This window comes from Mugil cephalus, chromosome 15 (genome assembly GCF_022458985.1).
Source record: "Mugil cephalus isolate CIBA_MC_2020 chromosome 15, CIBA_Mcephalus_1.1, whole genome shotgun sequence".
In the NCBI taxonomy this organism is placed as follows: domain Eukaryota; kingdom Metazoa; phylum Chordata; class Actinopteri; order Mugiliformes; family Mugilidae; genus Mugil; species Mugil cephalus.
The window spans coordinates 8898315-9131635 of NC_061784.1; the positions used below are offsets into that span (position 1 = coordinate 8898315).

The 233321-nt window shown below is 42.6% G+C and overlaps 7 protein-coding genes and 1 non-coding gene across 13 annotated transcripts; 1 reads left to right on the forward strand and 7 right to left on the reverse strand.

Annotated features, from left to right (window-relative positions):
* Positions 1-8621: 8621 nt before the first annotated feature.
* nova1 (NOVA alternative splicing regulator 1) lies at positions 8622-33733 on the reverse strand. 2 transcript variants are annotated; one of them, XM_047606609.1, is made up of 4 exons: positions 33073-33733; positions 25696-25839; positions 17038-17204; positions 8622-16701 (listed from the first exon to the last, which is right to left on the reverse strand). In XM_047606609.1, the coding sequence occupies exons 1-4, from the start codon at positions 33248-33250 to the stop codon at positions 15682-15684; spliced, it is 1509 nt and encodes a 502-aa protein (XP_047462565.1). In that variant the 5' UTR covers positions 33251-33733; the 3' UTR covers positions 8622-15681. The 2 variants fall into 2 exon arrangements, with proteins under 2 accessions (XP_047462565.1, XP_047462566.1); XM_047606610.1 differs by lacking the exon at positions 33073-33733 and adding an exon at positions 28473-29799.
* A 919-nt stretch (positions 33734-34652) lies between these two features.
* kptn (kaptin (actin binding protein)) lies at positions 34653-44757 on the reverse strand. The gene is made up of 12 exons (XM_047606175.1): positions 44086-44757; positions 42380-42462; positions 42194-42278; positions 42055-42109; positions 40278-40356; positions 38999-39072; positions 38653-38759; positions 37308-37412; positions 37156-37219; positions 36888-37023; positions 35619-35792; positions 34653-35186 (listed from the first exon to the last, which is right to left on the reverse strand). Exons 1-12 carry the CDS (start codon positions 44285-44287, stop codon positions 35037-35039), a joined length of 1314 nt encoding a protein of 437 aa, XP_047462131.1. The 5' UTR covers positions 44288-44757; the 3' UTR covers positions 34653-35036.
* Positions 44758-51983: 7226 nt separating this feature from the next.
* On the forward strand, positions 51984-55043 carry crx (cone-rod homeobox). The gene is made up of 3 exons (XM_047608015.1): positions 51984-52471; positions 53389-53540; positions 53753-55043. Exons 1-3 carry the CDS (start codon positions 52372-52374, stop codon positions 54389-54391), a joined length of 891 nt encoding a protein of 296 aa, XP_047463971.1. The 5' UTR covers positions 51984-52371; the 3' UTR covers positions 54392-55043.
* Positions 55044-58975: 3932 nt separating this feature from the next.
* Positions 58976-62642, reverse strand: h3f3c (H3 histone, family 3C). The gene is made up of 4 exons (XM_047606799.1): positions 62487-62642; positions 61432-61575; positions 60708-60861; positions 58976-60457 (listed from the first exon to the last, which is right to left on the reverse strand). The coding sequence occupies exons 2-4, from the start codon at positions 61557-61559 to the stop codon at positions 60329-60331; spliced, it is 411 nt and encodes a 136-aa protein (XP_047462755.1). The 5' UTR covers positions 61560-61575; positions 62487-62642; the 3' UTR covers positions 58976-60328.
* Positions 62643-64915: 2273 nt separating this feature from the next.
* On the reverse strand, positions 64916-156583 carry arhgap32b (Rho GTPase activating protein 32b). 5 transcript variants are annotated; one of them, XM_047606637.1, is made up of 25 exons: positions 156098-156583; positions 132171-132519; positions 119892-119997; positions 115487-115581; positions 115136-115220; positions 95481-95567; positions 92840-92977; positions 91969-92061; positions 91147-91269; positions 90407-90484; positions 87947-88028; positions 86353-86403; positions 85554-85628; positions 76344-76493; positions 73652-73754; positions 73012-73156; positions 72338-72420; positions 71916-72023; positions 71646-71791; positions 71351-71552; positions 70847-70992; positions 70653-70727; positions 69690-70517; positions 68745-69406; positions 64916-68614 (listed from the first exon to the last, which is right to left on the reverse strand). In XM_047606637.1, the coding sequence occupies exons 2-25, from the start codon at positions 132263-132265 to the stop codon at positions 66371-66373; spliced, it is 6000 nt and encodes a 1999-aa protein (XP_047462593.1). In that variant the 5' UTR covers positions 132266-132519; positions 156098-156583; the 3' UTR covers positions 64916-66370. The 5 variants fall into 5 exon arrangements, with proteins under 5 accessions (XP_047462593.1, XP_047462594.1, XP_047462595.1 ...); XM_047606638.1 differs by lacking the exon at positions 86353-86403; XM_047606639.1 differs by lacking the exons at positions 85554-85628; positions 86353-86403.
* A 5164-nt stretch (positions 156584-161747) lies between these two features.
* On the reverse strand, positions 161748-170736 carry vps26bl (vacuolar protein sorting 26 homolog B, like). Its single transcript, XM_047606982.1, has 6 exons — positions 170278-170736; positions 168460-168616; positions 166758-166922; positions 166446-166621; positions 166209-166351; positions 161748-165396 (listed from the first exon to the last, which is right to left on the reverse strand). The coding sequence occupies exons 1-6, from the start codon at positions 170498-170500 to the stop codon at positions 165265-165267; spliced, it is 996 nt and encodes a 331-aa protein (XP_047462938.1). The 5' UTR covers positions 170501-170736; the 3' UTR covers positions 161748-165264.
* Positions 170737-176109: 5373 nt separating this feature from the next.
* Positions 176110-205020, reverse strand: jam3b (junctional adhesion molecule 3b). The gene is made up of 9 exons (XM_047607496.1): positions 204904-205020; positions 182099-182167; positions 181898-182011; positions 181659-181811; positions 180928-181130; positions 179581-179680; positions 179313-179442; positions 179164-179218; positions 176110-179005 (listed from the first exon to the last, which is right to left on the reverse strand). Exons 1-9 carry the CDS (start codon positions 204950-204952, stop codon positions 178970-178972), a joined length of 909 nt encoding a protein of 302 aa, XP_047463452.1. The 5' UTR covers positions 204953-205020; the 3' UTR covers positions 176110-178969.
* A 9492-nt stretch (positions 205021-214512) lies between these two features.
* Positions 214513-214584, reverse strand: trnad-guc. The gene has a single exon. It is a non-coding gene; the product is annotated as a tRNA-Asp (tRNA).
* Between the last annotated feature and the right edge of the window lie 18737 nt (positions 214585-233321).

The window sequence follows — 233321 nt, forward strand, 5'->3', positions numbered from 1 at the left end:
AGGCATATAGTGAAAATACATCACAGTGCCCATCACATACATATACACGTAGATCATGTCAACACGCTGTTGGTTCTCAACAAAAACATTAAAACATTAAATGGCAAATGACATGGGTGTAGAATGAGACCTTTGTTGTCAAAGTTCAAGTTCTGTCAAGTTCTGACCTGAAGACCAATCTGTCCCGAAAGAATTATATTGAATATATATTGAAATGACTGTCCTTATTTTCATTTTTGTTTGAGAGAGATTTAAATGTGATTCGCTCACATTTTCTGTCATTTTGTTTATATGAGCAGAATGTCTTCAATTACTCTGATTAAAGTGAAGTCTGATATTCGGCAGCTTGTTTAATCCTTATACACAGGCAGCCTATAAAATACATTTTCATAATTACATTCACAAACGTCCATTGTAAAAGTCATAATTTTCATATAGTTTACACAAGTTGACGTCTAAAAGTATCGACAACGGTATCGCTCTCGGGATATTAGACTTGGTATTATTTGGTATCGATTCGAAAGTAAAAATAGAGGTATCGGTCATCCCCAGCGATATGATGGATGGTTCCGTCTTTGTTTCAGGTTACAGGAAAGAAAAAGGAAGATTCAGTATGAAGCAAATTATTGTCACTTTCACAACTTTTCAGTTTGTTTGTTTTGCACGTGGCGATGACCTTAATGAACTATTACCCATTTACGGACTGTTTATACGTGACCTGTGCTTATATTGTGTTACGTATAGATTCAGTCATGCTTGTATCAATATATGAGTTTGTCATTGTGTCCACTCAAATAAAATCAAATAAAGCAGCAGTTTTGCATCAGGATGTTTTAAAGTGCGTCCACTCGCAAAGTCCATCCACAAGTCTAGATGATAACGATTTACTTTATTTTATGAACTAGTATGATCTAATATTATATTATATTATATTTCTTCCATACTCCGAAATATAAAAGTGATTTACACAAATTCTATTGCAGTCTAAATGTTGCAGAAAATGGGATTACCAATAATAATGTGAGAATGATATTGAATTTCTTAGATTATAAAGATTATAGGCACCGTGTGTTTTTGGAGTAGTCGTGCTTTCCATTTGTCTAAATGATCTTTTTATCCCCAGCCTTCGATGCTTGACATTTTGAATATAATTTTAACACAGCTGTCGTAGGCGAACTGTTTGCTGATGAGTATAAACTATATAATTTCTGGTCTATTCGGTACTTGATGAATGGTGTTGATTAAACACTTTCATTCAGTAGTCTATAATATGAACTGTTCAGTTTGACATTTCACATCTGTCTGTCTCTCATAATTGATATTGTGAAATCCAGGTAGCAATTATTACCATCCTCCTCCCTTAACAATAGCTACCTTCAAACTTATAGTGGGCAGGAAAAGTTATGACCAAACAGACAAAATTATAGTTACCAAAAAAGTCCTTAACAGCCAAAACCAAAGATGATTTGAGACTAGATCAAAATAAGTTTAAATATGTACAAATGTGTGACCTCGGTTTGCACAGAATTATCCCACTGACTTTCAAAAACCCTCCTGAATTTCTGGGAGAAGATAAATTTAAGTCTTTCTGGTTTTGCTCTGTCTTTTATAACTGGGTGAACACTATATGAATGAGTGAAGTCTCCAAGTCATAACCTGTTTGATGTGATGAAACAAATGACCAGAATAAGTCTGACAAATCTGCGAACCTTCTTGACTGTTTGACGCAAATGAAGCGCCACCTGACACTCAACTCAAACGGTCACAGAGCGGTCATGTGGAAAAATGGGCGGAGACCCTTTGAAAAGATTTATTCATTCATTTATTGTCATTTAGAAAACGCCGTGGCCTTTTTTTCTCAACAAAGTAGAGTAAATAAACCGTAATTCCTGCAAAGAAACCATTAGATATTCAGTAGGTTCCCGTTTTGACTCCTGAACATTAACAGGCGGACAACAGAGCCCACTTGTGGCCAAATCATAGAAAAGCAATACTATTCCATGAAACGTAATCAGCTCTTGGGATCCGATTTACAACCAATTTAAAGCTACTTAAGAAAATAAGCTACTACACATTTCACCTATGAAACAGTACAGCAGGAGTGGTCAAATGTTGTAGTGTTTTAGCTTTTTAATTTCAAAACATTTCATTTACTGTTCATATAACACATATATGAATACAACACGTGATCACGTCAGTTAAATCGTAATAAATGATCACGTTATGACGTGAATTAACAACATAGCATATGATCACATAACGTGAAACATGTCACGTTATAACGTTTGTTGATGTTTTTTTTTATTATTTATTTATTTTCCTGATGTGGCAGCAATGAACATCCTTATTTCCATGTAGAGAGCATGATTTTTTTATATATATATATATTAATTCATTTATTTCATAAAAGAATATAACGAACTGCAAATATGTTTAGGGGTTAGAGTTCACACAAAGGGACGTCTTTATTTGACATAGAATGAGTCAATCTGTGAGTGTACCATCAGTAAATATGTCACTTCCCAGTAACCAGTCCACTTTACTGGCTTCTAGACTAGCCTGGGCTCTGTAATTAACTGTGTCATTATGGCATTAGCATCAGATTCAATATTTGTACAATTTACATTGTAGTGTTGTGATTTGGTCTCATTTGTTTCAATAAAATACACACATGCGGTGCAGTGATAAGGGATTATAAGAATATAGATAGATCTATAGGTAGATAGCAATTTAGGCAATATATTTTATTCTGCTCCACTAGGAATTACTGAAAGGCTACAACTGGACAATAGGCTGATCTTCAATTAACTTGAGGCCCCGTGGAGTTCTTTCCTTCGTCCAGGTTCTTACCTGGAGCTTAGCTTGAGAAATGTTGCATTTGACAGCTGGAGTTTCAGCGGGGTACAATATTGTGATTTTCTTGCCCTGAATCATTCCATTTTACTTTGATATATCTATGAATAAAAGATTCGTCGGAGAAGAACATTTTTTGGCACATTCACAGAGGTACTTGAGCGTTGTTTAAAAGCTCCAACAAATCCTCCGACTTCGAGCAAGTTTAAAAATGATAGCGCACCCCATTTAATAATTAAACACAGCTTAATGAGAAGAGAAAGAAAATTATGTTTTCATTTATTTTGACAAAATCCCATTCTCTGATAATTGGATCATATAAGCAGTGATTAGGCCTTACTTGTGATGTATTGAACCAGATCCTTTTGTTCTGTGATCAGAATAATATCAAGGAAAACTGCTCTTGTTTTTGTCCACAGCTACAACTCCTCCATTGCCGCAGACGTGCTGACCACAAATCACAGGCACAGGTTCAGACCTCCGTTGCACCTTTTTGTGTGTTGTTCCTCATCACTCCACCATTTAGCATCGTCTTTAATGTTTACTGACAAATAACAGCGTAAAGATTCTCCTGGGAGATAAATCAGTGAACGATGCATCAGAAATCAAACCTAACAAGCTGCATTCTTTATTATAGCTTTATTGAACATATGAGCGAGATCCGCAATCTGTCATGAACAGCATAAATAGGAAATATTGTAATAATATCAGAAAGACCAAGTTATTTGCTTTCATCATTGACTGCTGACTAAAACCAGTAAGTGGAGTCAGAGAGCATTCGGCTGAGCTGAATTACAACAAACACACGAGTGACTCTCCTGCATTTACCACACAAATATTCAGTGTGAAAATATATTTAAATACAGTCAGATCAGTTTTATTTTATTATCCAGGTATAATTTATTTTTTATTAGCACATTTCAACATGTCTTTCTGCACTTCTATATCTGAGCCCTGCTTGTAAAACTCTGTATGTTCCTTTGACATATAGAGGTTCAGGTGTAAAATCGACATTTTAAAGATGATGTAATTCATGATGGATTCCTCTTTAAAATTAATTAGCATTTGCACACACCCAGGTCATCAACCAACTAACCCAGACTAATGATTTTATTTAAATGTACACCAATCAGGCATAACATTATGACAACCTTCATAATATTGTGTAGGTCTCCCTTGTGCCTCCAAAACAGTTGTGACTCATCAGAGAATGGACATGGACCTTCTGAGGGTGTCCTGTGGTGTCCAATATTGTTAGTGGGATGGGTTTGGGTCCTGTGGGTTGAGGGCAGGGACCTCTGTGGATCATACCCACAGATACTTGATCAGTTTGGGATCTAATGAATTTGGAGGCCAGGTCAACACTTTGATGCTGTATTTGATGTCTTTTGAGTCGTTCATTAAACTGTTTGTGTGTGCCTCTGTGTCAGGCTGCATCCTGCTGTCATCAAGGAATGTCATTGCTGTGGGGTGGAGGTGTCTGGTCTGGTTTAGGTGGGTGATTGTCAGGTCCAAAAGTTTCCCAGGAGAACACTGACAAGATAGTCAATGTTATTTACTTCTCCTGTTGGTGGTCATAATGTTGTGGATGGATCAGTGTACGTTTAACTATTTAAAATTGGATCACATTCCCCACTAAAACCAACAAATGTGTCGTTATGGAAACACTTATCAGTATCTAGTTTCAGAGACGTTCCATGCATTTATGAAATGTGCTCTTTATGTTTTATTGAGATAACTGTTCTGACGCTCTGGCATGTTGACGGGTCTCTTGTGTCTCGACTTAAAGAGACTGACTGAGTTCATCTCAGAGCTGCTCTGTTTTTATCGTAGCTATATCTCGTCTTGATCCCTCATGGCCAGCTCTATGGTTGCCTTGACAGTGCCAACACTTTGCCTGCTCTCTCTGCGGCCGACGAGGCTCAGCACTGCTGTCTATTCTCTCAGCACTCAGAAACAAGACTCACGAACGCAAAGGCAACATGTCTATGAATAACGTTTCCATTCATGGCTGCTGCTACTCGCAGCAATGGGCGATTTCAAAACATCTCTCTGGTACGTATCGCAAAGAATTGGAAAGTATCCATAATGGCCATGATATTGGTCACCCGGTTCCACTCAAAATAAACATTATTCACTCGCTGGTATGTGATCTATAAAGCTATAGGCTTGATTGCCACACCTGCCATTCGTTGGGTTAAAGTATACACAATGGAAATATATGTTACATGTGTTAGTAGTTCATTGTGCAGTGCATTGCACTGTAATATCTCACCATGACACACTAAAGGCATAGTGCATGTGAAAAATACAGAGACTTTTTGAATGAATATTGTTCAGTATGTACAGAATATAACTTAAAATTGAATATGATAGCATATGATGTTGTGCACAAGAAGTGATATGTATCCTTCAGATCTCACTCCAGCTAAAATTACTCGATCCATGAAATAGAGGTATCCATGGTTACTTCAGGAGCCATGTTAAAGGGTGCCTCGGTGTATCTCTATTCTCTAGCAGCTTCCACCTTTTTCTTCATTCATCATTTCAAAAGGATCACCATGCCACCTCAAGGTTTCCGACAGCTATGATTTGGTTTTGCAAATGAGATTTGCAGTGCACAATCTCAATAACATTGATGAAGACGGACTGGCTATTAAATACCTATAAATTATGAATGCAAAGCATATTACATCTGCAGTTACCTGCTTCACTCTAAGGGAATGAAATGCAGAGCTTATGTAGTGCAGTGATACAGAGGGTGAAATATTTTATAGGAGCATCCCCAATACGACATATTTGCAGTCTTCAGAACAACCTGTTACCTTGACAACGCAATTTTATCATTCAAGCCCATTGCTACCTTCTCTCACAGCAGGAATCAAATGTGCCTTAAATGTATACTGCTGCGGGGTTTTACACCTCAATTCAACGTAGAAATGAGACACCGGATAGGTTGAGATGTGCAGAAAATTTTGAATTATGAGTTCACTCCACTGCTGCACAGTGGACAAAGCAAGGTTATTTTCTTTTTGCCTTTACAATGTTAAGAAGGCATCTAGATAGATAGTTGATACTTTTATTCAGAGGGATGGATAGTAGACTTTATAAAATATGATTATTGCATCCAAAATTCTGTTTTTGTTTTACAGACACACTAAATCACTGCACAGGACAGACATTTGTGGCATTTAATATGTTTTTGTTGTGTCATCCTATACTGTGTGGCATTATGACGATAAATCCCGAGGGATCAGATCAGTTTAAAACGTGGCAACATGTAATTCTCCAGACGTGACCCAAGGATGATTACTATGCTCAGTAAGTAAGTGATGCTGTGATATGCCTGATCGTCAAACCACGTTTGCAAGTTAGGTAGTCGTCTGATCACCGTTATGCAAGATACATGCAGGGCACATGCAAGAATTCCACAAGGTAAGCCCATCTGCTGCTGCTGGGTGCTTTGCACTGAATTCCACAAGCATCCAGGAAGGAATTCAAAGATTTTCCAAAAGGCATCTAAAAACTGCTTAAAACATTTGTCTCACTGGTAACACAGATCATTTGCAGAAAAGAGAGGAAAGACTGTAACTGTGTTCTTATCAGAAGTGGATACTTAGAGCATTTGTATAATACAACAAACAGCACACTATTCTGTTCTATATATATAATTATATTTGAATCACTATTTTTTATTTGGTTTACTATGTTTGATTGATAGCCAGACATCAGTCTCCTAAATGTGGGGTCCAAATCCTCCGTGAGGCTTCCTAACACTGCAGCAGCTCTGCCACATGTAATCACATTCTTTCAGGGGAAAACCGATTCCCTCCACCATCATTCATCTTTCTTCTCTTTTTTCTTCGTCTATTCAAGTAGGTGACATTTGCAACACGTAAACAGTCAATAAGTAGTATAGTTTATCTATATTATATAATTATATATATATATATACAATATACAATGTTAAACCTGACAGTGGACTCAGTAAAGCTACAGTCCCATATAGACTTAGTGTAATGTCACCTTCCTTGCTTGTGGAGCTGAGCTCAGACGGTTAGGCATGTATTTGCAGTATAATGATCAAGGTCAAACAGCGTGGGAGGAATGGTTGCGTGTTGGACGGCACGTAGACGTCATTACATAAAAGTCATGTTGCAGAACTTGAACTGTGCTCATTAAGTGCAATTCTACGAAGACGTGATTGGGACTCAGTCCTCACGCAGAGCGTACACTGAATGGTATGAAATATCATTCACGAGTGCTTTTATATGTGAAGGGGTACACTGACACCAGTAATCATGTGTCAGCATGGTTCAGGTCATAGGTGCACATTTATAGACTCGCAGTGAAAATGAAGGATTTCAGGAGTTGCAGGCCGACACACTAGAGTTTGAACATTTAGTCCAAAAGTTCACTCAGAACAGGTTCCTCCACTGCAGAAGAGGAAATCATTGTTTGCTTTATGGGTGATATGGACATGCTCCTGGTTTACTTTAGATGCCTTGACAATTATTTGGACAGGCATTTGTGATTCGTACTGTCTCGACAACTACTGGATGCATTTAGTACAGATGGTACCTGTAAGGATGAGTTGTAATCACTTCTTTTGCACTGTACTATGACAATATTTATTTGGACTTGGATGATGTATATATATATATATATATATATATATATATAGAAAGCATCATACATATTTGCATTTTGCTGGTACCCACAGTCTATGCATGCACCACCGACTGACAGACGGCTTCTCAAAAGTGAAACCAAAATATTCTCCATCACCCCTTGGTTTTCGCTTGTGTCTATGAACTCTGCAGCCATGTGAGCATACTGCTCAATTCAAAAAACATTTTACTATATACAATTCATGTATAGTGCCTTTTGAAGTGCCTATTTCTTAGTTTCTTCTTCATTAGTTATTTGAGAGAATAAAGAGGTGTGCTGATTACTTTCCGAAGTTGGTTATATTTTGTTTTGTTTTGCAGTAAACTCGGTTATGTTCTGTCTGGCTTACAGTAGGTATATGTTTATTCCTGCTAGCATGCAATGAGCCCAACTGATTTGTGGAAAAAATTATTAATCTAGCTTGCTCGGCAGCTAGTATGTAATTAATTTACCAATGAACTGTGAGTCTGTGAAAATGCAAATTTGGTTCCAAAGTATTTTTCCATCCTCCAGCGGTGGACTGGTTCCTAATGACGCCATCCATGTAAGATGGCAGCACCACTGAGAGGAGGTGGTGATGTGTCAACCATCTTTAATCAGTCTATGGTACAACCACACACACACACACACACACACACACACACACACACACACACAACTGCTCACAGGGTGAGGTGTAAATAAACGTTGTTAACCTGAGAGTCTGTTAGTTTGGCTCTGTTTATTCAGCCAAACAAGTGACAACACCTCTGGGGATGGGGATAGTGTATTGCCCCACCCCTATAAAATCCCATTATCTTTCACTTTGTTTTGCAGCCTGTTGTCAAATTGTGATCCCAGAGAAGGCAAACATTTGATGCTTAGCTAAATAGACAAAATGTCCCCTTTACAGATGGGCTCCGACCAAAGTCGCTCATTATTGCGGGCATTGTGTCCATGTAAACATGCTCGCTGTTCACGTTCAGTGTGTGCTCGGATCGAGCTCTTCAGAAATCGATCTATTCATAGAACGTGTTGGTTGCAATTATGTAAACACTCAACCTTTCACTCAAGTGAGGCGGCGCGGAGGGGCGAGAACAAAAGGAACAGAAGACAAGTGATGTTAAAATGAACATTTATAATGACTCTTTGTTGCCGTCGCAAAAATAATCTTTAAAAAACAATTCAATTATTAACACTGAAATGCTGACTTCACTGGTAGTCCACGAGTCATAAAACACAACTCACTGAATTTCTTTTACAAACACAGTACTACAGTTACATTAAATAGTCATTACCGTTAAATCTATTAATGAATAATGTTCAAATAAACTAATAATAAAAACAATGACACTTTTAAAATCCTCTCATTCCCTCACCATAGTAGCTGTTGTCTTTTATCAACAGTGTATCATTTAGAAAATATACTGCTTCTAAGATGTTTCTCTGACAAAAGCAGAAAACAGACTGGCAGCATAACAATAATGGTACATGAGCTCAAACGTCGTACAATTAGGGTGATGTTTTTCAAGGGGAGTGGAAATGGGACGTAACCATTCCAGTGATCTAACATTTAGTTATGTAGGCTGGCTGCCTTTTGGCTCAGTATGGAATTATTTGGCACTCTTGCTGACAAATACTTGCCATAAAAAGCTTTCACACTTTTTCTAAAATGGCACAAGAAGGCATTTTCCTTTCAGAACATATTCAGAGGACTTTTTTAAAATACACGTAAATGCTGTCCCAGAAAGCCCTTTAGATAGTTAACAACTATACGGACTTTCACAGATTCTCTTTGCTTGGCACAAATGAAAGACGGACCCACGGCCATTAATGTCAAAGAGAACTATACCCAATCAACAAAACATCACTTTGCTTAGGTTGGAACATTTGATCTTATGCTGTCAGTCCATTTCTTTTTCTGAGATGGAAAGAACAGAGGTTAAACAATGAAAAACCGAACCCCGAAAAAGGAAAGTTTACCATGGCGTGAAAACGTCTGCAAGGTGCTGGCATGCTTTCTTCAGTTTACACTTAAGCAAGCGTTTAACCCTGCAGAATAGTCCAGATAACCAGAAAACAACAGAACAGTCTGGCAGAGTTTGACAGTAGAGGTGGTTTAAAATATCCAACACGTGTATGAGTTCTCGGGGATGGTGAAGGTCAACAAAGTTCATGGGAGGTTCAGAGGGTCAACGACAAAAAATGGCCTCATGTCAGGTTGGCAAAGAATCCTGTGTATTCTCAGACGTAAGGGCTCAGAAATACCTTAATCCTTTTAAAGGGTGGACACAGAAGCAGGTGCTCGGTGCAATGAAACACAAATCGTGATACTGTGTAGGCTGAGAGCGTGAGACTCAGGTAGAAGAGGTTTTTAAGAGAGGAGTGAGCAGCCTTGGCCAGTTTGTAGCGTTTAAAACCAGTCCTAGCCTTCTTGTGAAAGGGCTCCGTGGGGGTGGATAAACGTCCAGAATACATTTGGAGTGAAAATCAAAAACAAACATGACAACTTTTGGAATGATTCTGCAATTTGTTTGGCATTCAGATGTGAAGCAGTAAATGCAACGACAGGGGTTTGCAACACAAAATAATGAGACAGAAATATCATTCATGTAACAAGGCCTTAACCGTTCAAAGGTTTCCTCTGTGGTTTTCGTCGTGTTGAGGTGGCAGAGGCAATCTTCATTTTGCTGGTGCCAATAATGTCTCTCAGATCTGACTGACTCATATCGGCCAGACCTTGAGCTTGCATCCCACAGTGCCTTCAGTCCAGTGCTTCGATCCCAATTTGCCGGGAAAATGAAAACCATTCTCCAATTTGGAATTTAAAAGCAAAAGAGGACGCAAAAGGACAAAGGTGTACGGATCCATCCTGGTTAGTTCAAAACAAAGCACACAGTGATCGACGCAGACCTCTGCTGAAGGGAATGTGAAGGAGAAGCCTTCGAGTGAGGAAACAGGTGCTACTTTTCTATTTTGTCTGAGACTCCAGCCCTTTCCATCATTCATGAGACCCAACGGGATCAGGGAGTAAATAAATAAAAGTCACATGACAGCAACAGCAAAGAATGGCAATAAACGAAAACAATTCAAATAAACCGTCAAAAGCCAACGATGGTTTGCTTCCTTTCTCACACAATATGACCCACTGATCAGTAAAGTGCATTTATGCAACACCAAACAAACAAGATAATGTTGACAGCGAATCGGAAGTTGTGTTAAAACATGTCTGGTTCATGACTGTGGCCGTGTGAGGCCTACCTGACTATAGCTGAAATCTGTTATTGACATAGATATTAACTCTACATGTATTTGACATTCCTGCCCTGAATTTACATTAAAGACCCATTAAACATTCGACAGAACTTAAAAAAGAAAAAGAAAAAAAGAGAGAGTGAATGGGTACATTCATAGATTAGATCTGGGCTTTCAAGCTGTGACATAAAAAAAAAAAAAAAGAAAAGATCTGAAAACATAATGGGACAGGTTATATGAGGTTCAACCTGTTTGTAAAAGAAATGCATGTTTGATATCCTAAAAAACACAAGGAGCCAATGCACTGAATAACATTTTCACATTTGCTTGTTTCACATTTTAATACTCCTCACTGCCCCTAAAAATCTAAATATCTTCTCAGATGATGCCTAGAGAGATGAACTTGATTGATGAGAATTTTTATCTCAGATGTATGTTAGTGTGTGTATCTGTGTCTTTTTTTTTTTTTGGGCCAACATGACAATAATGAGCTCCCTCCCAACTCACAACATAATAAAACAACGTTTTTTTTCTTTTTTTTAACATGAGGCGAGTAAACTTAAGTGCTTTACATTGACTGCATGCAGCGTTATGTCTTTGAATGTTGCGAGACACCTCGCAAGTTTTTGTAATTTTTTTTCCTCCATATTTTTACTTTGATACCATGCAATAGAAGACGTGCAAAAAGATAACACCTAACTCCACAAACACATTTTTGATTGTTAATGGTTATGTTATGAATGCTTATAACATGTTATGCTTAGTCCATGCTGGCCTATAGAGACATTTATGAGAAAACAGCAGTACTTAAGCCACAGGTCAAACGAACACACAAGGGATGCATGGAGTGTAAAACAACATGGATCCATAAAAATCACAATCTTTAACTCTTACTCTATGTACCTATGGGATAAAACAATGCACAAAAAGGTCTTTGTCCTTTGTTTTCTTAAGTAATGTATTTGATTATCTTTTCTTAACTTAAAAGACAGTGTTTGATTGGCACTTGATCAGCACTTCTAAACAAGTTATTGATATCTAACATTTGATCGCACATCTACAATTTCAGAAGCTGCGGAGGTCTAGTTTGGCACAGGTTGTACTATGAAGTCTATTATTACTTTTACTATCTTACCAATACTGTATAGTATTCTATACACCTCGTTTTATGCTCCAGGCTTTGAGAGCATGTTTCTAATCAACAGACCAGACATCTTTTCAACTAAAATATTTTGTATAGTTTACTTATCAAATAGCAGCATTTTCATAACTTACAAAAAGTACATGTAAACCTATTCATTCAAAATCTTAGTAATTTCAAAGGTTCATACAACAGACATAAAACACAAAACAGGACAACATGCTACTATATTGCTTCCAATATTCTTTACATTTTCTTACTGTCAAACTAAATCATCAATGACAGAAATATGGACACCACCGGTCGATGATGAGTCATCGTAATGCACAAACAAATCGCGAAGCTAATCTTAATCAGGCTTAGTTGGCACTCTCATCATCCACACAAATATAACATAGTTTCACATTGTATCGACAACGCTGGACTGCATTTGGACTACAAACTAGAATAGCTACAATAAAGTACATATAGATCATATGACATGACATACTGTATTCCACAGAAATGAATTCTAGTCATTTTCAGATAAGAGGATATGCATAAAGGATGTCATTGTTTCGGCTTGAGGTCACAAACAAGTTCCCACCTTACTCTTGCTCTCTTATGCAATCAGTCCTTGCCATGCTTTGTTTAGAGGCCGAAACGTGAGCTCGGCCAACATTTGAATGTTTATTCAACCAAGATTTGCCTTCTTTTGGAAAAAAAAAATCTTTCTCTTCTCTTAAAAAGGCCATGGTTCTCTGTCTAGATCTGTCTAAATCCTACTTGTTCTTCATATAGAGGGAATTTGATACTTTGAGCTAACGTTGCTGGTTGGTCTTGGTGGGTGTCACAGTTTAGGAGGCAGGTGTTTTCTGTGCATTTTAATCTTGTGAACTCTATGGCCTATGAAAATATTTTCATACCCTTATGACCTATAGTGCATAACTCCCGCCAGCAGCACATCCAACACACCGCCCATGAGAAGACAAGACAGGAGGAAGGAGAAAGAGGGGGAGAGCACGGCGCAGGAAGAAGCACGGACAGGGATTGGGACACAGGAGGGAATCTCAGAGAGGTGAGAAATAACAACATACCGGGGAATCAAATGTTGAGAGAAAGAGGAAAGTTAATGAGGGGCAGAGAGAAATAGCATTTGGCACAATGTATTGATCAGAGGGATTTGAAGGAGAGCTGTCTGCAGTCTAGCAGTCCAGTTGCATTGATAAAACATCCTCTTGTTTTGTGCTTGTATCTTATTATATGCTAAAGTCTTGGGCAGTAAAAGGTTATCTATGATTTCACCAGTGGCCAGATTGTAGTTATGGATGACTGTGAAGCCGTCCAGAAACGGAGCGAAAGGAAAAGGTTTTCGGTTAGGAAGAAAGGCTCGCTGTTGCAATCGCCACACGTAATGTTGACACAAAGAGTTGTTTCAAGCAATTTCAAATCCATTTACTTTCAAACATGAACTATGAAAATGAAAAGTCTATTCATTAGGTTTTTTCCAAAAAACGGGAGTGGTTCTGATTTTCTTGGACACTACTCAGCACCAACCCTCACAGCTGTGTATTCAGGAAGCTGATCATAGAGCTTGGGTTGATGGGGACAATTGAAAGATGTCTTTAGAGTGGGGGAATTGGATGTAATAGGACTGGAGCTTACAGTGCAGGAAGAGGTGGTAGGAATAATTTGTAGTTCGCTGATCGGAAAACGCCCGCTAATTTAAGTGCAGTGCATTGGTAAACAGAAACATCACAAGACGCTGGAGTATAAATGCTCTTGTGGGGAAATCCCTTCCGTCTGTATTGGTAGGTCTTGTGTATGTGACATAGATGTGCACATTAAAATATACTCACATCCCAAGCAGGGACAGACACGCTTTACATTGTGTTCTTAATGTCTCACAGTGCAGTCTTCAGAGACCCAGTGTACTCAGGATGAACACTATGGATAGCAGCACAGAAGGAAGCCAAGGTAATCTTCGAGTGCTTGGAAATGCTCTAGACAATTAGTCTGTCTGCAATAGACAAACAATTATCCCGTAAAAGACAAGAATGCCAAAACATTTTATGTTTCATTATGTGCTCCACCCAAGTTTAGTGAGCTTTAACGTGTTTTGGGAACAATAAGAGGCTGCCGAGGTGAACTGCAGAGTCGTCTTTTTTTTTTTTTGCTCTTTTCTCTTTTTTTTTTTTTGTTTTGATGCAAATTGGGAAGGATGGCTCACAGAAAAAGCGAGTCCAAACCTTCTTTTTCAAGTGTCATTCTACTTCCCTTTCATTAGTGTGTGTCTCTTGACTATTTGGTACCCTTAATGTAAAGGCAAAAGCTTCTTTGTTCACAGATATTGGTTCATACAGCTTTTCTTATCAAAATGCTTTTGTAGTGCTTTGTTCACTTTGCGAACTGAACTCGTTAAACACTGCTTCAAGGTAGTCTGAGCTTTAAGTAGATTCTTGGGAGTGACAAATATATATCTAAGGCAAAAAATTATGTCAGGAATTGTCTAATAGAGTATGGCCAATTGTTTAGTCAATAAAAAATAATAAAAGGCCTGCATTGGGAGAGAGAATGGACTTGAAATATTAAGACTGGATTGCTTTTAATCACAAAATGCTGAAATCAATCATTTGTTATTAGGTGAGAGGCAGAGTCAGATCCAATGGGCTACTAATGGCTGGACATCAGCTATTTTAAATCAAGTAACAAGATTAGTCGCCATTCGGATTTCATGGTAAAGGAGATATACACCTAATCCTATAGCACCAAGAAAGGGTTAAACAACAACATATTTCTATGTGTTTGTAGCTGTGACTGAATATGCAAATATGTTTCAGTGTTTGTGCGTTTGTGGGAGCATCATCTATGAGTGTGTATATTTATACATTCCTGTGTGTCTCCTCTGTCCTCTCACATTGATTATTTAAACCCTGAACTATACTTGCAGACAGCAACAGTGAAGTTCAGACTGGGTTTGAGTTATACATTTCTTTCACTGCAACACAATATTTGATCCCTGTAAATAAAAATAGCAATAGGCTAATATTGTTTTTACATTCAGATCAACCTGCATTCACAGGTTTAAATAATCTATTTGTGTTTGAATGAGACCATGTTCATAAATAAAGGATGAAAATATAAAATACCCAAATTTAGAAAATTCAATTATGATATGAGCCAGAATTCAAAATATGTCAACACATATATGATTTTTTTTTTTTGTAATTTTTTTTTTAAAGAACTCATACTCAGATTGCTTCCCCGTATGCTGAGATAACCTCAGGTGCTTGTCATAAAACCTAACCCCTGTTAACAATGTCATCAGCATTGTGTACAAACAGCTAGGTTTGTAAAACAGCTCTGTTAGCTGGCTGGAACTTCATCTGACACGATCAGCTCACCGGGAGCTGAGGTTTGCAACTGAAACTAAAACTATCAAAACCAAACACAAAATAAGGAAAGAAACAGCTATGAGGTTTTGGAGGAGGGTGAAACCCTGCGGCATCACCCTTGAATCTGCAGCTTGGCAGTGGACCAGTTCAGCTTACTCTGATCACCATCGTCAAAAGGACTCGACACAAACTTTTAAAAAACATCAGGACGTCAGTCCTAAAAACACATTCACATATCACACACACTTATCTTGGTTGTCTCCCCCACCTCCTCCTTTGTGATTCTCTCATTTGATACTGAAATATTGAACAGGTATTTGGACGTTTCTTTTTTCTATTCATCCTGCCTTTCCCAATTCCCTTCTATCTCTGTCTTCATCCTTTCCTTCTTTCCTCTTCTTTTTCCTTTTAGCCCACCTTTTGTGGGTTGGTAGCACGCACGCCCTGCTCGTAAGTGATCCGCTGGCTGATCAGATACTGTGCTGCTTGCGTAGCGGCTGGCGACCCTGTTATGGTAACTTTACGGTTCCGAGTCCCAGGAATGAACTCTCCCTTTTTGGAGATCTGGATACGGGCACCTGTTAGCTCCTGGTACTCTACCAGCGTTTTCCCTCCTTTCCCCAAAATGGCACCCACCAGATTCTCGGGCACAGCAATCTCAACCACGTCCTTGGCCCCATCTGCCAGCTTCTCTGTTGCCAACAGGGAGGAGGCCATCAGTGGGGATGAAGCATTTAGGTAACCATTGGAAGCCCCGGTAGCAGCTGCAAGAGACCCCAGGGAGAAACCACCAAGACCTGTAGCAGGGTGGCCAGCACTGCTGGAGGCATCGCTTGCGTAAGAGGCCAGTAGGTTAGCTGCAGCGGCAGCAGCCGGGTTAGCACTAGCTGCTACTGCAGCAAGGACCCCAGAAGCAGCTGCAGGGTTGAGGCCCAGGCCCAGGGTGTTAGTGTTGTAGCCATAGCTGGCTAGCGTGTTGAGGGCTGAGGTGATAGCCAATAGATCATTGCCAGAGAAGCTGGACATGGTGGCAGGAAAAGCGCCCATTCCTGTCAATCCCGCCTGACCCAGAAGGCTGGAAGCAGTGGCAGCTGCTGCTGCTGCATTAGGCAGCACCTCAGCTGTATTAGCGTAGGGGGAGCCGGTGGGGTTGGAGTTAGCCACTGGGCCCGAGACATTGGAATAACTGATGTTGAGGCAGCTGCTGCTCTGAGGGTCCTCCTGTATTTTCTGCACTATGATTTCCACAGCCTTACGGTTCTGTTCGGGTTCTCCACTGATGGTGACCACTCGCTCCTGCAGGTTGATGCCCTCTGGCTTCTGGGAGAGCTGCACCCAAGCCCCTGATTGCTCCATCACGGCCTTTACTGTGGCTCCACCCTTTCCAATGATCAGCCCAGCAGTGCTATTAGGCACGATCAATTTGGCCTATAGAGAAATAAAAAGATTGTGGTAACATGAGACTAAACATCATAAATGGTCAACAGCAAGAGGGATATCTCTCATTGAGAGTCAGAGTATTAGACCAGCCCCCGCTTTACTCAGCGATTTGTTAATCCCAGGGGTTTAGGCTGCAGCTGCCACATGGCTCTGTCTAGCTATGAAAGACTCTAGGTAAAAATAACCCCATACTCACATTTTCCTGACCCTACCAGACTGTCGGTCATGGCCCAGAGAACAAGTAAGACAGGCAACTAATAAACAAGGGTCCTGGAAACGAACTGTTCATACCACAAAGTGACCACACACAGTTTAGAGTCTCACCTGTTTAACGCGGTCGGGGTTGACAGTGGTCTGTGGCTGCAGTATGCTGACTGGTTCTGGTTTCTGGGCGCTCTGGGGCATCTCTCGGACTTTCTCCGCAATGAAGTTGTGGACACCATTGAGAGCCTCGACCGTACCCTGTATCAGACAGACTCGTTCTGTTGTTCCTGTGATGAGAGAAAAAAGAAAGAACAAACACAGGAGATGGGTTAATGTGCTTTGAGTGGGTACTTGGCAAGCAGATTTGGGGGATTTGCTAGGGACTGGACTAAAATCTACATTTATATTAAGAAGTCTTGGCAATGAAGAATGTTCCTTGACATTTCACAAAGAGACCCAATTACTAAGTTATTCCTCGCTTCCTCCATTTACACAATCAACAGAGAAACAGCTGAAAGACTGAACCGTGCTTGGTTAGCAAGCCACAGGGGGGGAGAAGGATTCCTCTTCAATGATGTAACACTTTCATTGCTGTAATACTGAGCCTGTCCTTGCCTTGCAGCTCTAATAGACTAAACACACATTTGTTCTTCCTCTAGGCTTCTTTCTACACCCACATTGACGACCAAACCGCCATTCCGTTGCCATGGTAAAGGGGCCGAGCCGTGGAAACAGGTGATTCAACAGCGACTCTTTTATACTTGCTTGCAAGATTTTAAAAACAGTCTCCCTTTGTATGAATCTTCCTGCCTTTGCTTTCCTGCAACATTTGTCTGTTCTTCCGTCGAATTTCAAACATCTCTTAATTTTCTCTTTTGGCCTGACACACGGCTTAAATCTGAGGATTTGATGAGAGAAAAGTGTCCCTTTTCCCCACACTGACTGAGTATAACAGCAGATAAGGCGGTCCTGTAATGTATGTGAGCAGTCCTGCTCCACTGCATCATGGGGCATTTCCATCCTTTATTCAGTTCTCAAAGCACAAGACTGAGCGAAACATGTCTGCAACTGTCAACCTCTGTTTACACGTACTCAGGAAACGGTAAAATAAATTCAATGAAAAAAAAAAGTCTGATTGGCTTCAGATATGTGGAATAACGGATTCAGATAGTCAGCAGGCCAGTTTACACATATCAGGAAAAGCTATAATAAACTCCAACCGAGCAAAATTATTATTTACTTAAATGACATTAATAAAAACTGGAGATTTACCCTTTTGGCCGTGAAGTGACAAAGTGACACATTGAAGCCAGCACATGCATTCATATGCATACTACTAACATGTCAAAAATGATGACGAATTCATTGCATAAAAAGTATAAAATACCGTACATGCAGGGAGCTTTCTGAGTAATGGCCATCTAAACTCCAGTGTGTAAGTATAAGATAAAAAGTGGGTGTTATTTCCTATCAAGCCTAATCACTTCTACGTCTCATCTTCTTGTGTAACGCTGGAGGAAATGGTCAGGATATGAATTTTTGTGTATCAGGAAAAAATCAACACAGACTAAATATAGAATATGAGGTTGAAGCCAGTATGTGTGCCCAACTTAATTACACTGCAGCATACGTAAAAAAAAAAAATTAATAAATAAATAGAAAAGCACTGAGTTTCAGTAATTTCATTTTCGTCTGACCTATGGTGATTTTCTTGGACTAAGCAACCTCCTTCCTTGCCCTACACAGATGCAAAAAAGAAAGACGGCAAACTAGGCCATCTTGAGTGATGTAACACATCCTTAGAAGACATTTTGCCCTGACTAGTCTTGCTTATTGCCTAATCTTCACTTTTCAAAAATTAAATGCTGAGTAAGAAGGTTCCTCTGCTTTGCTCGGTACAGTTATCCCCATTTAAACATGCCCAAATCTACAAATGTTTTCAGAGACTGCTCCCAGGTCAGTGAGGTATAGTTTATCCGAGAGCAGAGATCGTAACGTGCGGCTGCAACTTCTGTTTTTGATGAGACACCACAAAGAGAACATGAAAATGTCTGAACCTCACATTTTTTTCCCACTCTTTCAGTTCCTCGTAGCTGTTTTAGTTGCTTGCATCACCTCTTGCCTTGAGTCTCTCGTTGAGGGTGACACATTTCTTAATAAAGGAACACTTTGAATCGCAGTCAGAGTTCGCTCAGCCTCTCGTTAGCAGCGGGGGAGAAAATGTGTCAGTGCCCCATAGAGCACATACATCAACCTTCAGCGTTCCCCGCGAGACCGGTGACTCTCAGGTCTCCTATCTCCATCCAGAAGTCAGGATGTTTCGACACATCTCTTTGGCTGATAGAGCTCCTCTGTGATGATAATCTGCATCTGTGTGCACTAGCTTGCCCAAATCTTTTGTCTAATTTCTTCAGACGGTTAGCACGCCACACATAAAGTATCACCCATAATTACTGTCATCACATCAGCAGATTTTCTAAGTAATTATTCACACTACAAATTGAGCGGGAATGTGTTTTTTTTGTTGAAATCTGGTGGAAATATTCATCCTGCCGTGTTGTTGCCATATGGCATACTTCTCTAAAATGTAAACACTGATTTTAAATGTGGGGATCTTTTGTAATGAGACATTTATATTCAGATAATTGGAAACTGTTTCCCGGTAAACGTTTACATCACATCACATCCTGACCACAGGTTCCCACAATCCCTGTTGCCACATAAGTAAAGCGCACAGTACCTACTGCTAAACATATCATAGGCTCTCTCAGGCATTTTCAGAGAGCTAAGCTATTGAAATACTACTAATTTGTTTTATGTGCCTTGTTCTAATAAGTTGTAAGACAATCCGTGCTTCTAACTGATAACTCTCTGGGACCTTTTGGAGTAAAAGATACAATATATTTTAAGATTACAGAAATAAAGGAGCTTAAAGTTAAACATAACCTGATAGCACATCTCCATAATATTACCAGTCAACTGTAATATATAGTTCTATTTTATAAAAATATGTTGAGTTGACTTTTTTTTACATTACTAAAACAAGAGGTAATGGTGCATCCTTTTATCAGTGGATGATTAATACCAATATGAGCCCAAGCAGGATTTACAGCAGTGGTGTATAGCAAATGTATGCACCAGGAGTGGAGCCGAACCTGAATACGGTATTCGTATACTTAGTTTTCAAATAATTTGTATTCGAGAAGGAGAAAAACATCCTATCAAAAAGCTGTCTTTCCTCGCTGAATATCTGTGCTTCTGCCCAGACTGGGTGACAATCAGGAGTCAGGGTGAAAAGTCTCAACTCCGTAACAGAGGAGACTCTGACTGGACGAAACACAACTTTGTCTAATAGATTTTTTTCACCTTGCATATAACTTTTGGGAAGCGGAGTTTGACCGGGAGATTATTCTGTTACGTTACATTAGTATTGAGACGTCTGCAGTCAGGTTCTCCCATGTTAGCATTCGTCTTAGTTAGCAATCGTTAGCTCAGTAATTCAGTCTTGCTTTTATGCATCGCTTTTTAAACCTATTAGTATTCAAAGCGCTTTACAGTCGCACAGGTTCAGTGTCTTGCTCAAGGACACTTCAGCATGTGGTACATTTCAAATCATCACCACAGGCATGTTCTACCCCTTCAAGTCAGCCTAAATCACCAATAATAGCTCAATTTACTGCAAAACATCAACCAGTACTGTATATACATCCATGGTTGTTAAAATGGATAATTAAACAATACTAATTTTAACACTTACACATCCTAAATTAGAAGTGTAAGGATTTTTACATCTATTTTGAATTTTATTCGAATACAAATACTTTTTTCCCCTCAACAAATACAAATACTGCATGCTTTGCACAGCCCTATTGCATATACATCCATAATTATTATAATGACTAATTAATGAATACTTATTTTTACACTTACATATCCTAAATTAGAAGTGTAACTAAAAAAAAAAATGGATTTTTACACCTATTTTGAATTTTATTTGAATACAAATACAATGGAGTGGTAGAGTGGTTATAGAGTTATGAAGGAGAGGCCACACAATAAAAACAAGACGTGATCTGAAAGAAATGCCACATAATAAGGTTGACCAGCAGCATTTGTTGATACCTCGGTGTGCAATGAATGAGGCCTTGCAACGACTTCTGCATCCCAGTAATTCTGTGTCAAGACTTTTGATTGTGGTTTTGTTTTGTTGTCAGATACCACATATCATGAAGATAAATTGAAGACATACACAAAATGAATAGAAATGTACTTATAGCTGCAGGGGCATTTTGTGACACAAGCAACAAAAAAAAGGCTAAAAAAAAAAAAAAAAAAAACAATTTTACCCTGTCTGTGAGGTCACTCAATTCACAATCATTGATTTCCATTAGTGCACGTCTCATGCAATTGTCTGATAGCACACAATGGCAGCACGTAACATTAATTCCTTGTCTATCTAACTAAAAAGTGCGCTGTCATGATTAGAGGCAGTACCTGCTTGGTTGATGTATTATACATCATGTAGTAATTAAAAGTCAGTAAGGCGTTTGGTTTGTTTGCAAAGAATGAGCCACCGTGAACACGCGAAACTGCTTTAAAATGCAACATTGTGCAAAACATGACTCTAGACACCATCTTGCAGTGAGATCAAACACGTTGATGTTCTGACACATGAGTACTCAGTAAGGCCTCAGGCCACATCCATATATGAACTCTGCCTTCATTTTGATCTCAGGTACACACATGTAAAGTTTTATGCCTGCATCTTGCACAGTTTTGTTGATAATACCTGCCCACAGACAGACATATAAACAGCGGCTATCGTGGCTCTTACAAGACAAATTGACACAGAGAAGTGACTCAGTCTACTTAACAGCTAGGGAAAGCGCGTCTTGCTAAATAAAAATTTGAACACAAACAGGTAACAGGCCTTACGTAAGCTGGGCTCAACAAAAAATAGCTCAAGTCTTAAAGTTAAATTAAAAAGTTGGGATACAATGGAATTAAATGACTGTATTATGAATATTTCGGTCTCTGGAGATGTGGCCATTAATGACTGTGCTAACTTGTACGTAACTAGCAGGGGTGTCAAGTGTGCAAGCCTACTCTTGCATTAAGAGACCAATTTTTCAGAACAAAAGCAGAGGCCAAAATGTCAGTAAAGACTGCCAGCCCTAAATAGTTTTTAACACAAACCAGCTCCAAAATATATCCAGTAGGATTCAAAAAAACAAACAAATTAAATCAGATATTGGTTAACCCATATCTAAACCTCCATTTAGCGTTGCATTAAAAAGACATTTAGCTGAGCAGCGCAATTTAAAGTTACACGCAATGCGACACACAGCGGCAACGTCAAATCAACACCAGTGCTGAGTAGAATCAATGCTGCTACTGGCAGAGCACCTTGAGGACACATGGAGAACAACAGACTAAATGAACTGTCACCGGTACTTTGGGGGGGAGGCTTCTGTGCAGAAACTGGAAGAGCTGCATCATCAGTGTAGGCACACAGTGAATGACACCTACATTGTTACCACAGCAACCCATACAGATAGGTTGGGGATATCTGGACACGCAAATGTGATCTGATCACTTGCAAGTAACACTGTGGACGGTCCTTTAATTCCATAAAAAAAATAAAAATAAAAACTATTTGTGTGCAATTTATGAGGCAAGCTCAAACAATACTGCATAACATTACCCATAATGCAGCTTGATGGCCTCATGTATGGTTTGGACTCCCCAACCCCCTGCAATGCAGGTTTTCTGACACAAAATTCTCCCAACCCATTCCAAGACACCCGGCACTATTTTTTTTTTTTTTTTTTTTTACAGGTGGATTGCTCCTCGGGTTGTCACGTCATCTCCATGTGTAAAGCCGGTGGTGTGTCCCTCCCTTTAATCATCCCGTGCATTGCAGTGACACCAATATTGTGCTCGCAGAGGGGTTCAGTCGAGAGTCTTGTTCTCTAACACAAAACGTTAGCATCACAAAGCAGAACAAAAGAGATGGAGCACTATTTTGCAACAACTGCTTCGGATCAAAGTTTGACTATTATTCCTCGCAGGCACAGACATGAATCCGGGGAAGGGGAAGCTCCAGTTTCAGTCAGTTTGAAATCCCCAGCCATGACATCATCCTAGACAGAAGTGATACTGTGCAAAAGGGAGTATCTCAGTTCTGCATATTGTAGAGAAAGTTAGGAAACTACAAAGTTGTCTTTTATGTAATTTCTTTTATGCACCTCACCACATAATCTACATAACAGCCGGTAGATGAGTTGTTGTTTTCCAGTATTAGGTCACTACTGTGATTGATATTTCATGTTCAAATAATGGAAAACATTCACTCCCTGTTTCTATGACATCACGAAGCCTCACATGCTTCTTGCTGCGTGAAGTAACTCAATACATGTACGCAGCAAGAGGCCGCCAGAAGCACAAAGCAAAAAGGGTGCGATGTTTTGTTTCTAAGTTTGTGCTCAAACAGTGAACTACGGCGGCTCTCCTTACTGCTGTTCAAATATGCAGATGTAAGTAGGCGTAAGTCGGCGTGCATACGGGCTGAATGCCTCAGCGCAAGTGGGTGAATGCATAGCATGCTCTTTAGGGGCGCCAGCAGTTTGGCCGCCCAGCAGTTAAGATGGGCTCGAACAAGATAATAAAAAAGTCAAGTCCAAGTGTTAGAGAGCAGGCATGCAAACAACATTTTGGGAGAAGTATGATGTCATGTTATCTGGCCTGGACTCTGTCAACTACCAGGAACCAAATCTGAGGGAAACAGTGTGTGGGGAGGAGGAAAGAGGAAACCTGGCGTGTGTTCGAGCAGTCTGAGTACAGCTGGGAGAGGGGTCACGTCCACAGAGAGAGATTGAAACAGGCTATTTCTAGGCCTGCCCCCACCGTCCCCTCACTCACATACAACCATGCATCATCCGCACCCTTCACTATCATCACTCATCCATCTCAGTCCGCCACAGCAAACCCCCGGTTATATAGTTCCTCATCAGGACCTTTGGATTCATGGTCTCATGCCTTGCACTGACGGATGGGTGATGCGAGGAGGGTGGGAGTCTCAGACTGAGCCATCACTGGGAGGATTGCAGGAGAAAATGGCTGCAATCGGTTGTTATTCCTTGATTTCTCTGGTGTGCGATTGTGCTGTCATGAGCGTGCTCAGTCTGCTTCAGGACAGAGATAAGGACGTGAACTGCGTGTAACGGCGTCAGCGTGATGCATTAGCTCAAATCACAGCTGATTCAACACTAAAGGGAGGTAAAACAGATGCATGCACTGTCTGACATGCCAAGTAGCTTGCTTCTAAATTCGGGCGAGCTTTTGCTAAACTTCGTCAAGTTGCCCATGCTTTAAAGCGGTAAGCTTTAGCTTCCACTGACTTCGCAGAGAGCGGCCCTCTCAGCCATTGTGCAGTGTACATTAGCAGTCGTTTCATTTTACTTGTGTGGGCCAGAACAGCCACCCAATCAAATCTTTGCCAGCACCCTCTCCCTGAACTCCTCTTCTCACTCATCACGATAATGAGAAGGGGGATGGGCAGAGCAGGTGGTGGCCTATGAACACATCCACAGTCCAAAGCGAGAAATAAGGATACATATAACTCCTTTTATCTGTTTCAAAGCCAATGAAGTAGCCATAATTCTTTCCCCTCAAACTGGGCTGGCCTCCTGCGTGGGGAATTAAAAGCCATGCCCTCCCAACACACGTCTCTTTAGCTACACGGTGAAAGAAAATGCACTTGCTTATTTTCCTCTCTTTCCACCAGTCCTCAATAAATCTTATCCACGGTTTGGCCAATCCAACGCAACTCCCGAAAGAACAAACCACGCAGCCACGGACTATTTCTCACGTTCGTACACTGTGCGACACATAACTGCTGCTCATTTCCCATCTAAAGAGCAGATGTACAATATTTATACGTACACCGTAAAAAAAAAAAAAAAAAAAGTAGTACTACTATTCCAGGATTATTTGCTTGAATCAGTTATCACAGAAAACATCTGGACCTAATAAGCAGCGAGACACCCAGCACCTGTTATTTTTCAGCAGGTTGAAGCCTCCTCTGAGGCATGAAGGACAAACAGCGAGGCTCCTCTACGACTCAGCCGTTTTTTTTGCGTTTGGAGGATAATATGGTTCAGCTTTGACCTCTATATGATAAGGGTCGCTGAGCTGCATGAGCATCCATCTCCTGTTGCCACCTCTGAGTGACAGCATGTGCGTCCGCCGCACCGCGTAGTTTGCGCTCGGGTGAAAATAAAGCGCTTTTTTACAATTTGTGATGCAGTTACTGATACAGATATAAGCCCGCAATGATGGACGCAACACGCAGGCCGCCGGCCCACTTCGCTGTAGGTCAAACTGCTCCTAGCAGTGTGCTAGTAAGTGCGTATGTCGAATGGCGTCTACGGTTCAAGTTTTGCAAAGGTGATCACTGTTGCATGCCGTCTCCTTTTGTTCTCTGCACACACTTTCAGCCTCGGCAATCGATATAAAATAACAGCCTGAACATGGCATTTAACAGCTATAATGGCTCCACGCATGTTTTTTTCTTTCTGGGACATAAGGACAATCCTGTTCTAAGTGTTTACGACTGCTCTGTGATTAAAATGGAGATCATTTGTTCCTAGGAGGTCAAATGAAGAGGTAATATGAACTGCTGTCTTCCACCTAAAGAATCAATCCTTCAGCTGGGAGGCGAGTCCGGTTTACAAGACTTTATGCTATATCAGTTTTATTAAAGTGTACAATTCTTACCTGGGTAGAAGTCTTTGGATTTGGACAGCTTAATGGTGGCACCCGTCTCTTTCTGCAGTTGTACGATGGTCTGGCCGCCCTTGCCAATTATAGAGCCGGCTGCATAGCTGGGGATCAGCACCTTCAGGAAGTACTCACCCTCCTCTGGGGGAAAGACACACAAAGTGGGAAAGGGTCACGTCTTGTAAATCAGCGCCACACTTCATCATATACATCCGCACCCAGTCCCTCATATCGTGAACAAGCAAAAAGACACAATGGAAATACATAGCTTTGAGATACAGACAGGCAGTAATATAATGTTGAGCCCATATTTCAAGGTAAATAGAAGATATCTGGAAGGACATTTTGCCTTTTGATTTTGGAGCCTTTGTAGCTTTCAGCGCAGCCACATTTTATCAGAGATTGGTGACATGTTCTGTGTCCTGTCCCAGATTTTTTGTAGAGTAAATGATGACCTCCTTTCCAGTTTGCAGAGGTCTAATTTTAACTGTTTTCAAGGAGTTTTAGCAACCTCTGACTAAATAGAAAGCCAGCCACAGTGTTAACGATCGCTCCGCTTCACATATACATAAAACGAAACAAGAGCTGGCTGTTTAATTTGCAGACGGGCATATGAAAATGTATCCGTGCAACGTTAGACACAAAGGACTAAACGCGAACACATGAAATCCTTATCCCCGCGGTTCATGAATGCCAATACAGAGAGATCCTTTGTAATTAACAGACGTGTGGAGAACATATGGGAACCAATCCCGCAGATTTGTTCAAAGGGTATACTGCCAAGATGGTCTAAATCTCCTCCATTTTAGAAGGGGCTTGTGTGGCTTACAGTGGCTTGCAGCATTCAGTGATTGACAGCAAGTCATCTGTAGAATTTCCAGCCAATTTCCAACATGTTTCTCCTTTTCACTTAGGAAAGTTTCTTTTTCCTACAGTGCCAATTAAGAATTAATCAACACGAAAGTGGGCAAAGTGTCTGTCCAAGAAAACCCTGATGGCATTGAGTGCGCAATCTAGTAAAAAGCAATCAACCACATATTGAGCCTGGACCCAAATATAATTAAAGAACCTGCCAACAACATGTCAAAAATGTATTTATAGATGTGTGGCGGGTGGGATTACCCATTAAATTCCAAATATTGTACTGATGATGTCATGGTAGACGCTCGGTACAGGTGCGTACGTTGTATACCGAAGCACAGATAGAAATGATCTCTTCTGCATGCTGATTTGGATGCAATGACGTCATGTTCGATTCTTTTCAGCTGCCTAAAGGTGACGTCACTGGAGCGGACACAGATGCAAAAAGGCACTGTCCATCTTTTTGGTGACAAGATTTGGGATTCATTTTAAAGTACAGCCTGAGACTGACTCCAGTGTCCGACGGCACAGCCACAGGTTCTGTCACCATGTTACTGTACTGCATACTATGTCTTATGGAGGGTATCGAATGTGGGGGGCTTGAGCGGCATAGTGGCGATGGAGGACGGATAGATGGAGGTGGACCGCCCTGCACTGAGACCAACCTGTTGCCTCAGTAATGCATTCATTAGATTTAGATGTGAATGAATATGGCACTGTGACAATAAGGAATTTCACAGCCTACATGTTATTGCATTAATATGCCCCTCATGTTCCACTCAGACACCGGCTTGTTTCCGTGCACATCACCCACAACCAATGTCTTTGACAAATATACTGACAATGACATGATTGTTAATGTAATTTCACTTCTGGTTTAGATCAATTACCCGTACGCATGGCGAAAATCCAAAAATGCCAGAATGCATTCCTTCCACATCCACATGAAGTCACACACGTAGGCATCATCAAAAGCTAGCAAATATGTCAGGTGCTGGTCAGTATGTCATTTTTTCTTCTGAGAACAAAAGAAAATAGGAGATAAATCTCCACGCAGACATCCCGTAACTGCCTCTAAACACCCAGGGACACTCTCTGATATGTGGATTTTTTCTCTACATTGTAGTCAGCCCTTTGTTATTCCCAAAACGAATACTATAAAATGACCTTGGTGAAAAAATAATGATCATTCACGACAAACAAGGTCGCCATAAAGCTGTGGAGCCCTCACTTCCATCAGAAGATATCTGATACCGTAGCCGCACAAAGAATTTAATTGCAATGGTGCTGATTGCAGGATACAAACATCCAAAGACCTGTTGTTGACAGACAAGCCCGAACCCACTGCGTAACTTTCTGCTCATCTTCAGCCGGAGTAAACCCAGCAGGGGAGGAAGCCACTAAGATTCCCTCCATCGCCCTCACAGCCACGTTTGCTGTCATTAGTCAATAATTAATTCCGTCCTAGTGTCTGAGATCACAGTAACAGGTTTTAATGGCGTCATGTGGTAGAGTAAACATGGCAATCTGTTGCTGCAATCCGCCAGGGAACGAGAGCAGTGGGGCACATTGGGAAGCCGAGCCAGTGGGGTGTTAGTTCAAACCCCTGCTTCCAATACTGGAAGGATGGCTTGGAGGAGAGACACGGACTCCGAGCCAAATTTGTTTAGTTAAGTCACTCGAGGGGGGTGGGTCAGGAGGAAATGCCTTGTGACCATCCTCCCTCCTTCTCACTACCCTTCCAAGTACCCATTCTGCATTTCAATGGACTAACCTGCTCCTGTCAGGCAGCAAGGGCGATGGAACAAAAATGAGCAAATGATGAATAAATGAGCACGGAACGTATGAAATTTCACATAGCATGCTACGACGGATAAATTCAACAAGTCAGACAAAAAGAGTTTACGGCTTACCCATTCTGAGATCTGCTGCTTCTCAAGTCCTCTGTCAGATCGCCATCAAAGCCAGGGCACAATCTCTAAAGGGGATCTTAACATTAGCCTAGGCATAGGTGCAATGGTAGTGTTGAGGAATGCGGCCAGTCGACCTTTTTCACCGAGGTCTAATCATCAGTGGGTGCAGAAAAAGAGATTTCACCGCAGCATCCCGGCCATGCCTGCAGCTGGCCAGAGCCTCAATTGTCTGAGAAAATGCTAATGCAGGCTCTCAGTGTTTTCAGTGAAAGACGGCACGCATTGTTCAAGCCTGCATCGGTTTGAAGGGGGGGGTCTTCCCTGCCGCATCACCCTTTTCACTGCTCTCATCCATATTCATCGAGTGGCCTGTCCGTCTGCAGCAACGCGCAGGACTGACGCCTACCTCATCCAATGGGTAGCCTCCTTCCTCCAGCACGTCATGTCCCCACCCCCTGATGCCGGTCCCCAAAAATTGAATTTTCTCCCGTACTCCGCCTCTTTTGACGCAGCACTATAAAGTAAGCCAGTCCATTCACTCACTTTTTTTAGTGGAAAGTGACAAAGGTGAAGTGGCTGAGCGAGCGGGTTTCAGCGGTGAATGAAGAAGCATGTGGAGTGACCTTCAACAGTGGCTGAAGAGGTGTATGGATAACATAAGCAGATGATGAAGGAGGCGGAGGAGGAGTGATCGGAGACAGCGTGCCTTACGCCACACACCCTCCTTTCCTCCTTTCCCCCACCCCCAATCCCTGAGACGGCCATGTTTGAGAGGGCGGAGGGGCTCATCAACCATTGCAAATGGCAGTGCCGCAGAATGGTGGAGGGGGGTGATGAAGCCAATCACTACGCCTATAAATCTTACACCGAGAGGTATCTTAAGTGACGGAGTGTGTGTAAAAACTGCATTGTGCATGTGCGTCAGTGTCTGCGTGCGGACACGGGGGGTCCGGCTTCATTTGGCAGTGCATTCAAGGGAATCTTTTTTTTTTTTTTTTTTTTTTTGTTAAAGAAAGGAACTAATTTTTTTTTTCTTGGCTGCTGGTTAGTTTCACCCACAAATCAAATGTTTAACATCATGGCCCGTTTGATTTTTGAGTAAATGCCTTCCAGAAAATTCTAGCAGCCTCATTCACTGAGAGATGCTCTAGTGTATGGACACAGCTCCCCTGTAGACTCCTCTCCCTCTCACGGTCTATCTGTCTCTCCTTTTCGCTCCGCTTTGCTCTGTCTTCATTTCTATCGCTCTCTCTCGTTCTCTCTTTCACTGCCACCTGGCAAATTCATAGTCCGCTCACGTCACATCGCTCTGCAAGGGCACCTGTGTCCTTCCCACCAAAAAAAAATAAATAAATAAATAAAAAAATACAGCTTACATTCCTGTGCCAACCTTTCCATTAGCAACATTACGAGATCATACCTAATCCCTCAGCCACACAACCTTTTGGAAGGCGCATGCTTGCCAAAAACACGGGCTCAGAGTATGGGTAATTAGGAAGAGAAATGAATGAAAGATGTTCATTTTGAGGAGAGAAGGGCAATGCTGATAAAAGCGGAGTTATTTCCCTCATTCAGGGTCCACGGCTCTTAACGCACAACGAGGGGCTCAGCTTTGAAAGAGCGCAAGCTTTCTTCCCTTTGTTGTAACTGCCAGTCATGTTAATGATCAGTTCGGTAGGAATAACGTGATCAATATCAGACATAGTCAAGGGGTTGGTGATTATAGGGGTGGATGAGGATTATCAGGCTGTCTACCACTATTGCCAGACAAGCTGCGGGTTTGCATTTTCACATCTAATGGAGGTTAGAAATGTTTATATAAAGGTGACAAGAAAACACACAAAGTACTGTTTCATGTAGGTCATTATAAATGATACAAATATGCTTTTTGCTCAGCCTTTAGGTTTGTGGTGGCGACATGAGCCTCAGAGGTCTGCACTTTTAGCTGTTCAGCAAATTTACAAGGCTGTCATTTTATCTCAATAAATGTCATTTTTAAATAGAGCTACAGCACAGAAATTATTTTTTCTTTTTATATATTGTACAAACCCCTAAGAATTTTGAGAAACGATGCAGGGCCTTTATACAGTCATTATGTGACTTAACTGTGACCACACTGAGGTGCCATTTGGCTCTAAGGTCAAACTATACATTAAATAAATTACTCATGTGATTACTAACTATTATAACCACTGGTTATAAATCATACTAGTCAGCTTACACTTTTTATAATTTGTTGCAAGTCCATCACTGAGAAGTATTATGCATTCACTGAGCCGACAGACCAAATTTAGTAATTATAACAATCCTGGTCACGCCAAGTTTGCACAATTGCACAATTTTAGCAGCAACCCCCAAAACGTACATATACACCATATGTTGCATACCCCACATGCCATTTAAAGTTGCTACGTCTAACTTTTGCTGCACCAGGCAGGGGCAGTTTGAGGACAACAAGACAGCACGATTGCAAAGAGTTTTCCTTGCTTCACTGGTCAGCTGTTCTACACAGATAATTGTCCAGGAAGTCACCTGGAACCTGACAAAACAAGGCCGCCTCTACAGAGTTAGCAGCACGTTAATTAATCAGTGAATTAATTGTACAGCTCCAGATTCTGAAAGTTTGATTCAGATGTGATGCTGCGCTGCTTAAAAGAACATGTGGTCAGGCAGATAAAATGGCGTGTGATGCCGTTATAGAATTATCAACACAAAAAAAGGTGCTCTTTTAGTATTTATTAAGAATTTCCAAATATAATCTCACACCACATAGCCAGCCGCGTCACCTGGATATTGGATGGGAAGATCGTGGCTAAGTCAGTGCTTCAGATGAATGGCGAAAACTCTGCCAGACTTCTCTGTTCTACAGTGGTTTTAGGGGTGCTAATGGAGGACATGTGAGAGATGAATCCGTTCTAAAACACGGTGTGGTGATACAAAGGCCCTTATGTGCCTTGCCGAAATTACATTTCTAAGGTGCAGTGAAGTGCAGCAAAGACACGCTCACGCTGTTAGAAACAGGACATAATGCCGCTGTCACTGAATGGCAGGGAGTCTGGGACACAAAGACAGAGAAATCTCCCTAACATATGGTGAACAAAAATGCTTATTCTCTGCAGACGTCTAATTAACATTAAGTTCTTGAATAAGTGGTCCCTGTGAGCTGCAATCAATCACAAGCTGAAATGAGATGTACAATAGCTGGAATCAGCCATCACACTCGCCACTGCACTCCGGCATCTTACAAACAAAATAATAAAGCAATGTGCACGTCCTCGCCGATTCTTTATTGGTCACCGCGATTTCTCCTCCAGAACAATAAATCAGGGTCAATTTTAGAAAATGGCACTGCAGTGCATTTTCTGCCGTCCTTTCTCCACCTCACCACTATCCTCTGATTTCATCTAAGCTGCTTTCAATTTTCAGTCCGTTTAGGTTTTGATGCAGGAATACCCTCATTTGATTACCACTTGTTTGGCGAGCACTTAGATGTTTAACATGATGAGAGCCCATCTAGCAGTCCTCATGACAAGGTAACAACACATCATGAGGTTCGCGCTTCTATGCAACCCATAAACAACTTGAGTCTGACAACTACAACAACTGACGAGTATTGGCCATACCTGTTGGCTTTCCTGCTTAGCTTATCATTTGGCCTCGCACACGTAAGGCCGAACGTAAACCTGACAACTCCAGATCAACATGATTCAGGAATATGCCAGTTTGACCTCACAGATTACTCACGCTAAGTGAACATGAGAGAGCTGTTGTTTCATGTCCATTTCTGGTCAGTGTTCGGAGCAGGGTCAAGTAGTAACTCCCTTTGAGAAGAAAGAAAAAGCACACATCCAAAGGAATACTGTCTCATCAGAGGCATCCTGTATTTGTCCTGGACCAAAGCTTGTTGTTTGCTAACAATATTGATTGTCAAGGATTTGAGATATTTATGTTGTTGTATGTTCTCTGGTCTGCTTCTGCTGTTTCTACTCCTGTCATCTGTTAACAAAAGCCTACTCACAGAGTGCTGCTCAGGACAAAAATGCAGATCTGTCTTTGGCCTCTGCACACACACACACACACACACACACACACACACACACACACACAAAAGAATTAAGAAATCCCCATCTTAGAATCTCCTAGCAAAGAGCCGTGAACGCTTTATAACATTAAAGCATTTACACAAAAAGCATCACCTTCACACCAAATTAAGGACTTCACAGGATACCTACAGATGTGGAGCAAAGAGGCGCCTGGGTTCAAAATCAAAGCTGACCTGGACCGAGGAGGCCGCTCACTCTGTCAGGCTGCCTGCAATCCCTGCTGGGATATGCAGCGGATGAAGTAACAGCCATAAAAACAGTAAGTGCTTGCAAAGTGCCAAGTGCACAGGTGTTGTAGCTATAGACAACGTGCAGCCCAGATCTGTTCCTAGGCTGAAACGGGGGTTCGGCGCATGCAGTGGGTTCACACTTGACGCTGTGTACATTTTGAGGCTACACTTCTTCCACTGCATGCAAATACTCCCACAACAACCGACCTGACTTCATGTGGAGGAGACACGGTGGATGAGGTGGCTCTCGCTGCGTTTCTCTCTTACCTCCAATGTTGGTGCGTTTGGTACAGCCGGCCTCCTCAGCCGGAGTTTCCAGTGGTCGTTTGCGGGAGTCGGCGTTGTCAGTCTCCATATGGGGCTGCTGCAAGCTGTGGAGGTCAGGATTTGAATATATCCCGTTATGGTCCACGGCTGCTCCGACACCACCACCGGCCATCATCATCTTTTCTTCACCCGGATAAAATTGCGCTATTCCCCCTCTCTCTGTGTGTCTCCGTCTCTCGCTCTCTCTCTCACACACACATACACAGCTCCCTCACCACCACATAGCCTGGTAACGCACAGCGATATGAACGACAAGTTTTGGGGGCTCGATTTCGTCTGAAATGATCAAAATATCAGACGGCACCGGGATCGGGGTCTCCTCTTTGCGCTGCTCTGCTTCTCGTCCGCCGCTTCCCTCACTGGGCTAAATATAAAAATCCCATTGAGTGAAATGCGCTCATTTATCGCGCTCCCCGCCGCTCCAACAGCATGTTCCTTATTGTTGACGCGCTGAAACAACCCCGCGCCTCGAAATAAGGCAGATCTCCCATTTAAACAAGTGCAACTGATTCGCAAGAGCAAGCGCGTTGAAAATGGCTTTTCTTAACTTATCCTCACGCCATATTTCTCTCTTAAGTCCAGTCTGATCAGTGCAGCTGTTGTTATTGTTGCCTTTGTAGTGCAAGAGGGGAGAAACATAGTTTGAGTGCTCCAGAGTGGACTACAGTGCCACTGACCGGCCAAAGGACGGGACCAGCAGCCTGCAGCCCAGTTCTGTCTAATAATCAAGAAAGCATCAGACTGAAATGCTTTTACGCGTTATTTCTATTTTCAGATAGATAGATAGATAGATAGATAGATAGATAGATAGATAGATAGATAGATAGATAGATAGATAGATAGATAGATAAGTCATGTCCCTAACAATATGCCCAAAATTCACAGGGTGTATGTAGATTGTCTAGTTACTTCAAATATTTCGAAATTTTGACCTGTTATATTCAAAGAGAAAAATCAAAACATGGAAAGGAAAAACAAATTAATTAATAAAATGAATTACACCATTATTTAAATCCAGATATTTTATGAGCCAGACCAAATATTCTCAATCAAATACAACTAGAACTAACAACCAAGAAAACACATAAAATTAACAAAGAACTCAAGTGTGTTTAAATTTAAAATCTATTGTACCTAAGGCCACTTTCTTGCGATGTGAATGTTGGTACTATTAAAGCATTAACAGGGCTTGTTAGAGGTGGACAACACCAAGTTCTTGATGTTTTCAGCATTTACATAAAGTCTGTTTAATTTGTAACCTAATCTATGGGAAGTGTAAAAACAAGTGGGTAAAGGTTAGTTCCCTGTGGGATCCCGTTTCTGACCTGGCCTTTCCATGGTCAATGTGTGAGCTCTCTTTGCAAAGTGTTACTATTTTGAGACGCATGACAGAATGAAAGAGTGAAATAATACCACCACACTTGTATCTGTGTTAACTTGTAAAGAATTGTGAACTATTACGATATACATACATAAAACTACTGTATGTGGAGGAAAAAGTACACATGAAACACATGAAATATCAAAAAACAACAAAGGTGAAGGGATTTATTATCTTTCTGTTAATTACTGTACACTATCATCATTTCAGTCTACAACATGGTCTATTACCATCACATAATGCCAGTTTACTTGGGTTATTCAGCCAATTTGCATTTTTTAAAATTCTGAATCACATTCAGCACAACAACACACGAAGATATGACTCTTTTGAACAGCAAATGTAGGCCATGTTTGATTTTCTAACCAGTGTCTGTCATCATCAGCACATTTAACTCATCAAGAATATAATTACCTGAGAAATCCTTCACATTGCACCTTTAATTAAGACAAACACTTAACTCTGAGCCACTGGCACTTACCCAAGTAAATAAAATCTAACAATCTGATTAATTTGATGGTGTCTACGTGGTAGACTCCTGTTCATGAGCAGGAGCACTGTTCTTCTCAGTGTTTTGAGCTTTTGCTGCCTCCAGCTCAGTGTTGGCTGTCAACGCTGACACCCTCTGGGAGAGTCGCTCCAGGACCAACTCCGCAGTGCTGGTGAGGCTATGCTAAAAAAGATAAGAGAGGTATAAAACACCACCACAGCAAATGAGATACACAGCATGTAAGATAGCAGTTGTGTTGTGCTGTGCTGTTCTGGTTCCAGATGTGTGGGGGTAACAAAGCTGACCTAATGCATTAAGTGAGATATTTATTGTTTGAGGGAAGATTGTGATAATTTTTGCATTTCCCAAAAGTGGATAAAGAGCCAATAAAATAAAGCTTTTTGTCTTTTTTCAGCTATAGAAGCATTTACATGTATTTCAGTCCAATTCACTGCTCAAGTTAGAACAATTTAACTTCTCAGATTATAGTGATTTTAGTAGATAAGGTCCTTTACATTTTATCTTAATATGTAGACCAACAGCAATGGGACACCAACCAGAGAGTAAATAACAACGTTTCAAAAACTTCAAGGCTCACTAATGACTGCTACACACCTGTAAGATATGCAGTCCTTTTAGTGTGAGGACGGCTAGATCTCTCAAACCGTCCCCGGTCAAGTCTGAATAGATGACAGACAGCAACGGGCTCTTGAAGCTCCGCCTCCACTGCAGCTGAAACTGTCCATCTCGTCTGCTGCTTTTTGGCTGGAATTTGTAACAAAGAAGTTCCTGAAGGACAAAGTGGCAGACAATATTATTATCCTCAAATCTCATCGCATAGTTCAGACATCCGTATGACAAGAATAAAAGACATATTCTGTCAGTAACTATCATTTTCACTTAATATGTACACACCGGTGATGTCACTTTATTCAGGGACCTGCTGTTGTTCTAGACCAAAAGCTGCATTTAATTTACACCAATCAGACATAGCATTATAATATCCTAATATTGTGTAGGTCTCTCTTGTGCCTCCAAAACAACTGTGACTCATCAGTGAATGGACATGGTCTTCTGAGGGTGTCCTGTGGTGTCTGGTAACAAACTTTGTATCCTATGGGTTGAGGGGAGGGTCCTCTGTGGATCCTCTCACAGATACGTGATCAGTTTGGGATCTAATGAATTTGGAGGCCAGGTCAACACCTCGTGCTGTTTTTCATGTTTTTTTTAGTTGTTCCTAAACTATTCTTGTGTGTGTGTGTGTGTGTGTGTGTGTGTGTGTGTGTGTGTGTGTGTGTGTGTGTGTGTGTGTGTGTGTGTGTGTGTGTGTGTGTGTTTCAGGCTGCATCCTGCTGGGGATGAGTGCTGTCATCAAGGAGTGTCATTGCTGTGGGGTGGGGGTGTCTGGTCTGGTCCAGGTGGGTACTATGTGACTACGTAACATCTACATGAATGCCAGGTCCCAAGGTTTCCCAGCAGAACATTGTATTGTCATAATATGGTCAATGTTTATTTACGTAACCTGTCAGTGGTTATAATATTATGGTTGATCGGTATTCCTCTCTTGTTGTCCAACAACTATTAAAATACACAAATAAACCACACATTTGTACTGACTAACACACACAATGTAGTTTGTTAATTCCATAACCTCTGCTGCTGGACACACTAGAGTAATGAATGGACACATTTATAATGTTTGACACTGTTAAAAACTACAGTTTGCAGCAGTTTCTGGAAACACTAAGCTCATATTTACGGCAGGCTGAGGAGGGTATTGAGAGATGGACTCAACACATTGTTGCTTCAGGCTTCCTTCTGAGTTTTGCTGAGCTTAAAAAACACAGACTTGTCATCCATCCGTCAGTAAAGAGGTGGTCTCACCTGTCCGTACGTTCCCAACAGCACCTCCCTCTGTCCGTCAAAATCCAGGTCAATGACTAGAGCACAAAGAACCGCGTCCCACTGGTCGCTCTCCGTAAGGCACGCGGAGCACGACAACCCACGCTCCTGGACGTCTCTGAGCAAACACACACACACACAAATAAAACACTACACTTGCTTTGCATTAGAAACAACAGTGGGCAAGTCCAAGTGAAACTGCACAGAATTGAAATTGTCTGAAGAGTTTATGAGGCTGTTTTTCTCTGACCTGTAGACGACGGCCATCTCTATGGTGCTGGTTACCAGGAGGTTGTAGCCTTCCATTTCCACATCTGGAACAGAGAAGAGAAGCTGAGGTTCACGCAGGTTCAGTAAAGCCAAAGTGAAAAATAGACAAGCTAGAACAGACTGGTGACATACTCTTCTCTCCGCTTGCCTGGACGGGCTCAGTTTGGCAGCTCAGCGGGAACAACAGCACTGTAGAGATTGGACTGTCGAACTGGACTCGCCAGCTCCGGATGACCTCTGAATATATGAACACACAATATCCTTAAAGCATGCTCATCCACTACACACCTATACATGTGACCTGAATTAATTTGGCTGGTTACACCAAAGCTGAATCTATTTACTACATAGCACACCTTATTTATTTTTTACCATTTTATTTAAAGGATTGAAGGCTGAGTGTGAAGTGCGTGCATCGTATCATGTGTGTATAAAATTCACACGGTAGAACACAACTAAAACTGTCGGTGGCCTTTACGCTACATTATGCTAGTTGATCGCTCCATGTGCAATGTGTCACATTTCATAGACTTATAGTAGCGACACCTCTTAGTATGAATAATTCAGGTGGACATCTGAAAGTGAATGATGACTGGATTTCATGTAGCTGCTTCAGTTTCAAGGTCCTGGTAATGGTCATTCATGCTGCCTCACTGACAAACGTCTGCTATGATACGGGCCCACGGTGAGTGGCTCGACAACTTCAGACACACGTGGCATCCTTGTGGATCATTTGTTTGTATTTCTAAAAGCTCAGTCACAAATAAAACCAGCTACAATGTATCTTTTTAAATTGCTTGAACATATTAAATTGGTGTTCATATTGGTGTCAGTGCAAGTGGAGGATATGGTGTCACTGACAAAATCTAAAACATCCATCTCAAAATTACAAATGCAGTAATTCTGACACGGCTCCATGTAATTATAGTCTAAATCAGAGGTCTTCAATGTGTTTCAGGCCAAGGACCCCAAACTGATGGAGAGATTAAGTAGGGACCCCCTACCTACCTACTAAATGTGTTCTATATTAAACTCGGCCTAGTGCTTTTTATAAATATACAGTATTATTATCATTTTTGCATTAAAATATTAAGCTATCCCTTATCCCTTTACTAAAATATGTTGGATTCATGTTAATGTGCAATTAAAGAAATTTAAATTTGTGGGGGAAAATTAAAAAAACATATATATATATAAAAAATGTTTAATCAACCAAAGATTTTGCGACCCTCCTGCAGTGCCTCAATGGACCCCCTAGGGGTCACGGACCCCCTGTTGAAGAGCTATGGTCTAAATTATTAGTTGTTGAGTGGGCCCTTTCAACGCCTCAAATACATTATTTCAATACAGGAGGCTGGCCAAGGAAGGAAGAGGGACTTCGGCATATCTCGTTCATTTGATCATCAACTAGTCATGTGAAAACGCCGAATCTCTTTTAATCTCAGTGGGACATTATCCCATGTTTGGATTCCTTTACCTGGTCCGGTCTGGTTGACCAGAGATAGACCCACACATCCATTCTGACAGCCAAACGCAGAGAGTCTTTGGCCGCCGGGTATGCTCATCATATCCAACCATAACACACTGCAAGGAGGGAAAGGAAACACAAGCACAGAGGGTCACGATTATCCACACAATGAACTCAGAATGTGTCGACTAAATTTTTACCAAGAACAGTGCTCCGAAAGGTGACAATGAACGACTGGTGCACAGAAATAAAGAGTAACACACAGCTTACTGATCCCTCACCTCGCACAACCAAACCAACAGCCACATACACAGTTACATATCATGCCGAGCTAAAGGGACTCAGAATAGCTCACTTGCTGGGAAGTTGGTGCAATTCAGGGAAGAGTCTCTCCACTGGCTGCTCTTCAAACTGGTGGAGAGAGGCGTTCTGTTGAAGGGACGAGAACCAGGATGAATGACGCTCTGACGTTCGTTAGATGGATAAAAGTAAATTCCTCCTCCTGATATGCCAACCCTATTACATCAGAATGCATCTTGCAATTTTCAAAATGTGTAACAAGTCCTTTGAGGTCCATAAGAGCAGAGTAAACTCCATCTGCTGATGACGCTCATGTGATTCAACAAAAGTTTTTTTGTTTTTTGTGTCTCCATGATGTATCTTCACAGAAGAATGAATTTGGGTTCATTTTACAAAGCAAATCATTTCATAAACACATTGATAAATGTTTTTAAATGCTCACAGATTTCCTAGTCGGCCTTTCCAAGTCTAATCAGGTACCCACAATGCATCAGTATTTGCTTGCTGTGATCATTCCTCCTGTTCATACTGACCATTACAAGATCCCTTTGTCATGTGCTTCCAGCAGGAGTAATGGGAAACAAGCAGCACAGTCCCTGTTAACCGCTAACATGAGGCTTCAGTAGTCTGAGTGAGCATAATCCAAAGTTACAGTCTTTTTACTCCAAAATCCCCTCCGTGTTTCCCTGCTGCGCCCCTAAAGAGGTTCAGAGAGACAAAGAGGGAATTTTATAATAAAAAGCCGTAGCTCTGGAAGATGTCCAGTCGGTTTGGTTCATCTAAAAGACTGAAGCCTTCTGTTATCTTCGGGCACTTATTAATGTATTTTTAAAGAGAGAGAATTGAAGAATTTGTCCTTATCACTTTCATTAAAAGCACATTAAGATTTTATCTGCCCATCCATTCCCTTCTTCATTTCTGGAGTCGTGTCATGGTGGCAGCATGGTACTCACATGTCCTTAAGTGTTCTCAACTTGAAGTTCATAATATCCTTAGTATTGGGGCCTCTTACCGTTTGGACAGACCGAAAAAAAAAAGTAATCTAATAAAACCATTTCAACGGGCTCCATCCAGTGTAGCGGCGGTTGTACTCTGAGCTCCGGCTGGATGAGTGGAGGTCTCTTAAAGGTCAGTATGTTCATATGGGCACTTAATAAGCGTTTTGAGACAGACTAACCCAAGCCATTAAAGTATTTAAAAAAAAAACAAGATAAGGGGCTGAGGGAAGAATGAATAGACCTGAAAAAACAAGTACATTGTGTAGATATCATCACAAACATGCAACGTTAACCAGATAAGGAAAAGGAAACAGTTGATCCATTGTTTGATCTGACCTCCTTGTACAGGTGAATCCTCTGGTCATGACCGCTGAGCAGAAACACCGTCTCGCCGCCTCCGTCGCCGCACTGCACTCTGACAGAGGGAGAAAGCCCGCTGACATTTACCGTCCAGACACAATCACATGTTCAGTCTCACACCATCTGTACTGAAGGTTCTCACAGGCAATGTTCCAGCTTTAAAGACGCTTCAAATCCATTCATGAATCCTGCCACAGAATCGCATCAAAAGTTATTGATCCCTTGGTGGAACACTGAGTCTCTGAAGCAGTAACTCGTAATGACTCGGTGCAGCTACTGAATATAAATATGTCACGGTGACAGTTATTAAATATGGCAGTAGAAGCAGCGTGTCATAGAGGTAATATGTAAAACTATATTAGAATGACTAATCACACAACAATGAACCTTCTATAGACATGCTGCATGAGAGAAGTATCACTAAGTATCTTAGAGAATATACTATACGGAGAATATTTATTTCATATGTATCACTAAGTCTACACACAAACAATCTTCCCTCTGCCAAATTATCTCTAATAATTAGGATGTTATCACTCGTCCAGACTGTTTTTCTTATTTGTATGAAGTGGTGGAAGAATCCCACTGTAAACAGCACCAGGTAACAGCTGGTGTTCATTCTCACTGACACCACATAGTTCAGGTATTTTCTCTTTTCAGAATTGGGAAACTGTTATGCATGCATTACATCTGAGTTAGATCACTGTAACTCTAGTTTCCTTTTAAACAAACCGGTTTCAGCTTCAATTGGTCAGTAATGCTGCAGCAGGACTATTCACTAAACACCACAACTCCCCCTTAAACTCTTTATTTTATATGTTGAACTTAACGCAGTCCTTCCTTGATATTGCCATACGAGAGATCATATCTGGACATCATTCAGACGTCTAAGAACAAGTGTAAAGCTGTCTGTGTAAAGTCTGGATGTAGTTGCAAATTCCCGTTTGGGTCTGGCCAAATCAGGGAAGACAGCTGAAAAGAGCAAAATCACTGTATTTATTCTGGGCCGTGTACTGTTCACCCTTTAAGCCAACGAAACTGTCTCTTCGTTGCATTGTCGGCAATTTTCTCACAGTATAATCTTAACGACGTTTAATGAGAAAATTCTTCCTATGTGCATTTGGACAGAACCTTCCCCGTGCACAGCATTTATCTGGGAAAATGTTGATCTGGAGTCACTCCGTTGGGAACAGATGCTCTGGCAAAGATCTGCTGGGCCAATCAAAAAACAAAACTCTGACTGGACCAGAAATCCCAATGATATGTTACCAGACTCATATTGTGAATACCCCAGATTTAGGCTGCCAGGCTAACACGCAGTGCAGCATTTCAATAGAACATCTATGCGTTTATAATTTACTGACAAGCTGTGGCCCCCAGATTTAAGCTCTTAGGTCATGTTCGCCTGTGGTGCGTTACTGATGACATCTACAGAACTCAGCGTTATGGTACTACTTAATGTCTCGGAAAAGCACTTATTGTTTTTCATATACAAATGTAAGTCTTATTTGTCATTGCTGGGACAATATTATCCTATCCATGGACCACTGAGTGTCTCTAAACACAGTGGGGTGCCGCCTGTAAATGTTCACCTCCAGCAGAACAGACTGCGATGCACGTCTGCTAGTTTGAAATGATGTTACTCCTGACAAACAAAACGCACCCCTGCAATCTGAGCTGCAAGGTCAGTTACCATAGCAACCACAGAGCATGCTCGAACTATCTGTGCAAGGAAGAACAGCAGCAAACTCACTCTGTATGGTAGAGCTGGAATGGCGTAAACTGCAACTCCAGATTCAGGCAGCTCTCTGTTCATAGGAACAAACCGACATCAGCATGTGGACCATCTGTAACAGCAAACACTATACACACATGGACTCTGCTTCACTTACGCGCAATAGACTCCAGGTTAAACTCAGAGCCGGGCTCATAGTCACAGTAGATATTCAGGAATGGAGTGGCTTTGTCACCAGAGTCCTGCATCAACCACAAGTAACAATGAGACAACGAGTCTTTATGTCTTTTGCAGTTTATTATATATATATATATATGAGTTGTGAATTTTAATGTGAAAATACCTTTATGAAGGTGATGCCCACCACCAGGCCTCTTTTGGGTGGGGATTTGGTGAAGGCATCAATTGATACAATCTCTGCATCAACTGGATAGAGAATTCATTCAGGATTAAATCTTGACTAAAAACATATGAACACTTGAAACAGACGACTAAATAACAGATGTTTTACAGTACCAGCTTATAAAACTATTAAGGAATGGTGCTGTTAATGACAGTGAATAAAAGTCAAATAAACCTGGTGTAATACAGCATTACAATCAAAGTCCAAACCAGGAGAGAACCGATGCGTAAGTTTGGTGCCAATAATGATAACAATCAATTGTTGTGACCAGATATGACACCTGATCATACAGGTTTTAGAAATGCATATTGTGAAGAAGAAATTATTTATTTTTTAGACTCATGAATTACTGTTATCAATTATAACCATAACCACAGAATGTTTATATATTTGTACATTTATACACATTATTATTGAAGGGATGGCAAATGCCCCCAGAATAACTCTGCATTTACTTGTCCTTATTGATGGGTATTAAAATGGTAAATGTCTCACTTCACATAATATTTTGTCTTTATATTTTCACTTAAAATGAATATGCATGTGATGTGTGTGTGAATGTGTAGATGATTTACTCAGATCCCTGCAGAAGAAAAAACAAGGCCCTGATATTATGGATAGTACAAGTAAACCTGCTGCTCTGCAATGTTACTGGTGTTACTGGTGTTGCCTGGGTTGCTGGAGTCTGTCTCAGCTGTCAGTGAATTAAAGGTGGCTAATAATTCAAAGTAACAACCAATTGCAACTGTCATAAAGGTTGTGGAATAAAGACACGATATATTTCCCATGGTTTGCACTACAAATTGTCAAGGAAAGACCCAAAACTCTGCACCGAAGTACAAACCTGGAAAAAATAGATTTTTTTCCTTGGTTGTGTTCCATCTAGCACATTGTGCAAATATGCACATGTGTTTGGCACCATGCATTGATTTATGGCCTTTATTAAGTAATTAATATTATTATTTAAAAGGCCTGTATGACTGACGATTTGTTATCACTTGTGATACAATACAATAATAGAATAATAACTATTCAAGGTGTAGTCATTTCCAACTGCAGTACCACAACGATCAGAAATAACATTATCACCACCACCATCCTAATATTGTGTAGGTCTCCCTTGTGCCTCCAAAACAGTTGTGACTCATCAGAGAATGGACATGGACCTTCTGAGAGTGTCCTTTGGTGTTTGGCAACAGGATGTTGTTAGTGGGGGCCTTTGGGTGCTATCGGTTGAGTGGATCGTCCCACAGATACTTGATCAGTTTGGGATCTAGTGAATTTGGAGGCCAGGTCAACACTTTGTACTGTTCTTCGTGTTTTTTGAGTTGTTCCTAAAGCGTTTCGTGTGTGTGTGTTTGTGCCAGGCTGCATCCTGTTGCCATCAAGGAGTGTCATTGCTATGGGGTGGGGGTGCCTGGTCTGGTCTAGGTTGGTGGTACGTGTCTAAGTAACATCCACATGAATACCAGGTCCAACAGTTTCCCAGCAGCAATGTTATTTACTTCTGTCATAATGGTCTTAATGTTGTGGATGATCAGGGTATTCCGATACTATCATTGACATTCACTGCCGACCGCTCTGGGTCCTATAAACCTCTGTGTACTTCAGGCGGATGGTGCTGGGTTGAGGTTTGCTCTGTGTACCTGGTATGTAGGTAAACTGAACCTCCTTGGCCACAGGCCGGACTTTCTGCTGCAGCTCCTGGTATCTGAAACACACCACCTTCCCCTTGAGAGTGGCCGCTAACAGCTCCTGCTCCCCGGCCTGACAGAGGCCGTAGATGTTGCTCTGCGACGGGAAGCGGCTGAAACTGTCCTCCACAAACGGGTAGGACTCTCGGAACATCCTGGAGGATACAACCAAGCTCACGGCTTTTAAAAACAAAACAAAAAATGTCAAGAATTCATGCTTGTTCAGCGGAAACGTAGTTCACCAAATATATTTACGTCGTCGTTAGGTTTAAACGATTAAACGAGAAAATTGTTTCTGTCTGTTACTTTCAAACTCATCTGGGAGGCATTAAATCTCGCCTGTCTCTACAATATCAAAATACCTTGACTACAACTATCTATGAGCATAACATCCGGGTCTGGCTGGTGATGCATTCAAGTTATTGGAAATAAAACTTTTACCGCTTGTTAACGAGTGGAGAGGAGATGGGACACTCAAATAATTAGTTATAAATACAGAGCCACCCAAACTGTTACGGAATCAAGTAAGTAACTTTTCTACTGAATGACTTTGAAATATTAAATGATTCCTGATTTCTAATAATGTGGTTTAATTCACCGCCTTCCCAGATACCATGGAAGGCAGCGTAGACAGCTTTCTCCTTCGTGTTGTGTGTTGGTAACAGACTCGACTTATCACATGTACGGAGCTGCCATCTAGCGGCCGTATCTGTTATAGCCCAAACTAAAACACCACGTTTAACAGGTGTTTAAGATGATTTGCAAAACCCTCCTTCTGATGCTCTCCTCTTATTTCCACGTTGCGTCTGTTTCCACTTAGTTATTTCCATTTATTTTAATTTTTACATGTACTATTACAACATATTTGAGCTCTGTTAACTGTTACTATCCTTGCTGAAAGAGGGGAAAAAAGACAAACAATGGTAGGACAGATGATTCTTGGAAATTCTTGGAAGTGACCGAATTATTGCCCGCATTTAAATACATGTGAATGCAAACATATTACGAGTTGTCTTTGACTTGTTTTTAATTCACCACTGAGATGAGAGGTTGTACCTCAATGAAAAAATGCAAAAAAAGGAAAAAAAAAAATGTATACACACATACAGTCAATAATGTTCATCCACCAGAGGTCAGTGTTAACTTATTCATCAAGATGAAGTGACTCCAGATGGGATGGTGCATGTTACTGGTCCTCACATCTGAGGAGATGCAGGGAAGGCTAAAAAACATCTCATATCGAAGGCTACTGAATTCACACTGATGAGAAACAACAGTCTACAGAATACAATGGTTTTCAAAAAAAATAGGTAATTTCTTCATCAAAAGCAGCGCAGTTATGACAAGAAAAACGGTCGGCCTGTCTTCCCTGAAAGTTAAATCGCTCTCTCAAACTGTCTATTTCCGAGCTTTGCACGAGGATCATCTTGGCTCATGTTGTGTTTCCTCACTGGATTTTCGCGATGTCGTCCTCTCATTCTCACCAGAGTCACTGTAATTCATCAGCAATTCACTGACAAAATATTGGATGGTGTATTTATTGCCACAGCTTGGCTTATACTCAGGAAACATTTAATATCAAACGCTGCTTTATGCCAAATTCATATCATAAGTTCTGGCAACTAAGAAGCTCACAGCTTTTATATTGTGACCAGTGGAATATCTGAGGGCCTTCAACTGTCTCATACACAGATCAAACTGTTTAACATTCATTTGATTATATATATATATATATACACATATATATTAGTTGGTTTTCCTATAAAACACTCACTTCATGTCTGGGATCTTCACATAAAGTTTACTTATTTTATATTTTAAGAATTATATCTTTCTTATATTTTTATATTTTAGATGTTTATTTGGGAGCATAAATGATATTTCTGCCCTCATATAATCATCCAAATGACTATCTTCAGGTCTGACAGTCACAGTAACAAGTTGTCAAAAAGAGAGCGTTATCATCCATGTAAAAGCAGCACCTCACCTGTGGGAATTTTGTCATTACAACAACATGAGCAGCAGCAGCAGTGTTGTCGTAATGATGACCCAATCACCAGGTCAGTGATTGCAGTTTTTGTTTTCGAACCACCTCAGAGTTAGTGTTAAAGTGTCCGGTGTGTGTGTGTTGCCGGGGTGAGGCAGACGGAGGCGAGGCCCCCACGGGCTGCTGCTCCATATTGCGGCGGTTCAGAGGTGGCAGTGTGCTACACCCCCACTTCTCCTAATACCACCTGCTAATCCCTCTGCAGGATTACTGTCCACTGTAATCACTCATCCTCCGCACTGACACACCTCACCTCGCACCGCAACTCCTGAGTCATTACACTCACACACAAGCGCACCTTGTATAAGAAGTTCACTGTGGCTGTCGCTAGTTTAGTCGGTGTGTTGTTTATCAGTTATTGAGACATCACTTGTTCACTGAGGCTCAGATAGATAAAGTGTTAGAGGTTATTAAGGTGCTAGGTTAGAAATGTCAAACATTTAATTATTTAATTATTTTTTGCTTACTTTTGTTGAAAATGTACAAATATCAAGATACACTCACCAGCCACTTTATTAGGTACACCTTGCTAGTAAAAGGTTGGACGCCCTTTTGCCTTCAGAACTGCCTTAATTCCTCGTGGCATATTTTCAACAAGGTGTTGGAAACATTCCTCAGAGGTTTTGGTCCTTATTGACATGATAGCTTCACACAGTTGCTGCAGATTTGTCGGCTGCACACGTATGATGGGAATCTCCCGTTCCACCACATCCCAAAGGTTGAGATCTGGTGACTGTGGAGGCCATTGGAGTACAGTGAACTCATTGTCATGTTCCAGAAACCAGTTTGAGATGATATGAGCTTTGTGACATGGAGCATTATCCTGCTGGAAGTAGCCGTCAGAAGATGGTACACTGTGGTCATAAAGGGATGGACATGGTCAGCAACAATACTCAGGTAGGCTGTGGCATTTAAACCATGCTCAGTTTGTCCTAAAGGGCCAAAGTGTGCCAAAAAAATATCCCCCCACGCCATTACACCGCCACCAGCCTGAATCCAAGCCCGTTGATACAAGGCAGGATGGATCCATGCTTTCATGTTGTTTACACTAAATTCTGTCCCTGCCATCTGAATGTTGCAGCTGAAATTGAGACTCATCAGACCAGGTTTTTCTATCTTTTATTGTCCAATTTTGTTGAGCCTGTGTGAACTGCAGTCTCAGTTTCCTGTTCTTAATTGACAGGAGTGGTACCCGGTGTGGTCTTCTGCTGCTGTAGCCCATCTTCTTCAAGGTTCAACATGTTGTGCGTTCAGAGATGGTGTTCTGCATTCCTTGGTTGTAACCAGTGGTTATTTGAGTTACTGTTGCCTTTCTATCATCTCCAACCAGTCTGCCCATTCTCCTCTGACCTCTAACATCAACAAGACATTTTCGTCCACACAACTGCCGCTCACTGGATATTTTCTCTTCTTCGGACCATTCTCTGTAAACCCTAGAGATGGTTGTGTGAGAAAATCCCAGTAGATACGACCATGCCACGTTCAAAGTCACTTAAATCCCCTTTCTTCCCCATTCTGATGCTCCGTTTTTGAACTTCAGGAAGTTGTCTTGATCACCTCTACACGCCTAAATGCATTGAATTGCAGCCATGTGATTGGTTTATAAGCTATTTGTGTTGGGCATAACGGCGGCTTGGTGGTTAGCACTGATGTCTCCCAGCGAGAAGGTCTGGGGTGGAGTCCAGCCCTTTCTCAATGGAGTTTGCATGTTCTCCCCGTGTCTGCGTGGGTTTTCTCCGGGGTACTCCAGTTTCCTCCCATCTCCCACCAGACATGCTTGTTAGGTTAACTGGTGACCCCAAAATTGACCTTAGGTGTGATTGAGTGCGAATGTTTGTTTGTCTCTGTGTTAGCCCTGCGATAGGCTGGCGACCTGTCCAGGGCGTACCCCACCTCTGGCCCGCTGACGCTCCACCAACCCGTGCGACCCTAGTGAGGATAAACGGTAGTAGAAAATGAGGAAATGAGCTATATCTGTTAACAAGCATTGAACAAGTGTGCCTAATAAAGTGGCAAGTGAGTGTTTATTTCATGTGTCTTTAGAACCATTTGTCAGTTTCACATTGTGCACATTAAAATCACTCAAATGTGAATTATTGAAGTGTCTTAACCAAGGCTTTCCATTACATTTCACATCACTAGACGTTTGCCGGTTAAAGGGAATCATTTTATTGCAGCTCTACTTCCTGACAAATCAAATCTGTAACATTTCAGATGATAAAAAAAAAAAAACAGCATTCCCCACTGCTTACTACAGCATCTCATTTTATGATATCAGAATTTTATGCATCCAACCTGCAATGCAATGGTCCTGAATAGAACATTGATCAAAAATACACTGGATAACCTCACTGCAGACGTATGCTGGATTAATACTTGGCTGAAGCTCCTTTTGATTTCATTACTGGAGTCAGACTATTCAGATACTGAACTGGAGAATATTTCACTCTCGACTCTCCTTAGTCAGGTTGTGGGGTATTTCCTGTGCAGAGCGCAAGTCCTCAACAGAGTTTGTGAAGGATTGAGGTCCGGGCTGTGGTTGTGTCAAAAACATGAAACTTTTGTTGATTTGTGCTGTGTGCCCTTCATCATCACCATGCCGACGGTTCTCTCTGACATCTCGCTTTCAGCTTTCCGGCTGGCTCCAGACATTTGTGTACAAAAAACTGAGCGTGACATGGAGCTACATGCGATTCCCTCTGCCTTCATGAAAGACGCTTCACTGTGGGTGTGATGTTCTGCTGATGTGCTGTGCTGTTTTTGAGCAAAACACACTTTTAGGACACTTGGTTCTCAGAAAGAGTTAAACTCTGCGAATGTTCAAAAAGTGTTCATTGCAATATTTTTCTCCTGAAGCCGTTTCCTCTTTCACTGAATGTGTGTTGGAGGTTGCATGCACACATATTAAACTGAACACATGACATGTCACTTAGGCTTACAGGAGTTGTGCCGTTATCAGAAAGGAAAAGTTTGTGTTTTTAAGGCACGGTTAGGGTTAGAGTTAGGGTTAGGGTTAGGGTGGGATGACTGTTAGGTCAAAAGCACTTTTAGACCAACATGATTGTGGGCAGTGTTCACAAGAAACTGATAGTTTGTCCGACTCACAGACCATCCACGATCCACTTGTAGGGTGCTCTGCTTTCACTCTTCATCACATACCAGCTCCATGGGGTTAAAGTCTACAGACTGGGCCGTCCACTCCATGTTTTCAAGCCTTCCATCTTGTTTTTATCCTGAGGTAGTTCTGGCATAGCTTGGACTAAGGTTCTGGGTCATTATCTTGCTGTAGCATGAATCCCTGACCAACTATATTGGAGGATACCGCGTGCTGCTCTAAAACCTTTGACCGGTAGTATGATTATCAAAGATTTGGCTTTAATTGCTGCTCAACCAGCTGGTCAATAAATATCTGCCGGAAAAACACAGAAACTACACAAAGAACGAAGTGAAGAGTCATGCAGGCCTACTTGTTGGTAACGAACACAGGCCGTCCAGGTGATCAGCTGCACCGTCCTCCTTCAGAGGGCCAGATTCTTTGACGCAGGACATCCGATGTTAAACCTGGAGGTCATATTGGGTTTACTGTGACTCAGCAGACTGAAGGGTCAGAGGTACGTACCACATCACGGGTGTGACACCTTATCAGCTCCCTGTCTGTAGTCAGTCCCATTAAGAATGGAAAGTGATTAGAATGCACAACATAACTGAACTGAATGTGATGCTCGGTTTGGTACACACACACACACACACACACATGTCCAACTGGTCCTAACTGGGATGGGTGGGGGTGGAGGGGGGCTGGTGGTTGGTTAGTTGCGGCCTGTGCTGAGCTGATGGTGGCACCTGGTTTGCACAGAGGAGATTATTACATCCATGCACGTACACATGCAGACAGTGTGCGTGTGTGTGTGTGTGTGTGTGTGTTAGTGCGCGTGTGTGTGCATGGTGAGTGATTGAGGCTGACAGCAGCCTCTGTATTGCTGGCTGGCCTGCAGATTTAGCCGACCTGTTTTAGACACTCTAATCTGGATTAACTGCAGCAGTGTGTCAGTGGGGACGACGAGCACCGGAGCCTCCCCCCACCACCCTCTGCCCCTTCACCTGCTTTTTTCCCCCATCCCTCTCACTCTTCCCATCCCTCCGTCCACCTGCCCTGCTCCTCTCGCCCCTTTCCCCCTACCCGTAACATGTCTTACTTCCCCCTCGTCCGGACTTCTCGTTCCCCTTTCGCACATCTAAAGTGTCCATCTCGGCCTCTAAATAAAAACGCTTGCTTGCAATCATTCTCGCTGCATCTCTGGGAGTCCAGCTTTAAGGGGGAAGGGCAGTCAGGCAGGGATTAAAGCGGCTCAGTCCTCTTCCCTACTTCCCTATTTGCTGTTGCTGCTGCAGGACGAGCTGTTCCACTATTAAGAGCTGAATGCGTCGCCATCATCAAGTGGACGGCGTATGTGTGTGCGTGTGTGCAGCATGTATGATTGTTTTCATCAAAGAAAAATAAGTCACACACAGGAAAAAAAAAAAAAATGCACTTAGGAGAGAACCCACCTCAGTCTGGGCAGCGACTGCGCCCCTTGTTCAAATAACACCGCAATACATTAACTAGTGTCTAAAATGAAAACAATGTGTAATAAAAATCAACAGTACAGGCCTAAAGTAAAGAAATTGCTTATTAATGAGAAGCATTGATGAATTAAATCTCAAATGCAAAAAAATAGTGATCGAAAGTTTGTCAGGAGCTGCCCATGAACACAGAGCTCCCTCTCTCTTTTGTCCTGTGTGTCAGACTCACTCCTGAGCAATATTCAGTCAGCACTGGAAACACTGTGGTCCACAACATTCAGAGATACTGCAGGAGTCTGTTTCTATATATCCAGATGCCCAGTGGGTGCAACACTTGTCTCCTCATTCCGAATCCCACGTCCACATCTTCTTCTTCCTCCCTCCGTCACGATTCGTCCTGCCATCTTCTGCTGTCTTTTTGCCTTTTTTTTGTTTTGTTTGTTCTCTCTGCTCAGGCTACACACCGACCCCTCCGTTCCTTCCCCCCGTACGACTGCTCGTCCCATCCAGCCTCCTTCCCCGCTCCGCCACTGAACGGATTGCTCTGTCTTTCCCCTCTTTATCTGGAGATAAGATACTTACTTTTCAGATAAAGCATATTATGATAAATCAAATGAGCTTTGTCGCTTTTGTGCATCTGGGTGTTTCTGCGCGTGTGCACGTGAATGGAGCGTGTGTGCATGCAGCTGTTTTGGAGATAGGTGCTATTTTATGCGTCAGTGTATGAACCGCGGCGGGTTAATTGATCCCGGGTTGTGCAGGAGGGGAGAGGGAAAGGACAGAGGGCCCTGAGGGAGGGCAAACTGTTATTTTTTATTGAATGCTTACGTCAGAATTTCTGTAATAAAACTATGTTTCCAGTTTAAATTGACTATAAAGGTAAAAAGTGAATATTTCAAGAAACATCTCAACATTTCCTTACAAGATCCGAGAACAGTCAGTTTTTAATTGTTTTACTTGTTGTTGTTTTTATATTTATATTATTTCTGTATGAACCTCTGTCTGTGTTCTCTATGTAACTGAGAAGAGGAAGAGTTATTTATCAGAGGTCACTGTCAGAAAAAAAAGCACAATTACGCCACAATAAACCGTGTAAAGTAACCTACAGTTGGCTGCATTATGCAGCCTGTTGCTGTGATGTACGTTGCCTGCGTGTGCGCGTCAGTGTGTGCTTGCCCGTGTGTGCGGCTATGCGCGTGTGTACGTGTGTCCGTGTGTGTGAGGGAGGGAGGGGTTTGCAGGAGCCACTTGCTCCCTCTAATTAGCAGCGTGTGCCGGTAAAGAAACTCAGTGGAGCAACCTCTACAAGGCACAAAGGCACCCGGGTGTCACTTCACTTGTGTGTGATGTCTTTGACTGTGTGAAATCCGACTTGGAGAGGCAGTCTGGTTATCCGGTGAGCTCCGGCGTGTTCCGCTGCTGACAGACGTCGGCCAAGGCTGAAAGTGTAGGAAAAGAAAAAAAAAGGAAAGAGAAAACACTCTTGTGAACTTCGGCTCGCTCACTTTGATCGCGGGTTGGATCGGACGCACCGACTCGCTGCCCCAGCTGAGAACCGAGGGGCCCCACGGCTGTTGTGTTGCGTGTCCGATCTGCAAGACAGTGACGGGACTTAACAGCCTGCTGTAATGATGATGTCCTACATAAAGCAACCCCATTACACCATGAACGGGTTAAATTTGCCTGGTCCCGGAATGGACGTGCTTCACACAACCGTCGCTTATCCACGTAAGTATAAAGTTTTTTTTTTTCCTCATACATTTTGTGGAACAAACTTTTTTTTATATACATGTTTAGTTTATTATTATTATTACTATTTAATATTTCATTCGTGTTAGATTTATGTTGCACTTATCGCATCAAATCCAAAACTAAATGGTGCGTAAAATCGCGCAGGCTGGTGCGTAAAAGCTGTCACCAAACATGCAAAAACAAAAACACGAATCAAAGAGTAGAAACGTTTTGTTGTACAGCAGTCAGTGCTTTGATACAAAAAAAAAAAAAAAAAAAGTCGGAATATTTGAATATTTCTGGGTAGCTGTCGTGTTTAGGGATGGTTTCATGAGAGGTTCATTGTTTCATATTAATGTCGCATGCTACACTGTATTAGGACCTATACATTTGTGTGCGGAGACGTTTTGTTGACAAAGGTATTAAGTCCCGTTTGAAATTAAATGTGGATAATCTGGACTGTTTTTTTCTTTTTATTTCTTTCATTTTTTTTAAATAAGAGATAATTAGAAAAAGTGATTATTATTTACACTTTTTGATGAATACTACAATCCGTGACTACGTCTAATAATTATTCTCTATTCATTTGAGTGACTGATGTGACTAGAAACTAAAGCTGAATGTAAAATGTAGTTGTGTATTTGTGTCTTACCACTGTTATAAGAGCTGGTGGCTTTGTATAATAAAAAATTATATGCATATAATAAGTCTCCAAACAAGTGGAACAAAGATTTCTATTCATATTTATAGCTGTAAAACACAACTACCCGTGAAGTGATCACTTCATGGCCTCTCTTGTTCGTTTTCTATAAACACGTATATCATTCAGACACGATCAGCTGTGATGGTGATTCATATCGTCTCTCCGTGGCGGCCAGCGTGATAATCCCCCTCTGTGTCCCCTGGGTTTGCAGCCACTCCCCGGAAGCAGCGCAGGGAGCGCACCACCTTCACCAGGACGCAGCTGGACATCCTGGAGGCGCTGTTCTCCAAGACCCGCTACCCAGACATCTTCATGAGGGAGGAGGTGGCCCTCAAGATCAACCTGCCCGAGTCACGTGTCCAGGTACTGCAGAAGTAGGCTACGGATAAGATGGAGGCCGTTCTGTTCGGCCGTTATGGGTCACTCATGCTAAGGCGAGGCATTTTTAGAACTTTGGAGGTAGTAAAGGTCCTCCACTGGAGTAAAACGGCACACTTATACATCACCTTTCCTTTCTCGCACCTCAGTTTATTGACTAGATATTTTGTTTTGTTTTGTTTTGATTGTATCTTCAGGTCTGGTTTAAGAACCGCAGAGCTAAGTGCCGCCAGCAGCAGCAGCAGAGCAGCGGCCAGTCCAAACCCCGCCCTCCCAAGAAGAAAGCCTCACCAGTGCAGGAACCCAGTGCCCCCGACCCCGTTCCTAACCCGTCTGGCTCTTACAGCCCCTCCTCAGCCCAGTCGGGCCCCAGCCTGGCTCCGAGCTCCAGCACTGGAAACACTGCTGTATCCATCTGGAGCCCGGCCATCTCGCCCCTGCCCGACCCCCTGGCCTCCTCCTCAGCCCCCTGCATGCAGCGCCCCTCACCTTACCCCATGAGCTACGGCCAGCCATCAGCCTACACCCAGGGTTACGCCAGCACCACCTCCTACTTCACCGGCCTGGACTGCAGTGCCTACCTGTCTCCCATGCACTCGCAGCTGTCGGGCACCGGGGGCGCCCTCAGCCCCATCACTGTGCCCTCTATGGGGGGCTCGCTGAGCCAGTCCCCAGCATCCCTGTCCTCGCAGGGCTACAGCACTGCCTCCTCCCTGGGCTTCACCTCTGTTGACTGCCTGGACTACAAGGACCAGCAGGCCTGGAAACTGGGCTTCACCACAATGGACTGCCTGGACCACAAGGACCAAAACTCCTGGAAGTTCCAGGTCCTCTAAAGAGCGAGAGGAAGAGTGGCACCGGCGCGCGTCCACATGTCAATGAGTGTCCCTTGTGAGATAGTGTGAAGATATTCTGCCAGATAAACTTGTTATCGGTGATTCTCAGTTTCTTTGTTTCGGAAGATTTTGTTTTTATTTTCTAAGAGCGACCTCTGTAGTAACGCATTTCATTTCAAGTGTTTTGGTGAAGAAGGGACCAGTGACCGTCATCGATGCTGCCTGACTGCAAATCATGTCTGTTGTCTTCATGCTACGTTAAATAAGAGAACAAACGCCTTTAAAGAGTTTGTAGGGAAAGACTGGAGTCCTACCTATGGAAACACACCCACACACACGCACACACAAACACACGCAGACAGACAACACTTGTTTTTTTCTTTCTAAATTGTGATAGAATGAATGGAGAGCTGAGGATCTCTGAAGTCCTCTAGGTCACGTCCTCCTCCAGGGTTACAATGTTTTAGCTATTTATTATTATTTTATGCTACATTTAAATATGTTATTTGATTGCATTTAGATTTTTTTTTTTTGAACATTTGTGTTACAAATTTAAGTGTTAGCCTTTAGTGTTCTCATCCTGCTTTGTTTGGTGGAAACGAAATGATTTTCTGTTTTAGCTGTGTGACATATTAAAGTGATCTATTCTTTACACTCGTTGTGCGCTGGAGATCATTGGGACGAGCCGTAGTTTGAAGCTCTCATAGGGATTTGGCTCCCACAGCGAGGAGTTATGTACATGTGAGTGTATGATTGTGTAATGAGTATATGTAAAGTGGCCCTGCTGCAGTTGGGTCTCGACCCGTCATGTTTGTCCTACGGCCCGCATGCCTCTCACTGCTCCATCTTGGTTATTTTAGCTGATCTGATTCTGGGAGTGTCCCAATCCTCTTAGCCTCCCTTCAGCAATGCCCTAAGTGAATTAGTCAGGATTATTGCCCTATCCCCCTCTGTCTCTCACCCACCTCAGCTTCTTCTTCTTCTTCCATCCCCAGCTCTTTCCTTTCCTCGCTTCCCTTCCATCTTCTCTATTTTCTCCCCCTTCAGCTTGGCAGTATCACTTTTTCTCTACCGGTTGTCTTTCTTCGAGTTGTTTTTTTTTTTTTTGCCTACACTTGAGGTGTGTCGCTCTCGCCCCGCGCACCCTCGGCAAACACCTGAATGACTGACAGGTGCGTCGTTAAATAAATAAAAGCTTTCATCGCTTCTTCCAGCCTCCAAATCTCTATCAGGTCAGTGGTTCCCTTTCACCTCCCACCATCTCCACGAACTCCTCTGACAGCACGGTAATCCTCACATGACCTGATTACTGCCACGAAATTTAGCTGAGGCATCAAACGTGTGAAAATATTTCATAGAACGGTTTGCACTGTTATGGGGGGGGGTTGGCGCTTGTTGATTGGAGAAGCGTCGTCACAGAAGATTGATTCCCTGTTACTCAGCACACGCTGAAGTTCCTCTACACCTATGTGTGTTTTAAATGCAAAATTACTTATCGTTAACATAATCCAGAAACCTCATGTCAACAACTCCTCACTGTTTAAAATGAAGTTAAATTTGCGTTAGAAATGCTTCATAAAATGTAAAAGGCGAGAGGACTTTCTACTGATTTCCCCTCCTCTGATGTAATTCTGACATAAATAATAAAATCTATTTCTTGTTGCTGTGTAAATCCTGATCCTGATCTCTAGTCCCAACCTGCACTGAGAGAAGTAAACGAGCGGCGACAGACATTTCAAAGCGTTTTCCCGCACTCAACGTCGACCTAATCCCACTCTGTTCCCGGCCTAATCCCTCCGCCCTCCCCCTCCGTGGCGCAATTGGTTAATCCCTGCGTCTGCTCGCTCTGATTGGTTAACCTCCCTCAGAGGGTGCAGTGCACTTGTAATCTTCCAGCCTCAGCGCTGAGTGTTTCAGACAGACATTTGCGCCGTAATCCCAGGGAGGAGCAGATGTGATGGGGGATGGAACGGGCGCAGACCTTGAGGAAGGTGAAACGTCCGGGAAACTAAAACGTGGCATGAGTCCGAGAAGGGGGAAAACGAAGATAAGAGATAGGATCCAGAAAGTTTAAACATGACTGAAAATGCTTGATTAAAAAAAAAAAAAAAAAAAATCAAAAAACAAAAAAACATGACAGCAGTTTGAAAGTGAAAGTGATGCAAAGCGGTTGAAATAATGAATAATTCAATAATAATATTCAATTTCTATAGATGGCCTCATTTACTATATAACTGAACTAATACACAATCACACAAAATATGTGGCAAATGCTGTTTCAAATACTAAAAAAAAGGAATAAGTAAAATAATAAGACGATCAAAAAAAAAATTGTGTTGAACTATTAAGAACTACTATAAAATGAAAACTTGCATCTTAATTCTCATCATAAATGCCTCGTATTCTGTGTTGTGGTTTAACCTGAGGTGTTTCACGGGGTTTGTTTTGTTGCCACAACTCAACAGTTTAGTTACCGTTCACTCTGTTGCTACGTTACCTCGAACGACTGAAGTATCGAAAGTATCGTTATTTTGAATTGAGAATCGATTTTACAGCATAAACACCTGGTATCCGCAGTATCGATATTTCAGTATCGACCTGCACGTCACCAGTTAAAAGATTTAGTTTACGTGTTAGCTAAACAGTAAGCTAATGGTGACGGTGAAACAAAAAGTAATAAATCTTCTGCTAAAATTAACTGACGGTTTAATAGTTATTGCACATAAAAATCATTGCAGTGATTGGCTAAACTTAAATAAATGGTCATTATAAACAGATAAAGCATAAATGCAATGGCGGTAGTTAAATGCGTGCATTGTTTGCTACTCCTGATGCATCGCCATTAAAATGTTGCTGAGATTGTCGCCGATACAAACCAAACATGCTGCTTCATGTTGAAAGCCTGTAACTGGCTAAACTACACCCAAACTGGCACTCATTACGAAACAGTCGCAGGAAATGACACATCAGTGAATTTAGCACCTACCTGTTGTGTCTTATCCACGGAGGAGTTTGACGTATTTGAAGCGGTGTAACGGAAGAAGAAGGAGCGGCTACAGTGAGCTGTTACACGAAGAGCTGTAGGCGTTAAGACGCACACTTACGTCTTTGTAAAATAACACACCGTTCACTGTGCCTGGGGCAGAATGTGATTCTGTCACCTCAAAATGATCCTGCATTAAAATCAGTGGTTTATTTTGCTGCACTCACAACTCTGGGATCTGAGTATGTGATGATACCACCAGTAACTACATCAACCAGGACTGAAGATTTGAACACATCATTTTGTGCAATTATTCATTATTATTAGTGATTAATCGTTATTAATCATTAATAATAATTATTTATTCTCTCTGGTAAAATGGGCATTCACTGACACTGAACAGTAAACACAAGTACGAGTGACTTTCAGATGGATGCAACAGCTTGAAATAACTAAACTGTGGAGAAATGACCGTCAGACAGTCAGTTTTATCGTGAACGGTCAGAGCTGTAGTGAGATACCCATTATGTTCAAGTAGCGGGCTTCAAGATGTCAAGTGCTCAGAGATGTAGCCGAGGTAAAGAAGGATAAAACACCACCACCGGTGGTTGAGATTTACAACTACACATTCTTCTGAGCAGACAAAATGAGAGACTATAAGGGACACAGAGAGACCACATCAGGACAGGTACTAGAAAAGAGAGGTTCTGATAATAAGCACTCTATTTTATTATTCTATAATCTATTCAGTTATTTTTTTCATATTTCATAAGCATACATTACATCTATGATTTATTCTGTACACTGCAGGGGTGCATTGTATAAGATCAAAAAATGGTTAGTTAAACGTGATCAAGTGTTGTTTGTACCAATTGTCTGTAATAGCTACGTCTCAGCTAAAGCAATGGACAATTAATATTTGAAATATGTGGCTAAAGGAGATTTCATTTATATACCAATTTCAGTTGTAACTGCCTTAACACGAGCCCCAGATGAAGGAAAAAACCTTGAGAAAAACCCAGCACATATGCGGGCACACATCTGGATGAGGCCAACTGGGCAGGGAGACAGACAGACAGAAGGACAGACAGAAGGGGATGGAGACTATTAGCATACATGAGATCTGTTATCTTTAACAGGGCGTCCTGGAAAACTGTAACTTCTGTTTTCTTTTTCTTGTAATGAACCTCTTTGTTCTGTTTCTTTCATAATTTGCAAAGTAAGTATTGCTGTCAATTAAAAGGAAGCAAGAGAAATATTATATATAGAGAGGCTGTTCATATGTGGCAATTTGAACAATATCATTTTCATTACTTAATGTGAAGCCATGGTGCGGGATACTGCTGCTGCTTTAGGGTCAGGCTTCATTTTTTCACCTAGTTCCAGATCATATTTTTTAGTTGAGTCAGTTACAGTTACGACTGACGGCCCCAGTGGCTGTGATGTGAGGCCTTGGTAAAGGTCTCCCCCGTGTGGCAATAGAATTCCTCTACACTGATAAACGGTGCTCCTTCTCATGTGCAGCCTTTCCTTTGAATAGCACAGCCACATATCAGAACCACAAGCAAATACGACAAACACACACACACACCAGCCCCAGGTTGTTTTAACACCTATTTATTACCACCATAATATGAGAAATTTGGAAAATACAAAGATCAGCATATTTATACGTCTGAAAATCTCAAGGAATAAGAAAAATATAAAAGAAAACAAATATGAGGTTATATTGTGTATTACAAATTTTGAGAAAGGGACAGATTATATGCTCAGGTCTACAGAGATTGCAGGAGACACACAGACCCTAAAAATGCAGAGTGCACTTTAATATGATGGCAATTGTTGTTGTGACGAATCTAATGCCTATCTGTGGTGATAGAGAGAGACGAGCATAATGAAGGACTGGATTGAGAGTGGGGGGACGGTACACCACCGCCCCCATGTGGCTGCCATTAGAATAAAAGTTTCCTTGGAAAACAGAGAAGCCCTTCCTGATTTTCTATAGCAAATCAGATCACTGTAAAAAGAAAAAAAAATATGTTGAGAATATCCATTGTTGTTTATTTTATTTTTTCATCTTATTTTAATAATTTTGTAAGTGGTAAAAGAAGAGATGCTCCTCCATGAATTATGTGTGTAAAAAAAATAGACACCATATCCACAACAATAATCAATATCTTTAAGCAACCAAGAGATTCTTGTTTGTTGAGTACGACTGGTTTGAAAGATCAGAGCTCACGCGTCCACACAAGAAGACCAGCAGTCCACCCCCTCCCAGAGCATAGCAGAGCAGAGCAGAGCAGAACAGAGCAGAGCAGAGCAGAGCAGAGCAGAGCAGAGCAGAACAGAGATGGAGGAGCTGGGCTGAAAAGGTACAGAGCAGCCATCTGGCTGCAGCTGCAGAGCAACAGGGGAGTTGGGATGCAAAGGGACGGACTGGGTGGGAGGGGAGGAGGGTCTTCAGAGGGGCAGTGGCCTCAGGACTAGTTTTAATAGCACCCTGCTGTGGAAGTTGCAGCTCCCCTTAAGCAGACTAGTCCCTTGACCGTGTCCCTCTGCTTCCACTCTGTTTGTCACACAAACTGCATCCACTGACCTCCCACTCTGGATGAATCCAGGTGAGCTCTTCGATGGGCCTCATTTACTGAAGCACCACCGGGACCAGGGATTCGTGTTTGAGTATGTGCACACATGTGCAGCATCTGATCTGTGAAACCTTTTACATGCACGAAAAAGGTACCCTAAAAACATTTGGTGAAGACAAAAAATCTATGAGACCAGACTTCAACATATTTCTATCTCTTCATAATCAGGATTACTCTAAAGTCTACTGAGAAGCTGGGCAAGCTGGGGAGGGTGACAGGGATGGGCAGAGGTGGGTGGGGCGAGACAAGGGAGTGAGGGGAAGGACTGGTAAATATAACGGGACAGAGGAGAAACATCAGGGAGGCCGTCTAGGCGCGCTCTCCACGGATGCGGCGTGCCAGCTGGATGTCTTTGGGCATGATGGTGACACGCTTGGCATGGATCGCACACAGGTTAGTGTCCTCAAACAGACCCACCAGGTACGCCTCACTGGCCTCCTGCAGGGTCAACACACGGCATCGGTCAGACAGAACAATTCATCCGTTTCAAATTGCAAACAGAGAGCAGTTAATGTTTTTATGTTATCTCCAGTAGTAAGGCTCAATCTATTACACAGTGAGTACTGAACTGACGTGACTTTAAAAATGGCATCACAAATCAAACAGAAACTGCAATTAAATATTTTCCCTAAATCGTCTAATTAACAGCACAACTGTTGATTTTAGGTCACACTGAAACTTCTCGAACCTGCAGGGCTCCGATGGCAGCACTCTGGAAGCGCAGGTCGGTCTTGAAGTCCTGAGCGATCTCCCTCACCAGGCGCTGGAAGGGCAGCTTGCGGATCAGCAGCTCAGTGGACTTCTGGTACCGACGAATCTCTCTCAAAGCCACGGTGCCGGGCCTTAAAACACACAACCAGGCTCCAGCTCAATACACTGATTCAGTGTGAATGAGTTTCTATTTGAACGCCTCCAGCTTGTGCTGACTGACTAGAAGAATGACCATTGACAACTGATGTCTAACTTAGGCTCCAGTCAGACTTGCATCGCATTAAATCCATGTCTGCTCTGATTCCAATGAGTAGGATTTAAGTACAGATGAGAAAACACTGAGGACACGTGAAAGATGCATATGAGATCTGATCATTCAGGCCTAATTTGGAGGTGGTCTGGACCACTAATGGCCACATTCTTGAGTGAACTAACAATGCAGCCCAGGTCCTATTAAGGACCTAATCCATTGAAAAAAAAAAAAAAAAAACCCACAGTATTCTGAATAATCTACAGAAAAGAAAGAAAAAGCGAGATTTTGCTGCTTGTTCCAAAATTTTGAATGTTGTGGAGCACACACAACAGAAGTAGTGTAAATTAGTTACGGACAGAAAATGATGTGAGTTTTCATCTGCAAACAGAGCGAGTCGTCCGTACCTGTTGAGGTCACACAGCGACCACGCATCTCAAAAGACTGTTACCTGTAACGATGGGGCTTCTTGACACCACCGGTGGAGGGAGCACTCTTGCGGGCAGCCTTGGTGGCCAGCTGCTTACGAGGAGCCTTTCCTCCAGTGGACTTACGAGCAGTCTGCTTGGTACGAGCCATTACGACAGAGTATCACCTGAAGAAAATACAAATAAAATGTTACATTGTTTATACTATAGTTCAATTATATAACTTTTTTAGCTTTAACATTATGCGTAGTTATGTTTCTATTAGCACAGGTCATGATAGTTACTGCACATAACACCATAAAATATTTACATCAGTGTGAATGTACATATGTTGACACCTGTATGGTTTTAGTAGTTCCTTCATTCCAAATGCAGGGTTTGGATAATTTAGTTTTATTAGAGCAAAAGAACAGCACCATCTTTGTTTTCATTCTTTCACTGGGAGGATATAATAGTATCTGGATCAGTCTTTGACCGCGAGTCATACCAGACCTCATGGGAAAACTTTTTTCCCCGGGTGCACAAACACAACCCGTCGAGCCAATCAGAGCGCTGTGAAGTCTGAAACGGACCAATCAGCGGCGCCGCAGCCGGACTCCTGGACCAATAGCCTTTGAGCCTGGACGGGCTCGGGGCGGGGCTTGCAGCGTTAGCACCGCCCCATACCGCAAGATTATGGCCGCAGACCGAAACGAAGCTACCGACACACAGGGGACGAGGGAGCAGGACGTAAACTTTGCCATTTTCTCACCAAAACACAAAACATGTGAACACAACAATAGCAACAAAACGTAGGGGAGAAGTGTAGCTATCGAAAAGGCGCCACGGGCGAGTGAAGCGGTGGAGTATTAAAGGAGAGAAACGAGGTAGAAATCGCGGCTGAAAGTGGAGCGGATATTTCAGCAGTGGAAGTAGGGAGCCGTTTCTCTGGCAATCGAGGCAGCTGCCTTTTCTTCTCACAACAGCGTCGAAATAACACGTTATTTACGCGCAAAAACAACTTTATTTATCCAGTTTTCCAAACAAAAAGGTGAACGACACCGTATGGTTAAGAAAGAGTGACATAAATTTTACTTACCGAGGGTGAAATGTACGCTTTTTCTCGCAGGGACACAAGTGTGTTGAGGTTGTCTCTGGCAGAGTCAGATATTTACTATCTCTCACACAATGGAAGCAGAGGGAGCGAAAGCAAAATGGCGCCCGTGTCAATCATGCATCTCCCACAATGCAACGCCAATATTTGTAAACATTGTAACTTCATTTCCCAACTTTTTCTTTCCAGCGCCGACTATTTTAAAACCGCGTATAAAAACCGTGAACAATAAATATTCTTTACGTAAAATGTTGTATTTGTTACGTTTCAGTTTTTGTTACGTTTTTGTTTTTACCGTAACGATTTTGCTACTTTTTGTTTTCGCTTTTATTTTTACAAAACAGGAAGACAAATAAATAATTCTTGTAAATGTGGGAGTATGTTCAGCAGAGAAGAAAACCAAAGGAAAACTATTTAAGATATTAAATGCAGATAATAAGTTCAGTTAAATTGTGTGAATATGTTTCAGTTATTATCTCATAAAGTCTCCTGATTAATATGATGTTTCCAACGTTACGCATTTAACTGTTAAGCTTCCTAATTAATTTATAATTTTGTTTATTTTATATGCCAAACATCACAAGAATGGTATTTCTGTGTTCCTTGTACCATATTCTAAAATGTAATTAATGTTGACAGGACATGTCAAAAGATACCATACTTATGACGCAGTATTATAAATCATAATAGTAGATCTCTCATAGCAGAAGCACTTTCATTTCTTTTAAAGACAATCATCACGGTATCTACACAATTTCTGGAATTATATACAATATATATGTCAGTTTCACTGGTCAGTTTTTATATTAAGTGGTCAGAATGCAGTATGAATAGATTCATTGGATAACTTTAAGTTTTAGACCTGGTGACAAAGAAAGGTCATGTGATGGCATAATTTCTACACATTTTCTCCTTCACATGGATGAAATTTAAGTTTACCTCGTGCTATCAGTACAAAGGTTATATACCAAAAACTGCCACCAAAGATAAATGTACTGCTTTGGTTCATTCCAGACGAATTTGCAGTGGCCCCGAATGGTAATTTTAAAAGCCTTGACTTTTATGCGACTTCTCTATCTGAGAATGCATTAGTCTGATTGCTTACTGTCACAGCACAGGACAGCCATTCAGTACTTTGAACAAGGGATTTAGTTATTTGCAGGCCTTTCTCCATATTCAAGGTTTCAAATTTAGAATAATTAATAAAAACAAAAAGTACTTAAGTGAAATGCAGGCAATTAAAATTAACGTCTTCGTTTTCACCAACATGAAACCATTTAGTGCATTTACTCTTGAGCCATATGAAAATATTGACAGACTGATTTTTACAGAGTTCAGATTTATTCATTTTCTTCCTTTAAATTCTGTTGTTTGTGGATCCTGCAAATTGAGTATTAATCATACCTGACTGTTTATCTAAATGCAAGATAGTGAACAATTAATAAGGAGAAGTTTACCTCAATTTATTGATTCAGATCATGTAATAACTAAGTATTGGCACCTAATTTTTTCCTCACTTTTGAAGCAGGTGGCTCAGAGCCAGCATCCTTGGTGAAAGTTGTAATTCAGTCATGTTCAAGGGGTTTAGCAGGGTGGATCCTGGTTGCCATGCAGCAGAAATATGGGAACATGGGAAAGCCAGTCTGAAGGTCTGAGGTGAGTTTTGTATGAGATCAGGAAGGTATGGAGACACGTTTTTAAATACATTGTTGGTAGTCAGGAGGATTTTGCACTTGATTGAGTGGAAGTCACTTAGGTCTGTGGAGACTGTGCAGGCAGCAGAGTTTTGTACATTTTATTCATCCAGTTTTCAATATATTTTAGACGAGTATAAAACATGGCTCAGCTGGTAAAAGAGAGGGTCTTTAAGAAGCGGAGATGTTGTATCATCTGACCAAGAGGTAGTGTATGCTGGAGAAAGAGAAGCAAGCACTGAACCCTGGGGGACACCATGGATGACATTAGCACTTTGCAGGAGCAGTAGTTCATGTTTGGATTCTTTAGACGATGGTACCAATTTTCAGGAAGATTCTAGACGTTTCTGTTATATAAAGGATGTTTTATCCCATAATGTAATTCTAATTGAAATGCAAACATTTTTCAGGTGCATTCCCATGGTTAATAAATCAATCCGAGCAGAGTAAGGCTCTTTAAGTTTAAGCATTTTATTTTCAGCAGCACTTTGGGACCACATCACTCTACTGTGATGTCAGTAATTATTTAGGATAACTTAATGAGCAAATCTTTGATTCAGGACAAAACTTTTAAATCTCCTTTGCCACTGACTAACACCCTTTCAGTAGATTTTGATTTCAATGTTGTTTTTCCCTCCTCTTAGAATAATCAAATAAGAACCAAGCAGAGGTGTATTAAAACATCATGCATAATAATATATTAAAAGCCACAAACCTAGCTATTCCTGAACAGTTTTATTTCATATCCGACTTTAGATACCTCTAGTTTGAGACAAGAGTGTTTTCACATTCAAGTTCACAGTGCCTTACTTCAATGCCCCATCTGAAAGGGAAGAGGCTTTAGATAAGGCAAGAGGAGCAAAACCTGCAAGCGATATAGAATTCAACAGTTACAGAGTACAACCTGGATTTAAACATAGTGTAATCCATTCATTACGACCCAGACAGGGCATGTAGTATAATACCAGATTATTGTACTATGCATTTATTTCCAGCCTGGAAAAAAAAGACCCCAGATATCTTTGACAAAAGATTTTGTCAAAGATTCCCCTCCCTAATTAATTTAAACTCATAAAACCAAAGAGGCCATCCAAAACGGTCATGAATCATCAAAGGTGAAACCTAGACAATGTTTGTGCATGATGACAATGAACAATGACAGTAAACAAAATATGGTCTGCAGGAACAAAATTTAAGGCTTATCACCGAGATGTCTTTTCAACAAAGCAGCGGCAACATGTTCTTCACCACATTTTTTGTAGACCACGTAGTTTTCAGCTTTATTCAGTTAGTCCCGTTTATGAAAATACCATGGATTTGATGTATAAAAAGAAATAAAAATAACCTGTTACACTTCTGACTCTACAACAGGCATTCATCCACCTTTCTATCGTTACTCCGTATGTGCAAGAGCTGTGCCAAGTCATTTGGTCCCTCTTCCAATGAAGATCAGACACGTACCAAAACATTCCATGAGAAGTCACTGCAATCCGTTCATAGCAAAGTTACATAAAAATGGCACGGTCACAGACAAAAGAACATACTGATGACCACTATATTAACTAAAAGTTACCCACTGCAGCTCCTTATCAAACACACTGTACCGCTGCCTTCTCATGTATGCATTAGCAGGAGGAGGGTGTGATGTTCTACATGTGTCCTCCTGTATTCTTGTGCTGTAACATCCAGGAAAAACACAATGGATAGAGATGTACACAGAGCTGTTCTGTTAGATAGAGAGTGCATGCATTTCTAAAATGCAAACCTTAGTCCCAGCTGATGCTCGTACCCAGCGCCCCGCCTAACAAAAACAAATACAACTAAAAATCCCTTTTTCTAGTGATTCTATTTGTATATATATATATATTTTGTATATATATTTTACATTTTGTTGGTTCCTGTTAAAAGTACCTCATGTCTTTCACTTCATTTACATTTATGACTCGGTAATGTCTCAATCAATCACAATAACATGACCTCATGGACAATGACTTCAGGTACATTCAGGACTTTCTGTAAAAAGTCTTACAATATTCTTTACAATTCATTAAAAATACAGAGAAGCAAAAATATTGATGATACAACAGTCCACTGTCCTGCAGAGGCTGCTTAACCAAAGCTCAACAGAGTCTTTCTTCTATACAGCTAAAGATACCCGTCCACCCCCAAAATGCCTCATTCTGTACGTATCTCTGTCTCTGGCCTCTGCATGGCCAGCTCAGTCTGGATGTAGGCTCCCTGGCCCAGTGCTGTGGAGTACGCTCTGTTGTTCACTGTGAATCCTGGGGCTGGGTAGGAGCCGGAGCCTCCACGTTTTTGAACAGGGGCCTGAGGCTGAGGTACTGGGTGGTAATCGTCCAAGTTATCGTAGTGGGACTGTACTGGTTTAGTGCTGTGTTTCTGATGGGTGTAGTCTCTGTCTAGGTCTGGTTTGCTCTGGCTGTAGTGCTGCTGCTCTCGGACGCTGTGTGATCGCTCTGGTTTGGAGCGGGCGATCTGTTCCCTGGGGGCGGGTGGCTGGTCGTCAGCACCGTGGTAGCTGCTTGATGTCTTTACTTTACTCTGGTGGTGGTCAGAATCGGGGCCCTCGTAACGCGGTTGAAAATTCTTCTTGTTGGGATACTCCTGCTGCCAGTGTTTAGACCTGCTGCTGTCTCCACCGAGCTTGTCGTCTCCCGTCTCATACTTGGCCTCATGTCGGCTGCTCTCCTGCTGATGGGAGAGATTGTGGCTCAGAGTAGCAGGAATGGAGTGAGAAGATTGGCATTTCTTGGAACTGCTCTGCTTAGAAAGCCCATCCAATTGGTCGCCCACTGTGCTGCCCTGGACATGCTTGTCAGTTTCCATGTACATGAGAACGTCAGGGTCTGACACCATGTGTCTGGAAAGGTAATGTCCCTCCTTGCCCTCGGCTGCTACCAGCACAGCTTTGCCAGGGTCAGATTTACTACGCAGGTGCAGAGTTTCATAGCCTGACATGTCGGCTGGAGTGAACAAGCCGACGTTGTCATACTGAGAGAGGACGGGGCCTTTAATCTTCAGTCTGGCCCTGCTCTCCCTGCGGATGGAGTGCATGCGGAGCCGTTCTGACTCCTCTGCATCCCAAGCGAGGTAAGCAGCAGCATCCTTGGCCCCGTGACTAGGGGGCATGTCCCTGCTCACAAAGCTGTGCTCCTTCCCAGGTGGGAGAACGTGCCTTGCGAGGTAGTGGTATCCCGCAGCTTTTCCCCCCGGTCGTCCAGCGATGGCTCCGGGATCTCGGCCGGCGTAGGAGTGAATGTGCCGGACTCTGATCGTGCCGTAAGGGTCAATGTCGTAGAACGGTGCCTCCAAAGGGCTTGAACCAGAGTACGGACTGTAGCGATACTGGACACGTCCGTTCTCAAAGTAAGGCTGCAGCTGGGTGACGTGGTAGTCGGCTTGTGAGGACTGCTGCGGAGGCTGCTGGTAGGCTTTGCACTGATACACAGGTCGGTGGTAGAAGAACATGTCGTCGTCTGGAGGTACTTCCGTCCTTTGGATGGGTACAGAGCGAATAGTGGAAGGGACATGGAGGGAATGCACTCTGCGGATGGTGGGATAGCCGTGGGTTCTGTCGTGGCTATACCCCTGATGCCCTGGCCCAGGAGTTACATACACACTGCGGGGGTTTCCTCTAGACTTGATGGAGTGATGGTACGACCTGGGGCCTAAAGTGCTGTACCTGTTGTCGACTCGGGCACTGTAAGGTATCTGTGGCTCAGACTTGGACACGTAGGAGTGTGGGGGGACGCTGTCTGGCCGGTAGTGGTGGGGAATGGACTGTGGGCCCACAAGAACAGGTCTCTGGTGGTAGTATGCAGCTCCCGGAGGTTCAATTAAGACAGGTTCTCCTTTAGCGTGATACAAGTAGGCTGGCTGGTGCATGGAAGATTTCCGAGGAGAAAGAGAATGAGGGAGAGCGTCCTCCAGATGTCCAGGCAGAGGACCTTCACCCAGGATATGGTAGGAGGCTTCACTTTGGCTGAGTGCAGCTGTGGCCAGTTTGCTTTCCATGGTGCGGACAGGAGGGGCTGGAGGTTTGGGCCCATGGGATTCGTGACACTTTGCTGACTCAGTACAAGGTTGTACCGGCTTAATGGCTTCCCAGGGCTTCTCCACCGGCTCAGCAGAGGTGGGGGCCACTCTTGCGCTGGCCTTCGAGTGGTGGGGATGAGGCTGGGACTGCGGCTGGGATTGGACGTGAGGTTGAGTCAGTGGATGAGGCTGTGTCTCCGGTGCAGGCTGTGTCGGAAGATGTATCTGAGCTTGGCTCCGCTGAGTTTGTGTTTGGTGCTGGGGCAATGAAACGGCCTGCCTTTTGGGCTTCTGAACTATGGGAAGCGGCTGCTCCGATGATTTGGGATGGACTGGGGGTGGTGCGGTCTCTTCTGATTTGACCTGGAAAAAACAAAGAAAAGTGTGAGAAAAGCTTCACAGATAATACACAATCACATTAGATTGATCAATGCACAATATCAAATTATGCTGACCTTGCATTTAACAATGTAAAAATAAATCTGATATTTACCTCAAGAACAGGTTGTGGTATGATTCCAGTGCCTTTGCAGCCATCACTTGGGGTGGAGGCTGGAGTGGTACTGGATGAGCTTGTCTGAACGGGAACCTGTCCCGTGACAGGGTGCTGCCTCTCTGGACTTTTCCTGGTTGGAGAAGTCAGTTTGGTTGAACTAGAGAGTGGGGCGCTCTTGTAAAGTGGCGTGTCTGGTGGGGTGGAGCCTTTTTCTGTCTGTATCCCAGATTGAATTGTCGAGGCCTTGGCACCGTCTGATGACTTACAGATCATGCCGGTTAATTCTAGGGGCTGCTGTCTGATCGCAGGACTGGAAGTAGCTTGATAAGAAGAAGCTGTGATGACGGTTGTAGTAGTGGTATTTGGTGGCGGGGGACTTCCTCTCCCTGCTCCGTCCTCAGAGGAACTCTGGAAATGCGGGGTCACAGGATGCGGAAAATCCTGGAAGTGAGAGGCTTCTTGTGCCTGCAGAGGTGTGGGGGGCTCAGAGGACCAGGGCTGGGACTGACTGGAGACCTGCTGGGCAGACTCAGCGAGGGCCAGGGCCAACATGCGGGCAGCATTTTTAGGGGGTGGAGGGGGAGGAAGGGAAGAGGTGGACACTGTGGAGATGAGGGAACGAGGGGTGAGGTCCTTTGAAGAGTCCGAAGCTACGACTCCTAGCGGGAACACAAAAACACAAGGGGTCTATAGTTGAAGAATGAATAAGCAAGTAGGTGATGGTGCCAGCAGGCAGGTAGGTTTTAAGGTACTTTGAGAGTAGGATGGAGGAAAATTTAGCATAGTGCTTAGGTATAATAAGAAAACATTTATTTGTAGATAGAATCCATGCAAACCTAACACACAAAACCAAGAGCAAACACATCTTATCTTTATACTACAACGTAAATAAACAGTGACAAGGTAGAAACATGCCAAAAAACTACATTCTCTTCTCCATACCTTGGTGGTCTTGACTGCTGGCAGATGGTCCCTGCTGCACACTGTCCTCTCTCTTCAGCTCTTGACTGTCCGCACTGTCAAAGGCTGCCAGCTTAGAGTGCAGTTCCATTTGAAAAGCTTCACTAAGAGATGGCTCAGCTGCCCTCAGCAGCACGCTGCCCATCAGGGGAGGAGTGTCCTTGGGTATCGAGGGAGGAGATAATGGCTGCGAGACAGCCTGTCCAGCTGTATTCTTGTCAGGCGTTTCTGCAGAGAAAAGCTCCGAAGTGACAAAAGGTGTCAAACTGGCAGCCTTTCCACATTTAATGGGTGACACAGCCTGTGTGGGCTTATCAGTGTAAGAATAGGAAGTGGTCATTTTCTTGCTTTCCACCTTCTCTCCAGCACGGTTGTAGTCCGCGGACAACAACGGCGAGGTCAGGCTGCCCAAGAAGGAGGCAGAGATGAAGTCAGAGCCGTTGGCCTTGCCGCAGACGCTGCCGGGGCTCCTCTTTAACGTGGGGCCCTCAGCGCCGGCAGGCGAGTCATCCAGGGGGAAGGCATACGAGGTATCAGGGAGACTGCACTGGAAAGACATGGGGTCGAAGTCCAAGGAGGCCATGCCAATGTCTGGAGGGCTGAGGTCCACATCTTCCCCTGCTGAGCGGGGAGGTGAGATGAGGGCAGGAACACAGATGGGCCCGTCGTCTCCGTCGCTGTCCTCTGTGGCGTCGAGGTTATCGTAGGAGTTGCAGTGCTGCCGGCTTTCCAGGAGCTCACCGTTAAAGGAGGCTGACAGAGCATCGCTGCTTGAGCGCGGTCGCCGAGGACGATATACTTTGGACTCCCCTGTTGGAAGAAAAGAACATTTTCAGTAATATTTTATACAACAGCAGGCAACACTATGGAAACATCATTTGTAACACGGTACAAGCTGCATTGACTGATTAAGCACATTATGGCTGCTCACAGCAAAGTATTTACCTTCAACATTGTGCAGGGAACTCAGTGACTCTTCACTTTTGGCTGACCTTAACGTTGCTGTGTCTCCTCTGCCTCCTGATTCAAAGGAAAACATGTATCAGTATCAGCACTGGCTTTTTAATTAAGGCCGCTTTCAGTGGACAAGCCTTAGCCGCTTGAGATTGTTGTAATTTTGCCGTGGAACTAGGACTTACCGGCGAGAGCCATGGCCTTCAGCTCATTGGGCTCGCTGGGGTTGCGGTGCAGTTTTCGCTTGGACATGGAGGAGGACTTCCCCAAGTTGAAGAAAGAACGCCAACTACCCACCGGAGACTTCTTGGATTTAACAGGAGGCCTCTTTCTGTGATTAAAATAGATGGAGGATGAAAAGGCTGTGGGTTACTTTCAGGAACTTGAAATATTAATTACAGATCTATGGAAAAAGGCATAAATAGTTCCACTTATCTGCTTTGAACTCATTATTAAAGTCAGCATCAGATAAGTCTATGATATTTCTAACATGCTCAAGATATTTCTAAATGGCTCCAGCAGAGGGAGACATACTCAAGGATTTTTATTTCATTCCAACTGCCTGTTGCTTTTTTTGCAACAATATCTACAGTATCAGCTCTAAAGTAAAATACATGTATCTATATATATCTATATGCATTTAATATTCAATATTATTATTATTATCTGGTAAGAGATAATCAACAAACCTTTCAGTGGGAAACTCAATGACGGTGTGGAACTTGCCCTGGAGGGCAGCTGGACCCTCTCCCACCTCGATGTATTTGCTGTCTTCGGTGACGGGAGAGTTGATTTGAGCCTGCGTCCTGGCCTGCGCCTCCTCCAGACTCAGAAGTTTTGTGGAGGGTGACGAAACCAGCAGGGACTTGGGCCGCGACAAAGAGTTGTGGCCTAGAGATGTGGAGAATAGGGTGACGAATTACATCCGAGTATAGATTTAGCTGACGGTGCGTTCACAGCAGTCGGCCTGATGACGGCGTATACCTGCTCCTTCTCTTATTAGCGAGCTGAGTTTAGAGCTGAAGAGCACATCGACGTGGTTCAGGATGAACTCCACCACAACCGACTGGATTCGGACTTCCATGAAGGCTGCTGTGCCGCTGAAGCACGCAGATTCAATCTGTTTCGATCTGAGACAAACAACAGTGGAAAAAAGGAAGACTGAGTTGGACTGTGGCAATCAAGAATACAAGGACAACAAGTTACAGGAAACTTGACGAAGATTTCATTGTACAGAGCAGGATCACATCTCACCTGAGCAGGTTGGGCGCCCAGACGATGGCCAGATTCTTGCTGTGCATGTTGGTGATATAGCTGAATGCTGCCAGACGGGAAAGGTGCCTCATGAGGAACTCCAGCGTCCTAGCAATGAAATATTAATATAATGAGATTCAACAGGCTCCCACCAGTGATGCGCTAATGGTCATGACAGAAGTACTGCTGAAATCCATGAAAATCGTTTTTGTAATGCTTTCACAAGGGACGGGAAATTCAATTCATCATTGCCAACGCAAAGGTCAGCTGGGAGATGTTAAATGACTCCATTCAATGCAGCGAAGCATTACATAAAGTCTTGATTCTCACACTAACAGACGCACGCAATCGAACGCATGATGCATCTGGAACGCGGCTGTTCCGCGTCTTGCCAAATGGGGGCAGCGGGCCCCTGCACAGACCTGTAATGCGGCGGAGGAAGCTGCTGGATGACGTCATGGATTTTGATGAGTCGCTCTTCGTCCGTCGCTGCCGATACAGCCTCCTTCAAAATGAACACAAAGCCAAGGATGGGGAGACAAATAGTGAGATGTACCAGTGTATCAACATTAAGCTCATTCTGCTGTCATCCCAAGTTCACGCTGCTACGAGGAGCTCAAAGGGGACATCAGTCTGCAGCCATAAAGCGCCCCCCCCCCCCCCCCCCCCCCCCTCCTTTCCTAAGCTGCCATAACAACCAGCAAACATTTACTTCATCCTCGGGGACGGCTCTGTTGTGCTTGGAGAAGGTTTTTATTCACAGACAGAGTGGTTTGCTGTATTTGTAATGACAGGGCGTGTCAAGTACAATGTTATGGTTTTAGGGGTGTTTGTGGCTTATAACTGTAAGATGAATCTTAAGAATTCGTACAAGACGAATCAGAGGAAGTTGATTTATTTTTCGGCAAAACCAAGCGCAAATTTGAAGTCAGTTCCGTGAGGCACACCCAATCTGTGAACTCTGGGATTAAGAAATCACTTTGGGAAATTCTTAAAACGCAGGAACGTCAACAACCCAAAATTTGCTGCTATCCGCGCAGAAGGGGCAGAAACTGGTGTGTGAAAAGTGTTGTAGTCCCGCCAGAGCTTTGCTTACCGAGAATTTCTCGTACAGCTGGTAGGTGAGGAGGGGGTTGGGCAGCTCTCTGAAGTACAGCTTACACAGGGAGCCAACACAGTGGATGTCCTGGATGTAAACATCTTTGGTCAAGTCGGGTATCTGCTCTGAGTCGAACTCGTGCCTGATGGAAGAGAAAGAAGGCGAAACCAAAGTCAAACGAAGTCTAAAGAAACAATTATTTATAAATGACTGCTGTAGCTGAAAGGAGAAGTTGTTGCTTCCCCAAATTCCAACTTCTGCCTAAAGTTAAAACAAACCAAAGTTGGTAATAATCTAATTTAGAGGCTGGACAATCAGACAGTTTGCAGTTTGGTACAGGGTCATCAAAACTGAAGAATGGAAGAACAAAACCAATGCTTCCCAGTATGTCCACAATACTTTCACGAGCAACACAGTAAAAGTTCTGCTGTTGAGGTACAACTGGCATCTTTCTTTTACAGACGTAGTAATTCATCCCCGACGGAAGTTACATGTTGCCAGCTTTTGGATGAGTGCTGTGGCTGGATGGATTAGCTGCGTGGGCTCCTCATATTACAGGGAACGAAGCATCGTGGAGATCCTAAAGCCCTTGGGCGAAAACTCAGCCCATAGCTGCGTCAGCATTGCGTCTCCTTACCGCAACTTCTGGATGTTTGAGGCGATTCCAGAGAGGCGGTAAATGCCGTCCACCACGCCGTGCTTCTCGATGAACTCGGTGCAACTCTTGAGGACCTGGGGCACTGGCGACAGAAAACAAAGGGGTCATTGGTCTCTCAGTCAATATTTGTCCAGCGTTTGCTGAGCGCTACAGGGTCAAGAGCAACGTGTTTTCTTCGTTTTGAAGTTTGGGTACATATACCTGAAAAGACAAGAGCCTATAGATTCAGGAAGAGCACCGAGTGTGAATATTTGTTGGGATTTCTGACTAAAAACCACTTTCTACATGAACCTTTTAAAGTGAATAGGAATACACTTTATATTTGTTTATTTGGAGCCATTTTCTACCTCGATGAGGCAAATAATGAGATTACATGGTGTTGTCTGCGTATGTGGCAGTCGGTCACATACACTCAACTTCAAAGCACCGAGACGCTTATTGTGCGTTGGAGATGGACGGACAAAAAAAGAAAGACCTCAGAAAAACACGGAGCTTCTTCTTTCTCCTTCGGCAACCATGAATCATAGAGACAATTGTGTGTGTGTTTGTGTGTGTGTGTGTGTGTGTGGGGGAGATGGCGACAGTGTGTATGTGTAAAAGGAGGTTCCCAGGCCTCCCACAGCTCACACATCATTCAGAGGATGACAAAGATTGGGACACTCGCCGGAGCAGCTGTTCAGATAAATTCCACACATAGCCGATGAGAAAACAAGGCCAGATTTGAGGAGACTTGCTGGCATAAGGTAGCAGAGGGTGGATAAATCCTCTCCAAGTTCTTAATGTGAGTAACATACTGAGTCCACAAAGTTTTCAAGCGTCTTTGCTTTTGGATTGAACAATCCACTGTAGGCTTATTAAGGTTTCACTGTTGTTCCCACCGTGTCTTCCCACTTGGCCCATAACTCTTATAACAGGATGAATTTTATTTATTACAATTTATTTAAAAAAGTAATAATTTACCTCGTTTGCAGTTTGAGTTTTTTATTTTATTTTTTTTATTGATGTCTTTTTTATAATGGCTGTTTCTGGGGAAAATTTTGTTTTGGCTGAGGTGAGTTCTTTCATGATACCAAAACAAACCACAGAGATAGGTTATGGTGGCAATTAAATAATGTGGTTTCTTAAGAAGAGTTTTATCTTTTATTTCTAAACCTCCTGGCCGTTTGACCCGGCGCAGTGCGACAGCGTGTCTTATCTTTCCATGTAAAGGTTGAGGCACGGTTTACAGAGCTCAAGGATCGACTGCTCCCTCCCCCATAAAACACCCAACACCAATCCATGAGCACGCCTGTTGACTCACTGTGACCATGTGAGCCAACGGCTGGTAAGACGAGAACACTTCACGTCCACACAGAGAATATGATCCGCTAACATGAACGAACGAGGTTTCGAGCTGGTGTCAACTTGAACTGAAATTAATTTATTGATCACAGCCCAACAGCCGAGTAGCATCGTTAAGCTGAAGTAACAGTGTAGTCAGGACTCCATTAGGACCCCACCCCCCTCACTCCACTCACGTCACCTTCACATGAGCTCACTTGCCAGACACCGGGCTACAGAGTTACTCAGAAAATCAATGTGTCTACAGCGGATAGTGCCAGTATGGACTTTACCCCAGCAAACATCTTAATTACATTTGTAAGGAGCTGGCGTACATGGGTGCAATAAAGTGGGTATTTGCCTTCTACCAACCATTACCTCATGTCACAGGGACAAAGTAAATAAATTTGACTTAATCTGATGAATCAGTGACATTTGTCACTTTATTTATTTAAATGTTGAGAAACATTATTGCGGTTAAACTGAGAAACTCAGTAGAGCAGTTAGAGGTGAATTAAGTAGTTATTAGAATAAATATTTGTAGAATTCGTGTAGACAACAGGTAAATCAAATCACGTTTGTGGCCACTTTTGAGAATTCAAGAAAATCTGATAGACCAGGAAATACAACAGTTAAAGGATCATAGTCGACCCACATGACTCGATACCATCATATAGAAGCCAGCAGACACCAAATACTAGTTGGACAGTCAGTACATTTACATGCACATGAAAAAAGTGAATTACCGCCTTAATCTGACTTTAACAGGACAACTTAAGTGCACGCAAACACGTTACTCTAACTAAAATCTAAACTAAGTTCTCATTAGCTGATTAAGACACCCAGATAATGCGACTGGAAGTTGATTTTCTCCAGCATGTATACACTCAGTCAGATTGGAATGGAAATGGATAATGCATGTAGGCATGTGCCAGAACCAGAAAGCCGGTTGCAGAAGAAGGTAAACAGAGCCGGTAGAAGAACCACCTGAGGGATAGCAGGCATCTTGTCCGCATCAAACGTGGCGAGCACATTACATACAAAATAAAAAGGCTAAACGTTTAACTAGCTAACTGTTGTTAGCCGCATGAACGACTCGTTTATTGTATGACGTAATAGGTCAACCAGAAAGTGGACTGTATTTACATGGTATTAACCCACTGAAAAGACGCATATCGCCACCTAGTGTGGAGGAGGAGGACATGTTCCCGTCAGTTATTCGATTTTCTCTGCTGCATGTAAACTGGGACAAGGACTGTAGTCAGAAAGTCGAATTTCGAGAATAGCTCGATTAAGCTCTGCATGTAAACGCACTGAGTGGCAGGTTTGTCTGCATGTGATTGTCACTCACCATCATGTCCTGAGTTGAGGAGGTGTTCTCCCAGGTCACAGCCGAACACCCTCTCCCGCAGGATGCCTCTCTGCTTCAGCTTCTGCTTGGTCGGCCTGGACTTCATGAAGGTGCGTAAGAAGGTGATCAGCTTCCCGTGCTTCTTAGATACTGAGGAGTGAGGGCAGGAAGGAAGGACACATCTTAAATCTCCGCACGCAACTGTTTACTAAGCTACGGTAAGTAAAGGGTCGACACTGGCTCGGATTTCACACAAGATCTATCCATGCACTAAAGTGAAACCCCAGACAAGCTCCTCGGCGTTATCCCATTGTGCATTTCAGTTTCATTCTAATGCAAACCCGTCTTTTATGCATGCGTAGTTTCCTTGAAGCAAAAGCTTCGTTCTATAATACCACCTCCCAGGCAACTACAAAGGAATCCTCCACATCCAATACCAGTATCCTCTGCTCCCCTTCAAGGCAAGACAAAAAAATGAACAGACCTCAAAAAACCCGGTCGGCGTTAATCAGATACTATGTCTGGGAAAGGACGTAATCCTTAAACTACACACCAGAAGTGTTTTCTCTGCTTTGCAAAAGAAATGTGCAAAAGCTCTTAAGTGAATCAAACAATCTAAATTTTTTGAAGAAGGGAACAATTCAGCGGGGCTCCACTTCAGACATTTATTCAAACAAACAATATCTTCAATCAAAATCACACACAGTCCAATGTAATATGACAGTAGCGGCGTTTTGCAGTGTTTTTGTACTCTAGGGTCAGTTTACTGGAACCAACTGTGCACATGAACTTCATGAAGCATACGGCAGCAGGGGGTTCATTTTCCTCCATATCTGTCACAGTTGGTGAAACACACAGATCATTGGAAACTAACTGCGGTGCACTGGGGCTTTCTGTTAAGTATTCAAATGTCAGGGTAAATATTAAATAAAGATATGGCCTGGTGAAAAAATAACCATCTTAACCCCAATTGAAGCCTTGAGTTGTAATATTTACAAAATACTTTGAGGCTGAATTATATAAAACTCTCAAAGCAGAATCCGTTGCCTTATACTTTTATAAGTACACTGAACCAGACCTGAGCCAGAGAACTAAATGCTATCCTCTCTTCTTTTTTTTTTGTCTCTGTTTTCTTGTTGACGTCAAATGTCGACCCTTTAATCAATCCTCTCAGGCCTCATTCACACTTCAAACTGACTTGACAAACATCTCTTCTTACTATCCTGTCCCTCCTCCTTCCTTCCCTGGTGAAAACCAGAGGGCCACAAGGTGCATGTTGCAGGAATATGACAAGTTTAAACTGACGGCAAACACAGTCTGGCTCAGGAAGGAGCAACACAAACAAGCCAACAAGTCATTTACATTTACTCAAAGTTTACAAGGGAGGAGCAGCAATGAACACATCCATTACCTCTTCCGTCTGCTGATCATCTCCTACTCTCAGCTGCGCAACATCTGGAACTTTACTTAATCTTTCACACCAACGTCTCCTGTGCGGAGTGGAAAAACTGCTGTGTAGCATCAGCTTAGTATTTGTATTCCAGGACACATTCCTTTCATGGGTTCTAAACACATCCACGATCGCAACCCCTCCACTTGCCTCATGTGTTTCGCCGAGTTGACATCCTGTTTATTTTACCTGCTCAAGACCTCGGGAATAAAAGCACACGTTGCAATTTAAAGTGGAAACTCAAACACGTAAATGACTGATCTTCTGAGAGATGCAGCTCATCAGGAGCTCGGCTGAACTCAGTCGGTCGAACTCCGCTTCGACTGACTGAAAGTAGGCCGCTGCTTAGCAAACTAAATCTCCCAAAACAAACCACGCAGAGTTAAAGAACACCAAAGCTGCATCGTGTGTTCGGAAGATAACGCGGACACAATGTGAGCGTCTGGCAGCGCGACTCGCTGCTCGTTTAGCCGTCACCAGGATGACTTTAGAGACACACGGCATAGTGAAGTCAAAATTAATGAGTGGCTGCCTGTTTCGCATGCTAAATATACACCATGCACTATGAAAACTGTATGCGGCAGATTGAACTGACAGACCACTGTGTATATTTAGAACACAAACACCAAGACCACAGTAAAACTTAAGAGCTGATGGGAAGGGAAAGTTTATTTGCTAAGTTAATTGAACAGTGCACACAGGCACAATAGACGGAGAAGCTGTTTCAGATGTACCGAGACAGTTACATTCAACACTATTCGTCTGCTCTTTCAAAGTAAACACCTCATATTGTGCAAATTTCAACTGGAACATGTAAAATCCTTGTTTTGCTATTGGCAATGACTGCGTCACAGTAGATAAATCGTGTCTGAGACAAACATTTGAAACTTAAATATTTATGAGTCACACTAATGAAGCAGCACGATTCGTTTTCAATCAACAGCCGACATGTGCACCGACCGGCATCCACAAACAAGAGCAGTCATTCCAACTCAGGGAACGCAGGAGGCTACGATACACCCCTAAGGGAGAAATTCCTTCTGTGCTGCTGTATCCGTACACAAAACCGCTGAGGCAGCTTTGTTTAGTTACTGTAGAGGCATCACAAAGGGCCCTCGGTATCATGTGGGGGAGGAGGAGGAGGACTGACTGTGCAAATGTGTTGCCTTACACTGACACGTCGCTTTCATTTAGAAACCCAGACCGACTGCAAGACAGGAGGAAGAGGAGTGCCACGGCAAGCATGAGTCTCCAGAGGATGGACAGAGACTCCCATCTGCTTACTGTCAAAGCAGACGACAGCCCGAAGGCCGAGCGTGCTCAGCGCTGACGCTGCCTCTGACACACTCACTCCCGCACTCACTGGCTGGGTGAAAGGTTTTCAGTTTAAGGGTAGTGGGACTGACAGAGGCTTAATAAGTGCCTCAAGTGACACTAATGATGAGGTTTATAATTTGGGGCACTTATCCGGACATTTACGTCGAATTTGATCCATGCTGAAGGTTGGAATTTTCACGACACCAAATGTAAGGTCAACGTAAGAGACACATCTTCTTAAGGCACGCACCACATACATATCTACATATACATACACCAAGCAGGAATATACGAGTTTACATCATTTTTTAGCTAGAATGTTCCACAAAATATGCTGAGGAATTACTAATATTATGGAGTTGCCATTTATTAAAACAGCCCAAGCATGACACTTCTTGCTGCCATGCTCAGTGATGTCACAGCATCTGCTTCTTGTCAAGCTGGCCTGCAGAAAGCTATGTTCCATGCAACTTTTTTTTTTAAAAGCAGGGACCTTATCTAGGGAAATGAGAGTCATTTCTGTTATTTTGCATACAGGATTGATAAAACCCAGGTATGACAACGCTGAACACAGAAGGATGGTGATAATTCCCCTAGGAAACTGTATTTGTAGGGTTTTCTACAAGACATCTCAGTAATAAGTTGGGATACATTGATCAGGAGGAGGCCAGGCATCATCCTCTTCTCTTTCCGTGCTCCGACCTAAAACCGATTTTCTCTTTCCCTTTCAGTTGGCTGGGAGCGCTTTACGGATTAAAGGAAAATTCCACTTTCAGCTGCACAAAACAGCGTCACTCCTTCCTAAAGCAGAGCAGTGACACCGGGAAGCAAATCAGCAGACATTTGATACAACAACTGTGCCTGTCAATGTTCCCTGAACACACAACAAGGGAAGGCGTGGCCGTGTGACTCTTTGGGACTTTACAGCGCTCTCGTCACAGCCTTTTCACTTCAGCCAGCACCCCCCTCGAGACTTATGAGTAACACACACACACACACACACACACATCCATGTAGGCGACGGAGAGGGAAATTCAAACCGCCTCCCACTGTTTCTCCGTTCTTCTTTCCCTACTTCCCTTCAAACTATAATTAGGCCTTTATGAGAAAATCACGCGTTTTGTATGTGGATGTCTGCAGTTTTCCAAGTTAACAGTGCCAGTACAGCTGCATACAGTCTTGAGTAGTTGGTCTTTCAAACGGTCTCTAACATTGAACAGTAAAGCTTTCTGATGCATCTTCCCATTGAGAGGGAACTACCACAGAGATGTTTTCATTACTTATTATACTAACAGAACATAACAGAGGGAGACACTGTGTTTACACCCATTAACCAGAGTCCCGTTGGTGTCTCTGGAAGTCTGCTCAGCGCGTAAACAACGGAGCAGTGTCCGCCTGTTAAATGGCAGTCAACCTGACCGACAGGGACCTCTGTTTTGGCAGAGGCGGCCAAGTGTGGAAAGATAGCAGGAGCAGAAAGCCTTATAGTCCATCTCTCAGTGAATGAAAGGCCTCATTATATGAGATCACCTCATTATATGTTCAACAGGGGGTCCGTGACCCCTGGGGGATCTGAGGAGGGACTGTAAGGGGGTCGCAAGATCTTTGGTTGATTAGACATTTTATATGTGTATATATATATGTGTGTGTGTGTGTGTGTGTGTGTGTGTGTATATATATATATATATATATATATATATATATATACAAATTTCCCCCTACAATTTATTCAAAGTTATTTGATTAGCGTAATATTATATGCTATTAACAATGTACATTTATAAATAGTACTAGTTTAATATAGTGAGTGTGAAATACGTTCAAGACCCCTGATTTAAGATGTATGTAATGCAGTCCAGTCAACCTCAATAATAACCACAAGGTAGTGTCATCTAAAACAATTGTATAAACTTCCGCAAAGAAGGACTTATGCTGCATTAGATTGTGTTTGGTTAAGCTTAATGTAAGCTATTAAATTCCTAAGACTTTCACTGAATGCTGTGTTTGTGATTTGATTAAGTCATCTTCTCTATATTTTGCTAATGTTTTACAAGAGAGAAACCGTACGTTATTTTTTGAATCTTTTATACGTAACACCAGTTAATAATTTATATGTTTTATATGCTAAACAAGCGCGTGAATGAATATCATCGATAAGTTACTGGATACGTGTGTGGGGAGAGAAACAGGATCAACGAGTCATTCTGGGAAAGAGCAGTGCGTTTTCCCTACATCTCTAATCATGTCTAAGAGCCAGGAATCCCCTTCAATCATTCATATCGTTCAGTCGCAGCAAAGATGTCCACTAAAAGAACATCCGTCGACTGCCGCGACAAAATCTTCAAAACTTCAAAAGTATTTCTTACCTCCGCTCCATAACGCTGCCTTGAGGCTTTAAGACGGGATAAATAATAATAAGAATAAAAAAGTTCTCTTTTCCTTTTTCTCCCAAAACGGTATAACTCTTAGAAAAAGCAACGGGCGCTCTCCTAAAAAGCGGCGACGTCTATTTAACTTCGCAGCACAAGTTCAAAATCCAGACAGAGCGAGTGATCCTCATGGAGGTATCCTCCCAGCTCCGCCTCACACCACTGCTTACTACACTGCTGCGTTCAAGCGCTGCCGGAAATACGGCTATCAGCAGCTGTTTCTCCCACTCCAAGTCCTGTTCAAGCAAATTTGTCAAGAGCAAGAGAGACTAATACAACTGTTTTCTGACATATTAAAGCCAACTATTTAACTCAATAACAATATTCAATAATCAGAAACACAATCCCGTTTAGCTTTCCGATTGCTCCCATATTTAAGGTAAATATTAAGTTACTTCAGCTGCACTCCTAAAGCAGACTTTGCGCCTGTCAGTTGTTGATACGGGTTAACTCTTTATGGTGTTAGCACCACATATGGTCACTCTGGCACACATTTTAAACTGCGTCCCTACTCCTCTCAGAGAGATTTAGAAGCATGTGGGTTTCACTCAGTCAGTCATAGAAGATCACGGAAACATTCTCAGGTCTAATCAGGGTCTAATGCAATATGCTAGATTCACCTCTGCATGAACTAAGAGTATAACTGCTTTACCACGAGGAATAGTGAAATAGTCCTAGGATGACACTCTAGGACTGAAATTTGGAACTTCCCCATATTTCAGTAAGCGCCATATAAAGGGTTAAACATAAAATTACAACTCATGAGAATGGATTAGGGGGAGCTTTGAAATTAGGTAGATAAGCAGTTTCAGCATGAGTGAAAGTAATGTCACACTTCCTATTTCCTATTGGTTATGACTTTCTTCCCCCGTGACCTAACCTCCCATTGTCTCCTACCAGGAATCATTTCAACCAGACCTCCCAGACAGAATCTGGCCAACCACCGTCAAACTGGTTTGTCCTGGCTTCAACAATGTGTAGGCAGCCTGCTGTTGACTTTAGGTCAGTCCCCCCCCCCCCTCCTCCCGAAGGACCAATGTTCTTATTAATTCATTAACTAGCCTAGTCCTTAAGCAGATGTGCTGAATCAAAATAAAGTCAGACTAATTAGGTGCTGGGACAGAATAACAAGAGGACAGTCAGACTCTTCAACTGCATGTGATCGTTTCCACTTGACCCGCCGCTGGCTGCAGTGCTTTTATTCCAGTACTTACGAATATTTTAAAGATGTTATGCTACTGTATACTTCTTCTCATCTACAACTTACAGTGAGACATTTGTTTTATTCATGCAACTGGTTTTATACTACTATTATGTTCTGATGTCTGTTTAAAGTCAGACTAAATTAAGGTAAACTATAAATCAATGTGCTGTATATCACATTAATGCACCATGAATGCAGCTCTTCTGTCACTGTCCACCCTCCATTTGTACATAAATATTATAAACAGTTCCTCCCATAGTATCTAACTTCTCACACTGCAGTAAAGTACTGGAAAGTCAAACTAAGTTCAATTGGAACTGGTTTGTTTTGTGCTGCGCAGTCCAAACTGTATCTATGTCCCCATCACCGTCCCCCACAGCAAGCGTGTACAGTAACAAGGTGAAATACTGTCCTGTGAAAGTACCGAGCGAAACCCACACCTACGCCAGTTTCTTCCTCAAGTGATCACGAGGAGCAGCCCTGATAGATACCGTGGGGTTAAAGAAACAAGAGTCACTCAGTTGGAAGTTTTCTCTCCTCTAAATCAGATTGTCCACTATACATACAGAATATTCAAGGCTTTGAACTTCAAAATCAAATCAATGTAATTAAATTGTGCAGTGGGAGGGAGTTCTGCTGTCACAGACGTGGAAGAGACAGTAAAACAGCAAACAGAGTTGACCTTTGGGGCAAGAAACCACTGCAGACAGTAAAACACCGTCCTCTATGCTGTATTACACAGGCAGAAATCAGAAGCTACAGACGCAGCGAAGGTGAAAAAAGCCTTTCAGACGGATAAAGAGGCTGTCCTGCTTTCATTTAATGTCTCAGGGGAATGCGTCCGTCTATCTGAATACGGTTAGTGTTTACACACATATCAAGACTTTAATTTCTGATATTCATTCATTTCACTGTTCAAGTTTTAAAAAAAAAAAAGTTACCGTCTTTCGACTCTGTGAGCAGAAAGTCTCGAGTTCCTGCCCTGGTATCTTAAACGGTTTAACAGGATGAAAGGATGTGGTAAATTAATTATCAAGCAGCTGGTATTTAGCGTGTTCCTGGGGTACGGGAAAGGAGGAGGAAATGTATGTGGCAGCTGAATGCCAAGTTCAATGTACGGGAGCAGCATGGCATTCTGTCTGAAGCACAAACACGGCAGCGAATATGAATTCCCACCTGCTGCTCCAGCGCCTGTATGTTTTGCGACAACACGGCCGATACGAGAGATTTGCTCCTGCAACGAGGTGCCGATGTACCGCAGATATTTCCTGGGTGTAAAAACGCGTCTCAGCTCAACGCAGGTTGAACATTATCTCTCTGCTTTCACACTCGGTTTATAACATGGCCGGAGTTGTTAAGATGTAATCAAAGGCAGCCAGCCGCAACACGAAGGTGCAGTCTCACTGAAGCTCCGGTGCGACGCGTTATTCAGGGGAATCGTGCATAGTTTCACAGTACCAGGAAATGATCTGAGATCCCGGGGAACCGGAGGACAGATCTCGCTCTGTCTCACACATTCTCTCGCCATTTTCCTTCCCATCTGCCTCACATAAACAGCTGTCTTGGCTCACGTGTGCTCACAGCTGCCCAAATCACTGGTCCCCAGACGTGACGAAGACCTGCACTGAAGAGGGGAACAGAGAGGGGGAGGTGGGCGCTACATCTGGGTCAGTAACTGGTAGGTCTTCTGGGCCGTCTGGGGAGGAAAGCGGTCCGACTGTACTTATTTATCAAAAGTTTATTATTCTTTATTTTCAACTGACAGATAAAGTCATCAATAAAAGGGTCCATTTATACTGAAACGGAAGTTCACTCCGACCACAGCAACACAACACAAGCGCAAGGGAGGAAGAGCCAAGAGCTACTAGCTCGTATGGTCTTGATTTTAAGTGCAGCAGCGCAGCATATGAACAGTTTCCATTATTTTACTGGGAAGCAGCAAAGGTTATTGGTGAGCGGAGTGGATCTAAGCGGAGCAGGCATATTTTTCCAGTGCTGTGTGGTTCCCTGCAGGAATGTGCTCTTTCAGTCACCATGGAGAGGGAGACAGAGATTCTTACTGTTGCGGGACAAAGCTTAGAGCTCAATGGATGGGTTTACAGGCCCCCTCATTGTAAAAGGATTAAATAAATCAAGGCCGGTCGAGACCCAGCACCGCAGCACCCCTGCCGCGGCCTTTCAGCCTCGACCAAACAGACACACACAAACACAGCTGGCCCTCATCCAGACACAGGGCACATTCAGGAGCTTTGAGTAATGCTGTAGTAACCTGGCTCACCCCTGAAGTCATTTGCATACACCTTGAGGGACAACAACAGATTAAAGGACGGGGGGTTGGAGGATAAGATTGTTCTCTTTTGAAATGCGTTGAAAAGCGGGGTTACATTGTTCTCAACTACATCTATTCAGATTTATATACAGTAGTTGTTATTGTCTCTTCAGGCTAATGGCATGCACAATGAAAACTGTATAAAAAGAAACAATTCGGGTTTCGACATAAACACTGCGAAAAGACTTATCACCGCAAAGCTGTGTCTTACATGCTTTGGTGCTACCGTCCAACCAGATGTGTTAAAAGTCATAGACAGGACAAAGTGTGAGGTTGTGAAAGGGCACAAGATTATTATTATTTTTTTTTGTCTGGGTGAAGAGTGAAGCTATCCTCCCACATTAGATCTACAGCGACAAGGACGCACACGAGTTATATCAGAGTTACACAGTGCAAACACATCACACAGGAGCGAGGAGTTAGTTTTTTTTTTTTTGGTTAGGGGGTTGGTGGGGCAACACACTGAGGCGTCTGGGTCTACCTGAACTTAGGCTGTAGTGGTTTAGCGGGTCGGCCACCCATGCACTGTCCTGTATTACACTCTCCATCTCCAAGTCTGCATGCATTCCGATGCACAGATGGACCAAGAGACATTTGGATGGATGGATGATGGAGACATGAGAGAATCAGCAGAGGGAGAGAAGCACTTCAAGTTAGAGAACAGAGCAATTGTGTACTCTGGAACAGTGAGGATATGGTGCTTGAACAGTGACACAGTGAAAATGTTTATTTCTAAATTATATCATGAGAAACTTGCATTTGTGGTGGTTCTATGAAAAAAAAATTAAACGTAGAGCTACAATCCTGATCCAAGAAACGTTTTGTAAATGTTCTGACACTCTGGCCAGATTCAAATCTACTACATATGTAACATTGTGTAATTTTATCTTACCTCCCCGTTTACTCCCAACAGTACAATTTTAATTTAGCGATAATGCTAGCAGAAAATCTGCCAACGCTTCATGATAAAGAGTAATGCAATACTAAGATAAATTGCAGTAGTATGCTTTGTTGCACCTGCATTCACCCCTAACAGTGATGTCACAGGCTCCCTCAGTACTGTTTATGCCTACAAGAGGGTGAGGGGTTAAACCAGCACCGACAGCATTTCAAGGAAGCGTTCATTTAAAAAAAAAAACGTCGGTAAAGCACCACTGAAGGAATTAAAGTGTCACAATGCTTGTAAATAAACAAGAGTGGAAATCCTAAGGACTACTTGTGTGTCTGAGTGAGAGTGGGGTGAGCCGGCAGGCAGGTGGAGTGTAAATACCAACACGCACAGGGGGGGAAGAGGCTCCAAGAAGCAGGCTGCAGCCCAGAGCAGGGGGAGGCTAAAGCAGAGGAGTCACAGTCAAATGCAACATATCAAGACACATGCAAACAAAACTGTACATCCCTGTGCAGTGAGACAGCAACGGAGTTAATGGTGCGTCGAGGGAGTGGACAGCAAACAATGCAAGTTTTGACATATACATGAGGCAATTTCAACAGCATTCCCTTTAGTTATTTACTCCGCAGCAGATACAGAACTTGATCCAGCTCATATTACCGACCCAAACCCAAATAACCGAAGGAGCGATCAAAAGAAATGATTAATAAAAATGTTTGAACTCCCTACTGATGTTGGTATTCTGCAAAGAAACACATGCATAACCGACCATGCAAAACACAAACACAAAAAAAAAAAAAAAAAAAAAAAAAACATTCAAGCATTGCTCAGAAGCAGGGGTGTATGCAAGCAGATAAAGTGGAGCCTTGGACTGAGGAGTGTGCTGTGCGTGCACTGCAAACTCAACACTGCGCAATGCATTTTGGACCAGTCACAGTTGGAAAGGCTGGAAAGGCTTTAAATGTTTTTTCTTTTTTTTTCGGCAAATCAGATAACGTCCAACAACACCAGAAACGCTACACCTATAATGACAGCCCCCCTCCCCCTTTAATTGCAGATCCTGTGGGGTTCCCGTTTTTCTGGCTGCGTCATCGCTTAATTCAGACGCCGGAGTCTCTTTGAGGCTCTGCGATGGTCGGGAGGCCTGGCTCCGCTCGTCCACCCCAAAGCCAGCAAGATGGCTGTGACGCTGAGTCATACTGGTTGAATCTGTGTGTGTGTGTGTGTGGATTTGGAAGATGTGACGTGGACTCAAACAAGACATTGGGGTTCGATTATAAAAGGGTTTCGCTCGTAGCGACGTGGTGCGCGCCGCCGCTTTCGCCGGCTGCTGCGGTGGGAAATTTAGAGCGTGAAGAAGTCAGGGTGAAGTTTACATTCGAGTTACCAAAGGCTGTTAAATGTTCTCTTTGATTCTGCCAGGGTTTATGTTGTACGCTTGTCTTCGACAGAGGCAGGAGTGTGCTGAAAGAGCTTATCCGTTTGCTCTGGACAGCGAAAGATTAGCACAGTTATTTGCGGAGGATTTGCATAGCGCTGAGTCAATATGACATGATTAGCAGGCTATTTCGGTTGATAAGGTGTCTTTCCTTTCACAGTAACATGCTCATAAACTGAAGTCATATCTTTATACTGACGGTTATGTATAATTATATAATTATAATTCCGCTCTAAAACAAATGGAGGCCTTTAATCTAGCGAACCAACACATATCTTTATAGTTAAAATGAGCAAATACACGTCTGAGAATATGAACATAGAAATCATCTACAGAGTTATAGGTTTAGATATTAAAGCACCACACTGCAGCCTGTTAATATTAAGTAATATGAACACACATGAAAGCCACACCACCCGTCCACCCTGACGTAAACACTTCCTGAAAACACACGTGTATCAGTGAGGTATTAAGCACCATCAGAGATAAGCTCCTTCTAACACATTTCCTGGGAATGTTTTGAGAGGAAGAGGAGGATGAGCTGTACCTGGCTTTGGCACAGAGTTGGTCATGGACTGCGGCACTTTGTCGTTTATGAGCTCCACACACTCGCTGGGAAAGAAGCCAACCTGGAGAGAGCACAGCAGTGAGAGAAGCAGAAGGACGTTTGATCAAGTTATAGACAATAAAACAAAGACCAAAACATTATCCATGATGAGATGTGGTTATCACATCGGTCAAATCCTTTATTTGAGACACTCCATTATTATTTTTAATGTTTTTGTTTCGTTCCTTACAGTAAAAGTTATGTTAATTCTGAAGTTTAATTTGTAGTCAAGGTTGTATTCAAGTTTTGGTTTTGTAGTAAGACTAGACCAGAAAGTAGAAGGAAGTGATACAAACACACCTCTAACTGTTGAATGACTACCACCATATGGAGAGAGGCAGTACTGTCAGTGTGGAACTCATTCTTTGCCTTCTTTACTGAGGAAGGATGATGGAGCTTAAATTTGAAACATTTTATTTCAATGCTGCTTAAATCCACCGGGCACTCCGACATTAGTCATGATCTACACGCTTAAAATATTTAGGTCTAGTGGTCAGTTTATCAGGCTTAACAAAAAAAACAAAAGGACAAATGTCTGTGTTAGTCAAACTGAGTGATTGTTTTTACAGAATCCACTGTGTGTTTTCATGCTGAGCTGCTACTACTATGGTTACGGAGACAAATAAGGAAGTATACAACAAGATGATAGGTTTGTAGTCACTCAAGTTGCCCCAGAAACATTTTAAATTAACTATAATAGTTCACAGTGTGTCTCCACGCAGTGGGACTGGACTGGACTCCCATCACTAACAGTGCAACCACTTTAGACGGAGACCTCTCTGGTCAGAGTAATTTATAGCACCACAGCATGTTGGCAGTGTAGCCCTGGACTCTGCACGCTGGATCAACTGTGACCGGTCCAAAATGCATTTCCTTGTTTACGTGACTGAGTGGCCAGACAAGCACAGAAAGTCTGTTCAGACTCATGCACACCATCTACTCAGACGTCTACGCTCTGTTGATCCATATTTACTAACTTCCACTCCAGGAACATGAGCCGCTCGGTTCCACTCGCTGATGTGTGAAGTCCAGAGTGCGACTCAACACACCTGGCCAGTTGCTGAATATAAATTATACTATTAAGTCTACATGGGGGCATGATTGTTTTCACGATCCGTCTTAAATGAAAACAAACCATCATAGCCTACCTGCTGTTGGAAAGATGAAATGTGTTAACTGCTAATCATAGCTCCAATTTGAATTAAACATTCATATTTCAATGTATATAAAAGGTACATTAATAAAAAAAAGGACAGGTATTTTAGCCTATATTTAATTCATGTTTCATTTGATTACTAGAATCTTCTGACTTGAGCAAAAGTAAATCTCATCTGTGACCTATTTATACTAACTTCTACCTCTGCTGTTACACAGTATATCCTGCAGTTACTTTCATTCATAAATGTATTTAAATGCCCAGAGAGAAACGCTCTGCAAACACTCACCAGACCCAAGTACTGTGCACGTGTTTGGGGCAGAGCGTCTCAAATCTGTGCCTGAAAAACAGCGAAAGCCTGTGGCTTGACCACAGCTCTACGGTCACGTAGTGCAGCAGGGGCGACAGCGTAGTGGACTCTGGCAGAAAGCGCAAAGCTGTCAGACACTGAAGACGGCACATTCCTCGCTGATCGCTGTAATGTGAACGCTGCGTTTCTATTGTTTACGTTGTGGTCGTAGTAATGGCAGATAAAATAGTTGTGGCTGTAATAAGATCTTGTTTGTGAGTTTTACCAAATGCCGTGCAGCGTTTTGGTGTCTCATAAGCCTTTAAGTGCACTTATCTGATACTCCAAATGGATTTGCTGGATTGTATTTCAGTCTCAGTACATTAAACACCGGCGGCCAAGCCCCCTGTGTTGCTCTAATGCGCTGGTCTGTTTTCTGCCTGAATGCCTACTTAGTAAGTCTGGACTATAGAGCTCTGTTACAACACTGTTCATTCAGAAGTTTATTTTCTAAAGAAAAACCTTAGAGAATCCTACTACTTTGTAATTTATGATTTTTAATTTAATATTATGTCATTTAATAGTAATATTAGAGTATAGTTAAAAAAATGCTTATATTATACATTGAAAGATCAGTGTGTCATAGGATTGTACTTTAGAGTAGACTAGGGCCATGAATCAATTAAGCATCACTGGGGAAGGTAGACATTTCCTATAATCTGCCCAAAACCTTAGAAATAAAGGAGTTTTTAAATGAGGACTTTTATTTTTCCACACATCGAGTATTTGAAAGTTGTTTTACCAAACAGCGGATCGTCCTTGGAAAACACTGAAGCACATCAAGCACTCAAGAAAACCTAATCAAAAGTTCATACCTAGCGGTGAACACTAAACCAAGTGTGTGTGTGTGTTTGTGTTTGTGGGTCCAAGGCTACACAGGTTGTGAGCTGCATACCTGAAAGCCATGCTTGCCCCTCCACCATGTGGTGTCTTCTTTAGGGGGCATGTCAATCACTGACACAATATCGCCAACCTGCAGAGAGCAACAAAGAGCAGAAAGAGAGGAGGTTAAAGCTGTGTCTGAGCGTCCCCTTTCAGTTCTTCTTCTGCCAACAGAAAATATCAGTGATAGCTGAAATTAAAAACATTACACAGCGAGGCTTTAGCCGCCAAATGTGAAGATCGTCCCAAGCAAAGAGCGTTGTCCAGAAAATAAAATAGGATCCGGCTCCAATATTTGTCCTGTAGTGAAGCGTTTATCTTTATTGCCCCTGCAGTGATTATCTCCATCTGTCAGTAAGTATGCTCAGTGTTACATTTATTTAAGCAGCAAGCAAAAACAGATGATGGGGTATAATATGTGAGAAGGATCCTCTCTTTATATTTCGAGACAGACGAAGAAAGAAACAGAGAGCTAATGTTACTGTTAACCATTTACAAAAAAGTGCTTCATGTGCAAGGAGCTCCTCTCACATGACGGGGGTCCACAGGGAAACGTACGGGGACATTGCGACTTTTTCTGTTCAGGAAATTCAACTCTTTCACAGTACATAGTTTTAAACTTTTAAAGTCATGTGCTGCTGCTGTAGTGGAGGGTAATTTGTCTTGGGACGTGTAATGTAAACTTCTGAAAACAGAGCCACTGGTACATGCACCATATTTATTCATTTACAAAAAACAAAAAAAACACATCACCTCAAATGACAGCTCATCTGAGGCCTGGGCTATGTAGCGCTTGATGACATGAGCAGCAGCAATAGCTGGCACGTTGATGGATGACTCTTCATGAACCAGCAGATGATTTCCCTTGTTGTCAACCTGGTGAATACATACGCAGACATGCCTTATTAAGAACAGCAGCCTTCATCCGGCAAATGACTATACGAGGTTAGACACGATACAAAAACATAACAACATAACCATCAATCATAATATCCTGATCTCATTGAGGCACAGATTACATGTGGGCAAATGTGCAAAATAGCCACAGTGGCAATATCTGAGGTGTTTGTGCAGTCGAGAGGGATGAATTATTGGTTGTGGAGAGGCTGAAACTTTCTGACAACATGCATGTATTAGTTGACTTTTCTATTTATTGGTACACAAAGCAATGTTGAGGACCAATAAGTAGAAAATGCCTTATAAAGATTCTAATATACCTACTGTAAAACTATTGTATTGTATATTTAAATCAGTATTTACACTAACAGTGTAAATATCAGTGTACCAGATCCAGGCACTCACAGAAAAAACATCAGCGGTACAGGGACAGGTCAGTAACCTCTGGAAGGTGATTATAATGCGTTGCAATGATGATATACTTTTGTTTTGCTGGAAAAATATAGTGCAATGCTTTTGCTTTATCACAATGTGCTGCAGAATATACAAATTTCCTAAATGATCAACTAACATGATGACAAAATTAGCAAATGTCTATCTTGTGGCAAAATCTCTCAAATCCAGTGAACACATTTTTGCTACTGAAGAGTCAGTGTGCACCCTAAAGTACGGACTCACCTCCATCCATGTGAGGGCAGGCCCACAGTTGATCTTGTTGTCAGCAATAGCTGAGAGCCGAGAGAGGTAAGCCAACAACATCTGGGAAACTGACTAAAATGGAAGAAAAAACACTTCAGTGTCATTGCATTTTCCTTCACATAGTTTGAATAACTGATGCAGTGACTGTTACAAGACATTTCAGTTAAAGATCCTTTCTAATGACCTTTAAAAGTCTGGTTCCTCTTGTGTTTATTTAGACACAATAGCAGCAAATTACAGCGCTGGACGGAGTAAACTGCTAGAAATTACATTTTCAAAAATAGCTCTATCTTACTAGTGAAGTGCCACAAATCTCCACATCAGCTTAAGATGACTGTAAAACTTTGAAGGAAGAGGATGTAAATATTCCTGTTTTCAGTTTTATCACCTGGCGACCAACCGCATGTTCTCCATTTAAATTTGCAGCAAACTGAAAAAAGTGCTATGCAGCAACTGGTGACAGAGTAACAGTGGACCACAGACAGCTTCGTAAGATATTATTCTGAAAGCATGTGTTGATATATAAAATACTCCACACCCCCAGTAATAAACTAGTTTATGAGTTTGGTTTGATAACTCCATTTTCAGAACTTCAAACCAACAATACTGCTTTTGTCTGGCTCAAAATACATTTCACAGGTAGGAGAAATGAACAGTCAATAAAATATCAAGTTGTGCATTCACCAGACAAACATATAAAATATAAATATAATATAAAAAATATATATAAAAAAGAGCAAAGCTTTGTAAGACAAAGTTTGCCAAACCTTCAGCACTCGACTGATTCTCTATATGTATTTTAAAAATATGATAACTGAACAAGCCTTTCAGTTCAGGCTTTGACTCTTACCTCTGACTGATCAGTCAGACTCTCCAACCGAGGCAGCTCAGGCAGTTGTGAGAAGCGTCGGTCATAGATGCAGAGGTGCAGGTGCTTGTCCAGGACACGGAAATCTTCATAGCTGCGCTTCACAATCCAGCTCCGACCCTGGAGAACAACGACAAAGATGCATGAGTGTAACAAGCAAGGAACCTAAGAGACAGAACACATGACTGGCAAAGAGTTACTCATTTTCATTGGACTGAAGATGAAGCTAAAACCACACAGAAGAATATAGAGACTGAATTTAATAGAAATTCTACATTTACATCAGAAGTAAAGAAGTAACAGAACTGAAACGTCCCTTAAATGAATCAAACTATGGAAGTGGAACTGACAGCACATACAGGATTACGAGACGGCCCCAGTGTTAAAAATAGCTTGCAAGCATATTCCAGTTTTGAGAGACAAAGATGAAATTAAGGAGCATCGACACAACAAAACACAATGTTGGGTTTACAAGAAAGAAAACTGTCACTGATCCAACTAGAAACTGGGCTGCTGTGGACAGTGGCAACTGATTTAAATCAGCTTTAATATGGTGTTCCCCAAGTGTCCTATCTTGGTCCACTATTGTTTTCACTCTCGCACTTTACCGTAGTTATGGTGTCTATTGCCAAGCTGATGACACAAAATTATATGTTTCACTACAAGCCAGCAATTCTCACAATCTATTCTTTTTGTGCTTAAAGTGTTATTCATTACTTGCACTGGATCATATTACTACTTCTTTGAAAAAAAGGTGTTACTGGCAACGATGAACCCATGAACCTGCAGAGAAGCGACAAATCTGATTGCATTTCAGGCCTCTCTTGTGTTTGTACAGCTTGCAATTTTCTTAACCTCTATCGTCCTGTTTTCAGCCGTAGCAGGCAGCTGTTTTCAGCATTTAACTGCTTTTGCTATTTTACAGTTCCCTTTGACCGGTTTATGATTTAATTTCAAGCTTTACTTGGAAAACGGGTTGAAACTTAAAAGAAAATTGCTTTGTGACTACCTGCTTTGTTGCTTTGTTATATAATATAATAAGCCCCACAGAAATTTGTTAAGATACTGTGGTAGTTGTCCTTTGTGGATAAAATTATAAGAAGAGCTTCTGTCTCTGCATGAGACCGTCCCACAAAGCATCTATCAACCCACACTGCGAACTCTTCTTCCTTTAATTGGAACAATCTTCTGTTTCTGTCCCCACAAACACTTTTTAGGCCTCTTATACAATGGCACAGTCTCCATGAAAAATAAATGGGACTCAAGTCTCACATGCGCTGGTATACTAAACAAAGAACATCAACAGCTTACTCTGCCCCTCCTAGTAAAATACGAAAAAGCGAATAAATGCCAGCAGTGGAAGTGCAAACCAAGAGAATTTGCCCTCAATCCACCACATTAAATATAACTTTTGTGTTTAAAGAAATCTAAGAGGTATTCCATGGATTTGTTGTTTCTTTTTATCCAATGAGACTGGGCTCCAAACCTCAAAACCTACTGAGAAAAAAGTAGTGGTGGAAAACGTCTTTTGCTTTGATTTGCCCCAGAAATATCCGTCTGTACTGTGGCCAGAGCTTGTGCAACTGGGACTGCAGTGTACCACTCGGCCCACTGATTCTAGTGCTGTTTTAAAAGCGCTGGCTGGGAGACACGCCACTGGGAGGGCTCTGTGGGCTCGGGAAACTCTTTATGCTTTCCTGCCCCACTTTCAGACGGTGCTCCTGGTTACCCCTCCTTTCCTTTCTGGGTCTGTGGAACTGAACCAATCTCACTTTCCTGTGCTACTTTCTGAGTGCAGGACTCAAGGCCATGTCTCTGCCTTTTTTTTTTTTTTTTTTTTTTTTCAGATGAAACCGGTGTAGATATAGGATTTTTCCAATGGCTGTAAGAAGTTGGAATTTCCAAGTCTGAGGCCACATTCCTATGTGACATTGCCAAGGTTGTGTAAATGGAATATGATCCCTGAAGGGAAATGCATGAAACTTAAAAAAAAAAAAAAAAAAAAATGTCATTTGAGGAGACTAGGACAAAGCTTCTGAGCAGCTGGTGTGCATGTGTGTGCTCTACTTTAAGACTCAGATCAATCAGGTTTCTTAAAAAACTTTCTGTGTGATGTAACAATAAATAATAAGGCTGTTTCTCCCCTCTGACATTTCTCCTTAAAAAGCAATTTTGAAACTGAGTATGCCTTTTATAAATCGCAAAAGAGCACTGCAACAAAAGGATACACAACAAGTAGTACCGGCTTGAGAGAAAAGGGGGAAAGTGGTTCTTTATGGATGCCGCCAGCGAAGATTGTCATTTTAAATTTATTGAAATTTTTAGCCCAGGTAATATCCTAAAATATGCAAGATGTGCACACAATCTTGAAAGATTCAAACTGGCTCCACAGCTTTTTTCATTTCCTACATGGAAATGCTGGGAGAGAGGAATGTGCTGGATATCTACAAAGGTTGTACTGAACATCATTTGTGGCAGAAAGGTTAAAGCATGAATACGTTTACACAAATGTCTGTGAGCTTGGTTTCAGATGAAGTGGAGTCTATGTGGGAGTTCTTATACAGTACAATTAAACACAGGTATGTGTGTCTGTGTTCTGCTGCAGCATCGGAAGCGGTCTTACCTGGCAGTAAATGTGAACTAAATACACCAACTCCTTGGACTCGTAGCCGTTCCGCGTCACTTCACACTGTTCATCCCCGAGGGACAACTGAATCACACACACAAAGGAAAGACAAAGGTCGAGGCATTAGACAAGTATTCCTTCATCTAGAAAGAACTGAACCGAGTGTTTTGACAGGTCCATGATTACAGATTTCCAAAACCTGTCTTTAATATTAACAAACATGTCAGAAAGGGACACGAGTATTAAATAAGGAAAGAATAAAAACAAGACTTGTGCTCTTCGTTTGAGGACACAACCGTGACAGTTTCAAGCTAGAAGGGAGTGTCGGCCTAAGAAAACGCTTTCAGAGCGTTTTCAGGTGATCTGTGGGATATTAGGTTTCACTTCCCAGATATTACCTTCGCTTCAGGTGTTCAAAGAGACCCACATTTTTACTTTGAGACCATATACAAACACAAAATAGGACTGGGAGGTAGTTTTTAAATCACAGCGATGGCTATTCTACATGAAAATAGCAAGAAGACTCAAAAACTCAGAGGGAGCTTCTGAATATACATGGATACTAAGCTGATGAGTCCCAAGTGAACGGTGCTGAACGATGAAATATAGATGAGGAAACAAAGCATGAAGCTGGGGGCGCCATGATGGCTAGCATCTGATTAGCGCAGAGCTCTAAATGGACACAAATGGACAGCTGCGCTCAGGAAGAAGACACTCTCCGATGAACCGTGGTCATTTTATATAGATTTTCAACATTAGAGTAATTACATCCAGCAAGCTCTTAAATGATGTCATAATATTTTGTTTGTAATTTGCCTGTATTTCATTGAAGGACAGGCCTTTAGAGAAATGACACAATTATGCGTGGGTCCCACTGGGACTAAAATCCCCTCAAACTCATCCATGTAATTCAGTGTAATTACCACATTGGTCTCTTATCAACACCTGCAGTCACCAGTCAGACCCACTGGTGTATAAGAATGACTTTAGACAACACATTTTTGCTTTCGTTCGTCATGGATGATTGCATCACATTAGTAATTTTGAATCACAGAGCATTTTGTAAGACTTTAAGAGAGTTTGCACTAAGATCAAACGCTCTATGTGATGCAGAGCTTGTGTTAAAACATAAATGGACCTTACTTACTAAAATATTAAAATAAATGCTTCAAGTAAATATTGTTTAGGTATGCTGTCTTGTACATACACTGTGCACTTAGTTCCCGCTTGGAAGGAAGTCCCATTAGCAAACAATGACTATATTGTAGAGGACAAGTTTCGGTGACAGTGAAACTGGAGGATCGCCTTTCTCAGCATCTGAACGTGTCTCACTCACATTCTCTTCTTCTAGGCCTTGTTTATCTCAGCCTCTTCTCTTCGCCAAAAAACATTTTATTCTTATCTTGTTATTTACTACATTTCATTATGTTACACATGATTAAGCACTTTCTGCATTCACTACAACTACTTAAAGTGAAAATATTTATGCGCTAGGAAGGTCCAACAAACGGCTGTTGTCTGAGTCACGCCGCGGTACCGAAGGGGGACAAACACAAGCAAGTGTTTTTGCGACCAACTTGATTTAAAGACACTTCTTAAAGGGGCAGTGGTAAACTGAGCCCTCGCAGAGTTAACGTGCTTTTTGTGGGCTGTATCTCTGGGATATAAACAAGTATGACAGCAAATGACCTAATTACCTTTCTGTTGCACAACTACTGCACTCCATTCACAACTTAAAGCCTTTCTCTTGACACAGCGGCCAGTTAAAGCCATAAAAACAAACTATAGAAAAAGCCCCTTGGAGGCAAACAGAGTGAAACGAGACTCTCTTCGACTACTTTGCAAAGGTCTTTGGGTCTGGATCTAAACTTTCCTCCATGACTCAGATATGTGCTCTAAGGTAAGAGCAGCATTAGAGAACGGTGCCCATGTCTCTACCTGAACTACCTGAAATTGTGACACAATCTTATTATTTTTTTCCTGATAATTAGGGAGAGAACATCAGAGTGATTTGTCTGTCTAGCAGAGATGACAGCTCAGATTATCACAGTGTTCATAAAGAGCCCCCTGTCTGAGCACCAGAGGTGTTCAATGACTTGTGCAGAAGGTCTCATTCTCGTCATTATTACTGTAGCTGGGAAGTTATGACTGCAGCGCAAATACGTGTTAATCATCATGGATCTTGAGCTTAGGTTAAATGCCAACACCGACTCTACAGTATAACAAGAGTCAACAGCCAAGCTAGCAGCTCAGTGAGGCTCTGCATTCTTTAGCTGAATGGCAGCATCACCTTGCCTCCATTTACTCACGCCCCGTCCTCAAGTACAATTTCATAGTAATTATAGTGTACTTTTCTTATACTCCGTCACATTTCCCTGCGAGTCAGGGTAAAATATTGCTCCTTTTCCTTCATGACATTTATTGTGAGTGCTTTTAAAAAACAACATATGTTTCTATCTTTATAAAAGCGGTGGAGACATAGCACACATGTCAGCACACAAACTCCGTTGTACAGCAACTGGTTTGCAATTCACCGCTGACCCTCATAGATTATCTGTGCTGGTATCGAGTACCAGGCCCCCATTACTACTAAACACACTCTGGTTCGGTCACCAAGGCAAAGGCGGCGGCGTCTGCTCCCATGATGCTGTATGTTGTCATCACTTCTGGGGGCCTGGTCCAAATTTCATGGTAATATATCCAACAGCACTTAACCGCTTTTATAAAAAACCTCTAATGTCAATGTCATGGTGCCACTAGGAGAATAGTCACTAAACTAAATAGAGGCCATAAACGTCTGTGCAACATTTCATGGCAATTAATTATGAAGTAGTCAGGACCATAAGGACCAACCAGCTGATTTTACCTTGGAGTTATGCCACCAGCAGGCAAAAATACATTCTTTTCTTCACTTTGCGATGAGGATTTTAAGGACAAACATGTTTAACTGTTGTGTAGCCAGCTCCATTTGCATTCTATGTACAGAACAGAGTAATCAACATAATGATGATGATAGGACCAGTTCTTCCTGCCAGTCAATGCTTTAACGTGATTAGCAGCTCACCTCAGCAGAATGCACCTCACATAATTCAGACAAGAGCAGGAACAGCCATCATGTATGGATCTACCCCTCTGCAGGAGTCTTTCAAGCTTATCTGTGTTTAACCAGATTACACATTCAAATTTCAGATCCCTTGTATTTTTTATGTGCACCCAAACTGAGAAGCACACTACACAGGTTGTCTGCCGTTCTAGGCCTGTTTTCTGCAGTGCATGCAACACTCTACAGTATAATTCTGTTTCAGCCTAACCTGCACTGCACTAACACGCATTGTCCCCGTAGCACCAGAAATGGGAGCAATCTTGCCAGTTCTGGGTGAACTGGATTTTTTTTTTTTCTCTGCAAGTCCCAGAACAATAAAGTAGGAACAAATTGCACAGCCTTGCCCCAAACAAAACACTAAATATTAAAGCACTAACCGTTCTGGATACACTGGTTCAAGTTCAAATGCTTCACTGTGGCAGCAAGAGAAAGACTGACAGGAAGTCACAGCATCAATTTCAAGAAAACTCACTGCGGCAGCTACAAACACAACGGGGTTAGAAAATCAGAACTTCTCCGCTCTATCTATATGTTATGAGTTATTTATGGTCGTATTGGAAATGAAGGCACTGCGGTGTGTGTTTTGTGCATGCCTTTGTTTACACTGTGGTTGAGAATAGGCTCATAAAACATCTAACAAGAATAAATGAGCTGTTTCATGGTGTTTTTCTAAACAAAGCAACTCAGGGAAAGAGCCCAGACGGAGCTACCTTTAATAAAGGTGCAACAAAACCTCCACGAAACACCAATATTTTGAACAGTTTTGATGAGTCCTGCAGGCACTCAAGGACAAGGGGAAGCACTGCTGCCGGTAACTGCAGAGCAGCGAACGTAATAAAGAAAAACCCAAAGGACGCAGTTCAGAAAAGAAAAGAAAAGAAACAAACAAGACTCCACATACTTACAGCAGGTCAACTCTGGTTTACACTCCTCCCGACACTTTCCTCTCCTTGACACTAATGAAGCCTCATGCCCGGGGTTTGCCCCTCCTTAACACCGCAACACCTGCCCCCCCCCCCCGGTATCTGCTCCTCTGCGCAGCTGTGTGTGTTTTTCTCGCGTGTGAAAACGGACGTCCAGCCCCGGACTCACAATTCCCCTCGACAGGACGCAAATGTCAGCTCCCCACGTTTTCTCTGAATCCCACGCTGGGAGAGCTTACACTCTGTGTGAAAGACAGGGAGCGCGAGAGGGAAGGGAGGGAGGCAACAATATCACCAGCAGCTGGTGTTGGTGGATGAGAGGCAGTGGTGGTGGTGGTTTGGAGGATTCCTCAACGGGACCGCTTTCAACTCCTCCATTTTGCCCCCTCTCCAGTCCCACCATTGTGTTGCCCCATCCTGATTGCCTTGCCTCCTTTCTCTTGCGGGCTTTCTGTCCCTGATGGCTGGCACCCAACACAACTTTAACACCCAATCTGATTAGCGGTAGTAAATAAAGGGCGGGGACCAGCTGGTTTAAAAAAAAAAAAAAAAAAGGAGAAAAGAAAGCTGCTTCAATTTAGTCCCGTTCTTCTGACCGACCTCACCGTCTGTTTTCCCGTGTCCCTCCGCCACATGCTACTCTCTCCCTTTTTTCCTCCTCTCCAGTGTCTGACATGCTGGCTCACCCCTCCCCCCTTCTCTCCTCCTCTTGCCCCTCTCCGGTTGGTACATTCCCGGGACAAAGAGCAAGGATGGAGGGAGAGCGAGAGAGCAGAAAGGAGCGGAGAGAAGGGAGAGGGAAAGGGGGGGAGGGGGGTGCACTTGCAGGAGAGCTATTTTTCTTCCTTCCACATGTGCAGTCCTCAGGCAGAGTGGCATTTTACTAAAAAAGTGAGCTTTTTAACCGTACGCTACGAAGCACATTTAATTAAGCATTTCGCAAATGATGCTTTGCGAATGGACGCATGACAGGAAGCGACTCCAGGAGACCGAAAATTCACACCACAATAAATAACCGCGGAGCACGAGAGGCTCGCTGTAAACCACACTTCCAGGAAGAAAATACAGGTGCTGGCCAGTAAATTAGAATATCATCAAAAAGTTGAATTATTTCAGTAATTCCATTCAAAAGGTGAAACTTGTACATTATATTCATGCAATGCACACAGACCGATGTATTTCCAATGTTTATTTCTTTTAATTTTGATATTTATAAGTGACAACTAATGAAAACTCCAAATTTGGCATCTCAAAAAATTAGAATATTGAAAAGGCCAATGAAAAAAATGTTTTTTTTAGAAATGTTGGCCAACTGAAAAGAATGAACATGAAAAGCATGCGCATGTATAGCACTCAATACTTAGTCGGGGCTCCTTTTGCCTCAATCACTGCATTAATGCGGCGTGGCATGGACTCGATCAGTCTGTGGCACTGCTCAGGTGTTATGAGAGCCCAGGTTGCTCTGATAGTCGTCTTCAGCTCCTCTGCATTGTTGGGTCTAGCGCATTGCATCTTCCGCTTCACAATACCCCATAGATTTTCTATGGGTTAAGGTCAGGCAAGTTTGCTGGCCAATCAAGGACAGGGATACCATGGTCCTTGAACCAGGTACTGGTGGTTTTGGCACTGTGTGCAGGTGCCAAGTCCTGTTGAAAAGTGAAATCTGCATCTCCATAAAGTTGGTCAGCAGCAGGAAGCATGAAGTGCTCTAAAACTTCCTGGTAGACAGCTGCATTGACCTTGGACCTCAGGAAACAGAGTGGGCCAACACCGGCAGATGACATGGCACCCCACACCATCACTGACGGTGGAAACTTTACACTGGACCTCATGCAACGTGGATTCTGTGCTTCTCCGCTCTTCCTCCAGACTCTGGGTCCTTGATTTCCAAAGGAAATGCAAAATTTGCTTTCATCAGAAAACATAACTTTGGACCACTCAGCAGCAGTCCAGTCCTTGGCCCAGGCGAGACGCTTCTTACGCTGTTTCTTGTTCAAGAGTGGCTTGACACACGGAATGCGACAGCTGAATCCCATGTCTTTCATGCGTCTCTTCGTGGTGGTTCTTGAAGCGCTGACTCCAGCTGCAGTCCACTCTTTGTGGATCTCCCCCACATTTTTGAATGGGTTTGTCGTCACAATTCTCTGCAGGGTGCGGTTATCCCTAGAGCTTGTACACTTTTTTCTACCACATTTTTTCCGTCCCTTCGCCTGTCTGTTAATGTGCTTGGACACAGAGCTCTGCGAACAGCCAGCTTCTTTAGCAATCAACTTTTGTGTCTTGCCCTCCTTGTACAAGGTGTCAATGGTCGTCTTTTGGACAACTGTTAAGTCAGAAGTCTTCCCCATGATTGTGGAGCCTTCAGAACAAGACTGAGGAACCTTTTAAAGGCCTTTGTAGGTGTTTTGAGTTAATCAGCTGATTAGTGTGGCACCAGGTGTCTTCTATATTGAGCCTTTTCAGAATATTCTAATTTTCTGAGATACTGAATTTGGTGTTTTCATTAGCTGTCAGTTGTAATAATAAAAATGAAAATGAATAAACACTTGAAATATATCACTATGTGTGGAAGGAAAGTATACAGTATACAAGTTTCACCTTTTGAATGGAATTACTGAAATAATTCAACTTTTTGATGATATTCTAATTTACTGGCCAGCACCTGTAGAGTCACCGAAAATATGACCCGAACCTTCCCCTCGGACAAATGCTGCGGCTACCTCGCAAATAAAAGGGGAGGAGGGGTTGCATTAGCAGTGATGACTTCATATGTGCCATGTCCACAAAGGAGATGGATTTAAAAGACCTATTGCTGGAGAGAAGGGCGGACACCGAAGCAAACAGCCCGGATCACAGAGGAGGACGCGCGGGTGCCAAGAGAAGCCACAAGGGTGGTGGTGGAGGAGCTGCATGGGACCTGCCACGGTTCCTCCCAGCGCTGGTGGAAAACACGCAAATCAAACATGACAACAAACGCTACAAGACCCACGCAGTCAATAATCAAAAACACTACTTACTTTTATGGCTTTGGGCTTTATTTCTGAGTCAGCACTGTGACCAAAACTTCTACAGGGTTCCTCTAATTACACCTGCTACCGGACACTAACATTGGAAAAGGGGCAACGTGACAGCAAGTCTGCACTAAGCCACAACAACCCCAGCTTTCCTGAAAACACAACGCACGCCGCGTGCCCTTCTCCTCCGCCGACCGATGTCTGTTCGGACCACCTGCCGGAGCGGGGCTTCAAATTATTCTCCGCAGCAACAAGTCTGCTTATGAATATCAAACGATAATCCAACGGTGACCCAGTTCATGCAGCCCTCTGCACTGCTGTGCCAATGACATGTTGGAGTTGGACAGATTTATCACAAACCACATGCGGGGAGGTTAGATGTTGTCCAGGAAATGTCCCCGCAGCTGGACTTCCAGATGCAAAAAGACAAAAAAAACAAAACGCTATTTTAACAACTACGAGCCAAATTCAGGTGGTGGCTGTGGTGCACAGAGTGACTGTATATTTCTAGGTTTGTTTTCCAAGTTCTTATATGCCGGGGTTTTAATGTCCGGGCTGCCTACAGGGGGTGCCGTCCTGGGGTTTGTCCCGCTCCAGGGCTTTGCGGCCATGGTGTGGGGCTCCTGTTTGTTTGGGTCGCGACCACTGTAGCCATGGGCTGAGACAGCTCTCATGTTGCATGTTTTTTTTTTTTTTATGTATGAAATGTGCTGTATAAATAAAGTTTGATTTGATAATAATAGAGCACATTTTCAACGCACGGCTGATGTGGATCATTCAGGTGTGCTGCTGACCTCAAGTCCTATATTAGACCCTATGAAGAACTCCAAATGACTTCTGATTCACCCAGACATCAACGGCTATAAATGGTCCACCGCAGTCTGGACTAGGTTGTTGGAAACCATTCGATCGACAGTTTACGACAGTTACATGATGCACTAAGAAACAAAAACGCAACTTCAAGTGGCTGAAGGCTCATGTTATCATTACCAATCTCTTACAATTGTCACACAGCACAATAAATAAAGCACATTTCTATTGAGATGTATTTTCTTGCACTGTTTTCTCTTTTTTCTTCCTTAGAATCTTTTTTATAAAATAGCCATTCTGTCAAAGAGGAGCACATGAGGAGAGATAGAAGCAGGGACTCATTTTTTCACTCATGGATCCACTCATAGTCAATGACGTAGAGATGCCTCTAAGTTAATTACAGACATTAAGTGATTCTTTAAATGGAAAACAATCTTTTAAATGGATACGTATGAGGTACAGAGCTTCATTATTTAGGGCTTCAATCAATACCAGGAGAGGAACCTTTAGTGAGGAGCACTTCCACTATTGTTTGCAGGCGTAATGTTTATCACAGTTACTTCAGTGTGTTAACAGAGAAGGATCACAACAGTTATTATCACTGATTCTTTAGTGGGACATAAACCCCACTTCAACCTATATCTGCTGAAGACATTTCACTCAGAACCACAGTGTGATTGTAGAGAAGATGTAAGAGACTGCATATTGCTGCATATTGCTGGAAAGCAAGAATGAATGATGAAAATGAATCCTTAACATGCTAGATACTGAAAGACTATCTTTATTGTTATTATGAGAACACAGAGTGAACGACTCAAATCTCTTTCTAATGCCAGATGATCATTCGTCAGGCGGCCGACTGCTGGGGTGGGGCCACTCGTTGATTTGTTATGTTCAAACAGTGAGGGATGGAAAATCGCAGAAAATAGGAGAACAAGATGGGATGAGAGATTTCGCCTGGTCTCCCCCGTGACACAATTTTCACACTTTAGCGTTTCTGCCAGACTACAGAACTGCACGACCGGAGGGGGTTTTTGGGTTCGGGAGGGCCCGTGGGGCTTTGCTGCAGCGCTCCAGAGCCGAAGGAGGAAGTGTGAAGGGGGCTACATCTAAAATCATTACTGAAGCTATAAAATGGATCTGGTGTGGGACTGAGGAGGGCAATGGGATTTAAAGAGAGAGAGAGAGGGATAAAAACAGCTGTAAGGGGGTGAGATCATGGCTTGGAGCAGGTTCACAAAACAAATCCCATTATGAGAAAGATTTGCTTACTGTACTGCTCACACACACACAAAGAAAAAAAAAAACACACAACCTAATGCAGAAAGGCACCGAGGGGGATAAAAACTGATTCCCACCTCGGTGCAGCGAGTATAACGTCAATATGGACATCCTTCTAATTGAGGCCAGTGCTGTCATTGCACCTCGCCGGCCCTTCACAATCGCACACAAACGCGTCAGATAACGCACAGCACGGGCACAAGCCACACGCTTGACGTGTGAGGCCAAATTGACCGAAATCCACAACAATCCAGTTTCGCAGAGCGAGCGGAATGCAGAAAAGGCCGCAAACATCCCTCATCCGTCAAGAGGACATTGGTTTTGTTTTCTCAATCCCCTCTTCATTTTCATGAGGCCAGGGAGGGGTAATAAGGCGTTCCGAACGTGCTCGCAGCGCTCCTGGAGCGCAGCAGTTTCTCCGGCAGCCAGCTCAGCAGTTAAAGCGTTCCCACATCCCAGGCATTTCCCCCGCCGGAGGCCCCCCCACCCGGGTCAGGTAGGAGACCGGAGCGCGGTTTGTCAAGTGTGAAGGAGGAAGGAGGAATGAATCAGTCTGGCCGAGCCGCAAACGCTAAAACAAGAGACGGCGTCTGAACTGGCAGCGTTTCAGGCCCACTGGCCGGTCGTGTGCTTGGTGGCAGATCGTACAAATGAGAATCAGTCTGGGAACACGCGTTCACATCCGCACACATCCGAGCTGATGCGTCCGCCTTAAGGCAAAAAGCATGTTTTGGTACGTGGATGCTAATTGTTCTCAGATCTACTGACCTGAACAGTTTGTACAAGGCAAAACACGTGGTTGAAATATCCTTGAACAAGAAGTGATGTGTTTAATAGCTCCAGTTGCATCCAACTGAAAATGTGAACAAAGTAGCTGCTGATGAATCTAAGGAGCCCAAAAGGTATATATGGAGTAGCTACACAGTTTAAGCACTTTTAGGAATTTAAATCTTTTAGTTGAATAAAAATATATATATATTATCATTGGCCAACATTGTTTTCATGACGTGTTAAGCTGGCTTTTCAGATGATAAACTCCTTGGTTCTTATTATCTTAACAAACTCTAACCCTAACAGATGAGAGCGGGATTTTCTATGACTGTGCACTGCAGCTTGAAGGAACTTTCAACAATGCTTCAATAATGGCCACAAGAGACAAAGAAAATGAGGGTGTGTGTGTGTGTGTGTGCGTACACTCTGGTCTTTTGTTTTCTCTAACAAGGGCAGAATGAGTCTAAACGTTACATCATCCTCTGCTCACAGGCATCGGAGAGAGGTCCTCTGAATGAGCATGTGACACGGGCTCTGACATCATCTTTTTCACGGAAAGATTTTCACCCACTTTGCTTTGTCCAGACAAATATATGACCCCGGACGAGAACAGATTTAAAACCAATCTAAAAAATGCAAATGATTGCTTTTAAAGGGCAGCCCTGTCTGAGTGCTTGCGCTCCGGCGAGAAGCTGATAGATTGGATCCCACTGCAGGACAGATCTCATCTCTGTGCATCTCTTTGTGAACAAAGGGGGCGAGCGGACAGGAGAAGGATGGTGCGCCTTGATCCTGAGCTGTGAGGACGGATGTAGACAGGCAGCGGATGGAGGAATGAAAAGAAAGGTGAACGTACGCACGGGGAAGAACGCAGACAAAGGTAGAAGCAGATGAGACGCGTGAAGCCGGACTAAAAAGGCCCGAGAGGGCCGTCGGTCTTCATCGTACGCGTGGCCGCACACATACACACAGCCTGCTGCTCTCATTCACCCGCGCACACAATCACACCCTCCATGACTACGCTGTCACAGGAGAGGGGCTTCACAGCTGGTAAACTCAAACCGATTGCTGTGATTGTTGTTTAAAAACTCGACCTACCACATCCTTCTCTCACAGACAGAAAATGTCACAGGGCAGTTACCAAACGCTACACATGAACTACTATTAACTCACAGCAAATATCTGCTAAATCTGAGTAACGCACAATGTATAGAAGCAAAATTCTTGATCTTATTAACATCAGTATACCGTATTTTATTCATATCGATCATGTTCTGCATGTGAACGTTGGGCCTGGACAAGGACACCCCCACCACAGCAGGACCCCACCCGCTTGGTGTCAGGACGCAGCCTGACACAGACACACACATAACTCAAAAAACATGAAGAACAAGGTGTTGACCTGGCCTCTGAAATCGCTAGATAGTGAATGACGGTGATGTCAAAGACACCAGGTAGATGAAACAAAAGCTTAAACAAGGGAAAAAATCTGCAAATACATGTATCAAGACATATTCCTCCACACTACAAACCTACAACAGACTCAAGATGTATAATTTAAATAATTATCAGACTTGGCAAAGTTGGACCGGAGATACTGTCTTTTTTTCTATACTAACTGCAACACTTTGGTCAAACCTTAAGGTGTGTTTTACTAGTAGGAACAAAAGTAGCCACCAGCCTGTGGTTTATTTCTGCTCGCACCAACAGATATTTTTTTTCCTCCTTTCATTTTTAGACTCGTACTCTGCAGATCCAAATGATAGCAGTTGCCATCAACTATATATATCTATATTCCCACTTTGTCCCACCAACCGGTCCAGTCTATGTCTGGCTGGATCATGACCGTCTTGGTGCTTGTGCAGATGACCTCAGTGATTTCTAATCACTTCATGATTGCGTGCAGATGAACGTTTGTGCCAACTCTGAAGAAATTTCATTAATCTTGAGTTAGTGCTGCTGACAAAGAAGAAAAGAAAAAAAACACTAACAAAAATGCCTCATGTGTTTTTCCCACAAAAGATTTCAATTACCTCATTCTCTCTGGTAAAATCAGAATCCAAACGTAAAGAAAATGTCCATTCCAGTGAAATGCACACTCTTCACTTCACACTTGTGTAACCAGCAGAACAACAATTTGGCTTCCAAGTCATTTGGGACGTCTTCTGTTGAGCAAAAGAAGATGTGTTCCCTCTTTAGCAGATGTAAAATCAGCCTCCTATTGTCAAACCCTTTACAGAAAGTATTGTGCAAATGTTTAAGATGTTGAGATTGATGATTGGATCCTTCTGGAATATCTGAGTAACTTAGCTGCCGTTAATCATTGTTTAGCAAACAGAGGTCGACTGACGTGAGCTGCTAGCTTTTGGTCACGACCGACATGTGTGGTTTAGTAATAGTGAAACGTGTAAGAGCTTGAGCCTCAGAGTGGTTCAATGTGCAGCAAGCATAAACCATATGGAGGAGCAGGGTTTGCTATAACACAGTCATAGTTGTGATTGTGTTGTGGCTCCACAAAGTATCAAGAATGGCAGTAGCAGGGATGTGCAACGAGTGAAAACGAAGGCATTCTTACATAAAAATACTGTACTAAAGCATCTGTCTCCATCCAGCCTAGCACACTGATCTAAATGACAAAATAATAGAAACATGTGTCAGTACAACGCAACACTGTGCGTTCAAAAAATGAATATGTGGTTGAATCAATTCTGTCAGTTATTTGAAACAAATGCTTAAACCCTCCATGAATCTAAGATTTAAGCCGGGCTGCGTTACATTAGAGTGCATTTGTTTTCAATAGTGCACCAAATGAACTGGCAAGTGAGTTTGGATTATGTATGAAAAAAAATGAGGTTCTAAAAAAAAAAAATTGGCTCCTTTATTAGCCTCACATGCTTGTTCGGGCAAACAGCCACCTCCTTTCAACAACTAACTGTATGGCCGTTGCTCAACATAAACATTGTTCGGACAGGGTCAACAAGTGCAGTTGCTGCTGAAGTTGACAGTAAACTGCGCAACTAGAGGAGTCTTGAATGTTATATGTTGTTGGTGCCAGACGCAGCGGTTCCACCATATCATAAAAGTCTGCCCTCTAAACCAGAAGACTGAGACACGTCCATAAAACATGTGGTCCACGACGGTTCTTGGAGCCAAACCGTTGCATCAGGGAACCAGGTCAGAGGAGAAAGGTCACAAGTTCTCCGGCTAAAAGGAAACGCTCTCTTCCAGGATTTCCATTTATATGTTGCCAATGGTGTCACAATTATAATGTGGAGGCGAATGTAATCTCTGGCTAGATTATGTTAAAACCGAGGTTTATAGGGTTTTAACCCTGATGCTCCAAATTTATGGACGGCGCTGGAGCTGGAGCTCGTGGCAGGATGTCAGGGCGGATGGCGAGTAGTGGTGTAGAAAGCGTGACTGTCACACCGAGAGCAAAGTTCACATCCAGACTCTGTGGTTCGCCTTGGGCAACAGAAGGGCAAAAGCAAATAAATTCATGAACGTTTTAGGTTTTGAAGCGTACAGTCTCTCAGTAAGCTGCCAGTGTCTACACCCGAAAGACACTATAAAAATGTGAACAATCCTGCACTCACAATAAGGTATTGTACTGGAAGGCCGTTCTCACTTAAGCACAAGTTATAGTACTGCAGCACGTTGACGGCAAAGCTACGTAAGCTTTAATAGCTACGGTGTGTCCACACTGTTCTGTAATTACGTGACTAAAACACTAGGTGGCGACTGGTCGGCTGTGGTAAGTTTCACTCTGTGCTTCACACAATGGGAAGTGGAACTGAGCGGCTCATGTTGGAGCTGAAGTCAACAGATGTAGATCAACACTCAGTGTGACTAAAATCACTGCAGCACATAAAATAGAGAAGATATCTGGGTAGATGGTGTGTATGAGCCTGAACAAAGGACAACTTGCTGTGAATGTCACCATTGACCAAGACACAGTTGCATAGTTACCTTGGAGGTGCACGTCCGGTTACGGGACACTTGCTATGTGCCCTGGTAATATAAGTTATGCTTTAGTCTTAAAAGAAACTACCTGTTTCTCCTAAACACTTGCAAACTTGAAGTTGGAGAATTGTTGATAGATATTTTAGACAATATTCTGTAAAGTTACTGGATATTCTTGCTAAAACCAGCAAATGCTGGCAAAAAAACAAAAAAACAAAACAGTAAAACTAATAAATATTCTAGTTTCATATTTGAACACTGAGCTGGATCTGGCGAGCCACAGTGCTTAACATTTTGGCTGTGCCAGCTGCCTTCTCCAAATGATATGTAAAACACTGCTTATATGATCACTTTATTTTCAAGGCAACAGTTTCCATTTACATGCATATCCAGATCTGGACAAACATCAAATTCCTTACTTATCCATGCCGCATCTGGCTTGTCGAGTCTGACTATAATTATTTGGATGTTGTTAAAAATTCCTCAGGTTTTTTTTCTCTTTTTTTCTACAGCTTCCCACCATCAGAACCCAGACCTGGACACGATTCCCTGTTTTGACATATATATAGTCAACATTATCTGCCTCATATTTTGCACAAAACATTCTTCCTTTCAAGAAAGTTACAAAAACAGAGAGGTGAACTTCTCCAAATTCCAACCTAAAAGACTAACCTCAGGACATGTGGGAGGAGAGTTTGCACAGGAGCATGAATATCAGCAAGGACATCGTCTGTTATCTAAGGCCTGTTTCCAGGTCCAGGCGTTGCACAAAGGAAGTTTAAGTGTCAGACAAGTTTAATCAATACAAATTCATCTACTCTGAAAAAAAAACTGTTTCTGAAGCTTTGGCATTCAATAGATTTGAGTGCTCCAATAATACTTTTCCATAATCAATAAAAACTGCTACAGCTTCATACACAGACGACCCAAACATATAGAGAGGCAGACTGACACTTTATTTACCCCGAGGGAAACTCAGTGTCCAGTAACTTCATCGCGTGGAAACAGAAGTGACAGATGTGGAACGACCACTAGCTTTGTTGTGCAGTGTGTGCATAATCCATAAATCAGAACAGAGCGAGCTCAATAAAAAGCATTTTCTCCTGGTGAGAGCAGCAGGAAACAGAAGCTCGTAGAGAAGCCAACGAGAACCAACGCTCCTCCAAGTCCTCACCCTGGATTCTGTTCCCTCACTCAGCTGTCTGGTCAAAACGAATCAAAACATTTTGAAATCATCAGGATTCCTCGTCCTTAATACTTAGATGGCAAGAAAAACTTCCAATCATGTGTGCGTCAAAGACAAGTGGTGACACACATCAGTAATGAACTGTGACGTTTGGCCAGTAATCTTTAATGATCTTATCCTTATGTTCATCTACAGTAACTATAGAATGGGGACATTGTAGTAGATGAATTAGCTCCATACATACATACATGGCAGATCAATATAGGATAGACAAAATACAGTCAATGCCAGATGTACCTAACTGTTTTTATACTTTGTTGGCAACCTTATTCTGGGATCTTGTCTGGTGTCACAACTTTAGTGTGAAAATCACAGACTCATGAGCTGTTTTCAGGAAGCTATTTTAAAGCAAGTGGCCCCAAATTCTCTTAACTTATTAAGATGTGGTTCAACAATGCACAGTGTTTTAAGAGGATAATGTAATTTTACTTTTTTGTTCTGCTTTAGAGTCGTGCTAGCATCTCTGTGCGTCTTACTTTCGGCTTGTTAACATGATGACATTTAGCTCAAAGGTCACCACAGAAAGTCTTTAGATTCAGTCACGTGGTGGAACATGTGTCAAAATTTAAAAAAAAAAACTGCCCATGGCACTAAATTACAAAAGACAGAAGGCTTTTCTACAAAATGTGCCTTTTGATTTCATTATGCAACACATTTCATCTGATACAGAGGACATATACCTGTGCATGTAACTGGAGTAGCCACACAACTAATGACAGGAACCAGCTGGTGAGTATGAGCATTTCTCTACGACAGTGAACCTCTTGACAAATGTCGGTCCTTTAAAATTACTGATACAATTAAATGTCAACATGTCTGACAGCACTTAGCTCAACAGTGCTCAGGTGATTTCTATGACTACGTCGCACTCTTCTGTCCCAGCCAAACGATTTGATTAGCTTAGCGGAGCTTCGCTGGGAATAATGAATTCTGACTCCAGACCAACTTTCCCCCACAAAAACTTTGTGGGTGGAGGAACTCGGGGCGGGCGTCCAGGCCATGACAGACCATGAATGTCTGTATAAACTGTCAAGGCTATTCATTAAACGGCTGCTGAGATATTTTCAAGAGTTCGACACTTCACTTGACCAGAAGGAGGTCCGTTAGATGACAGTGTTACCTGATTGACGCCACAGCAGAATCGAATCACACGTACCAATCACATGCCATTCTAACGGTCTACACCAACACGCAGGCACAATGCAAAATACACAAGCAACGTGTGTAATTTATGGGCACTTTACCTCAAATCATCATGAAATAACATGTCTGTGTGAGCATTAAAGTGCCCTGAATGGAGGCGGTCGCATGTCAGACTTAACAGCATCACAGTGTGTTATTTACCAGAAGAAGACAGTTATAGGTAAAGATGAAAATGACACTCTTTGGGCTTTTCAGTGACAAGGAAAAGAAAAGGAAAATAAACGCATCCGTGCTATTCAAGTACTTAAAGAGATAGAAATCTATCAGTTACACAATGTCCAGAGGTTTAATGTGTTCACCACTCTGCTTGTTAGATTAGGCTGCCATTCAAATACCCAAACTATCTAAACTTTATAAGAAAATAACTGCCACGTATGTGCTGCTCTGAATGCGGACACATAACTCATTGGCCTTGTGCGCGCGCAATTCTTACATTTCCACAACAAAAGCCTGCCTGACTCACATTCTCCTTCGGTTTCTATTATGGAAATAAAATAATACGTCTTCCAGGAAAAGGCCTGATGCCAAAGCTGAGCCCGAGTCCTAACCCGGCCTCAGTCCAGCACACACTGCACACAGCAGGTACAAAAGTTGAAGGTGCCCGACAGTGTGCGTGTGCATCACAGCAACGCTTTGTGAATCCTTAATCAGGCAGCAATGTTCATCCGAAAGTTAAAATGTTTATGTCAAGTCAATCATTTGGGGACACGTGAATTCATGCATTTGTGACCATTTCATTAAACAAGCAAAAAAAAAAAAAAAAAAAGAAAAAAAAAGAAAGATTATGCAGAAAATATACAGAGTCACACGGGAGACAAATGCATGATAATTAATCCCTGAACAAACAAAGAAGACATAGTTTCCGCTGGGTTTCCAATCACTGAGGGGTAGACACGCTGAATATTAAAATCACACAGCAGCAAACACCCAGCAAAAACAAAGAGCTGGGGTTACTTGAAAGCAATACGAAAACCACAGAATTGGTCCTCCATAGCTCTGTGCCAGTACAATACGAGCAGCCAGCACACACAGCTGGGACAACAAAGGCAGAACCAACCTACGGCCTACAGACGATTCACATTAGCTCAGGGCTTCTTTGTGCGCGCACGCGCTGAGCGGACAGGTGGAGTCAGCGGAGTAACTTGAGGTACTTCAACACGTAACCTGCAGGTGTAACAGGACGGGAGCTTTCTGGAGAACTCTTGCTCTGCCTTCGTTAAGTCAAAATGCAGTAAATTTAGCTGACTGCTGACCCCTGCTGGTTTTTCAATGCAAAAGCGAAGCTGGCCGAGAAGAGTGGAGAGCTGAGTTTTTGTGACGACTAGAAACTCGCATTCATTTTCTGGAACGAAAGTCTTGTTGATAAATCAGAGCAACGTTTCATTTCCTACAATAATAAATATATAAAGTAAACAAACCCCTGTATTTTCTTACTGTGTCTTATTCTATTTCTTCTTTGTCACTTTGACTTTCCGCCTACAGGGGAGGATCAATATTGGTTCTAATCTAATATTGTCTAACTGTATCCCAGCATGCATTAGGTGAAAGCTAAAAAAATAAAAAAATAAAAAACACCCAATTTAAAGTGAGTAAAGTATTCCATCTTTATACCCTGTATGAAAATACAGCGGTGAATCAAAAGTATCAGTTCTGTCCCATTTTAAGTGGCAGTCTGGGGATTCAGCATTGTACCTTCCAGAAAGCTGGCAAACTCACAGGGGATTTCATTAAAAAATAGTCTAAAATGACACAGCAGAGAACAAGGTATCCCGCCTTTTAGCCCAAAGTAGCAGCAAAAACAACAGGAGCTGTTCTATTCCCATCCACCCCAGAAGCATATTTCACCACACCCCAGTAAGAGATTAAGATTTGAATCCTCATGCCGAGCCGACTGTCGTTATTGTTAGGTCTTCCGACTTTTGAGCGCTCCGGTCTTTCATTTGTTGTCTCACCATCCAGACAAACATTCTAGCTTGAAAAATACCACCAGCTTTGGAAGCAATAAAAGATTTAGATACAAGCTGCACTCACTATATGATTAAAAAGGAATAAATCCAGTCGTGTTGAGCATTGTCATTTTCTCTGATCTCTCTTTCTAAAAATAGAGAATCACTTATAAACGAACGGGGTTTCAAAGATCACCGACTGCACAGATCTAATGTCAAGCACAAGATGGATGACAATAGATGAAAGAAACTTAGAAATATCAGATGGAGGTTTCTTTGGTTATTCCAGGATTATAAGGCTGGTTAAAAGAAAACAACTAGGGTGAAAGTGTATCAATTTGATCTATCAGTGCGTTTACATGCACAGCTTAATCGAGCAATGCTCGAAATTCGACTTTCTGAATGCGGTCCTTGTCCCAGTTTACATGCAGCAGAGAAAAACGAATAACTGACGGGAACATGTTCTCCTCCTCCACACTAGGTGGCGATATGTGTCTTTTCAGCAGGTTAATAACCTGTTAATACGGCCCTCTTTCCGGTTGACCTATTATGTCATAATAAACAAGAGTCGTTCATGCAGCAGACCAGAACCACAACCAAACGGATAACAGTTAAGCTTTTTTAATCTCATACGTAATGTGCGCGCTACTTATGGTGCAGGTAGGATGGTGCAACTCTTCAGGTGGTTCTTCTACCGGCTCTGTTTACCTTACCTTCACGTGAGGCATATAAATGCCGAGGAAAAATCGATTTCCAATCGCCTTATCTGGGTGTCTTAATCGGATAAGGAGAACTCTGATTTTAGTCAGAGTAACGTGCACTGAGGTTGTCCAGTTAAAGCCGGATTAAGACAATTTAGTTTTTTTTTCATGTGCATGTAAACGTACTGTCTGATTGGGCTGTGGGAGAGTTAGAGAAACGTTTAGTTCCTAGAAGCCAAGAAAAAGACTGAGATTTAAAATGTGTTTTGTGGGAAAGGAATTAAAAGACTCTATAATAACATAAAATAAACAGTACCTGGGAGAAACCTGCATTAAAAGGACAGCTGAAAGAGTAATGTGTCAGCGAGGGAAAAACTGTGAAAGTTCAGCTAGTGACTGCACAGTCAGTAAAGGGTTGAAACGAATGAGGTCATGCTGTAGCCTACGGGGGCATTCAAAAACAAATGCAAATCATCAACCATCTCCAAAATATCAACAGCAGAGAGAATTCTGCTTGACATCAGTTGGAAAATACGAGTGAGTCATACTTCATACTTCTGCATTTACAAAAACCACATCCACATTGGAAATGAACACGCTTTTGTAAGGACAGCTTCGGTTTTTCATCATTTACTTTGTGTGATAAGACTCGACATTAACGGTTTAAGAAAAGGTTTGACCACATTTTTACCTGAATCGTGCCAAAGTCCACGTTTTCATAGTGGAAGTGAGCGCACTCAGCCAGTTTTGGGAAGTGGCCCTTGGTGAAGGAAAGCCTGCAAATGTAACACACACAGTTTGGTTAACACCTCATTCTCTGCCCATGCTAACACATTGGAGTGTGTATGACTAGTGGAAGAGGCAGAGGGCAACGCGAACGGAGGCAGTTCAAGGAGGAGGAAGGCACAGAAATAGACTCAGGGAATGGAAGGAACTGTAGCAGGAGACGGAGGCGATAAAGAGCCAGTTAAGAGCGAATAAATAGAGACAAACGGAGAGGAGGAGACGTGTCAGGGGTGTGCGTGTGATTTTGCCCACTCACTTCTTGACATTCTTGACCTTCATGCTGGCCGTGCTGCTGCTGCTTGAGCGCATGAGGGGCTCGGCCCTCAGCTCAGGAATCTCAGCACTCCTTGCCTAAAAGACAAAAAACACATAAGCATCAGCGAACAATGTCTGCTAGTAAAATCGTACCACATCATTCAGTCATACTGCAATATTAATAACTGATTGTTCTGTCTCCAGCAGGTAAAGAACAATGTTTATTTAATGTGTTCACATGCAAATAAAATCTTGTCAGAGGAATCTGTTACCACGTTCCGCTTTTCGTGTTTAAGGCCTGACTTGCTGCAACCTGCGAAACAACAGTCACTGAAACCTGCTCCAGATACCATGCATACGTACGTACTAGAGTGCAGGTTCTGATTCACAGGTAACCACTGCAACACCGAAAATTACGACATTACTCACAGGCCTGGCTGGCCAGCCAAGCCACCACACACATGACTGAATCAGATTAACATGCACTGAAGGGCCAATGTTGGTCCTCAAGGAGCTGATACAGTCTAAATTAAGGTCTTCAACGGGGGGTCCGCAGAGGTACTGCAGTGGGAGATGCAAAATCTTCAGTTGATTTTGGTCACTATCTGAGACCTGTCAATCTAAGCCTCCTGTACACAGGAGGCCCCGCCCCTACCGCTGCTGAGCCAATCACGAGGCCACATATTACACGTTGACTCTGTCAGGTTCCCGCTATTGGCCGAGAGCCTATTCAGTGTCCAGGCGAAATCCCAGAGGCACGTTGCAATATTAGCAGAAGAGAAGCTAAGTACAGCTCGCTGCCATCAGCCAACTGAATTAAAAAAATTAGTATTTGAACCGGTGTATTATTTGAATAGCTTAATGTTGAATGTAAAGTGACACTAATAACGTATATTTATAAACAGCACTAGGCCGAGTTTAATATAAAACACATGTAGTAGGTAGGAGGTCTCTACTTAATCTCTCAATCAATTTGGGGATCCATGGCCTATAAAATGATGAAGACCTATGGTCTAAATTAAAGCCAAGTCTGAGCATTAACATGATCACGTCTCTGAAGTCTTTATATTGCTCATGGAAGTAGAACGAGGAAGAGTTCACAAAGTTTCGGAAGAGCTTAACGAAACTTGTGAGCCTCTTTTTTAGCAGAAGTAAAACCAAGTGAAAGTAGTCAGCTTCAAAAATACAAAAAAAACAAACAGAAGTAAATAAAGTAACAGCAGCTTATGCTACAACCAAAACATTAGCAAGCCACTGGCAACCATTGATCTATGTCGTATTAACTAAAAGACCAGACACCATGGAATAACATCAATCTTGTAGGTGTGGGCTAGTTACTTAATATCTGGCCCAAATAAAAACAGCCCAACAGATTACACAGCAGCGTCCCTACTGCATCGTCTTTTCGCACGACCATTTACTTCAACCTTGAGTGTGTTCTGCCCAGATCATTGCATATGACATCTCCTTCAATATGGACTTAGTTTGGAATATTCAAGTATATCAATGCATTCACTACTATTAAGATAATTTTATACTACTGCACACAGATGCTCCGCAGGTGCGAGTCCTTTATGCTGGTACACTAATCAGTCTGGCTCACTCAGTAAAATTTAGATCTGAGTTTTCTGAGTTGAGATTTCTGGGGAGGCACATGTCAGCGACGCAGTGAGGTCTGCACAGGCTCCGCATTAACACAGGAGCCTTAACGTCACTTTAGCACAGAAGCATAAACCGGGTGTTACTTGGTAAATTATTGTTTAGCCGTAGGAGCAAAAATCGTGTACGTTTGAGTCGGGAGTGACCTCAATTATTTCCTATCATTACACTCTGTAAACACGGAGCATTTTGAATTTGGCTTTGAACACTAAACCACATGTGACATGATGAGACAAATATTTCAGTTCATTGCTTGCCAAAACATCCATTCCACTTCAGAACAATCAGCTGCTCTCCTTAGTTGTTATCCTTTTTCATAAAAAAAGAAAAAAAAAAAGCTCCTCGCTTCATTTAGCTTAAATTAGACAGAAAATGAAGCGCAGATGTGGTCAGCAACAACATTAACAGCCATAAGTCTAGGGACTCGATTTTGGTACAAGTAGCTTTTATCAAGGATGCGTTCGCTGTGGAATTATTTCAGTTCTCTAGATGACAAGGAAATCTACAACCATCTATGGGAAGTAACTACAAAAAAGAGCTCCTGGCCAAGGAAGGTTTAAAACAAGATGAAGATAAGGCAGCTAAGAAAGTTCTCTGTATTCTGTTCGACTCCACGGCCACACGGTCAGTGACAGTAGAGGTGCTATGCAGATGAGGTCTTGATGTTTAAGACAGCGCAGAGTTTCTTCACTACCTTTATACAAGGTGTTATCCGGACAAGGATGACAGAGGAGACAACATCTGTTAAAAAAGCAGCGCTCATTTCATTTCAGTGTCTATATATTTAACTGTAAGGATCAGTGGAGCCAACTGACCTCCAACCGACTATTTAGAAAATCAATTCATGGTGGAAAACATTTTTCAGGAAAGACTTTACAAGCTATATTAGGCTGTGACTCGTCAAAGAATGGACATGGGTCTTCTGAGGGGGACCTGTGGTGTCTGCAAACAGGATAGTGGGGGGGTCTTTGGATCTATGAAAGAGGGGAGGGATCATCCCACGGATGCTTGATCAGTTTGGGATCTAGTGAATCTGGAGGCAAAGTCAACACATTGTGCTGTTCTTCATGTTTTTTGGGTTTTTCCTAAGCTGTTTTTCTGTGTGTCATTACTATGGGGGGGGGGGTGGCGGGGCTGGTCTGGTCTAGGTGGGTGGTACATGGTCTAAACAACATCCACATGAATGAACGCCAGGTCCAAAGGTTTCCCAGCAGAACACTAATTGTCACAGCATGATGAATGTTATTTACTTCTCCTGCCAGTGGTTTTAATGTTGTGGCTGACTGGTCTATCTCTGAATGTTAAACCGTCAGATTGACTCCGACAACCAAAAAAGCCACAGACACATTCCAAATGCGAGTTGTGTTTTTTTTCCTGACTATGCGACTATAAGATTACGCCTACAGCGCGAGCCCACATCGCTTCTATGAAAAAAAAAAAAAAAGCAATCATCAAAATTCTGCTGTCATGTAAAATTTATAATTACTGAAACAGACTCCGCTCCTCGTTTTATTTCACGTTGCGGCTCGGGAATCCTGAACGCTTTGTGCCTTTGTGCATCGCTCGGGAAGTTGACACAGAATATGATCTTCGCTACACGGTGCAACAGGGCGTCGGTGTGACAGCTTACACTAAGTTGCTCAGTGCTTCTCATCACCTCCTCGAACCACCGGAGACATGCATAATGCAAGCCACTCCAGCGCACGGTCCCCCTCGTATCAAATATTGAACAAAGAATAGCAGACATGCAGTATTAAAAGCCCCGCCTCCGTGATCAATATTCATCAGCCTGGTGAGATTGTTGTTTCTTTTTTTTCTTTCTTTTTTTTCTTTCCTCTGTTGCCCGATCGAAGTGAGCACTAGCGATAGGGCTCCAACCACGCGCCGACCACGGGTGGCTCAGCAGGTTGCCATGGAGACGGCCTCATTTTTTACCGTGCTGTTGATGCAAGAAGCAAGACCCAAACCAAAAAAAAAAAAAAAAAAAAAAAAGGGAGGAAAGAAAATGAATGAATGATGCCGTGCGGTGAATGGGATCAGAACAGAGAGATGGTCTGAAATAAAAAAGATGACACGGGAAAAACGCGAACGGCAGGTGGACGACGGATCCACGATAAGAGGACGGAGCGGGGCTGCTTTAGGACGCCAACAGTCATCTGCATTAATAATGGATGCGCGATAGTGTTTCTGGAGTGGAGGAGAGAACGATACAACTCATCAACCCGCTGGCTTAAAAAACAGACGCTGATGGGAATGTGGCAGGCGTCAAAGCAGCCGATCAGGGCAGTGTGTTACCAGTGTTACCGCTGGATCTGCAGCGTCGGAAAACACGCTCAGCACCAGCTTTTCCACCGACTGGAAGACGTTAATGAATTCAACGTTTGAACTAAGAACGAGAAGTGGAAATTCACTGAGGAGTGCTGGGAAAAGACGATCATTGTCGGGTTATTTTGACCTCCTCGTGTGCTTGTTATTTAAGTTTTTCTTTACGGACACACCAAGCTGGTTGTAAACATAAATGATACACGTGAAAGGTGCATCTTTGTCTTGCAGATCACAGCCAATTATTTTAGTCCTGCTCACAGATAGAAAGAGCTGTCCGAGTTTGTCCAAAGCTCTTAGTGTTACACTGATATTCCAGTACCCCAGCCTCATTCTTTTTTTTTTTTTTTTTTTTTTTTAAGGGATTTGATATTTTTTCTGCATTGAGAAAAAAATAATGATTCTCATACACCTGTGCGTCTCACCATGGCACTAATGGTCTCCTCCCAGTCGGGTCTCTCTCTGGGGTGGATGTGAGCCAGCTCAGGCACAATATCGTCGTCCTCCAGGTGACGTCCAGGCCTCAGTCCCCTGCAAACAACACACGCACACACAAAAAAAAAACACTTTAACAAAACATGCCTCACGAGCAGAAGAGGCCTCCAGGAATCTGAATATCAGCGCTTTATTATAAGCAGTTAAAAACGGAGGTGTAAGATGTTTTGGTTCTTTCAGACTTGTAGGCCAAGGTCTCATGTAACAAACAAATTTGAGGCATGTACAACTGGAGGGAAAGCCAAAGCGCTAAGTGGGAACATAATTTAGCACAGAGTATTAAATGAAATTATATAACACGAGTCATTTTTTATGCAGCCTGCAGTGCAAAGGGTTACTCTGCAGACTGGAAACGTGAATGGGAAAGCTGTTTAATGTGCTAAAGATCAACTGAAAGCAAGCTCTCTCTCTGTCCATTTATAGATCTTCAAAGTCATATATCAAAGTCACCATCAATGGATTTCTTACTACCCTCCCTTGGGGAAACCTGAAATTATTATCCATCACATCTTTCAAACCGTATAAAAAACATTAAAGATTGTGATGTAAATCATCTTTACTTGCAGATATTTCCAGCACCTGCATCTCATGTTTTTGAATATGTGGGATATAATATAGTCAGGGAATGAAACAGGGTTTGAGCACCGGATAATTTGATGGACGGGAAAATTGATTTTGTGTTTTCTTCATGGAACAACTTCAAGTTATAAAGGTTGTGTCTTTAGAGAGAGATTGCATCAACTTCAAAGACTGTGCTTGTTTCCAGAGAGGAAAAGAATTTGACAACACATACGTTTGTATGGGGATATCTTACCCTAACCATCACTACTTACCCTTAACCAACCCCAGGCCTCGATCTAAAACTAATTTAAACAGCCTTAGTCTATCCTTTTGAAGAGGAACGTGAGAACCAGCCAAATGGAGGCTCAGTCTGAAGATCAAAAACTCAAACTGGCTCTGAGAAAAAAAAAAGTAGCACAAGTATACAAACACACGAAATATCAAGAGAGTTCAACTATTATTCTGATGATGATTCTATGCCACGTCCACATGAATCCAATAAACTAGAGCAGACAACAGAGGCAGCTGAAAGATAAGAGGGGCTCTGTTTTATGGAGGATGGAACCATTCGCAGCGGCTACAATACGACGGCGCACAACACACACTGAAACAATGTCTCTGCGTTGAGATAATCAGGGCCGGGTGGACTTTTGAGTAATCTGTTGTATTCCCCACTCACCCAAACCCTCATACACTACTACTCATTGAATTTACTTCATCGTTCAACCTAACAATGTCTAGCAAGCCCAGAGATGCCCAGGAATGAAAAAGCAGGGCATAAAAATGTGATTTATATGCAAACATTTTCCAGTGAGCATTTATTGTCTCGAGTCTGGATGTATTGTGTATCTTCCAACTGCAGTGAATCCTGAACAAGGTAGAGAACACACACGCGGAGACGCGCAGACACAAACAAAGATGGATTCTGCCTCCCACCGGACCTTGTTAAAGGCAGCGAGTCTAGAGAATAACGCTGAAATGCTTTAGAAACGGTGCGGACGTTTAACAGCTTTGGAGCCAGAGAGGTCATTAAAATAACCTTGATTAAAATTGACAGAGCGCGAGGTCATTGAGAAAATAAGAGCTTCGACAGAAATCTACAGCGATGCATCAAGTTCAGAAAAACTAATCGGCCTTTCTTTTGAAATGTAACCGTGTGAAACCTGACGGGCAGACGCAACAGAGTTCAGCTCAGTGCGCCGCCCATGGATTCATACGGTATATAATAACACCTGCAGTTAGTATTCAAGACTTCCAACTATAAGATTTGAGGCTACATGAGTTTAAGTGTAACTTTGTGTAGCCAGACTGCATTCGTGTCAGAAAATGTGTCCATTTAGATTTTATTATGGGGCGTACAGACATGAATTACCTAAGATATTTTAGAGAATGCCTTAATTACTATTAACTGTTATTTTGCTTTCAATTTCTTTTACAACAAGCGCAAAACTTTGCTGTAAACAAATTAAACTCCACAACGCTCAGATGACATGTACGACTATGTTGTGATTACTCTTCTGTCCATCAACACATATACCTGCACAAGCGATTAGATTGGCCCAGCAGATCTTTGTCAGATCATAATCAATTACCAGACCAAGTTTTCACCAAAAAACTACTGTAGGTGGGTATGTTGGTCTTCCAGATGAGCCCAAGTGATGAAAACTGACTTGACCCAGTGTCGCAAAAGGCATATTTGATTTATTTAAGAAGCGTTTCTCTTTTTCACTCGCGACATAGTAGGTAAATGGTAGATATATGTAGGTGGTTCTTCTGTAGTCAATCAAGTATCATCTGTGAACATCATACATACCAGTTTGCACAAAGAATATTCTGTTCTGTTCACCTGATGAACTGGACAAAATAGTTTCTAGTTATCCACTAAGCTAATGACTATCTAGAAGTCACCTACTGAGATGTTGCAAAAGTCCTGAAAGTAGAAACAGAGAACTCAACCAAACAAAACTACTGTACAGTATTTACTGAGCACTTGTTTGTTCGGGAAAATTAAATTCCCAAAAGGAAGATGCATAATAGTCTGAGAAGTAACAAAGTTTTTTGTTGGGAGCCAACAATGGTTAAAGAACAAGGAAGTGCATGTTTTGGATCGGCCAAGTCAAAGTCCTGACCTTAATCTGAAATGTTGTGGAAGAACCTGAAGCAAAGAGTTGATGTGAGGAAACTGACCAGCATCTAAGACCTGAAGTAGTTCCCTTTGTTTACTTGAAGGACTCGCGTGATAATCCACTGAAGCTTGCAGTAATTTTTATGCTGAAATATAGAAAATTTTCAAGGATTAAATACTTTTACGCTGCCCTGTATCTAGTTTAATAAAGTTCAGGTTCATAAAAAGAGGAATGTTTTCATGGCTTTGCAGATTCATCGCATGAATTCCACCTCCCACCATCTCTTCTCATTAAATCAACCTGCTTCATAGTACATAACAAACTCAACTTGTACTCCTCTCTCACTCATGGGGTTCAAGGGACCGTTTGCAAAGAGTGACTGACACAAATTTATCCCATCACACCAACAGCTGGGATCAACATCATGCTCCGTAATGCAACCTAAAAGTTTATATTTTCTATTCTTATTCATTTTAGGGCTCCTCTCAAACTGCCATGTCTCGGTTTCCAGAGGCTCATAGTGCCTCTGTATTTCCTTAGTGACTGACTTCACCTACTAATTTGACTGGAGACACATTTAAACAATGGATGTATTTACATCCACCTGCGTTTATGGCATAAGAAAGGAAAGAAACAGCAACAAATTGCACCCTGATACTTGCTTCAAAGATGTGGATGGAAACATTGTTTGAAAATTTGAATATTATCTGAATGAGTCATTATTAAGACTTTTGCTGCATTTGAATGCAACAGAAAGATTCCAGATTGACATTATGAAAAGTTAGATTTAGTTGAAAATGGTGCCTGCAAAAATGTATTTCATGCCACAGATGCAAGAGAAAGAAGCATAAATCTATTTCCTAACTTCCAGTATAAAAAAAAAGTCACCCTCTGTGTCATGTGGGAAATGATAAGGACGAAGTTGCAAGAAGGCTTTCAGAACGTCTTGGCCACTAACTGGTGTCCCACAGCCACGCAGACCCTAATGACAAGCTTTAAGCACTACTTACCATGGAAGGCTTGAGAACCACTGACACAGTGTGAAGCACTTTCAGACGCCACAGATAAGGGCCAAAGTTTCCACAGTGCATTTCGCTCACCTAGTGCCATCTTCTCCCAGAACTCCCAGCCCTGCTCGGCGAGGAGGCACGCGAGGAGAAAAGAACCGCTCGTTCTAGCATCTGCTCCAAATAGTCTTATAACGCCACAGCTACCAGAACCTTGCTCAGCCTTCAGCCGCGCTCTCTCCCGCTTTCTGTCTTCCCTCTCGCCTTTATGTGAATCCAAACAATAGAAGAAACTTTCTCCAGCCTTCCTAAGCTCCCAGCCTGCTGAGTCCAAAATTGTTCTCCCTCCAACTGCGTAAGAAACAACAGCAAGAAGCCGGCATTTAAAACAGTTTCAATCTTGACTAGTTTTCAATCATTTCCATCAGCTTGGCAATTTTGGTCCATAAAGGCACCAGCAGCTCAATTTCTGCTCTGGAAATGAAAGCCATGAATCTCTCCCTGCATTTATCCTCAGCCACCACTTTCTCGTGTCTCTGCTATTAGGCCGCTTCGCCGCTGGAGCCACTGAATGTCTGACTCATGTGCTCGGGCCCCAAACAGAAATCATGCGGCTTTTCTGCGGCAATATTTCAACACAGTTGCCGCGGATTACTGTTAAGGGCCGGTCTGCCCCCCTCCGCATGGACACACAGGTTTGAGGACGGAGGAGATGCCCCGCTGTCGCAAAACAAAAAAACGCGCGGGATTCACGCGTCTGCTGGTCAAACTGTTTAATACAAAAAATTACAGTAGCGCTGAACTGAAGATGCTAAATTCGGATTCCTGCTTCCTTCAATACGGTGTGCAGAATATTTAAACAGTGCGAGATACATGTATTTTTAAACAAAGATGCCTGTAAATATTTATTGTTCTACTTTCTTTTGCATCTGTTTATAGTTGCTGTTCTAAAAAGCCTTTCCTCTAATGTGCTGTTGTGACGTTTGGAAGACAATAAATTTGAGTCTAAGAAATCAGCTCAACTCTCGAGTGAAAGCGTAAATCATCCAGAACTATTTCCAGCTACTGACATTGTCACAAGTCATTTCAAATGGTCCCTTTGCATTAACCTTAGCTTAGAGTAACAATTTGTGCAACTATTCATCTAACAGTCAAGTTATTCACACGCAGACCCACAGTTTTAACACATTATGAGGGTCGGCTGATAGTTCAACATTATTATCTTTGTAATTAAGAAGTTATTTTCTCAAAAAAACAGAAACCTCACTTTTTCTTAATTTTTCTTCTCCCAGACTGACTGAGACGTAAAAACCAGGACTCTGTAGGGGACAGTTCTTTACTGGACGTCTCAGCTTGTTGTCCTTGATCAAAATCAATACGGGAAGTCCCCGTGATGAACACAATTAACTCATCTCAAGCATAATTCCATCAGACGCTTTTACACGGTGCGATACAGACAAAGATTCCGTCCAGCTGAAACCAAAAATGAAAACGCTCGCATTTGAAAGGAAGAAATCTCACATTACGAGCTTTAATTCGCGACTGGCGGTCAGTTTTAAACTAATAAACGGCACAAATCCAGTTAGGAGACGAAAGCCGAGCGAACACAGCCAAAGCAAGTCAACAAGTGCTGCCAGTTTGGGTGGCTGTGATCACTGTTTATGCAAGCAGCTCTTAAGAGCATAGCATGTTTTCTGCACTGGACTGAACACACATGGATACACGCCACTTTTAGAAATGCCAATAACGCCCTCCTGAGAATATTATGGTGCTGGTCTGATGAAAGGGATCCAATGAGTGGTGACTGAAGACTGCAGAGAGTGTGGTGCCACGTGCTCGGCTCTACACGAAGTAAAACGTGTTTTTTTTTGGTTTGGTTGAAATAGTTATTTGCCGTTAATAATTTATCTACAAGGAACGCTGAATGAGACAGAATTGGCCGTGTAGCTAAAGAGACTATTCACATTTTCAATGGTGATTCAGCTAAAACAAAGCAGCTCATTACACACAGCCATAATTGTTTGTCTTATGCCCAACAGAGTTCATCCCATTACCGCTTGTTTTGTCGCGGAACGCCACAGTAAAAGAACGAGATCATTTGCATCACTGTTAGCCTGACATGCCAGATGGCTGATTAATCAACGGCATATTTTCTGTCATTTCTATCTTCGACAAAAGACGCTCCGAGGATTACACAGCACCTGTGTGGAGTCTGTACGACTGTCAATAGCTGTGGCCGTGAATCTTCAAATCTCTGACGCACACTGCGTTTTCATTACCCCTAGAAATGTGCAAAGGCCAAAATATCGCAATAAAAAGTGGTCACGGCAACGCGTGCATCACGTTAAAACCCATCAAATTAGGCTAAAATATTTTTACGCTCTCGTGAGGTGGTTTTTCAGATGTATCGATATAAAAGTGACCAGTTTGTTGAAGTCTCACAAGACGAGACTTTACAAGAGTCATTTCATGGAAACGCAGCTACTGACTGTCTTACTGCGTTAGAGCTTTTATCCACAATATAAATATAAATCACTGACTGGCCACTGTGTCAGCTGATCGGACGTGAGTAGGATCAAATTTGACCAAGGTATCCGTTGTCACGATGTCAAGGATGACCAGTAAAAATGTACCTCAGGGAGGATGTTGCTGTGATGCTACCGTGCTCCTACTAGCTGCCTATGGCTGAAGCAAGGACAGGAATATTTCTGACAGTGAAATTCAAGCTTAGTTGGGGCTCGAAAGACATTCCAACAGTGGTAGGGGATGAATGTGCTGCACTGCAGAAAACATCACGAGAGACGTTGAAGTAAATCACACAAGCCAGCTGCAAAGCACTGTAAGTGGCAAAGGGTATATATAATGGAGTATATACAAAGCCTGCAGATGTAAATGAGCCCTGGTTAGCATAAACTGTCTGTAAATAGAATCAGAGGACCTGAGCTGCTTTGACGGAAACACGGCGGAAAAAAAGTAGTGAGATAAAAACAAGACTTCTTGTGGTATTGCAAAATTGGGAGCAGAGTGTAACTCTGTAATCACTATTTAAATATGCATTTCCCCTTCTTTCCTTCGCTGCTCTGACCTTGCTCTAGTCCCCCTCTATGTGTGTGTGTGTGTGTGTGTGTGTGTGTGTGTGTCTCATAAAACAGTGTCAGATTTAACCAGATTCTCCCACGTTTACATTTCAGAAGCAGGTTCCTTCCACTGTGTCCACTCGGCTGTGATACATCCAGTGTAACATCTCTTCAGTTGCTTCCTCCAGTATTTTGCGCCTCTAAACAGGAGCATCTTAAAATACATGTTACATGATGAACCGCTGTGCTCGTAGAATCCGGTTCCCGGTACAGTCCTTTCAAAAATGAGGACGAGCTAAAACTGAACACTGTCTAAGTACCGGTGCGCACTCAGAAATCAGACGATCCAAAGACCAAAGCAAAAAACAAGCTCGTGGTTGCAGCTGCATGAAGAAAGGCATTATCTGGTTGTTTTTGCTGTAATCAAGTGTTCTCAATTAATAAAGTGGCAAAATGTCAAAGATTATTACTGTTGCATGAAGGAGTCAGAGAAGCACTTAAGTCTTAATACTTGAAAAATTCAGGATAATGAGTCGGATAATTGACAACCAGTAGAAAGTGAAAGCTTAAAGCCGGCAAACGTTGATTGTCATTGGCTGTAATGATAATTATTAACCCTAATTTTTTAAAAGTTGAAGAAACAACGTAACAGAAATCTTGGCCGTCGGCTGTTATCTCTGATTGACGCTCACGACTTTTCAGGACGAGACGGCTTTGGGGAAAATAGATTCCACTTTGTATGATTTGAAGAGGCCATGTTCAGACCTGATCGTTTCATCCAGCTGCCAGTGACCAGTTTAAAATACAGGTGTGAACACACCTAGGACGCACTGAGGACACATTCGAGTCATTCAATCTCAGACCACATTTGGAAGTGGTCCAGCACACATTTCATCACATCCTGTTTTCACAGTAAATGCTGACTCAGCAGGGGTGCTCTTGCTTAAATTAGTTATGCCTCATTCATTCAGAAAAAAAAACACTTTTATACATGGTTATAATGAGAGCCTTTTGACATATTTTGTCTATGTAGCTATTAATTGGCTAAACTAATAAATAGGGCTAGATGAAAGTATTTAATCATGATTAATCCCAAAATGTCCATGGTTAACAGACGTTTATGTATTTTTTCTCAATTGTAGCTGCAAGCTTTTTTTTTATGTATTTATTACTCTTAACATCTTAGCTTGATTGGTTCATAACTGAGTTCACATCAACAGTAAATGCAAAATGACTGGAGAGCTGCTTGTTTGCATCTTCTTCTTCTTCTGGGACTTTTAACACAACATGGTGCGTTGTTGCCATCTATACAATACAATTATTCACTACGACCCCACTTCAGATCCTGCTTGCTTTCCACGTCGTTAGTGCTGCTTTCATTTCCTTATTTCCCATATTACTCTTGGACTGAGGTCGGACCAACAGAACATGTGCGGGTTAATTGCACTTAATTATTGATGTTTGAAGGAATTAGCCATAGCGTGACAATACCACATTAACTTCCATATTCATGAATAAATTTGATCAAAAATGAAAGTGCCAGTCACTGTGTATAAATCCATCATTAAAATGATCAGCAAGTGGCAAGTAGCTACAGGAAGTTTCCTTAATCATCACTGGTGTCTTTATTTACCTTTATTGTTTCATGGCTAATGGTGCACCAGTGAAATCACAGTGCATATGAAAGCTTCCTGGGTTCCATTGATAATTTGAGCTTTGTGAGGCTATGCAACAGAAATAAAGTCAGGGCAGAACTCAATAAATAAAAATAACCTCACAAGCGTTCGCACTTTCAGCGAGTGTGAGAGAACTGCTCCAAAATATGTGTAGCTTCTTCCAGTCATGGCACGCACACACACACGCACGCACACACGCACACACACACACACGCACACACACACACACGCACACACACACACACAAGAAGCAGCAGCACTGTTTGTGGTTCTGATACAGCGGTAGGTAGAGATCAACAGGAGTCAGCAGCTGCTCCAATATTCTACTACGAGCCAAAATAATGTCTGCGTTTATTTGCATAGAGAGGTCGAAACTGAGATCAGACCTCAAATATTGTTTGACAACGCATTTAATTCCAAGGTGTCATAATATTCCAGTTAAAAGGTTCATGTTCTTAAGTGTAACGTGTAAGTGCTGTGAAGTTGGCCAGACGAGAGCCACATGGCACCATTGTAGATCTCGTCAATGCATCTGTATATTTTTAAATGATGTCAAGTAAGCCGCCGGTCACACTTATTATTCCCACTGACTGGTTGCACATGTTTAGTTTCCACTGCGAATGGCCAACCAACTGAAAGCAGAAAGCAGCGATAAATGGACACAGAAGAAGAAGCTGAGAGCTATTAGCAGCCGTATGCATGTTTTGGATCCCGTCCACGGCCCTGAAGTCTCTCCAGTCGGCCAGCAGTTTCGATCCAACCCTTGTGAGGCAGTTTATCTGTCCTACATATGGCATCGCAGACAACGCTTCCAACCGCATATTACTACCAGCTACTAATGAAGTGTTATCATCCCACAATGGCAAACCCCGTCCAAGCACTCTGAGCTAATGTACCGCCGCGCCTCAGCTGGACTTCAAGTCTACAGCTCAGGTAGCCTCCTGAAATACAGCTGGATGTCTTCATAAATATTATTCTGCTGTTATTATTCCAGATGTCACAGAAACAACCAAGCCTACTACAGTCATACTGTTTTAACCTTATTCGACGTTTGCCAAGCGGCGACTTGAAACATTTAATTTATCAAGTGTCGGCTAAATCTGGAGTGAACAACAATATCCATGGAGTACCACAAAGAAAGCTTTGTACCTCCAAAGCTAAATCAGGCACAAGATAATGTCATTAGATTTCTCCATCTGTAGATCTTTGTAACAACTTTTATTCTATCAACCAAGAGGTAAGGTAATTTGGTGACTCAGTAAGGCCCACGAAGTTAAGAGTGAAAATCCAAGACACCACCAACAGACATTGCGACAAGTTCAAAACTGCTGCATTTTTATAATACAGCACAACACTGTGTTTTATAGGTACGTCTGTGGCTGCTATCCAACATCTTCAAGACCCTGTGTGTAAAGCAAGTATTGTGTTTCGACACGTCTCCGAGCCCTGGTGATATCATAGTGATATTATCAGTGTTATTTGCACAGACCTGACGCGTTGGAAAGACACAGCTGGTCTATCATGCTGAGAAGGACTAACCATAGCAAGTAAACTCATCTTCATGTCAAGATACTGGCTGTGGATGTGTCCCCTCGGTGCTATGAAATAATCACTCACAGCTAAATGTAAATGAGTCAAATCATCTCGCTGTAAGTAACGAGTAAAACATCAACTTCCTCATAAGCGCTCTATTAAGTTAGAGAATCATGGGAGCTGGGTTGTTGGCATGGGTCCTTCCTGCAGAGCACGCTCCTCTGTTGCCCACTCATCTGTCTGACTGGATTAAGAAATCACAAAACAGCATGAAGCTTTAAAGCACTTTCCCTCTATTTGTCTCTGTCACCTTACGGGGGCCTCGTGTCACCGGCCCGCCCTCCTCAGTGCTGGAATCTGACCTCCCCTCCGTCCGCTAGGATTCACCAAACAATTTCTATAATGCACTCGTCCCAGCCAAACGCCCTCCCCTGTCAACTCCGATGAAAGAAATCTGAGCGCACACATTCTGTATGAATACGATGGACGACATCATCTACAGCGATTTAGCAGAAGAGAAACTTCTTTCCCTCCTCCCATTCTTGATCTCTCTCTCTCTCTGCTCGTCACCCTGTTATTTCCCCCTTTTTTTTTTCTCTATTTTTGCGCACTCACTCACTCACTCACTCTCAGTAGTAATGTTGGACTGCTGTCTAATGTATGCTAAGCTGCTGCTGCCATGGTAACCCCGGCGCAGGATTTAGACCCAGTTCAGGACTGGAGGGGCGATGAGAGAGGGGCAGGTGGAGGGGCATAGCAGAATTAACTGTAATCCCTCCCACAAGCACCACCTTCCACGAGATAACTTACAGCAGCGCGCGTCAACAAAAACACAGACGGACGTACATGACGCTCAATAGAACTGGCAGAGACAATAGGTCCATGTCGTGCCGCCTTAGCGGTAACGCAGAGGGAGGCCACTGGATACCTGGTTGGATGGTGGACGTGCATTTCAGCGCAGAGACGGGAAAGAGGAAAACTTCAGTGTCACTCCAGGCTGGTGAAAACGAATCCACGCCAGTCAGAATGTGAGTGGTGACTAACAGAAATAGTAGCGAAACACCTAAATGAGTCACAGCTCCAATTTCCATCTCTGATTGTACAATGTGTCAAAGGAGATCCCCAGGATGTGTTAGAGATTAGTTATACCTCGTTGGCGGAGAGCTTAATGTAGAGGAGATAAGTCACATCCCCGCAGCACCTGCTGGCTAATGAAAGAGCTCGCAACGCATGAGGAAGCGTGTTGAGATGCAACACACGCTGGATGAGCGTGTGCTGCGTGCGAGTCCATCGCCGGCGATGTTTGTCCCGAAACATTCCTGTGAAGCTCGGCTGTTTACGGGATACGCGTCCACACGCGCTTTTGTGAATGTGGGTGCTCGAGGGCGGGCGTGTGTGTGACGAGAGTGCACGGGCATGTGGGTGTGGGTGCACAGCTGTAGCAATGACGTAACTGGCTGAAAGCGGATACACTCGGCTCCTCGGTGGATGGGGGGGGGGGGCCGTGGTCATTAGAGCCGAGAGTTGACTGGCTGTGCGAGTCGAGGAAATCTGAATGAGGGGTTTCCAGCAGTGACGGTCACCGATGGCTGTCACCCAGGCGCCATGGGGGTTGAATGGAGGGGTGTGTGTGTGTGTGTGTGTGTGTGTGTGTGTGGGGTGGGAGTGGGCGGTTAATAGGGGGTGGGAGGGTGACTATGCAAACTCACCCTATCGGCTCAGCTACAGCACTCGAGCACATCTAGAAATGCCCCCCCCCACCCACCCACCCACCCTTCTCAGCATGCGCATACCCTGGTGTCATTTCTCCTTGAGGCACACACGAACTGTGAGGCACACACACACACACCTTGTATCATCAACAACTCCATCACAAGCACACACACACACACTCACGAGCACAAACCAGACTCTCCACCGGTCAAAACCGAGGCTTTTCCCTCCCTCCCAGGTAAAGATACGGAGGAAGACACATGTACAGAGAGTACAGGAAGGCAAGCTTTCTGCATCTGGGCAAACACACTGTACGTGAATGCACCAAGCTCACACATCCCTCTCAAAGCCCCTTTTCTGACTATAAACAAACTAGCATGCTCACTAAGGCACTGCCTAAGGTGTGGTCCATCTCTCCACAAACACACACACACACACACACACACACACCACTCTGACGAGGATCTCTCAGGCTGTTTGGGAGGCTGCGCCGCAGCCTCGGTGCCGCTCTCTTACCTGTCCAAGATGTCATGGCTGGACGTGGCCGTGGCTCCCAGCAGTCCCAGTGCTGCACTCCCCACCGCTGCGGCAGCCCCGCTGCCTGCCTCCATGATACTGACTCACTGCAATGAGCAGCCTGCCAGAGAAGCGGAGAGGGAGGGGCGGGGGGAGGGAGACGGAAGGGGGGGGAGGGAGGGAGGGATGGGATGGGAGGGAGGGAAGGAAGGGGGTGTGTGCGCGTGAAGAGGTAGATCAGGAAGGAAAGGGACAAATGAGATAAAAGAAATCACATGAATAGGCAAACGGGAGGATGACGAGGGAAAATGAGCGGCGGGAGAGAGGAGCGCGGGGAATAAAGACGAGACTGAGAAAATGATGTGGGGTGAAAAGAAAATAAGTGGGAAAACAGGGGTGGGGGGAGATGGGGGTGGGAGAGTGGAGAGAGAGAAAAAGGGGGTGTTATTATCTGTGTGTATTCTGTCGATCAAATATGCCATGGGCTTTGCAGGGCTGAATTTTACTTTGATGTTAACACACTGAGCTTCTGGCGCACACTTTCTAGTGTGATTCAACAGTCAAAAAGAAACCGAGTGCAGTGTTATACCAGCGGAGGACGTTATCAGGGGGTCTCCATCCAAAAGCCACACATTTAATGGTCAAATCAGTCTTTGTAGAGATTGTGTTCAAGTGCAGACATGTCATCAACAACACAATTTCAAACATATAGAGCCAATAAACAGGACACCACCCTAAACGCAGGCTTGTTATATAGCAGATAACCCACTGCTTTATCATACAGGTGCTTTCCAAATGTTCCAGGAACTCTGACTTTGTTTGAATTGCCACAGCAGAGGTAGTGAACCGGGAAGATTGTGTAAATTATTTTCAAAAGTGCAGCAGTCTCTATGTCACTCTAAGTGACAAGATGGCGACTGATGACTTCAACTGGTGACATCATCATCATCTCTCACAAAATCTCTTGTGCTGCTCCACCCTGATTATTGTCGGCTACGATATTGCAAGCAAAACATTTTGTTTTTTTATGGGTGTGACTGCTGCAGAAAATACTTGCATTATTACCCTATCAACAAAGAGTGGCCAGTGCTGTTAGTCCTACCCTAACAGTTCCCGAACCAGAGAGTAATACCTATGAATGTGACATGAATTTGTCAAGTATATGTGTATTTGATTACACAGCGTTGGGAACGTTGCTCCACAAGACACTGTTTTCAATGTAGCGCTTCTAAACACGTATGGTTCGTCACTATGAGGTGTGGTGAAGATGGAAAGGTCCGCAAAACGGAGTTGCAGAACAAGAAGACTTGTGGCAAAAATAGGTGTCGTGTCGGCTGATGGCTCATGTAAAGCTGTTCAAAAGTGTCCCTAATTTAAGATTTTTATGAATGACAAAAAAAAAAAAAAAAGGCTGTGTGCAGACTACAATTATTACGGTAGTAGCGTGCGCTGCAATTGACATTAAAGACATGGCGGTTTAAATATGTTTAAATATGTCAAAATAAATGAAACCATAATCGTCCCTGTGACTTAATTTCATCTTGATAACATTTCATTTTTTTGAATTTTTTTTTCAAGCTCCAAGCTGTAAATGTCCCCAGATTTCCACAACAGCAGGCAATGCAAATACAGAGCCATACAAACCTGTTTTACTACTAGAGTGAGTTTATACTACAATATTTACTCATCACAGTGAAACCGTCCATCCTTAGTCAATCCAATGCATTCATTTCTCTCTCAGCCAGTAGAAAAGGTTGTGAACACGTGATTATGCATGAAAAATAAAAAAAACGTGATATCCATTTTTGGTCATGCCGCCCAGCCATGACGCAAACACTCCAAACCCAGTCCCCTAAAAGGTGGCTGTACGGGTGCTGCAACAATTGACAACACTAACGCAAAGTTAAGTAAAAACACAGTAAGTAAAATATATCTTTGTTATAGAGGTAAGACTTTACTTAAGAGCACCTAGTTTTTTCACGCCATTTTCCCCAGACAGTAACTTTGACAAAAGATCTAACATCAACAGAGCAAACCACTTAAGAAGCAGGAAACAACTAGTATTGGTGCAACTAATTAATATGCATATGTATTTTTTCTTACTTTGTGCATTTCAATTACGCCTAGAAATGCGCAAAACCTAAATATCCCAATAAAAAAATGGTAATGGAAATGCCTGCATTTTGAAAAAACTCTCAAATATCATTAAAACCTTTTTATGCTCCCATGAGGTGGATTTTCAGACTTATCAATATAAAAGGAATCGCAAAAGTGTAATGGAAAAACTTTTTCACCTTTCCCTGACAACAGAGATGACGCAGGAGGTCACATGACCAGTTCATTTGAAGTCCATTTCCTCAAAGTGAAGCCCGGCGTGATGAGACTTTTAGAAAATTATGGGATATTGCGAGACGAGACTTTATGAGTCACAGCCCATTCGCACAACACCTTTCAATGGAAACACATACAAACATCCAAATTTCAGAAATATCACTTTTATTTTGCGAAGCAAATGCGAAAAATTCCCAACAACATTTGCACCTGACAGTCACAATAACGCAAAATATGAGCGAATCCCTCGAGATGCTGAATGAAGGGACTGTTTTAGTGGTTTTGAGATTACTTCGGCGCTATCAACAATGCCCTGAATCATCACTGTGCCCGTAATCACAGCAGAGAACACCGTGTTATGGGTATTACTGCCTTAATGCCACCCACCACATGACGGCCTCCCAACGTGACGTTGTCCCCGGACAAAAATAGACAACGGCAACACAACAGGAATGACCCAATAAAGATTTCTGTGACCGTCAATGGCTGCGCTCTAATCCCACGAGGACGGCGTGGAGAGCAGAGCGATGGAGGGAAAGTGTGAGGAGAGGCACAGAGGAGGAAGCGTGGGAGGAGGAGAATCCTCACAGGCCAGACTCAAGCAGCTGGTTCTACATCTGAGGCAGCCTTACCGGGCCGACGTAATCCCCTGGGCCCTCTGGGGTGTGTGGTGCACAGTTTAGCCAAAAAAAAAAGGCACCAAACGTATTGTCTATAAAAAACATACAGAGTCAATACAGATGCAGTCTAGTTTATTTGCTATATTACAAATCTCTCCATCTGGAATCACTCTTAAAGGCTCAGGTTGATCTCTATGAAAGTTACTTATTCAAAGAGTTTCAGGGATGTTTGTTCTTAAAATGATTAACCCTCAATCTGGACCTATCAGAAAGTAACGCATCACCTTGTGTTAACCTGGGACCGGCCTTAGAGTAAGTACACCTGCATGGAAAAGTGATCAGCTTCTGTGAATCGATATATACTCGGCGCAGAAGTTCATCTATTTAAATCAAAACGGTATCAACCAGACAACTGCAGCACATGGTATTTACATGACATGAGCTAAGAGAGTTGCGGAGACAGACACGGGCTAAAATTAATCTCATGTCTCGGACTCCTGCAAACTCCCACAGGCTAATAAACACATCTGACGTTAACTGTGTGCGTGTCTGTGTGACAGCGACTGCCTTCCACTGGCGCGTGTGGAAATAGACGTCTCTCTCGTTGCCGTGTGTGCAGTGGGCATGTGCTGCGCGCATAAGGTAAAAGGAGGAAGTGAGTTTGTGTATGCCGAGCATGCAGCCGGGAAGAGCAAACCAGGCTGAGCTTACCACACAAATACCTGATGCAGCAGAAAACCCATAAAATGGCCGACCTTGAAAGAGGACAGAGACTCGGCTCATCTCATAGGAGATTAAAAAAAATCGAGACGGAATAGTCTGGACACAGTGATCACGCTCGCTCTCACTAGAACGGCAGCATAAGTAAGAACAAACTCATGAAACGCCAAATCGCACCGTCAGCTTTGTCTCACTTAACGACTACTTACGTTGTTGTTTGACTTAATTAAAGCTAAAGGGTTGAAAGGCTTCTGCTTAAAATACTGTTAGACTACATTATGACCACCTGGTATTTGTTCCCAGAGATGATCACATTTCAGATCGTAATATTTACTGTCCTCCATGTTTGCACACAGCTGCACACATTTAAGCTTGGAGACCTAGTTTTTAGTAGGATTCTACGTGACTTTTATGCATCAAGTTACTGCTTCATGAATGTGACATAGCAAATGAATTTACTGAAAAGTCAGAGCGTCATGGTGCGTTCTGTTTGTACTCAGAAGTCGGAATTTCCGAGTTGCGGGTTGGAATTTTCAACTGTAACACCCCCAGAAATCGGATTTTCTACTTGGAGTCGAGTTTCCAAGATGGCCGCCGCATGTGTAAACAGTAATTATAAGCTCCTGTAATATACTGTTAATTCGCACTTCTGATTAGTTTTTGTTGCACTAAGTCGGTCGTACGGACAATATTTTTCGACATGCATATGTTGAAATGCTGTTACAGTGTAATTTAAGTTTTATATGTGTTATATGGAACTACAAGCCCGTGTCGTACTAACAATAGCTAAAAACAATAGCCTGGTAAAACCAAAACAGAGCAAAACGCCATGTTGCAAACTGTTGAAATTAAACAATCAAAACGTGAATATTTTTTAAAATTTCTGCCTCATTTGGTCTTGTGGATTTCATCACTGTAAATAATTAAAACTCATCAACTCAGTTCGTTTGAATTATTTGTTCGTTTTACAATTTGTGTAACTTAAAAAGCCAAAATTTAGTTTAACATTATAGCAATAAAATTAGTTAATATCAAGATTTAGAAAAATGGACGCAGTCATCTAGTTTTCCAACTTCCGTAACTGGAACACCGATTACTCAAGTGCGACGTCATTCCCAGTGCTGACTGAACTCCGACGTAAATGGAACGCACCATCGGACTTGACTGAGGTCAGAAAAAGTCAGTAATTTCTTGGAAATTTGCAGGAAACTAGATAAAAGACATTTGTGGAACATCTGCAACGGCACAGAAAAACAGATGCTGCAACAAAACAGCCGTGACAAACCACAGAAACATGCACACAACAAGGCAACACAACAGCAATGTAATGCTGACGTATTTCTATTGTGTGTGTGTGCGAAGCTTTTTCCTTCCTGACTGGATTCACTGCCACGAAGCAGAGCGGTTCAGAAGTGCTGCAGTGAGCCATGTAAACGCACATAGGTCCCCCTACATGAAATCAATACCAGCAGGTCAAGGTTCACATATGCGACCTCTTCCAGTTAAAGACACTGCAGCTACAATTTGAAGAAAAAATGCACACGTTATCTGGCAGATCCGATGCCTGTCTGTGGTTTACTTTGTGCAATTTACTGCAGCTCTTTTGTTCCATTTTCTCTCCAATGTACAATTTCCCTGAGGGAGTCGTCCCAAAGGGATCAATAAAGTTGAATCTAAGTCTCAATTACATTGCTTTTTTTTTTTTTATGAATTTGTGGTATTTGTTCATTTTCATTGGCTCTAGAAGGATGATACATGATACAGTTCTAGAGAATAAGGAGCTTTGAAGTCTCTTTCGCTCATGGAAAACTGCCGTTTGCAGCAATGACAGAAAATGTGGCTACTTGGCAAACATCAACATGAGCTAATTAACCACAAGTCAAAGCCATTTTTTAGGACTGAATTACACATATGGTCCACTCATAATTGTATTTGTTTATTGTTTAGATGCATTTATCATTTAGTTAGTGGAAAGCTACAAGAACAACACACAACTTACACAAGAGGACATCAGTTGAGTAGGTCTGCAGTCAGTGGGGAATGAAACACGTTCATACCGACTCTGAACAGAGCCACTTCACACCAGATGTAAACACAACTTCAAACTATGATAAAGAAGCAGATTTCTGTTAAATTTCTCAGTTATGTGTTTACACGTTTAATCGGTGTCAACAGTGCACGGTCAAAATGTTCACACGCTTTTCCTCTGTGTTGCCTTGTTTAGCGCTTTCCTTCTCCAGTGCTTACTATCCACACGGACTAATTCACTGGTGGTTTTATTTTCTAAAGTAACACACTTTTTTTTCTCCCCATAAAAATAAAAATACTCCCAACGACAGCCCAAAAACTGCGCAGCCAGCAGCGATTTGTACGAGTTGCTTTTGAAATACAAAGTGTCCGGTGCATCCAGTGAGATGCAGCAGCCTGGCAGGCGTGAGTTTAGAGCGGAGCGGCACTAGCCGCTCTGCACTCAGTACAACTTTATCACTACATTCCAGCTGTCATTCAGTTTCATGTAATATCCCAAAGTCAGACTCTTACTACTCAGGTTTATTTATTTATTTATAGGGCCGCAGAAAGCCTCTCTACAGCTACTGGTGATTCTTGTGGAAGTTAAGTCATATAAATATTGGTAGAGGCAGCTTGGTTAAATTGAAGCTAAATAAAAGTCGCTCTAAACAGACTTGGATTTAAAGCACATTTTTTACTTAAACAGGTGTTATTTTAACCCTAAATATAACATAAACCCACATCCTGTGAATAACAAAGAAACTAGAGGTTATTTTATTTATTGTTTTACCTAAATAAACTGAATATTTATTGGAAAGCTGTGGCTAAAGACACTACACAGCAGCTAGAGTGTGTAGTTAAGCAGTTCGGGTTTAAGCTGCTCCACAGTCACTCTCTTCATGTGACACTTCTGACCTCCTTCATCGCGAACGTGCAAAGAATGTCTGATGACCGCAGCCTTTCCAGCGCAGCCGCTCTCACTCATTTAGAAAGAACAGACCATTCAAACATATTGATGTGTAAATTAAGCGGTGACGTCAACGTTGGCGCTCGTTGCGACTAGTTGTCAAAGGATCCGGCAACAAACAGCATTCAACTTTCCACGGAGCTTTCCGCTCTCTTCTCCAGTGTTTCTGACAGCCCGGTGTGTAGCCATTTGTTGGTTTCTGATAAGTAATTTGTAAAGCTTGCTCTGCTGAACTATCAAGAGGGCAAAACATCAACACGGAGCTTCTCTGCAACAAGCTTAATTTACCACCTGAAAGAACAACAACCAGACTGAATCTACACCCCCGTCTCTGACCATGTCAAAATAATACGGGGGCTTTTTCATGCACCCCCCTTTCTCAAAGTTTAAAGTAAGAAAAAAACTCATCTTCACAAACTTAAGTTAAAAAACAACAGATATAATGTATGTCATACAACACAAGCCAAAAACATTCATATTTGTTAGTTACTGAAAAAAATAACTTTCAAATTGGGGATTGAATCTTAAAAAGAACTGTGGAAATGTACACTTCAGGTCAGTTTGTATCTCATCATCTTGTTTGACCATCATCTTGGTCTATTCTCAAGGGGAATAAATCTCATAGATCTCAGGTATGATTCACACACGTCACTAAATTTCCCTCTAGTAATAAAAGAGACATTCCTCCACATATATCTCTCTTCGTCAATTAAGACGTCCCTTCTCATACTCCCAGCTTGGAGTTAGAACTTTCAAACAGCTCTTCTCATGAGCTACATTTAACGAGTCCTGGTTAATTAATTCATCTGAGGAACAGAGTGAATCATTGCGTTTTTAGTTGTGTATTTAAGCAACATGAAATCATCCTCAACCTTGGCATTTTTACAGACACCCAGCGGTTTTTTGTGTAATGAGGCTAGAGCCAATCTTGACATTCCTCCAGTGTTGTCAACACTAGGAGCATCCTTGAACCCTTCGCCTGCTGATAGCAGCAACGGACGCGCAAACAGTGTGCGGAGGACAAACAAACAAACACTTAATGGATGTCCTCACATGCTGCACCTCTTCTCCATTCTCTATTCAAGTAACAGCGCAGCAAGCAGCAGGGCTGCCTTCTGATTAAAGCAAAACTTTTCTAAAAGGTCGCTGAGCACAGCTCAAAGGTTACAGGTTCGATCTCTGAGAGCGACACCTGTCCTTGGGCAAACAACTGCAGCTCCACTCACTCACACGGCGACTTCAACGGCAACATCCCCGTATCCAGCATCAAAGACACGCAAAACATTGTCGTGTTGACAGTGTGCAATAAGCCGACTGCTCTGTCTTCTGTAAAGGGCGTGACTGAGCTGTTCCACTGTTCATGACACATCAGTCACGAGGAAGTCACACAATATGACCTGCTGCAGGAAGCATTTAGGGCCCACATGGAAAGCACTGCAAGACTATAGAGAAGAGTTATGATATTATCGCTCTAAAGAAGATATCAGTTGACCTGATAATAAACCTGGTTAAGTCAGCACATTCTTGGTTATAATGTGATGGTCAAGACTGATCTGCTATAGACTGATCTGATTGAAGGCGGCCCCCAATATTGTTTTCTCCAAAAGAGAAAGCAAGTAAAGCTAAAAGCTTCTGCACTTAATTACTGACTAACAGTGTTATTAGATGTTTCTGTCCTTTTTACTGTCTTTTTTGTGCATTGAAAAAAAATGCTACATAGAGGGTATGCACATGACGTCACAGCAAGCAGACGTCTCCATGGTTACGGCCACTGAGTGGAGACAGTTGAGCATGAATTAGCCACATTAGCTCGAATCATAGGCTTTAATACTGTCTAAATTGTAAAATTAATTTTTTTAAGAAAAAGGTGAAGAGCTGTTTTGCGATTGACTGTACCAACGGATTTGAAAAGCAGTCAGAGATATATTTGTAGAGGCTCCTGAAAAAAAAAGTAGTAAATGGATCGCTGCATTACTAAGAAACAACTGGAATCCAGGCCCCGAAACATGATGTTGTGGTTCACATTTAGTGTCAGCTAATTTATTTATTATTATATATTTTATAGCCAATGTTACCTCTCAGTACAACTCTTAGCGTTAGCATCTTTTATTTAGCTACATTTACCATAATGAAATTACCTAAAACTAACTTAAACTAACTGAAACTGAGGCTAATTCACTTTTCCAAATCCATACTAGTTCCTATGGATCCTTAATCCTTAATTTGATTTGATAATCCACATTTATGATTACTGATACATTTCACTGTGTTTTTTCCACTCAGCGTGGCCCCAGGCGGCAGTGACGTCAATGCATATCTTCCACTGACTTTGAGATGGAGTATTTTGTTAAAAAAACAGAATTGCAATTATATGACAGCATGTGATGTCGAACAGCCTCAAGTTAAAGATATTTCTAAAATGTATTCAAACCATAAGAAATGAGTGCTGCACTCAAAACGCAATTTTCCGAGCTGCATTTGAGTCAGCAGTTTAATCTTAACATTCAACTTTCATGTTTTATCTCTCAAACCAGTTTTATGGCTCTGACTCACATCAACGCGGGTACACTCGTCCATGGCCTGCACCTCCTATCATATGTCACTACACATTGCTGTGATTGGTCCCAAATACATTTCCTAAATCAAAACCTGGGCCGTTACATGATCGTAACCACATCAGTGTGGTTATTTGTGCAGATGATTAGAAAAGCTTAGATATGTTTCCTTTATAACAAAAGCCATCCCCCATGCAACTCCATGCTTGTGTGTTTGGTTAGAAGGTCTTGTTAGTCATAACAGCCTGTTTAATACGCTGGCATGTGGTTGGGTCTCAGGAGATGAAGAGGAGGATTTAACAAAGCAGACTACATTTGGGTTAGCGTCAGGAAAGCCAAACTATCTGGCAGCAAAGCACGCGAGGCTGCCAGCGAAAGATGGACCCAAACCACTCCACCGGAACTATGTCAGCGGCGGTGAATAGGACGGAGTCTGAATTGAAATGGCTCTGACCATTGATGCGTTTTGCACTGACGAAAAGGAAACAGACACAGTTATGCAGGTCAAACGCTTCAAAACTACGCTGCTGAAATCAGCCTGGAATTTGCTCAACGTGTGAACATCCAGCTTAATTATTCATCCCATAAAACATTAGAAAACCATAAAGTAACTATCATTTTTTCAGAGCCCAAGGCAACGCCACAACTGTTCCGTTTGACATGAAGCCCAAAACCTCAAGACTTTCTACTTGACAGCAATAAACAGATTCAAGCGACTTGACTGCAGAACTTCAGTTATGTCAAATTACATCATGAGGTTAAGTTTCGTCTCCAGTGAGGCTGACCTCATCTGACTGATAGTCAAATTTCAAGGAGACACAAACTTACCTAAGTGTGAATCATAGCCTGCGGATGAGATCATTAAAGAAGAATCTTATGTTAAAGTAAAAGTCCCTTGACCCACCAAAAAGACTGTGTGGTCAGACCCTCAAAACAAGCCTTTCCTGAGTTGTAATTAATTAGCGTGGCCTGGCAAGAGAAACAGTCTAAAGGAAATTACAGTGTGAGTCACTTGGCCTTTCAGAAAATGTACCAAAGTGAATTGATTCTGATGCACTTAACAGGCAAAGAGGAGAAGAGACAAGAATGTCCTTGAAGCTGATTTAGAAGCTCTTGGAGAGAGCTGGGCAACAAAACTCGTCGTAATAATTAGCAGGCTAAAATTTGATAAGGTTCCCCCTCACAACAGCACAACACAAGGTGAGCACACTTAGCGAACTACCAGAGAAGGTAATACAATAGAAAGTGAGATGCAGATCTGAATTGCAGAGTTGAGAAATGAGCAGAGAGGAGAAGCAGAGATTTGAGTCTGTGTAGTGATGCAGCTATAACAACAATAAGGACACAGTGTTTTTTTTCAAGTAAATATCTTCATCTAATCAAATTCAATGACCAGATTCAGATTACTTACTCTTACCACGAATGCTCAGTTGTACAGAGGTTTTCACTTGATTTTATCCTGCACACGGCGAAGCAGCACAGGGATGGACGACGTACCACAAGACCAAATTACAGACGTCTGAGTTTCCATCAACGCAACAAATTAGAGCCCGTTTCCTTAAATTCTGACAAACTGCCGACCTCACATTCATCAATACTTTGACTTGGACCATAATTTATCAAAGTATCAACTGTAGTTACTGGAGACTATCCTGGATATTCCCAGGGATTTATGTTGGCATGATGAGTTAACATCACACAACCTATTTCCTGTTGTTTGACTAGATCAAGTGAGACAAAGCAAAGGTCAATGCCCCATGCAAAATGTGTTGACATTCTGCGTTGCATGATGTTGACACATGCATTAACCAGTGGAGGATCTTATTGACAGTAAACTGCTGTAGTGTCTTCTTACAGCAGAGAGCACAACTCTTCTATGCGTGGGAATAGAAATCCAGGACCCGCACAGCGTTCAGCAAAACTTAAATGAAGCATTTCTAACTTCTGAACATTGCATTTACGGTGCAAATGAACACTAATTTAAAAAACAACAACTGCATGCTGCAGACGCCACTGCTGCCACATAAACACCCCGACTGTCCATCAGTTGAGCCGAGAGGATTTTCACTGTTACACTTTGGACCCTCTCTGGTCAATCCTCGAGAGCTTATATTATTTTAATGCACGGCAGACTAAGTCCTTCATGTCCAAATACATACACAGCAAATATATCAAACATTTCATCCCTGGGCATGTGTGGGCCTCAGGGCCCTGCTTGACCCTCAGATAGGTTGAATGAGATTAAATATAAATGCTAGAAGAATGCATTTGTATTGCACACACAAAGCAAAGTACAATTTGCTTCATGTTCATTCACTGACATACATGGACAGTACGAAGCTACCACCAGTGTTAATGTAAGGAATGAATGAATAAATAAATAAAAAAACACTATGACATGAATAGCTAGATAGATGGTATATCAAAACAATATTAATTTCTTTTCCCAATTAATGTATCAAGACAATAATAAATTCATACTAAATTGAATTAACTTCATATTTGCAACATCTGCCTCGAACTAAAACATAAGAAAGACATGCCAGCACACCCACTGTATGTAAATGTAAATATGAAGGGTGCATGGGGCTGTGTTGATCCATCCATTTTTGCGGCGCCGTACCGTGCCTCACCAGGGGCGTCTTCGAGCAGAACGCCTACCGCTGCAGCTGTACCGGTTCACGAGATCACGCCAGGAGTCAAACATCAAAGGATAATCGATGTGGAGTCGCACGTATTTAAAGGGGACAATGGTAAAACAAAACTCTTGTATTTGCCTATCTCACCTGTTGCTGTGTTAACAGCGCGATACCTGACCAATAACAGGGTACATGATCATGACTATAAGACGACCCCTCTGCAGGAGCCTGGGGAAAACAAGACGACAAACTAGAATGGTTTAAGAAATTTAGGTAACCATGCTATGCTTTTCCACCGCAGACCGGATGCTATGGCTAGTGTGAGCGCAAGCGTTCAGTGCCTGGGAACGGCACATTTGGAAGAGCTGGACTCTGGCACGGAACCATTGGTCACGCAGCCACACAACCACTGTTAAGTGCACGACGTGTGAAAGGTAACAACGTAATCGTGACGTATAAAGCAAACAATCATCCCTCCATCACAACAACAATGGCATCGGCAAAGGCTTCACGCTGGTCACATGTAAACATTTTAGTATGACGGCACACCATGTGTATCAACATGATGACATAGGGCTGGGGCGGTGTACCAGTATTTTTTAACATTATAATATACGGGCATATCGGTGTATGTAGACATATAGTATATAATATATTTTTTTTTATTCTGAAAATCATCCAGATCCACTATGTTTTCCAACAATAGACTTTCTGCCTGAGCGATTCAGTCTGCTCGTATTGATGCGTTTTCCACTGCCTATACAGCTGCCTATTTTTAGGGGCGCGCCGCGGCACAGCCCGCTCGGTGGAAACAGTCACATTGACTTGAATTGCCGCGTACGCACCGCAGACGTGTCTGGGGGAAATCAGCCCTCGGTCATTTTGCTGGTTTGATTTTAACGTAGAGTTTCGATGAGCAGAGGTGGCAGCTTTACTAGCTGATGCCCACACACAGTGTCTTGAGCTTAAGTTGTATCTCAAGGTTAAGGCGGCAGATGTGAAGGTAAACAGGAAACAGTAGAGTAAGTGAGAAAGAGTGAGAGTTCGACAACTTTAGCTGCCTATTAAATCCATTAAAAGAGCGTAAGAAAAGCTGAAGGCTGCCAACGTCACATAAAGGAAGAGGGGAAACGGACGGCTTTGCAGAAATCAGCACCCACAGAGCGGTGACTACAAATATATCTAACGGCATGCTAAATCATTCAGTCATTTCGAATGCCATTTTAAGGTCGTAAGCCTCATCAAGCTGAATAGTATACTAAATCGTGATATTTTTGTATCCACACGTTTAATTATTCAGGCAGACCTATCCTTCACTCTACAGCTGTAGAGCACCACGGAGTGAAGGATACGGTTTGCATTATTTCAATTGTCGTCTCACTTGGCAACAGCTGCGCATTCTCTTGACTTGTTAGTTGAGAAACAAAGATAAGACAACAGAAGGGGAGAGCCGCTAACTTAATATTTACTTTGTTTACGGCCTCTGCGCTGCATCTGTGCAACGGCCCACCATGGAACAACTCAGAGGGAAGCGTTTCTTTGTGTCGCCACCGCTGCGCAGAGAAGGGCAAGTGAGGGCAGCACCCTGCAACTAGCACGACATGCTGACTCACTGTGACAAACACCATTAAGTGATTTATCAGGAAACCTTCGACATAAATCTTGTGGAAAGCTGTGCTAAAATTGCTGGTGGGTTCGGCTAAAACTAATCCTCTACCCAAGCGCGGCATCTCTCCTGTCAATTATCCCTGACGGCATTTACAAGGCCGGAAAGGCATGCTAGCGCGAAGCCGTGGCTCTCTGATTGGATGCATCCCTGCATGTCTTGTCTTCATTACCTTCCCTTCTGCTCTGATTAATGGGGCAAGGATGGTATGTCAGCGCTACACTCTGTCAGCACAAAGCCACGACTGACCAGGCTCCCTCTCCAGAAACAATAAAACGCAGTTTTCAAGGTGTGTGGTTCAGCCCATTAGTCGCAGACAGATCATTTATACAGATCTACTAATGGGATAAACAATAATCATCGTACTAAGTTGTTCGATCAATCACCAAGAAACTGCCGTGTAAAGCCAGGAAGTCTGTGCAGCTGTCCACATCCACAATTAAGTGGACGAAGTCTGCTTGATTTGCAGAGGCGTAGGAAACCACTACATAGCCATATGGATCTGACAATAAAAAATAAATTAAATCTGTTACACACTATTTATTTGCATTTAAATTTCAGGAGACAGCAACGAGCAACAGGAGGATGCAGGAAATCATGTGTTCTTTCCTCAATCAATCAAAATCAAACCAGGCTTAATGAGACATTTTCTTTTCTTTTTTTTTCTTCATTCTTGCGTTCTCAGTCCACAGTCAGTTTTTGAAGCCATGCTATCATATTTTTCTGCTATTCCCCAGCCATTCAAAGCTGTCGTGTCATAACTTACCACATGATATCACACTTTCACAATAACTTAAGTGATGCCAGTAAGAAAAGGGAGAGGAAGGTGCAGACTGCATCAGAGAACTCACAATACAGCTGAAAAGTTCTTTTACGCCTGAGAGTAAAAAAAAAAATGAGGAGGCTGCTTGTACTTTAGTAACTGTGAATGTTAGTATGTTTAATCTTGGTATGTATGGTAATACACCCTCAAGCACAACATAAGCAGAGATCAGAGAGAAGAAAACCTGCAGGTCTGTTCTGAAGGTTTCCTACTGTTGTTCTGCTCATATACGAACCACCTCAGTATGATATTGACTGCGCTGACAGGCACTGACCCTAATTCCTTCAGTAGTGCATATTCATGAGGTAATTTGGAGCTTTACAGGAATTAGGCCATGACAAGGCAGGCTGTTCAGCATCCTTGTTGAGTGACACTACCTCCACGCAGGGTTAGGTTTTAAAATGCAGCGCAATAAACTGGAAACATCGGAATGATGGCTTGTAATATCCTGGTCTTCTCTCATAGATCATCTCTCAGCTGCCATCTCATCTCGCAAGTGAATCATTGTCCCAGATGAATTGAAAAGGGCAACTGAAATCTGGCCTTTAGTTTACGGCCCCATATTGATGTCCACATGTCCACCCCTGCCCACAGGAGTCAGCAAGTCTGCACTGTCCCAGGACAAACTTGAGACAAAAATCTATATTTGACGCAGCCTTCACAGTTTTTTTTTTTTTTCGCCTGTGCCTCCTTATGTTTGTCCTCTGACGCCTCCTCTAAAGTCTACCGTCTTGAGCCTTGAGAATAAATGTAAGGGGATGACTTTGCCAATTTCACCTTTGTAAGATGAATGTAAAGTCTGTCTGACAGTGCTGTCTAAAAGCAGGCACTACTCTACATACACGTCCTGCATGAGTGTGTTTTTTTTTTCCTGTATGATCTTCAGTTATTAAAGGCTCCAGACGCATCGTTAAAAAATGAATCACTGATATTAACCTGAAATTACTGGTTGAAATATGAAAGAGTGGATAGGACAGCTTGCACTCCAAGCAGCTTTCAGGCCATTTTGGACAAAGTGTGTCCCTTGCTCACACTGGATACACACTGGTATACAAACTGCATGTTAACTACCTGGCACATGAGGCTAAGGAAAGCAGGGGAAAGCTTAACCTCTGAAAAGGTAAAATGGACACACTTGTTTTCCCTTGGACTTTGTGTTGCTTAATAATGAGAATTGTCACTTCATTCAACTAACCAGACAGAGGAGCAGCCCAGGATGCATCTGTCCTGACAACAGCCTTTCCAGTGGACATCATGTTTGCTAGGAGTGATTCCCATTTTCAATCGACAATCTAATAAATATGTTGACATTTTAGGTGCTTACAACCATATGTATAGCCTCTCTGCAATGTGTGGCCTTAAATGACCGACATTCACTTCAGCTTAATTACACTTCATGTATATAACTAGACAGCATGTTAGCAGAACGGGAACATTCATCAACTCGATCAACAACAGACTTACCTCACCCGCTGAAGAGATGTAGTAAAAACCATAGCAGACTAACCTTGGGCTTAAAAAATGATTTGCTTAGAGCACGTTGGATAATCTGATGGCATATTAATGCTGAGATTGTGGAAAAATCCCCACAATAAAAAAGTATTAAGGTTTGGGCCAATAACGAGGCTGCAAGCAGAGTCCATTTGTATTCCTGTTTGAGTTCGCCGTAAAGGTAACAATCTACAACCTACAATAAACCTTCCGGTATGACTCTCTCTCAATGGAGCTATAACAGCCTCGCTGAAACATTTGTAAGTGAGATGTACATAAATCTTGGACAAACAGGAAAGATAATAGAGAATTACCTTCTGTAAAGTCAGCAACATAAGCAGCAGCGTTTTATTTCTTCCGTTGTTGGATCCCAGTGAAATCAGATACTCTCATTCACAGATGTTGAGTGAACTGTGGCTCAAAATTCAGCTCAAACATGTTTGGAATCCAAAACTCTCTCCCTGCACTGGAATCTGTGCCGGCAGGAAAAACTATGTATATGATCCACTGTATGTTACAGCTTCTATCACCTTTTCTAATCCATCCAACCCCCGTTTGACATGGATTTCTATTGCGGTAGAAGGACATGTTTGATAATTCTAAAGGAATTGTAATAAATTAAAGATATAATCAAAAAAAAAAAAAAAAAACAAGTGAATAGCTTGTGGATACACTACTGCAGTTCAGGTGCTACCTCACAGTCTATAAACAATATATAAAATCACATTTCAGGCAGAATCAATAAGGCCATTCCTGTCCACATTTTGAGCAGCAACAAAGGAAGCAACGCAAAAGAAACGCAAAGAAGCCTCATTCAATGCACTCTGGTTAGCAAGCACATTCACAGCTATAGGAAAACAGTGGTCCGTCTTACATCCTAGCTAAGAGTGTGACAAAAGCCTGAGGGATGAACTGCTTTACCTGAACTTGTTCATGATAACAGACTCACAGCAGACCATGGTGCATCCGTCCAATCGGCAAAACATCTTAATGTAGACACACTTCCTGTTATGTTATTAAAAAAAAAAAAAATGCAGCCACACCAACGATTTCGTCCACATTGTGTCAATTCTTCCCAAGTCATATCGGAGTGAACATTAGGTAAACATTCAGGAGACTACTGCCTTATAAATGTGACAGTGTTCTCGCTGTAGAGCTCATCAGACGTCAACACAAAGAGAGAGCGGATGAAAAAAGTGGATTTTGCTCAACTAGTCTAAAAATACGTGAACACACTCAGCTTTTACAAACAAATTATTGACACGCGTCTCGTTAGAGCGCGATAGGTGACCGTGACCTTAATGCACCCAGACAACATGACACCCATCAACCTAATTAGTGGAAAGGCGAAGGGGATGGGGAGGGCTGGAAAACAGTCATCCAATGAACGGTCTCAGGGAACGCACAACATTGACCCACTATGCGATTCCGCTTTAGGAGTTGGTTTTGCCTCACTGAGCCTTTGGTGTCTGGAGCCCACGGGCTTTTGAGGGTCCTGGAGCACTGAAGGCATGCTAATAACCAGGTTACAGCATGGAGAAAACAAGAAGAGCTACGCAGACTCGTATAGATGTGCACCGATGACACAAAAAGGACATGACAAAATTTCTTTAATGGCCATGGCTTAAAAGCCATTTTAAAAAAAATGCCACAATTGCAAAACCTTGTACGATGAGACATGTTTAAATAAATATCTCTCACTCATAATATGCGACCACACAACCTTGCGAGACCAAATGGGTTTAAAGTTTAACCCAGAAGCTATGTCGCTCAACACAAGACACAAATGTCACAAGCCAATGTAACGCCATGTACCAGCAATGTGGATGAATGCAGTTTAAAGGTCTCGAAACAACATTCAGCCGTCCTCACACCAGCTGGCACAGAAAACGCCCACATTGACCTCTAGGTGTTTGTAGCAGCTGGATCGGTTCATCAGACAGTATTGCTGCTGGTGGCTTGGGTGGGATTTTTGGATTAGACAGCTGTGTCGATGATGGTTTGTTAGCATCTGCGGCGGTGGGTGGCACACAAAAATGGGAAGCACGTCAGAATTTCAATCTTGGCACGAGTGCAAAAATGCATTTACGACACATCTTTGTTGTACTTCTCGCATTTCTGCCTGTTTCGGACGGCTCTGGGTAATGTGACACACTGCAGAGAGAAGGGAGGGGCAATATGTAACAAAGGTCAGTGGTGAGACCTCAACCCAGGGCATCACGTCTGCTCATATAATCACTTTTAACAAGTGGATTGTTAAATCTGTCATGTCCTCACCATGTGAAATTTTTTACTTTTTATTGTTAAATGGTCTAAATCTGCATCAGTGATCGATATAATAAATGGTTACGGTCCTGTGCAAAACAAAATAAGACCGGTAACTGAGACAGAACATAAACTGTCAACAATAATATGCTCCAAAATTGCAGGAAAAAGGTCTCACGACCGCTGACACAAAACATATAAAAACAAAACCAAACTCCAGTACAGACAGCTCCAACCACTTCCACTGCTCACTGGATGTCTTCACTGCGATGTCAAAACAATCTGTTGGATCTGAACGCTTTTGGTAAGAAGCTAAACTTTCTGCGGCACGCCTTGTTTAAAGTCTTCCAAGTAGTTTCACACAACTCGCTGCCAACAAAGTCCTCAATGAGAACTCCGTATTGAAGATCCAGTCTCATTATCCTCTGCCGGGCCATTGTGGAAATACCCTGGCAACTCGCTAATCAGCGCCTGCGTCAATGCCAGGATTGTTTACGGGGGAATGGAATCTCCTTTGGGAATGTCACGGCATCCTCAGAGGTCTGTGACTGTGCACCGAGCTTGGAGCGAGATGCTTTTTCATCCTAAGAATGAGCGAGCTTGCCTCTTCATGTGTGTGTGGGACAAGGCCGGAGGACAGCGGCGTATGCATTATGCATAATTAATGAACGTTTGCAAAGGAATAACAATGGATACTCAACCCCACACAATGCGTCAGTATCTAAGGCTCGGGTTAGAGGTCACGTCTGGCTTTGTGCGTGGCTGTCGAGGACGGAGACAAACAAGGAGACCTTTGAGAGTCCAGGAGGTTTCATGTACATAACAAGGATACAAAAGAAAGCAGGTGGTTGCGTAACAGGAAAACAAGGACAGTCAGTCGGCACGCTGCTTTGAAAAATAAATTATTTATCATTGTTAAAAGGATGTTGCTGAGGTATTCAACATCTGTGAGGCTGATTTTTTGACAGAAACTGTGATTTCTAGACCAGAACTACTGAAATGCTATGACTGATCATTAAAAGATGAGCATGAAGACAGGCTATTTAATAGAAGGACCGTCATCTCATGTCTGATACATGAAAAGATCAGAAAATAGCAGGTCAAGTGGTGTTCAAGAATCACCAACAGTAACTTCATCCGAGACACAGTGAAGTCCGAGAAAAAAGGGCAGAACAAGCACGCTTCCCCATTTGATAACTTGGAATTCCTATTTTCTTCAGACTCTGTTCACACCAGGAACTAAAATGCTCCTCGGGCGATCCAGTCATCTGGCATTACAATGTGTTGAGTGATCACTTGTAACTGAATCTCATCATTTGGGAAAGACCCTTTGACAATAGCCTGCAAATAATCTGCTATAAGCCTGTGAAACATCTCTGAGTTTAAAAATTTGACACGACAGGTTCATATTTTTGACTTTAGTAAACAGATCAGGCCTTTAATATGAGTAGCCAAGAATAAAAGCATCCAGATGGAGTTCAGGAGCAGGAGTTCAGGACTCATCTCCGGTGACAGACGCTGCGTCACGAATGATTTTACGGTAACTGTGTGTGACAGCTCAACTGAGGTAAAATTCACATGTCATCAACTGTCAGATCTGGACCGTTTCCATACTGGGAACCATTTATAATCAAATGTACTTAATGAAGTTACTGCAATGTACCTCGTAAATAAGCGCACCTCCCTCCCTTTGGAGACAGTTGTTTGACGTATAAGGGCTGAAGCCATAAAATAAATACGCCCACAGTCAGGTCCACGTTACAATACATTCCTTATTGTCAAGTCTTGGAACCTGAAATGTTACAGACTCTGTCTTTCTTGCATGGTTATGTCGATCTGCAAAGCTGCAGTCTGCAAGACCGCCTCAGCCATGAGCCGCTCCAACTTCTCTCTGTTAAGATACGACTAATCCTGAAGGCACCACAGCAGCAAATCTGAAATCTATCGGGTCTTATCTGTTGCACCGCGGAGTTTGTTATTTCAGCTGCAGCTGGATGTCCGAACTTGTAACAACAGCATTTGCTCACTTACTACCACCTCACACTTTTCCTCGATAATTTGAACGGCCTTTTCGAGATTTCAGTTCAACATGGCAGCGCTGAAAAGAAGATGAGACAAAACAGTTTGGAATTTTGCCATTTTCCGAAGGACTAATCTTCCCATTCTCACTTTAACAGGCTACACTAAGCTGGAAACAGAGTTTGCAGCAATCAGCGGGAACAATGACCTTGCAGGGCTGGACAAAATGCCTGCTTGAACATGTGTAATTTACAATCTCCATTTCTTTTTACGCAGCTACAATTTCTCCTCGGTTTGGAAGAACAAAACAAAAAAACAGTCACATTTGTTTAAACACTCTGTAATCTAAGGACAGATTACTCGCAGTTACAGCACAATTGTGCAGTTATCCTGGTCTGAATCTACAAATGAAAGACAGTTATTCTAAAACTCATCAAATGAAACAAACGCAAGCCTGCTACCAAAATTACCTCCGCCTTTGCTGTGCAGAGCTGACATGAAAACTGCCAGTTACAAGTAAAGCATTCCTAGCTATGACACAAGGCCTGAACTTTATAAGACCAACTTAGTCTTGTGGAATATTCATGCTGCTGATTGTACCATAATAGAGTGAATGAGATCAGATTTCACTGGAGACACTGGAAAGAATCAAATTTCTACCTGCTGTTCCCAAGGCTAAAGAACAGGTTAGCCAACTCTACACTGCTCCCCCCTCACAACCCATTTTTAAGTTATTTGAGGAAAATACAATGTACCAGACTGTCAAAGCAAATGCGCTGGGGAAAATGGAAAGTAGACATCTCTAAATAGAGTCATTCATCCACAACAATATTGAAGTTGACAAGTGGACGGGATCAGAAACCAAAAAGCACCAGAATATTAGGAATGCTACCACATTTGCACAGATCTAGTGCAGCTGAATACAGGGATGTCCCGAGCAGCGTTGGGAGATCGGTATCAGGGCTGATGGAGTCTGCTATAAACCAAAACCACGTCCCTGTAGCACAAATGCATCTTCTTAAGTCAGTCATATAGAAACTGTAAATTATGGAAGGTGGATGTTCGATGAGGTGGCAGCAGGAGGCTGTTATTCAATGTTATGCACTTGATTTGCCACCAAAAAAATAAAATAAAAACAGAATATGCCTAGTACACTCAGGTAAAGGCTACACCAAAACAACAAAAGACACTAAACGCTACATTTAAAGAAAAGACATTTTCCCTCGAGACAGTGCCAAGGAGACAAATATTCCAGAAAGGGTTACAGACGTTATGGTGTTGGATGACCAGTTCATTTCTCAAGCTGAGAGCACAGGTTGTTACCTCTGTTGGAGCTTCAGGAACACAGGTATGAGCTACCCTACTCTCCTCGCTACATTAGCTTTCACAGACCTGTTTACTGGAATTCATACAGTTGCACGGTTCACACGTAATCTAGGAGAATTCAAGGAAGATAAGAAAGTTCTCCAAGGGAGGATATTTTATTCTTAAGAACAGATTGGCCAATACCGAATATTAAAAGATTGGTACCTTGGTAACCGATTGAGGTAAAGCAAATTTGATCAGGACCTTCCTAGTTGTATGTTAAAGCCCAATACGGATACCAAGAAAATCTCTGACTGAGCTTCTAAAAAGAGCTTACATCACTCACGAAATACTAGGACAGTACATTCTTTCTGGGAGTCATTATGACATCATCAACTACAGTCATTCCGATGAGTGTCTCTCATCAGTTCACTGAGGTCATTTTAACAATAACGCCATATTTGGCATATTTGACATCACATGGAGCAATTGAGAAGCCATATAGAAGAGGCAGGCCCATAGAACCATTCACTGGTCAACTCAAGGCGTTATTTTGACTTTTGATGTAATAGCAGATAGCTTTCAATTTCACTAGCTTGTGTAAATCAGCGTCCAGTTCACCATTGTTACCAAGGTTTGTTTTTTAAATAACTGCACTAAGGGATTCCAGTATCCAGTTTCTGCTACGTAAATATACACTCTCTTCATTAGGTACACCAGAGAAAAAGAACATTCACATTTTCTTTCAGGAAACAGACACAGTCTCTGTTTCTTGAAAGAAAAAAAAAGCTTTGCAGATCGAAATATCCATGCAAGAAAGACAGAGTCTGTAACATTTCAGATTCCAAGACTTGACAATAAGGTATGTAATCTGGGTTTTGACAAAAAATTACGTGGACCTGACTGTGAGCGTATTTACTTTATGGCTTCAGCCCTTATACTTCAAACAACTGTCTCCAAAGGGTACAACCGCAGTAACTTCATTAACTACATATGATTAGAAAAGGTTCCCAGTATGGAAATGGTCTAGATGATGATGACAATACAGATGGCCATTCACTGTAGGAGTTAGCTCTGATCTCCAATCAGGTTAAAAGTGTTACTCCCCTGCTTTGAGGTACTGGATCAAACAGGAAAATATATTACTGACCACAAAGCCATTCTCCAGGCTTCAATAATGAAAACCAACAGGTGGAGTCATTATTTGCCATGAGCATCTTTACATAGAGTCGACGATACACGCGCTCAAGCATCCGACCAGTGCCGCTACGTTTTCTCCCACTGCAGTAAACCGTGACCATGGCGGCAAAATAGGTAACCAACCGTGGCTTGTAAGCTGTTCCACTCCAATCATGGTGGAGGCAGAAATGTTGTGGGTTTCATAAGCGTGTTGCTTCAGCTAATTAGTCACGCTGACCGGGAAATGTTGCACAAGGAAACCGAGGAGAAAACAGTCAGTGCTCCTGAGAATGCTGTTTCCTGAGAGGGCTTCGCCAGGTATTCACTTCCTGAATTGTTTCCCTGATGCTCAATGCTACAGCAGTGATGGACAGTGAAGCCGTGAATCAAATGTATATCCTTCCATGTTTGCAGACAGTTCCAGTCCAACTATGTCTCAATAGATCCAATCAAATACAGGGAACGAAGCATCAAAGGAGCAAACATCATGAGGGAATGGAGAGCTTTCAGACCCTCCCCTGTGGATGGCATCTCATTTAGGATTCAACATTTCAGACTCATAAAAGATAAAGCCAATAGAGGAAACTAGACCAGACCTTCCTGCTTTTACTTATATAAGCATCCCCCGGTTTCTAACCGCAACAAAATGCTCAGCAGATGAATGATCGTTGTGCGCCCAGACTTCACCAGAAACATCGTTTTCTACTCTCGCACATGCAGATCTCGTGGGAAGAGCTCGGTGTCCCAGACTCCATTTGAAAATCGAGCAGTTTAACGCTGTCCCCGTTTGATGACAAACATAAACAGCTTAAAAGATATAAATAATAACCTATCAAGGCTCGCCGTGGTCGCCGGGTGAATGCGGCAGCACCTGGTTCGCGGACCAACACACGGACAGGGGCGTATTTTTTGATTCAACTTTTAATGCTAGAGACAATAGTTCACCGGGCTCGTTATCAGCTTCGATAGTGGTCAATGTTACAGACGAGCAAGAACAGAAAAACTGAGTGATTAGTGAAATGGTTTTCTATTTGTCTTAATTGTTTTGAGAGAGGACTGCAGAAATTTTTAGGTGAAGCAGTGTTCAACTTTTGTGTTTCCCTCACACGACCGGGGTGACTCCGTGTAAACTGGGGAGATGTTACCCTGACTTCGGCCAATAAACCCCCCTCACACACACACACACCAGACATAGACACACACACACACCACACATGCGCAGCGTCCAACATGAGATGATTCAACCACAGCTCAACACAACCCTTATCTAGCACAGAAACGTGAAGGAGAAACAAGCACACACCGCGAGCATGTAGCAGGGCTGTGCTAAAAAGTACCTGGGGGGGGAGGAGGTTTGGTGGTGGGGGCTGCGGTCGATGACCACCGTCCTCGGCTGGTGGTGAGACGAGATTAGCTTTCGCTGTCTCCGCTGTTAAATTCCCTCCTCATCACAGCTTCGCCCGGCACTCTCAAACGCGACACACGCAAAGTATTTGGCGGTGATTTTTCAATTGTTCTCGGGGCTGAAGGAAAGCCCGCCAGTGGTCGCATTCACAAGAGAGGGAGGTTAACCCCAAACAAAAAAAAAAAAAAAAATGCTCCTCCGGGACAACAAGGCGCACGAGCGGCGTTTTCACTCAGAGACCGTTGCTCTGCTCTGGGGGGCGAATACGTACTTTTATCTTCCCCGCAACATCCCTTCACACGCGAAACTATCCCCTGTCTAAACTCGCCTTTATCCCAGAGTCACGGGACGTTATTTCCAGGCTAAAACTTGTCGGGAGGCTGGAGCACACACACACACACACCTCGCGGTGAGTGGAGAGGAGAGACCGACTGACTCTGACTGGAGCAGAGGAGCAGCGCTATCACTGCGCTGCCTTCAGGCGCCGTCGGAAATGTTCTACACGAGCACACACAAACATTACGGGGGAAGAAAAAAAAGCACGAAGCAAATGGAGATTTGCTATCATATTGCCAGTCTAGACCTTGTGGCGTGGGGGCCTTTCGGCCACTGAGCTGAAACAACGGACGTCGTGTAGTCGATGCATCTGAAAAGAAATAAACAGATTTGTTTTCGACAGCTGGAAGATAGGATTCTGAATACTCCCGACGTGCCCGATTGACTTTGGATGCAGCCTCAAGCCCAGTGGCTGGCATAATTTAATGTAAATTAAATGTCAGATAATTTAGCTGTTTTTGTTTGTTTGTTTGTTTTTTGTTTAGCTGACAGCGAGAATGAAGTGTCACATCCTGTAACTTAACCAGGCATAGTCTCGCCATGCAAAGAACATACTGCACATTCGTGAACGCTATTGTTCCCAGTCGTGATGGCCAGGAGCCTCTGGCATTCAGTATGGGTGGCGGAGTGCACATTACATCACCTAAAAGGCTTTAAATGGGGCAAGTGATTTGCATTGATGCTGAAAGTAGAAAAAAAAAAACACGAGATGCACTTGAAAGCGGCACAGAAGTGGCAAACACAAGAGTCCATTTCTGATGCAGGAGGCTGGTTCCTACACTTTATCATGCAATAACCGTCCCCCAGGGATACTACAGTTCAAAATCTAATAAATAGGCTTTGATTTAAGAGTGTTTTTTGTTATTCTTTTTTTTTCTTGACCGATACTATCTTCTTAGAGTCTCAAGGTTAGCCAGTGGAGAGTTGGCATTTAGTTATTTAGAGCAACTATTCACTGGAGCTTATGAAACAGTTACTTAGTACAGGGCGTATAGGATGACCCTGGTTCTTGAAAGCTACACCAGCACATTCACTACTTGCTTCAGCACGGCCACGTTTCCACTGCACATTTAGTTTTTTTTCCCAGGAGCTCGGTGCTTGCACAGTCACGATGTCAAGGCAGCAGGTGCAGGTGGCGAGGGGAAGAATCGAGCCCGGGAAAAAGTGTCGGTTCACCCGGAGACAGCGGAATTGTTCTATTCACAGACTGAAGAAGTGAGATGATTTCGAGCCGTTCCTGGCACCCACGTGTGCAGGCGCCGTGCAAAAGGCAGCGTGGAGTTCTAAGAATGATCTTCATCCTGAATCCAGCTGAGCGGGCTCTGACATGAGAAGCTTTTGGCCTCGGTTTTTCCCTCACCAGACTGCAGCACACACCATAGTTCATATCCTGGCATGTCTAAGTAGGAGAGATTTACATGCATGACATTGCAGTATGTAGTTTAAAGATTAGAGCTTCATTCTGGGACCAGTTACTGTCTGAGCTGTCCTGATTGTAGTTGTCAGGTATTCTGGGTAGAGCCTACAAAAACCAGGGAGCTACTGAAGGGGAATCAAAGGGAGGGAGGAGCAAAGGAGGAGGAAATTTAAACCTGGTCACTCAAGCTGGCTCCTGCCCGATGCTCCTCTCCGACATATGATCCCGGGCCTGTTTTAGTTCGCTTTCCACCTCGCAGGCTTCGATGACAGACTGTCTCAGTCCGAGGATGAAAGTGAAAAAGCGTACTGTCAAGGATTCCTGCATCTGTATGCTCGACCGCAGCCTCCACCTGCACCAGATCCACAAAGGCGCAAATGACTGCTTCATTTTTTTATTTTATTTTTTTTACTGAGAACGGACATATCGCTCCATTACATACCGGCCATCGAGTAAAAGGCTTTCAGCCGCTCTTAACCACACAACCCATCAATTAACAATTTGTACTTTTAAGGCATAGATTCCAGGCCATACAGCCTTACAGCATGAGTCATGGCTTTCATTGCAATAAACTGCGTGATATTCAGACACACAGAGGCTCACATGCCCTATGCCACATAGTCTTTTCTGGTTCTAAACAGTGTCATTAAGTATGAATGAATGTGAAGGTGAAAGTGCATACATAATGTTTTTTTGTTTTTTTTTCCTGAATATAGTAATGCGCTGCTAATGCTGCACACTCATCCACTGAAACTCTGCAACAAGGAGCAAAGTGTAAGGAGTCCCACCTCAATGGACAAAGTACTGAGAGGGTCTTCCTCTGTCTTGTAGGATCTTGTTGGAGAATAAACCTTTCGTCTCACAATGACACATGACAAAAATAAATAAATAAATAAATAAAAATTCGGGTATTTGTATGGAAACGCAGACGGCCTCAATTATCCGCCTCCTACTGTGAACAGAAAAAAACGAGGCCACGTTCTCGCCTGTGTTGGATTATGGTGACATTATTTCTAAACGCACGCCAGCCTCCGCTCTCCATTCGGTTGTTCTGCTCTTCTTCTCATTGCTGCATGTCGCATGGAAAGGTTGGTTACTTCTAAAGTCGCAAGTGGCCATTGTAGTCTCCGCGTCACACTGGTCCCATGATCATTCCCACCCAGCAATGGGTAGTTGAAAAGACATTGAAAAGACGTCACCCATGTGCGTCTAAACGACGTCTAAATTTGGTTGAAAAGCCGTCATTTTCACGTCGTTGAAAAGACGTCTTTAAAAAGACACAACCCAATTTTCGACGACTATTTTTGGACTAAATTTGGACAAAATCGGACAGACCAAACACAACCCAATTTTCGTTGACTATTTCTGGACTAAATCAAGACTGTGATGGACCGGCCCGATTTAGCCCAAAAACCAACGTTGAAATGACGTCTGGCGTTTGGTGGGTTATGACTCGTTAAAGCGATTGGCTGAGTCTAAAGCGTTTGTGAAAACTGCTTTGAGCTGCGCACACACACACAGTACCTGGATACATCCACAACGCACATTAAAATTTAACACTCCTATAGGTCTTTAAGGCCGTGATTACAAACGGCTCTCCCATTGATCGTAGCCTTTCTGTGGCTGTGTTGTGTTGCGCGTTTAATTTCTCACTTGTGAGCGTTTGTTCTGAGGACCTCAGTGGTTCCTCCGGATTTACATAAAGGTTGGACGCATTAATAAAATGTACGCGGCCTTATTAATCAAGTGAATATGTTTCAAAGTCATTTCACAGAATTGGCTCTTGGTGTTCCACTCAACCAACCGCCCACTTGATTTGACTCACTGCAGCTTCATATAATTATACATGGTGAAATATGCACAGATCAGGCATAACATTATGACCACCTTCCTAATATTGTACATGGGCCTTCTCAGGGTGTCCTGTTGTGTCCAGTAACAGGATGGGGGGTGGGGGGGGGGGGGGGGGGGAGCGGCTCTGTGGATCATCCCACAGATACTTGATCAGTTTGGGATCCAGTGAATTTGGAGGCCAGGTGCTGTCATTGATGTGTTTTTGAGTTGTCCCTAAATTATTTTTGTGTTTGTCTTCGGGGTGGGGATGCCCGGTCTAGTCTAGGTGGGTGGTAAACATCTAAGTAACATCCACACGAATTCCAGGTCCAGGAGTTTCTCAGCAGAGCACTGAATTGCCACAAGATGTTATTTACGTCTCCTGTCAGTGGTTTTAATGTTGTGGCTGACCTGTGTACATGAGTGCGCGGTCGCCGCAGACAGGTGGGCAACACCCACAGATGTTCCAAATAAAACCCCCCCACCCCACGTCTTTTAGAACCAAAGAAGCTTCAAGAGAGTCCACATCTTCGTCGCAGCTTGTTGCCGTTGTTGGTTTTTGGATGTGACACGACCTGGACGACGGAGAACCTTCGCAGATAATCGCTCCCCCGAGAACGGAGGGACAAGTTGTCGTTACGTTTGCTCTTCTTTGCAGCAAAGATCCTGGGTCGAGAAACAGACGGAGACGGTGCAGCTGCTTCCCTCGGGCTGTGCGAGATAATCTGGACTGTCATAACAATTTGAGTGTTATATGATTTATGCAAAAAAAAAAAAAAAAAAAAAGAGAGAAGAGAGAGAGAGAGAGAGAAAAGTGTGGGTTCACATCAGGGAAACAGTTTGTTTATATATATGTCTTCCTTCCACGCTGCTAAACCGAATCTGTTCCCTCCCACACCTTAAACTGGCAGTCATTCATCACGACTGAACACGGCTGACAGTTTTGATAACGTTTCATTGCATCACCACGCTGCAACCGCAAACCCGAGGAATTTCAGACGGGGCTCGCAGCGAAATACATGCCTCCAGATAATGGGACGTTCGCTCGGTGTTCACTCGGGAAGATATTTTCTTTTTATCTACGAGGAATGTCTGCTGTGAGGGAAAGAAAAAAGGAAAAGAAAAAAAAGAAGACACATTCATCACATAATACCGTACCATCATTCCTGTGGAAGAGTTTCAGCTGCTAGAATTTCATTTAACGTGATGAATGGGACATTTGAAACTATTCCAGCTGTCTGCTGCACTCTGCGGAACATTTCCACCAAGTTTGGAGCAAAATTGCTTCATGAATCCGTTTTGCACTTCTGTTTTTTTTTTTTTTTTCTTTATTTTTACTCCCCACACCTGAATGTCAGTACAGTGTTAGAGATGTGAAAGTTGCAGGTTAGAACTCGTGCTGTAAGTGCTTAGCATTTAACGCATCTTAACAGACACACATCATTTCACATTACCCAGTAAAGTCTTGTTCCAGATAACTGCAGCGTCTGATGAATTAAATCCCAAGAATTTTTTTGCAACCTTTTTACATCGCATGTAATGAAATGTGTTGATCAAAGAAGGACTAGGCACCAGTACGTTAAAGGAGTTCTACATGCGTTCGTTAGCTGTGTAACTGAATTCAGGTTTACATTTCTCAGCTGTGTATCAACGATTCTGGGATCTACATTTAATCCATTTACATTTCAGAAGTCATTTCCCTCGAGGGAAAGGGACTCAAATCACTGCCTTTTAAGATGTCTCAGATAACTTGAGTTCACAAAGAAACATGATCCAAACCTGCCCTCTAGTGGCAGCATTTGGTCCTAACAGTGACCCTTTTGACGGGCCGTCGACGAGCCTTTAAAACTTTAGATTCCATAAAGAAAAACATGAATGTTAATGGATGTGAAGCACACAGACTTCTATCATTTTTATTGCTTTCTTCATTTTGAGGAAAGCGAGGAAATCCAGGAAGAACACAGTCCAGTTGAGCAATCAAAGGAGGAGACATGCCTTTCAGTTACTCCCTTTTAATTCAAAGACAAACTGGAATATAAAATGATTACAATCTGCATTTACAGACAGGAAGATAAAATATGACATGGATAAAAACAAAAAGGAGGAGGGTTGCATTTACATTGTGCATTTATACTGTACATTTCATTATTCTTTCCTATTATAATCTCTGTTAATGCTCTATTGCAAACTGGGTTAGTTCAGCTATCGTTTGTCGGTACCAGTACTGGCAACAAAAAAGAAAAGGAGAATACTTTAGGGACTGTCTGAAAATGATTGGGGAGGGAGGTGAGGTCAGTGAGGGGCAAGGATTCTGCATTTATTGTTGGAAGTACACGGGCTGGTTTGTGAGCACAGTGTTCAATCATTCAAGAACACATTTCTGTTTCAGTTCACTCTTTTCTAAGAGGGACTCATTTAAAAATTACTGAGCGTTCTCATAAAAAATGCCTTTTGTTGTGCACCGTGACTCATAGCTGCGTGTTCTGCCAAATGCAAAAGACAACAGCGTTCGCTAGAAGCCAATGGAGACTCGCAGGTGGGTTTTTATGCAGATTTTTAAAATCACTTCCGGGGACCGACTGAAAAATATTGATGTAGAGCAAAAGGTGCAGGCTGGAATCGAACCGCCGCAACCGTCTCAGTTTACGGGGCTCTCGTTCAAACAGGCAGAGAAACCACATCTTATTTTCATTTCCCTTCAGCCTGTTTCTTTTCTCTCTCTCTCTCTCTGTTGTTCATGAGACACGTTCATAAAACTTTTATTTTCGTTGCTCACATTTTCCAGCGTGTGTCAGTTTGTGCCTACATGTGCAAATTTATATCATGTTGGTGTTGGGTTCGTGTGCGCTCTCGCTGCCTGTGACATGAACTTTGTGTTCTAAGTGCAGTAAAGAGTGTATCATTTTTTTTTCCATGAGCCAATGGTTGCACAAACTTTTCTCTCCTCTTAGAACAGAACAATAGATACAGCGAAGGTAAAGTTGGTAAACTAAATGCTAAAAAAGTGAGCGACATCTCACTATGGTCGTCCTTATGTATAGTTCACTTACTCATTGAAGGACAACTTCCTGTTCAATAGAAGTTTGGTATGTTTGCCAACTCTTGATGTTGTGTATGGGTATGTGAGTTAACCTTAAGGCTCAGGACCCTCCACTGACTGCATATAATATTTTAATCCCAATCCAATTTAATTTGCATACAGTCCCTTAACGTTTAAAGGGTTTATAACGAGGCAGTGACTTCTACCACCGTCAACAATGCAACAGAGAAAACTCGGTGAAAAAGTAACTCTGTCGCCCGTTCAGTCAAGTCGTCCAAATAAAAACGTCCCGTTGGCTCAGATGAACGCACCTTAGGTCGATGGTTGCAATATTTCAGCAGTTATGTAAACAGCAGTTTATTTATTTTTTTTTTAATCAGATTTGCAAAACAGCAGTCTACTAAAAAAAATGGGGACTTACTGCCGGGGAAATATGAAATATAAACACGTCTCAACTTCAACAAGATACACAGTGATCCATTTTGCAAAGTTGCACAGCGCAAGAGCTGGAGTTAGGTTTCTGTATTATTTTCCACACACCAGAGAGGACTTTTTGTACTCACCTATGTGCTTTAAGTCAAGCATGATTTATTCTACGGTGCCTTCACAGCTGTGTCTTGTTTCGATTCAGGGAGTAACCGATGCAATATAGTCACAATGTTACATTTAACCTGGGCTCGGGGTTCTGCTCCGACTCCCCCTCAACCACAGTTTCGCTGATGTGATTGATCATCATTTTGCAGAGAAAAATTGGATTTCGGGGGAAATAATCAAATCACAAACAGAGCATTAGCAGAGAGCGGTGACACTGGCGTGTAACTGTTGTGGCTGTGGTTTTTTTACGTACCAGTGTTATGTATCAGACGCCTCGGCACGCTCTTCCAAAGATGCATCAGGTAAACTTCATTATTATTATAGTTGTAAGGCAGTTACATGGGTCTGTGGGTAATTTGCGCTTCACGATGCTAACAAAACCGGCCCGGGGAGCGACTGCCATCGGCCTGAGCCCACCCACCCACCCTCTATAACCAGGCTCGGTTCATTTGTTCCACACACGGTGCGATGGCTGCGATCACACCGGCCCAAACGAACTAACCCGAGGGAGAAACGCTCCCTAGGTGTGAAAGCAACCTTAGAAACACATTCAAAAACAAGAAATCGCCTTCATCATCTACTCTGCTTGACTTTAAATGGAAATATCACGCTGCTAAACAGTGTTTCCGGTTAAGTGCCTAATATATCAGAGTCGCCTTCGTGACAGCATCATCTTACGTTCTCTAATATTGCACTGAAATATTTTGGCACTAAACCCTTATAGGCACGAAGCTAACTCGCCAAACAAACATGGCAGTCAGTCCCAGCGGCCTACAGACCATCAATAGACAGGAATCAAGCATCTACGCCACTAAACCAAGGTGTAATACTGTCCTTGTCAGGTTTGAACCTGGGGTTGATGAAGTCTGGCTTTCAGCACTGACAGAAGAAAACTAGCAGGAGGAGGTCATAGTGCAAACGACGACGCAGGGCTTCAAACTACGGGTGGGAGATGGAAGAAAAAGCCCCACAGCTCACAAGTGCCACATTTGTTTTAGCAGCAGCGGCGACACTCGACACAAGCCGCAACCAAGCGACGCAACCGACACGTCAAACGCTCGTTAAAAACATGGATTTCCGTTAAAAAATAAATACTCTATTAATCACGCCAATTTCTGATGACAGCCTTGGAATGTATGAAAATATTTAAGCATTGTCTGATACAAAATGTTTTTTTTGTTTTTTTTCCATTCGTTTGTAGAGTTTTGTTCTTCTTTTTTTCGTCACGCGATTGTTTTCGTAAAACGAAGAGACACGAAGCGGTTTCGGGATCGGGAGAAAAAAAAATAACCCTTAAATTAATTTGTCATGAGGTCCCATTCCTGCGAGGACACACACAGAAATGCGTTGTAAAGTCGACTGTAACCTACAGTTTCCGCACAGCGCGACGTTCCAACCGAGTCATTTTAAAGGAGAGGTCGGTCGTGTTAGAAACCCACCCGAGATGGCTCAACGCGTGCCACGTTATGTACATTCATTCACACACACAGTATTTGCAAATTATATTCAAGTGCATCTAATAAGTGAAGTTTGCCCCACTGAGCTGGTTAATACATGTCAAAAAAAAGTCAAATTTGTGCCTGTTTTAGTATTTTTTTTTCTTCTTTTTTTTCCAGCTGATGCTACTTCATCAGACTTAGTGTGGTAAACTCCACCCAGCTGGTACTTCAAGGTGGTTAAAACAAAAACACTGAGATTTACTTGTCTGAGTCTCGTCTGACCCTTGACACACACGCCGTCACATTTTCAAAGCCTCTCATTCGCTCGCTCACTCAGGCAAACTAATCATTCTCGCATTCAGGTTTCAGACTGACATTTCTGCGTCGTCCTTCCCTCAGACACTCACTACGGGAGGGGGGGGGGAGTTGCACGCTGGGCTCTAGCTGTTTTCTTCTTCAGAGTTCTGCAGCTTCTCCGGATGGGAGGTGCCTTCGAAGCGCTGGGAGGCGATGGCGGCTTGATGAGACATGCTCTTCCTCACGATATCGCCTTTCCTCCACAGAGTGATCTCCTGGAACGGCAAAGCGCAAAACGATAGCAAACGAGACTGTGCGAGGGAATGATATCAAACGGCTGCCCTGCAGGACAACTGAAGCTCAAAATATTTATGGTCAGCTCAGTGCTTGGCATAAATAAATCCTTCATTTAGGTACAAACACATCTCCCACATGTTAAACCAGTGGCTTTATTCTTTCGAGCCACTTTTATTTGTATGTAAGACGAGCTAAGCACCATCGGGTACAGTTTAAGGCACATGTGAGCAGCATGATGTGCAACAACAAGACACCTTGTTAGAAGTCACAGCCTACTATGTAGCCTCGTTCTTAATGCACTTACTTTTGATTACCCAGTAAGTGTGTCAGTGTGTGTTCTGGCTGCGTCTCCAGGACCGTGACTGGAGACGTGCCCAACCTGTGACTGGCTCTAAGCTCCCCAGTTTGTTCATCGCTACTTAGTTTGCAACCTGTTGTATAGACTCAAACAAAAGATAAAAAAGTGACCTTTTGGTAAAATTTGTAACATGTATACTGACAGTGAAGGAACAGCATCAAATACATCGCAAAGTCTTTCTTTAGATCTCCCATAATTTCAAAGCAAACACCTCAATATTGTGATGTGGGTTCTCTCAACAGGTCCTCCACTGACTCGACATCATACGGCCGATTTATTTTTCGCCCACTCATGACGGGTTCACTTGAGTTCACGGGTAAAATTGGTGGAGTGAGCCTTTTAATTGAGGGGCCATTACCCTGGAATTATCAGCAGCTAGGGAAAAAAGTGTTTGTAGTCGCCATGAGAGTACAACAGAACACGTCCAATTACCTGCTGTTTAAAATAGCGCCTTTCCTCCTCATCGATGAGGACCAGGTTGAGGTAGTACCGCACTGAGAACTTCTTGTTTATGTCCCTCATGGTGGGAGTCATCTCATAGCCTGCCAGAAACAGCCTGATGGGGATGGACTCTCCTGCAGCAGACAGACAAAAGCACAATTAGTCGGCAATTCAACTAGAACAGAAACTCTGAAAAGACCCACGGGCTGAAAAAAGCCACATAATCACCTCTGACTGGAGCACCGTCCATGATTTCATACTTTGCTATGGTGTCGTTCTCATGGTAGACGTTGGGTCCAGTACCGGTCGTCTCCCGCTTGATGATGTCAATCTCCATATGTCTGATCTTAATCCTCACCAACAGGAAGTAAATCTTCCCTACAATCACATCTTTTAGGTGATACCTGAAAGATGCAGATGGTATGATCTGTCAACTCCCTTTCCCCTTGTCTTTTGCTTTTATGTTAACATACACAGCTTTTAACTCAAAAGCTCATGAATTCAGTTATTTGAATGGATTGTACAAAAAAGAAATCTTACTTGGACTTGTTGTACTCAAACTCTATGTGTAGACAGTCCTCGATGCCCACTTCCATCTTGATGGAGGAGTTGAGCTCAGGGTAGGTGCTGAGCGTGTGAACCACAATGTCCAGCTCTTTGCTGATGTCGTTCAGTCTTCGGCCCACTGTCGCCCGCAGAAAATAGCTGGAAGAAAAAGCAAAGATTTGGTCACACAATCATATGGCTATAAAACAGCACTATAAATAAGAACTTCTCCTATGCAGCAGAGATAACTCATTTCCTATTCAATATCCAGAATTACTTGTGTTAGGGCTGGGTGGTACCGGTTCATACCGAATACCGGTATTTTCTTTCGTTATGATATGAATTTTTAATATACCATCATACACCGTGACACACTGTTTCAGAATGGACCATTTTCACTGTAGCGCCTCTAAACACGTCTGGTGCGACTGTGTCGCTATGAGGCGTGGTGAAGATGGAAAGGTCCGCAAAATGAAGAACCAGAACACTTGTGCCAAAAAAAGGTGACGTGTCAGTTGTTTGGGTTTTCTTTAGGGTGACCAGACATGTCCCCCGGCTAAAGCTGTCCTCAAAATTCCATTTTTTTATGAATGAGAAATAAATGTTTTGCGCAGACTACAGTCATTACGGTAGTCAGTCATGCTGCAATTGACATTACAGACATTACAGACAGCAGTTTAAATATGTTTTAATATGTCAAAATAAAAGAAATCATAACTGTCTCCGTTTCTTCATTTCATCTTGATAACGTTTGATTTTTTTTTTTGTCTCGGAGCTGTAAATGTCCCCAGATTTCCACATCAGCAGGCAGTGCTAACACGGGCTCATGCAAACCTGTTTTACTACTTGACTACTGTGGGATTACTCTATAATATTTACTCCACACAGTAAAACAGTCCATCATTAGCCAGTCTACTGCATTAATTCCTCCTTCGACCAGTAGAAAATGTTGTGGACACGTGATCATGCATGAAAAAACATGATACTGAATTTTGAAAAATACTGTGATATACAATGTTGAGTCATACTGCCCAGCCTTAACGGGGCAGGTTCTTCTAACTTCTGCTAAAAAATTGGCCATGCTGTGTGTGTGCACTGTGGATATTTTGCAAACTGGAATTGCCTCTAAACACACACCTTTAAAAAATTACAGTGTAACTCATATTTTATCAGTTTGAGGTATATGCTTTGCCAGCATACATTTAGTGTAGTGCACTCACATTACTTACAGTCAGCTGTGTGGTAACAAGTTAAAAATTCTTCTTCTTTACTTTGAAGGCAAAAGTTGGATGAGATAAGAATCACTGACGCCTGTTAAATATGGCAAGGAAAGGAAGAAGCTGCTCATTTGAGCTTGATCAAAGCTCACAAAGCCAACCGACCTGTACTCACTAATTAACTCATGACACCTGGTTTGTTCTATTCATAGAAAACTCAAGTAAGTTTTAGTTTGATGGGTAATAGCTGGGAAAAAGAGCAGCACGTAAAGACAGTGGTGCTGATCTTCTTATCAACACTAAAAGGATGTTAACAGGCGCCTAAAGTCTATCCTGAGTCACTACTATGTGATGCAGTCAGTGTTAGACAGGAGACAATGACCTTGTGCTGGCACACAGGTTGACGCTTCTTCACCGTAGGCATTGTACTGATAATATGGATCACGTCATCGGCGGACAGAGAACACAACAGAGCTTACCGTAATTTGACATTTTGTCCAGTATAAGATTCGTAGGGTTTCTCCACATGCGTGAACTCAAAGTCGAACGTCTGCGACTGCGTGATCTCTCCCGGCCGAGCCAAGTCTTTCACCAGAGACACAAACTCATGGTGGTTTCCTCTGTCGTAATACAGCTCTGGAAAACACATTGAGAAACGTCAATCATAAGGCTGCTGCAGCGGAGGTATTCTTAAACTCTGATAAAGAGTCTGGGCATGTTTGTTTTTCAGTGTTGATAAGTACATAATACAGTAGTAAAAGAGCTGGTGTTTGGCTACCGTTTTGTACGCCATAGTATTAGTTTAGTCTCAGGGTGACACTTTCCAGTCTGCCATTTTGCTCTCCTACTCTCAATCCAAAGTACTTCTTCTTTTTTAGAGACAAACAGCAGTGAGACAGAAAGAGGAAAGGGAGGGGTGCGGCACTGAAGAGAAAGGCCCTGATGCATTCATGCTTTAATTGTCTGGAAAGGACGAAGCCAGAGGAGCTCCTCGCCATTGTAGCAAACTAACATCACAAGGCAGACTGCATTTTCAGAAACTACAAATGAAATTAACATTATCATAGAACAATTTAAACCTTTAAAAGGGGTACACGTGAGCTTCCGCTGGACTGAATGAGTTTATCTTTTTAATAAGTTGTCCCGAAGGCTGGTTTTAGACAGTTCAATCTTTGTGCAATTTAATTCAATATGTGACCATTTATTTCCAGCACATCTAAAAAGCTTGCTACGTAAAACATGTATTGTTATTGTATAAGTCCTGACGCTATAACGATACAAAGGTTGCACTGTTGTATTGAATGTTCTCCACTGTGACTAAAATAATAGCTCACTAACTGTGCATGGTGCAACCTGAATTCCAGCATTGAAAGAAACGACCAAATCTGTGAGGGAGAACAATGTAAATAATCCATTATCAGTAAATCCAACTATCTAATTTAGTAAAAAGTACTTTAAGTAATATACACTGTATAAGGTCTGAGGGGTTTTTATGTGTTATGATATTAAAGCTAAGACATTCATTGAAATACATTTTAGTTTCTAAGAATTATATTTTTGAGAGTACTTTACAGGGCTGTCAGATGAATGTAAATATAAAATGTAGCTCTTGTCCTCAGTCATGTTTCACCACCGCCGGGTTGTAACTTCAGTGTATTCTGAAACGATATCTAATTTAGCAGATATCATTAGTTGCTGCAGCACATTTTAATTAGTACCGGAAACTAATTGCTATGTTTAAGGTCGGGTCTGGATACTTATCTCAGTTAGAACCGGTGTCTTTCTTCCAACATACAGGTAACTTCATGTTTATTACCGAGGAAGCGGCCATCTTTGTTTTGATTCTGAGACCGAGGCGAAAACTGGGAAACGAGCTAAAAAAAATCATGTGCATCATTATTTTTGGCACTTAGCATTACTTTACATATGCCGTGAAACATCATCCTGTATTTATCTTCTCATACAAAAGTTTGTTTTAAAGTCGTAATTTGACAGCGTATTAAAACCAGGGTCAAAGGTCAGAGCTCTCCGGGGGCTGCCGTGTCAGCTGACGTCAGCCTGCACTACGCCTGTCACGAGACCCGCCACTTCAAAGTGACACTTGTTTCGGGCACTTGAACGTCCCGCTGCGTTTCCGCAGGAACTTTTAACTGGTTCCCTCGCTACGTTTCAAAGCCTAACTTCATGAACTACACGGCGCCTGTAGCTAGCTCCCCGACAGCCCCTCCTGTGTCATACTTCAAGCGCCTTCTCTCTGCGGGCTCCGTGTCTGACATGCAGGCCTACCAGCCACTCACCTATCTGCCCGACAAACTCAATCTTGATGCCGTTGTGCTCCAGCCTCTTCCCCGGGTACTTGAGCGTCACATTGACTTTGCCCGACACCGTTTCCCCGTCGTAGAAGAGGAAATATTTGTCCTTCCTGCCGTCTTCGCTTTTATGCTCAGCTTTCTTTCTCGTTTCGGCGTCATTCAGAACTATGTCGATGTCCGCACTTTGACCAAAACCAAAGAAGCTCATTGCTGCTTGTCAGTCGAGTCGAGAACTGTGGCCTCCTGCTGAAATTCGCCTCCTTTCCTGTAAAAACACAGCAGCGCCGTGGTTCGTTCTCGTTTTTGCAGCGAGGTGTCCAGCGACAGCAGCTTCCCAGATTATTGAATATTTCGAGTTACAACCGGGCGACTGCGCATGCGTCGGCAGTCATGTGAAGGAGCGTTGTAAATACATCAAACGATTTTTTTTATTTTCTCGTTAACTTTCGAGCCTCCTCTGCGCCCGTTGAGCTTAATCCCAAACAACAATTCAGAATTGATCCGTCAACTTTCAACAAACTGGTATCCGCGCTTATTAAAATGCGTCTGCACTTTTTTGGCGCAGTATCAACAGGCGGAAGAAGCAACAAACCTTGTGGCGTGGAGAGGTTACTGCCCGGAGTACAGTCTTACAGGCAACTCAGTGTCTGGTCTTCAAAGCATCATTAATCATCATTCACAAAGAATCCAATGATGGGCTATATGTCTTTTTTAGAAAAAACAAAAACAAAAAAAACAAAACAAAACAAAAAAAAAACAGTCAGGTCTCTTGGAGCAGGTGCTCCGTTGTCTGCTTATTATGTGGTGGATTCTTTTATTAGAATAATTATTTTAGGCCAGTAAAAGAACATGAGTATGAATATATCCTGCCCAGTCTGATTTATGAACAGGCAGCTCAGCGTGATGTGATCCCCTTTTTATTCATTATAATAGGTCAAAGCTCTTTCTTTTTGTCATTCCAGCCATATACAGACCATGGTGCTGCTCAAATCAGTGTGAGTAGGTTCATTTGTTATTTGCATGTTATCATGAGTCAGTTATATAGAATTAGTCACACTATTTTAAGTTTTTTGAAGGTCCCAGGAGTGTCTGAATATGTCGAGTCCACATAATCGCAACTTTACACTTAACAAACAGAAAACACCACTGTATCTTGAATTTTGCAGTGTTTAGAAAACTTCTACTTCTCACTGAACTGAAACACGGTTTGCTTTGTTACTTTAAGGGCTGCTGTGCGTTTCAGAAAACATTCCAACATGATTCACATGTTTAATGTTGTTATTCGCTCCCTTCAGATGAAAGCCACATGTGTTGTCCTGTGATGGCCCCACGGCGCCACTAGAGGGCGGAGTTTAACCGCAGCATGAGGCGGATCAGCCTGAGGGCCTCCCTCGGCTCAGCTCCACATAAGACGGTTTTTGCAGTTAAGCTCTTGACGTTTTGCGCTATTATTCAGCATTTAGCAAATTCCCATGCAAAAAAATAAATCCTCGCCCACACCATGTAAGCGCTGCGTGACTTTTATTGTTGCCTGATTTTTTTGATAGGATGCAAAATCCTCCCCAACTTTGAAAAAGGTCTCCACTGACAACCAGTGTAGGGGTGATGTTCATGCAACCTGCACAGTTTTGACAAAAAAGAAAAAAAAAAGACCCCCCAGGAAATCTGAATTTGAAATCTGCATTTTTAATATGACAGTAGTAGAGGGAAACGGTTATTGCAAATGGTGCGTGAGTGTGCCATTCTATCTTATTACAAATTACAAGGCTCCACTGAGAACTGATTCTTTTTACTGTCCAATTAGTTCTGGTGACTTATGAAAAAAAAAAAAAAAGACTATAACGATCATTTTGTGAATAGTTTTATGATCCAACCTGACAACAGTTAAATGGCTTCCCGGGGGCTAAGACGTAACGATGCTCTTTCATAGCACTGACTCACGGTGACCGTGAGATTGTGAGACACCGTAGAACAAAAACAAACAATAACAAAAAAAAAAAAAAAAGAAAGATAAAATGAAATGCCCGCGACAGCATGCTGAGACATCTGAGAGCGTCGCATGAAATCCTGTAAGCCCTTCTCCCGTTTGGACAAATGACTAAAAACTTTTAACAAGTGGGGCCCTCCCGGCTGTCCTGAAACGACTGAAACCAATTATTTCGGCGGAGGTAGGAGCGGTAGGTTCGGCTGAAGTCCCCGCTGTCGGCGCGTCAGTCCGTCACGTCGCTCCGTGATATTTTCCAAATAGGCAGCGTCCTATCTGTCAAGTGTGATTTTCTCCCTTCCATTTCTGTCCTCTCTGTGGCGTCTGCTCGTCCCACACTTCTGCGGGCACTGAAAACCCCACAGTGTGTTTTGCGCGCGTTGGGATTAGAAACAGATAAATCAGCCTTGTGTGGCGGAAGTAGACCTGCTGTAGGCCGACAAAAGTTTGCCTCGGGGCCCCCCGTTGACCTCTCCCCCGCTCGACTCATCACCAACCGAGTTTCAACTCATATTCTAAAGCAAACTTCCTCTGCTGTAATTTATACGACTACGTTTAAGAATATGAACAACAAATCTTCTTATAATGACAATTTCTTTAAAGAACTTCACCGCCATTTTTACTAAACACAACATCAACTGGGATCAGAGTAATAAAGAGAAAGCGCCCCGAACTAGGTTTAGACTCGTTGAGAAGCGGCCTAAGCTACGGATATTTTAAGTTTGGAGCTAATTACGTTACCAACAAAAGGGGACGAATACGCAGGTTTCGGGGCCCCTCGGGGTCTGTGTGGCCTGTGTGCTCGCCCGGTAATCTAGCCTTGGCCCACGTCACAGTGTCGCTGAGTTTCCCCAACACTCTATAAGGTCAGCCTGCTGGTGCTAAGAACAGATCCGCCCGCCGGTCTAAATAAACAGTTTAGTCACATGTGATGTAATCAGGCTGCCCTTGTGCTGGCTATAACATACGTGTATTGGCGAAACTGCTCCTGGACCATGTTTTGAGTGAACAGGTCGAGCGTACGCGGTGATGAGCGTCAAAAACAGGAGAAATCCGCCTCTTCTCCGGAACGCAGTGAAACTCTGTCTGGCGGTAACTGAATATTGAACATTTATTTTAAGGAGATACACGTACACCAAATGTCAATCCACGCGGCTGTCACTGCTAATAGCATAGCTGCCTCAGCTCCGTATTATTAGCTGATTGCCGGTGAAATTATCACGCTGATGATAATTACCTTATTTATCCACAGGACATCTGCTCGTATTCACACCTTAACCCTCCTGTTGCCTTCAGTTTTGATAACGCCTTTTATCCCTGGTGTCAATTCGACTCCAGCAGCTTAAACCTCTAAAAAATGATCACGGATAAATAGCTCTTTGAATAAAAAACCCACATATCCATCCAGAATACAGAATCAGAATCAGAAAAAAACTTAATTTATCCCCGAAGGGTAATTATTGTTATCAGTAGTTACACAACTATGGAGAAATATCCAGATCACTATAAAATCTCACTATAAAATTGGAAAGAGATAAGTTTAAGTGCATATTCTTGTGATCTGTAAGATTAGGTATATCAAGAATAATGTCATATTTGACATCGTCGTCAAAAGTCATTAAATATGAAGCAAAAAAAAAAAAAAAAAAGATGTTTGTGAGAGTATGCTGCATAACCACAACCCAGTTCCCTTAAAAAGTGAAACCACTGAGAGTCAACGCTCAAATAACGCGTACCGGAATCCTCTTCCTCAAAATGTGTTTTCTTTTGGTCGGTTCTTGGCGGCGCTTAAGTTTCAAAGTGCAGACAGGAGCAGGTGGAAGTTTTGTTTTCGCATGTATCTGCTCATCTTGAATCTTGCCTGAACAACGTCGCTTTTGTTCAACCTGCCTACCTACACGGATGTGCCACGTGCACGTGACATCTCCACGTACACTTGGAAGGAGACGCAGTGAGTTTAAACCTTTGACAACATTTGCAGGTTGGTTATGTTCTAGATTATAGGAGGACAGTGGAGTGTAGGTCCTGTCTTCAAATAAGAATAGAGAAGATCTCTTGCATATACAGCATGGAGTGGGTGAGCAGTTTTGCTAAAATAATGTGCTACAAGACTTTACTAGCAAGAAATGCTAGTTGTTCATTAGCAACTGACTAAGCTAATTTAAACAATATAAGCGTAGTCTTCTTTTTTAAATATTCAACACTATTTTTTCTCCTGTTGTGTTCTCATTTCTTAAAAATTAATTCTTACGCATATTTACAAAGAAAGAAGCTCAGCTCCCAGGCTACAACTTCACAGTATTTAAATCTCAATGGTAAAATGCTCACTAGCTGTGATTCCATTACAGTTTTCACAAAATAAACACGATATTTCTAAAATTTCCACAAAGTACAATTGCGCTTTCTATGTGTTTCCGTTGAAAGGTGTTTTACCAAAAAAAAAAAAAAAGATCGTATTTTGAGGAAAACGATCGTACGTAAACGATTTGACGTTGCTTCGGGCCATCTGCTAGTTAAAACATTACCTGTAAATTATAGCTTATAATGCAGTTTTGCTTAAATAAACTAGCAGCACTTGTTTGTGTTTGCTAACAGCCCATATTGAAGGGGTCAAATTATCGTACGTTATGGGATGTTTGGGATTATTAGTCGTACAGAGGGTGATGTCGTCGCACAAATACGAAGAAAATGATCGTACGTCGGGCAACACTGTTTGCAAATGCTGTAACTCTCTTAAAGTCTCGCGGGACTTTGCTTTGAAGAAGACGGACTTCAAATGAACTGGTCACATGACCCCTGCATCATCTCCCGTTTAGTGGAAGTGCGAAAAAAGTGTTTGTGTTGTACTTTCTCGATACACTTACGTCTGAAAAACCAAGTGTTTTGAGAGGTTTTTTGAAATGTGGGTGTTTTCTATTACCAAATCTTTAAAGCGATACTTTGGTTTTGTGCATATTTAGTGGAAAGTGGAGGTAATTTTTCACCTTCAATCAACTGGGAGCTTCTTGCATTACCTAGTTATTTCTATATAATTCATACATACTGGGCCACGTTATTTGGTCTTTAAAATACTTTCATGCTGACTGTAAAGTAATAAATTCCCCATTACACAAACATTTATATCATTCACTGAGCGCTTTCGACTTTCCGATGGACAGAGGGAAGAGCGACACACATCACACAACAACAACGACAACAACCGTTGGCCGGTCGTAGGATCATCTGTTTGCATGCAGAGGTGTTTTATTCCTTTTTACGTGTTGAAATTAAATCCAAACAGAGTGATTCCAGACTCATAATCTGACAAGAATTAAGTCGACTGATCGTAGGGCCCTCTAACCTAGGAATCATATACTCAATAGCTTCCAGAAGACAGATGTGCAGCTCAGTGCTCTTAGTTAGATGTTAGAGAGTGACCTTTAAATAATAATCTCAGATGAAGTCCTCCTGCTTCGTTAAAAGCTAGCTTCTTCATTCCGAGTTAGGATCCCAGAGGAAATAGATTTTAATTAAATGTGTCCACTGGCCCCCGCTTGCAAAACACAATATATTATCCACTCATTGATTGTAAAGCTTTTCAGGAACTTGCTGCCAGTTGGCACAGACACACACAAAGGAGCAAGAAGGCTGTTAGCAGCGTGGAGAGTGGGAAACGGCTTAGCTCCCACTAATAGATTATGGCTTTAGATCAACAAAGATGCTGTCAGTGGGATATATGATGGACCTTCATGCTCAATAGGATTTCTGCAAACAGCTGGAGACTGCGGAGAGCCGCCGAGGCGGAGGGATTGAGACGACAGCAGCAGCAGCACCACACAGACGAGAGCCTCCGGTAATATTAGAAGTGAGTTTTTATTAATCACAAATAGAGTGGTTCTAAAAGGAACAAAAAAAAAAAAAAAACAACCCCAGCAGGCCCCAAATGGACATTCAGATATTCATGATCACCGGACCCTCGGTCAAAAGGTTCAAAGTGGAGCGCTACCGTCGCTGATTGATAGACAGTAGAGAGCGAAGCTTTTCTTAACACACGACACGCACACTGGAAACCATCGTCACTCTCATGTAAATACTTTGCTATTACCCTCTGAAAAAAAAACACACACTGCTCAGGACTGCCTCTGGGGTGAATGTAGGTCCGCATGCAGATTGATCCACGTGGATTTCCTGTCACACGTCTGCGGCCGACACTTCGCATGAACTCTGGTTTATAAAATGCACGGAGACGCCGTGTGACACACGACTTAGCACAGACTCAAGTCTTTGTTTTGGAACTTGTGTTCAGAATATCTGAAAGCATCGGAGCAGTGGTGGATATGAATATAACCTCAACAACAATTAAAAAAACAAAAAAAAAATAACACGTTATAAACCAGAGCTCATAGAAACATCCCTGCTATGGGTCTTTTTTTCTTTTTCTTTTTCTCTTTTTTTTTTTTTTTTTGCCTAATAGTGCTATGTGTCTTTACCAAAAATAAGTCCCACTATATATAGGCACTAATATATTTCTACTTCAACTTTCCTACACCTTCAAATCTATGAAAAAAAAAAGAAAACGCTATTTACAAATTTGCAGATATGTAAAGGAGAGAAGTGGAAATTTGCCGTGACATCATTCCTCTCAAACGCCGTGCTCGTGGGTTAAATGAAAGGAAAATATAAAGCCTCCGGTGGTGTTGTAGAAAGGTACAAGTGGAAGAAACTGGACTACTCTGAAGGCAGAAGGCACTTAAGAGGAATGAAAACTGAACTAACGAGGGAGGTGTATTGATCTGTAAGCTGCGTGACTTCGTCATCGTATTATGCACCTGCAAAAACGGACTCTGCATCTTGAGTCGCTCATACGCGCGTACGCGACGTCTCGTGATTCCTTTTACTCGACGTGTTGACGGCTTCCTATGTGCAAATGTTGGGCAGGTCGTCTCTACCACGACTGACTCGGTTAACATTTACGCATGATTCTAAAACATTCATCACAGCTGAACAAGGGATTTTCCGCGCGTCTGGTGGGAGAAGAAGCCGAGCGCGGCGGCTCCTCGGACCAGAGAGGCTCTTGTTCACGTGTTCTGAATGGTTTGATCAAGTGTTACCTCTTTTTTTTTTCTTTTTTTTTTTTAATCAGTCTAACAAATGGAAAGAGTTTCATATCGCCTCAAATCTTTACATTTTTTTCTCACCACTTTACATAATCTTGAGAGAAAAAAAAAGTAACAAATACCTATTTACAATCAGTACAACTGTTAACCCTCCAGACCCCGGCTGTCCATCACTGCAACACTGATGTAAGGTCAGAATGAGAACAATATGAGCTTCGGTCAAACCTCTTTTTTTTTTTTTCCTGTTCAAATGAAAACATGTAGAAACGGGTAAACGGTAGCTCTATGCAGCAGCCAAAAAAAATTTAACCAGACTGGGCATTAGTAAATATCTACTGGAGTTCATATCTGAGATTGTGTATTGTGATCAGTGTGGTGTGGTGCTGTAGTGTCCGGGCATTTTCACTCCCACCGTTAGTACCTTCTGTAATTAGACGTTAAAAATAGGCAACTCTGTAGCAGAAATGACTCAGTCCTGATTACAGGCTTTAACAGAGAAATCTGCCTTTTTCTTCTCGGGTTATTTAACTTACTTTTACTTCGCTAAACGGAGGTTTGAACTCGGTACCGTATCTAGTTTTCCTCTGGGTCTGGAAGGTTAACTTACAAACCCTGTATTATTATTACTATTATCATTACTATAGCGTAATACTGAACATACGTCTGACAGCAAAACTCTATCCTGAAAGTAACTTCAATATATACAAGATTAACAGCAAGCATGGAAGGACACTTAAAATCAAGAAAACGCAGCACTGATTGTGTACAGTGTTTCACAGCATTTGACTGGCACTCTTCAAAGCCTCTTACTAAGACTATCTACAGACATTAACATGGAAGTCTCTCGCAACAGAAACTGGGCCGTCCCAGCGGAGAAATTCAATATGTAAGACCGCTGATCGAGAAGCACGCGTTGATATGCTACTACAAGCCTTTTTTTTTTTTTCTCGTCCGTCCTCCTTCCGACTGCAAAGGTGTAAATGCTTACAGCTTGATGCAAAGTGGTTAAAGTGTTACATGTTTTCATCCACAACCAAAAAAAAAAAGAAAGAAAGAAAAGAAAAGAAAAACACATGTTAGTATTTTACAAATATTTAAAAAAGTAAACCTTTATCTATAGGCATTTTAAAATATATTCCATCAAAAATAGTTTGACAAATTTCAACAGTAGAAAAGAAATGTTATACAAATGACAACAGGTTTGAAGCGAAATGTTTACAGTAGAAAGGTGTCATGATAGACTGACCGGAGAGGAGACGGACGTCTCCCGTTCTACCTGTCAGGACAGAAATGTTTCCTTTTTTCACCATGATTAGTGAGTAAAACCATGCGATAACTGTAAAGTAAGAACCCCATAATTTAGCAAAACAACTCAGTTGAGGGTGATAATGTTGAATTATTCCTTGTCCTCGTGTGTGTCCCGTTTTTTTGTCTTGTTGTCCTGGGAGATCCTGTCACCTTTGGCAAACTTGAGTAGTTGGGATTTCTGTCGTGCTGAGAGCTCAGAGCGTGAAACTGCAGCAGCTCCGTGTTCAGACAGGGCGGACCCACATGTCTTTCGCTCAGCACGACGCGCCTCATCGTCCTCGTCCACTTTTCAGATCACAAACGACGACTTGTGTCGGAAATCGCCCTGCGGAGAACAGGAGCAAAAACACAAGAAGTTAAACTAAAGACAATAGATTTGTGTTTATGTGTATACCTTGAATTGATTTTTTTTTAATAAAACTGAAAATAAAACAGTTTTTGTGATCACACCAAAGATTGAACTAAAACCATCGCCAGTTATACCTCATCCTCCGTCCTGACGTAGTCCACTCCGTCTCCCTTAGCTGGAACTTTGTAACTGAAACAAAAACCACACCAGAGACGTCTCAGAGATGACAGGTTACGGGAGTGTTTGTTGATCGTGCGAGTAGGAGGCTGTCTCCATTCCTTACTTGTTTCCTGTCTGCTTTTGGCTCGTGAAGTAGCCTTGTTTGTACGCGCAGCAGATCCCCACCGTTATACATAAGAGCACTATGACCACCACCAGCACTCCCAGTATAATCCCCACAATATCAATGTCATCTGTGGAGCACAAGCAAAGTAAGACAGGGGAAATGAAACGCTGACTAATCTCAGTAGACATGTTGTGTGGTATTTAATTATGAGTAATTGTGACACATAGTGTGTGGTATTTCTCCACCCATCCTATCAAACACTTACAGACTTCCATCTCCTGAGGAGCACACTCTGCGTATCCTGCGTCGTTCTTCGCTCGACAAAAGTACTGGCCCGCATCTTCTTTTCTGACCGCGATGAACTTCTGCACGCGGGGAAACGACAAACGTACATCTGGTTAATGCAAACGCCTGATGTGAAAGCGATGCTGTCAAAGTTCGTTCCGTCAGTAGCTCAACAGCTGAATGGAGACGGAGGGAGCCAGTGAGAACGGAGGGAAGTACTGACAGAAAGTGTGAGCGGAGAAGTCGTGACATTCACGCCACATTTAGCGTTCTACGATAACAAACCTAATGTCATTAACACGTCAGTGGATGTTACATGTGCAGATGAGCAGACTGGGATTCAACACTGTTTCTGATAAAGAAGTGAATGACTGGCTCAACTCTGGTCCTTTGCATATTTCAGACTAAACCCTTCGGGATTGACTGAAGGACGGGTTGTACATCCAGTATGTGGTATAATGTTAGTTTAGTTTCATGCCACACGTTTCCTTTTTTCTTCTTCTCTTAATTTTTTTTTATCTAATGGTTTTTAGCTCCGTAAGGGAGGCCTGTGTTGAGTCATGAGAGGGACGGCCACAAGAGGGACAAGGAGCCCTGCAACAGATGGTCCGGCCCCACAGAGCCACGAGCTCAGCATCAGTGTGAGATCTGGGATTACACGCGTACACAGAAGACACTGAGACGTCAGAAATCCACGGAAGAACTGTGACAAGTTCTCAGAGATGCTGGAATCAGCCTCAAGTATCTCCTGTATCTTTCTGTGCATTGAGCTAAATGACAGATTTTACTGTTGTGTCATAATAATGGAATCTAAACGTATCTGTGATTGTGATTTCTAATAAAGTATTTTTTTGATGAAACTTGTCTTGTCCAAATAATGTAATTTAATGCAACACAAAAACCTAAAAAACATCTCAGCGGTTTCCACATGTAACTCAGTTGGCCGGCATAACTTTCCCACGTGGGAATACCAGACAAGAGCGATAAGTGAACGGTCTAAAAATAACGGTCAAAATGAGATGAGCACAAAATATACCGACGTGCAACGCATTCACATCAACGCAGGCGCTGTTTCACCAGAGGAGGTCACGTTTGAGAGAACAGCATCAAGGTTGAGCGTCGGAGCTGTGCTGGAAAGCGAGCGAGAATTGAGGAATGTGCAAACGAGGACAGCAGATTCCCCTCGTGGCTCAAGTCCTCTCGCACCATCAACTGTCTCCCCGAAATATCTGCCCCCACCCCTGGGCGTCGGGCCACCGTCCCCGCTGCCCCGCCCTTGCCCGCCTCATGCGTGTCCTTGTTCAAACACATGCGCTCGCACACTCACCAGGGTCCCCGCTTCTGCGTTGAGCGTGTACGAGGAGTTGAAGAACTTGACGCTGGTCTTCGGGTCGTCGGGGATCTCCTCCCTGTTCTTGAACCACTGGTACTGAGACTTGGGGAAGCCCTCCTCCTCCACGCAGCTCAGCTCAGCCGACTTCCCGAAAGGCACCGATTTCGGGACGCTGCATTTTGGCACCACCGGCTTCACTGCGGCGAAACAAAACACGGGATGATAGTCGCCGCGGAGACTCCAGATGCGTTTTAATATCACGGCGGCAAACGAGCCGACGCGGCCCACGTGATGCTGCCCGGCTTATGATTGACTTTGATGCTTTAAAAAACACTCTGACCCTTTATGGTCGGCTGGACTGACAGCATTGACGGGACCGGACAGGAACGTGATTTTCGGCCCGTGCCAGAATACGCCACCAAAACACGCGGCGCTTGCTTTCTTTAGCACTGCGATTCAGAGCAGATGCAGTTTCAGAGGTTTCCTCTTATAGCCCTGAACACGCCTTTGCAGCTGGGCAGGTCTGGTCACAACGCATCCTCATATGTATGCCAAAGGGCTGGTGCGACCTACAACACGGTCTCATCTTACAGCATCCAGTGTGTGAATCGCTATGTGTCTCTCTTTTAAGGACACAATGATGGCTTGTTGTCAGATTTGTCGAATATTTATGTCTGAAGTGTTCATACAATACGGGCCTCGAACGCACACGCGAGTCAAAGTACCTCTTACGACGAGGTTGATCACAATCTCGTCGAAGGACTTCTGGTCATCGGGAGCGGTGACCTCGCACCGATACTTGGCCGTGTCCGATCTCGTGGCGTTGGTTATCCATAACGTGGCAGGTTCTCTGATCGTCGCTCTGTTCTCCAGGTCGCCTGCCAGGAGGAAAACATGTCGGTGTGAAATATATCAAGTGCGTAAAAAGCAGCGGAGACGAACACATGTGAATTTTACGCGTTACCTGAGATCTTCTTGTCAAAGTACACATAACTCGGTCCGTCGTTTGTTATTTTCTTCCATTCGATTCTGGGGTTGGCTGTGGAGATGGACTCGATCAAACACGATAACTCGATTTCTGTAGGATAGAGACGAAGAGAGCTGTTTTGAGAAATCTCATACGGACTGATTTTTTTTGCTCGTGTGTTTATTCGTAGGCTCTTACTGTCAAACTCATCTGTCCACGGTGACTCATTATCCGTCTTCAGTACCACTGCTAACGCACTGAAGAAGCCTGCAAAACAAAAGGAAAAAAAAACACAACATGAGACCGCATGAATTTACATGATGCGGGGATGATCTCATGCCGCATGAACACCAGCTGACGTCCTCTTGATGCTGGGCTTACTCTGACACTCTCCTTGGGGGTGTCTGTAATGGATTCATCTAGTCTTAAATTTCACAACACAATTAAGGGGGAGAATAAATGTTCGTCAGTGCGATGATCTGTACACGCAGGCGCTGTTACTGTCCGTCTCCCAGCTTTAGTTATGTTGGTTAAACCATTGTGTGTGTGTGTATGTTGAGGGTGGGGGTGCTGTTTCTATGCACAGTGGATAATTGTGCAGGGAGGCATGTGGCCTTTTCAGGGCAAGCTCACCACGCCAGTAGTTCAACCGCCTGCCGAGCCCCCTCCCCTCCCCTCCCACCCCCCCTCCCCTCACTCTAGGCCTGATGCTGCTGCCCATGTGGGACTAATGGTGCAAAACTACCCCAGAAAGAAGATCTATGTTGGTATGTGGTGGAGGGATAGGCCTTGGGAGGGAGGGGGGGAGGCACTGCTGAATCATCCTGACAGCCCACGGTTCACAAACAACTCCACGCAAATTTACTTCCACATGAATGTTAACTAAGGGACGCGCTCGCTCATCAACACTCGCGCAGATCTAAAACGATGGTCTGGCTCTTAGATACAAGGTCACTGCATATCTATTTTTATTAAATCTATTTTTACTGAAAATACACATCATGCTTTCACATCTTTGGCTTGCAGGAGACGGGCCAAATAAAGCCACGGCACATCTCAGAGCTCCATTGTTAATCGGTTTAGCGTGATATCCGAATAATTAATGAATAAAAAATAAATGAAGAAAATGTACAGTTAATCACAATTGACAGGCAGGCCTTCAACTTTAACCTCACTTATGTCTCGTAGACGATTTTATTTATTTAAAACGATGCCTCTGTGTGTCCACAATGTTGCACAGAGGAGATAGAGTGTGTTGTGTGTAGTCTTCCATTAATTAGTCATGTACGGAGCGTTGGGCTTCTCATTCAAAGGAAACCGCTCAAACGGGGATAACCTGACCTCCACCAACTGTCACCAGCGCGCGCAGCAGCGTCTGGGGTCACCTGCTAAAGCAGACGGGGTAAGCTGATTAGCCCACGGTCTTTCTGGAGATCATAACAAGACGACAGCTTGTTTGAAGCTACTGCTGACGACAATAACACCGCGCGGAGGGCGAAGGACGCCACATCCCATCCAACCTTTAATGCTTACAGTCACTTTGAGGACTTGGAAGTAGAGTTCAGCAAACAATGAGCGTTAAATAAATAATACGCGCTTTACTTAACTTTGCATTTTCCGATGTGCAACAGCAGCAAAGGCAACAAAGTTTGTTCCCTGGTGGAATAGAGTTGTCTCAACAGGACTAGATGAAAAAAAAAGTGACTTCGTGAAGAAGTTCTCAGTCGGGAAAAGTTTTCGCCAAGAAAGAATAGTACAAGTGAAAGGATGAGAATTTGCACTTCCTTTCATGATGTGACAACCAAAACCACAGCAATCCAGCGGAAGCCTGTCACCTATTTAGCTTCTTCTCCACAGCGCCGCACGCACAAAAGCACCAAGAATTAAAAGCTGAGTGCAGAGACGAGATGCTTTTCAATTTCCATGGTTACTGAGCGCGCCTCATATTGTAGCTCGTATAAAAGTAGGTTGTCTATTGATGCAGAGTAAAAAAAGTGAGTGCGTGCGAGCTTTTTTTTCCTCACGCAGAAAGGTACGACTATGACCGAATCCATGTATACACAACGGAGAAGGTACCTGCTGTTCAAACACCGGTTATCCTAATTCATGCAAACTATATTTACTGTTTCTGACAAAGCTTGTGCATGTGAGGCATGTCAGTGCTTACTTGTGGGTTTAAGTTTCATATGCACTCCATGTACTGTGTAACTTAAAACCAAATCTAAGTAGGCCAAGCATGCCAACAGTCCAAAATATCAGAATATGCTGCGTTGAAATAGAGCCCAAAGTTGATAGTAAATTATTCCAGGTGATTAATTTAGTACTGTAACTTTCCACTAAACACAGCAGTCAGTTTCATCTTTGGTCTAACAGAGCTAATGGAGTCCCCCCCCCCCTCCCCACCCGCCCCCCTACCCCTAGCACTTGACCCTGCCTCCTGCCCAAATACATTACACCCCACATGACAGACTGCGCCTCTGACGTCACCTGCTTAAACTGATGACAGTCTCGAGAAGAACACACCCCACATGAACAGACTGGCCTCTGACGTTCACCTGCATTATAGCTCTGACTAGTCATCAAGGAGAACACACCAGTAATTACTCCACAACAGTTGTGCAATGCACAGTATGTGTACTCAATATATATTCACAGTGCCTTTAGTTTCGAAGATTCAGTGCAATGATATAAAAGAATATGATTGTTGACAAAACAGTCAATCTAACAATTGTTATAATTGATAAAGGGATATTAGGGACTGTCTTTTTTTTCTCCTCTCAAAACCTGCACACGACCGCAAAACACCATCAGTGAAACAAATAAATAACTAAATAAATAAATCAGTGTCTTGTTGACAAATCAGATTGGCTCCAGAATATTTGAGCGAACCATATAACAACTGCTTCTTCCCGGGGATCTTCTTACCAAACCCGCAACAACGAGGCGCATCTAGACGGGCCGGCGAAGTATCAGGAAGTGCTGACAGCGTGTTATGAGAGCGACGTTTTCCATGTCTCCTCCAGACAGTCTGACACATCCTTCCCTGATCATGTCAAACTCATCCTGCCTGTGTTCTGGCCTCCTTGAATAGCCTGTGAGGACTTCCCCTCCTCTCCCCCCGCACCAGCGATATCTACGTGTGTGGTCATTAAGAAAAAAAAAAAACTTTCTCACATGGAGTCAAGCGACGCATGACTGGGTTTTTGTGTGAGATGGATGTGATTGGATTATTAGCTTTTAATCCGTGCAGGTGCTCAGTGACCTACATGTGCAATTATTTTTATTTATTTATTTATTAATTTATCCTTCCTGTTTGGACACAGCTGTGGGAGATCTGGCAACCTGCAAATCTGCATTAAAGGTTTTTTTTTTCTTCCGTGCTTCCTCTGTGATAGGTGCAGGGTTTTCTCTGTAATCTTAGTGTAATGCCCTCATAAACCTCCCACGTTTTACATCACTGAATAATACAATAGACACAGAGGAGCTGGGTATTTCTTGTAACGAACCCCCCCCTTTCTTCCACAGTCTCCCTTGGGAGGCCACACTCGTTTCCTGTACCGCTGCTCGGTGAATCCAGCGCTATCAGAAATAGAAAAGGTTCAATTAAGCAACCGGTGATATTCCCCGTGGAACGTCTCCACCTTGCGCCTGTGGAAATTATTCCCACGCCCCCTTTGAAAGCTCAGACATCAAAGCGCGCACACACCCAGTTTTACGCACTATCAACAGTTGCTGTTTGGAAACTCCTCATGTGCTTTAGAGCTGCTTGAGTTGCACGGAGCCTCTCGGTGGAATCCGTCTTCCTGCGAGTAAACAGGCCACCCATGCAGCTTTTCTGATTCTCACATTCACACGTTTTAATCTGCTGGATTCGACCGATTCTACCGAGAAACGTGCTGCTATCTGCTCCGCACGCGCCGGCCTCTCAATAAAACCCTCTCCTGCTCTGTGACCAGCCTGTCACATCAACCGCTGACATCTCCAAGGCCGTGTCCTCTACATGATATATTTTTAACAATTCACTAAAATGACAGCTAGAGAGAATATGCCGTGGGTCCCAGCATACTCATCTCTGTGCAACATTTAAGAGCGACAGTGGCTTTGAGGCCGCCCTTTAAGCGAAGAAGATTGAACATTCAAACACACATATAGCCAGGTGCCCGGCTGTGAGAGCATACAGTACATGCTGCATAGCGAGGGATACATAAATAACATGGCCTACATACCCCTGATACGTATTCAGCACCTTGTTTCCAATTTAGACATAGGTAAACAAGCAAACCGAAGCGGAAAACAACAATATGGCGGAGGAGAAATCAAAGCATGATCGACCGCAGCGGTGGACTAATGAAGGATGTAAATTCTGGGGGAGACTCAACCGGCCGCGCAGTTAATCCACAATCACATCACCCGGCGCTGCTTATTCTCTCCACAACAAAAAAATAAGACAAACATATTCCTCATCACTTCAAAAGCTAACCAAGTCAGCACAAAAACAGCATGCAAACAAACAAACAAGCAGGTAATTAGCAATGTAAATGTGTGTTAGAGCAAATGAAGCGCTCATAAGAGTGAACCCGATCCTAAAATACCGCGCGTAGAAGCGTCTTCTCGTTCAACACACTTTCTAAAATATTTAGCTGTCAGTGGGCTGCACGTAACCGAGGAGCCGGTTTTCATTCGGTGGTCGCCCAGCTGCAAAGATACTGTTGCTCTGATGACAGTTAAACTTTAGCTCATATTTTACGGACGTCGTTCTCCAGCATCACTGTGCGCAGTCATTACGGATACGGCCGTAAAACATTTACAGAGCACGGTCTTCAGTACGTTACTGGGCAGTGACAGTCGCTGTCAGCGTTGATTAATCTGCATTGTTTTCGTAATTACGTTTACAATGACAGCAATGATTTCGATGGTCCGCTGTAAAAAATGATTAAATGTTTCAGTTTAAAGATTTAAAAAAAAAAATTAAGAAAATTTAGGAGGAATTAGACACATTATTAGATCTCTCACAATCTACTTAAGTGATTAGATCGCTGTAGTAATTAAAGCCCCTCATAATGACTACATGACTCGGGTCTTTATGACCCCCAGATAGCCGGGTAAAGGCCTGCCCTTCACAGCTCAGCCTGTGCTACGAGGCTGCCAAGTCTCCTGTGGGGTTTCACTTGTGCATCCCTTTAAGGAGTCTCTGTTGGAATTTCTCTACTGAAAGCACACAGCTCCCACACAGAACAGCTTTTAAGGGGTGTAAATGTTTATGCTGTCATACAAACAAGGTTACAGTTTTTGGCAGTGCACACCTGACTGCCAAGCTTCTGGTCACAGTGTACGAAAGTTCAATGTGAGCCTGGAGCTGAGCCAAACCGGGATGGAGGGACATTTACAAAGTGCTTTAGGAGAAATACAATGAATGGAAAAAGAAATATGACTAATGTGCTGTGAGATCTATAGATTTACGTCACACAAAAAATATTTAAAAAAATATTAATTTCTTTGCGGCCTCTGTCTAACATCTTAAAGTCTATCATGAATTAAATATTTCACGTTATACTGATATATAAACACGCACCAGAAAAAGTTCTTTAATAATAGATATTTAAACCATGAAATGACACTGGGGCTCTGACTGAAGACGAGCAAAAAGTTGAACAGAGTACCGCTAAAGCACTCTCATGTCTTGCATGCTTTATCCCAAAGAGAAGCTAATTTCCATTTGATAAAAGTCTATGATGTCAGCCGGGACACAAAGCCTGACAAATTAATTCATAAGAGCATCGAATATTACCATAAGCTGCTTTCTGAGAGACGATTACAGCTAGATCCTAGACAAAGCGTGCTCTGGCGCTCCAGTTCCCATAGCAATATTGGTGATATTTCCATAGTAACTGGATTCTCTTTCTGTCTTACTTTCTGCTCCCCTCCAACCTCCACCCACTGATGACCGGGACCAAAACAGGATCCCACCTGTTTTGGTAGCCGTGGGAGAAAGTGACTAAACAGACAGCTTCTTCCGTGAAAAAAGAAACCTCGTGTCACGACGGCAATGAGGGAAAAGTTTTAAGGCTGAGCTTGCACAGAGAATGACCCCAGGTTGTATTGTCACAGCTGTGGTTATCCAACAGTGCTGGTCTCTTCCCTTCCCTGACTTTCTCAACCCCACTCACACCTATTTTTACCTCCCTGCTCCCTGTGTGTTGTTTATTCGCTTTAAACGCTCATGACCCTTTTAGAGGAATAACTCCTAATATAAATAAAACCATGTTATGTTTCCTGGCTGTGTAATCTGTTTGGATGATCAACTGGGGAAATCACATTCAACAATACAGAAAGCACGTCCCCAGTTTTTTTTTTTTTTTTTTTGTGTGGCGTACGTTACAAAAATGGCCAAGACTGCGCGGAAGGAAAAAGATAAAGATGTGTGAGACGTCCCTTCAGCTGCTTAGCAAATGTCACGTAAGTGGCTGGACCCGGAGAAGCTTGTCACGGTAGGAGCAGCGAGTTTCAAGTGTATGTAAAATATGCAGCTATATTAAACCTACATATAAATGTATTACATGCTGAACACGGGTGGAGTTGTCCTCTGAATTCATGCTTTGCTGTGGTATTTGGGTCATAGTTTGATATGTTTCCTGTGAGCAAGGCAAGAAAGCTAACAGCTTTCCAGACTGCCATATTCGTAGAATTGGTAAACATGATAGCTGTTTAAAAAAAATGAATACCAGAGCACAAGCGGTCTTAAAGAAGACCTTTAAACTTCATCCAGTAAAACCTCACAGTCTTATTGATAGCGCACTCTTACATTATATTCACCTTGCGGGCACGGGGAAGACGCCACCCTAGCATCCAGGAGTTCAGGTGGTTTAACCATGTCAAAGTGGCTTTTACTGTGGAGAGCAGTGCAGAGTCTGCAGAATTACAATGTTTAGGGATGAAAGTGGCATGGCTAAGAGTGTGTCCAGACTGCTGAGCGTTAAGCACAGGAGCAAAGGAAAGAGGTGAAAATAAAGAGCAAAAACAGGAGGTAAAAGAATGTCACGTACAGAGAATACATCCTTATTCCTACATTATTTAATATCAGCATTAAAAGTCAGTAAAGTAATACCTGAACAAAGTTACATCAGATATCTCTATACCGAACCAAAGGTGATGTCCCAGACTAGATTTAAACTAATTCTGTCTGACAAAAAGTTGTATTCTGGTATCAGGATGAATTCAAATGCATCCTATCTTTTCCAGGTGTACTCAGAAACAGTTCAGCTTCCCCTACGAGGCCTGCTTGTGCATGCATTTATTCTGCATTTACATATGAGGCTGCTGCGGGGCCCTAATCTGTGAGCCCCGGTGAGGTTGCAGAAACCCACGTGCCTTATTGCTGGTGAGCCCTCTGATCTAGGAGGGGTCAAAGACTCGGGCTGAGCCAATGAGAGTATGGATGGGGTGGGGGTATGTTGGAGGAGCCGATGGTGTCACTGAATGCCTGGGAACCTGTCACTTTGTGTCAGTGTTAGCGTCTGCATCTGGCCCGCTCTCACTTTAACCTCGAGCTAAGTATGACTAGCTCACAGGACTGGACCAGAGAGGAGGAAAAGCAGCTTTTCCTCTGCCACCTTACACGCAGTGTCTTTCATTCGCCACATCGCCAGTCGCAAGGCCGAGCTATCGCTTCACGTCGTCGCATCGGGGGATGCCACAGTCACTAAACGGGTGTTTAGGAAATACTCACATGCTCACGCCCACCCATCATGAACTTTTATAATAGCCTTAAGAATAGCAAATCAATTTCCTACTCAGCTTTTTTTATTAAACATATATGTATCTTTTTTGTGTTAATACAACAACATCCAACACTTAAAACATCATAAACACACGGCAGTAATGGAAATAATAATGAAAATATTAATTACTCAGCTTCATACACACAAAGATATCATTGTCTTGATATACTTGAACCCAGAAACACACACATACACTCACTGACAGCATTCATGTTCACTTCATACCCTTTTCATGCAGACCCTTCTAGGATGTTAATCAGACACACAACAGATGACTCACAGAAGTCCAGATGTATAAAATGACTTACAGTAATGATAACAGAGCATCTGCCTCACCATGACTCAGAACGCAGCATTATCTCATCCTGTTAACTATAAATGTTTCTTTTGCAGTAACAGTACCGGCCGGGTGAGTCCACCGGCTGCCGATGCTCTTTGCATATCAAGGTATTCTGATAACATCACTCATTCATTAAGTCATGTGAAATATTTTGGCCCTGGAATAATCAGTCGGTTGTTGTATAAACATAGTCCAGTTGTTTGGTGTCACACTGCCTCTACACATGGTCCCAGCAGCCGTGCTGCCAATGGAGACCATTGTTATGTGACACAGTTTCAGGCCGGGGAGTGAATGAATGCTTAATTAAACGGAACAATAGTTGCTGCGAACTGTAACTGAGGACACAGTAGCCATCAAACACTGTGGAAGTAGATCTACTCTAAAAAAAAAAAAACAAAAAACCCAGACATAAGAATCTCACGCAAAACCTAATATAGAGATGTGTTCATTCACACTGCCTGTCACACTGTGCCCCCCTCCTCCTGCTATTTCGACAGAAATAATTAGATACATGACTACATCTGTTTTATGAAACACTGCAAGGCCACTAAACAAAATTCCCTCAGTGACACTTCAAACTTGAACTGGTGTCAGCAACAACGTTAGCAGTCGCAGTTCCAGTCGTATCCCGCAATCATGTTCGAATCTACGGTGGGAACAGGTTAACATTCAAATGCTCAGACACTATTTATGGTGACTGTCAGCACCAGCCAACACCCCCGCCACCTGCTAATTAGGATCACCTCCCAGGTAGGTGGTGCGACCAGTGGTGGTTCTCTCTGCCCTTACGCACCGTAGGTACCAAGAAAAACCTTGACCATTGGTTATGATGAAATAATTGGGTGTTCGTTTTTTCTAACCCAGGTCAGCCTCTTCAGGGAGACAGCGTGAACTGTCAAAACAGATCGAAGCACAAGGCCAAGAGGCTGAGCGGGCCTCCCCTGGCGCAGCATCTCTGCTATGCGAACAATCTGACATGCCACACATGGTGGATGTCCGAATGAATTGGGGAGCTCCATGGCGTCAGCTTAAAGGAGATCTAATAGGAGGCGGTTGGGGCTAATTCGACTCTGAAGCCGTTTTTTTCTGAGCTGCAGTCTGAATCAAATCCTGTGCTTGAATTGGAGTTACTACCGCAAAAATTTGTGTTAAATCGCGCCACACTCGGTGCCAGAATTAGCTCCTCACCACACTCTGCACAGATGGCATCGACGGCGCTCGCTGCAAATGCTTCGCATTCTAGTCCAGGCTGCCTGACCCCTTCCTTAATCCTAATTAGGAATGCAATTTCCACGCAGGCCCTTTTCAACCATGATGAAAATAAACATTTGTGTGGCTAAAGTGAAGTGGCTTATGACCAGCGTTATTTCACGCGTCCTGCGACTGCGATAACATTTTAAACAGATCACTAGAAGGGTTTTATAAATCACTACTGCTACTGTGCACTAAACTATATCCTCCTTGTGAATCAGATAATAACCCCTGATGCTAAATCCATGGTTAACATTCTGCTGTCTATCCCTTCTACCAGACACACCAAAACCTCCCCCACCCGGGATACTTTCACCTCCACGCATACCCATTTGATCCTCAAGAAATATTCACACCACAAAGGATTTACCGATAATTCCTCTACATCATGCAGGTCTGGAAATGCTCATATCTGCAGGTATCAGGCTAATCTGGCAGCTGGATATTACCACAGGTCTTGATGTTTTTTTTTTTTTTTTGACTAGCCAGCACTTGCTTTACCTAATAATGCCCTATTTGGCCAGCGCAGTGACAGAGGGATGGGGGGCAGCTGAGCCGCTCCGCCACAGGCTGCAGAGATAAGCGCTTATTGTTGAGTGCGTGGACGCTGAGCGTAGCTGACCACGATGAGCTAAGGCTCAACTGACAACTGAACAATAACACAACAGCGTACAGCAGAGACGTGTTGACTTAGCAGGTCCGAAAGGTTTAATCTGCCCCGCTTCCTGCGTGCTCCAAGGATGTCCGCTGAGTGCTGAAAAGGGCTCAACTGAATGGGTGCAATGCAGCTTTTAAGGACACATCAACTTTTTTTAATTTTTTTGTTTTTAAAATACAGCAACAACCCTGCTGTATTTTTAATTAGTTTATTTGTGTTTTCATGAGATGTTCGATCATTGTAACTAAATAAAACAACTGAAGGTCCACAGACTAATCTAATGCTGCATTAAACAGATGCACTCGTGTTTTGAGCCACACAGCAGCACATTTGTGACACTGAGGAGACAGCAGTGGGAAGCTTATAACTCGTTCATAATTTGGACCTCGCAGCAGAGTCGAGTTCAGTCAACTCTGGAACAGCAAATCCAGGACAAAATCTCAGAATTTATAAAGTCACTTACAACAATTGCTTCCCACAGCTCAGCCTATTAACTGGCCTTTGTTTTCACTCTTGAACAAAAGCCATGTTGTTTGGGGAGGCCTGAATACAGGAAAAAACTGTTTACTGGGAATATTATATGTTGGGGCTCTGATGCATTTCACAATATTTTGCGGAGTTTTTTTTTTTTTTTTAAAGATCACTCAGTCTCCCACTATCCATCTGCTTCAACAGATTTCCACAAACTCTGAGCTGCACAGAAATCGTTAACAGTCTCTAAAAGTAAAGGACAAAGCAAGCCTTCTGAAACTGTCACATAAATCACAATCAGCAAACTCCAGATGCATTTAAAGGATTTGGGAAGTATACTGAGCATTCGCTTAAATTCAAATGAAAGAACGCCTGCTGACCACGCTGAAGTCAATCAGCACGGTCAAACAAAAATGTTACTGCTACAAAGATTTACTCTTTCGCAAAGATTTGCTTTAGAGCAGACCCTCGCAAACGATGGCAACTGGCCTGCATGTAATGCTGTGGGAAGCAATTCTGACTGTTTCATTGTTCCTTAGTAAGCAGTAATGTGGAGTAAACGAAGAGGAGGGCAGAATGTGAGGTCGCCAAAAGTGAGTGGCTGCGTAGGGGATGACTGGTCACAGGTGAAATGAGCTTTGACAGGCAGGCATGGTGGAGGGGACCGGGGTCACTTGAAGCCCTCGCATTTTTAGACTTTAAACGGAGAAAGTAGTGGCTCAAGTGTGTGATCACACGGAAAAAGAGACAACTCTCTCCTCATTTTTTGGGGTCCGCTTGGAAAGCTCTTCTAGATGATTCGCCAACTTACTAAATTAAATACAACTATTTTGAATTTAATAACCAAAGAATGGAGGAGAACTGCAACTAAACACTGGACTGTTACCGAAACCCCTGGCTTCACATACAACCGAAACCGCATACATATAACAAGTCTGATTTGAATCTGAATTAAGTTTCCAAATGAGTATTTAAAAGGGTGGGGACATCTACTCTCACAAACCACATTCTGAAAACAAATTCCATTCGGCAAGACACAGTGCTGGGAATAAATCATGACTGAGGCATTGCTGGTGAACGTTATGTGCTTACCGTGTTAGAAAGCTAAGCTAAATATTGAGACATCACAAGTGTGCAACCCCAGCAAGAATTTCCCAACAAGCAGTCCACTCAGACAACAAATGCGCATAAAGGCATACTCTGGACTCAAATAGTTTGCACAGGCTGGCTGAGCCGTACGACCGGGAATGTTGCTTAAACAACAGCTGGGGAGGGGAAACCATCTGAGGCTCCTGCTCCTGACCCCCCTCCCTACCCCCCCTCGATGGAGCCGCACTTCCATCACCTGCTCAGGGAGGAATCCTTGATGGGTTTCCATGGGAAATACCAAGACCAAGGCAACAGGCAGCCGAACGACCGGGCCGTTTCGTGCCACCCATTCTGTTTCCGAGCTGTTACGTGAAATATGCCACCGTGACTACAGTCACACCGGAAGTCAAGGTGTGCGGTGCAGAGTTACAGTGAAATCTCCCGGTCCGGGAAAATAATGACTAAGTTCCAAAGTGCTTTCACAGTAAGAACGGAGGGACAGCTGGTGACCTCGGTCACCTGCTTTGACTGTATCAAACGTTTCCATGATGGGCTTTTCCTCCCGTGCCATGGCTCAGTATGGCACACTCGCACTGCTTCGTTCAATTTATATTTTTATATCTTTATTGAACAGAAGATTGTTATTTTTTTAATTATATCTTTTATTATACTGTGTAAAAATCTAATTTTAAAACAAACAATTAACACTAACAATGCAAACAGACATTTCACACAACGTCACGTTCATATGCAATAAAAAATATATATATAAATAGACAAAACTTGGGGCATTTTTTAAAAAATCACTTAAGATTGCACCCTTTTCCTTATAGATGAGGAAAAACATTTCCTAAGAAGATTATAATGCCCTGCCTACTGTTCACATATAAATCCAGAAAGCAGAATTTGCACACACCTGGTGCTTGATCCAATAGTAGAAAATACTATACTAAAAATTTATTTTCTGCCTTACTTCTGATCAACAACATGATACAGATTTACATTAAGTGTAAATGTGGAAAGACTGAGCTGTGTGTAAGAAAAAGTAAACGGTTAACTAAATACAAATGGACATTAGCCACAGTGAGTAGAATATGATCATATATCAATCAGTCTGGTCACTTAGCGCGTGTCCTGAAAGGAATATTCAGGCTGCACTAAAGTGTCCAGCAGGCCCGGCTAAGCCAGGACTATAAGTGATTGGAAAAACGCCAGGCTCAATCTGCTTAAATGCTCTCGACACTGAAATGAAAATAGGATTATAAAGTAGGCATAAGTGGTTAATGGCCATTCATAAGGACTGTTGTACTCAGGTCTGACTGGGACCTTTAGGTTGGATACCAGCCCGCCACAGCAGTCCTTCAGAGCTCATCACTCTCTGCAGAACTGAGTTATTCTCACTGAGCAGCATTACCACGCTAGCAATCGCCCCAAAGGAAGCCGCCCACAGATGTGAACGCTGATGATCTTGAGTGTTGATGATCTGAGATAAAACTGTACAGTCGCTCAGTTCTGCATGAGTGCGTCTGTGCGAGGGTAGGGAAGGACGGAGGGGTGAGCGGCGGTGGTGGTGGGGGTAAGAGGGGGATTCATTACAGACGAGCACTGGCTGGATGGAGGCCGTTTTCATGGGCTCGTCAGCACGGAGATACAGATTCCTTCTGAACGTGCGGTGAAAAGCTCATGAAACCATAAGATCGTTGTTCCAGCTCAAACCGGACCAGGCAGGAAACGACTGCGAGGAAAGCTGCGGCTTCAGCTTTGGGGTTGAGGGCGTGAGTGTGTTGAGGTTTGTGGCCTGTTGTGTGTTCTTCACTTGTTCACCTCCCACTAAAGGCACACTCACACACCGAGGCGCACCGTAAACCTTTCCCCGGTGACTAAATGGCTTTTGTTCTCATGTTTTCTGCTGTTGTTTTTTATTTTCTCAATAAATTATTTGTTGGCTCTTTGCTTTTCTATGTTGAATATTTTAGAAACCACACATCCGTGCTCTTCGTATTGTTGGGTTATAAAGGATAGCTGTGTAGAAGTAGCTTTGTTGTTTTTGGTATGAGAAAGCAAGAGCAGACAGAGTCCGCAACTAATCAAAACCTAGACGATCACTTGAAAGAACAAGGTAAAACGTTGCTTGTTTGTACAGCTAAGATTTAATTCAAAATGATCGGAGCTTCAATTCACAAAATGACAAAAAGCCTTCATAATGTGTTGGTTATTTCTTAAATTATTAGCCTTTGAATGTTTTAGTGTCCTTTTTAAACGTTCTACTTGTTGCTGTATCTTTGAACACCCAGAGGACAGTTTTAAGTCTTGGAAAATCCATTACAGTAATGTGCTGACGTCCTACAATCTACCTTACTAGTGCCAATGATGACCAGTGTATAAATATGTCAATCTGACTTTAAAAGAGGAGCAATCTTGGGAAAAGGAAATGGCAGAGTAGATAACACGCTAATTTTGGGAATGACTGTGCTCCTTTACAGGATATGAGGTTTAATGTAGAGAAACTGGCAATTTACTTTAATTACTATCTCAACTGTAAAACATACGGGAAGTCCCTTAACACAAACGGCCTGCAAAACACCCAACGGCTCATCCTCTGCTCCCGTTTTCTTGCCACGCTCGTGTTTTCCCTCATTCGGCCCAAATAATATGAGTACGGCTTTGAAAGCGCACTGTATTGGAACCTCCTCAAGTGCCGCTCTTTTTGATGTCAAAAGTCTAAAGTTCTAAAGTTACTGAAATGTCTCAACTTAATACTTAAGTCTCTGATCAGCTTTGAGGCTAAAGCTTGGCCATTTTGAGTGACCTGTTACAGTCATGACAAATGCCTGACAAACCACTGAGTCACGGTGAAATCCACTCAAATTACTTCCTCCTCTTTCCCTTCTGTTGCTTTCGATGACACGAAAACTGAGCAGAGCCCCCAAGTAAAGCCCCCTCTATTGGAGCTCAGACAGGGGCCAGCCACCATGTTACAAACTCGTCGTCTATGTCTGGCATCTTGACAAATATCTGAGGCACTCACTTACCCGAAGTATGCCCTCACACACATGTGGCAACAGCGCTGTGTATGCTGAGCTTCAACTCTAGCATGATTCGCAGCGAAGGCCAAAAAGCATGGACGATCTGTTCCTAGTGCTCGTGATTGTATGTGACAGAATCAGGAAACTCCATTAATCTGCCTCGATATCAACCATTTCAAATCTCTTTAAGTATTTATTCCTGTTAAAAAAATTACACTTTAAGAGAGGGTGAATTTTACACAGCTGATGTGGATGTTTTACGACGTACAGAAAAAAAAAGCACCAAGAAGAAGGTCGTCACCGTTTGAATCCAACATTGCATGAGATTGATACCATTCTGATGCCATTTAAACTGCTTTCTATCTACAGATACTGTGGCAAACTCTCAACAGCTTAACAATGCTATCAATTCCAGATCAGTATCAACATATTTACTGCTTAGTAGTCCAGAAGGGACAGTCCTCACTCCATATGGCCAGATAGTCTGGTTACAATCTGCCAGCTCAGTCTGTCCAGTCAACTGAACGTATTTCCGTCAGTGCTGCTAGGTTTTGTACAGGAGCAGAAGTGGTCCAGCTATAACACAGCTTTTAGAATTTGCATGGGAAACAATTACCTATATGTCCGTTTACTCCTGTTTACTAGTTTCAAATAGTAGTTTGATATTGGGAGAAATCTGTTGTTAGCTTTCTAGCAGAGAATTAGACTGGAAATTCTGGAAACCATCATCCAACCAGCATCTTTGAAGCAGAGCTTAGCATGGATGTGCAGTTTGTTTTGGTACCTTTGTTGAGAGAGTAGCAAGCTAGGTCCAGTTTTTATGCTAAGCTAAGCTAAGCTATGCAAGGACAGATAGGATTCTGATCTTCGCATGACTGACTGTCCATCAGAAAGTGAATAAACAAATTAACTTATTTCCCTAAATGCCTGTGCTTGTGCCTGAACTTGTGCTCGTCATCTTAATATCTTGTGACATGTACCAGAAATTGAAGTAACATCTGAATTTCCAGTAGGTTTGAAATACTCCATGACGGCAGATGGCTAGGTACTCAGCTTTTACCTTGCACTTGAAATCTAAACTCCTTATTTAACTGATTTTACTCTTCATACGCATGAACACACACATACACATGCAAATTAATCATTACTAATAAGTTACCTCTGAGTCATCTACTCCAAGCCCTCTAAAATTTACTATCTGCAGAGTGCCCTGCCAAGTATGGAGTAGGCTTGTTTTTATTTGTTTTCATTTTTAACAATGCCAGCGTTACTTACGAGGATGTAATAAATGTTTTTCCTCTCTTTAGGTTGAAAATATCAAGGTCCAGATCTCGCTCACTGACTGAGTCCTAGCTATCATTTCCATGCTGCGTTGTTTGAAACACAGTTCATCCTAGAAGATGCCACCAACTCACATGAAATCCCTTTTCTGACGTTTCTCTAAACTGGCTGTATCACCCTCAAACAATTGCTTTGACCTCCTGCCAAGGAGCGCTGTTCCACGCGTGGATGTGGCAGAATGTGTCTGTTTATTTGCACCCTGTGAACCCTATTAGAGGTAGCACGCTTTTTTTAATTTGATGCCACATATCTGGCAGGTGCAACCAGACTCCTGGGCCGCCTCCACAGTAGAACCAAGCATGTCTGACATGAGCCTTGAGGGTGTGGATGGAGGTGTAGAAACCACCTTGTAATTACAGGCTACCAGATGCAAGAAAAGAAAATGAGCTTCGAGAACAACGCTTCCTGATTAGCAGTGGGTGTTCTTGTGGTAATAATGTCTTATGGCGTACCAGCCTTATTTACAGCACCTCAGAAAAGCGCTCCTACACACTGTAGCCTGCACGAGAAACATGATTAATCTGAAACCACCATATCCTTAAGTTGTGTTCCAAACATTGATACGTACCAAAGAATATAAACAAGCCTGCATTTATTTGTACATTTTCCTCCTTCACTGAGAGGCTCAAGATCAGGTTCAACCTTTCTGGAAGCTTTAGGTGCAGGGTTTGGGTTTTGTGTGCAAGTAACATAAATACACAGTTTATGATGAACAGAGAGCTTCCCCATAATCTTCTTATTATCATGACATGTGTCATCAGATGAGTGGAATATGGTTATACTGGATTAGCTTAATCATATAATATGATTTACAGTAAAAGAGAGAATTAAAGTAAATACGTTTCTGATGAACACAGACTTTATTTCCTCTGCCAAGAAATATATTGAAAGTTTTTTTTTTTTAAATCAGTCACATCCCAAATCCTCTTCTTTATTTCTTTTTAGTACCAGAAATCTTTCAAGTCCAAGCAAGCTTGGCCTGTCTCCTGTTTCCCTCAATTCAAAATATGACAGTGAAGCTTTCAGCCAAGCTCAGGCTGCATTTTGAGATGATTTTAATATTTTAGTTAGATACCACGATTCACCTCCACAAGTTTGGCTCCTATCATTATTAGTCTTTCCCACTGCTGTTATTCTTTAAATAAATACAGTTTCCATGGACTGAAAGAACAATTTGGAAATATTGTCTAGCTTCTGTACAGAAGTTTTGTTGCCAATCATTGAAACAGTACATGGTTTTAATAGTAGGGGCAGTGGCTTGGAATGAACTGTGATCAAACACCTGAGGTTGTCGGATGACTCTTCCTAGTGGCTATTTTTAGACAGTAATTGCCCTTTTGTTACAGCCTGGTAAACAAAGGATGAATCCAGAGCGATTATCTGGTTATGAGTCTCAGCAGGAGCGCAGCCTCGAGCTTTTTCCTGTCGGAGCGGCAGCGGCTCAGCCACATGTAGTGCATTCCCTGCGCCACGTCATTAATGAACTGCCTAATTATTTCACTAAGTTGACAGCATCCCAATGTTTGATCGATGGAGGTCTCTTTTGACCTATTGATGCACTCCATCAGTATCCAGTGAACACACAAGCACGAGAACTGCATGACGCTTCCTCCCTCCGGGGGCCGTGTGACCACAGATAATGATCATTAAACAGGAAGCTGCTCTTGTGCGTCCCTAAGCCCAGACAGTCAGTAAGGAGGCATCTTGGAGATTATCCCATTGATCTAAAGTAGCCTAAACACTGAATAATAGCGCCTTGTCAAAACAAGCAAACAATTTAGCCTGCCATCGAGGAGGAGCCATCATTTCCAAATATAGCTCATTAGGACACAATTGACATTCCTTTCTCATGAATCTCTTGTTTCGTCAAAGTCAAGTATTTGATCAAACTGATTAACAAACCTCACAAGAAACTTTCATTTTCCATACACAGGCCATTAGGAAATGTAATGTTGAGTGCCATGTTTTTCACATACTAGCCTTACTGACATGTAAGAATGCACATGCCATGACCTTTTCTGAAAAGCGAGCATGTTAGTGTTTGCCTCTCAGCGTCAGTATTTAAAAAATACAAATATATTAAAGCAGGACAGTGTGCTAAATATGTTTATACGTCAAGTTAAAAAGAATTTCTGACTGAGGAGATTGAGTACTGAGTACTGACACACCCAGCTTGTTTTCTTAACGCCTCCAGCGAGCAACACCGCTCAACTTTCGTTCTTCACAACTCCCCCTTTCCGCTGTGACCTCAGCCAGCTCGTCAGCAGGGGTTCTTTTTATCTCTTAGGAAAACAGGTGGTTGTGATTGTTAGTCAGTCCTCACATGATGTGAAGGTTTCTGCCTTCCATGTGCTTTCTATTTGGAATGCTGCATTTGCTAACTCGCGCAGTCAGGTTCGGGAGGGATGCAGCAGATATTTCTGGTTACGCCTGCGAAGCTGCTCAAAACACCACCACCCACTCCTGCTCAGCTGTTTTGGGTCATTCCACAGTAAGGGCCATGTGGCGCTTTGACTTATTCCACGGGGGGGGACTGCTGTCACCCAGACATCCACACGCAGCAACAATTTAAAATTAGGTGATTTAGTAAAAGTTATTACACAATCTACGGTTATTGTCAGTCAGCACAAACCGAATGCGTAATTTGCATGATTTTCCTGCTGCTACGATAAAGGTATCATGTGACTGACGTCTCTTACTCTGGGGTATGGAGAGACGAACTCTTGATTCGTAACAAACAAATGCTGAGCGGCAAGGGACTCCTTTCTGTTTTTCTGCCCGTATTATTCTGCCATTTACTGTCTCTGCAGTAAAATGTCAGACTGTATGTGACTTGCCCACAGGGGCCATACGTGCCATTCAAAGAGGGCTCCAAACATTTGCTCACAAGCTTTTGGTGGGCAGGGAAACATTTGGCAATGAGCACCTCCTAGGGGAGTGCCTATCAGGCAGACATAGCAGTTATCTTGGGCTACACCAACTCCTGACATGCCAAACGGCTATGCCACACATGCCAAACCAGGAGAAGAACACTTGGCTCCCATTTACACAAATGTTTGAAGAGCCCACTGGGTAACATCATCTGATGAGTATAAGTTAGCGGATGTTCAAAGCGTTCTCAGTGATGCAATGACTTATCAACGGAGGACGCTCGACAGCAATCTGGCAGACAGGTTTCTCCCTTATCTTATCGATTCTGATAAACAAGGGCTCGCACTGGATCAGGCTGACAGCCATGAGCAAAACCAAAAATAATGTCGAGTCACAAATCACGTCAGTTGCCCAGGAATTAAGGCCGACTTCAATTTATAAAGTGTGAAAGGTGATTAAGACGTTTAAAAACAGCACATAATTTGAGAGCCCTTTCAAAGCAGTAACTGTAAATGAGGTTTCCATAATTAACACGGCCCCAAAACACTAACCTGAAATTCTTCCGTGCTATGGACAATGATAATACACATGAAATCTGTAATTTCCTTTCACCGTGTCTTGCCCTGGAAGATAAAACAGCTAAAACTTCTGCTTTTTTAACTGTTGCCTTGGAATTGTGATGGGAGCTAAACTCAGAATATCAAAGAGACACACACAGCCCCCATCCCACAGCATATTTGTGTTTCATGTGCTACGACACCGTTGTGGTGCTACTACTTATAGTTCTTACATATTTCATACAGCTTGGTGGTGTGTTCCGCATGGAGCCATGTAACACTGAACAATTTGCACATTACTGAAGCAGCATGACTTCCTTTCTATTCTTTGGTCTTCAGTGGCATCAGCTGTCATTAGTGAAGCTGTTGACTGTCAAAGCTCAGACGTGTACGCATCTCCAAGGAAACAGCAACACACCGCTTTATTATTGGCTACAGAGAACGTCTGTTTTATTTTGAGTGACAGCACGGAAAGCACTGATGTCAATTTTGCAGTTTAGGCTTTTGATAATGATGACCAGTTCTCTTGTCCACAACATTTCACTGCACTTTTAACCCTGTGTTAACCTGCGTGTGACAAACGGGCATGAATCGGAATACGAAAACACAAAAACTCCACACATTCTTCTAAAATAGGGTAATACTATCTGATACGTACTGATATCCAGAGGGTATTCTTATGACAGTAAAAGCAGCGATCTCGAAGTTTATATTTGCTCAGTACTAATCCACTTTGAGCATCTTCCAGCTCTTACATATCTTGGCTGTGGTGTTGGCAGCGAGGCACTGGCAGATGTCAGCGTCAAGTCTGTACCACTTTCTGTGGAATATTTTTAAGTGAAATGGCTCAGGTGAAGCCAACAATGGGAAATGTCAATGCATTCCATTAGCTCAGATTGGAAAGTCTGCTGTAAGCATGTGTACTTAAAATAACAATGGCCCTCGTCTTTCGCTCCACTGACAGATGACTGGCCTGATATTTGCAGCATGTTCAGTCGCACCGGGTTTAGCCTTCCCTTGGAATGGCCGTGGCCATTAAGGTGATAGCAACCCAAAGAATGCCATGAATCGAAAATAACAAGCAGGTCTCACAGTTACAAAAACAACACAGAGAAAGAGCTAAAGCAAAGCAAGCAAAGCCAGTGACATGCTCACTGAATCCTCGCTGAGTTTCTTTAGTGAAACATCTAAAACTGAATTAAGAGCAAAGCCTTTTTTAAAATACAAGAAGCCTTCTAATTACAGTCAGCGCCTATTAGGAATCAGTGCCTATCAGCGCCAATTAGTAATTCATAACACGGCTTGTGGCCAGCTTTAGTCCAGCCAGATTTGTCCTGCTTCTAAAGACAGTGGCCGTGCTGGCTGGGAGCCAGTTGACCACATGGCTAAGCCCTGTCCAGGCAAGACAAAAGAAATTCTTAAATTTGTACCCGCTCACTGCCCCCCTTGAAAATGTCAATTGTGGTACTGTCAAGCCCGGTCACAGATTTACTCAGGGGAACATCATTAAGAGTGCTGACTTTGAAATGTAACACTTGAAAAAAAAAATAAAAAAAATCAGCACACAGCCTGGAGCTATGTCGGGAGAGACAGAATTAAAAAGCACAGCAACAGATTTCAAACAGGCTCCGCTGCTATTCCTAATTGAAGCAAAGATAATAAGCCTGTTCACACACGTGAGAGATCACAGGAAAGGTGCTTATGTCCGTACTTCCCTTTGATCCGTCTGTGTGTCTGTCCTTTCACACCTTGCTTAATTTATGTCCATGTAGGGAAAACCAGCAGCGCGTTTCACGTGGACGCAGAAATGATTAGCAAAGCACAACTATTCATGCATGGACATATAAAAGGCTATGTATAAGCTACATGGCCTATAAGACGGATACATTCTACGTACATTTGTTGCAAGGCAAAGCACTTTATAAGTAAGTTTCTTTTTAAGCAAAAAATATATTTATCCTGTAACACAGATGAACAGAGACGAAGCGACGAAAGACAATCTTGGTATACTGGGGAAAAAAATCTCTACATACCACAGCAACAAGTGTTTCATTGCTGTTGTGTAACACGGTAAAAGCAAAGCGTCATTTTTAATTAGGTTATTCCAACCTGTAGAATTGTGGTACGAAGATATATCATAAATCCATGGAAAAATTAATTTCACCTCTGACAGCTAAACGCAGCCTCCTCCTCCAGTGGAAGTCGTCTAACCGCTCCTCTGTGTCACAGTGGCTTTGAGACACCATGTCCGAGTGGTGATCCTTTATTTCTTACTTTAAGGAGCTGGTTCATTAAATGCTGTTAAATACGTTTGTGATCTCTGCCTCAGCCAGAGTGGACCGTGTGAATGAATTGGATGAATTTATTGATTTGATTTTGGGTTGTTGTTGTTGTTATTGTTTCCTTTATCTAGTTGTCTGTCAGTTCTTTCAAAAAGAAAAGTATATTTGGCAAGTCTGTGCTGCCGTATGATTTTAATTACTTGTTTTTTTGCCAAATACTGCGTAAAATACTGCGTAATTAATAATGCAAAGTAAAATATATATAAATAAAATATTTCGCAAAATAGCAGCGAACGCATTAGTCTCGTGAACGGGGTTTTGGGGCTCGCGCTTGCATATCTAAATGAAGTGCCGCTTACAGGTGTGCGTTTATCGAGTCCAGCTTCGGGACACATGAACGGAGGAGGGGGCTGGACGGGCTACTGGAGCGAATTGATTTCCCGACCTCTGTTTCTGTTTACCAGCCCTGGTGCGGTTTGAAAGGGTTCCACAGAAGCGGGTGGAGGTGGAGGAGGAGGAGGAGGAGGAGGAGGAGGATGGTGAGGTGGGGGTAGAGGACGCTCTCTGGCCGGCCGGCCTGCCTGGCTCCTCCTGCGGTCAGCCTGCTTTTATTCCGCCGCAGGAAAATCCGTTATCTCGCATCACTACTTCCGACGCCTCTGCCATCACCGCGGCTCCAAGTCCGCACTGAATAGTTAACAGCGCGACCCACGAAGCCGCAGCAATTCATATTTAATTCCCAAAGTCTTTCTCCAAACTTGAGAGAAACTTTTTTAGACTGACGACTCTCTCTCTCACACGTACACACACGCATTCAACGTGGTGGTGTCTCACCCGGACTCTGAAATGCGCCGCTAAAAGAGCTGTACATAAAGCACTTTTTCCTCGCTACTATGTGGCTACATTCAATTTGTTTTCGCACGTATTGACATTATTCCTATTATAAAACAGTAAAGAGGAGCAGGCTAAGCGATGGATTTGAACAGCGGCTTAAAACGCAACGCTCGAGACGCACAATTTACCGGTGGCGTTTGTTAGTAAATGAAATCAAAAATGGCGACTATATTTTCTCATTTCGTTTTTCTTTCTTTCTTGTTTTTTTTTTTAAATCTCCGGTTTGAGAGTCACGGCTCGCGTGTCAGTCCGGCTCGAGTTTACCGTTAGTTGCGTACAGATAGGGTTACTCCTGAGTCTCAGTCTGCTCCGCACCAAAACGGTGGCGTAAAGAAAAGGAAAAATCGACCAAACTGATGCAAAAGTAGACAGCGTTTGACGGTCACCTTTCTCGAGGAGATAAGAGGGGGAAATAGTTGCCGGGTTGAGGGATTTTAGCACTTACAGTGAGTTGAGAGGAGAGTGAGGAAGCAAGCCAGACGTGTTTTCGCCATCTTGGAGTCGATGCAATGCTCGGTTTGGACTGGCTGTACATGCGCAAAGTAGCCTAAAGAGCTTTGGTGGGGATGGAGAGAGAGAGGGAGAGAGAGAGAGACAGGGAGGGGGAGCTATTATATTGAGTTTCCATAGCTACCGAAAGCATCACTCACACAGACAAGAATTTATAGTTGACACGATGTGGGAGGCTTTTTTTTACTACTGTCGCCTTATATTGTAGGCAAAGCAGCAGCTGGGAAGCTCAGATAGGAAAACACTAGCCTCCAGTTTTTGTAATCCGGGACGGAAGTGAGATTAACTAACAAAAAAAAAAAAAAAGTATATTCAAAACAGCACCTTTATAGTTTAGGGGAATTACAATGAATGGGGAGAAAAATGTCAGAAAGTATAACCCATCGTACACTACCAGTCTAACGTCTGGACACACCTTCTCATTGATTCAGTTCAGGACTCATTATTCACGATCACTTTTATTGATCCTGCACGGAAATCATTTTGTCCAAGAGTCACAAGATTAGAAAGAAGATATATGAACATAAGAATAAAATAATAAAATAAGTATAAGAATGAAGTAGAAGTAAAAAAAAAAAAAAAAAAATGCAAGAAATACAAAAAAAAATTACAGTCCAATTTTTATGAGATATACAGTAAATAAAACATTTTAGCTAAAAGGTCGTGTGTGCAGATGTGCGGCTCTCACAACATTACTCTCTGGACATTACTGGTCTTCGCTCTCTGAACATTACATGATATCACATGCCTTACATTTCATATACCCAGTGTACCATCTTCTGACAGCTACTTCCAGCAGGATAATGCACCATGTCACAAAGCTCAGATGATATCAGGCTGGTTTCTGGAACATGACAATGAGTTCACTGTGCTCCAATGGCCTCCACAGTCACCAGATCTCAGTCCAATAGAGGAACCTTTGGGATGTGGTGCAACAGGAGATTTGCATCATAGATGTGCAGCTGACAACTCTGCAGCAACTACGTGATGCTATCATGTCGATATGGACTAAAACCTCTGAGGAATGATTCCAACACCTTCAATTAAGGTAGTTCTGAAGGTATCCAACCTTTTACTAGCAAGGTGTGCCTGATAAAATGGGCAATGTATATTTTATGTTTACATTTCTTCATATATTTGCTGCACCGTAGACCTTTGAGAAATGTAATTTCGATGCTCTATATGTGTTGCACATCTCAGAATTGACAATAAAGTTGACTTTGACTACTAGGCAATGCCAGCTTCTATCGAACTGAATAGTCTTCTGAAGGCCGGGCTGTGACATATAGCATATGGCAGGCTTTCGATAAAATATTCACTCCCCAATTTCTTGCTGGCTGTAGAATCATAGCCCTGTCAAGGATCGTAGGCCCGCTCACACTGTATGTCTGATGCCAGTGACAGGCACAGCGGCCACGTCAACCCAGAGATCTCCTGCCCTGTTTACATGAGAGAAACCTCAGTCTTGTAAAGTCCCGTTTTTGTCACATCACACTGGATGTGATCTGCCCAGTGACCCTCTGGTCGAGGGGATGTACGCTGCTTGCATCAAGCAGTTTTCTCCCTCTTTGCCCCGTTACAACTCCACGAAATCAGCTGGTGCAGCCTGGAAAAATTTGAACAACAACGTGCTTGTCTGACGACCTCCTCAAACTGTTCCACCAGCGAGCAAAGTAAAGCCTCGTGTGCGTGACTGACATGATCAGCCCCAGTGTGTGTCAGTGCTGGATCAATACTCCTTTCATAAAAGTCAGATCTGACATGATTGCAACGCTCACTGCATGTCTAAATATAGAAGTATGTCAAATTATGCTACGTAGAATGCATATTACGTAACACGTGTAAATGTGTAATTCAGGCAATACTCTAATTTGAATGAAGCGCTGTTATTTTAACCACACTGTTGCCTTCGGGTCCTGCTCTCTAGGTTTGAATAATGAGTCAGAGTGTGCGGTTGTGTTGGTGTTAAAAAAAACTGATGCTCCCTTCGGAAGTATAGGACATTATATAAATGACGAGAAATCATTTTGAAACAGCTCAGTCAAAGCCTTCCTACACCATGGATGCAAATAAATAATTAGAATGTAAATTGGATATGTAATTGCTTCACGCTTGCAAAGAGTGGATGTTTACTAAAAGCTGTATCTTTCATAACAGGGGCAAAATTCAATGTAAGGAACAATGGCAGAGCAGAGAGTTGGCCGGGAAAAAGCAAGTTCAGCTTGAGCTGTTTATGTTTGACTTTATTTATTTATTTGAAAGCTTCATCTCATCATTGTCATCCTACGACATCATTTAAACTCAAGAACAAAAAAAAAAAAGCCCACCAACAATGCATTGACATATATATATTCCTACCACAACATTTTGCTAATTGTGCTGGTTCTAAATAGCATGTACACAGATAAAGAACATCTCACATCTACGACAGAGGCCTTAAAAAACATATTACAATACGCCCTATGCCTTTTTATTCTTTACACAATTCTGTGTTTGTTTTGTATCCTCTTCATTAACAAGGGTTTTCTTCTCGAACTGAAGTTTGATACGCATGCCATTATTCCTCTCAGTGGCTGAACTTCTCGACTGCCACTGTTCCCGGCAAACGTGCAGACTTCAACACTGCACCCTCTAACGCTGGTTCTGCTTTCTGTGCCGTAGTGTTTCTCAAAAACCTGGTGAAAAAACTATCTGTGTATGATCGCGGAAATGTTTTTTTTTTTTTTCCTCTTCATCTCGTTGAGGCAAACAGAATTAGACCGAAGGCCTTTCATGTACTCTGCTCCCTGCTCAAAGAGAAATGTTGCACCACTAAGAGGGCTGGTTTCTCTCTCTCTGAGTTTAAAATGATTATGGAAGATGTCAGGAAGGATTTAATGAAAAACGGATTACTCTTTGTTTGAATCTATTCCACACTTGAGTTGTTGTTGCGCTGCTCTCCCTCAGCCTCTCGCATGTCATGATACTTCTCGGTAAAATCATTTTAAAATAATGCTTTTTTAAACCAATTAGGCCCCCCGAGTTAAATAGAGTAGAAGAGGGCATTTGTATTTCAGTAGGGACAGAAACATCCATTCAGCTGTGAGATGGGGCTTTGTTGTTCAAAACTCCTGGATGGTTTGATCCATGGATCAAACAACCAGATGGTAATATCTAATGGCATCCCTATAGACCTTAAATTCCACCCTCAGTCTTTTTCTGCTGTCATGCCAAGTTAATCCTGCACTACAAATGAGTCATGTCAGTACCTTCACTCTACTACAGTACAATGCTGTGCGCAACAAATGCACACACACACACACACACACACAAAAGAAACACATTTATATTGCATGGTGCAGACAATCAGACATCAGTGTATCTGCATGCATATAAAAAGGATACACTTTCTGACAGCCAAAATCGTAACCTCTAAACAGTCGTTGCAGCGGTCCAGCAGGGCTGCTATCCCCGCTGCCAGATGCAGACATCACTGCCATCATGTCAGCCCTCCAACAGTGTTTTCCTTTCAGAGACTAGAAACTGGTTTTAGGAAGGATTTCTTGTTCCATACATGTATCATGGAGTAGAAAAATAATCAGAGCTTCCCCACAAAAATAAACTTGAATCACTCAATTTCTTATATAGAGATAGAGTATATATATATATATATATATATATATATATATATATATATAATATATATATATATATATACATATATTATATATATATATATAATACATATATATATATATACATATATATATATAGCCCATCGCTGGTGACATTTACCTGAGCTATTTTTGCCCTATGATGATGAACTCCAAATCTTCAAGGAAATTCTAAAAATACACCATTTCTACTCCCTACATGTTGCTCCTACATGACTCCTACATGTAGTCAGTCAGTGGTGTCTTCTTCTCTGGATGTTCCTCCGACGCATGATGAATTAGGGCATGTCTCCATCTGCTCAGCCTGCTTGTCCTGACTGCTGACATGCATTTATTCCGGTTAAATTCCTGCTGCTGTTGAGGATGTGAGTTCGATGCCACCGCTACTTGAAATGACCTTGTCCCCTTTTCACCCTCGGCTCTTGTTTTGCCCTAATTCGGTGTTGGAAGTCCGCCTTTGTATATAGAAATGTGTGTAGAGCAGAAGTTCACCTGTTTGTAAAAGCATGTAAACACTAGGTGAGTTGGACTAATCACACTGCTGAGCCATTCCACAAATATGAATATCACACTGGAGGAAAAGTTATTAAAACATTAATATTTATACATATTATTGTTACTGCCGGTCCATAAAACATTGAGATTATTCCGTGGAATCATCTGATCTATTGCTGGCACCATTACGGAAGTCAAAACGCCCAGACAAACACAGTTATAAAATAAATAACCAACCATTTAACCAGGTGACAGTGCTATGGTAACAGATTAGATTTGGGGCATAAAAATAACTAGTTAGCTTCAGGGAAAAATGATGATTTGTTAGTATGTTCTTATGGTTTGAGAACCTCAGATGACAATTGCAAACAGAAACAGTGTGTTTATGTCCACTAGTACCATGGTTCTGATTGGATGTGGTTGTGTCCTGCACACGTTAAGATTTTACTCTGTTGTTAGAAGTCTGGATATGATATCTGGAATGTTGTTGAGGAAAAGTGAAGCCTTTACTAAGAGTTAAGGAGGTAACTTCAGGTTTGACCAATAGTTCAGTTTCGATAGCCTCATAAATTCACTTTGCTTTTTTACCAGGGTACATTGCCATGGTAACATATGCTGCACATCTAACCTGCTCTGGAGAAGGTTACAAATAAGAGATTGACGTGTATTAAAGCACCACGTACAGATTAGTCAGTCTACAGAGGGTGATGTGGTCTCAGTTGAATTCAGCATGGTAAGTGCAAGTTGATTTCCTATATGACATGTCCTGAAAAAAAAAAAAAAAAAAAAACATTTAGAGTGAAAACTATGTTGGTTACTATATCGTCTAGACATAAAGAGAGAGGGAGGAGGTAGTGGAAGTTGGACTCACAGCCTGGCCGTCTGCACACAGTGTTTTAAGTTATTTATAACTTATTCAGAATACCTCATGCCATGGGGCCCAGTCCGCAAACGCAGGAGTGTTAAGAGACCATCTACACCCTTGGCTTTCCCAGATGAGGAGGATCAGTACAGGAGATAGTCAACAGATCCTTTGCTTTGTCAGGTTCTTGAGTTGTATGTTCCACAGACTCCCCCTAACTTCAAGGAAAGAATCCTATTAATGGAAAGGACCAGCTTCTCAGCAGGAGTGCACTCCTAGGGAGAGGGGAGATCCAGTCTTTTTTTTATTTCATATTGTTATTCCTGTTAGTTGTAAATAATGTCAGTGTCAGCTCGTTCTGTTTGTGTGGGATTGAAGCCCCAAAGCCGAATTCTTGTTGTAGATATGATATGAAAACAAGCCAACTTACTACTGCACTTTGAATCATGATTTGATTTACTTTCAGTTAGTCTGTTTGACAAGGCTGAAGTTGCATCTTAAAATTATGCAATCACACAGTCAGTCAGTCGATTACTTGGTGGAATTCTGAATTTGTCACCAGGAACTGTGTTTCTTTTTGCCTTCACTGTATTTATAAGTTATCTTTCTAATATTATTAGAAAGATAGGCGACCACTGCCTCTTTAACATGCCCGTGCTCATGACTAGAATTGAAAAACATGGGATGACTTACCGAGTTTAACCCCTCTTGTGCGGCACGCTAAGACTTTGTTAGACTTTGTGAAACATCGGCCTAAAACATAGGTCTTATATATATATATATATATGTATATTTTTTTTTTACCCACAAATTTGAATTTCTTTAAATACACAATAGCATGAATCCAACGTATTTTAGTAAAGGCATGAATGGAGGCAGAAGACGTTATGTTTCAGTCACAACTTCACTCATTCAGTGATACAGGAGCTGTAGCAGTAGCCAAGACCTGTCAATCTAAGCCTACGCCTCCTGTACACAGTAGGCCCCGCCCTTATCGCTGATGAGCCAATCACGAGGCCGCATATTACACACTGACTCTGTCAGGTTCTCCGCAATTGGGCAAGAGTCCCCAGGTAAAATCCCAGATGCATGCTACAATATTAGCAGAAGAGAAGCTAACAGTGCATGATATATACAGGTATGTTTATATTTACAACAGTTGCACGGCGACCGCACTGTTGCTCATGTTTGAAATAAAAAATTTGAATATTTGATTAACTTAATTTTCAATGCAAAATTATAATAATAATGTATATTTGTAAAAAGCACTAGGCCAAGTTTAATATATAACACACATAGTAGGTTTCAGTTTGGGGGTCCTTGGCCCATTGAAGACCTCTGGCCTAAAAGATATCTTGGGTCCGTTGACTCTGCTCGTAGCACAGGCCTTCTTTTCTACGATGTTTTTGAGTTTGAGCTAATGTGGATGTAAATTGACACGGAATCAATTGAGAAACATGGTCAGTAGAGACCTTGGTCAACAATTTATCTTGTTTTGGGGCATTTTTATTTATTCTTTTGATGGTCATCCAGTCGTTTGAACAATCTCAGATTAACATTTATCTATTGTCATCGCTGTACCCAGAGAAAACAACACCAAAAGTTAAGGAAAATTACTGTAGCCAGTGTAGTGATGGAGAAAGACACGTTCGTGAGACATCTGCCCAGCGAGTGTACATAACTGCACATGTACTTCTTACAGTTCAGTTATTTTCAAAGAACAATAATGCCGCGTCCCACCGAGTGTAGACAGATACAACACAGCTAAATTATGCACCAAATGCATGAAGCTTTCTAGGGTGACGCGGGAAAAAATAGAACCAAGCCACACACCCCACACGCACGTCCGTACACACAATATTGCCTGTTTTGTTTCCATTGTGTTCCTCGTGTCTCTTGAATAATAGAAGTGGCTGGAGACTTATTGGAGTCTCAGATTTACTTCCAGTACTTAGAACAACACTTTCCCTTTCTCCATTTGCTCAGAACTAAAAACACTGCAGACATGAGGCCTACATTGTTTTCTCAAAGTCATTTTTTCCCTCTTACTCATCCTCGCTCACTCCTTTACCGTTACTGTTACTCACTTACACGGCAAGTGAGTAACAGCAATGTTGGGCAATGTAGTATTGCTCTATAATTCCTTTCTAACAGGTTATGCTTTTTTCCTTTTTTTTAAAAAAAAACTCTTGCTCTCCAAAATCCCATTAGAATATCACATCATTATTTGTTATTGTAGTTACCTTTCAGCTTTGAGAAATCAAAAGGTCACCTTTTCAAAAGTCGCTACTGTAGCTGTTAGAAGTATTGTCAATTCTCTGATGGACATTTGCATTATTTCCGTGATAACATGTGATGATGTGCGACAGCGGAGTTCTCTTTCTTTAGTTAAAAAAAAGAAGAACTGTTTTAAAATGTATCTGCCCCCAGTGAAAGATGCAAGAGTCACACCGAGCTGTTTGCTCCACTCCACTATCACTTCAGTGGCTCCATTGTTTTCCTGCATATCTGAGGAGCAGATTCTGGCAGCGCGAGTCAACTGAAGATGCCAAGTAGAACTCCTTATGTGAGCCCTTCAGCACGAAAACAGCTTCTAACGGCGTTCAGCCCACATCACTGGGTCAACTTTAAAGTCATATTAGTGTTGTCTTTCAAAGGCCAGGGCACGGCCGAGATCATTTTTCTATCTATTTTCATCACTTTTTTGGGAAGCGATTTCATTAGTGACTTCGCTGATTTAAAAAAAAAAAAAGACAAAATGTTTGCCTCTGGAGGAACTTCCAGTTCTCATATTTAGCTCCTGGTGACCTTGCCGTGCCCCAGCCTCTGTAAACACTAAAAAACTGTTACTCTACGGTGTTCTCATTACAGCCAAAGCCAGACACGTGTACCGCCAGGCTGCACACACGCAAAGCCTTCTGCTAGTCTCTCTCACCCCAGGCAAGCCATTTGTTTCTGCTCTCGCACTAGCATGCCTCTTGTGTGTGTCGCCACTTGGAAGTTCTCACCGTGATCAAGCACAATATTGCAATATTGTGACTGGATCCGCAGCTCAGATGCGCAGCTTTGCAAATTCCAGATGGAAGTGTTTTCGGGGAGAACGGGCCAAATCCCATCAGCTTGCTTGGCTGGTGGGAGTGTCAACATTCACCAGAACTGTTAGCCGAGGCAAACATTTATATATCCAAAATAGCAGGTTAGAGTTATTCTCAGTGTCAGCGAAGGGTGTCTGTTTCATTTTCAGAAGTTTACACACACTGAACCTTTATTTAATTCAAAATGTCCAGATGTTTTAATGCAGAAACACAAGTTTACAGACTGATTCTGTTGTAGCCTTTACATTAGTAGCTGCACATGCAATAATAACATGATCTTATTTATTCTAAGTGGACCGTGAATTACTGGGTAAACGTTAGTGCACAGAGAGATATTTCACAGGATAATTGAAAACTAGAGGAAAAGTCAGTAGGCTTCATTTTCTGTGAACCACAGAAGTCTGTCTAAAATTTCACAGTAATCCATCCACTATCCTATTTCAGTCTGGGTAAATGGCCTTGACCTTTCATTTATACGGTGCTTTTGGTACTCAAAGTGTTTTACAGTCACAGTGTCACATCTACCCACTTCAGTGGGCTCAGTGTCTTGCTCAAGGACAGCTCTATCTACTGGGCCACAGCCCCCTCTTGACCCTCTACTTGTGGGGCTGAAAGTCTCATAAATCCAGGGCTCACCAACAATGATTCATCAAAGTGCACAGGGCTCTATTTGGGGAAATGGAGACTTGTGTGGGCAGCACACCGGAGTAGTGGTAAGCACTGATCCCATCCCGTAGCAAGAAAGTTCCAGGCCAACCGGGTCCAAACCTGGGTCGGAGTTTGAATTCTCCACAGTCCAAAGACTGCAATAGACCTGAACAGGTGCCCCGCTTGTACCTGCCCAGTGACGGCTGGGATAGTCTCCAGTCCAGTCCTGCCCCCGACCCTCCAGATGGAAATGTATGATTAGGACCGGAGTGAGTTGGCTGATATTAAATGTGCACTGTTGGTCAGCCACACTTCATAAAGTTCAGACTTTTTGCTTTAGCTACCGACACAGCATACGGAGGCAGGTAAGCTTTTACCTGCCGGATTCTTGTTTTTTCCAGGAGTGTACGTTGGGAGTGAAGCATCTGGTCGAACATGTGGAGAGAAGCTGACTTTCAACTAAAATACATTTGGCGCTGGGAATGCATTTTTGTCTGACATGCTCTATACCCCACGTCCACAACAAAGAAATCGCTGCAGGAGAATGGAAAGAATGGTTAGCAACTGCAGCTGCTGTTTACTGTACGTTGGTATCAGCTTTTGCAAAACTATTATTCCTTTGCATTTGACCCATCCATTCATTCACACAGTAGTATGTACAGACAGAGGAGTGGACCCTGCAGTAGGTTGCGACCAGGGAGCACAGTGGGGGTTATGCTCGGGGCATCTAAGCCATGGATAGGGCAGGAGGTGACCTTTTGGACCTAGCCACTCCCCAAACAAAATCTAACCTCCCCGTCGGGGAATCGAACCCCGGTCTTCCGCGTGACAGGCGGAGATACTGTCCACTATACTAACGAGGAGACATGTCAAAACACAGAACCAGGGTTGTGTGGTGGCAGCATGGACGGCAGCACTGTTAAGCCTTCTTGAGGTGTCGTGGGCCTAACTTAACGAAACATCTGTGAAGGGAGGTGCCCACTTGAAAAAAAAAAACAGTGTTGTGAGGCCTACTGTAGGCCTACTTAGCTAGGCTAGTTAGCAGGTGTCTTCTTGTTGGTTGCTAGCTGTGGCTGACTGCTAGCCTGCTGGTTGTGTTTCAGTTGGACTGTCCGTCTAAATGAGTTTTGCCTGGGATTTTGGCACAAGGGATTGTAACATCTTATACTGCGTAATAATGAATGCACAAGTATCCATCTGTGAGTGTTAGAGGACCATGTGTTAGAAGACCATGTGTCAAGATGCAGAGGGAAAGATGATTGAGAAGTAGCTGTCATCGTAGGCCTTTCCTCACATTTCTACTCGCTCCTCTGGAGAGAGTAATATAAAACTGATATGTGTAAGAAATGTGTTTCTACATATATAAACAACCCTGCAGATTGATAAAGATGAGGAGCTGCCTGAGGCAGTGATACATGCCTCTCAAGTTTAGCTATTATTAACTGGTTCGCATGTGAAGCCACTGCAGGGCTAATAAAGGAGCAGGAAGTAATGCTGGCTCTTAAAGCCCTGGGGACTTTGCTGATCCAGCTCCAGCCCAGTGATTGATAAAGCTTTCGGAGCTGAGTGATTTAGTCATTTGTTAACTCAGAGGGGCATGCTTTTTCACATGACGCTGCCTTGCCCATCTCATCGAACCTCGGAGGTATGATAGCCTGTAGTCCTACGACAAATGTGCCAGTGAATAAGCTTGATAGTCTGGTTCGTTTTCAAAATGTTGTTCTGGCCGCTCTGACTCTGAAAGTATACTGTCATTTTTGCACCGCACATTAATACTTCAGGACTTTTTGCTCTCAGCAAGCATATTTTTCGTGAAAAACCTTGTCTCCAGGTTTATGCCTAAGGGAGCAAAGTTGTCAGTTATCCAGGCGTGAGTCTGCCAGATCTCAATTTCATTTAATTTATTGCTGCTCTTGTGGTTTGTTAGAGATTGTATTGCAAGAGGTACTGAAAAATTGATACGTGTTACAAATTATAATGCCTCTCTTGTTCCTGCTTTTATGGTTCTTTGATGTTTTGAAGTAATTTGACTAAGGACAGTTGCAGACTGGCACATAATGCAACAACAGTAGCAACTTGAGTGGTTTTATTTCACAAGACAGCAGAGGAAGAGCCACAACAAGTGGGAACATTTAGCAGCATGGATAAATAAACGCATCCGTGACCAGGTTTGTTATTCTTATCCTACTCCCTAGACCAGGGTAACATGACAACTGTACAACTTAAGTGTTGTATAAAGGTGTTGAGTCTGTGGGGTGTACTGACATTACTCTTATACCGTTGCCCAAAATGTTGGCTGATACTTGGACTGACACATCTTTGTTTGTAGCTACTGCTTGTTCATTACATTATGTTTTGGAGTTGTGAGGCAGATGACATTAAACACTTTGCAGGCTACAATAATTTACTGAAAGTGACAAGTAAGATTAAAAAACAGAAAGTACAGCGGGTTGAGTTGGTTACATGTTTGAAGTACTGGGGAGAAAACATAATCCAGAAAGTCCAGTTATGACAGATTTTGCCGTTAAATGCCAGCACAATAGATTGTAACAATGTTATGTAACTTTTATGCAACGGTGGTTATTGAGCATGGTTGTGACTTTTAGTGGGACAACCTGTTGATATTTAGCAGATATAAGGCTAAGTCTAGTTTGTAACATTGGAATTTAATTTTCCGGAGAGAAAACTGAGATGTTTGGTCACTTGGTTTGGTCAACCATGGCTCAGATGGTAGAGCCAGTCCCCATGGAGAAGTGTTTGTAGGGCAAGACACTGAACCCCGAATGTAAGCCATGCCTTACATGGCAACTCCATCAAAATTTATAAGTGAATTTACTGAATAATATACACTGGTAAAGTGCTATGTGTCACAGTCTGGTCCAGAAGATGTTATAAAAAGTACATACCATTTGCAATTTTGCATTTACAATTCATCCTAAAGGGAAGATGAATATCTGTACCAATTGTCATGCCAATCCAAAAAATTCTCATGAAGATATATCACTCAAAACAACACATTTTGATCTCAGGGACACATCAGACTTTAGGATTCACCCTCTCGGAACTACAAAAAATGTTGTTCCCTTAAAGCTTGAGAAAGAGTAGATTATTGACCTGAATGAATAAATTACTGGTCTACTGAAGATGGGCAATGGATCAGTAGTCATTAAATTTCATTCTCTGAACACTATGGATATTTATTTAGCAAACGTCAGGCCTGTCCTAATTAACACAAAGATATATTCACTAAAAAACACCATTTAATACGTACCACCAATTCCCCCTATGGGGACAACGAATGCCCATGCAACATTTCGCCAACACTGCACCTAATCAGAAAATATACTGTAATCATTTATTTTGCAGCAAACACAATTAAATCCCCCATGGAAAACCACTAAAATGGCCAATACACAATATATTCCCCTCACTCTTCAGTTAGGTAGTTTTTTTTTTATGTGTGTGTACTCTTTTCCCCTCTGGACCTAGGTGTTAGATCTGGGTCACTGCATCACTGTGTGCAACTCAGTCTACGCTGCCAAGACGTTTGCGTGACCAGCAAACTAGATGTTGGTGCGGGGACTGAACTGTGCTCCAAGGTCACATGTCTCCTAAAAGGTATAATTCCTATAATCAGCCAGACTTCCAGTTCCCCTGCCGCTGTTCGCAAATACCTAATGTTGTCGTGACGTAGGGCTCCTGCCGGATACGAAAGTGGACGAGAAGACCAGGCTAATGCAATAAAAGTGCTGCGTCTGTCCCATCAGTGCTTTTGCTCATTAGGTTGCAGCGGTTGGCCAATTTGACAGCGATGGGGGCTTTTTGCTATTTTGAGGTCCTTATCAGAGTCGCGGAGGGTGAAGCAGTCGTAGCAGTCAGGCGGACCTCAAGCCTCCGTGAGGGGCCACGGGAGGCGGGCGTTGTGCAATCAGAGACCACGTGAGACGGAGTTGGCGGAGGATGGAGACAAGGGCATCCAGGCAGTGTATTTATATCCCTCATGTCTCACATCTTACAAAGTGATAGACAGGCAAACTGAAAGCTTGTGTCACACAAAATTCTCCATGGCAGCATCGTGCTCTGTGCCCCCCTATCCCCCGAAGTAAAAAAAAAAACAAAAAAACAGAAACATAATCTGCAACATAGAGGGGACGCTTAGATTTCTTTGGGTTAATAATAGTTTTTCTCCAGCCTTAGTAATTTCCCACTTATAGGCTCATAATGTCAGACTGGGGAGAATCAAAATGCTACGCCAGGAAAATAAATAAAAAGCACAGGATAAATTCAGATCAAAGGAACAGGACACTTTCACTCAGTATGTCTGAAGAAATCATTTTTCATGCTTAGCAAATCTTTCACAGAAACATCAGCTACCATTCACTAACTTAACTACTGTATTTAACACTTTTTATACAGCCCCCCCAGGGCAAAATATCGATGCTCAAGGGGTGAAAGGGAAGTCAGAACTAAAATTAGACCTGTAGGCTGAGTTGCGAAGTGGTGGAGCTCCACGCAACCACCACGCATGTATTGTTTAAAGGTTGTTTTCGAGCTACGCCCTTTACAACTTCACCCTCAAATCGATACCACCAGGGCTTGAAACGTTTATGGCAATACAAACATTTCTTTTTCTAATTCATCATTATAGAATGATCTAGATAATTACAAGCAGACATTCATAGGCCTATAAAAGATTCAGCCACACACATCTGTGTGTGTGTGTAGGATTTGATTATATGGCAAGCAAACTGAAACGTTTCTTTTTTTTTTTTTCCTTTCTCGAGGTTTGGAGGCGTTCCTACATTTGTTTACCTGTCCAAACAAATCAGCACGCGAACAAATAGCGGGTGGAGGGAAAAGCATCCAGGTTGCGCCGTGAGATAAAAGGTGAGAACAATAAATCAGGACGGAGCACTGTTTGCATGTATAACACCGAGAGAGACGCGGTTCCACGGTTCGGCGCGCACACAGGCGGGGTTACGCATTTACATGCACTCAAACAAACAAGCGAGCACATGCGGGGAGCGGCCTCAGCCGTCTCTGAAAAAGGGTGCCAGATGGCACCATGGGAGGTGGTCAGCGAGGATGAGGCGGGTGAAGCCCCCTCTGCGGGCTTACGTGAGATCATCCATGCGAGCACACATTTACCCCCTCGCACAAGTCATTACGTAGGAGCAGAGGGAGCGTGGCGAGGTGAGGCACAGCTGCGCGTTCAGGAAATTTGTTTAAACCTTAAGTCTTTAAGCAGGTTTCATTTTCCTAAGAGACCTCAGTGCAAGGTGTCGCCCTGGCCATGCAATACAGCGAATAACTTAGACAGAAGGTGTCAAAGTAAAAATACTGAGGATTACACTGGCTTTAAGGCTAAAACTCTTATCACTTACTGTCCCCACGCACCAGTAGGAATAGGAACCAGTCAAACTGTTGAGGAAATTCATTTTGACACGTGGAATAGTATGGACAGATTGAAAAATTAATTTTTCAGATGCCATTTCCCAGCATGTGCTTGCAGTGCCACAAGCAGGCGGCATGTGTACCCAACACACTGAATGTACATCACTCAAACATGTGTCCCAGCAAAGTGCTGCAGCTATTGTATATCCACCGGATGGAAATTTTCCAAAATAGCCAAAGCGAAGTGTTCTGTAAATACGGTGATTGCAGCCAATGAGTCAGGCGTCAGGTAAAGACGTGCCGCCCTGCTGCTCATGGACTCCAGCAGTCCACACCACTGGAGTGATAACCGGTGAGAAAATGGAAACTTGGGTCTGTCTGTCCTCTGGATAAATGGATTTCTCTGACAGAAACCAGAGGTGGAGAGAGTCCCAAAATAACTCGCACAAGTCAAAGAGTGCGGCTGAAGTTTATCTCCCCCACAAAGAACACATCAACAAAGGAGGAATTAAACAGGATAATTCAGTGATGTATTAAGCCAACACGTCCTCTGGCACAACGTTTCTTTCATCTTACGGTTTATAAGAAACGGATTGTTTTCTTCATTGTGCATACACACCAGTATGGATATTTTTATATATAAAAATAATGTGATGTGTTTTTTCATTTCAACTGGAGGGAAAGACGTAAAAGCACTGAAATCACGCCAGGGAGAAATGACTTTACAGTAAGTATGATGAGCAAAAAGTAACACTTTCCCTATACAAATGGGATGTGCTGTTGTACCAAATGCAGATACAGTGCATGGTTTTTAGACCCCGCTACCAACTATATGTGTTCTACATTAAACTCGGCCTAGTGCTATTTATAAATATAATTATTATATATTATTATCATTTTGCATTCAATATTAAGCTATCCCTTAATGATTTACTAAAATAAGTTGGATTAATGTTAATGTATTTAAATAAATTTTAATTTTCTGGGAGAAATAATATATATATATATATAAAAAAATGTCTAATCAACCAAAAATTTTACGACCCCCCTGCAGTACCTCCGTGAACCCCATAGGGGTCGCAGACCCCCTGTTGAAGACCTATGTTCTAAATATTTGGACAGCTAAAGAGTAGACTAGGGGCTGCAGACAAACTTTTTCCCACCATGTCATTAAATAGTTGAAAACAGGGAAAGAGTCAGCAATAGATATTGCTGCACTTGTTACTCATTACTATTGCATGTTAATTCGAGCAGCAATAGCACGGCGGTGGTTGAGGAATTGGTTGAGTAATTAATAAATATTAATTAACATTCATTAATTCCTCTATGCGCAAGTGAACAATTATTCATTTCACTATTAGCAAATGTGATTGCAGTAAAGGAAACATATTATACAAAAGCACACTGCAGGCATTTGTCTCCTACTGCATTATATGATGTAGAACCAACCATTTAATATACAATACATGCATATGCAAAATATCAAATAATAAAGTCACTGAACAACTCCCTGTAAATGCACGTGACTGTGTCTGATTTCAGTAAGGCAACTGGACGCACTGTCCTCAATCGAGATCCTTCCACTTTTGTTTCACTCTCCCCGCGACAACAGACAAGATTAAGCTGCTGGTTGCACCAGGTGTCTTGTAAACATGAAAGTGGTTCAGTTGTTCTGCTGAGGCTTGTCAGTTGCCCCTGTGTATAATCAGCCTTGGCTTCATCCGGATGCATGCATTGCACTGCCAAGGTTGTCTCCCTTCGTACGTCGGGAGGAAATTTCAAAGATCAGCTTTAGGCTCGTCTTTAACCTGAAATTTCATTTGTGCAAGAGACAGATTTCAACATACTAAAAATAGTCATTTTAAAACGTTTTGATCCTGCCGAGGAAGTGTGATGTATGTCAGCGTCTTAGTCCAGCTTTAACGTACTTTGTCTCTACAGATTAGTCCCGAAACATTGGGCCACTGCTGCTGTGAGCTGAAAAGCCTTTTCCAAGGACCATTCCGCTTTTTGTGCCAGATGAATTATGTTGGTCTTTGGGTCTCATCACAGAGGAGCTGCACATTTGTTCTCAGGGAAAATGGAAAGTCAGATATCGGCTGTCCCTCTCCGCTCCTTCAGCATATCACCCGCAGGACTGAAGACCATTCAGTATTCAAGGCGAGACTCTAAATCTCACTAAAGCTGTCAGTATTACCCTTTTTCATTGTCAAAGTATTTCAGATTCCCTTGTGCTAAGAGAAATGGACAGATCCACTATGGCAGGGATGAGGAAAAATGTAACCGTCGGCTGTGAGGCGACTCAGGGCAGAGTAACAGATGTTTGCTTTGGAAGGAGAGGACAAAGTCTTATCAAACGTATTTTTCAAGTTATATATTATTCCTACATCTACATAGTCAGTATCACATTTGACATCATTTGCTTTTAAAGAAAAAAAAACACCAGCATGAGATTGAAGAGTGTAATAGTTTTATCTCTGACAATTAACGCTCTCCCGTTTGTTTCTGAGCCCTCATTTTCTCACAAAAGCTGTCGTCAAACACTTTCAAATTTAGGTCATTTGCCAGTCTTTGAGTTAATGGATGTTAATGAACTATAATCCATTGGATGTGACAGGCTACTTATATTTTCTCCCATGGAAAAAGGGGCCTTTCTGCCTGGGGTATGGTGAGAAAAGAAAGAAAGCCACTATCAAATGGTGAAGATTTTAGTCCATCAGTGCTGTGAAGGATATAAACATGGAGATATAACGTCACAGAGCCTCACTGATAGGAGAGTTTGAAGTACAGCAGCAGCGGTAATTTTATTTATTTATTTTTTTAACCAACTCCGGAGAGGAAGCCACTGTAGCATGACAGATCTCATGAATTAAACAGCAGTGCTCTTATTAGCCGTAGCGAACCACGGGAGCTGGCTTCCTGCAGTCAGCTGTGAGCTGTTTGGTGCCATCTCCGATTTTTTTTTTTTTTTCGTGGCCGTGTAAAGCGATACGTTTGACCACACATCGCGGGGAGAAAGAAAGTCCTCTCCCAGCAGGACTGCGCAAATACGTCCCAGCGAACGTAGGAAGGGGAGAGAGGCTCGGGGGTGGTATCTCCATCAGGAGTGCAGCGCAGACAAAAAAAAAAAAAAAAAAAACACGGGCCAGATGCATCTCAATTCCAATTAGGTAATGGGAGCTGACAGCAGGCATGAGCTAGCCACACGTGGACTCGGAGCCGTGCAGTGGAGGGCTGGACGGATCTTTACAAGCTGTGTTTCAGAGGCTCCTTGACCCAGGGTCTTTGGCGTATAAAGGCAGGTGGTTGCATTACAATCAAAAATTAAGAGTGGTGAATGGAGGCTGGAGAAGAAATGTGTGTGGGCTGAAGGAATGTACGAAGAATGTGGTCACTTGAAATGCTGGGGTAGATGAACAATTTTGCAGCAGGAGGCGAATGAAGCCCACCTTGCGTTCGATAAAACCGAACCAAAGGAAGCCATACACCTGTGAAAGGGTAGCTGAGGGTGAATGAGGCTGCGTTCTGGCAAAATTCAATTTACAAATGTGTCTAAACAACACCAGCTGTGCGCAGGCCGTTGTATTTTTTTTTTTTTTTTTTTTAAATGTAGTGCCACAGTCAAAAAGATAAAATGTAAGTCGCGCAGTAAACCTCTCCCCCTCTCTTTCTCCTGCACACACACAGACGTCAACGCACCAGCACATATAACCCTGAACTGACAGGCTGAATGAACCCTGCTAATCTGCTCATAATTCAGATCATTCAGGCTAGCCGAATTTTGAACATCTGTCACGCCTGCATCTTGTCCAATCTGTCGGCGCATGATGTTGCTGCATCGTATTTTTTCACCACGTCAGCGCCAAGACTGGGTCAGCTCTTATTATTAGTCTAACCCGCACATGCAGCTGCCTAACCTGAACCTTGTAAAACATTATTTAGAACTTCAGAAAAAGGGTAGCTGGTGACGCCTTTCTATACTCTATCTGGTTAAAACTGCTATGATGTTGGGCCTCAAAAGCTCTCAGTCTGATTTTCACCATGTTGACATTCCAGTCCGTGAGTCCTCAGCCAGCTCTCGCAACCACACCCGTGTTTTCAACTTCTGACTTTATTTTCATCTCACACATGCCTGTAAAATTTGTCACCGCGTGTTGTGACGCAGTCGTGCAGACAGTATCTATCCACAGGCAGACAAACAGTATAAGCACCTGCCAGAGTACTGACAGACCGACTGTGCCCGCAAAACACCGAAACCACAACAGTGCTGGCGGCATCCCGACCCATACTGAGTACTGAGAAGTAATTTATTACAGGATTACAGGCGTATCCAGTGTTCATGGTTTGTGCGACTCCTCAATATAAACCTTCATTTAAAACACAACCACACGAGCATTATGACATTATCACGCATGGTCGTGACACTGGTGTGTCCACCTACACCAGGCAGATGCTCCTTTGTACTGTCTCCTGGCTTAACACATTTATGACTTACACCGATCAGCCACAACATTAAAACCACTGACAGGAGAAGTAAATAACATTGACCATCTTGGGACAATTTAGTGTTCTGCTAGGAAAATTTTGGACCTGGTTACTTAGACATGTACCACCCACCTAGACCAGACTGGGCACCCCTACCCCATAGCAATGACGCTCCTTGATGACATCAGCTATCCCCAACTCACATAGGAACACACACAAAAACAGTTTAGGAACAACTCAAAAACATGAAGAACAGCACAAGGTGTTGACCTGGCCTCCAAATTCACTAGATCACAAACCGATCAACTATCTGTGGGATGATCCACAACACGCCTCCTTTTAACCCACTGGACTCAAAGGCTCCCACTAACAGAATCCTGTTGCCGGACAACCTCAGAAGGCCCATGTCCATTCTCTGATGAGACACAACTGTTTTGGAGGCACAAGGGAGACCTACGTATTATTAGGAAGGCGGTCATAATGTTACGCCTGATCGGTGTATATTGTGCAGGCCTACGTCCATGTAGCTTCAGCGTGGTGAAAAACGCAGAGGCTTCATCCCAGACACTACCTCCAGACAGCGTTTCTTGCATGACATGTGAAGAAGAACTTCTTGCTGGGGGTGAGGAGCAAACATCTGAGCTTAGCAGCTTCCAAATGTAGCTTGACAAGGAGTTCATGAATGGTTAGTCAAGGTTAGTAAGCTGTACACGGCCACTAGTCAACACTGACTCCTTGGGCAGATGGATAGAATTAGTGTTAATTTTAAAGTGTTAAAAAGTAATGAAGACAGAGCCATAGGAGAGGAGAAGGAAAGCAGTAGCCACTATGCTGCTGTGGAAGACTTGTCCGGGGCAGCAGCAACAGGTGATATAGTATTAGATTAAATAATGTTGCTTGTAAATGTCCCATTATCCCTTTACGATAGTCATATTATTTGATACATTTTTCCTTGGGGAAAAGGCCTTGCTCAGCATTATTCTATAATTATTCTATCAAGCTGAAAATTACTAGTTAAATGATAGGTCAAAAGAGCAGCAAATCAACTCCTCAACAACATTAGCATATCATCGGACTAATAGAGCAGTCAAGTTAAAAGGGCTGCTGTGAGCGTCCGTATAAATGTGACTGGATGTTGCTCGGCTGATAACCACACAGCTGTAAATGATGCAGTGATTGTGAAGCGTGAACAAAATAACTAATTCCAATCAGTTAACCCAAGCACGGCTTCAGCAGCTTTTTGTTCAGCTTTTTTTTTTTCCTTGATAAATGCCAACAAACATGGATTTTTAGGAACTAACAGTCTCAAAACGTGTCTATAATTGTTAGAAAAATAAAAAGCTGTGAGGTGCAATTTGTTAATGAACTTATAGTTTAAAATATAAGGAAATCACACTTTGTTGGCTGCGTTGTCTCACTGTTTTCCTTTCTTGCCTCTTCACTTGCCACAGTCGTCATGATTAAGGCCTGGAAATATTCAAAGGAAATTCATCCGAATAGCAGACTGCTTTCACATGTGTTTTGTTTTTGCAGATTGGCTTTGGTCGCCTTCAGCAAGTAATAGCAGATAATATTTAACTAATAATTAAATTTAATAAGGATATTATCGTAGTAAAATGCATTTGATGCTGATAAGATATTTCAATACTTACAGTGCTTCATAGAACCTCCCCATTCTCTACCAATATACAGTAAGTAGCGCAAAACAGATCTTTTCTTTTTCAAATGATTCTCAAGGTTTGTGTTGGAGTCAAGTGTTCAATTAAAGGAGATGCAGGGGAGACTACAAACCTTTCCTTTTTTTCTAAACCTAGCACCCTGAGGGTTTAGTGGAATGGAAATAGGTTAATTAAATACTTCTGATGCACCACCCAAGGTCAGAATTAATCAGATGTGCAGCAAGTGTGAATACAAATACATCGCCGAAGAACAAGAACTACATGTGACTCTGATACGCATAGTTTAATGCCCAGGCTGTGATGATGATGTCTGTTTTTATCGTGTTCTCTCAATGTTTAATATCATTCATTTATTCATCTGTATTTAATGGTAGTTTCTCCTTCCACCACTTGTTTTGCCGAAACTCCATTAAAATAATTTAAACACCAAGCTATTCTATTGTGGCGTCGGCAACCCTGTCTCGTTTTTCCGAAGGCTTTTACTCTTTTCAGGCACCAAAGCAGAGACGACATGTCGACAGGGATGATCACGTACTAGATTTCTGCATTATGACGATAATATGAGGCTTTGGTCGACTCAGCCCCCCTCACGCATGCAAGACTCAAGCGGATGAGCTCTGGCCCACCTGTTCCTCCTTTCCAGTTGCCAAGATTGACCGAATGTCTCTGCTCTCTGCCCACAGCTGTCACAAATCCCAGCATGCCTGGCATGCATGGCGCACGGGATGCGCAGGCCAACAAACTGCCCGGTCGGTTGAGTCGGAGGAAACGCGCCACGGCGATGGAGAGCTCCCTTGGCACCTTCGCTGTGGCGCGGCTCCAGAATCAGGGCTGATTTGCCCTCCTCCCGCCTCTTCTGCCTGTTGACCTCACTTATACGTTCCTCATGTGCCAACATCTGTATGAAAATATGAGTCAGCTTCAGACATGGGCTGAAAGAGAGAAAGACGGACTGGCCCCGTGCCACCCTTCCAGATGTTCCGCCACAACACGCTTGGCTCGGTATCGCCTCGACGTGCTCCACTGCTCCGAGCTCTGATCCCCCTCCGTTGAGCCTTGATGAGGCGAGACGCTCACCGAGCCAACGCTAATTAACGTGGATCGGGACTCGGCTGCACCCCGGCTGCTGTTCTCAGTTTTTATCGAGCAATCTCACCTTTCCGCCACGAGGCGAGCTAAACTTATAATATTTTGATGCATTTCTTGATCCCCCTGCAGCCTCTTCGGGTTATTTAGTGCTGAATCAGATGTGACGTGCCGATGTGCGAGTTGATATCGATCCACAGGATGTTTTTTGCGCGTCATGCATTTGGTCTCTGTCACATTTCCGTGAGGCTAAACGTAGCGACCGTATCATTCAAAGCTGGAGTGGCAGCCTTAAAGTATTTAATTTGATTGCTTCTCTCAGCGTGCCAAGTACTGTACTTTTAACTCACTGTAATTACTCTTATATAGACGGACCTGTAGGCCAGCCTCCTTGTAACGTTTAATCAATTTTGCACATTATTACATCAAACCAAATATATTTTTTTTATATACCACCTTTAAGTAAAGTTAAAAGATCTTCATACTTCTTCTTCCACTGGAAATAAAACTTTCACACGGTCAATAAAGCAGATGTATTGACCTCTTTCTTACTCCGACCACTGGGTTCTTGGCTGCGTTTCTTCCTCTAAATGGCAGGATGATAAATCTCAGGATTCCATTAGATGAAATCAGAGCGTAGATGCTTTTTGGGAGACAATGGCGACGCGAGCGGTTGGGCTAATGAGAAAGGTATATGAGTGGAATGCAGCCGTCCACCTTCATAAGGAAACCCGTAATTGGACGGGGCGAGTGTTTCCACTGAAGACAGGCCCCTGTGCGAAAGTAAATAAATAAAACATGATCAACCAGCACACATAATCTCCAGCCTAATTAAAAGCCACAGACCTATTTGAAATGCTTCAAGTAAAAAGCTTTGCTTTCCGTCTTCATGTGTGCGCGTGTTCTGATTTCATTAATTCTTAAGGCCTGCAAGTGCACAGTGCATTCCCCCACGAAAACCACCATGAAAGTACATATTTAATGAGGTTATTTAGAATCGCGAGCCCGAGTCTTTTCCGCAGCGCATTACTTTCTATTTTACATGTTACTTATATGCTGCTTTTGCGTCGGCAGGAAGAGCTTTAAGGGTTTTAAGACCAACGAAAATATGCTCTGCCGCTACAGTCGAGCTTCTGTGAAGAGTTCATGAGAATCAGCCGCAGCTGAGTGATTTACTTCTTTCTTTATTTTTATATATTGCACCGTCCGTTTTCATATCTGCTCAACACCTGTGGGGAATTACTAATTACTTTGCGCTGTGCCTTCGGAACCAGATATGAACCACGCTGAGTCCAGGTCCATCTTATTGGGGTTCAGTTTGAAAGATGTTCAGTCTTGGAAGTAACATCATTACTGGGAAAATCATGTAATTCAGTTCTGTAGAGAAACTAAAGGAGCCACATTAGTGTCCCCTCATGCTCAAAGAAACTGAGTTTGAAAGCAAACTAAAACTAACTATCCACAGGTCAGCCAAAGAGGTCAACATGACTATATCTCTACATCTGAACAGGTAAAGAGCAAGAAAAGAAACAGCGATATCCAGGACATCCACCTGATTCAGGTACTAGTGGAATTTGACACAATTGGACTCGGTGGGTCCTTCCTTTCTTTTTGTTTTCATTTTCTTTTCTTACTTAAGAGCATTATATATATTGTATATATTACAGTATCTTATTCTTTGAACAAAGTTCAGTCTTAGTCTACAGAAACAGATAAAACAGAGAGTTGGAACATGTAGTGGTGTTAATTTCATAAACAAACATTTTTTTCTGTGACTGAGGTCAGATGTTGACTAGCTAAAGCTAATATCTGATGATATCTATCTATCTATCTATCTATCTATCTATCTATCTATCTATCTATCTATCTATCTATCTATCTATCTATCTATCTATCTATCTATCTATCTATCTATCTATCTATCCATCCATCCATCCATCCATCCATCCATCCATCCATCCATCCATCCATCATCTATCTATCTATCTATCTATCTATCTATCTATCTATCTATCTATCTATCTATCTATCTATCTATCTATCAAGTGCCTTAAACTCTAAGCCTCCAGCTGCATTTGATAGTTGGTTGACAAAATGGTTTGTGCTACGTCTCTTATGTCAGACACAGAATAAAATGGAACAGAATTAGTCACTACTGACCTTTCTCTGATGGTCAGTCATCTAACATGTGTGTTAAATACCCAGGAAAGGTTGTTACTATCATATAGTAGAACATACTGACTCTTTGTCTTCCATAGTGCAGGTTATAGAACAGCAGGCCTCACACAGGAACAATCTGTTTACACAGAATGAATTTAAAACAACAAAAACAACAACAACAAATGCTGTTAAGCCTGACAGCTACAAAATACAGTTTCTATCACACAACTATTTTACATTATATTTAAAATAACTACCAACGAGCTCCCACTGAAAGCTGGTTCTAACTCTCTTGGGGTGCTTTTAAGCTTCAACCCATGATATGAGAGCTCTGAAATTATGTACATGTATTTTTTATTTAAGTATGACCTGCATTTTATCCTCTCAACGTGTGCTGTAAACAGATGTCCGTGTACGACTTTCTTTTCCATTTTAAAAATAGATAACGCGTGTTCTCTCTGGATTCCCTGAACTGTGCTTCACTCGCACCTGTGTTTGGTAAAAACTGTATTAATACACATATTAGCCTAAAATAAACGCTGAACTTCTCAATCTCTCAATGTAAATAGAGTTAAATTCACAAAGCAGCTCCACTGAGGAAAAACCCAGGATGTCTGACCACAAAATAAAAAACATATATGATCTATGTCTATGAAGTTATTTGAGAGTTTGGTGATATTTTCCCCTTTGAACCCCATCCTCCACCTTTCCTTTCCATTTCTGTGCACCGTGACTTACAACTTCACTGCCCCGGCTGAAACAAAAAGGTCTTGTTTGGTTTTCAAAAGCCGCTACGACGACATGCAACAGCAACAGAAACAGTGGGCAGCCTGTATTTTATTTGGCTGCGAGCTCGTGGACAGGATGGCGTGGTTGGAGATGTGTGATAGGATAAGGAAGAGGAGAGTGAACGCGAACAAATGTCGAGGGTGTGTGCGGGGTTGAGATTATGGAGGAATGCCGGCGGTCCGGGCCAGTCTCCATTGTGGATCTTGAGAGGATTTCCACACAATTTTTAGCCCCAGACAAGTTGAACAGAGGCTCCGTGATCGACACGCGACTGTACATACCAAGTCTCTTCTTCTTTTGAAGCGGCAGGTCCAGCAGGTACCATGAACTGTCTGCGTCTGAAAGGATTTGAGAGTAGATGTGTGTGTGTGTGTGTGTGCATGGGGGGGTTTATTATTTTACGCCATACAGTAATATGCAGTTACATTCATAGGAAGGACATAGCCTACTGTACAGGATTAAATGAGAACATGGAAGAACTATAACACATAGTATTAAATTCACAAATGACATAAACAGATTTGAACAGTGGAAAGAAAAATAAAATAAAATAAATACATTTTAAAAAAGCATTAAAATTATATGAAAAACCAAGACTTTTTAAAGACTTGCGAGGCAGAGATCATTTTAACAAAGAGACAGATGGTAACGCTCTAGGTGTGGAGCTGAGTGGAGCAACCTCTCATTATGGATAATTGGGAGTACACATATTTTAAGAGGACTGGCAGAGCACGCCAAGTAAAACAACTGATAGACGTTCAGCTAGAGAGCTGTCCTGCTGGATGATGTGTGGTAGGAAAACTGTGCGGAACGCCCACGTGTTTAGGGAAAAGTTGACTAAAGAGTCCATTTCCCTGACGTGTGCTGCTTATTAATTACTGGATATTTAGCTAGTACGTGGTTGATACCTTGTTAAAACTAGGTATCACAAGGTATGAGAAATGGACTGTCTGTAATATCTGTAGTATCACTATAAGCCGCGGTCCATGCTTTTATTGTGGTTGAAACATTTAACCATACTGACACATATTAAGAACTGTATAAATGTCGATAAAACTGTTGGGAACAAAGCCCACAAGGACGTTTAAGTTAATAATTTCCACTTTCAAAGAATGGCTGAATTCAAAGATCAGACATATACTCGTACATATTTCTTTACTGACTGCGGACTAATTTCCCGCTGTGCAGTACCCCATATTCAGCCAGATATTCTAATTCTAATTGCCTACGTATACTACATATTCTTAACGCCTACATTGCTCTTTCTTCTGAACACTGGCGCACTTTGAGTAGGAGCTGCTATAACGAAAAGTAATTCCCCCCTTGGGATCAATGAAGTAATTCTGATTCTGATTTGACAAAACAAGAAATGACACACGACATGAAGTGTTTTAGTAGTATCACAAGAATATGCCACATTAAAATATTGTTTATAGAGTTCCCCATATTTAATGACACATTAAAATAATCTCTCTATCTTTAAAACAGCCTACTTGACAAAATGTAGCTCCTGTGAGGTCACTGGATCTTTTTTTTTTTATTGCTGATGCACAAGCAGCTGTTGAATCTAGTCAAAATTATTTAACATGGCGTTAAATATTTAACCGGTAATGCAGTTTGTGTGTAAATGGAAAAAAAAAAAAACACGTGGTCATTGAGAATGTGACATTCGTCAAGCCCGTCACCGAGGTACTATTTGTAATGAGTTAAACGTTTATCTCTACTAACTAAGAGTTGCTCTCCGTAGGCCTCTGTATTCAAATCGAAGATCAAAATATAAAGTATGCCAAGGAGACAAAAGCAATTTCCTGCAGATACGCAACAATCCGCATCTACGGGACCCGTGGATTATCTGCCGTCACGTGGCGCCGCGCTCCAGCTTTACATCTCACGACGGTATTAAATATAGACTATAGATCAAGAGGCGCGAGGACGCGGAGGAGACTAAAGCTCCAGCGGATCCAGTGGACTGAAGGCTTAAGCTCAGTTTACCCTCATTTTTATTTACCGAGTCAAGTTTGCTCACCTTTTTCCAGCTGAGATAAGCCGGCCTGTGAGTTGATGGGAGAGAAATTTGAAATTGAATAGATTGTTTTTTGTTGTTTGTTGTTGCCTAAAAATAGCACAAACACACAGTCTCACTAAAGGTTAACATTTAAGTCCCCACACAGTAGTCGGCTCCATGAATATGGGTGATTCACTGGAGGCTGTTTAGTTTTCTCTGCCCTGATTTTTGTGTTTTACATTTTTTTTTTTTTTTTTGTTACAGTATTATCCCTCTTCTTTGTAATTTCATTTGCAATCTTGCTCCTCCCGTGCTCAGCCAAAGCATTACATTTAATTCTGAGAAACACCCGAGCACATTAGCAAGCCTGAGAAGAAGCGCCACCTTTTAAATGGGGCTTATTGTGTATTCAGATAGGGATCTCCTCCGCTGTTAATAATAACGCACCCGTGATGCTGAATATTATTTATATATTTTAAAGGAAAAACATCGCTGCTGGGCACGGCTATGTTTTCAGAAAAATCCCGTCAGCAATGCCGTGACCTTTGTTTTAATCCACTGTTTTCAGCCACTCGCTGCCTGAACGCTGGAGAGCAAACCAAGCTGCCGCTCCCCCCCTCCCTACCCTTCCCCCTGTAAGCAGAGAATACGCATTCTCCTTTTGCTAAATGCTCAGATGACAGACTTAGCCCACGGGGGGGAACACAACAAACCCCGTGAAAGTGATTTAATTGCTCTGTCAGGTCAGTGGAGGCTCAAAGGCTACCTGTTAGAGCGGCACACCTGCCCACAGCCAAATCACTGGCGCGTCGGTCCTTGGTGAAATAAAAACGAGGGCAGGGCCGAAGTCCGTGTAAATTGGCCCTGACAGCGGGAAGAATCATCGAAGAAAAGAGCCGGCCTGCAGTTTACTGGCAGCCAGCACTTGACACCGTGTAATATCCCCCCAGATTTACTGCCGCCCTCCGTTCTTTTTGCCTCCCGAGTGTTATTGCTCCCTCATGAGCGGAGCAGTGTCTCCCTTTACAGCTGCAGGTGAACCTTATGTATCATCACAACCGCTCTTCTTCTCATTTACCACACACCTTTGTGAGGTCACGGGCCCCCGCTCTCAAGGACAGGAAAAACCAATCGGTTGAGACTTGACGACTGAAATCAAGGAAATCTGTGTTGACTTCTTCGTGCTCACACTATATATGCGTGTTTTCTACACTTCAAAGTACAACCAAAGGCGTTATCATCGCTGTATCGTTAAGTTCCGACCAATTTCTCTTGTCACACACTTTAGACATAGGTCTTCCACACAACACGTTTTACCAAGTGCCACGAGATTCATGCAGTTTGTTGTAAAAGGGCTCCCTCTTGTGGACAGTCATCAGCTGCACCCAAACTGCAACACCAGCCCGATCAGATGATCAGTGTAGAAATGATTGCTTTAATTGTTCAGAACTCACACACTTCGAAGTTCTTTCTTTTCTAAGCTGATCTCATTTCAACCATCCCCGGGCTTTTATTTGCTATGTATTTTAAATTTCTCTGAGGTATTTGGGATTAAATAGGACCTAGGATGTATAAAAACTCAGCATCATCTTTGAATAGGAAGTAGTAGTTTTTTGGGGGGGAAAAAACCCAGATGTCCTCCTATACGGACACTGGGATTATTCCATTATTTATATTATAATGTCACCAATGTGTGACAAAATATAAAACGGTTTATTTTAATACCTGAGCACGGCTGTCCAAAGACAGAATTGCATAAATCCCAACATCCACGAATGAGTACCTGCGTCAACTAGTAATGTTAAAAAGCATAAATAAACAAGTTTTAATCTTTGCTACCACTAGATGGCAGACTAAAGCGTCCACTAATGAGGACAACAGGTTTAAATGAAGCAAAATAAGTTGCAGTAAAAATTAACGTCCCCATATGAGGACGCAGGGTGTCAGGATGTTACAACAAAACACGTACACACCAGTTACACGCAATCATATCGTCACCTCA

Coding starts and splice junctions, on each gene's coding strand:
- nova1 (XM_047606609.1), bottom strand. CDS start 33,250: ATGATGATGGCCGGTGGTGGTGTCGGAGCAGCCGTGGACCATAACGGG. Junction 25,840..33,072: donor CAAACGCACCAACATTGGAG/GTAAGAGAGAAA, acceptor TCTTTCCCCCAG/AGGAGGGTGAGTACTTCCTG. Junction 17,205..25,695: donor ATCCAAAGACTTCTACCCAG/GTAAGAATTGTA, acceptor CTCTCATCACAG/GAACAACAGAACGAGTCTGT.
- kptn (XM_047606175.1), bottom strand. CDS start 44,287: ATGTTCCGAGAGTCCTACCCGTTTGTGGAGGACAGTTTCAGCCGCTTC. Junction 42,279..42,379: donor TGGGCATCACCTTCATAAAG/GTATTTTCACAT, acceptor TGGTTGATGCAG/GACTCTGGTGACAAAGCCAC. Junction 42,110..42,193: donor TAACCTGGAGTCTATTGCGC/GTAAGTGAAGCA, acceptor TCCTATGAACAG/AGAGCTGCCTGAATCTGGAG.
- crx (XM_047608015.1), top strand. CDS start 52,372: ATGATGATGTCCTACATAAAGCAACCCCATTACACCATGAACGGGTTA. Junction 52,472..53,388: donor CACAACCGTCGCTTATCCAC/GTAAGTATAAAG, acceptor CTGGGTTTGCAG/CCACTCCCCGGAAGCAGCGC. Junction 53,541..53,752: donor TGCCCGAGTCACGTGTCCAG/GTACTGCAGAAG, acceptor TTGTATCTTCAG/GTCTGGTTTAAGAACCGCAG.
- h3f3c (XM_047606799.1), bottom strand. CDS start 61,559: ATGGCTCGTACCAAGCAGACTGCTCGTAAGTCCACTGGAGGAAAGGCT. Junction 60,862..61,431: donor AAGAAGCCCCATCGTTACAG/GTAACAGTCTTT, acceptor GTGTGTTTTAAG/GCCCGGCACCGTGGCTTTGA. Junction 60,458..60,707: donor CTGCCATCGGAGCCCTGCAG/GTTCGAGAAGTT, acceptor TTGACCCTGCAG/GAGGCCAGTGAGGCGTACCT.
- arhgap32b (XM_047606637.1), bottom strand. CDS start 132,265: ATGGAGGCAGGCAGCGGGGCTGCCGCAGCGGTGGGGAGTGCAGCACTG. Junction 85,629..86,352: donor TTGGAGCCTCTTCCCCCCCT/GTGCGTGTTGGT, acceptor GAATGCATGCAG/ACTTGGAGATGGAGAGTGTA. Junction 70,728..70,846: donor GAAGGCCATGGCTCTCGCCG/GTAAGTCCTAGT, acceptor CCTTTGAATCAG/GAGGCAGAGGAGACACAGCA.
- vps26bl (XM_047606982.1), bottom strand. CDS start 170,500: ATGAGCTTCTTTGGTTTTGGTCAAAGTGCGGACATCGACATAGTTCTG. Junction 166,923..168,459: donor GGACAAAATGTCAAATTACG/GTAAGCTCTGTT, acceptor TTTTTCTTCCAG/CTATTTTCTGCGGGCGACAG. Junction 166,352..166,445: donor GGACGGTGCTCCAGTCAGAG/GTGATTATGTGG, acceptor TGTCTGCTGCAG/GAGAGTCCATCCCCATCAGG.
- jam3b (XM_047607496.1), bottom strand. CDS start 204,952: ATGGCGAAAACACGTCTGGCTTGCTTCCTCACTCTCCTCTCAACTCAC. Junction 181,131..181,658: donor GATCAACCTCGTCGTAAGAG/GTACTTTGACTC, acceptor GTTTCGCCGCAG/TGAAGCCGGTGGTGCCAAAA. Junction 179,443..179,580: donor TCCTCAGGAGATGGAAGTCT/GTAAGTGTTTGA, acceptor TGTGCTCCACAG/ATGACATTGATATTGTGGGG.